The sequence below is a fragment of the Myxine glutinosa genome, chromosome 10 (assembly GCF_964187855.1).
Source record: "Myxine glutinosa chromosome 10, kmMyxGlut1.1, whole genome shotgun sequence".
In the NCBI taxonomy this organism is placed as follows: Eukaryota; Metazoa; Chordata; class Myxini; order Myxiniformes; family Myxinidae; genus Myxine; species Myxine glutinosa.
The window spans coordinates 42,714,643-43,003,000 of NC_136270.1; the positions used below are offsets into that span (position 1 = coordinate 42,714,643).

General features: G+C 47.0%; 6 protein-coding genes across 14 annotated transcripts in view; 4 read left to right on the forward strand and 2 right to left on the reverse strand.

Annotated features, from left to right (window-relative positions):
• The first annotated feature begins 63,925 nt into the window (after positions 1 to 63,925).
• SMIM13 (small integral membrane protein 13) lies at positions 63,926 to 81,070 on the forward strand. The gene is made up of 3 exons (XM_068127543.2): positions 63,926 to 64,281; positions 75,942 to 76,064; positions 80,135 to 81,070. Exons 2-3 carry the CDS (start codon positions 75,983 to 75,985, stop codon positions 80,302 to 80,304), a joined length of 252 nt encoding a protein of 83 aa, XP_067983644.1. The 5' UTR covers positions 63,926 to 64,281; positions 75,942 to 75,982; the 3' UTR covers positions 80,305 to 81,070.
• Positions 81,071 to 91,869: 10,799 nt separating this feature from the next.
• Positions 91,870 to 95,694, reverse strand: LOC137434490 (uncharacterized). 2 transcript variants are annotated; one of them, XM_068127546.2, is made up of 3 exons: positions 95,413 to 95,694; positions 94,165 to 94,321; positions 91,870 to 94,077 (listed from the first exon to the last, which is right to left on the reverse strand). In XM_068127546.2, the coding sequence occupies exons 1-3, from the start codon at positions 95,540 to 95,542 to the stop codon at positions 93,396 to 93,398; spliced, it is 969 nt and encodes a 322-aa protein (XP_067983647.1). In that variant the 5' UTR covers positions 95,543 to 95,694; the 3' UTR covers positions 91,870 to 93,395. The 2 variants fall into 2 exon arrangements, with proteins under 2 accessions (XP_067983647.1, XP_067983648.1); XM_068127547.2 differs by having other exon boundaries at positions 91,870 to 94,074; positions 95,413 to 95,669.
• A 680-nt stretch (positions 95,695 to 96,374) lies between these two features.
• On the forward strand, positions 96,375 to 163,656 carry BSCL2 (BSCL2 lipid droplet biogenesis associated, seipin). Of its 4 annotated transcripts, none has more exons than XM_078785605.1 (12): positions 96,398 to 96,602; positions 96,696 to 96,806; positions 109,014 to 109,177; positions 111,533 to 111,702; positions 111,992 to 112,070; positions 112,221 to 112,364; positions 115,065 to 115,199; positions 115,413 to 115,510; positions 158,812 to 158,950; positions 159,094 to 159,163; positions 161,188 to 161,398; positions 162,132 to 163,656. In XM_078785605.1, the coding sequence occupies exons 4-12, from the start codon at positions 111,536 to 111,538 to the stop codon at positions 162,145 to 162,147; spliced, it is 1,059 nt and encodes a 352-aa protein (XP_078641731.1). In that variant the 5' UTR covers positions 96,398 to 96,602; positions 96,696 to 96,806; positions 109,014 to 109,177; positions 111,533 to 111,535; the 3' UTR covers positions 162,148 to 163,656. The 4 variants fall into 4 exon arrangements, with proteins under 4 accessions (XP_067983649.1, XP_078641731.1, XP_067983650.1 ...); XM_068127551.2 differs by having other exon boundaries at positions 96,414 to 96,574; XM_068127548.2 differs by lacking the exon at positions 109,014 to 109,177 and having other exon boundaries at positions 96,375 to 96,574.
• Positions 163,657 to 165,691: 2,035 nt separating this feature from the next.
• LOC137434492 (complement C1q tumor necrosis factor-related protein 6) lies at positions 165,692 to 201,044 on the forward strand. The gene is made up of 4 exons (XM_068127552.2): positions 165,692 to 166,038; positions 199,031 to 199,250; positions 200,179 to 200,618; positions 200,800 to 201,044. The coding sequence occupies exons 2-4, from the start codon at positions 199,073 to 199,075 to the stop codon at positions 200,908 to 200,910; spliced, it is 729 nt and encodes a 242-aa protein (XP_067983653.2). The 5' UTR covers positions 165,692 to 166,038; positions 199,031 to 199,072; the 3' UTR covers positions 200,911 to 201,044.
• Positions 201,045 to 221,877: 20,833 nt separating this feature from the next.
• Positions 221,878 to 229,249, reverse strand: LOC144894031 (uncharacterized). Its single transcript, XM_078785593.1, has 3 exons — positions 229,101 to 229,249; positions 228,179 to 228,319; positions 221,878 to 222,917 (listed from the first exon to the last, which is right to left on the reverse strand). Exons 1-3 carry the CDS (start codon positions 229,216 to 229,218, stop codon positions 222,871 to 222,873), a joined length of 306 nt encoding a protein of 101 aa, XP_078641719.1. The 5' UTR covers positions 229,219 to 229,249; the 3' UTR covers positions 221,878 to 222,870.
• A 37,863-nt stretch (positions 229,250 to 267,112) lies between these two features.
• LOC137434493 (transcriptional repressor p66-beta) overlaps positions 267,113 to 288,358 on the forward strand; it is a 77,618-nt gene continuing 56,372 nt past the window's right edge. For all 5 annotated transcript variants that reach the window (XM_068127554.2, XM_068127555.2, XM_068127556.2 and 2 more), the window contains exon 1: positions 267,113 to 267,282. The gene's annotated coding sequence lies outside the window, so the exon portion shown is untranslated. The remainder of the gene's footprint in view (positions 267,283 to 288,358) is intronic.

The window sequence follows — 288,358 nt, forward strand, 5'->3', positions numbered from 1 at the left end:
TCACGACACGACATCCCCAGAGTAGGCAACCATTTTCCATGCTAAGTTCGTTTTTAAGGGCTTTAAAAGCCGCAAAAGCTGGGTCACCCTCAGGTAGCAAATGCCATCCAAGCTGTACAGCCTGGACAGTTCTGGACAGAACGGGGTCTCGTCGAGTATGGGTGCGGATCTGGCCGGCGTCGACAGCACAATCTTCCAGATGATACATCAGTGCGATAATGGATCCTGGTGTAGGCGAATCATCGACGGATTCTGGAAGGGGTAACCGACTCATGGCATCTGCATTTGCGATAGACAAACCAGGCTTATAACATATGGTGTAGTCATAAGCAGCGAGAAACAGGGACCATCGGATGATCCTGGGCGGTAGTGTGTCAGACGTCGCCTTAGTTGGACCAAACGGACTGATCAGCGGCTTGTGATCAGTGCGAATCGTGAAATGATGTCCAAGAAGGTACTGGCGAAATTTGCTGATGCCAAAAACGATTCCCAATCTTTCCTTGTCAAGTTGAGAATAGTTCTTCTATGCCGGGGACAACGTTCTGGATGCAAATGCAACAGGTCTTTCTGTACCATCAGGCATCACGTGTGATAATACACTCACCACTCCATACCGACAGGCATCGCATGTCAGCACAAGATCCTTCTCTGGATCAAAATGAACGAGAACATTGGACGATTTGAGGAGATCCTTGGAGGTCTGGAATGCTGATTGTTCAGTGGACCCCCAGCTCCAGGAGACTCCTTTCCTCAAAAGCCGATAAAGGGGGGCCCAAAACGTCGGTCACATTCGGGATGTAACGACCATAGAACTGAAGCAAACCGAGGTACGACTTCAATTCGGTCACGTCTCGTGGAGCAGGAGCATCCTTGATAGCTCGGACTTTCTCATCTGTCGGGTGTCGACCCTCGGCATCAATCATATGACCCAGGTACGTGACCGATGGCACTATAAACTTGCACTTGTCTTGACACAAACGTAGGCCGGAGTCCGAAATCTTCTTCATTACTCTATCCAGGTTTTGTAGATGTTCCGCGTCCGTACGACCAGTAACCAGAATATCATCTTCGTAACAAACGACGTTGCGTTCGGCGGCAAACAAACTGTCCATGACACGCTGATAAATTCCAGGTGCAGATTTCACTCCAAAACTGAGTCGGTGGTACCTGTACAACCCACGATGCGTGTTGATGGTAAGATACTGTTTCGAATTCTCGTCCAAGTAGAGCTGTAGATAGGCGGATTTGAGATCGAGTTTAGTAAAAGTCTTGCTTCCCGTGAGACGAGCATAGAGGTCTTCGATCCTCGGGATTCGATATTTATCCAATGAAGAACACCTGTTCACGGTCATTTTATAATCTCCACATATGCGGATGGACTGGTTTGATTTTATGACCGGAACGATGGGCGCCGCCCATTCGGCATACTGGATTTGCTCGATGCTCCCCAGATTTTCAAGATGATCCAGTTCCTTGTCAATCCGCTCCCGCAGGGCGAAAGGGACTGGGCGAGCCCTGCAAAATATAGGATTGGCATCCCGGTCAACCCTGAGTTTAGCCGTATGTCCTTTCAAGGTTCCAAGCTCATCCTTGAAGACATCCGGGTACGTATCCAGCACATTTTTGAGTGTGTATGCTGCGGTAGAAGAAACGTTGGCTGCCCGGAGTTGATGAATGCTTTCCCACTTCAGTCGAATTATGCTCAACCAGGTCCTGCCGAGTAAGGAAGGGTCCTTTCCAGGAATGACGATCAGGGGTAGGTGAAACTCACGGTTATCGTAGCCCACCGTGACGTCACATGTACCGCAGGGAACAATCTTCTCACCTGTATAGGTGGAGAGTCCATAGGTAGTAGGTTTCAGATGGGGTCGGTCAGCATCACTCCACAGGTTTGTGAAAACAGCATGGCTGATGAGCGAGACGGCCGCACCAGTGTCGACCTCCATTTGCAATGGTCGATTGTTGACGACAACAGTGGCAAGAAGAGGGTCCCGCCTATGGTGAGAATCAATATGAAACAGGTCATACGATTGGGAGCTGTCAGAAACAGAGCTCACCTGGTCAAGCTCAGGTTCCTCCGAACCGATAAACTGATGAATCTTGTCAGCAGCTTTTCCTTTTCCCGATTTGCGAGTGATGCAAGCTGGAGCAATATGGCCAGTTTTCGAACAGAAATGGCAGGTGGCATCTTTGAACCGACACGTCTCCGGAGGGTGCTTTCCGTTGCACCGAAAACAGTTGTTGTGGGTTTGAGACTGCACTGGCTTCTGACGAGGAGCCTTGTTCCAACGTTGTGGCTGAACATGATCCAACCGATTCACAGCAGGGCTGGTACCAGATGAGCGAGTGGCACCGATGCTTGTAGCGTTGCGTTCAGCACTTTCCATGGAAATGGCGGTGTCTCTGGCATTTTGGAACGTCAGTCTTCTCTCAGCAAGCAGGCGTCTACGAGTGCGGTCATCGGACATGCCAACCACCAGCAAATCACGAAGCATGTCATCGATCGTGTCCCCAAACTCACACAGATGTGACAGTTTTTTGAGGTGTGCAATGAAGTCTGCGATCGACTGACCTTGCTGCTGTCTGCACATGTAAAAATTAAACCGACACAGGATGACTGAAGGAGATGGATTACAATGTTCCTTCAAAGCGGCCTTGAGCTCTGCATACGTGAGCTCCTCGATTGTCCGAGGCCGAATCAGGTTTTTAACAAGTGAGAACGTCTCACCTCCGCAAACGGACAGGAAGACGGCCTTCATCCGGCCTTCGGACAGGAAGACGGCCTTCATCAGGGCTTCGGTCGCGATGCCGTTCGCCTCGAAGTAAAAGGACAACCGCTCAGAATACGTGTCAAAATCTCCCTCATGAGGGTCGAATTCATCGATATGGCCGAAAGAGGTCATGGTCTAGACTCTAGATGTTTATCCTCGTCGCCATGTAAGGTATCTCGACAGACTACAATCGATTGTTGTACACGTTTATTGACTCTGCAGATACAGGCCCGATTCACCCCAGCGCCGTCTGAGCTGAGCCGTAAATCCCGGAAACGGAAATAAACCCGCGGTCACGGTGTCCGGATAAAACGGGGAATATTTGCACCTTCATACATGACATATACTGAGACAGACAACAAGGAATATAGGTAAGGATGAGGGTTAGGCAAGAATGCAGGGGTGGATAAGATGGATACAGAAGCAAACTCTCAGGAAAACTGGAAATTTGGGTGGTGGGGGGAAGGAGGCGCCCTTCTGTCAGCCGAGGTAGTGACGCACCACCATTGTATGATCATGAGTCGGTGCTAATAAAACAGCAATACTGTACTAAAGTCTGAATGACCAAATCCTGATCAGATGAAGCACTTGATTTATCTGACCATCCATTCTTATTGTCATCAGCTACACTACCTGTGTCCGAGTTATGATTCCGGATCGTAGATTGTCGTGGTCACGGAAGACGTCTGCAGTGCAAATGTGGTTCTTGTAGGCCGCTATACGCAGCCGTAATAAGAGATTTTCTAGGCCGAGATGTCCTGCAGGAGACCTTGCTTGATTGAGGTTGAAAGAGTCCATGGCCTACAGAAAGGGCCGAAACAATATTGAACAATGTTGACACAGGAGGAAGCCATTTCTCCCATCGTGGCTGTGATCTGTTACACAACATTAATTCAGTCTATGCATTTCATTTAACCATGGGGAAGAGTGGAGAAATGAGGAAGAACAGTGAGCAGGCACAAGCACATCACCAAAGTGTTATATATATAGTATATATTGTTGCGGATATGAGGATTGTATTTTTTTATTGTGTTGAATTGTGGTAAATTGCTGTGTAACATTGTTTGATTCTGGCCCCTCCTGCCTCCAGTGTTGTGTAAAGGTTAAAAGGGCGTCCCGGTAGTTAATTCCATAAAGCACACATTGAAGGACACGATAAAACCCTTGTTCAGTAGTTTATATCTTTATTATGTGTTTTAGGGTAAGGCCTTGTCTTCCATTAACATGACACTCCATTGCACCAAGTGAAAAAGATAGATTCCCTTCATTCCCATTCCCAAAAACCTCCATTTCCCCTTTCAACAATTGCCATTCGCATTGCCAACCAACAATTGCCGCCATTGACCACGAGGCAGGGTTGGGGAAGAAAGGCGGGTCCCCACCTCGTCATAGAGGGGAGGAGTGAGTCAGCCCCACTCAACCAACCACGAACAAGGGGTTGGACTTGGAGAGGGTGTGGAGAGAAACATCAAGGAGGTTCGCGAAGGCTGAGAGGCGGGGCCTATATAACCCGCCGCGGGACGTTCCCCAAGCAGATGAGCTATGACAAGAGCTGAGTTGTGAGGTCCAAAAGCTGAGCTGAGCTGCGTGGTGAGGTGCAAAGAAAAGAGCTGGGTCGTCAGAGGAGAGCTGAGTTGAAAGGGTCCAAGGCAGAGCTGGGTTGTGAGGTCCAAGAGAAGAGATCATCCAGGGAAGCACAAAGCCTGCTATTCGTCACCTTGCTCGCCAGCAGCAGCGTCCACAGCAGCAGCAGCAGCAGCGTCCACAGCAGCAGCAGCAGCAGCGTCCACAGCAGCAACAACACTCAACAGCCGCTTGGGGCCTGGACGGCGGTTTTGAGCAGGGCCGCGAAGGAACGGCGGCTGCCCAACGCGCCGATCGTGCTGCCGGACCCATTGGACTTTCCTCTCCTTCCAGCCATTCCTGCCTGCAAGTTCCCCATTCGTGTACGTGAGTTTGTTCTGTTTGTTCTGTCCTGGGTATTCAATTAAGTCTGTATAAGCTAGTATTTTCCCTGTGTCTCTAAAAGCTTCTGTATATTTTTTTATTATCTTTCCTTCTCCTTGGTTACTTTGAGCCTGTAAATAGTAAATAAATTTAGTAGTATTGCCAACCTTTTTCTGCCTTCGTCTTCCTCTTCTTCACATCCATGTCGTCTTTGTCTTTTCCCTATTGAGTATCTGTGGCGCGATACGGCCAACGTTTGGGTGAATCGGGGAAACTGTTAGGTCGCGGGGCCTCCGCTCGGCAAACCAACATCCTTAACCGCGGACCGTAACAATATATATATATATATATATATATATATATATATATATATATATATATATATATATACATAGAGTTATATATACTAGGGCGTGCCCGTACTATATATATATCTAAAATTATATCCCCCCCCCCTCTATTTACATGAAATGGTTTGGTCCATTCGCAAATGGTTTGGTCCATTCGCAAAGCCAAAGTGAACGGCTTGCGAGTACGGTGACAATCCCCCCCCCCCTCTATTTACATGAAATGGTTTGGTCCATTCGCAAAGCCAAACCGAACGGCTTGCGAGTACGGTGACAATCCCCCCCCTCTATTTACATGAAATGGTTTGGTCCAAAGCGAACGGCTTGCGGAGTTTGGTAAAGAAATCGCCATAGCTCGGTAACTACTTGTCCGATTAATATGAAACCTTGAAGAGGCACATCCTCGGGTCCCCAGCAATATACCTGGCAAGTTTAAAGTATATCGGACCCGTGGTTGTCGAGAAACAGCGGTCACAGACAAACGACAAACACACAGACATACACACAGACATACACACAGACATACAGAGATTACTGGAATTATAGATACTAGGGCATGCCCGTACGTGGGTGCAATGCCCGTACGTGGGTACGTGGGTACGTGGGTGCGAGTACGGTGACAATCCCCCCCCCCCTCTATTTACATGAAATGGTTTGGTCCATGAAATGGTTTGGTCCATTCGCAACGCCAAAGCGAACGGCGAACGGCTTGCGAGTACGGTGACAATCCCCCCCTCTATTTACATGAAATGGTTTGGTCCATTCGCAACGACCACAGAACCCCCCCCCCCCCCTCTATTTACATGAAATGGTTTGGTCCATTCGCAACGCCAAAGCGAACGGCGAACGGCTAAATCGCCATAGCTCGGTAACTACTTGTCCGATTAATTTCAAACCTTGAAAAGGCACATCCTCGGGTCCCCAGCAATATACCTGGCAAGTTTCAAGTATATCGGACCCGTGGTTGTCGAGAAACAGCGGTCACAGACAAACACACAGACATACACACATACACACACACACACACACAGAGATTACTGGCATTATAGATACTAGGGCATGCCCGTACTATATATATATCTAAAATTATATCCCCCCCCTCTATTTACATGAAATGGTTTGGTCCAAAGCGAACGGCTTGCGAGTACGGTGACAATCCCCCCCCTCTATTTACATGAAATGGTTTGGTCCAAAGCGAACGGCTTGCGGAGTTTGGTAAAGAAATCGCCATAGCGTGCACAAACGCGCAGGAAAGCGAAAGAATCGCAAATTAGTTTTAATTAGTTTTAAAACATAGTTTAACGCCAACATAGCGGCAACATAGTTTGCCAACGTGAAATAAATGAATACGCTCTCAAATGTGCCGTCCGAGGCAGAGTCTGTTCGCCACGTTCGGCACACGTGATAACTCGCTGCTCTCTGATTGGTTGAATCGTTTTTTGGACATAGCTCGGTAACTACTTGTCCGATTAATATGAAACCTTGAAAAGGCACATCCTCGGGTCCCCAGCAATATACCTGGCAAGTTTCAAGTATATCGGACCCGTGGTTGTCGAGAAACAGCGGTCACAGACAAACACACAGACATACACACATACACACACACACACACACACACACACACACACACACACACACACACACACACACACACACACACACAGAGATTACTGGAATTATAGATACTAGGGCATGCCCGTACGTGGGTGCCCGTTCCTTGCCAAAAAAAAAAAAAAAACGCTACCCGTACGCTCTACCCCGCCCGTACGCCCGTACGCCCGTAAACAAAAAAAACAACGCTCTTCGCTTCCGCCCTTCGCTCTGGGAGAAATAATGCGCATAAGAAATCGAGAAATTATTATTTTCTCCGGAAGAAATCGAATTACGAACCGTAATGGCGCACGTGCTCGGCTCGGCTCGCAACAACGCGTTCTGTGATTGGCTGCCGGAAGTGAAGTCTTCACTGTCCGGAAGGTCGCAAATCGCAGTTACGATGAATCGCAAATTAGTTTTATTTAGTTTTAAAACATAGTTTAACGCCAACATAGTTTGCCAACGTGAAATAAATGAATACGCTCTCAAATGTGCCGTCCGAGGCAGAGTCTGTTCGCCACGTTCGGCACACGTGATAGCTCGCTGCTCTCTGATTGGTTGAATCGTTTTTTGGACATAGCTCGCTAACTACTTGTCCGATTAATATGAAACCTTGAAAAGGCACATCCTCGGGTCCCCAGCAATATACCTGGCAAGTTGCAAGTATATCGGACCCGTGGTTGTCGAGAAACAGCGGTCACAGACAAACAAACACACACACAGACACACACACACACACACACACACAGAGATTGCTGGAATTATAGATATATATATATATATATATATATATATATATATATATATATATATATATATATATATATATATATATATATATATATATACTAGAAACAGAATTTTTTATATATATACTATAAAAGGAGCCGTGCGTGTGAGTTCCAGACTCCTCTATACTTTTAGATCCATTCACACTCTGAAGAGCCCTTAAGAGCCCTTAATACCTTAACATTTAAAGCCCCAAGACCCTTAAGACCCTCATGACACCCAATACCCTTTAATACCCCCAAGACCCTCAAGATCCTTTGGACACTTAATAACCCATCAGACCCTTTATAACCCATCAGACCCTTTATAACCCAAAGACCCTTTATACCCTTATAACCCCTAAAACCCATAATACCAATTGTTACGTGGTCCCCTCGGTGACTACCTGGTCTCGGTGACCCCCGGACCGTGAGAGGACCTTCGCCAGAAAGTAGTATTATATATGCGCTTTCGCAACGCAATCCCTATGAATTCCACCCAAGAGAAACTGATGTTCAATGATATATTTCCAGGGTAAGGATATCATACAATTTCAATGATACAATCACGGATATATTCCCCGAGCAATCAACAACAAACAACCATCAACAATTCCCAATCCACAATCAATTCCCTATATGATTAAGATGGCCATCTTATATATGGGTGTCCCCGTTGGTACTCACGACCCCCTTTTGGTCTCGGTCCCGCACAATGTCTCTGGGCCCCTCCTGACCAAGATGATGGTCGGCGTCGCCGCACTCGGGCGGTTGAACGAACCCCGGGTGGACGTGTTTCCACCGGGCAGGTATCGTACCAGGCACCACGGCTGCAGCCCCTCGTGGCCACGCGAAGCGGGTACGGGAAAGCAAGCCAAAAGCCCCACGCCGCTTGCAACGCGTGTTAGGCCCCAACGTGCGACCCGTACGCGTCTTTTTAGACGGTGTCGCGAACGGTGCCAGACGCTGGGTCGGTGCACGGCCACACGACAGTTTGACGTCCACCGGGCAGGTATCCGTCCCGGTAACTCCTCTCGCCAGACGGGCTCGGGAACGCCGCTTTTCCACACGGCTCAATATCAATCCCACCTTTCGTCGGAGCGGGGCGAGGAAGAAGAATCCTCGTCGCTTTTCTTCCTCGTGTCTTTTCCTCTTCCGTTTCCGGCCTCTTTTCAGAAGGGCTCCTGACCCTCCAACCACAACAACCCTTAATCTACGACACATGGATAAGCAAAGACCTGGATGGTAATTCACATACATTCACATAAATATGTAACACCAATTAAGACCCTTTAGAGTTTAGACCAAAGAACCTCTTGGACCATAGGACCCAAAGACCCTGTAGATCTTAAAGACCCCTTTAGAACCATTAGACCCCTCAGACCTCCTGTCTGAGGACCTTCTGCAGTAACACTTGAGGGTCACCAGCTATAATCAAGAGGCCACCCATTGGCAAACCACCTCAGTACCATGATGAGGGGGTGAAAAACAGAATGAATTAATTCTTTTTCTCTGTCTTTTTTCAGGTTCTCTTCATCTTGGTTGGTAGCACAGCGAAAAGTCCCACGAGGCAGAGAAAAAGTCCAACGTGACAAAGGGAAAGGTCCCACGTGGCAAAGAGAAAGTCCCACATGGCAAAGAGAAAAGCACCATGTGGCAAGGAGAAAAGTCCCAGTGCAAAGAGAAAAGTCCCACGTGGCAAAGAGAAAAGTCCCACGTGGCAAAGAGAAAAGTCCCACGTGGCAAATAGAAAAGTCCCAGGTGGCAAAGAGAAAAGTCCCACGTGGCAAAGATATATGTGCTATGTGTACATGCGATGCATGATCTACTGTATTTAAAAAAAAAAAAAAAAAAAAAAAAATCTATATATCTATATATATATATATATATATATATATATATATATATATATATATATATATATATATATATATATATATATATATATATATATATATATATATACTGTATATATATATATATCTATACACTGGTCGCACTGACTACTGCTCGTACAGATGTGTATATATATATATATATATATATATATATATATATATATATATATATATATATATATATATATATATATACATATATATATATATATATATATATACATACATATATATATATATATATATATACATACATATATATATATATATATATATATGACTCCATGGTAAGATCTCCAACCTTTAATTGAACAAACAATGACTCAACGCTTCGATTAACAACATGTGAAGCTACACGCCTCCGTTAATCTTCCTCAAGAGTGATAAAATCATCTCAACATCCCCTTATATGCAAAGTGGGCGGGGTATATGCAAAGTGGGTTGGGCAAAACTGGACAGCCAATGAAACCGTATCACACCGCTCTCGTGAACGGAGACATTACCATGGAGTCATTTGGATTTACTCCCAACCGCAAATCTTTGCATATATATATATATATATATATATATATATATATATATATATATATATATATATATATATATATATATATATATATATGTATTGTTACGGTTACGGTTGGGCCTTAAAACAATCATTCATTCATTCATTGTTACGGTTCTCTACGCCGGCCTTCTTCCCCTTACCAAGGGGGGATTGATCCCCTTGTCTTTGCTGGGCATGGCAGAACCGAGACTTGAGACGTCCCTCTCGGACACATGTGGAGTAGGGTTTCGGGACCACTCCTCGCTCGTACCTAATTCCATGCGCTGCCCTGGGAGCGAGGAAACAAGCCTCGAACGAACCACGTGTGGTTTGAGTACACCGAGCGGATTGCGTACACGTGGTCCGCGCAGTTACTTAGATGTTGGAACCCGATTAGAGCGGTTGTGCTCGTGCCACGCTTAGTCAATTGAGGAAACCACAGAAACGATCGAATCAGGAAGAAAGGAAGAACAAACGGTTTAATTATTTCCCACATGTATATACAAGGTTCAAGGACGAAGAGACACAGAGCAACCTTATGCAGTCTTAACTTATCCCTTGGACAACAGGCCCGTCTCACACTCACACAGGGAATTGCAGAAGGGTAGATGTTCCCCAACGCGTCGAGGCGGTCGTCCAGCGATGGTCCCTGTCCGGCTCTCCATGGCCCCGGCACGTCCCGCGAAGATGGTGGCAGACGAAGGCAGGGACTCGTGGCGCGTCTCCCGAACAAGCAGATGATGGGGCGGTACGGCAGAGGGCGGACTTTAGCGCGGATGGCGGTTACTCAGCCTTTCTCACTCGCGCGTCTCAAATGAGTGGTATTCGGTTCAAGCACGTCTGGCTGCGCCCGTGTATCTGTACCGCTCTCGTGCAAGTGCGTGAAGTTCATCAAGTTCATCAACTGCGGCGAGTTCTCCTTTGCTCTCGGCTTTCCCGCGCTAGTCCGTTATCTTTCTCTCTCGCAGCAAATCCTGCATTCCTCTGCGAGTCCTGTCGAGGGCTTTTGCACAGCGGGTCTTATAGCTACGCCCCCCGAACCTTCTGGAACTCACTCGAACCTTCTCACCACGCCTTGTGACGTAACGCCGCCGTCACCACCTCTGAGCTCTTATTGGCGGCTTGTGCTTACCGTCATCGCTTCTGCCGCTCCACCCTCGACTCCGCCCCGACCTTCCTAGGCCTGCCTCGTGTTAACTTGCCCAATGATCAACCAACGTTTAGCAAAATGGATCGAGCCTACGGATGTAGAATGATCGGTAGAAGTAGGGCTTATTCTCCTGGCTCTACTCAACGCAGAACTAACAAAGGAAAAGGACTAAGCTTACAAATACTAAGACATAACTATACTATCGCGAGGCTACATGTTGCTTGTGTGACTAACTATGGGGGGCAAACTTTAGCCTTTATTAGGCTCACTTTACAGACTTAAAACCGCAACAATATATATACACACACGATATACTGCTTCGCCCTATGGCATGAGCTTTGCACCTTACTGGAATATACCTACTCAGTACACTTCATTTTCTCCTTGAAGGTTGTCCATTTCTCTGTCACCGATTCGATTGCTCTCTTGTCAGATTCTCCCAATCTCCTCTCGTAATCACATCAAAGCTTGCCTTCCTGAAATCTAACCCACTTTTTATACTTAAACGAGGCTCGAATAAGAGCTTACACATAGAACATACAGGGCCTTCAGAAAGTATTCACACCCCTTTACTTTTTCACATTTTGTTGTGTTACAGCCTGAATTAAAAATGTATTACATTCAGCTTTTTTTGTCACCGATCTACACATAAAACCACCGTTTAGAGGCCATTTTTCCCCGCTACACATACTACAGTCCACCGATCTACACATAATACCCCATAATGTTAAAGTAGAATTTGTTTTACTCAGATGCATCCAATTTCCTTTGACCATCCTTGAGATGTCTCTACAACTTGATTGGAGTCCACCTGTGGCCAATTCAATTGATTGGACATCATTTAGAAAGAAATACACCTTTCTATATAAGGTCCCACAGTTGATAGTGAATGTCGGAGCAGAAACTCTACCATGAAGTCCAAGGAATTGTCCGTAGAACTCCGAGATGGAATTGTGAGGGGGAATACTGTAGATCTGGGGAAGGGGATAAATATTTTCTAGAGTGTTGAAAGTTCCCAAGAGCAAAGTGAGCTCCATCATTAGGTAATGGAAAGAACATGGAACTACCCCGACTCTTCCTAGAGCTGGCCGTCTGACCTAACTGAACAACCCGGCAAGAAGGACCTTGGTCAGGGAGGTGACCAATAACCCAATGACCAATCTGACAGATCTACAGAGTTCCTTGGCTGAAATAGGAGAACCTGCCGGAAGCCAGTTTGAGCATTAATTTTGTACTCCAATCGCTCTTCCATCCCCCTCATGTGTTCACTCTGGTCATCCATTTTATTATTTATTTGCTCACTCATTTCCCTCAATAATTGAGCCAGGGCCTGGTCGGGTATCGCGGACTTTCCCATTGTTCCCCGCTCCCCCATGGGGGAAGGGGGTGGACTAACGCTTGGGACGGGGGAGGTTTCACCCCTAACCTCATACCCCTCTATCCCCGGCTCACCTCCAGAGCCTTCAGCATCCCCTACCCGTTCTTCCATATCACTCACCCCCTCCATCAGCTGTGAGGAAGCAGTTCTCCCGCGTGAGTATTTATTTTACCTCAGAAATGAAAATTTTTAAATTTTCCGAAAACGCGATGTTGCGCTTCGTACGCCAATGCACTATACAAATTTGAACACCTCGGTACTATTAAAAATTTTAATTGGAATGCTGGGCACAATTTACACCCAGCCAGTGTCGATCTCACAACCTCCAGACACAAAAATGTCCGCTAGGTTCGAATCCCACACTCCTTACACCAAATGTCGTGTGATTCCCCAGGTGAATGGGATTTCCCAGGATTCCCCAGGTGTCGTGTGATTCCCTAACAACTCAGCTCTCCACCAATCAGAGCGCCGCTTCTTGCTCGCCATTCTCTCACAAATCGATGAGCGCCTTCTTGCTCTGCCCTGGCCAATCAGTGAGTCCCTTCTTACCCCGGCCTTCCTGGTGGTCAACTCCCACCCAATCACTGTCCTTCTGGGCATGGCTCTCGGACTGCCCAAGCTATGTGTGCCTGCCAGGCGGGATTGTTAGACCTTGGTGTTGATGTCTGGCTTCCGGTTGGTTTTTATTGTTATGTGTGATTTAATGGGCAATTCTAACTCGTGTCTATGGTGGTGCCATAAGGGACAAAGGATAAAACACCAAGGGTAAGACGAACAAGGGAAAATTTATCCTTATGCCCTAAGCTAGTTAACATGCCCCTCCCACTCGTGACGGGGACAGATATACTACTTATCCGACATCCGGGCTAAACAGGTCCTCCACTTATTACATGGTGGTGGTTCTTCTTCTTCTTCACGACAGTCGGAGCATGATACCAACACAAATCTACCTGACTCTACATATCACTACCCCACAAACATAACAATAGTTAAACGACGCACTCACAACCACTCTCTGTATAAATAGTTAAACGACAAACTCACAAACACTCTGTGTAGAAATAGTTAAATGATGCACTCACAAACACTCTCTGTGTATAAATAGTAAACGATGCACTCACAAACACTCTGTGTATAAATAGTTAAACGACACACTCACAAACACTCTGTGTATAAATAGTTAAATGATGCACTCATAAACTGTTTATAAATAGTTAAACGACGCACTCACAAACACTCTGTGTATAAATAGTTCAATGACGCACTCATAAACACTCTGTGTATAAATAGTTCAATGACGCACTCATAAACACTCTGTGTATAAATAGTTAAACGATACACTCACAAACACTCTGTGTATAAATAATTAAATGACGCACTCACAAACACTGTGTATAAATAGTAAACGACGCACTCACAAACACTGTGTGTATAAATAGTTAAATATCACACTCACAAACACTCTCTGTATAAATAGTTAAACGACACACTCACAAACACTCTGTGTATAAATAATTAAATGACGCACTCACAAACACTCTGTGTATAAATAGTTAAATGTCACACTCACAAACACTGTGTGTATAAATAGTTAAATGTCACACTCACAAACACTCTGTGTATAAATAGTTAAACGACGCACTCACAAACACTGTGTATAAATAATTAAACGTCGCACTCACAAACACTCTCTGTATAAATAGTTAAATGTCACACTCACAAACACTCTCTGTATAAATAGTTAAATCTCACACTCACAAACACTCTCTGTATAAATAGTTAAACGTTGCACTCACAAACACTCTCTGTATAAATAGTTAAATGTCACACTCACAAACACTCTGTGTATAAATAGTTAAATGACGCACTCACAAACACTGTGTGTAAATAGTTAAACGTTGCACTCACAAACACTCTGTGTATAAATAGTTAAATGACGCACTCACAAACACTCTGTGTATAAATAGTTAAATGACGCACTCACAAACACTCTCTGTATAAATAGTAAACGACGCACTCACAAACACTGTGTGTAAATAGTTAAACGTTGCACTCACAAACACTCTCTGTATAAATAGTTAAATGTCACACTCACAAACACTCTCTGTATAAATAGTAAACGACGCACTCACAAACACTCTGTGTATAAATAGTTAAATGACGCACTCACAAACACTCTGTGTATAAATAGTTAAATGACGCACTCACAAACACTCTGTGTATAAATAGTTAAATGACGCACTCACAAACACTCTGTGTATAAATAGTTAAATGATGCACTCACAAACACTCTGTGTGTAAATAGTTAAATGACGCACTCACAAACACTCTCTGTATAAATAGTAAACGACGCACTCACAAACACTCTGTGTATAAATAGTAAACGACGCACTCACAAACACTCTGTGTATAAATAGTTAAATGACGCACTCACAAACACTCTGTGTGTAAATAGTTAAACGACACACTCACAAACACTCTGTGTATAAATAGTTAAATGATGCACTCATAAACTGTTTATAAATAGTTAAATATCACACTCACAAACACTCTCTGTATAAATAGTTAAACGACACACTCACAAACACTCTGTGTATAAATAATTAAATGACGCACTCACAAACACTCTGTGTATAAATAGTTAAATGTCACACTCACAAACACTGTGTGTATAAATAGTTAAATGTCACACTCACAAACACTCTCTGTATAAATAGTAAACGACGCACTCACAAACACTCTGTGTATAAATAGTAAACGACGCACTCACAAACACTCTGTGTATAAATAGTTAAATGACGCACTCACAAACACTCTCTGTATAAATAGTAAACGACGCACTCACAAACACTCTGTGTATAAATAGTAAACGACGCACTCACAAACACTCTGTGTATAAATAGTTAAATGACGCACTCACAAACACTCTGTGTGTAAATAGTTAAATGACGCACTCACAAACACTCTGTGTATAAATAGTAAACGACGCACTCACAAACACTGTGTATAAATAGTTAAACGGCGCACTCACAAACACTCTCTGTATAAATAGTTAAATCTCACACTCACAAACACTCTCTGTATAAATAGTAAACGACGCACTCACAAACACTCGAGCTCCACGCGAAACTGGAGTCTTGTAAACAACGGTTGACGAACGGTTGCCTAGTAACCGAAATGTAAACATCCTACGGAAGTTCTAACGGCGCGTAGTTAACTCGTCATTCGGATTTTGTTCTGGTTTTCAGGTCTTTATAATTGACTATGTTAGTTATCGCTGCCTGGAGGAATAATCTCACAAAATGGTGTCTTGGGTTATGTTAATAGGTCCCAAAGTCCAAATAACCTGCTGCAGCCCGGATGGACGCCCGCGGAACTACGTAACTTCCGGTTAGTGCACCCTTCGCGACAACAGTCACGTGATTGGATACGTTGAAAACAAACCACAAAAGGGCACGTGTTACAGCCGGAAATTATGGAAACGGTGTAGGTTATTTGATCATAACTCGCTTAATTGTTGTCTGATCTTTAAAATTTTAACTTTCCGACAAGCTAGAAGTAATTCTCTTTCTAACAATATAAAGTTTTATGAAAAATAATACGAAAGAACCCCCCTTTGTCACCAACTTAAATGCAAACAGAACATAATATTGTATCCATTAATTACCTTAAATAAACCTTAAGTGAATGGAAATGTGTTATGCTATGCACTAATTACCAGAAACAACGTGATCTGAGCAGACCACCCTTGATTCTGGTGGGCTCCAGTGAGAGCCGCCTTCATTCTCCCTGTGGATAGCTGGCAGCCATTTGTCTCTTCTTTCAGGGCTTTTTCCCCGTTTAGGAAGTTCAAAATAAGATATTTTCTCTCCCGGTTTCCAGTTGTGGTTGGTACAACCAAAGACTACACAGCTTTTGGGCATTTTGAAGCGAGAAAATAGCGTTAAAATGGTGTTGAACAGTGCAGTGCAGCATAGCATTAACCTGTCAGACGAGTTTCGTTTTCAACGGCAGCCAGGTTGCTATGGTCCACAGTGCCCGGATGTAGCCCCACTTCCGGTAGTCTCGCCCTCACCGAGAGTCCGAAATACCTGCTCAATATCATCCAATCATGTGACACAACTAAATTAGCCGAGCGATATATACCTCCTGCAATTGACCATTCATGTGTCCTACTCTACCACGTGTGGTGTACCTGGTGATGTTCTACTCCTGTTGGAATTTTGAATAAATCAAATTTGGGGTTTTCCTATTTTTCGTGGCCGGGACCTGAACACTTCCGGACACCCACTGGTAAGGAATGGGGTTCGGATCATTTGATATTACCTTTCATATTGTTAGGATCTCAGACGTCGGCCTTCCCCTTATCAAGGAGGGGTTAGCCCTTTGTCTGTAACTGACCGACGTGAGTCCTGGAAATCCCAATGCTCCTTCCGGTCGGGAGCAGCCAGGATAATTGGTCAATGAAAAGTCCCAAGGACCTGAGTGCCACTCCTGACCAAGAAGCAGGGGAGGGACTCCCGCTCGAACCACGGTTTTAGATGGACTAGTTGCCGAGCGGTTTTAGCAACCCGAAGTTCGAGCCGTTAGCAAAGACTAACCCGATTCATAAAGCGTTGGCCGAAATCGCGCCACAGGAACTCAATTGACAGAAATCACGAAAGCGATCGGATGAGTAAGAAGAAACCAAAGGTAAGAAGGAACAGATATTTATTATTAATTCTGTACAGAAACCCGAAGAGGAAACGAAAGAAGGGGCATATACAAGGGAAGAAGAAGAAGCAGACACAGGGCAAGCTTATACAGGCTTAACTTATCAAACGCCCAGCACAGAACAAACACACTTACACGAAAGGATGGAATGGCAATGGTAAAGATGGCAGGGGGAGAAGAATCCAGGCGGATGGTTTGGCAGGAAGGTCCGGGGCAGATGGGTCAGGCGTTGAGGTCCACGCTCGCGGTTCCCGCTCCGGGCTCGAGGCGAAAACCCGGCAAAACAGCTTCGCGTCTCACCGACCGGCAATAGGGCCTAGAGGGTCTCGGCCTATTGCCTCAATACGAGCACCCCCTCCCGTCTCTCTCTCTCGGTTTGGCTGGATCACTCCTCTCTTTGTCCTCGTTTTGCTCTGCCATATCTGTTGCCGCCGAATCCCTTCTCTCTCATCTGGCCCCCTCGCTCATCTGGCGGTGGGGGCTTCCCGTGACGGGTTATATAGCCACGCCCTACCAAGCCATGCCCACGATTCCTGGTTGGTCGTAAGGGCTTCTTGGCTCCACCTCTTGATGACGATGGGTGGGTCACGCCCTTCTTCTCCGAGTTGGAGCACATGGGCAATGGCGGCGAATGCTGTTGGAGATGTAGGCGAATGCAGTTGGTAATGGAGGCAAACGCTATGGAAAAGGGGCTCTATCTTATGTGATTTGGTGCAACGTAATATCGACTATTGGACCACTCCCCGACACCGGCCTTAACTGAAACCACCGGCCTTAACTGAAACACAGAATAACGATATAACTATTGAGAGATCCTATGATTTGCTACGTGGTGCGGTGGACTAACTAGGGGACGACCCTTGACCTTTACACAAATGGAGGTATTTACAAAGAATCATTACATTACACAAAGGGGGTATATTTACAATAAATTACACAAAGTGCACGGTTTCCCAAATCCGTTACAATATTTTTATTATTCATTATTTTATTGTTTGATATTTAGAGTTTCCCTTGACATCATTAACCGAGGAGTTTAAGGTGGTGAGGGTGCGGGAGTTCATGATGTTGCGGGATTCCAATGATTCAGTGGTAAAGAATGCTCTCCCAGAGAAGAAGGGATGTCGGAAATGGAATACAAGAGCAGAGATGGAGGAGCGGTTGCAACAGGAGGAGGTCATGGGGATGGTACACCACGGGAAGCATGGCATGGGGTGGATAAAGCATGAACTATTGGGAAAGGCATGTGTGAAAGAGAGGAGGAAGATGGTTGAGTGGTAGACCTAAATCCACAATTGGTATTCACAGAGGAGATCTGTGTGACAACGTTGCGGCCTGACATTGTCATCTGGCCAGGTGCAACAAGACAGGTCATCTTCGGGGAATTGTCTGTACCTTGGGAAGAGAACATGTAGGAGGTGCACGAGAGGAAGAGAGGAAAGTCCAGTGAGCTGGAGGCAGAGTGTCGGGAGAAGGGTTGGCGAGTTTCTTGTCAGCCATTTGAGGTGGGGTGTAGAGGGTATATTGGCAATTACTTTTCTGCATTTCTTGATCGGCTTGGAGTGTGTGGGACAGAAAGAAGGAGGATGTGTAACAAAGTTACCAAGGTTGCCTTGAAAGGCTCACTTTGGATATGGAGGAAGTTTGTGGAGGCACGTCGAACGGTTAAGGTTGAGGTGGCGGGAGGTAGTTCATTTCATTCTGAAGGAGTAGTGACTGAGTGTGGAAGAGAAATGGAGGTGTGTGTGTGTGTGTGTGTGTGTGTGTGTGTGTATGTTGCAGGAGTGGGGGTATGTGTGTTACAGGAGTGGGTGTGGTTTTTCATGAATGTGTTTTTGTTTGAGTGGTGCATGTTGTAAAGGTACATCGTTGGTTGGTTCGGTGTGTTTTTTTTTTGGTGTGTGAGTGAGTGGGTGAGGGGCTGTGGATTCTGGAAGTGGAGGCGGTTTTGTTGTTGTAGTCTGTGTTCTCACTGGCTGGGGGTGGGAGTATGTACGCATCCAGGTGTGGCTGCTGCATGTGGAGGCGTATGTGCCCCTGCTGGCCCAACTTAGCAGACCGTATGGAGGTTGAAGGGCCGAAACAGGATGATGCTGAGGACCTCGACTGACGACCCGTTCAGTGAGGCACACTTGTGACCAGGTGTGTTTTGAAATTATATGTATATATCTATGTATATATATATACGTATATATATATATATATATATATATATATATATATATATATATATATATATATATATATTGTTACGGACCTCGGTTTCGGCACTCCCCTTATCGAGGGAGGGGGAGGGGGGGGTTTATCCTGTCATCTTTTAAGCTGGCCGTCCAAGTCCTGGAACTATCCCGCTTCTTCGTGGGGTGAGATTGGCCGAGGTGATTGTTCAAGGGAGTCCCGTACACCTCCGCCAATCTCTCCACGAAGCCGGTGGATAGCTCCGCCCGAACCCCGGATAAGATGGTATTTGCCGAGCGGTGTAGAAATCCGGAATCCGCGCCGTTTAGCAAAGACTAACCCGATCCTGAGCGTTGGCCAAATCGTGCCACAGGTGTTCAATGATGGAAAAGACAAGGACGATCGGACGAGGAAGAAGATGCCAAAGTAAGGAAGAACAAATATTTATTATTACTATACAACCAAAGAAAACAGAAAAGAAATGGAATAAAAGTAATTTACAAGGAAAGATGGACACAGAGCAACTTATACTTATACAAACTTACTTAAAACCCCAGACAAGACAAACAAGACAAACTCACGTATACGAATGGATTGAATGGTAGGGATGGTATGGGAAGGGAGAGAAGAGTCCAGGCAGAAGGTATCATCTAGGTGCGGCTTCAGCTCGCGGTCCACGCTCTGGGGTCGAGGCGAAAAACCCGGCAAACATCCGGCAGCTTCAGCCGGCAGCTCCACATATTCGGCTTCACCGGCAGCGTTCTCCGCCTCCTGCATCTGTGAAACTCCGTCAACACCCACGGGACTCTTGTACGGTTTCTCTCCCTGCGGACTCTCACTCGTCTCAAGCACCTCCCTCCACAGAACTGAGGTGGGGGTTTCCCGCACTGGGTTTTATAGGCCCCACCTTAGAATCTTCCTGAACCTCCTCGGTCTTTCTTTCTCCACCCTCTCAAGCCAAACCCACTCCTTCTCGGTTGGTTGCTCGGGGCTGGCTCACTCCTCCTCCTGATGATGAGGTGCGGCCACGCCCTTCTTCCCTGAGTTAGAGCACATGGCATGGCGGCGAATGCAGTTGGTAACGGGGCAATGCAGTTGGAAATGGAGGCATGCAATTGGAAATGGAGCAATTCAGTTGGAAATGGAGGCATGCAATTGGAAAGGGAGCAATTCAGTTGGAAAGGGAGCAATGCGGTTGGCAATGGAGGTTTTGGGCAATTGAAAGGGGATGTATCTTATTTGATTTGGTGCAACGCAATGAACTAGTGGAAAAACAGAGCCTTATACTGACATATAATAATGAGATAACTATTGAGGGAAGCCTACTATTTGCTACGTGATGCGATGGACTAACTAAGGTGCAAACAATTAACAGCCAATTAAGGGGAAATGTACACGGGGAGTTATTAGGGATTTTAATACTAAATTTGATAAAGTGAAGGTTCTAAAAACCGTAACACAGCACCCTCATTCCTCACGGCACGACTTGGGCCGACAAAACTTTAGTGTGACACTCAGGTGTGGTAACCCTCTACTATTAATCTGACCCTGAGTGTGACAGTTTTAAAACACAAATAAGTATTTCCCCCTGTTGCGTTGCACCCTACCTAACAGATTCACACCCACAGGATAACCGAATTGTGGAATGGTTTCCAAACTATACATGTACGGTGGGGAGCATTATTTACAAGACATTATTTGGTATTTACAAAACTGCAACCCAGGACCTGTGATTTCTCTTTTGAGGGAAACAAAAAGAGAAAATCCTGTGGGAGGGAGGATAGAGACAGCATGCACTGCATCGACGCACCAGCACCAATAAAGACCACCAAAACACCAATGCACAGTCACGCACCATTCAGTGCGACATTACACAATAATAATAAAACACAACTGTTGGTGGTCTTCTTCTCGTTCTGCTCTGCTGGTCCGTCGTTCTTCCTGATGTTGTCTTTCTTCATGTTGTTCTTTGCTTGCGGCCTATTTGGTGGTATAAATAAAAAAACACAACACCACAACAAGGGCACCAAAGTGTCCACTTTTTAATTATGGCCAGCAGGGGCCGACTATGGGTGGTTCACCTGTGGGCTTGGTGCCACCTCACCGAGGTCCGCAAGCAAGATCTCCCTTGGGCCATCGTGGCCGGTCCCAGCAGAGGGGCTAGGCCCCAACACGTGGGGTCCATCAGTGGTGCTCGGCCACAACAACGTGGTCCATAAAGTGGTGCGTGGATACAGGCAGCTGGTTGCGGGAATTCGGGCACACAGACGCGGCCTCCCGCATGCTCCCCCTCAGTGCCCAGAGAGCATGATCCATGGGTCGGGGAAGGAAGGCAGAGATGGCAGCGTTAGAGAGGGCAAGGGCGCAAGGGTACACATCAAACAAGGCAATGCAGAACGAGGTGCGCACGGAGAGCGAAGTGAGAAAGGTCGTCCCTACCGTACGTCACCCCCCCCCCGGCACCTACTCCACCCTTGCCCTTACCCATATTTACAACAATTTACAATTCGTCTCTACCGTCGCGTCTTCCCCATATCTCTTAATACCAAATTCGTCACAATCCCTCTAACCAAATTTGCCATCATCCAAATTCCTCATCAATTCCTCATAAGGAGGAAGAGATGGAACATCAAGCACAATGTCACACCCACGTCACGATGCGTCTCACAATCCAAAACATTTGCACAGAAAAATCATCAAAACATGGCATGGTGTGGAGTTTCGTCACCTCAGGTGAGTGGATGCAGATGGTGCGAGGAGATTTCAATTATATCTACCTTCTAAATGACTTTAACACACTTTACACTACCCGGGGTCTTTCCCTGCCAATCCATTGGCTATCTTACTCTATGCGGTTCTAAAAACCAATTCCCATTGACCAAACTGTGGTGCTCATCAATATGGGGTCTCACTCCCCCAAGTTTTCACTACTGTGCCTTCGCACAATTTCGGAGCTGGGTCGTGTGGCTCTACCAGCAGGTCTACCTACCTGCGCACCTCCACCACTGAAGTCGCCACCCAAGCTTACCATGCTCCTTCCCACTACCCTAAATCGGGGAAGGCCCCTCCTGGCTCTCTCACCCCTCTGATGCCCTCTCTGGCATTGGGCTACCCGGGTCCTTCTCCTGGATCCTCGGGCCCCGCTGAACACTACTCTGACTGGCTCCCAGAGCCTACCTGCGGCCTCACCTGGCCGACAAACTACCAGTGGCGGAGTGCCCGAATAACCATACGTACCAATTAAGCCCACACGCCCAGCCATTTCCACAGACTCGTGCACCCATCTAAGCACTTCCTTGCCACTACCTGCACCACAGATGCCAATATCCAACCACAATTTACCTATACCCTCTACCTAACTCTTAAACTACCCTCCCCGGGTATTCGTGATAGGGGTCCATCCTCCCATACACTCCCTTCGCACCAACCACTCCACTGGACATTTTCCACCATACTCACTCCACACCATCCATCCCATACTCCATTTATTCCAGACCATTTATTCAACCATTCTCCATACACCTGTTCTGGCACACCGGTGCTCACCCACCTGGTGCTTCCTGCACCCTCCTTCCTCCCAGGCTTCTTCATTCCATACAATACAATGCACAATCACCTCACACTCACAATACTCTGTTCACTACTCAATCATCACGCTCACCACAAACAACTCCTGCACCCACACTGCATCATCTAAGCTGACTACTCCCTTCTAAAACTCGCGCTCCCCAGTCGCCCCTTATATTATCATGCTCCCTCGTCGTTATAATCCATCTAATCTATTCTACGTCCCCGACTACCTGTACAATGTTGCTGCTTACCTCTACCGTTACCTATGGTCATTTTTCTAGATCCCTATACATTATCCAATCCCTCCCTCGGCGAGCTTACACTGCCATAACCTCATAACTAGTGCTCATGTGCCCGGGTGTGTGTGAGGGATGGTGGATTTGCCATCCCTCTACCTCGGGCGTCTCCCATTATCAATTTTTGCCCATCAAATTCCGATTCTGCCCATTACTTTGCCAATCTGCCAATCAAATTTTCTATCCTCAATTTCGGATCCAAAACACTATCATCATCACAGTCCACTATATCTGAGCCTCTCGGTACGTCATTACCTCATTAAAACTCGGCTTCGCAAAGCCGAGCAATGAATTCGGATAGTTTGGTCACCTGCAAGTTGAGTCCGTCCGGCATTCGGTTCAGGGGAGGCGGCATGCTCGGCCAGAGATTCCATGCACCATCTCGGCGCGGATCCTTGCGGTCTCCAGCCCGATGGCTCTATCTCGCCTGGCCGGAACGCCGCAACCACAAGGGGGCACCGCTCCGGTCCCTCCTACCTGCCCTTGAACTGGACCGGTCGCCTTGCCCGGCAAGGCCCGGACTCGACCGTGCGGGGCGGGGCCAGGCCCGGATCGTGCACGACACTTCGAAGAGAAGCGACGCTGCACCGATCCCCGCCGGCTCCCGCAATACCCAATGCCCGGCACGGTACAGAGAACTCGCGTTGGCTAACCGTTGGTCTAACCGCTGCTCCGGTCCACGTCGATGCCTTACTCGCATGCTCACACGCATACACGACCCTTTTTACACTCACCAAGCCTGGCGTTTCAGCGCCTCTCATGCATTCCACACACTCCGTCCATTCCACCACCGCACTCCTTGTAACACACCACACCTCTCGCGCACACTCGTCGTTCGCACACTTCCTTAACACACCTCCTCGCACACCGTCTTGCGCACTCTCCCTCGGTACGTACTCCGTACCACTCATGGGGGTGCACTCTTGCATCCACCCACTCACGCGCTCCGATGGGCCCTCTCGCACCCGCGCCACAACCAACTCAGGTGTGCGTTCTCGCACACTCTCAACCATTCCAGCCATGCATTCTCACACCCGCTCCTCATCCATTTCACTCTCCGTATCACTCTCATCACCGCACGTACACTCCGTATCGCTCTCACTCTCTGTGTCGCATTCACTCTCTGACGCACACTTTTTTCTTACACGCGCGGTATTCTTTCTCGCACCACGCACCCCGGACCTCCCACAAATGCCCGGGTGCCATGTCGACCCCAATCGCGCGACAATTCTTTTCGCGCCAAACACTGTGCCGAAAAACATCTTAGCACCATACACAGCCCGTCTCACCTTCGGGGTTCTTCTTCCTCCCTGCTCCAACACCTGCAAATCTTTATTGGGGTTAAGCACGGCATCAAGGTGTGAGCACGGACGTTGCACATTATCCATTCCTTCCTCCAACTGTTGCTTTTCTACGTCTGTCGTCTCTCCAATTTCAATTCCCACTACTGCTTTTTCTTTATTCACCTCGACGACCGCTGGCTTTATTAAAATTCCCTCTTCTACCTCAGCGGTCGCTGGCTTACCCAAACCCCGGGTCGTGATCTCTATACCCGTCTTTTTACCCGCGCTTTGCTCCGCCTCGCTTAACCCGCGCTTCTCAATCCGCGTTACCTCGTCGTGCACCCCCGCAACCTCTTCGCTCAACCTGCGATTAACCTCCCTCTCGGCCTCCCTTACCTCACACGTGGCCTTGTCCCTCGCCAACCCCTCATTTACTTCCCCGATTTGGTTACCCAAATCATTTCTTAATCCACCAATTTGGCCGCCCATTTGCTCCCCAAATTTACTTATTTGCTCACTCATTGCATCCAGTTTTTGATCCCTCCATACCATCCATGCCAAAATTTCAGCCATACATAATTGCAAGTCCCTTGGTATCGTGGGCTCGGGCATCGCGACCATGTGCGAGGCGCCATTTGGTGCTGCTGCAACCTCGTGCGCGAGGCCGCCATCTTGTGCGCCTGAAACCTCCGCTACCACATCCTCATTGCTCTCCTCCTCCAATTCTCTCAATTCCTCCCCGTGATCCTGGATTGCCCCCAAACCCTCGTCTAACTCCCCTACCGGCATCCGGTCGCCTTGATTATCCATGGCACGATTTAAATTTGGATGTTATAATAAAATTTTGGCCACTCGTAATTTTGAGTGCGTTAAGCACACTTCGGGTCCGAATCTCACTCCCCGACACCAATTGTTACGGCCAATAGCACAATTGGTGTCCAAAATTTGGGCTAAATAAATTTAGTCCCAGGTTCCAGATCCCAACTCCTGACTACCAATTGTTACAGACCTCTGTTTCGGCACTCCCCTTACTGAGGGGGGGGGGGAGGGGGTTTAATCCCCTCATCTTTTAAGCTGGCCGTCCGAGTCCTGGAACTATCCCGCTTCTTCGTGGGGTGAGATTGGCCGAGGTGATTGGTCAAGGGAGTCCCGTACACCTCCGCCAATCTCTCCACGAAGCCGGTGGATAGCTCCGCCCGAACCCCGGATAAGATGGTATTTGCCGAGCGGTGTAGAAATCCGGAATCCGCGCCGTTTAGCAAAGACTAACCCGATCCTGAGCGTTGGCCAAATCATGCCACAGGTGTTCAATGATGGAAAAGACAAGGACGATCTGACGAGGAAGAAGAAGCCAAAGTAAGGAAGAACAAATATTTATTATTACTATACAACCAAAGAAGAAAGAAAACAAATGGAATAAAAGTAATTTACAAGGAAAGATGGACACAGAGCAACTTATACTTATACAAACTTACTTAAAACCCCAGACAAGACAAACAAGACAAACTCACGTACACGAATGGATGGAATGGCAGGGATGGTATGGGAAGGGAGAGAAGAGTCCAGGCAGATGGGAGCGTTTAGGTCCGGCTTCAGCTCGCGGTCCACGCTCTGGGGTCGAGGCAAAAAACCCGGCAAACAGCCGGCAGCTCCACGTATTCGGCTTCACCGGCAGCGTTCTCCGCCTCCTGCGTCTGTGAAACTCCGTCGACACCCACGGGACTCTTGTACGGTTTCTCTCCCTGCAGACTCTCACTCATGTCAAGCACCTCCCTCCACAGAACTGAGGTGGGGGTTTCCCGCACTGGGTTTTACAGGCCCCACCTTAGAATCTTCTTGAACCTCCTCGATGTTTCTTTCTCCGCCCTCTCAAGCCAAACCCACTCCTTCTCGGTTGGTTGATCGGGGCTGGCTCACTCCCCCTCCTGATGACGAGGTGGGGCCACGCCCTTCTTCCCCGAGTTAGAGCACATGGCATGGCGGTGAATGCAGTTGGTAACGAGGCAATGCACTTGGAAATGGAGGCATGCAATTGGAAATGGAGCAATTCAGTTGGAAATGGAGGCATGCAATTGGAAAGGGAGCAATTCAGTTGGAAAGGGAGCAATGCGGTTGGCAATGGAGGTTTTGGGCAATTGAAAGGGGATCTATCTTATTTGATTTGGTGCAACGCAATGAACTAGTGGAAAAACAGAGCCTTATACTGACATATAATAATGAGATAACGATTGAGGGAAGCCTACTATTTGCTACGTGATGCGATGGACTAACTAAGGTGCAAACAATTAACAGCCAATTAAGGGGAAATGTACACGGGGAGTTATTAGGGATTTTAATACTAAATTTGATAAAGTGAAGGTTCTAAAAACCGTAAAAACCGTAACCGTAACTCTGGAACTTTGCAGGCAAGGCGGACGTGCATGGCGATGACGTCATGTTGTCCGCTCATTAGGTTGGAGAACCAGATTACAGATACCAATATATTGTTACAGACACGACTTTGATGTTAAGGTGGGCCGAGCGGAATGGCCGTCGTGTCCGCACAAATTACCCGATTGTACTCGAACGTTGACGGAGCCGCGCTACGCTGGATCAATAAGGAAAAAGAAGACACACGGCTGGATTATAATGACAGACACCAATGTTTCGATTCTCAATTATATTCGTACGGAAAAGGTTAGATTACAGGGGCTAGAGGTAAAGCACAGAAAAGATGGGCACTTAGACACAGGCTTATCTTAACCCCGGACAGACGACAGGTAAACGGGACAAGGCTGACTCACACGGGGGTTGATGGCAGGAAAGCGGGTATCGATGGCTCAAGGTGCACTCTTGGCTCAAAGCAGGGTACAGTCCGGTCCAAAGATGCGGGGAGGTCACAGCGCTCGGAGGGGACGTTCTTTCTCAGGCGGGTCTTTCTCTCTCAGCGATCGCAGGCAACGTTCTTTCTCAGGCGGGGCGCATCTGACGTCACATCCGGCGCGGGGCCGCGTATATCCGGCGGGGAGTGACACGCCCTCGGCTCGTTAGCGCCGCCCCAGATGGAATCGGTCCGCCCTTCTGATTGGGTGCGGGGGGTTACCAGGCTCCGCCCTTGAGGAGGAGCTGACAGCCAGCCCCTCCGTGGTAACCCCGTGGAGCGCGTGGTCAATGGGGCTAATCGAGCCGGTGTGAGGACGCATCCTCCCCCGCGCCGCCGCCATCTCCTCTGTTGTTGTTGTAATTGTTGGGGAAGAAGATGGAAGGAGGTATGGGAAAGGTCCTAAACTCACTACTGATGCCATATAATCACATTCTGGTGCAACGAAGAGTCATAATTAATGGAAACGAGGCCTTAACTGACATAGACTAAGAATAACTAGCAAGATGTCCGAAAGTTGTCTACGTGTGGTGCGGTGGACCTGGGCACGACATTTAATGGGGGAATAAGGGGAAGGTCGGCTCTACTGATGGTTGTTTACAGACAATGGGACTAGGGAATGGGGGATTGGGGATAGTTGGGGAGTATTGGGGAAATAGGGGAATATTTACAAGCGGATATGGAGGCCAAATTCCATATTCGCAACAATATATATATTGTCAAGTCTGTAGCCGATGAAGACCAGCCATGACCAGGTAGCCGAACAGTTATCTCCGAGGCGTATTTCGAAAATTGGTGGGATTATCTTTTTGTACACGCAGGAAAGGTCCGAAGCCTATCTAATCCGACAGCCGCCACGGGGTTTAATGACTCAAACCCACAAACAAGTAAACGGACACGACAAGTAAGCAAAATGCAACAAATAAGGGATTTAATGAAAATAATGCAAGGATAACAAAACGAAAGGTAAAGTAAACTAATTCCTAAAGGCGCCTCCACTCAGACTCGTACACAAACAAACAAGGGGAAAACGAAAGTAAAAATAAATAATGTTTCTGCCGACTGGCACTTCAGGTGGGGTCGCCTCGAACCACTGTGCGGGAAACGCACAAGATGGCACGGAGTCGCTCCCCACGACGCCACCAATATGAGGTAACTAGTGCAGGCGGTCCTCTTTTGTTCCCCTCTCTGTCGAAAGCACTACGATCTCCCCGAACCGTCACCTTATTGCTCCTCCTTACAATTGGAGTTGTACCCAAAAACTCCCCCACAGCTCCGATGTTTCTCTCGGACACACACGGCACGAAGCGCAGCCGTCACGGAGCCAGTTCGAAAGAGAGCCACAAAAATGTGCCCGCTCGCCACGAAGCCCAGGACCAAGAGAGAGAGGGGGAAAAGGTGCATCCTCCTTTGACACCCGCTGACAACACTCACCGACCAATCCTGACGTCCCATTACATCATCCCATGGCTCCTTAACCAGTCACGAAGTGCGATGGCTGTTGTTGTCATTGTTGTTGTAATGGCAGTCCTTTTTGATGAAATAAAACATAAGGGACAAATCACATGGGCAACAAGAAAGAGAAATCAGATATGGCAGACCATTGCCAGGACGTGTTTTCAGTGGTTTTTAAGGCTTTCGTGTTAAAACAAATATGGCGGGCGAACCACGTGACCAATGACATCGTCGTTTTTTTTTCTCCACCAATTTATCCCTAGATGATGCGCAAGAAATTTCATCTTGATTGGATGAAGTTTTGTACATGTCAAATTATGACGTCATAATGGAGGCACCTATGATATATCTATATATATATATATTGTTGCGGATATGAGATTGGCCTCCATCCATATCCGCTTGTAAATATTCCCCTATTTCCCCAATACTTCCCAACTATCCCCAATCCCCCATTCCCTAGTCCCATTTTCTGTAAACAACACTCTGTAGACCCGACCTTCCCCTATTTCCCCCATTAAATGTCGCATCCAGGTCCACCGCATCTCACGTAGACAACTATAGGACATCTTGCTAGTTATTCTTAGTCTATGTCAGTTAAGGACTCGTTTCCATTAATTCTGACTCTTCGTTGCACCAGAATGTGATTGTATGGCACCGTTAGGAAGTTTAGGACCTCCCAATACCTCCCCGCAGCTCTTCCTCACGGTTCAGCAACAACAACAACAACAACAGCAACAACAACGGCGGCGGCGCGGGGAGTGCGCATCCTCACTCCGGCTTGGTTAGCCGCCATCGAACATGTGCTCCGACGGGGTTACCACGTAGGGGCTCGCTGTCAGCTCCTCGTCAAGGGCGGAGCCCGGTAACCCCCCGCACCCAATAGAAGCGGCGGACCGATTCCATCTGGGGCGGAGCCAACGAGCCGAGGGCGTGTCACTCCCCGCTGAGCATGCGCAAGAAGAGGGAGGTGACGTCAGATGCGCGCTGGACTTGAAGGAAGAGAGACGCCACCTCCGAGCGCTGCAATACCTCCCCGCATCTCTGGACTGGACCGAGCTGTATCCTGTCCCTGAGCCAAGGTGCACCTTGTGCTATCGACTGCCTGTCCTTCCCTGCCATCAATCCCTGTGTAAGTCAGTCTTGTTCCGTTTGTCTGTGGTCTGTCGGGGATAAGATAAGACTGTGTCTAAGTGCCTATCTCTTCTGTGCTTTACCTCTTACCTTGTAATCTACCCCTTTTCTGCATCACCAATTATATCCTCCTCCGGAGGTCTTGAGAACTGTACCCCTTGTGTCATTTCATTTATCCCAGCCGTTGTGTCCTTTCCTTCATTGATTTAGCATAGCGCGACTTGGTCAACGTCGGGTGGAATCGGGTAAACTGTGCGAACACGGCGGCCATTTCGCTCGGCCCATCATAACATCTTAATCCGCGTGTCCGTAACAATTGGTGTCGGGAAGTGGGATTGGACCCGAAGCGCGCTTCACGCGCTCGAAATTATTAACGGCGAAATTTGATTTTGTTTTACAAAAATAAAAACCCGAATTTTGGAAGTCGCGCTATGGCAGATCAAGACGGCTGGGTTCCGGTAGAGGAGAGTGAGGCAGGGTCGATCCAGGACCAAATTGAGGGACATGAGGAGAGCGAAGCAGTGAGGGTGGCAGGGTCGCAAAATGGCGTCCTCGCGCATGAGGTTACGGGCGCGCAAAATGGCGCCTCGCACATGGCCACGGCGACCGCGCCCGCGACCGTAGTAGCGCCGCTGGTAGATTTGAACCTTTTTTTAATACAAATGAAGGCCCTTATGGCCCAGAATAGCGAGAAATTGAGGGAGGACATGGGGTCCAATAGCGAGAAATTGAGGGAGGACATGGGGGCCAATAGCCAATGGTTAGAACAAAGGATGGGGTCCAATAGCGAGAAATTGAGGGAGGACATGGGGTCCAATAGCGAGAAATTGAGGGAGGACATGGGGGCCAATAGCCAACGGTTAGAACAAAGGATGGGGTCCAATAGCGAGAAATTGAGGGAGGACATGGGGGCCCAGATCGGAGGGTTAGGGAGTAGAATAGAGGGATTGGACAATAGATTAGGGGAAATACAGGAGGGGTTAATGGGGGTAGAAAACAGAATGGCCGTTCAGGAGAATCAAATGGAAGGGATGAAAAAGGGGTTAGAGGGGTTAGAAAACAGTATGGAAGGCAAATTGAGGGACATGAGGAACCAAGCGGAAAGGGAAGTTAAACAAATGGGGCAGCAGATAGAGGGGGTCAGAATGGGGGTAGAAACTAAATTGGATGCTCACAGGGAGGAAATGGAGCAGATGAGGGTGGCATCTGGGCAGGAGATGCAAGTGATGGGAGAAGAGATCAGAAGAGGTGTGAGTGAGGAGGTCGGAGGAGTGCGCGAGGAGGTGAGGCACTGTAAGGAGCGCATGGAGAAGGAGGTGAGAAAGGGGACTGTAAAATTGCAAGGTGGTATAGAGGAGTTGACGCTGGAAGTGGAACAGCTGACGGAGGGACAAAAAGGACTAACGGAGCAGGTTCAAAGGAACACTGCGGTATTAGGAGGGTTAAAAGCGACACAAAACGACATAAAAAATGACTTGATAGCGACACAGAGGCAATATCAGATGGTACGTGAGGGACTGACAACGAGGTTGGACGAGGTGGTAGAGGTAATGGAGACGAAGGACCGGCAGGTGAGGACGCACATAGAAACGGTCAAGGTGGCCTTGGAGGACGAACTTGAGGAGACGCACCGGGAAATAAAGGAGGTGAAGCAGAAATTAGAAGAAGTGGAAGAAGGGGTGAGCGAAATTAAGAAGCGACGGAGAGGGGATAAGAAAGAGATAAAAGAGGGGGTAAAAGAATTGGTCCAAAGTCTGTGTTCGGATAGTGATGATGTGCTCATTAACCGGATGAGGGATTCGCAGGTGATGGAGGAGAAGCGAAGAGAAAGAGGACCCGGTGTAAGTGGTGACCAATATGGTCGTGCGTATGATGCGCCAGGTGATTTAAGAAGCTTGGGGGTCGAGATGGACCCGGGTGTTCGTGAGAGGCCGTTGGTGAAGTGTGCGACAGGTCTGGTGTGTGAAAAAGGAGGTGTGCGAGAAAGTCCGACTCTGGGGTGTGTGAGGAAAAAGTGCGTGCCAAGGAGTGAGGGTGCTGTCGAGAGTGAGTCGGTCGTAGCGCGTGTGCGAGGGAGCACAGGGAAGCGCGTAGTGAGGAGTGTTACGGAGGGTGTAAAGGGAGAATGCACGCCTGTGGTGAGTGTTACAGAGGATGTAACGGGAGAGGGTGTGCGAGAAGGATGTGTGACGGACAGGTGCATGAGGAAAGAGTGCGCTGTCAAAAGTAAGGAAGAGTGTACACCTGTGGTGAGTGTTACAGAGGGTGTAACGGGAGAGTGTGTGCGAGAAAGGTGTGTAACGGACGGGTGCATGAGGAAAGAGTGCGCTGTCGAGAGTAAGGGTGAGTGCGCTGTCAAGAGTGGAGGTGAGAGTAGTAAGAGTGACACAGAGCGTGAGTTGGTTGTGACAGGTGAGAAAGGAAGCACACCTGGAATGGTAGAGCGTGTGTGGGAATGCACACTTGAGTTGGTCGTGAGGCACGTGGTTGGGTGTGCGAGTGAAAGCACACCTGTGATTGTCACAGAGGAGGTGACCGAGGAAGGGGCGCGAAGAGGTGTGTTGGTGAGGTGTGCGAGCGACGAATGTGTGCCAAAGTGTTCAGTGGTCAGGTGTGTGACCAAGTCTGTGAGTGGAATGAGTGTACCGAGGTGTGTAAGAGAAGGTACGACGAGGAGCATGGGAACGGCTGGATGTGTGAGCAAGGAACGGGCTGCGGGGTGTAAGCATGCAGGTGAGGCATCGACGGTAACCGGGTTAGAGGTTAGAACGACTTATAGCCGAATCGGGCCCTCGGTGCGCGTCGGGCAGCTTCGCGTGCCGCGAGGACCAGCGGGGATCCGAACCACGGCGGTTTCGAAAGAACCGCCGTACGCGATCCACGCTGTGCCTCGCTTGGAACGGCCGCGTCCGGGCTCCACTAGGCGGAGCGGGCAGCCCGATAGGAAGGGTCGTCATGGCGACCACTTTCTATTGAGACGTGCCGGCAGGTCGAGATCGGGACATTGGATGGCTCCACGCCGAGGTGGTGCGTGGGATCTCGGCCCGGGTACGCCCCCGTCCCTGCACCGAGTGCCAGACGCATCCAGCCGCCGGCACCAAAGAACCCGCATTCATTGCTCGGCTGTACGAAGCCGGGCTGTAGACGTGAATTGGCGCACCGAGAGGATCTAATAAGTAGACGGGTGATGAGGTTAGTGTTTTGCACCCAAAATTAGAAAAAAACAAAATTTGATGATTGGCAAAGGATTGGCAGTAATGATTGGCAGATGATGAGTAGTGATTGGCAAATTTTTGATTTGTTGAAATTTGTTGTGCAAAATTGGTAGTGGGAGATGCCCGATGTGGTGGGATGGCAACTCTGTCATCCCTCACAAACGTGGGGCAAATGCGCTATAGATTATGGGGTGTATGGCAGTGGAAACTAGCCCGGGTGGGTTAGGATATGGTGTGTAGGGATCTAGCGAAGATGACATTAGGTAACGTTAAGGTTAGTTAGTGACAAGGATACCTGTAGAGGGGACGCAGGTAGATTAGAGTGGATGATAATGACGAGGGAGCGCAATAGTTTAAAGGGAGGACTGGGAAGCGCAAGTTTCAGAGGGGAGTAGTTAGATGAGATGATGCTGTGTGAGAACTGGACAGGTGTGTGGAGCAGTGTGTGAGTAGTGAGTGTTGTGGATCAGCGCGAATGCGCTTGGGGGAGAGAAGGGTGCAGGCGGCACCAAGTATGAGAGCACAGGTGTGCAAGTACAGGTGTGTGGAATACATGGAGTATTGGAATGAGTGGTGTGGAGAGAGATGGAGTAAGTGGTACGGAGTGGTGTGCATGGTGCGAAGGTGTGGATGGGGGAAGAGTGGACCCCTTTCACGAGTACCCGGGGCGGGTAGTGTATGTGTTAGGTAGAGGTTATAGGTAAATTGTGGTTGGATATTGGCATTTGTGGTGCGGATGCAGAATGGTATTGTGGATGGGTGCATTAGTGTTGTGGAAATGGCTGGGCGTGTAGCCTGTTAGTGTGTGTAGTTGGTTTGGGCACTCCACCACTGTGAGGATGTTGGCCAGGTGAGGCCGCAGGTGGGCTCTGGGAGCCGGTAGTAGTTGTGTGGATGGGGCCCGAGGATCCGGAGGACGGACCCGGGCAGCCCGTGCCAGAGAGGGCACTGAGGGGGTGAGAGTGCGAGAGGGCCTTCCCCAGTTAGTTAGGTTAGGGTGAGGAGCAGGTAAGCTCGGGTGGCAACTACAGTGGTGGAGGTGTGCAGGTGGGTAGACCTGCTGGGAGAGCTACACGTCACAGCCCAGAAATTGTGCGAGGGCACCGGGAGATGAATCAGGGGGGTGAGACCTCAAATTGAGAAGCACCACAGTTTGGTCAATGGGAATTGGTTCTTAGAACCCATAGTGTAAGTTGGCCAATGGATTGGCAGGGAAAGACCCCGGGTAATGTAAAGTTGTTAAAGTCATTTAGGAAATAGTTAGGATTGATGAACCTGTCGCACCATACGCAGCCACTTACCTGAGGTGATGATGATGACTCCACACCTGTGTTTCTTTGTTTTGTGTTGCAGGAAATGAGAATTGCTGTGTGGATTTGTGAGACGCATCACGACGTGGATGAGACATTGGGGTGATTCCATCTCTCCCTCCTTAGGAGGGACTGATGATGAATTGGTGATGGCAAATTTTGATGTTGAGTTGGAGATGGCAAATTTTGATGAGAGTTGGAAATGGCAAATTTGATTGGTTAGGAGGGAGAGAAGACGAATTTGGTTTATGGGAGGAACGGGGAAGACAGTAGGGACGTTTGTTGATGTGTAAAGTAGATGTTTATGGGTAGTGTTGTGTTTTGTGGATACAGTAAGGGGTAAGGGAGGGGCAATGTAGGTTACCTGGTGGGGGGGGGGGGGGGGGCGTACGGTAGGAACGTACCTGTCTCACCTGGTTCCCATGTGCCCCCAGTGTGCATTACCTTGTATTGCGTGCACTTTTGCGCCCTTACCACCTTACTCACTTGTTTCTTTTGTCTCCCACCTCCGAGGATCTGGCTTTGGGGCAGAGAGAGAGGAGAGAGAGGTGCTGGCTCCGCAGTTGTGGGCCTGTACTTTCGCTGCTTGCTGCCTGGATCGATACACCATATGGACCGCAATTTTTGTGGCCGCCCACAATGGACCGCAGTTCTTCTGCGGGCAAGCACCACCCGTGGAGGGACCTATGGGTCAACGTGGCACCTATGCCATACAGGTGAACCACTTTTAGTTGGCCCCCCTGACGGCCACAATTTAGAAATGGACGCGGTTGGTGCCTTTCTTTATTTTTAAAGAAGCCAGAAGGCCAAGTGCACTCCATGAAGGCAAGACCAGCGGCAGAACATCGGCCGGCTGCGACACCACCGGTGACCATGGATACTTAATTGTGCATTATTGTTGAACACTTTATTGGTGCACTGGATGGTGCTGACTGTGTGTATGGGGTGGTGCTTTTGGTGCTTGGACGGGGTGCTCTGCACATTATTAAAGGCCGTAGGGCCACAGGGCACTCGTGGGTTGGTGTATCGATGCTGGCATGCGTGCTCTCTCTATGCATAACATCTGCATGTGTTCCTCAAAGAACAGGTCCTGGATCGTAGTGTAAATATCAGTCTTGTGTAAATAATGCTCCCTACCGGCTGTATGTTTAGTTTGAGGATGCTTTCCGCGATTCGGTTATCCTGTGGGTGTGTTTCTGTGAGGAGAAGGGTGCAACGTCGCAAGGGGACATATTTACTCATTTGTGAACATCTGTAAAACTGTCGCACTCAGGGTTGAGTTAATAGTAGAGGGAACTACATCTGAGTGCCACACTAAAGTAAGTAAAAATTTATCGGGTCGTGACGCCCCGAGGTAGAGAAGGGTGCAATGTTGCGGATATGAGATTGGCCTCCATCCATATCCGCTTGTAAATATTCCCCTATTTCCCCAATACTTCCCAACTATCCCCAATCCCCCATTCCCTAGTCCCATTTTCTGTAAACAACACTCTGTAGACCCGACCTTCCCCTATTTCCCCCATTAAATGTCGCATCCAGGTCCACCGCATCTCACGTAGACAACTATAGGACATCTTGCTAGTTATTCTTAGTCTATGTCAGTTAAGGACTCGTTTCCATTAATTCTGACTCTTCGTTGCACCAGAATGTGATTGTATGGCACCGTTAGGAAGTTTAGGACCTCCCAATACCTCCCCGCAGCTCTTCCTCACGGTTCAGCAACAACAACAACAACAACAGCAACAACAACGGCGGCGGCGCGGGGAGTGCGCGTCCTCACTCCGGCTTGGTTAGCCGCCATCGAACATGTGCTCCGACGGGGTTACCACGTAGGGGCTCGCTATCAGCTCCTCGTCAAGGGCGGAGCCCGGTAACCCCTCGCACCCAATAGAAGCGGCGGACCGATTCCATCTGGGGCGGAGCCAACGAGCCGAGGGCGTGTCACTCCCCGCTGAGCATGCGCAGGAAGAGGGAGGTGACATCAGATGCGCGCTGGACTTGAAGGAAGAGAGACGCCACCTCCGAGCGCTGCAATACCTCCCCGCATCTCTGGACTGGACCGAGCTGTATCCTGTCCCTGAGCCAAGGTGCACCTTGTGCTATCGACTGCCTGTCCTTCCCTGCCATCAATCCCTGTGTAAGTCAGTCTTGTTCCGTTTGTCTGTGGTCTGTCGGGGATAAGATAAGACTGTGTCTAAGTGCCTATCTCTTCTGTGCTTTACCTCTTACCTTGTAATCTACCCCTTTGCTGCATCACCAATTATATCCTCCTCCGGAGGTCTTGAGAACTGTACCCCTTGTGTCGTTTCATTTATCCCAGCCGTTGTGTCCTTTCCTTCATTGATTTAGCATAGCGCGACTTGGTCAACGTCGGGTGGAATCGGGTAAACTGTGCGAACACGGCGGCCATTTCGCTCGGCCCATCATAACATCTTAATCCGCGTGTCCGTAACAATATATATTGGATACAAGATCGAGGCTCGTGTAAGAGCTAACATTAATGACAAAAAGACGAAATGACACATAAAAGATAAAGTAAAGGGAGTGGGAGACAAGATGGGGAGAGAGAGGGAAGCACACAAGCACAACAGTAGCGAACAGGGAAATCGGGAGATCTGTGGGAGGGAGAGGGCTTGGAGGGAGGAGGCATGGGAAAGGGTGGTGGGGGGGGGGGGGTGGGAGAGGTATAAAACACATGGACATTGCAAGGACTTCCAGGAAAGAAGTCGGAATTTCAAAAAAGTGGATCTGGGGTGAATTAACAGGGGTAGAAAAGGTCAAGGTTTTGGATGGGAGAAGATAAGAGAAGGTGGTGAACAGCTGTTTTAAAGACTTGGAGGGAGGAGTGGGATTGAATAGAGTGAGGGAGTTTGTTCCAGAGGAGGGAGAAAAGAGGAGTGAAAGAGTGAAGGTGAATAGAGAGTCTTGATTTTGGCAATTTCACCAGAAGAGGGTTACTGACAGATCTTGTGCGACCTGTAGGAATATTTGGGCACAGACAGAGCTGGCGACGCAAGGCTGGAGAAGAGTCGGTAGAAGACAGAAAGACCACCAACCTGCCTGCTGTGAGTGAGTGAAATGCCTTCGGAGTTTGCTTCAACGCGGGAGATTCCAATGATTCTGAAAATGAGTTTTGGAGGAGACAGACAGACGGACGGATGGACGGGACGGACACTGCATTTAACTATTATTATTGTTATTATATATACATATATATGTTGTTGCGGATCTCCCGAAGACCGTTCCTGTTACAAAGGGGGGACTAAGCCCCCTTTTTCCCCCTCGGTCTCCGGGTCCACGAGACCGAATCGCCACTTCTGGGCAAACGTGAAAAAGGGTATCGGGACAAATTCGCACGTACCTTTAACCCACGCTGCCACGAAAGCGGGGATCGAGCCTCGCACAAGCCACGTTTAATCGAGTACGCCCGAGCTGTATGCATACCACGTGACTCGTGCTGTTACTTTTATTGGAACCCGATTCGAGCGGTTTTATTCATACAATGCGAAGCCAATGGATGGAAGGGACAGGACGGTCAAATCAGAGGAAGAACACAATTTATTTACACGATTATGTACAATGATTCAGGAATAAGGAAACGGGGACGCAGAGCAGAACCTTAACAAGTTCAACTTTTTTCCCAGACACGGGCCCAATCTCGCGAGATCTCGGAGACGGTGGGAGGGATTTTCGAAGCTCCACACGGTCTCCACGTTTTTCGAAGTTAAGTCTGTTCACAATTGTATTTTGTCGAAACTGTATTTATCTTTCGGTGTGTGAAGTTATTGTGTGCAACTTTGGTTGTTTCTCGGTGTTTATCTTTCATAAATTGATCGTCTGTTTGCCGTGTCGCGAGCAAGGCCTTTGCCGCGTCGCGAACGATTTGAAATCGAAGTTAAGTGATTGTTCCCATTTGTATTTTCGTTAAAACTGTATTTATTTATGGTGTTGTACGTATATTGTGTCCCGACGAAGATTTTTCGGTGCAAATCTTTCATACCTGTTTTGAAAATCGTGTTAATTCGTGTCGTGTCTTGAGGCCTTGTACAGTGTACACTGTACAACCTTGAGGCTTTGTTTTTCTCTCAGCGGTCCGTCGTTTGTGATCCAATAACTTTCGTTCTCTGTATTCCCAGTCTTTTCACCCATAGCCTACTTCCTTGTGTAAATCTCAACTCAAAAAAAAAAAAAAATTTCCTTCTCTGTTCTCATTCGTTTATTCATTCTTATTCGTTCGTTCGTTCTTCGACCACGTGTTTCTCCCCCATTTCCCCAGATAGTTTTCACTGCTATTAACCTTCAATGTTTACACTTTCCCCTCAAGTTATGTATTCCGTCATATTTTATAACACCTTTTTCTTCTTCTTCTGCTTTAAAAGGCTGCTTTCGACTTGCTCACCAAATCAATTCATCCCAAAACAAATATCCATCTCCTACAGTGCCTTTTTTCTACATTCCCTAAACTCTCCTGCACTCCATCCTCCATCCAGCGTCCTTAAACGTATTTTTAACTCGAAGGTCACAAGAAACTCATTTTGCAATAAATGTTCGTTTCCCATAAATCGTACACTTTCTAAAATCCAATCTCACCCCTCCCCTCCAAATCTTCCCCACAACCCCTCCCCTCCAAATCTTCCCCATCACCCCTCCCCTCCAAATCTTCCCCATCACCCATCCCTTTCAAATCTCCCCCCTTGCCCCCTCCCTCCTAAACTACCCCCTCACCCCTACCCGCCAAGACGCCCCCTCGCCCCTCCCCTCCTAGACTCCTCCCTCACCCCTCCCCTCCAAATCTCCCCCATATCCCATCCCTTTCAAATTCCTCCCCTTGTCCCTTCCCTCCCAAACTCCCCCCTCACCCCTCCCCTTCAAATCTCCCCACCCTCATTGCTTCTCAAATTCCCCCCTCTCACTCCCCCTCCTCAAAGCGTCCTCCCCGCTTCTTCCCCCTTCCAACTCTCACCTCCATCTCCCCCAACCTTCTGCCTCGCTCTTCCCCCTCCTCAAATAACACCTCATTGTGCCTCACCCAATCACCATCAAACCTTTTGTCCGCCCCATCCTTCCCTTTCTCCGAGCTATTCTGAAATCTCTGACACACCTTCAACAGCTCTCCCTACCTCTTCCACCTCTTCCACATCTTACCCTACCCCTCCTCCCCCCTGTTCTGTATCTGATGCTCCCCCTTCCTCTTCATTAACGGTATGGACCTCAAACATCCGGGGCCTTCGTTCAAACTTAACTGATCTCTCCATACAGGTTGCTTCTGTCAAACCAGACGTGATCTGCTTAACAGAAACTTTCCTCCTTTATGATGTCTCTGATTCCTTAGTATCTCTCCCGGGCTACTCCCTCCTCCGGTATGATAGACCTGAGCCTCGTCCTGGAGGCGGGGTTGCTATGTTTATCAAAAACTCTCTTCCTCACTCGCCCTGCACTGCACTCTCTCCACCTCACCCCCAGGAATACCTCTGGCTACGGCTTCCCCTTCGCTCCCACCTCTTGTTCATATGTGTGTTGTACAGTCCCTCAAACAGTGATGACTCCATCTACATCTCGCTGTCTGATAATATGGATCAACTTCTATCTACTCATCCCAACTCTCTCTTCCTCATATGTGGTGATTTCAACTGTCATCATGCCAGTTGGCTGGGTGTGGGTACCTCTCTCACCAGCCATGGCTCCTCAGCAAAGGACTTCTGCGACTCACTGGGACTGACACAATCTGTCAATTTCCCGACCCGGATCTCAGTCAACGGAACATCTTCTCTTCTGGACTTGTTTATGACTAACTTCCCTGAAAATGTCTGCTGCTCTTCTTCTGCTCCAATCGGATCATCTGATCATGTCCTTGTTAAAGTGGACATCTCTCTGACCATCCTCAGGGAGCCTGCTCAGCGTCGACGAGTCTGGCATTTCACTCAGGCCAACTGGCACGGTCTTCAAGCAGCCATCAATCATCTGCACTGGTCTCCCATCTCTACCACCTCTGACATCAACTCATCCTGGGAATTCTTCCAAAGTAAATTGCTCTCTCTCATGCACAGATTTATCCCATCTCGTCTTCAGTTGTCATACCCTTCCTCCCGTCCATGGTACACGGAATCTTGTGGTGAGGCTGTTGCCCAGAAACAACTTGCCTTCGTCTCCTGGAAAGCAAATCCAACGGAAGGAAATCTCATTTCCTTTCACAAAGCCCGAAACAAGTGTGTGTCCACCCTCAGGAGAGCCAGGAAACAATATCTCTCCGTTCCCAAGACCGAACTCTCTTATCTGTCTCCCTCTTCCAAATCCTGGTGGCATCTGGTCAAATCCGTTTCTGGTGTTTGTTCCCCCTCCAATCCCTCCCTTACCTCAAATGGCTACACAGCTGACTCCGCACGTGAAAAAGCTGAATGCCTCAACTCTGTGTTTGCCTCTAAATCTTGTGTCCCAAACCCATCCCTCTCTGTACCCACCATACCCAGTCGTAATCAACCAAACCCATCCCTCTCTGTACCCACCCTGTTGCTCCTGGACTCCGTGTCCTTTCCTCCTGACAAGGTGGAAAAGTTTCTGTCAACCCTCGACTCTGATTCTGCAACTGGACCCGACGGCATCAGCCCACGGGTCCTAAAATCCTGCTCTGCCGCTCTATCTCACCCTCTCTCTGTTCTCTTCACCCTCTCTTTTGCTCAAGGTCAACTGCCATCTGCTTGGAAATCAGCCAACATCACCGCTTTGCACAAAAAAGGTGCAAAAAAAGATCCTAGCAACTACAGACCAATCAGCCTTCTCCCAATTATCAGCAAAGTCATGGATTCCATCATTGCTTCGGATATGAAATCTTTCCTCTTCTCCAATGGCTTGATCTCTGATCATCAATTTGGTTTCAGACCCGGTCACTCTACTCTGGACATGCTGCTTCTGCTGTCTCAACAATGGATGGAGGTCCTCAATGCCAAACAGGAAATTAGAGTTGTCTCCCTCGACATATCACGTGCCTTCGACACGGTCTGGCACCCCGCTCTGCTCACCAAACCCTCCTCCTTTGGTATCCATGGAAATCTCCACGCATGGCTGGCGGACTTCCTCTCTAGTCGTCGTCAACGTGTGGCCCTGAATGGGTTTCTCTCATCTCCTCTTCCTGTTCAGGCTGGAGTTCCCCAAGGCAGTGTTCTGGGCCCCATGCTTTTTCTGGTCTTCATCAATGATCTCTCTGACTCTCTTGAAAATCCTCTCTATCTCTTTGCTGATGACTCCACTCTCTGCTGCTCCATTCCTCTTCCCTCAGATCGGCAGTCTGCAGCCTCCTCACTATCTGAAGACTTGGATCAAAATAACAGACTGGTCAAACAAGTGGAACATGTCTTTCAATCCTGACAAATCTCACACTCTTACTATGTCTCTCCGAAAAGATCGACTGGACAACCCTCCCATCTACTTTCTCAACAATCCTCTCCAAGAAGTTCTTTCGCTCAAGCTTTTGGGTCTCACTATCTGCCATGATCTTTCTTGGGAAAACCACATTTCCAAGCTGGCCCCCAAAGCCAGTCGCCGACTGGGCATCCTCCGTCGTGCGAAGTCCTTCCTCGGCACACCTGAGCTCCTCACCACATACAAGGCTTTCATCTGCAGCTCAATGGAATACTGTTCTCCCCTATGGGCCGGTGCTCCTGCCTCACACCTAGCTCGGCATCACGCTGTTGAAACCAAAGCTTTCAGGATTATTGGAATCTCCCGCGATGAAGCTATCTCTGAGGGCCTTTCACTCACTCACCGCAGGCAGGTAGGTGGTCTTTCTGTCTTCTACCGACTCCTCTCCAGCCTTGCACCCCCAGCTCTCTCTGTGCTCTGTCCCCCAAATATTCCTACAGGTCGCACAAGATCTGCCAGGAACCCTCTGATGGTTAAACTGCCGAAATCTCGGCTCTCTGCTCACCTTCACTCTTTCATTCCTCTTTTCTCCCGCCTCTGGAACAAACTCCCTCACTCCCTTCAATCCCACTCCTCCCTCCAGGTCTTTAAAACAGCTGTTCACCACCATCTCTTATCTTCCCCCATCCAAAACCTTGATCTTTTCTACCCCCACTAATTCACCCCAGATCCACCTTGTTTGAAATTCCAACTTCTTTCCTGGAAGTCCTGGCAGTGTCCATATATTTTATACCTCTCCCACCGCCCCCTTCCCATGCCCCCCCCCCCCAAAGCCCTCGCCCTCTCTCAGATCTCTCGATGTCTCCATGTCTCTCGGTCCCTGCTCTCAAATGATGTTGTGTTTGTGTCCTTCCCCCTCTCTCCCCATCTTGACTACCGCTCCCGATGTTATATGTTTTATGTGTCGGTTTGTCTTTCTGTGTGATTAATGTTCGCTCTTTCACGAGCCTCGATCTTGTATACAAAACCCCCCCCCCTCCCCCCCCACAAGGGGAAATGGAAGAAGAGCAGGTTCACGCGGCAAACGTGCCTTGCTGCCGGTCGCTCCCGGACAGCTCGCTCTTGGTGTAGCCCTCTGGCGGTCATGGCACGTATGTAGGATAAATGCCGGCAGGAGGAGATCTCGCGTCTGTGGCCCAGCATGGGTCGTCCTCTCGAGCGCGCGATTAATACAGCGGCAGAGCGCAGGGTACAGGGCACGGGGCAAGTTCGTGTACAACGAGGCTATTACAACAGTCAATTCAAGCACTTCGACTTGTTCAGGGCTGGGCGACTTTCACTCCTCATCTCTCGTTCTTGCTCTCACCCGTTCTGCCGCCCAAGAACTCTCACAGCTCTCTCCTCTGGTGCGTTCTGCGTTCCGCGTTGTGACTCTCACACGTTTTGCTGCTGTTCTGCTTAATGGGCTCGGGGCAGGACCATATATGGCACCTCCCGATCTTACCCGAATGTTCCAAGGCCCGCCTCTTGCCGCAGTGGTAAGCCACTCCCCTCGAGCCCTGATTGGCGGCTTGTTGCTTACCGGCCACTCCCCCTGCAGTTCGTCCCTTCGGCCTTGCCAGACTTGTTGAAGGCCTACCTCGTGGCATTTCAGCACCAAACCAAAAGCACCAAAGCAAAGCGCTAAAAGAACACCTCAGCTCACTGGCCTACTCAACGCAAAACTAAACACAGGAAAGGACTACGCTTACATTTGCTAAGAAATAACTGAACTATCGCGAGGCTTCATGTTGTGGTGCAACTAACTAAGAGGGGGAATTAACCTTTATTCCAAAACCGCAATAACATATATATATATATATATATATATATATATATATATATATATATATATATATATATATATATATATATATCTATCTATCTATATATTGTTACTGATCGCGGATTAAGATGTTATTTACCGAGCGGTGGTATTGCCGCGACCGTTACAGGATCCCCGACTCACCCGATTCCACCCAAACGTTGGCCGTATCGCACCACAGCTGCCCAATCTGGGAAAAGACTGAAACGACGAAATGCAAGAGGAAAAGGAATTAAAACGAATAGACGGACAGAAGAGTAATTTGATTTATTATTCACACAAGCAAAAAGGAGCAATCAAGTTTATTTACAACACATAAGACGCAGGTGACACAGTGCAAATTTTAGCTTACCTACAGACTTAATTAAATACCCAGGGACAGAACAAACAAAACAAACTCACGTATACAAGAAGGGTGGAAAGGCAGGAGGTGGATGGCTGGAGGGAGAGGGAGGTCCAAGGGGGTCCTGCAGCTCAACCGGCGCGTTTAGCAGCCGCCGTTCCTTTTCGGCCCTGCTCCAAACCGCCGTTCAGGCCCCCTTTGGCTGTTGGGTGTTCTTGCTGCTGCGGCCTCCGTCCGCTGCGTTCCCAGGCCTTGTCTGACTCGTTGGTCCAAACCCTCAACTCTTTCTTGGTCCCTCACTCTTTACCACCGACTCCTCACCGCAACCACTTGACCACCACCTCTACTGACTGACTCTTCACCACTCTCCACTTGACGACCGACTCTCAACCAACTCGGACCAACTCAAAGTGCATCTCCTCTGGGAACGCCCCCGCCGTGGGTTATATAGGCCCCGCCCCTCAACCTCTGCGAACCTCCCCCAAACGTTCTCTCCCCGCCCTCTCAAGCCAAACCCCTTGTTCATGGTTGGTCGAGTGGGGCTGGATCACTCCTCCCCTCTCTGACGAGGTGGGGACCCGCCTTTCTTCTCCGACTCAAGCACATGGTCAATAGCGGTTATTGGAGGGGAGGTGATTGGGAATCGAGGGCTCAGCAATGACGAGAGGGGATGTAATTGGCAATCGAGGGTTGGCAATCACGAGAGGGGATGTAAAAGGGAATGGAGATTTTGGGGATGGGAAGGAAAGGGAGATTTTGGGGATGGGAAGGAAAGGGGATCTATTCTCTTTCACTGGTGCAATGGAGTACTTCAATTAATGGGAGACACAGCCTTACCCTAAAACACAGAATAAGAGATAACTACCAACAGGGGTATTCTATTACTTGGCTGATGTGTATGCTCGTGGACTAATTATGGGATGCCCTTTCACCTTTACACAGCTCCGGAGGTAGAGGGGCGCAGAATAACCAATAATAATAATAGTACAGTACACAATCAAAAAATATACAGTCCTCATCTCCACAACACTGCACCCTCCTCCTCTTAGGCACGGCCCGGGCCTACAACTTTTACTTTTAGTGTGACACGTAGGTGTAGTTCCCTCTACTTTTAACCTGACCCTGAGTGCGACAGTTTTAAAACATAAATAAATGTGTCCCGCTGCTCCATTGCACCCTGCCTAACAGACTTACGCCCACAGTTAACCGAATTGCGGAATGGTCTTCAAACTATACACTGACGGTGGGAAGCATTATTTACAATGACGCTATTTTTATTTACAAAACTAACCCAGGACCTGTCATTGTTCTTTCTGGGGGGGAGACAGTCTGCTCTGCATCGACGCACCATTAAAGCACCCAAAAACGCACCAATACACACCCAGGCACCAATCGGTGCAGTCACCATAGTTCATCAGTGTTCCATAAAAATAAAATCAACAACCCCTAACCCTGCAGGTGATCTCTTGCTCTTCGGCTCCCTCTGCTGGTTATTATTATTTTCCTGGTGTTGTCATCTTCCCTTGCTGGCGGCCTATTTGCAATAAAAGAATGCACCTAACGTGTCCGTTTTTATTTTATTTATGGCCCACAGGGGCCGACTACGTGTGGTTCACCTGTGGGGCATCGGTGCCCTGTGGCCAAGGTCCGCCAGCAAGATTTCGGGCCCTCATGGCCGGTTCCAGCAGAGGGGCCATGCCCCAACCCATGGGGTCCATAAGTGGTGCTCGGCCACAGACATGTGGTCCATAATGTGGTGCATCGATGCAGACAGCTGGTTCTGGGAATTTCGGGCGCACAATGGCCGACCCACGCACGCTCCCCTCGGCGCCCAGTGGCGCACAGGTCATGTGGGAGACAAAAGGGGAAAGACAATTGAGCGAGGGGTAAGGTCACAAGGGTACACATCAATAAGGCAATGCAAGGCGAAATGCGTACGGAGGGCGAAGTGAGAAAGCTCGTCCCTACCGTACGTCACCCCCCTGTCACCTACCCTACCCTTGCCCTTACCCCATATGTACAAAAATCTACACATTTACAAATTCGTCACTACTGTCACGTCTTCCCCATATTTCCCCTATACCAAATTCGTCACCACAATCCCTCTATCCAAAATTTGCCATCACCAAATTCATCATCAATCCTCATAAGGAGGCAGAGATGGAACATCAAAGCACAATGTCACACCCACGTCATGATGCGTCTCACAATCCAAACATTTGCACAGTAAAAAATAATTAAACATGGCATGGTGCGGAGTACCTGTCACCTCAGGTGAGTGGATGCAGATGGTGCGAGGAGACTTCATCCTAACTACTTTCTAAATGACATTAACACACTTTACACTACCCGGGGTCTCTCCCTGCCAATCCATTGGCCACTTACACTATGGGTTCTAAAAACCAATTCCCATTGACCAAACTGTGGTGCTTCTCAATTTGGGGTCTCACTCCCCCGATTCATCTCCCGGTGCCTCGCACAATTTCTGGGCTGCGACGTGTAGCTCTCCCAGCAGGTCTACCCACCTCCACCACTGCAGTTGCCACCCGAGCTTACCTAGCTCCTCACCCTAACCTAACTAACTGGGGCAGGCCCTCTCCTGGCTCTGTCACCCCCTGGTGCCCTCTGGCACTGGGCTACCCGGGTCCGTCCTCCGGATCCTCGGGCCCCATCCACAACTACCGGCTCCCAGAGCCCACCTGCGGCCTCACCTGGCCGACATCCTCACAGTGGTGGAGTGCCCAAACCAACTACACACACTAACAGGCTACACGCCCAGCCATTTCCACAACACTAATGCACCCATCCAAATACCATTCTTTCACCTCGCACCACAGATGCCAATATCCAACCACAATTTACCTGTACCCTCTACCTAACACTTACACTACCCGCCCCGGGTATCCGTGATGGGGGTCCACTCTTCCCCCAATCACACCTTCGCACCATCCACTCCACTCCACAATTTCCACCATACTCACTCCACGACCATCCATTCCAATACTCCATACCATTTATTCCATACACCTGTCCTCCATTCACCTGTCGTTGCACACCTGTGCAATCATACCTGGTGCCACCTGCACCCTCCTCCTCTTCCTGGACCAGTTGGTCAACACAACACACATCACCATCACTCACTCATACACTGCTCCACACACCTGTTCAGTTGCACACCTGTGCAATCACACCTGTTCAATCCTCAAACACACGGTATCATCTCATCTAACTACTCCCCTCTGAAACTTGCGCTTCCCAGTCGTCCCTTTAAACTATTGCGCTCCCACGTCATTATAATCCACACTAATCTACCTGCGTCCCCACTACAGGTATCAGTCACTAACTAAACCATAACGTTACCTAATGTCAATCTTCTAGGTCCCTACACACAATATAACCTAACCCACCCGGGCTAGTTTTCACTGCCATACACCCCATAAACTATAGCTCCTTTGCCCCACCTGTGAGGGATGGTGGATTTGCCATCCCACCACATCGGGGGTCTCTCTATCAATTTTGCTCGTCCAAATTCCAACCAATTCAAAAATTTTCCATTTACTGCCAATTCTACTCACTTTTCTAAATTTCGTATTAAATCACTATCACTATCACCATCACCCGTCTACTTATTACATCCTCTCGGTGCGCCAATTCACGTCTACAGCTCGGCTTCGTACAGCCGAGCCATGAACGCGGGTTCTTTTGTGCCAGCGGCTGGATACGTCCCGCATTCGTGGCAGGGACGGGGGCTTACCCGTGCCGAGATCCCACGCACCACCTCGGCGTGGAGCCATCCAATGTCCCGATCTCGACCTGCCGGCACGTCTCAATAGAAAGTGGTCGCCATGGCGACCCTTCCTATTGGGCTGCCCGCTCCGCTTAGTGGAGCCCGGACGCGGCCGTTCCAAGCGAGGCACAGCGTGGATCGCGTACGGCGGTTCTTTCGAAACCGCCGTGGTTCGGGTCCCCGCTGGTCCTCGCGGCACGCGAAGCTGCCCGACGCGCACCGAGGGCCCGATTCGGCTATAAGTCGTTCTAACCTTTAACCTGGTTACCGTCGATGCTTCACCTGCACGCTTACATGCATACGCTACCCCTTTCTTGCTCATACATGCAGCCGTTTCCATGCTCCTCGTCGTACCTCTTCTTACACACCTCGGTACACTCATTCTGCTCACCGACTTGGTCACACACCTGACCACCGAACACCTTGGCACACATTCGTCGCTCGCACACCTCACCAACACACCTCTTCGCGCCCCTTTCTCGGTCACCTCCTTTGTGACAATCACAGGTGTGCTCTCACCCGCACACCCAACCACGTGCCTCACTACCAATTCCAGCGTGCATTCCCACTCATGCTCTACCATTCCAGGTGTGCATCCTTCCATTCCAGGTGTACGTCCTCGCTCACCTGCCACAACCAACTCACGCTCCGTGTCACTCTCACTACTCTCACCTCCACTCTCGGTCGCGCACTCACCCTTACTCTCGACAGCGCACTCTTTCCTCATGCACCTGTCCGTTACACACCTTTCTCGCGCACACTCTTCCGCACATTGTCCCGTGACACCCTCTGTAACACTCACCACAGGCATGCATTCTCCCTTACTCTTGACAGCATGCGCTTTCCCCATGCACCCGTCCGTTACACACCTTTCTCGCGCATCCTCTTGCGCACACTTTTTCGTTACTTCCTCCGTAACACTCACCACACCGCGCTTCCCTGTGCTCCCTCGCACACGCGCTACGACCGACTCACTCCTGACGGCACACTCACTCCTCGGCGTGCACTTTTTCCTCACACACCCCATGGTCGGACATTCTCGCACACCTCTTTTTTCGCACACCAGACCTGTCGCACACTTCACCAACGGCCTCTCACGAACACCCGGATCCAAACCAATCCCCAAGCCGACTGAAGCTTTCCTCACATCATATACATTGCCACTCACCTCCGTACCTCGTCTCCGCACCTCCTTTGCCACCTGCAAACTTTTTATTTGGTTAGTGAGCATCACATTATGAGTTGAGCACCGACCTTGTACCAATTCCATCACCTCCTCCTGGATTTCTCTTTTAGTTTCTGTCCGTCCCTTCTTAATTTCACTCACCTCTTCTTCCACTTCCTCTAATTTTTGTTTAACCTCTTTTATTTCTCGGTGCGTCTCCTCAAGTTCGTCCTCTAAGGCTACCGTGACCGTCTCTATGTGCATCCTCACCTGCCGGTCCTTTGTCTCCATTATCTCTGTCACCTCGTCCACTCTCATTGTCAGTTCCTCCCGTACCATCTGACATTGCCTCTGCGTCGCTATTAATTCATTTTTAATTTCTTTTTGTGTCGCCTTTAACCCTCCTAGTACCGCAGTGTTCTTTTGAACCTGCTCCACTAGTTCTTTTTGTCCCTCCGTCAGCTGTTCCACCTCCTCCGTCAGATCTTCTATTCCCCCTTGTAACTTTGCCGTATTATTTCTCACTTCTTTCTCCATACGCTTCTCACCTCGCTTTACCTCCTCGCGTAGCCCCGAAACCTCCTCACTCACACCTCGTCGTATCTCCTCCTTCATCTCCTCCCTTTCTTTTGTAGATGCCGCCCTCATCTGTTCCAATTCATCCCTCTGAGCATCCAGTTTGGTTTCTACCCCGATTTTTACCTCCTCTATCTGCTCTCCCATTTGTTTAATTTCTCTGGCGGATTGCTCCCCTATCTCCCGCAATTTGTCCTCCATCCTATTTTCTAACCCCATTAACCCATTTTTCATCCCCTCTATCTGATTCTCCTGGGCAGCCATTCTATTTTCCACCCCCGTTAACCCATGTTTCACCTCTTTTATCCCGTTGTCTAACGCCTCACCGGTACCCCTCACTTCGTCCCTCATTACCCACAATTGCTCACCCTGAGCATCCATCCGGTTCCCCATTACCCCCATTTGGTTTCCCATCCTATCCATTTTTGCATTCAGTTGGGTCAAGAATAATCTGAGGTCAAACCCGGTTTGCCCAGCGTCCCCAGCCGCCACCGCGGGCTCGCCCTCCACTGCGCCGCTATTTTGGAGACCCTTCAACCACGTACGCGAGCACGCCATTTTGTGCACCTGATACTCCCTCAACCACCTCCTCGTTGCTCCCCTCCATTTGATCCTGGGTTACTCCTAACCCCTCTATCTCTCCCACCGGCATCCCGTCGCCTTGACCAGCCATGGCGCGATCTCAAAATTCGGGTTTTTCTTAAAAAAAAAACAAATTTCGGCAGCTCGTAATTTTGACCAAAAATTTTTTTTCCTATATTCGTTTTAAAAATTTGGTTCGGGCCTCGAATCCCACTCCCAGACACCAATTGTTACTGTACTAACACAATTGGTGTCCAAAATTTGGGCCTAACAAATTTAGTCCCAGGTCCGAATCCAACTCCTGACAACCAATTGTTACTGATCGCGGATTAAGATGTTATTTACCGAGCGGTGGTATTGCCGCGACCGTTACAGGATCCCCGACTCACCCGATTCCACCCAAACGTTGGCCGTATCGCACCACAGCTGCCCAATCTGGGAAAAGACTGAAACGACGAAATGCAAGAGGAAAAGGAATAAAACGAATAGACGGACAGAAGAGTAATTTGATTTATTATTCACACAAGCAAAAAGGAGCAATCAAGTTTATTTACAACACATAAGACGCAGGTGACACAGTGCAAATTTTAGCTTACCTACAGACTTAATTAAATACCCAGGGACAGAACAAACAAAACAAACTCACGTATACAAGAAGGGTGGAAAGGCAGGAGGTGGATGGCTGGAGGGAGAGGGAGGTCCAAGGGGGTCCTGCAGCTCAACCGGCGCGTTTAGCAGCCGCCGTTCCTTTTCGGCCCTGCTCCAAACCGCCGTTCAGGCCCCCTTTGGCTGTTGGGTGTTCTTGCTGCTGCGGCCTCCGTCCGCTGCGTTCCCAGGCCTTGTCTGACTCGATGGTCCAAACCCTCAACTCTTTCTTGGTCCCTCACTCTTTACCACCGACTCCTCACCGCAACCACTTGACCACCACCTCTACTGACTGACTCTTCACCACTCTCCACTTGACGACCGACTCTCAACCAACTCGGACCAACTCAAAGTGCATCTCCTCTGGGAACGCCCCCGCCGTGGGTTATATAGGCCCCGCCCCTCAACCTTTGCGAACCTCCCCCAAACGTTCTCTCCCCGCCCTCTCAAGCCAAACCCCTTGTTCATGGTTGGTCGAGTGGGGCTGGATCACTCCTCCCCTCTCTGACGAGGTGGGGACCCGCCTTTCTTCTCCGACTCAAGCACATGGTCAATGGCGGTTATTGGAGGGGAGGTGATTGGGAATCGAGGGCTCAGCAATGACGAGAGGGGATGTAAAAGGGAATGGAGATTTTGGGGATGGGAAGGAAAGGGAGATTTTGGGGATGGGAAGGAAAGGGGATCTATTCTCTTTGACTGGTGCAATGGAGTACTTCAATTAATGGGAGACACAGCCTTACCCTAAAACACAGAATAAGAGATAACTACCAACAGGGGTATTCTATTACTTGGCTGATGTGTATGCTCGTGGACTAATTATGGGATGCCCTTTCACCTTTACACAGCTCCGGAGGTAGGGGGGCGCAGAATAACCAATAATAATAATAGTACAGCACACAATCAAAAAATATACAGTCCTCATCTCCGCAACAATATATATATATATATATATATATATATATATATATATATATATATATATATATATATATATATATATATATATATTGTAACGGTTTTGAGAAGTGTGTAACGAATTTGAGAAGTGTAACGGTTTTTGAGAAGTGTAACAATTTTGGAGGAAGTGTAACGAATGTAAAAAGTATGGTTTTGTTATGTGTAACACCTTGTTAATGTAAATAATGGTCGCAGCCGTCCTCCTAGTTAATTCCATGAAACTTACACGCAGGTCACGATATATCTTTTTAAATAGTGTATTTCCTTATTCTATGTAGGCTAAATATGTGTTTCCCACTAGATTGACTTTGCATTGTATCAAACAAAATAAGCATAGGCCCTTGCAATTTCCCCAAACAACTCCGCTCTCCAAAGTTCCTTTAAAAAGGGTGCGAGTTGTGTTCAATCCCGCAAGCCGCCATTGCCCATGTGCTAATCTCGGAGAAGAAAGGCGTGTCTCCACCTCGGCATAGAGGGGAGGAGTGAGCCAACCCCACATGGCCAATCAGCACCGCGGTGAGCGACCCGGTAGGCGTGCCCTCGCAGCCGGCGGCTTGATTCCGCCCCGAGTTATAAAAGCGACTGTAAGGGACTGCTTCACGAGATGACCTGGGAGAGGAGCGAAGAGGCGGCACCAAGAGGAGCGGTGAGATGCGAAACGCTCCAAGCCAAAGAGGAGAGGTACTCGGAAAGGAAACCAGCTTTGGAGAGACGCGCTGAAAGGAGGGAGACGGCTCCACCAGAAGAAGAGGAGCAGGTGTGCCGAGCCAGCGCGTGACGTCTACAGCAGCGGATACGCGACGGAGGGTTTTCCCGCCAAAAACCGCGAGGAATTGAGAGCTGCTGCCTCCGACCCTCCTCCCTCTCCAGCAATCCACCTCAAGCCCTACCTGCCTGCAATATCCCCCGAGTAAGTGTGAACGTCGTCTGTCCTACTCGTTGTCTTGGGGTTAAGTAAAATGAATAGTGTAAGTTAACGATTCGCTGTGTGACTGCTTCTTCCATCCATTGCTTGTGTGTGTATAATAAATCTGTTCTTCCTCAGTACTCTGTCTTCTTCTCTTTTCATTCTCTTTCGGTCGCTTTAGAGGTTTCCCGATTGAATATCTGCGGTGCGATCTGGTCAACGTCGGGTGGAATCGGGTTCTAATCGGGGAGTAACTGTTCGGACGCGGTAATGCACCACCGCTCGGTCAATATAACATCTAAAACCGCGTCTGTAACAATATATATATATATATATATATATATATATATATATATATATATATATGTATGTATATATATATATATGAAGTGTGGTGCTGCGCACACAACTTGCTTGCCAAAGAGGTAGACCACAACGCGTTTGTTAAAACCAAAAGAGTCTTTATTTCGAAAGCTCGAACTGCAGCACTGAGCGGCTCGAGCTGAGAGCCCGCATATATGTGCCGAGGCCACGCCTAGTCCCCGGGCGTGGCCGATCGGTCGAAGGGTGGGGCATGTACCATCGGTCCCCGCCTGGGCGCTCGCCGCTCGCAGCCACCCACTGGTGTGCGGAATTATTACCCCCTGTGCCCGCCAAACGCGACCCCCCAGAATATCCGCGCACCTGAAGGGTGAGTTTGCGGGGAAGCCGGATGACCCGGCTGAAACGCCCCCTGGCGATGGGTGCAGGGCTGGGGGGTAGCAGGCTGGCGGGGCTGGGGGGTGCCGGGGGTCCGACCGCAGGGGGGCGGCCTCGACGCGGAGGCAGAGCTGCTGGCGGGGTGTGGTCCGGATCGAGGTGGGCCGGCTTGAGGCGGTCCACGGAAATGCGATCCGGGGCACCGCCGATGTCGACCGTGAAAAATTTAACCCCGGTCTCCAGCACGCGAAGGGCCCGTCGTACGGGGGCTGTAGCGGTGCCCGGTGGGCATCGTGCCGGATGAACACGTACTTTGCCGTGCGAAGCCCCAGGGCGACGTGGGAAGGCGGGCAACCGTGCTGTGCCGTTGGCACTGGGGCGAACCTCCGGGCGGTCTCCTGAAGGGCGGAGCGCTGTTGCGCCGCGGACCAAGGAGCCGTAGAGTCGGGGATAAATTCACCCGGTACCCGCAGCGGTTGCCCGAAAACCAGCTCCGCCGAGGACGCGCGCAGGTCGTCCTTGGGCGCCGCCCTGAGGCCCAGCAGGACCCAGGGGAGCCTGTCGACCCAGCCGCCGTCGCGGAGGCTGGCCCGGAGCGCGGCCTTCATGGAGCGATGAAAGCGCTCACACAGGCCATTGGCCTGGGGGTGGTAGGCCGTGGTGTGGTGTAGCTTCACCCCGAGCCCTTGCGCCACCACGGCCCAGAGCTCCGAGGTGAACTGGGGGCCGCGGTCGGACGAGATGTCCGAGGGGGCACCGAACCGGGCAACCCAAGTGGCGATAAAGGCTTGCGCCACCTCAGCCGCAGACATCGCCGCCAATGGGACGGCCTCCGGCCACCGCGTGGTGCGGTCGACCTTGGTGAAGAGGTGGCTGAACCCTCGCGAGGGGGGCAGAGGTCCCACCAAGTCGACGTGCATGTGGTCGAACCGCCGCTCGGGCACCGTAAACGGGGATAACGGTGCCTGGGTGTGGCGGTGGACCTTTGCACGCTGGCACGCGAGGCACGTCCTGGCCCAGTCGCGGACGTCCTTCCTGAGGCCATGCCAGACGAATTTCGCCGCGACGAGTTTCTGGGATGCCTTTGCGCCAGGGTGGGACAGGCCGTGGATGGCGTCGAACACTGGGCGCTGCCAGCCAGCGGGCACGATGGGGCATGGCCGGCCGAGGGAGACGTCGCATAGGAGGGCCGTGCCCGCGGCGTCGAACGGCACCTCGGTGACGCGGAGGCCCGTGATGGCGGTCCGCAAGGCCTGGATGCCAGGGTCGGCGGTCTGGGCCTCCGCCATCCGGGCATAGTCGACCCCGAGGTGGACCGCGTGCACGACGGACCGGGAAAGGCAATTCGCCACCGGCTTATCCTTACCCGCCATGTGATGGATGTCCGTCGTGTACTCGGACACGGCAGAGAGGTGGCGCTGCTGCCGTGCCGACAATGGCTCGGCGACCTTGGCCATCTCGAACACAAGGGGCTTGTGGTCAACGAAGGCCGTGAACGGGCGGCCCTCCAGCAGATGGCGGAAGTGTCAGACCGCCAGGTGGAGCCCGAGCAACTCGCGGTCGAAGGTGCTGTACCGGCGTTCGTGCGGGCGAAGCTGCCGGCTGAAAAACTCGCAGTTGCCAAGCACCACGCACCCATTGATCGTGCACCGCGCCCACCGCGTAGTCCGACGCGTCGGTGGTGAGGGCGATCGGTGCATCGGGTGCCGGGTGCGCCAGCATGGTGGCGTCGGCCAGAGCCAGCTTTGCGCCCGCGAATGCCACGGCCATCGGCTCCGACCATGCGATGTCACCTTTGCCCGGCTTGCCCCGAATGGCCTCGTGCAAGGGGCGGAGGAGCTGGGCGACGTGGGGCACGAAGCGGTGGTAAAAGTTTACCATGCCCAGGAACTCCTGGAGCCCCTTGATCGTGCGGGGCCACGGGAAATCCCTGACCGCCTCCACCTTGGCCGGTAAAGGGACGGCTCCGTGCTCGGTGATGCGGTGCCCCAAGAAGTCGATGGTGGCGACGCCGAAACGGCACTTGACGGGGTTGATGATTAGGCCATGCTGGCCCAGGCGTTCGGAAAGCGTGCGGAGGTGGAGCAGGTGCTCCTCCCGGGACGCGCTCGTGACTAGGATGTCGTCCAGGTAGACAAACAGGAAAGGTAAGTCGCGCAAGACGCTATCCATAAGCCGCTGGAACGCCTGAGCCGCATTCTTCAACCCGAAGGGCATCCGTAGGAATTCAAAGAGGCCGAAAGGGGTGATGACGGCCGTCTTCGGGACGTCGTCCGGTTGGACGGGGACCTGATGGTAGCCCCGGATGAGGTCCACCTTAGAAAACACGGTCGTGTTGGCCAACCGGGCAGAAAAGTCCTGAATGTGTGGGACCGGGTAGCGGTCGGGGGTGGTGGCATCGTTGAGCCGGCGGTAGTCCCCGCATGGCCGCCATCCCCCGCCGGGCTTCGGCACGATGTGCAGCGGAGAAGCCCAAGCGCTGTTGGAGCGCCGCACGATCCCCAGCTGCTCCAGCGTGGCGAACTCCGCTTTCGCCACCGCGAGCTTCATGGGCTCGAGTCGGCGTGCCCGGGCATAGACTGGCTGCCCGACCGTGGGGATGTGGTGCTCCACCCCGTGTTTAACGGCCACCGCTGAGAAGGTGGGCCACGTGAGGGCCGGGAAACTGGCGAGGAGGCAGGTAAAGTCGGCCGCTACCGGAAGCGTGCAAACTGAACTCGCCGGGATGGAACCTTCCAGCAAGCCGCTTGGCAAGCCGCTCAGTGAGCCGCTTAGTGAGCCGCTCAACGAGCCGCTCAGCGAACAAGCGAGCGAGCTAAAGGTTTCGGCCTGGATGAGCCGTCTGCGCTTCACGTCGACCAACAACCCATTCGCACATAGGAAGTCCGCACCAAGCAATGCCATTGGCACGCTGGCGGTCACGAACGACCATTGAAAGCGCTGCCTTCCGAACCGCAGGGAGAGGCAGCACTTCCCGAATGTGCGGATGGGTGTACCGTTGGCGGCAAGCAATGCGGGGCCCCGGCCCGCGGTTCGCTTGTCGGACGTGGAGGCGGGGATGACGCTTACCTGTACCCCTGTATCGCAGAGGAAACGGCGCCTGTACAAGGTGTCCGTAATGAACAGGAGGCTGCCGGAATGGCCGACGCTCAGGGCCGCTAATGAGCGCCGGCCTGGTCATTTCCCGACTTGTGAAAAGAGCATGGCGGGCGACACGTCCTAGCCTTGTGGCCGAACCTGGCGTGGAAATAGCACCAGGCTTGCGGCGGCGGGGGCGGCGGCAGCCGCGGCGGCCGCGGTTTTCTCGGCGGCAGTGGTGGTGGGCGGGGAGCGGCAGCGGCCATGAGGGACGCTGTGGCCTCTGCCCCGGGATCCACGACGGCAGCACCGTAACTCGACCGCGTGTCCCAAGCCGCCAAAAACTTGTCGGCCTCGACGGCCAGGGCACGGGGTTCCTTTATTTCGGAACCGGCCAGCGCGAGGCGTACCTGTAGAGGTAGCTGGCGTAGCAAACGCGCCCAGAATAAGAAATCCGGGGCTTGGTCACCCAGCAGCGACAGCATAAAATCCATCCGCAGGGATGGTCGTGTGTCGCCGAGTTTGGGAAGGTCCAGGAGGCGGTCGGCCCGTTCGATCTCCGTGAGGCCGAACGTGTGGCGATGAGGAGACGTTTGAGCGCCCCGTACTTGTGGTCGACCGGCGGTGCCGCAGGATGGACACGACTCAGGCGGCAGTGCCGGGCCCCTTGGGCGGCGACCACGTGGTAGTAATGGGTCTCGTCCGCCGTTATGCCTCGAAGCTGAAATTGCGCTTTGGCCTACACGAACCACACATCGGCCTGTGCTTCCCAAAACTCTGGGAGTTTTACTGCGACGGCGTTGTTGGCCATGGTGCGTTCGGTGGTCAGCAACGGCTGAACCAATCGGGGTCACCAGTGAAGTGTGGTGCTGCGCACACAACTTGCTTGCCAACGAGGTAGGCCACAACGCATTTGTTAAAACCAAAAGAGTCTTTATTTCGAAAGCTCGAACTGCAGCACTGAGCGGGCTCGAGCTTAGAGCCCGCATATATGTGCCGAGGCCACGCCTAGTCCCCGGGCGTGGCCGATCGGTCGAAGGGCGGGGCATGTACCATCGGTCCCCGCCTGGGCGCTCGCGCCACCCACTGGTGCGCGGAATTATTACCCCTTGTGCCCGCCACATATATATATATATATATATATATATATATATATATATATATATATATATATATATATATATATATATATATATATATATATACCATATATATATAATAAAAGGCAGTGTAAGTGTGTTTCCATCTTTCCATAACTCCAAAACCATGAAACCTAGCGCCCCCAAACATTTGCATGCATACACCTGGACCTCCAATGGATTGCATGAATTCAAACTGGGTGCTTGGGAGTGTTTTTGAAGATGATTTGTGCTAACAGGCTTACCTTTGGTCAGCCTGCAGTCAGGTCGCTCAGCTTGGGGTCTTAATTCCCCTCCTCCCCCCCCTCGCCTCGCCTCTTTCCTCCTCTCCCCCACCCTCTTCACTTTTCCGGCACAAAGCGACTATGTGTTGCCTGGCAACGCTGGGTACTCTTCCTAGTGTGTGTATATGTACATATATATATATATATATATAGCTTTGGAGTCGGGATCAATGCCTGTCTGAACCGCGGTGGGACACACATTGAGAACGTAAATTTCAAGGATTTTGCGTAAATGCCAATTTCAGACCTCGGGCTCTCACCAAGTCGAGCAGAGACGTTACTGCAATAGCAATCAGTGATAGAAAATACCATATCATAAGCTTTCAAGAAATGTTTGGTTTACGTTCCTCAGGGTCCCGTTTCTTTTTAAATAAACGTTTAAAGTTGTATCACTCTTTTTGAAACATCCTGTATGTATTGTGTACAGTACATACTAAATAAGAACATGAAAGACATATGTCGGGACCTTGGGATCAGCTACTTTCGTTATTAACCCTTTGTTGTCTAGCATCAGGGACCGTCGAAATCAGAGCCTCGCAGGCTGAGCTTGCATAAGGGAGGAATTACATACTCCGGCTCATGTTTCTTGCGAGTCGTGTAATTCAATGGCGATTTCGTTGCTTGTGGACGGTGTAAAGTATCTCGACAAACTGCGATCAATTGTCGTACGCGTTTATTCACTCTGCCAATCAAGGCCCGATTCACAGCAGCGCCATCCGAGCTCTGGCGTAGGGATACAACCCGGTCCCGGTGTAGGGATACAACGATGAACATTTGCACTGCATACATGACATCCTCCCCTTTAAGTCCAAAATTACCAAGAGCAATATACGTGCTAGATTTCCAGAATTGACATTTCAAAAGCAACATTTCCAAAACATGTGAAAATATGTGTGCAAACGGTTATGAGAATAATGAAAATACGTGAAAATAGAACATGTGTCAACGTGAAAAAAAACATCTTCAAAGATTCAACCGGTCGGGTGCTTTTCTCTCACGCATTGAGCGTCGCGGTGTACCAGTGGATACAGAGTCCGAGGTGATTCCTTTGGGTCGCGGTGTACCAGTGGATACAGAGTCCGAGGTGATTCCTTTGGTCTCCACGAAGGGTGTAGCGTTTGCAGAGGTTTTCGGGGCATCCGAGCTGGCTGGAGCGGCCACGACGATCTCCGGCAGTGGCGGGTCGAACTGTTGTCCTGACTGTGACGATGCTACAGGCTCCATCGACTCACAGTGACGGTAGGTTATGTGGTCCTGATGTCGACGAATTTTGCGGCCGTCCTGCAGGCAAATCACACTGGACAGTGGACCTGGCTTCTCGATGATGTCTCCCGGTAGCCACGTCGCACCTGCACCAAAATTTCGGGCAAACACTGGATCTCCAATGTTGATACATCGACTGTTGGACGTCTTATCGTGCACCAACTTTTGATTAAGCTGGCTCTGATAAACATTTGATGATATGTCTGGTTTGAGATTGTCAAGTGTCGATCTCAAGTGTCGTTTCATCAATAACTCAGACGGAGCTGCACCGGTTGTTGATTGTGGCGTGATGCGGTATTTGAACAGGAGACGAGACAGCTTTGTTTCCAGGGTTCCCTCCTGAAGTTTCTGCAATCCGGATTTGATGATTCCCACGGATCGTTCGGCCAAGCCATTTGAAGCCTGGTGATGTGGGCTGACAAACTTATGTTTGATGCCGTTCCGACGTGTGAACTTGGCAAACTCGGTACTGGAAAAACACGAACCGTTATCACTCACGATCATCCTGGGCAGACCATGAGTGGCGAAACAGCGTCTGAGTCTTTCGATGACAATGGCTGACGTAGTACCACGCGTCACATAGGCATCAATCCATTTTGTGTGCGCGTCCGTAATTATTAGAATCATGCTGCCGTTAATAGGCCCGGCATAATCGAGATGTAGGCGATGCCACGGTTCGCTGGGCCATTCCCAGGGATGCAGTGGCGCTTTCGCAGGTGTATTCCGGGTGCTCTGGCAGGGGTAACAATGTCGAACATGATGTTCGATATCAGCATCAAGATTCGGCCACCACACATAGTTTCTGGCGAGTGACTTCATCTTCACAATCCCGGGGTGACAGTCATGGATTTCATCCATGACCCTGGAACGCAGATTTTTCGGGATCACGACACGACATCCCCAGAGTAGGCAACCATTTTCCACGCTGAGTTCGTTTTTACGTGCTTTAAAAGCCGCAAAATCTGGGTCACCCTCAGGTAGCAAATGCCATCCAAGCTGTACAGCCTGGACAGTTCTGGACAGAACGGGGTCTCGTCGAGTATGAGTGCGGATCTGGCCAGAATCGACAGCACAATCTTCCAGATGATCCATCAGTGCGATAATGGATCCTGGTGTAGGCGAATCATCAACGGATTCTGGAAGGGGTAACCGACTCATGGCATCTGCATTTGTGATAGACGAACCGGGCTTATAACATATGGTGTAGTCATAAGCAGCGAGAAACAGGGACCAGCGGATGATCCTGGGCGGTAGTGTGTCAGATGTCGCCTTAGTTGGACCAAACAGACTGATCAGCGGCTTGTGATCAGTGCGAATCGTGAAATGATGTCCAAGAAGGTACTGGCGAAATTTGCCAACGCCGAAAACGATTCCCAATCCTTCCTTGTCAAGTTGGGAATAGTTTTTCTCTGCCGGGGTCAACGTTCTGGATGCAAATGCAACCGGTCTTTCTGTACCATCAGGCATCACGTGCGATAATACACTCCCCACTCCATACCGACAGGCATCGCATGTCAGCACAAGATCCTTCTCTGGATCAAAATGAACGAGAACATTGGACGATTTGAGCAGATCCTTAGAGGTCTGGAATGCTGATTGTTCACTAGACCCCCAGCTCCAGGAGACTCCTTTCCTCAAAAGCCGATAAAGGGGGCCCAAAACGTCGGTCACATTCGGGATGTAACGACCATAGAACTGAAGCAAACCGAGGTATGACTTCAATTCGGTCACATCTCGTGGAGAAGGAGCATCCTTGATAGCTCGGACTTTCTCATCTGTCGGGTGTAGACCCTCGGCATCAATCGTATGACCCAGGTACGTGACTGATGGCACCATAAACTTGCACTTGTCTCGACGCAAACGTAGGCCGGAGTCCGAAATCTTCTTCAGAACTCTCTCCAGGTTCTGTAGATGTTCCGCGTCCGTACGACCAGTAACCAGAATATCATCCTGGTAACAAACGACGTTGCGTTCGGCGGCAAACAAACTGTCCATGACACGCTGATAAATTCCAGGTGCAGATTTCACTCCAAAACTAAGTCGGTGGTACCTATACAACCCACGATGCGTGTTGATGGTAAGATACTGTTTCGAATTCTCGTCCAAGCAGAGCTGTAGATAGGCGGATTTGAGATCGAGTTTCGTAAAAGTCTTGCCTCCCGTGAGACGAGCATAGAGGTCTTCGATCCTCGGGATTGGATATTTATCCAATGAAGAACACCTGTTCACGGTCATTTTATAATCTCCACATATGCGGATGGACTGGTCCGATTTTATGACTGGAACGATGGGCGCCGCCCATTCGGCATACTGGATTTGCTCGATGATCCCCAGATTTTCAAGATGATCCAGTTCCTTGTCAATCCGCTCACGCAGGGCGAAAGGGACTGGGCGAGCCCTGCAAAATATAGGATTGGCATCCCGGTCAACCCTGAGTTTAGCCGTATGTCCTTTCAAGGTTCCAAGCTCATCCTTGAAGACATCCGGGTACGTATCCAGCACATTTTTGAGTGTGTATGCTGCGGTAGGAGAAACATTGGCTGCCCGGAGTTGATGAATGCTTTCCCACTTCAGTCGAATTATGCTCAACCAGTTCCTGCCGAGTAAGGAAGGGCCCTTTCCAGGAATGACGATCAGGGGTAGGTGAAACTCACGGTTATCGTAGCCCACCGTGACATCACATGTACCGCAGGGAACAATCTTCTCACCTGTATAGGTGGAGAGTCCATAGGTAGTAGGTTTCAGATGGGGTCGGTCAGCATCACTCCACAGGTTTGTGAAAACAGCATGGCTGATGAGCGAGACGGCCGCACCAGTGTCGACCTCCATTTGCAATGGTCGATTGTTGACGACAACATTGGCAAGAAGAGGGTCCCGCCTATGGTGAGAATCAATATGAAGCAGGTCATACGATTCTGAGTTGTCGGAAACAGAGCTCACCTGGTCAAGCTCGGGTTCCTCCGAACCGATAAACTGATGAATCTTGTCAGCAGCTTTTCCTTTTCCCGATTTGCGAGTGATGCAAGCTGGAGCAATATGGCCAGTTTTCGAACAGAAATGGCAGGTGGCATCTTTGAACCGACACGTCTCCGGAGGGTGCTTTCCGTTGCACCGAAAACAGTTGTTGTGGGTTTGAGACTGCACTGGCTTCTGACGAGGAGCCTTGTTCCAACGTTGTGGCTGAACATGATCCAACCGATTCACAGCAGGGCTGGTACCAGATGAGCGAGTGGCACCGATGCTTGTAGCGTTGCGTTCAGCACTTTCCATGGAAATTGCGGTGTCTCTGGCATTTTGGAACGTCAGTCTTCTCTCAGCAAGCAGGCGTCTACGAGTGCGGTCATCGGACATGCCAACCACCAGCAAATCACGAAGCATGTCATCAATCGTGTCCCCAAACTCACACAGATGTGACAGTTTTTTGAGGTGTGCAATGAAGTCTGCGATCGACTGACCTTGCTGCTGTCTGCACATGTAAAAATTAAACCGACACAGGATGACTGAAGGAGATGGGTTGCAATGTTCCTTCAAAGCGGCCTTGAGCTCTGCATACGTGAGCTCCTGGATTGTCCGAGGCCGAATCAGGTTTTTAACGAGTGTGAACGTCTCACCTCCGCAAACGGACAGGAAGACGGCCTTCATCAGGCCTTCGGTCGCAATGCCGTTCGCCTCGAAGTAGAAAGACAAACGCTCAGAATACGTGTCAAAATCCCCCTCATGAGGGTCGAATTCATCGATATGGCCGAAAGATGTCATGGTCTAGATGTTTACCTTCGTCGCCATGTAAAGTATCTCGACAAACTGCGATCAATTGTCGTACGCGTTTATTCACTCTGCCAATCAAGGCCCGATTCACAGCAACGCCATCCGAGCTCTGGCGTAGGGATACAACCCGGTCCCGGTGTAGGGATACAACGATGAACATTTGCACTGCATACATGACAGACGGGGTCCTGTGCGAAATACAAAATGAACTTTAATTGAAGCATCATGATGAAATGAATAACAAACATTATACGTTCTGCTGAACTTCGTTTTCACCGAGAAGTATCAGAATAGGCGGTATTAATCGTTAGTACGAGCGAGTCGTGAATCTTGTTTGCGTCGTGGTGATTCATTGGGCGTTTAGCGTTTTGGGCATGGCAAGATGGCGGCCGGCGTTTTGGGCGTGGCAAGATGGCGGCCGAGACCACCGCACAACTGAAGCCTGAAAAAAATTAGTCACGTTATTGGCTTCTATTTATTTTATGATATATTGTTTCAGTTTTATATATTAATGCATATTTTAAAAAAAAGAAAAAGTAAATATTAACCCTTACAGAGCCAACGTCGGAATTTACAACTCTGAACAATAAAAGCCAATTTGAACATCGTTTCACAAATTAAAACATTACCGTAAGGCTTATGTTGAGATGAAACGATACGATGTATAGAATAATATTACAACAAAGCCGATTATTCTCGCAAATCACGACTACCTTTCGGTTTATTTATTTATTTATTTGAACCTCCTTCAGGCTGCTCCTGGATTCGAACAAACATCGGTCCTGATCAAATTGTATTTTCATCAATCGGTCTGTACAACTCTTTACATTGTTCAAGCGCGATTACTTCATCAATTCGATGTTAGTAAAAGCATGATAATCATTTATCATGTTACATTTACTGAGGGTGTATTACGTTGTTTCTGCTTCCTTTCGAACCCGGCTGTGTTCCCGTTAGTTAAAGAAACCAAAAAATGTTCAAAATATAGATTACTGAGGTAAACGCGTGAAATATTCTTTTAAACTACTAAAACAAAGGGAAAAATGAAGCTGATTTTGGTTTTCCCGCTATTGGCTGAATATATCCCTTCTTTTGCTGAGGAGAATCGGGACCGGACACCGGATCCTGCTGAGGAGAATCGGGACCGGATCAGCGACAGAAGCGAGTCCTGCTGAGGAGAATCAGGATCGGATCAGCGGCAGAAGCGAGTCCTGCTGAGGAGAATCAGGATCGGATCAGCGGCAGAAGCGAGTCCTGCTGAGGAGAATCAGGATCGGATCAGCGGCGCAAGCGAGTCTTGCTGAGGAGAATCAGGATCGGATCAGCGGCAGAAGCGAGTCCTGCTGAGGAGAATCGGGACCGGATCAGCGGCAGAAGCGAGTCCTGCTGAGGAATGCTGTGTAACTCGGCACAACCCGATCCGAGTCCTTACAGAGTGTGTGCAAACGTTATCCGTGAGGTATTGAGCGGACAGTGCGAGTGTGTTTTGTGGTATTTTGTTTTTATTTAACTGCACATAATACTGTGTGGAACCTCACGTAGCAGGTACTGACTGTAAACTGGTAAAGGTAAAGGTACTTGGTTTTACCCCTTTGTTATTGTATTCCTTTAAATTTTACCGGCGCTTTGATTTTGGTGAAAGTTTTAATCAATACCGAGGATCGATCAAGTTCGTCATTAAGACTTTCAGCGCGGTTTATTTATTACGTACTCACGTGCTTGGGATGTGGTACCATATACGGGGCAGTCAACAAGTTTTTCGAACCGGGTGTATATAATGGAAAAGCAGAACCACAAGTCACATTTTATTTTTCAATATAGTCCAGGCCTCCTTCACTTCAATCCACGAGACTTACTCCACTTGTCCTTCAAACTCACGAATTCGGTCGTATAAAAGTCTTCGGACTGCTCCTCAGTCCCTGCCTCGCTCGCCTCCTTCAGGACCTCATATTGAAAACGGTGCTTTCGGAGCTGGGACTTCAGGTTTTGAAACAGAAATGAGTCACTTTGGGTCAGATTAGGACTATATGGAGGGTGGTTGGGTTGCTCGAAGCCACCAGTGTGAATAGACACGTGTGCAACATGGGATTTGGGGACCGGTGCATTGTCCTGGAGCGGGAGCACACCTCCAGTCAACATTCCTGGTATTAGTTACTGGTGATCGTTGTTTTATGTGGCAGGTAGCCAATCGGCAGAATCCCTTTAGCGTCCTAGAAAACGGAGGCCGGCAGATGGTTGAGTTCTAAACTTGTTGTGGGTTGGAGAATTTGTGTGCTTCCATTGAATGGATTCCATCTTTAACTTGTAGTCAGGGCCCTTAGGGATATTTTGGTTCAAATTCTTCCAAAAGCATCAAATTTGGCGCAGATGTTGCCCATGCCATACTCTTTCAATTTTTGACGGGCGCCAAGGGCGGTATGATCCGGGGACCATACCGGTCCATCCCGCCATGTCACCTGACCTATGACGTCATAATTAGGATATGCATCCAATCACATGGCGTACTATAAGTGGTCAAAGTTCAAAATGAATCGATCGAAAAATGAAGGCAGGGATCCATTTTTAAGGTTTTCATAAAATCCAATATGGCCGCCAGGTCACATGACCTATGACGTCATATTTATGACATGTACACAATCATGTATACATGAACCCGGATCATGATCGCACAAAAATTAAACACAAGGATATGGCATACAGTTCATAAAACATCAAAATCCGTACCTTTGTAATTAGACTGATGAACTGCATATGCCTGAAAATTAGGAAATAGACATGTAAATATTTCCTCTAATTGTCAAAAATAAGGTCAGAGTTCGATTACCCAACCCAGAAACATAAAATGGTGAACCTCGCGTAAATCTTGACAAAAAACTCAAAAACCCCCAAATATTCCCCCAAATATTCCTACAGGTCGCACAAGATCTGCCTGCAACCCTCTTATGGTTAAACTGCCAAAATCAAGACTCTGCTCACTTGTCAAGTCACAAAACTGTCAAGTCGCTCACAAATCAAGACTCAAAACTCCTTCATTCCTCTTTTCTCCCGCCTCTGGAACAAACTCCCTCACTCTCTTCAATCCCACTCTACCCTCCAGGTCTTTAAAACAGCTGTTCACCACCATCTCTTATCCTCCCCCATCCAAAACCTTGATCTTTTCTACCCCCGCTAATTTCGGTCCCCATGTGTTTTATACCTCTTCCCCCCCCCCCCCCCTCCCCTTCCCACGCCTCCTGCCCCCAAGCCCTCTCCCTCCCACACTTCTCCCTGCTCTCAAATGTTGTGGTTGTGTGCTTCCCCTTCTCTCCCCATCTTGGCTTCCGCTCCCTCTTTTGTATATTTTGTTTGTCTGGTTGATTTGTTTGTGAAATAAATGTTAGCTCTTTCACGAGCCTCGATTCAGTATACAAAAAAAACACAAAAAAACCAAAAAAAAAAACCGACATGTTTGACTCAAAAATGACCTTTAAGATGACCTTGAGGGTTGACCTTGACCTCGAATCATCAAAATAACATCATAATTGGATTCCTCGACCTCGAAAACCCCTGAAAAGTGGTATCATACATGATTCCAACCCTTTTGGTTATTTAACTGATTTTCCTCTAATCCGGGTGGCGGCCATTTAGTATTTCGCCAATATGGGGCCCCCGGGGGAGGGAGGGGGGGGGGGCGCCCGTCTTGGCGCCTGTCAAAAATCGAAAGAGTATGGCATGGGCAACATCTGGGTCAAATTTGGTGCTTTTGGAATAATTTGAACCAAATGGCCCCAAAATATCCCTAATAGTGTGTGGTATGAGGTGTCATGAAAAACAGCTCCCGTGCGATTTGCGTGCTAAAATTGATTTTTTTGCTTTGTTGGATTGATTTTAGGTCAATTTATTCGAAAATAATGGGGTTCAAATTTTCCGACCCCTGGACCCCCTTCCGCTCCCTCAAGCGGTAAGGGGTGTTTTGTTTCCAGTGACCCCCGGGACTGACCATGCGACTTTCTCCCCTAACAACTGAGAGATTTTATTGATCTCGGGGTCGTTAGAGAGGTTTTCGATGACACTAAATCCATTTATGATACTTTCGAAGCGACCGGAAGTGGCGATCCCAGATTTCCGTTCACCAAAGATGCTAAGGTCAAGGTCATTTCAATTGTAGCAATAAACTTAGGCATGTAATACCTCTTTTTTATGGTTTTCAGGCACAGGAAGACGTTTGGTGCAGTTATTTTTGCGATCTAGATGCCCTGTCGCGAGATAAGGACAAAAAAAAATTGGTAAAATGCTCAAGGCTCTTCAAAGCAGGCTTTACTGTAAACGGATTGCCCGCGCAATGCAATTCGATGGAGTGACGGATCTTCAGAGCGTTTTCTCTCGATCTCGCTGCAACTTGTCCCGAAAGCTGGTAATGTTCACTTCGCTCAGTAGATTTAGAGGCTTGAGGGAAACTGTTGAGATACTGCTTCACTATACGAGCGAGGTGAGGTGTGGTAGTAAGAAGTCGGTCTAGGGCAGCTTCGTCTTGGCTCAATCCAACCATCCCGCCGTGACGCTTCAACCCTTTGATCTCTTGCTCCAGGGCCTGGTCGGTGAAAAGATGAGTGAAGGGAACGTCTGATTTTGCCACAACGAAGTCTCCTGATTTCAGGGCCTCCCACGTAACTGGATCATCCTCTTCCAGAGCATTCATTTGTGCAAGATGGACTGGCATTAGGCGAGCATAATTCAGGAGATCGCGCGCGAAGAAATACTTGATGAGGTTCTCTAAGGCAGCCAAGTAACCTCCCCAGTCAGCTGAACGGCAGGCACCTATGAGATGCAAAAGACTTTCCACTTGCTCGAGGTACTGGTTGAGAAATTGAGCGAGCTCGCCGATGTTGTCATCTTCTTTCTCATGGGGATTTTCTGGGTATGAGGACCGGATGTCGTTGTAGATATCAACCATGTCTTGGCTACGGCCGTGGAGAGCTTTCTTGAGAGCAACGCATTGGTCACGAAGTGGTTCAGGTGGATGATCAGAGAAAATGGCGTCAAACTTCATCATCATGACCGCCAGGCTAGTCGTGATGTGGTACTCAACTCCTCGCTTGTATGCCTTGCCACCATAGACCCCACGAAGACCTGCAGAAGTGTATGTGCCGCTTTCAATCGCACACGTGTCAATGCCACTTCCGTCGATTGTTTTGCCAAGAGCGTGCAGGGCAGCAAACGCAATATGCAAAACGCCCGCTCGGAGAATCCAGTTGGTGTTATTCACTGACTGCTGAATCTTGAGGGCGCGGCTGTAAAGATCAAGATCGAGCGTTATGAGGGTTCTTCTCTCAGGACCAACCACAAAAGCAGAAATGCCCTGAGTCAACATCAGAACAGTATAGAGGGTCGAGTAATCCGTTGGAGAAGTCTTGAATAGCGGAGCGATCACTTCTGTGTTAGTCGGGCTCAGACTCTGACATGAGCGTGATGACAGAAGAGATTTAGTGGCACCCCATGTTGGCATAACTTCTTCCTTTGCTAACTCCTTACCTTTAAGGATTCGTTTTGTCACTGAAAGAATAGGATCGTCGGAATATCTGGGGTTTTGACCTGCGGTCTGACCTTGCAGTTCTTCAGTCTCTTGCTGCTCTATATTCTCCACACGTTGGTCATTTAGCTTTTCACCACCTCTGTCATCAGTACCGTAGTAGTTGGCAAGCACCCAGGTGTGAGTGAAGTCTTTGGAAATCTTACTCCTCCGCTTTTCTAGATGGTAGACCTCAAATCGAATTGGTTTAGGTTTAATGATTGGCTCTTGCAGGTACTTGACTTCGAACGCGAGTGGTGCCGGTGCGAGAAGTTTCTCTGGGATTGGTTGATGGGCTCGCCATCTTCTGCTCGCTGGTTGATCACGATCACTGTGCCATGGAATGTGTTCTGTCCAGTTGGTGTGTCTTCTAAGAGGTCGATGTTATCAACAGCGAACCAGATGTTCAATCCCTTCTTGATGAAATCAGGCAGATAAAATCCACCAGCCTCCTTCATTCGCTGAAGAACGCCTTGCTCTATGCGCTTTTCGAGATCAAGGAGCCTCTGGTAGTCTGGTAGTCGCTCCCAATGTAAACTTCTGATAGGTTATTGACGAGGTTTTTGTCACGAACTCTGGAATGAATGGTGAGCGGCAAGCCTATTGAGAGGGGCGTCTGGGCAGTTTGCTGAAAGATTTCGTTTTGTTTTGGCTGATGCTTTACCTGGCGATCGGTTCGAGTATTCTGGACGAGAAACTGGCAAGCAACATCAACAGTTTTGTCCACTTGTGCATTGCGCATTTCAGAAACTTTGAGAACATGACGGCCAAATCGGAGATGAGTGAGGAAGAACTGGAGAAGTGGAGGATTCTCAAAGTCTTCAAACATTCCCCTGAACGACCAGCTTCGATGCTGCATTATCTCTTCCCTTAGAATGTTTGCCATGTTCTTCAAGTTGCCAACTGTGTCGTCGTTATCCAGCTGTGCAGACCTCAGTTGCATGGCCTTCCTAACCGCCAGTGAAAGAACGAGGTTGTCGGGCTCATTTTTGCGTACTGATTGGACGAACTGGATATTCGGAAGCCGTTCAGTAATGAGCTTTTTCAAATGCTTGCGGTAGTTGGTTGTCTGATTGATCTCTACATTATACCTCTTCAAAATGGACAAATATGCACCATTCACTTCAGCCATGTTCAGAGTAAGATCGTCCGCAGTTAGAGTATTTTGGACGGAGAGAAGCAACTGTTCATCACATAGAGAGCCAATAAGCTGGGTAATACTATGATCTTTTCGCGTTAAAGTGCGCTGCGCGTATCGTAAACATTTCCTATGATAGTATTTTTCAAGAGCAGAGGCATCCCCAGCGTCTTCTAACTCGGACACGCAAGTTCTGATGCGGTCATCCTGAGTCTTGAGCTTTATCTCGAGGAAGTTTTCACCCATCTTGTCAGAGTAAACGCGATGGAGAGGTTCTGATATGTTATTAGAACAAAAGCTACATGACGAGAACAGACACACCTTTTCCTTCGGGATGGTTTTTGTTATTTTAGGTCGGGTAGAGTCAGCCACACTGGAAGGTCGTCCAGGCCCACGCGCAGGGCATGTAGGAGAATCAAACCGGACTCGTTTAACCCTTAGCCGTTCAATCATGCTTGTGTTGACGATGGGTTTTCGACATTCGCTATGATACCATACTGATTTCCGTTCAGATTCACCTAAGCTAGCTAACCGATCTGTAAGTCGCTTAATATCACCCTGACCCAAAGACAGTCGCTCGTTAGCACAATAAATAAGTTCGCCAATCATATCAGGATTGTTTATCAGTCTCTTCTTTGATGTAGCTCCCTCATTGCAGATGATGCACACGCTGTTCTTCTCAGACATGACCTCTAGATGGTTTTGTACTAGTCTCTGTCAGCCTTCTTTCTGAAAAACAAACACAAAAAAGCCTTGAGCATTTTCCTAATTTTTTTTTTGTCCTTATCTCGCGACAGGGCATCTAGATCGCAAAAATAACTGCACCAAACGTCTTCCTGTGCCTGAAAACCATAAAAAAGAGGTATTACATGCCTATGTTTATTGCTACAATTGAAATGACCTTGACCTTAGCATCTTTGGTGAACGGAAATCTGGGATCGCCACTTCCGGTCGCTTCGAAAGTATCATAAATGGATTTAGCGTCATCGAAAACCTCTCTAACGACCCCGAGATCGATAAAATCTCTCAGTTGTTAGGGGAGAAAGTCGCATGGTCAGTCCCGGGGGTCACTGGAAACAAAACACCCCATAAAAGGGGGTCCGGGGGTCGGAAAATTTGAACCCCATTATTTTTCAATATTTTGACCTCGAATTAATCCAACAATGCAAAAAAATCAATTTTAGCACGCAAATCGCACGGGATTACACTTCATACCACACTATAAGGGCCCTGACTATTGGGGTTCCAGTGATGAATCCAGTCACCAGACGGAAAATAAAGTTGGCAGAATTGGCTTCACACAGGTCAAGGAGCTCATGACTAGAGGCCGTCCTCCGGTGTCGATGTTAACTGCTGAGGTTTTGAGGAACCCATATTGCAGAAACCTTGGACTTTCCCAAATGCTCATGGATGATGGTCACAACACTTCCATGTGAAATTTCAACCTCACCTCAGGCTTATTTATTCGACCTTGATACGTTGATCCTCCATCATCTAGTTCTCAAGCCTGGCTACGTACAGTCAGTGGCATCTGAAGGCTGTCCTGACTGAGTAATCCTCAAGGCTCTCACACCCAGGCTTGAACTCCTTGGCCCACCTTGTTATGGTGGCATATTAAGCGGCATCTATGCCACACACTCCCACCATGTGACGACGAATTTCTGTTGCATTGGAACCTTCTTTGGTTGAGAATTTTATCCCTCAATTTATCAATTTATCATCTCCGATGCTCAATTTTTTAAAAATATGTAATTTTCTCAGAGGCTATATTTGAAACGCTCAATCTGAAACGGAAAATAGTTTTATAATATATTTAATAAATAAATCACATCAGTCGAATTTACTGAAACAAATAACCAAGCATTCTACTTTGTCACCAAAAAATTAGAACCCTGCTATATTGCTTTACCCCTAAATTGCAAAGCTTCTTCGCCGCCCTCGTTTTGCGTAAATTGTGAAAATGATGGAGAGGAGGGAGGTAGGGGATGTAGGAGCAGAAAATATACATTGGGGGGGGGGGGGGGGAAGGGGGGTCATAGTTATGCCATATTTGCGTAAGGTAATAACTATGCGATATGGTGCATAAGATAAGTCACTTTCATAAGGTACCCGGTGGTCCTCGGTCTAGTTTTTTTGTGGGAAACTAAAACTACACTACACCCACTAAGTAATTGGGTCGAGGATCAATTCATATTACCTTCCATGTAATGTGATGCAATATGATAAGAACCACCTTTAGAGGCCATTTTTCCCCACAGAGCAGGGGTTGGCCTTTTTCAGGCACTGTGGTCCCCTTTTTGAAGCAATATTTTATGGTTTGGTCAAGTGTTGAGGAAGGATGAAAGTGACTGGTTGAGAAGAGTGATGGAAATGAATGTAGAAGGAAGTAGAGGACGGGGAAGACCGAGAAAGACTTGGCTAAAGATGGTCGAAGAAGAAATGCGGGCAACGGGGTTAACAAGGGGAGATGCAGAAAATCTGGTAAAATGGAGAAGATTGTCATGGGGACCGCAAGGCTAACCCCAGCTCCAGCAGGGAAAATGGCCTTAAAATGCCTGTTTTATTTTATGGCCGGATGCCCTTCCTGCCGCCAACCCTGTTGGTCCCCTCTTGTGACGCACAGGGAATTACCAGTGAACTGGTACTCAATTTGCGGACCTTGGAAGGATGACAGGCTGAGTCAACCCCCTGTTGTTAATTCAGCGATCGACCGGGATTCGAACCCAGGATCCTCAGATCCCAAGCCAGCACCCTAATCGCTAAGCCAACACCAGGCTCATACCATATGATAGTGATTTTTAAATCAAATATATTTTTCAAAAATTTCAAAGTTTTTATTTTTGCTTAATACACTTCCCAGCACTCATTGATGAACCCCCAGCACTTCAAATTGTGTCCTTACTGGTAATATAACGTTGCATATTGTTACGGTCACTTATGCATCTTCAACGACGGCTTGCGCCACCTGGACGTTTATGGGACAAAAAGATCTCCACGTCCGCTAGGTTCATTTGGTGTTAACTGGCATTTTGGAACACACGAACCATGGCGAATCTGCCGCCAAGACTGACTGAGTGAACCCATCGGCGATCCGCTTTTAAAGCGCTTTAGTGCGAATCCAAATTGCCCATCTAACGGATTTTTATGCCAATTTATTAAGTGCTATGGAACCCACTCCCTTATGACCACACACAGGTTATCATTAAACGGGATTTTATTTTAAGGAAGGAAAGAGGAGGAAGAGTAACACAGCCGTGACAGTGGCCATCATACTGTGACAAATTAATTATAAATAACCCCAGCGATCTCGAGAACCACGTCTGCTTAAATATGGCCTTAATCATTTTGCCGGGGGTGGAACACGAGACGGAGAAAAAACCTGAACTGTGCTTCACTCCTTGACACAGCTTGCGCTCGCTCTCCCATGATCACCCTCAGCTGCCCGTTGGGGTCTTGTTCAGGCGTACTCTTGCGGGCCTCCCCTCTGGGACTTGTGGAACACAAACCTGAGCTGCCAGGAAGTCTACAGTGTGAGCAGCACACAAACTAGAGGGAAAAACCAACCCTGAATAAGGATGACCGCAGCTACAAAGGAAGGAGTGAAAGCCAAGGGACGGCACCAACCAAAGAGAGCCCGAAGTGCATTTTAAAATTGTAGGAAGGGTGGGGGCGGGGGATGGGAGGAGGGCTTACACAAACACTGGGGCGGGAGATGGGAGGAGGGCTTACACAAACACTGGGGCGGGGGATGGGAGGAGGGCTTACACAAACACTGGGGTGGGGGATGGGAGGAGGGCTTACACAAACACTGGGGCGGGGGATGGGAGGAGGGCTTACACAAACACTGGGGCGGGGGATGGGAGGAGGGCTTACACAAACACTGGGGCGGGGGATGGGAGGAGGGCTTACACACACTGGGGCGGGGGATGGGAGGAGGGCTTACACAAACACTGGGGTGGGGGGTGGGAGGAGGGCTTACACAAACACTGGGGTGGGGGATGGGAGGAGGGCTTACACAAACACTGGGGCGGGTGAAACGAAGATTCTCTTAAACATAGAGCAATTACATCGTGCTTATTCTAACATGTACTATGAAATAACTATTCTACTCTATTCCCCATTTTACCCCCTAAACCAGATCTGTAACAATATGATGGTTTTCTCGTAGCTGAAGAAAAGGTCTGATTGGAGCACTTGTGGTGTTGTTCAAATTGGCAACGTAGTCTTTGTATGTTCTTCACGTGGTGCATTACAAATGGGTTTTGAGATTTGCGTTGTACCATGCCAAACATCGTGGTGATTGTTTCAGGGTCAGTTTCCTCTTCTGATACTAATTATTACTTCTGCCACCAAAGGTGGATGGAGGTTATGTTTTCACGTCTGTCTGTTTGTCTGTTTGTTACTTGGTTACTTGCAAAATCGAAGATTTTTCAAGTATATTGGTCGGTTGCGTTTGTGGTTCTGTCTGTCTGTCTGGCTGATACTAATTTGTTTGTCACCGGCCTACAGGTCACAATTTTCAACCGATCTTCACGAAACTTTACCAAATGGTAGAGTTGGTCAAAAGCAAGAAGCCTATTGTTTTTGGGGTAAAAAGGTCAAAAGGTCAACATAGGCCGAAGGTCACAAAATTTGCTAAATTTCTAAAATCCTCAATTTTCATCCAATTGACTTGAAATTTGAAGAGGACTTGCATATCTGGTCACTGAATTCAACCACCAAGTATTTTTGATGTCAACATTGGCCAAAAGGTCAACATAAGCCAAATTTCTAAAATCCTCAATTTTCATCTAATTGACTTGAAATTTGAAGAGGACTTGCATATCTGGTCACTGAATTCAACCACCAAGTATTTTTGAGGTCAACATCGGCCAAAAGGTCAACATAGGCCAAATTTCTAACATCCTCAATTTTCATCCAATTGACTTGAAATTTGAAGAGGACTTGCATATCTGGTCACTGAATTCAACCACCAAGTATTTTTGAGGTCAACATAGGCCAAAAGGTCAACATAGGCCAAGTTTCAAAAATCCTCAATTTTCATCCGATTGACTTGAAAATTGAACAGCATTTGCACATTGAGTCACTAAATAGGGAAACTAACTATTTTTGAGGTCAAAAGGTCAAAGGTCAACCTTCCAAAAGCATCATTTTTCATCTAAAAATCGTCACTTTTCTTCCTATTGACCTGAGCTTTGATCAAGATTGTCAATTTTAATCTTGATGAAATGGACAATTTGCTGTATCAATGGAATTTTTTCCCTTGGGGGTGTGGGGCGGATTTTGTGACACAGACGAATCGATTCGATTTTGGTGAAGATCTGATTATGGATTTGGATATGATAATTATTTATTTTTAAGTGATTCTTCACCATTGCATTGGGAGATCGGAGCAAAAACTATTGATGGCATGATACTTAAAAGAGTTGTGGACGAGTTATGACTAAACTTGGTGGATGAGTTGGTTTGGTGACGAACAAGCCGATTAAATTTTGGATCAGGTCCGAATCCAGATCCGGCCTATCAGTGGGATACAAAAGGTAAACTGTTCACCAGCGGAGGTATGCGCTCTACCGGGTGACGTTATAGTTGTTATAGTGTGTCAGTTCTACTGAAACAGTTTCAATCCTGGATGGCTCGTCACTCTGACGCAGGCTACTTCACTAAGTGAGCTTGAATTTGTAATTTGTTAATGGCGCTGGCAATAGTTTGCTTACTCTTCACCAGACACCGTGAGACGTTTATCCCCCACCAACTAATGCTGGCAAATGGGACGCCCAGTTTAACGTCTATCCGAGGGGGAGCACACCCATTGATGAATCGCCCTGTCTGAGAAGCACCAGGATGACAGTTTATATCTGGGCCAAGACGCGAACCCATGCTAGATAAATCAGAGGCGAGTGTGCGTACCTCTAGTCCAGGCCATCCTTCCAGCCCCATAATCAAAATGGTAATTGATCACCTTGTCCTTAAAAAAAAAAAAAAAAAAATATTATACTAGCAACGGCACCTGCCCTATGGGCGGGGCTTCAATTGTGAGGCCCAAATGAAAAGGCAAAATATGGGAAATTGAAGGCTTTTTTATTTTAAACGATTTATATAAACATCCGTTAAATCATATCACACGCAAATCATCAAATTCTAAACAGTATTTGTAGAATTTCAATAAGAGCCACATCACCGTTCATATCGGTAAATATTATTCCATCATGTTTGGAAAAATTAGAAAATTGGGAAAACAATATAGCCTAATTTACTCCAGGGGGTCCCAGAATTACCCACCCAAAATTTCGTTGCGATCGATTCAGCCGTTTTTACGGTACCTGGGAACACGGACAGACAGACATTTGGTGAATTATAGTAAGAAGATTTATTTTAAACTAACATTGACCATTTTGCACGAGTGACTGATTTGTTTGTCATTATTTTTCAGGAAGTGTGGGAAGAAGATTGGAGGAAGGGGCTGGAGGCCAGATGAGCATGTGGGAAGGAGCTCTGCTTACCCTCTTTGTACTCGTCAGTACCTCTGCCTGTGTGCTTGTCTTTATGGTGTTTGGTGAGTGTCCTCTTAGTATGTGACAGAACATGTGGTTTTGTTTTAACTTGCGACATTTTTGCTGCTGCTTCATGTGTGGAGAAGTGAAAGATTGTATTTTATACTTTGGGTGTTAAAGTTTTTTTGGGGGGGAGGGGTGGGAGGGGGGAGAGGGGAGGGTGATTCTTATTTTTTTTAAAGTAGGTTATAACAGACTTGGTGGCGTAATGGTTAGTGTCCACTCTGAATCTGGGAGGTCTGTGGTTCAAACCCTGTCCGAGTCATACCAATAACTTTAAAAAGGGTATGTTCCACTTCCCTGCTTGACGGTCAGCATTTATAGGATAGAGCATGGACAAAAACCATAGAGTTACATCCATGGGGAGGAGGAAATTGCTCGTTGATTGCCCTGTTGAGTGCAGACAGAAAAGCGATGTCGTAAAGATGGTGTCGCTGGTACCCAGAATGCTCTGGGAAGTGATGCAACACCAGGATGAAAGTTTATAGCCCTGTAATTGTAATTGTAAGGTGGGAGATACTTTTTACACGGTATGTTATGGATGAATAGATGGTACACTGTATTTTAAATGGAAATATTAAATTTAATTGTGAATAAATGGAATAAAATTGAATACCGGTAACCATTTGGCCTTACACATGATGTCAGTCAGGAGAGGTTTTCAGTTTGATAACTTTCTTGGAGTTCAGGCTTTTGCATAACTTGCACATAGGACATCACAGCTCGATTGTTTGTACAATACAACAACAACAACAACAACAGGCATTTTAAGGCCATTTTCCCTGCAAGAGCGGGGGTTAGCCTTGCGGTCCCCATGACAATCTTCTCCATTTTGCCCTATTTTCTGCATCTCCCCTTGTTAACCCCCTTGCCCGCATTTCTTCTTCGACCATCTTTAGCCAAGTCTTTCTTGGTCTTCCCCGTCCTCTACTTCCTTCTACATTCATTTCCATCACTTCTCAACCAGTCACTTTCATCCTGTCTCAACACATGACCAAACCATCTCAACCTGTTTCTCTTCACAGCATCCATCACAGGCTCTATTCCCATCATCTTTCACAATTCATCATTTGTCTTCCTCTCTCTCAACGATACTCCACACATCCACCGAACCATTCGCATTTCCACCCTTTCCAACCTTCGTTGCTGCTCTACGTTCATTACCCATGTCTCGCTCCCATAAATCATAACACTTCTCACACATGCAGCATACACTTTTCCCTTCAGCCTTAACGACACTCCCCTCCTAGTCAGCACGCCACTCAGTTCCCGAAACTTCTTACATGCACATTTCACTCCAGCAACCCTTGCCGAGTCTGATCCACCTTCTCCATTCAGCATGTCTCCTAGGTAACAATGTTTTCACACCTTCCAGCTTCACGCCGTCTCCAGGATCCAACTCATCCTCCATCTGCAGCTCCCTCTGTGCACACCTTAATCTTGAATGTAGCTGCCACACTGGTTAATGACCCTCTCAAACCACTACATTTTTGATGAACCCACTCAGCGCACATTGTACATTGAATGGAATTCACTCCGACACCCTTCCTGCACACAGCACACGGCCACTTCCCGAAAACCTTCGTTTTTCCGATATTCACCTTCAGACCTTTTGTCTCCATACATTCCTTCCACCTGTTCATTTTCTCCTTCAGTCCATCCATACTTTCTGCAATCAACACCAGATCATCTGCATAAAACAACTCCCACGGTAAACCCTCCTTTACGTTCCGAGCCAGCACTTCCATCACAGCTACAAATAGTAGCGGACTTAGTACCGACCCCTGATGCCCTTCCACCTTCACCTCAAACTCACCACTGTTCCCGTCCTTAGTCCTTACAGCTGTGCGCGCTCTTTTGTACATTGCCATCACTACTCCGATCAACTATTCCTCCACTCCTAACTTCCTCAATGCCCATGTCACTACTTCACGTGGAACCCTATCGAATGCTTTCTCCAGATCAACAAACCCAAGAAACAACTTCTTCCTCTTCTCCATGTACTTGTCCTGCAACTGCCTCACAATAAAAAGCGCGTCTGTCGTTCCTCTTCCTGGCACAAATCCAAACTGCATTTTGTCAATCTTCACTTTCTTCCTTGTCCTCCTCTCCAACACCCTTTCCAATACCCTCATTCCATGCTCCAATAACTTTATCGCTTGATACGAGCCACAGTCCAGAGGGTCACCTTTCCCCTTGTATAGAGGGACGAGGCTACTCAATTCCCAATCCACTGGAATGCGGCCTTCTTTCACCACCATATTACAGATCTCTGTCATTCTCTTCACACCCCAACTTCCTGCTGCCTTCAACATATCTCCCACCACTCCCGTCGGCCCTCCCGCTTTTCTACTCTTCATTGATTTCATCGCTTCCTCAACTTCCTTCTCGGTTAACTTCTCTGCCGGTCCAAAAACTGGGTTACTCTCTGTGTTGCCATCACATTCATTCTCTGCATTCAACAGTATTTCCATATATCTCTTCCATCTTCCTTTAATTCCATCTGGGTCCACAACGATTTGTCCCACTTCATCCTTCAAGCAACTCACCCCCATCACATCACACCTCTCTTTCGTTATCTGCTTTGCAATCCTGAATACCGCTCTTTGACCACCTTCCAAATCCAAGCGTTCTCCGAACATTTTCCTCCATGCCTCCTGCGCCTTTGCTACCTCTTTCTTAGCAGCCTTCTTGGCTGCCTTATAACTTTCATGCTCTGCCTTTTCTGCCCCCATACCCTTCGCCTTCTGCCACTCCTTGAACCTATTCCTCTTCTCGTTAATCTTCTTTCCAACTTCATCATCCCACCACCATGTTTCCGAGTGCCTCGGTGGTCCTTTTGTCCATCCACATACCTCACCAACGGCTCCCAAAAGACTATCTTTCATTGACATCCAACCACTTTCAAGCTCAACCACATCATCCTCTACCATACTCAGCCTCTCTTTTAATGCCTCCCTCACTGTCACCTCTTTCAACCTCCACACCTTCATTCTCGGTTGGTACTTCACCCGCCAAGCTCTCCTCGCACCTTTCACCCTTATGTCGCAGACAACCAAGTGGTGCTGTGAAACAGCCTCCTCCCCCGGGATCGCCTTTGTGTCCGGGAGGTGCCGCCTATCTCGCCTACGCACCAGCAGGTCGTCAACGGTTGTTGTTGACACACCTGACGTGCATGTAACAAGCTTATTATCCTCTTTCTGGAACTAAGTATTACAAATCAACAAATCAGCTCCATCAGCAAACTCCAAAATCCTTTCACCTTCTCCATTTCTCACACCATATCCGTAACCCCCATGAACTCCCTCAAAACCGTCCATACTCCTTCCCACATGTCCATTTAGGTCTCCTCCTACCACAACAACTTCCTCATCTTTCACGTTTTCCATCAGCTTCTCTATTGCACACCAGAACTTGTCCTTCTCTTCATCACTCCGACCAACCTGCGGAGCATATCCCGAGATGACGTTCACCAAGAGCTTTCCAATCATCATTTTCACCATCATCAACCTGTCACTCACTCTAGTCACACTCACCACACTGTCTACAAACTCCTCAGAAAACAGGACACCAACACCATTCACGCCCTCCAGGCACCCTTGCCACATAAACCTGTATTTCTGTCCCTGCCTACCCTTCACCATTCTCACACCACTTCCCTTCCATCTCGTCTCCTGCACACAACATATGTCCACTCTTCTTCTGACCAATACTTCCACCACTTCTCCTGATTTCCCTGTCATTGTCCCTACATTCCATGTCCCAAACTTCAGAAACCGATCTCCACGTCGGGCATCAGACGTTTCGTCGTCATAAATGGAATGATTTCTTCGATCGGGTTCGCCACCTTGAGTTTTGACGAGAGGGAGTGGGGTCCCCCACGGGGTACTTCGGGCTGTACCCTGCCCATATGTAGTTGTAATTGTCATGGTTCTCTTTTTGAGGCAATGTTTTTATGGCCGGATGCTCTTCCTGACGCCAACCCTTTTCGCGCGTCTGTATTAGCCTGTTTGTACAATGTTCATGTTTAATACACGTATGTCCTCTATTTTTGTCTTGGACATCTAAACAGGCTGGTACGTGGTTTGGCGGTGTTTCCTTTCAAAGTTTCGCTTTCTCCGAGAGCTTGTTGGCGACCGCGGTGCCCAAATGCCAGAGGAACCGGTCCAACCCATCGTGGAGCCAAGTAGCGAGAGGCCGGCGAGAAGGCGGACTCGGCAGTCTCCTCGCGTCTCCACCTGAGTCTTTGCGGCACAGCAGTCGGCCTTGCCGCTGACCCACGCCGCTGGTCTCATTGGCCATTTGATGCACAGTTAACAATGAAATGTTGCCGGAAGTCTATTTCTGCTTCAATCCCACACGATGCCAGAAGTTCCTCTCAGTGGCAGCCTTTTTTGTTTTGTTTTGTTTCATTATGCAATCGATCAAACTTGAACAGAAACCAACCAACCAACCAACCAACCAACCAACCCACTAATACGTGGTTGAGCCTTTTTCCCCCCTCAGGGTTACTTCACCAACTTGAGTTACCAATGGCTATTTGTACCTTACCTGAGTATATCCTTGAACCTGCCAAAAGCAGACATTTCAAAACTGATTGTGCTTGACTCTAATGTCCTTGCATATTGCAGACAGCGTTTGCTATTTAAAGCAGCTTAAACTTTTCAAAGTAGGACTGTAACTTTGTTTAAACTTTCAAAGTTTAACTGTAAATACACCATGGCTTGAAGCATGTGAGACGACTATGGCTAGTTTGTAGTAATACTAATAGATATGAGCATGTGACATGACTATGACTAGTTTGTAGTACGGTAATACATTTCAGTGCCCCAGCATGGCTGTTTGTTTTCTTTGAATCGACTATTGTGTAATCTATGTTTGGCTTTCCTCATGTTTACAGGATAGAACTTGTGCCATTCTGAACAAACGTCGAGATATTTAGGCCGAGATGTTGCACCTCGCATGTCTTTCCTGTGTCGGAAAAGCAATAAAGTTTTGTGGATTTGTATACCCATTAATTGTTTATTTTAGTCATTTCATTGATGTGAATTTTTTACATGTTGCTAATTTAATCCTGTTTTCTGCTTGGACTTTTCTTCGCAACCGCCTGGCATTTGGAATTCTCCTCATGACTTTTCTCTAGGATCTTGTAGACATTTTTTGTTATTGTACACCGCACCTTTCCTATGCCATCTCCAGGCATTGCAAATCGTCATTGCCGGGCACCGAAGGGGGCTCGGCAGTGACGCACGCTGAAAGGGAGTACTCAGTTTTCACTCTGGTTGTTTTCTTGTTTGTTTGTTTTCTTTCTTGCTTGTTTGTCCGGGCGATATCTCAGCCATCCTTTGAGTGAGGAAGCTGAAATTTCGGCACAACAGTGAGCAAGTCCTTTGTCAAAAACGGTATTTTTTGTTTTTTGATTAATCAAATTTTTTTTTGGGGGGGGGGGGGGGGGGATACAGAATCGAGGCTCGTGAAAGAGCTAACATTTATTTCACAAACAAATCAAACAGACAAACAAAATATATAAAAAGAGGGAGCGGAAGACAAGATGGGGAGAGAAGGGGAAGCACACAAACACAACATTTGAGAGCAGGGAGATGTGTCGGAGGGAGAGGGCTTGAGGGGAAGAGGAGGGGGGGGGGGGGGGGGGGGAGGAGGAGAAGTATAAAACACAAGGACACCAAGGACTTCCAGGACAGAAGTTGGTATTTCAAAAAAGTGGATTTGGGGTGAAATTAGCGGGGGTAGAAAAGATCAAGGTTTTGGATGGGGGAAGATAAGAGATGATGGTGAACAGCTGTTTTAAAGACCTGGAGGGTGGAGTGGGATTGAAGAGAGTGAGGGAGTTTGTTCCAGAGGCGGGAGAAAAGAGGAATGAAGGTGAGCAGAGAGTCTTGATTTTGGCAGTTTAACCATAAGAGGGTTGCAGGCAGATCTTGTGCGACCTGTAGGAATATTTGGGGGACAGAGCCCAGAGAGAGCTGGGGGGGGGGCAAGGCCAGAGAGGAGTCGGTAGAAGACGGAAAGACCACCAACCTGCCTGCGGTGAGTGAGTGAAAGGCCCTTGGAGTTAGCTTCAGCGCGGGAGATTCCAATGATTCTGAACGCTTTGGTTTCAACAGCGTGAAGACGAGCTAGGTGTGAGGCAGGAGCACCAGCCCAGAGGGGAGAGCAGTATTCCATTGAGCTGCGGATGAAAGCCTTGTATGTGGTGAGGAGCTCAGGTGTGCCAAGGAAGGACCGCACGACGGAGGATGCCCAGTCGGTGACTGGCTTTGGAGGCCAGATTTGAAATGTGGTTTTCCCAGGAAAGATCATGGCAGATAGTGAGACCCAAAATCTTGAGTGACAGAACTTCTTGGAGAGGATTATTCAGAAAGTGGATGGGAGGGTTGTCCAGTCGGTCTTTTCGGAGAGACATCGTAAGAGTGTGAGATTTGTCAGGATTGAAAGACATGTTCCACTTGTTTGCCCAGTCTGTGATTTTGTCCAGGTCTGCAGAGACTGAGGAGGCTGCAGACTGCCGATCTGAGGGATGAGGAATGGAGCGACAGAGAGTAGAGTCATCAGCAAAGAGATAGAGAGGATTTTCAAAAGAGTTGGAGAGATCATTGATGAAGACCAGAAAAAGCACAGGGCCCAGAACACTGCCTTGGGGAACTCCAGCCTGAACAGGAAGGGGAGATGAGAGAAACCCATTCAGGGCCACACGTTCACTACGACTAGAGAGGAAGTCTGCCAGCCATGCGTGGAGATTTCCATGGACACGAAAGGCGGATAGTTTGGAGAGCAGAGGGGGGTGCCATACCGTATCGAAGGCATGTGATATGTCAAGGGAGACAGCTCTAATTTCCTGTTTACCTCCATCCATTGTTGAGAAAGCAGAAGCAGCATGTCCAGAGTAGAGTGACCAGGTCTGAAACCAAATTGATGATCAGAGATCAAGCCATTGGAGAAGAGGAAAGATTTCATATCCGAAGCAATGATGGATTCCATGACTTTGCTGATAATTGGGAGAAGGCTGATTGGTCTGTAGTTGCTAGGATCTGTTTTTGCACCTTTTTGTGCAAAGCGGTGATGTTGGCTGATTTCCAAGCAGATGGCAGATGACCTTGAGCAAAAGAGAGGATGAAGAGAACAGAGAGAGGGAGTGAAAGAGCGGAAGAACAGGATTTTAGGACCCGTGGGCTGATGCCGTCAGGTCCAGTTGCAGAATCAGAGTCTATGGTTGACAGAAACTTTTCCACCTTGTCAGGAGGAAAGGACACAGAGTCCAGGAGCAGCTGGGTACGGTGGGTACAGAGAGGGATGGGTTTGGGACACAAGATTTAGAGGCAAACACAGAGTTGAGGCATTCAGCTTTTTCATGTGCGGAGTCAGCCGTGTAGCCGTTTCAGGTGAGGGAGGGGATGGAGGGGGAACAAACACCAGAAACAGATTTGACCAGACGCCACCAGGATTTGGAAGAGGGAGACAGATAAGAGAGTTCGGTCTTGAGAACGGAGAGATATTGTTTCCTGGCTCTCCTGAGGGTGGACACACACTTGTTTCGGGCTTTATGAAAGGAAATGAGATTTCCTTCCGTTGGATTTGCTTTCCAGGAGACGAAAGCAAGTCGTTTCTGGGCAACAGCCTCACCACAAGATTCCGTGTACCATGGACGGGAGGAAGGGTATGACAACTGTAGACAAGATGGGATAAATCTGTGCATGAGAGAGAGCAATTTACTTTGGAAGAATTCCCAGGATGAGTTGATGTCAGAGGCGGTCGAGATGGGAGACCAGGCCAGATGATTGATGGCTGCTTGAAGACCGTGCCAGTTGGCCTGAAGAGGAGAGGGAGACGAAGAGGAGAGGGAAATGCTAGACTTGTCGACGCTGAGAAGGCTCTCTGAGAATGGTCAGAGAGATGTCCACTTTAACAAGCACATGATCAGATAGGCCGATTGGAGCAGAAGAAGAGCAGCAGACATTTTCAGGGAAGTTAGTCAATCATTCATTAATTGAGGGGTTATTTAATTATTAGCGATTAATTAAGTACTTATTTAATTAATCAAATTTCCTTTCTCTTCTGACCATTAACTCAGGCACCTTTTGAGTTAGGAAGCTGATATTTGGACATGCCAATGACCAGGTGATTTGGCTGCAAAGGCTATTTTTGATTTATTAATTAATCAATCAATTAATCGATTAATTATTTAATTATTCGATTAATGACTCATTGTTTTTTCAGTTACAGATTCGGATGAAATGGTGGTGGTTTATGTGTTCTGTGACCGAATTGATTAATAATTTAATTTTTTTATGATTATTATTTATTTATTTTCATTATTAATCATTTATTTATTTTCTTTCTCATTTGGCCAATATCTCAGGCACGTTTTGAGCTCGGAAGCTAATATTTGGACATGAGTGACCAAGTGATGTGGCTATCAAGGATATTTTTGATTTATTGATTAATCAATTAAACGATTAATTATTTAATTATTCGATTAATTACTAAAAAAAAATTCAGTTACAGATTCTGATGAAATGGTGGTGGTTTATGTGTTCTGTGACTGAATTGATTAATAATTTAATTTTTTAATGATTATTATTTATTTATTTTAATTATTAATCATTTATTTACTTTCTTTCTCATTTGGCCAATATCTCAGGCATGTTTTGAGCTGGGAAGCTAATATTTGGACATGACAGTGACCAAGTGATGTGGCTACCAAGGATATTTTTGATTTATTGATTACTCATTTAATCGATTGGATTAATTATTTATTGATTAATCGATTAATTATTTATTGATTAATCAATTAATTATTTAATTTTTTATTAATGACTTATTTAATTAAATTTCTAAAAGATACATCTTCGGATGAAGCACTAGTGGTTTAGTTATGCTATTAGCCAATTGATTAAGAAAATATTTTGTGATAACGTTTTATTGATTTTAATTATACGATTAATCAATCAATTAGTGTGCACTTCTCCCTCCCAATGCAGCCTCAATGAGCTGCACTGCGGTATTGCCGGGCGCCCGAGGTGCCCCGGCAATGCCGCGCTGTAGGATATTTAATTATTTGGCATGGGGGCGGTGTACTTTGAATGTATCTGTACTTGTTGAATTCTCCTCTCATTACTTTTTCTGGAGGGTCTTGTGCACATTGTGATGTTGTTGAATTCTCATCTCATGACTTTTTTCTCAAGGATCTTGTGCACATTTTGATGTTATTGATTTCTCCTCTCATGACTTTTTTTTCTCCAGGATCTTGTGCACATTTTGCTCTTATTGAATTCTCTTCTCATGACTTTTTTCTCAAGGATATTGTGCACATTTTGATGTTATTGAATTCTCCTCTCATGACCTTTTTCTCGAGGATCTTGTGCACATTGTGATGTTGAATTCTCCTCTCATGGCTTTTTTTTCGAGGATCTTGTGCACATTTTGCTGTTATTGAATTCTCTTCTCATGACTTTTTTCTCAAGAATATTGTGCACATTGTGATGTTGTTGAATTCTCCTCATGACTTTGTTCTCGAGGATCTTGTGCACATTGTGATGTTATTGAATCCTCATCTCATGATTTTTTTCTCGAGGATCTTGTGCACATTTTGATGTTATTGATTTCTCCTCTCATGACTTTGTTCTCGAGGATCTTGTGCACATTGTGATGTTATTGAATCCTCATCTCATGATTTTTTTCTCGAGGGTCTTGTGCACATTGTGATGTTGTTGAATTCTCATCTCATGACTTTTTTCTCAAGGATCTTGTGCACATTTTGATGTTATTGATTTCTCCTCTCATGACTTTTTTTTCTCCAGGATCTTGTGCACATTTTGCTCTTATTGAATTCTCTTCTCATGACTTTTTTCTCAAGGATATTGTGCACATTTTGATGTTATTGAATTCTCCTCTCATGACCTTTTTCTCGAGGATCTTGTGCACATTATGATGTTGAATTCTCCTCTCATGGCTTTTTTTTCGAGGATCTTGTGCACATTTTGATGTTATTGAATTCTCCTCTCCTGACTTTTTTTTCTCCAGGATCTTGTGCACATTGTGATGTTATTCAATCCTCATCTCATGACTTTTTTCTCGAGGATCTTGTGCACATTTTGCTGTTATTGAATTCTCTTCTCATGACTTTTTTCTCCAGGATCTTGTGCACATTTTTCTGTTATTCAATTCTCCTCTCATGACTTTTTTCTCGAGGATCTTGTGCACATTGTGATGTTATTCAATCCTCATCTCATGACTTTTTTCTCGAGGATCTTGTGCACATTTTGCTGTTATTGAATTCTCTTCTCATGACTTTTTTCTCGAGGATCTTGTGCACATTGTGATGTTGAATTCTCCTCTCATGGCTTTTTTCTCGAGGATCTTGTGCACATTTTGCTGTTATTGAATTCTCTTCTCATGACTTTTTTCTCAAGAATATTGTGCACATTGTGATGTTGTTGAATTCTCCTCATGACTTTGTTCTCGAGGATCTTGTGCACATTGTGATGTTGTTGAATTCTCATGACTTTTTTCTCGAGGATCTTGTGCACATTTTGCTGTTATTGAATTCTCATTTCATGACTTTTTTCTCAAGGATATTGTGCACATTGTGATGCTGTTGAATTATCCTCTCATGACTTTTTTTCTCAAGGATCTTGTGCACATTGTGATGGTATTCAATCCTCATCTCATGACTTTTTTTCTCTCAAGGATCTTGTGCACATTTTTATGTTGTTGAATTCTCCTCATGACTTTTTTCTCAAGGATCTTGTGCACATTGTGATGTTGTTGAATTCTCCTCATGACTTTTTTCTCAAGGATCTTGTGCACATTTTGCTCTTATTGAATTCTCTTCTCATGACTTTTTTCTCAAGGATCTTGTGCACATTGTGATGCTGTTGAATTCTCCTCATGACTTTTTTCTCGACGATCCTGTGCACATTGTGATGTTGTTGAATTCTCCTCATGACTTTTTTCTCAAGGATATTGTGCACATTGTGATGTTGAATTCTCATCTCATGACTTTTTTTCTCGAGGATATTGTGCACATTTTGCTGTTATTGAATTCTCATCTCATGATTTTTTTTCTCGAGGATCTTGTGCACATTTTGCTGTTATTGAATTCTCATTTCATGATTTTTTTCTCAAGGATCTTGTGCACATTGTGATGTTGTTGAATTATCCTCTCATGACTTTTTTCTCAAGGATCTTGTGCACATTGTGATGGTATTCAATCCTCATCTCATGACTTTTTTCTCAAGGATCTTGTGCACATTTTGATGTTGTTGAATTCTCCTCATGACTTTTTTCTCAAGGATCTTGTGCACATTGTGATGTTATTGAATCCTCATGACTTTTTTCTCGAGGATCTTGTGCACATTTTGATGTTGTTGAATTCTCCTCATGACTTTTTTCTCAAGGATCTTGTGCACATTTTGCTGTTGTTGAATTCTCCTCATGACTTTTCTCTCTGGGATATTGTACACATTTTGATGTTATTGAATTTTCATCTCCTGTCTTGTTTCTCTCTGGGATCTTGTCCACATTTTGATGTTATTGAATTTTCATCTCCTGTCTTTTTTCTCTCCAGGATCTTGTGCACATTGTGATGTTGTTGAATTATCCTCTCATGTCTTTTTTTTCCTCTAGGATCTTGTACACATTTTGATGTTATTGAATTCTCATCTCATGACTTTTTTCTCTTGGATCTTGTGCACATTGTGATGTTGAATTCTCCTCCTATGTCTTTTTTTTTCTCTGGGATCTTGTGCACATTTTGATGTTATTGAATTCTCATCATCTTTTTTTCTCTCTAGGATCTTGTACACATTGTGATCCTGTTGAATTATCCTCATGTCTTTTTTCTCTCCAGGATCTTGTGCACATTATGATGTTGTTGAATTCTCATCTCATGACTTTTTTTTCTGCAGGATCTTGTGCACATTTTGCTGTTTTTGAATTATCATCTCATGACTTATTTTTCTCCAGGATCTTGTGCACATTGTGATGTTGTTGAATTCTCCTCATGACTTTGTTCTCAAGGATATTGTGCACATTGTGATGTTGTTGAATTCTCCTCTCATGGCTTTTTTCTCGAGGATCTTGTGCACATTTTGCTGTTATTGAATTCTCTTCTCATGACTTTTTTTTCTGCAGGATCTTGTGCACATTATGATGTTGTTGAATTCTCATCTCATGACTTTTTTTTCTGCAGGATCTTGTGCACATTTTGCTGTTTTTGAATTATCATCTCATGACTTATTTTTCTCCAGGATCTTGTGCACATTGTGATGTTGTTGAATTCTCCTCATGACTTTGTTCTCAAGGATATTGTGCACATTGTGATGTTGTTGAATTCTCCTCTCATGGCTTTTTTCTCGAGGATCTTGTGCACATTTTGCTGTTATTGAATTCTCTTCTCATGACTTTTTTCTCAAGGATATTGTGCACATTGTGATGTTGTTGAATTCTCCTCATGACTTTTTTCTCAAGGATATTGTGCACATTGTGATGTTATTGAATTCTCCTCTCATGGCTTTTTTCTCAAGGATCTTGTGCACATTTTGCTGTTATTGAATTCTCATTTCATGACTTTTTTCTCAAGGATCTTGTGCACATTGTGATGTTGTTGAAGTATCCTCTCATGACTTTTTTTCTGCAGGATCTTGTGCACATTTTGCTGTTTTTGAATTCTCATCTCATGACTTATTTTTCTCCAGGATCTTGTGCACATTTTGCTGTTTTTGAATTCTCATCTCATGACTTATTTTTCTCCAGGATCTTGTGCACATTTTGCTGTTTTTGAATTCTCCTCTCATGGCTTTTTTCTCGAGGATCTTGTACACATTTTGCTGTTATTGAATTCTCTTCTCATGACTTTTTTCTCAAGGATATTGTGCACATTTTGATGTTATTGAATTCGCCTCATGACTTTTTTCTCGAGGATCTTGTGCACATTGTGATGTTGTTGAATTCTCCTCTCATGGCTTTTTGCTCGAGGATCTTGTGCACGTTTTGCTGTTATTGAATTCTCTTCTCATGACTTTTTTCTCAAGGATATTGTGCACATTTTGATGTTATTGAATTCTCCTCTCATGGCTTTTTGCTCGAGGATCTTGTGCACGTTTTGCTGTTATTGAATTCTCCTCATGACTTTTTTCTCGAGGATCTTGTGCACATTGTGATGTTGTTGAATTCTCCTCTCATGGCTTTTTGCTCGAGGATCTTGTGCACGTTTTGCTGTTGTTGAATTCTCCTCATGACTTTTTTCTCGAGGATCTTGTGCACATTGTGATGTTGTTGAATTCTCCTCATGACTTTTTTCTCGAGGATCTTGTGCACATTTTGCTGTTATTGAATTCTCTTCTCATGACTTTTTTCTCAAGGATATTGTGCACATTGTGATGTTATTGAATCCTCATCTCATGATTTTTTCTCTCGAGGATCTTGTGCATATTTTGCTGTTAGTGTTATTGAATTTTCATCTCGTCTTTTTTTCTCTCTCGGATCTTTGCACATTTTGATGTTGTTGAATTCTCCCCATCTTTTTTCTCTCTCGGATATTGTGCACATTTTGATCTTATTAAATTCTCATCTCATGACTTTTTCTCTCTCGGATCTTGTGCACATTTTGATGTAATTGAATTCTCATCTCATGACTTCTCAAGGATCTTGTGCACATTGTGATGTTATTGAATCCTCATCTCGTCTTTTTTTTCTCTCTAGGATCTTGTGCACATTTTTATGTTATTGAATTCTCATCATGACTTTTTTCTCTCTCGGATCTTGTGCACATTTTGATGTTATTGAATTCTCATCTCATTACTTTTTTCTCTCTGATGTTGTGCACATTGTGATGTTGAATTCTCCTCATGTCTTTTTTCTCTCTGGGATCTTGTGCACATTTTGATGTTATTGAATTCTCATCTCGTCATTTTCTCTCTCTAGGATCTTGTGCACATTTTGATGTTATTGAATTCTCATCTCATTACTTTTTTCTTAAGGATCTTGTGCACATTTTGTGTTGTTGAATTCTCATCTCATGACTTTTTTCTCAAGGATCTTGTGCACATTTTGATGTTATTGAATTCTCCTCTCATGACTTTTATTTCTCCAGGATCTTGTGCACATTTTGCTGTTATTGAATCCTCATCTCATGACTTTTTTTCTTGAGGATCTTGTGCACATTTTGCTGTTATTGAATTCTCATCTCATGACTTTTTTCTCAAGGATATTGTGCACATTTTGATGTTGTTGAATCCTCATCTCATGACTTTTTTTCTTGAGGATCTTGTGCACATTTTGCTGTTCGTGAATTCTCATCTCATGACTTTTTTCTCTCTGGGATCTTGTGGACAATTTGATGTTATTGAATTCTCATCTCGTCTTTTTTTCTCTCTCAGATCTTTGCACATTTTGATGTTGTTGAATTCTCCCCATCTTTTTTCTCTCTCGGATCTTGTGCACATTTTTATCTTATTAAATTCTCATCTCATGACTTTTTCTCTCTGTCGGATCTTGTGCACATTTTGATGTAATTGAATTCTCATCTCATGACTTTTCTCAAGGATCTTGTGCACATTGTGATGTTATTGAATCCTCATCATGACTTTTTTCTCTCGAGGATCTTGTGCACATTTTGATGTTATTGAATTCTCATCTCATTACTTTTTTCTCTCGGATGTTGTGCACATTGTGATGTTGAATTCTCCTCATGTCTTTTTCTCTCTGGGATCTTGTGCACATTGTGATGTTGTTGAATTATCCTCTCATGTCTTTTTTCTCTCCAGGATCTTGTGCACATTTTGTGTTTTTGAATTCTCATCTCATGACCTTTTTCTCAAGGAACTTGTGCACATTTTGAAGTTATTGAATTCTCGTCATGATTTTTTTGTCGGGTCTTGTGCAAATTTTGATGTTATTGAATTCTCATCTTTTCTTTTCTCTCTAGGATCTTGTGCACATTGTGATGTTGTTGAATTCTCATCTCATGACTTTTTTTTCTCAAGGATCCTGTGCATATTTTGTGTTGTTGAATTCTCATCTAATGCCTTTTTTTCTCTTGGATCTTCTGCACATTTTGATGTTATTGAATTCTCATCTCACGACTTTTTTCTGTTGGGTCTTGTGCACATTTTGTGTTGTTGAATTCTCATCTCATGACTTTTTTCTCAAGGATCTTGTGCACATTGTGATGTTATTCAATCCTCATCTCATGACTTTTTTTCTGAAGGATCTTGTGCACATCTTGTGTTGTTGAATTCTCATCTAATGACTTTTTTTCTGTGGGGTCTTGTGCACATTTTGATGTTATTGAATTCTCTCATGACTTTTTTTTTCTCCAGGATCTTGTGCACATTTTGATGTTGAATTCGCTTCTCATGACTTTTTTTCTCTCTACGGTATTGTGCTCATTTTGCTGTTGTCCACAAACGCATAAAATTAGCATATTGCATCACTATTTCGGCAATAATTAGACAAATTAACTTATGAAACAACCCCAATTTTACTATCTCGTCCATTTCGTGATAATCTATGCGTGTGCAAAATTTCAAGTTCATTGGGCCATCAACAGGTGAGATCTCTTACATTGGAAATAATAACAAATCATGAATGTCACCAGATATCTAACACGACTTGATAACCAAGATTGAATGTACTGATGTTTTAGTCCTGCTTTTGATTTGTGTGCAAGCTCATCCATGAGTCTTAAATCTGGAAAAAGAAAGATTCAATGGGGAAGCCTCACCCAGAAGAAATCACCAATCCAGGTAAATCCTGCACGTGCCGTGAGTAAAGCCTGTAGCCATGTTGATGAGAATTGGAACAAGTTTATTGAATCCCACACAGTACAAATAAATTGTCCATGCAGTGTCCCCTTGTAGTACTCTCTACGAGTCCCAATACACAACGAAATCATGACACCAGATCCACGGGATTAGATGCAAGAGATGGAATTTTAACAAAACACTTGAAACAGACTTTAATATACAGTACAGAAAAATTAAATGGCACAAAAATTGGCACATCATGATTGGAATAGTGAAATAAATCGTAACAAAGTGGCTCTTTCCATTGATTGGTCAATCCAACATGACGTCACTGGTGTCATATTCATAGGGTTGTTCATTTTTGGGGTCTGCCTCACTGTCTGCCCCTCATGATGAACTGCTCAGCTGATGATCCAGACAGTTATGAAATCAGTCACTCGGTCAGTTAACCAGTTTCACAGTGATATAGTGGATATACCTATAGATAGATGCAAGTGTGCTGTGACAGTGAGAGGTACCTACTTTTTTGATATTCGTTTGTCTCAAAAATCTCATATCAAAGTGTAGTTCTATCTTGATCTCTCCTTCTCTCTTTGTATGTTTGTGTGTATGTCTGTTTGTTTGTGTGTATGTCTGTTTGTTTGTGTGTGTTTCTCATTGTGGTGAAGCATCTCCCATGTAAATTGTCCTCAATTATTGGGAAATTTACTAGGACATTCTGTAACCTCCAAAGGTATTCTACCTGCTATAAAAAGTGACTAATGTAAAATAACCTCCAAAACGGACGACAAATATCTCACGATCTTGGGTAGAACAGTTATAGCGTTGATCTATATCTGCCTAATTCAGTGACATTTGGAAACGACTACTGTTGTGGACCCACCGTTTGGAGAGGTTCCGAGCTTGAAGGGTCGAAACGTCGGTGATGAACAGAGTCCAGCTGATTATCTAAAAGGTCAGTAGATCAGTTACTAGGCCATTTCAGTGGTGTAAGTGTGTTGTGAGAGCATTGGTGGCTTGGAATTTATCGGTGTTGTTGAAGCTAATGGAATTATTCAGATCTCCTTCTCTCCCCTCATTCTCCTACCCACTCTCTGCCAATCCTCCCATCCCCCAATCCACCAACCCTCTTATTCTCCTACATTCTTTCTGGCCACCGCCTCATTCTCCCACTCGCCGCCTCTGCCCCCCCCCCCCCCCCAAATATCTCCCTCTATCATTATACCAAAAAGTTTGAAGGTCTGACTAAAACCTAATCTCTTTCCTTTTATATGCTTCAACAATCTTCTGCAGTCTCAAAAAGTACCATCCAATCAACTGTAGCCATAGGAACAATCACAACTGTTGTTTTGCTGTAGTAAAAAAAAAAAAAACACCCCCAATTCTGACACATCACCACCCTCTCTGTAAACGACTGGACACGTGTATGGGGACGGTGGCTGAGCACAGCTCACTCCCAAGTCTCATGTGAGCACAGCCCTGTTACGAGGTGGGGATGATCCTTGTGAAACATTTTGAGCTGGAAACGAGAAAATCGCTTCTCTTCTTTTCATTTGAACAAACTCGTCATCGGAATACACTCAACTTGCACTGTGGCAACTCCAGTTGGAGAAGCTGGACATGGCCTAGCTCTAGGACTTGTTCAGACCTATTGGCGGTCACACCATCAGAGTCCCTGTTCTGTGTGGGAAGAGGTCCCGTTAAAGAAGGGTTGACAACAGATGGATTTTGCGACGTGGATGCAAGCTGCTGCATCTCTGCGTTGAGCACCACCTGGTGCAGCTGCATCCGTACCTGTGCTTGCCAGTATGGCGTGAAACGCTTGGCAATGCGTGACAGCGCTAAAAAGAATTGGTCCATATCATCATCGGCGTTTTCTTTCTTCTGAGATCTCATCCGCCTCTGGTACTCATCGAATGCCCGCTCGAGCTCCTGCCGCCTGCTTTCCCCCTCGTCGTCCCTTTCCCGGCTCCGCTCCGCCAGCAATTCCAGGATGCCATCCACGTTGCTGTGATGAGGCCTGCACAACCTTCGATGCTTGCTTACGGTAGAGTCTTGCAGCAGAGCATGTGTGCATAGGGAAGTCGATAAATGTCTTGTTTCGTTTTCTGGCACAGGAGACATCTCACCTGGGGATGCGCTGCTTTCCATTGCATCTTCGTCGGCGTCCCCACCGTCGTCATGTTCCGTCGAATCCCCCTCATCTATGTCCGCTTCATTGCACTTGGAGTCCAAATCTGACCACCTGCTGAATGACAACAAAGAGGGAACATGATTAGGTAAATACATCTTAAGGGCAGCACTTTCACAGCATGCAACAAGTCCGGGAACTTACTGTCGCCGCTCAATTGTTGGCATCAAGAATGCCAATTGTTCCGCGAGACGGTATGGCTTCAGTTGCTTGGCATTCCTTTGGCCTTGACTTTGTAACAGCCTGCGAGACTTGAGGAATGCATCACGGATGTTTTTCCACCTCTTTTGGCAGATTCCAGCTGCAATCGGAAAAACACACAAAAAGAAGGATAGAACGACAGTACTTGGTTGCAATGTCACAATCCAAGGAGTTTGGTGAAAAAGATTTTCTAACATTCCTAATGATACGTTTTTCCCTTCTCGCTCATCCCTGACTATAGCTTCAGCATTCCCATTGATAGAGCAGCCGTGAAGCTCATTCTGGATGTGGGATCTGAGACCTCTTCCTGGTGGTTGTACCCCCCACCCCCAATGCAAGTAGGGGGGCAAATGTTCCCCATTCTTCCCTGCTGCCTGGATTCATCAGGGCAGCGTGGTCATGTTCAGAGTGCTGATGGGTCCACATGGACCTTTCTCTGTGTCTCTGTCTCTCTCTCTCTCCTTTGTGAAGGTGGAGGTGCACCATCCTGGATGTGGGGAATCATTGGGTCGCTCCTGCGAGATCGATCGGCTGTCTCCGTGCCACAGCCTTGTTTGAGAGAACTGTCTGGGGCAATACAACAACAACAACACGAACCACCACCTCAACCAAAAACATCAATCGTCAGTGATTTTAGAGTTTGTGGCCATTTCACAACAGGGTCCCGGTACCAACAGCACATCCTGGGAGGACCAAGGGACACTGGGTCGCCTCCGATGACGCCGTCGCGAATCACCAAAACTGGGCCAAACTTTGCTGCTAAGATCAAACCGACAATATCCACACCTGGGGAAGGTGCAACCAGAAATACGACCCAAGTGCAAGGTACAAACGATTTTTGGCATTTTTGTAGTAGCGTTGAGAGATATTATCCACCAACTACGCAGTTGCAACCACAGAACGTCGATAGCACGACGAGCAGGACCATCTGCATCCATCAACCTGACCCTGCAGCATTCTGAAGACCCAATGGTTGACCCTCACTGACATTCACACACAGCACCTTGCAGGTGTTCGAACACAATGACGCCAAAGTCAAATGCAAGTGGGTACACCTCCCTAGACCATCAATGTTCACTGTTTACCATTCCCTAACGAAGTCATTTTAGATACATTGATCGTGCAAAAGAGCCTGCTTATTGTACGGAACACGTGCTCGTTATCTCTGTGATCATTCATTAAAAACTTAACCCGGGAGATCGACGGCTTTGGAAACTGTTTTCCAAACGTTCTTTCTGCGAGTAGAGTCATTGTAGTACTTGTTTCTAGGGTCGAAGAGGGACGGATGCTTTGAGACTTCACCAATCAGCAGCTCGTCCATGGCGTTGTCGCGGCGAGCTCGAAGAGGCACCGCAGCACCTCGACCGTTCTCGCCAGGCGGGAGAGGGAAGGAGCGGTATTCCTCCGCCAGGCGGTGCGATATCACTCCGCGCCGCCCGCGTCGCGCCGCGCCGCGTCTCCGCGCCGCGTCTCCGCGCCCCGCCCCTCAACGTCGCGCCCCGCCCCTCAAGGTCGTGCCCCGCCCCTCAACGTCGCGTCCCGCCCCTCAACGTCGCGTCCCGCCCCTCAACGTCGCGCCCCGCCCCTCAACGTCGAGCGGCAACTGCATCTGAGGTCTCACAATGACCGCGTCCTTCGAGAACCTTCATTTTAATGGGATAACATCACAAGTTCAGATTTAATAATGACGAACAGAATGATCTTCATTTGTTGTATTTTTAACATGAAACCTCAGAGTGAGTGATAACACTTGTTTTGTAACAGTAACAGATTATGTTCTATTTTATACAAAAACTTCCTCATGAGATCTCATCAGATTTCCATCAGATCCCATGAGAAATGTGAGGAAGTACCGTACTTGTTAAGGTTCCCATTACACAACTAGGCCTAAAAGTAAAGGTGATGGTGAATGAAATGCGATGTCGATGTGGTCCTACGGGGCCCGTTCGGTTGCAGCGATGGAACAACCAAAACACGGAAACACCAGACGTGGATTAACGTGCTCGATTCGACTGCGGTTTAAAATAAATCATGCGATCGTAGAAACGTTGAGGAGGCGCTTTGGATGAATGGAAAATACAAAGCCAAGCCGAGAAAAAGCAGCTCTGACAGGGCGGGGCAAGTTTATGACGTAACAAAGATTTTAGCGAATCACATGCGATAATTCATTTAACCCAGATGACGTCACACGTGACGGCGCTCGGTGGCTCGGGAGGCGGAGCCGCGCATATCTTTCACGAATTTCCTGTTTTTTTTCAGATAAACTTTTGCACATGATGGAAAATACTCGATTATGAAAGAAACAGCTTTGTCTGCAAAGAAAGAGGTGGTTGTCGCGGGAGCGCGTCGTCTTGTAAGTTGTAATGAAATAAAGCTTCAAGGTGAGGAATCTCCACAGATTTTGGCTTTTATTCGAGGAACGTTACGAATATGTAACGCTCGCGCCATTGTTTCATGACGACGTGTGCATATAGACGTCACATTTAATTGGCATCTGGCGAGATCGCGCTTCAGTGCTGAGCAACATCATCATGGTCACCGACGTTATGGGGGTCGAGCTGGGACCTTTACTGCTGTGGATGCAGGTAAGGTTTACATTTAGAGGATTGTTATTATCAAACTAATCTCTGTTGTTGCTGAGACTTCATTTTCTCGATACAAAGTACGTATGAACGATGTGTGTGGAGTATATTTACTACAAAGCTATGTGTGTGTAAATGACGACATTTACAGTGTGTTCAGAGCGTTTTTAGGTGGAATGAGGATTTGTGAGACCACGGAAGTGTTTCTTCAGTAGCTCCACCCACACTCTAGCTCCTCCCCCAATGGTCCTAATACCCATCATTGTAAAGCATGGTGTTAGTTTAACGGTTAAAATGGCTGCCTTGGCATCTTAGGGTCTTGAGTTCGAGCCCCCTGTCGTTCCGTTGAATTAACACCAGGTGGGTTGACTCAGCCTGTCATCCTTCTAAGGTCGGCAAAGTGAGTACCTGCTTACTGGGAATAGGGGCACTGCATCAGAGGCACAGCTGGTGCTAACACAAATGATACAACCAGCAGTCAAAGGCTGCATATGCAGCAAGAACAACAACCCATCATTGTTTGCACGAAGCTCCCTGCACCTGTTCGTCCACACCACCACCACTCCTATCCCGCACCCACTGGGAAGACAAGTTATGAATAGTGCAAAGGTTTACTGACCCTTGCTGGACAGAGGGGGTGATTACTCTCCATTGCACAAAATATATTTGTCCCACTATCCCCTTCTCCCTATGCCCTGCCATCACTATCCCCCTCTCTCTATCCCCTGCCATCACTATCCCCCTCTCCCTATCCCGTGCCATCACTATTCCCCCTCTCCCTATCCCCTGCCATCACAATTCCCCCTCTCCCTATCCCCTGCCATCACTATCCCCCTCTCCCTATCCCCTGCCATCACTATCCCCCTCTCCCTATCCCCTGCCATCACTATTCCCCCTCTCCCTATCCCCTGCCATCACTATCCCCCTCTCCCTATCCCCTGCCATCACTATCCCCCTCTCCCTATCCCCTGCCATCACAATTCCCCCTCTCCCTATCCCCTGCCATCACTATCCCCCTCTCCGTATCCCCTGCCATCACTATCCCCCCTCTCCCTATCCCCTGCCATCACTATCCCCCTCTCCCTATCCCCTGCCATCACTATTCCCCCTCTCCCTATCCCCTGCCATCAATATCACCCTCTCCCTATCCCCTGCCATCACTATCCCCACTCTCCCTATCCCCTGCCATCACTATCCACCTCTCCCTATCCCCTGCCATCACTATCCCCCTCTCCCTATCCCCTGCCATCACTGTTCCCCCTCTCCCTATCCCCTGCCATCACTATTCCCACTCTCCCTATCTCCTGCCATCACTATTCCCTCTCTCCCTATCCCCTGCCATCACTATTCCCCCTCTCCCTATCCCATGCCATCACTATTCCCCTTCTCCCTATCCCCTGCCATCACTATCCTCCTCTCCCTATCCCCTGCCATCACTATCCTCCTCTCCCTATCCCCTGCCATCACTATCCCCCTCTCCCTATCCCCTGCCATCACGATCCCCCTCTCCCTATCCCCTGCCATCACTATCCTCCTCTCCCTATATCCCCTGCCATCACTATTCCCCCTCTCCCTATCCCCTGCCATCACTATCCTCCTCTCCCTATCCCCTGCCATCACTATTCCCGCTCCTCCCTATCCCCTGCAATCATTATTCCCCCTTTCCCTATCCCATGCCATCATTATTCCCCCTTTCCCTATCCCATGCCATCACGATCCCCCTTTCCCTATCCGCTGCCATCACTATCCACCTCTCCCTATCTCCTGCCATCACTATCCCCCTCTCCCTATTCCCTGCCATCACTATTCCTCCTCTCCCTATCCCCTGCGATCACTATTCCCCCTCTCCCTATCCCCTGCCATCACTATCCCCCTCTCCCTATCCCCTGCCATCACTATCCCCCTCTCCATATCCCCTGCCATCACTATCCACCTCTCCCTATCCCCTGCCATCACTATTCCCCCTCTCCCTATCTCCTGCCATCATTATCCCCCTCTCCCTATCTCCTGCCATCACTATCCCCCTCTCCCTATCCCCTGCCATCACTATTCCTCCTCTCCCTATCCCCTGTGATCACGATTCCCCCCTCTCCCTATCCCCTGCCATCACTATCCACCTCTCCCTATCCCCTGCCATCACTATTTCCCCTCTCCCTATCTCCTGCCATCACTATCCCCCTCTCCCTATCTCCTGCCATCACTATCCCCCTCTCCCTATCCCCTGCCATCACTATTCCCCCTTCTCCCTATCCCCTGCGATCACTATTCCACCTTTCCCTATCCCATGCCATCACTATCCCCCTCTCCCTATCCCCTGCCATCACGATCCACCTCTCCCTATCCCCTGCCATCACTATCCCCCTCTCCCTATCTCCTGCCATCACTATCCCCCTCTCCCTATCCCCTGCCGTCACTATCCTCCTCTCCCTATCCCGTGCCATCACTATCCTCCTCTCCCTATCCCGTGCCATCACCATCCTTCTCTCCCTATCCCGTGCCATCACTATTCCCCCTCTCCCTATCCCCTGCCATCACTATCCTCCTCTCCCTATCCCCTGCCATCACTACCCCCCTATCCCCTGCCATCACTATCCTCCTCTCCCTATCCCCTGCCATCACTACCCCCCTCTCCCTATCCCCTGCCATCACTATTCCCCCTTCTCCCTATCCCCTGCGATCATTATTCCCCCTTTCCCTATCCCATGCCATCACTATCCCCCTCTCCCTATCTCCTGCCATCACTATCCCCTTCTCCCTATCCCCTGCGATCACTATTCCCCCTCTCCCTATCCCGTGCCATCACTATCCTCCTCTCCCTATCCCGTGCCATCACTATCCTCCTCTCCCTATCCCGTGCCTTCACTATCCCCCTCTCCCTATCCCCTGCCATCACTATTCCCCCTCTCCCTATCCCCTGCCATCACTATCCCCCTCTCCCTATCCCCTGCCATCACTATCCCCCTCTCCCTATCTCCTGCCATCACTATCCCCCTCTCCCTATCTCCTGCCATCACTATCCCCCTCTCCCTATCCCCTGCGATCACTATTCCCCCTCTCCCTATCCCGTGCCATCACTATCCTCCTCTCCCTATCCCGTGCCATCACTATCCCCCTCTCCCTATCCCCTGCCATCACTATTCCCCCTACTCCCTATCCCCTGCGATCACTATTCCCCCTCTCCCTATCCCGTGCCATCACTATCCTCCTCTCCCTATCCCGTGCCATCACTATCCTCCTCTCCCTATCCCCTGCCATCACTATCCCCCTCTCCTTATCCCGTGCCATCACTATCCTCTCCCTATCCCGTGCCATCACTATTCCCCCTCTCCCTATCCCCTGCCATCACTATCCCCCTCTAGCCCACCCTTACCAGAGGCGGCGCTGGGGTCATGTTCAAAACTGACCAGGCAAGGCAACATCGGTCCACCACACGACCGATTGTGGTTCACAAACTTTCGAGACACCATGTGAGGGGGAGGAGCTATGTCTCACTTTGCCGACAGAGCTGGTGATAAACACAAATGCTCCATCTCAAGGAAAGAAAGCAATATTAAATAAATTATTTCTTTATGGTTAACAAGACAGGACTGTTACAAAATTATGGGATGAGGTTAGTAGAGAAAGCAGGTTGAGTGGAATAATAACAACGTTCAATGTGTACAAATGCAACAATAATCAATATAATTTGTATAATTCGTAACGACGCTCAAGCTCCTATGTATACACCTTCCATGGTGGAAAAGGGCAATAAAACATGGAAATTCCTCCAGACGTTTTGCAGTTGTGTCTCAAGCAATGTAGGCTAAGTGAGAAAATAACACCGAGTCCTCTTACTCGTGATACAATTGAGGGTTCTGAAGCGTAACTCGTAATACCCTAACCCACCATCACCAGGAGAAGCGCTACACGGTGCATATTTACGAAGAGAATTTGCATCATCCCACCTTCGGCACCCCTTGGGTGTGTTCCATTCCCAACTAGAACGGCACCCGGTAGAGCACAAACCTCCGCCAGACTGAACACTTTACGTTTTGTATCCACTGATAGGCCGGATCTGGATTCGGACTTGGACCAAAATCTAAATCGGCGTGTTCTTGTCACCAAAACCAACTCATCCACTAAGTTTTGTCGTAACTCGTCCATACCCTTTTTTAAATGTCATGATATCCAATGTATCATTTTTGGTCCCATCAAATGTCCTGTCACTAGCGATTGAGACCGCCGGATAACGAATAGCCAAACGTTTTTATTCCTGATGCGATGTCCCGAAGATGGCGGTTATGAGTGCGCGCGACATGGAGGCTGCAAGACGTTTACCTGAACGGAACCACGGGTTTATACCGAAACCACAACAAATAAATGAACTCGACAAATAAAATGCAACAATAATGAATTCAATGAAAAGAAACCAAAGAATATAATGAATGCTGAGGTAAACTAAAATTCTCTACTGTGAGGTACCTCCATGCAGTCTCGAACACGCACACAGGGAAAAGATAACAAAATAAAAATGAATCCCCTTTGGCCGGCCGGTACTTATCGTTGGCCTCAAAATGGGCCCTTTTCCAAGCCGATGGCTGTCAGAGCTTTGAGCCACCCATGCGGGAAGCGCTCAAAATGGCAGGAGCGCCGCGCTCAAAGTCGCCACCGTCGTGAGGCGAGCAGACAGGGCAGCCTCCTTAGCGTTCTCCACCGTCTATTATGGAGGGCAGCATGGCCTTCAGCTCCCTTTTTAGCCAACAGTCAACACTCCACTGTCACCATGGAGAACAGCTCTCCTCAAAGGACACCACACAATCGATCTCCCTCAAAAGAATCGCCAGCGTCCTGCTCCTCCAGCTCTGCTCTCTCTCAGCTCTCAAAGCTTCTCGCTGACGTCACCCCTGGCCCTCGTCACTCCGGGGGCGTGACCTGCCGGCTCTGCTCTTCCACGCCCATCGTACCACTCCGGGGGCATGACCTTTTGCCGTAAGTGTTCAGGTGGGTGGGCTTACTTGCTGCGAGTGTTCATAGGAGCGGCGCTGGTTGTAATTCAAGGGCCGGCACTGCTGCAAATTGTTAGGGATTGATCATAGGGGGAATCACACACTGGGGAAAACTAATCTTAATCCCTACACTAATTAGCATGCTTTCACCCCTCCCCCCACCCCTGCTTCCCATGTGAAGAACAGATTAACAACCTTAAGCTACAGTTTCCCTACTTACTGTACATTGAGATTTCTCCTACGCATCCACGGTCCATGCTGCAATTATACAGTGCTACCTTTCCTACGGTAACAATTTTTTTTTTTTTTTTTTTTTTTTGTATACAAGATCGAGGCTCGTGAAAGAGCTAACATTAATCACACAAAAAGACAAACCGACACACAAAACATAAAAAACAAGGGGAGCGGCAGACAAGATGGGGAGAGAGGGGGAAGGACACAAAAGAGAGGGGGAAGAGGGGGAAGGACACAAACACAACATTTGAGAGCAGGGACATCGGGAGGACTTGGGGGGAGGTGGGAGAGGATTAAAACATATGAACACTGCAAGGACTCTGGGGTGAATTACCGGGGGTAGAAAAGATCAAGGTTTTCGATGGGGGACGATAAGAGATGGTGGTGAACAGCTGTTTTAAAGACCTGGAGGGAGGAGTGGGATTGAAGGGAGTGGGGGAGTTTGTTCCAGAGGCGGGAGAAAAGGGGAATGAAAGAGTGAAGGTGAGCAGAGAGCCTAGACTTTGGCAGTTTAACCATAAGAGGGTTGCAGGCAGATCTTGTGCGACCTGAAGGAATATTGGGGGGACAGAGCACAGAGAGAGCTGGGGGAGCAAGGCCGGAGAGGAGTCGGTAGAAGACAGAAAGACCACCAACCTGCCTGCGGTGAGTGAGTGAAAGGCCCTCGGCGTTGACTACATCGCAGGAGATTCCAATGATTCTGAAAGCTTTGGCCTCAACAGCGTGAAGCCGAGCAAGGTGTGAGGCAGGAGCACCAGCCCAGAGGGGGGAACAGTATTCCATTGAGCTGCGGATGAAAGCCTTGTATGTGGTGAGGAGCTCAGGTGTGCCAAGGAAGGACTTCGCACGACGGAGGATGCCCAGTCGGCGACTGGCTTTGGAGGCCAGCTTGGAAATGTGGTTTTCCCAAGAAAGATCATGGCAGATAGTGAGACCCAAAAGCTTGAGCGACAGAACTTCTTGGAGAGGATTGTTGAGAAAGTAGATGGGAGGGTTGTCCAGTCGGTCCTTTCGGAGAGACATTGTAAGAGTGTGAGATTTGTCAGGATTGAAAGACATGTTCCACTTGTTTGACCAGTCTGTGATTTTGTCCAGGTCTGCAGAGAGTGAGGAGGCTGCAGACTGCCGATCTGAGGGATGAGGAATGGAGCGACAGAGAGTAGAGTCGTCAGCAAAGAGATAGAGAGGATTTTCAACAGAGTCAGAGAGATCATTGATGAAGACCAGAAAAAGCACAGGGCCCAGAACATTACCTTGGGGAACTCCAGCCTGAACAGGAAGAGGAGATGAGAGAAACCCATTCAGGGCCACACGTTGACTACGACCAGAGAGGAAGTCCGCCAGCCATATGTGGAGATTTCCATGGATACCAAAGGAGGAGAGTTTGGAGAGCAGAGCAGGGTGCCAGACCGTATCGAAGGCACGTGAAATGTCAAGGGAGACTGCTCTAATTTCCTATTTGGCGTTGAGGACCTCCATCCATTGTTGAGAAAGCAGAAGCAGCATGTCCAGAGTAGAGTGACCAGGTCTGAAACCAAATTGATGATCAGAGATCAAGCCATTGGAGAAGAGGAAAGATTTAATATCTGAAGCAATGATGGATTCCATGACTTTGCTGATAATTGGGAGAAGGCTGATTGGTCTGTAGTTGCTGGGATCTGTTTTTGCACCTTTTTTGTGCAAAGCGGTGATGTTGGCTGATTTCCAAGCAGATGGCAGATGACCTTGAGCAAAAGAGAGGGTGAAGAGAACAGAAAGAGGGAGTGAAAGAGCAGAAGAACATGATTTTAGGACCCGTGGGCTGATGCCGTCAGGACCAGTTGCAGAATCAGAGTCGAGGGTTGACAGAAACTTTTCCACCTTGTCAGGAGGAAAGGACACAGAGTCCAGGAGCAGCTGGGTACGACTGGGTACGGTGGGTACAGAGAGGGATGGGTTTGGGACACAAGATTTAGAGGCAAACACAGAGTTGAGGCATTCAGCTTTTTCACGTGCGGAGTCAGCCGTTAAGCCGTTTGAGGTGAGGGAGGGGATGGAGGGGGAACAAACACCAGAAACAGATTTGACCAGACGCCACCAGGATTTGGAAGAGGGAGACAGATAAGAGAGTTCGTTCTTGAGAATGGTGAGATATTGTTTCCTGGCTCTCCTGAGGGTGGACACACACTTGTTTCGGGCTTTGTGAAAGGAAATGAGATTTCCTTCCGTTGGATTTGCTTTCCAGGAGACGAAAGCAAGTTGTTTCAGGGCAACAGCCTCACCACAAGATTCCGTGTACCATGGACGGGAGGAAGGGTATGACAACTGAAGACGAGATGGTATAAATCTGTGCATGAGAGAGAGCAATTTACTTTGAAAGAATTCCCAGGATGAGTTGATGTCAGAGGCAGTAGAGATGGGAGACCAGTCCAGATGATTGATGGCTGCTTGAAGACCGTGCCAGTTGGCCTGAGTGAAATGCCAGACTCGTCGACGCTGAGGAGGCTCTCTGAGAATGGTCAGAGAGATGTCCACTTTGACAAGCACATGATCAGATGAGCCGATTGGAGCAGAAGAAGAGCAGCAGACATTTTCAGGGAAGTTTGTCATAACCAAATCCAGAAGAGAAGATGCTCCGTTGACTGAGTTCCGGGTCGGGAAATTGACAGATTGTGTCAGTCCCAGTGAGTCGCAGAAGTCCTTTGCTGAAGAGCCATGGCTGGTGAGAGAGGTACCCACACCCAGCCAACTGGCATGGTGACAATTGAAATCACCACATATGAGGAAGAGAGAGTTGGGATGGGTAGATAGAAGTTGGTCCATATTATCAGACAGTGAGATGTAGATGGAGTCATCGCTGATTGGTGGACGGTACAACACACATATGAACAAAAGGTGGGAGCGAAGGGGAAGCCGTAGCCAAAGGTATTCCTGGGGGTGAGGTGGAGAGAGGGCAGTGGAGGGCGAGTGAGGAAGAGAGTTTTTTATAAAGATAGCAACCCCACCTCCAGGACGAGGCTCAGGTCTATCATACCGGAGGAGGGAGTAACCTGGGAGAGATACCAAGGCATCAGAGACATGAAGGAGGAAAGTTTCTGTTAAGCAGATCACATCTGGTTTGTCAGAAGCAACCTGTATGGAGAGGTCAGTCAAGTTTGAGCGAAGGCCCCGGATGTTTGAGGTCCATACCGTTAATGAAGAGGAAGGGGGAGCATCGGGTCCAGAACAGGGGGGGGGGAGGGGTAGGGTAAGATGTGGAAGAGGAGGAAGAGGTAGGGAGAGGTGTTGAAGGTGTGTCAGAGATTTCAGAATAGCTTGGAGAAAGGGAAGAATGGGGCGGACAAAAGGTTTGATGGAGATTGGGTGAGGCACAGTGAGGTGTTATTTGAGGAGGGGGAAGAGCAAGGCAGAAGGTTTGGGGAGATGAAGGTGAAAGTTGGAAGGAGGAAGAAGCAGGGAGGATGCTTTGAGGAGGAGGGGTGAGGGGTGAGAGGGGAGTCTAGGAGGGGAGGAGCGAGGGAGAGTCTCGGAGGGGAGGGGTGTGGGAGGAGTTTAGGAGGGAGGGGAGGGAAGGGGCAAGGGGGGAGATTTGAAAGGGATGGGTGATGGGGAGGATTTGGAGGGGAGGGGTGAGATTGGATTTTGAAAAGTGTACGATTCATGGGAAACGAACATTTTTTGCAAAATGAGTTTGAGACCTTCGAGTCAAAAATACGTTTGAGGACACTGGAGGAGGGATGGAGTTCTGGATAGTTTATGGAATGTATAAAGGAGGAACTGTAAGAGATGGTATTATATATATTTTTTGGAATGAATAGATTTGGTGAGCAAGACGAAAGCATCCTTTTGTAGGAAAAGAAGAAAAGGGTGTTATAATATATGAGAGAAAATAGTTGTTCAGGGGAGAGATTATACATTTCTAACCGCGTGATCGCGAACGAAGAACGAACGAACAAAAAGAACAACAAATAAACGAATAAGACCTGGGAAGGAAATATTTTTTTTGGGTTTTTTTTTTTTTTTTTTGTGAGTACAGATATTAAACAAGGAGGTACGGGGTGAATGACTGGTACGAAACAGAGAACGAAAATAATTTCAGCGCATTCGACGAATCGCTGAGAGAAAAACAAACCACAAGGTCGGAGACGGTACGGTAGTCTAAGCCTACGAGTACTAGGCCGCAGAATACTCGATACCATTAACCGACGATTGTGTATACATGTACGAAAAATTAGCACCGAAAATTTTCCAAAAGATACGCTATAGGTACATACACCGAAAGATAGATACAGTCTCGACAAAAACACAATTGAGAAATATCACTTAGCTTCGAAAGCGTGAGCGCATGGAGCAGCTTCGAAAAGACGTGACCTCGCCGTGATCTCGCGAGATCAACAATATCATGGTATCCAATATATCGTTTTTGGTCCCATCTCTCAATGGAATCACTTGATAATTAAAACGTTTTCAGATCCAGATCTTCACCAAAATCTAATCGATTCATCCTTGTCACACATCCAACCTGCCACCAGGTTTCATCCAAATCCGTGCACAACCTTTTGAGATATCCCGTTCACAGACAAACATGGAGACTGCCGACTGGGCATCCTCCGTCGTGCGAAGTCCTCTTTTTTGAAATACCAACTTCTTTCCTGGAAGTCCTTGGTGTCCTTGTGTTTATACTTCTCCCACCCTCCCCCCCCCCCCCCTTTCCCACGCCGCCTCCCCCCAAGCCCTCTCCCTCCCACACATTCCCGATGTCCCTCACAAATGTTGTGTTTATGTGAAAACACAACTTCTGTCCACCTTCGGTGGCAGAAGTAATTAGCTTGTAGAGCATTCGTCATGTGGCTTAAGCACTCAAACAAAATGGTTGATAAGGAACAGTTGACTTGGTGAGCGATAGGAAGCTGATTGTTAATGAAACACCCCTGGTAAGGGGGACAAATGAAATCGCTATAACCTTTATCTTATGACCCGTAATCCCTTTGCAAGTTTACTTGGTTGAGATTGCATACGTTGTTACGTGTTACCTACCCAAACTCCGGTTACGGTGCCCCTCAGAGTTTCAAGAGGGAACACGGCAGAAAGATTTGTTATTTTGAGTGTTCTAATAAACCATGGTAAAACCACACCAATGCAATTGTCGAACAAAACAAGTAATTGTATTTAGAACTCTCATGTACACAATAATAACATTATTAAAGAAAGTACAATGAAAATATCACTTGTATCAAATGAACAAAAATTCCAAAAAAATGAACTCTCCCACCTCCCCCCAAGTCCTCCCGATGTCCCTGCTCTCAAATGTTGTGTTTGTGTCCTTCCCCCTCTTCCCCCTCTCTTTTGTGTCCTTCCCCCTCTCTCCCCATCTTGTCTGCCGCTCCCCTTGTTTTTTGTGTTTTGTGTCGGTTTGTCTTTTTGTGCGATTAATGTTAGCTCTTTCACGAGCCTCGATCTTGTATACAAAAAAAACAAAAAAAACAAACAAAAAAAACAACAACAACAACAAAAAAAAAAAAAAAAAAAAAAACCACAACAACAATACATATGATCGTACCATCATTCCCCAATGCTCTCAAAGCAATAAACTCACGATACGCCAAACGTGAATGGAATGTAACAATCCCAAAGTCCGTGCACGAATCCCCACGCTGGTTGAAGGTGGAAGTCGTGCAGAACGACCAGAACAATAGTTATCAGCGCGGCTGCGAATGAGGAGTTACGAGGAGAGAGGTCGATATGGGAATTCAGCCGATATGGGAACCAACGGCGCTCCACACGATGATGTCGATATGGGAATCACAATGACAAATCACAATTTTTCTCTGCAGACCTGGACAAAATCACAGACTGGTCAAACAAGTGGAACATGTCTTTCAATCCTGACAAATCTCACACTCTTACAATGTCTCTCCGAAAGGACCGACTGGACAACCCTCCCATCTACTTTCTCAACAATCCTCTCCAAGAAGTTCTGTCGCTCAAGCTTTTGGGTCTCACTATCTGCCATGATCTTTCTTGGGAAAACCACATTTCCAAGCTGGCCTCCAAAGCCAGTCGCCGACTGGGCATCCTCCGTCGTGCGAAGTCCTTCCTTGGCACACCTGAGCTCCTCACCACATACAAGGCTTCCATCCGCAGCTCAATGGAATACTGTTCCCCCCTCTGGGCTGGTGCTCCTGCCTCACACCTTGCTCGGCTTCACGCTGTTGAGGCCAAAGCTTTCAGAATCATTGGAATCTCCTGCGATGTAGTCAACGCCGAGGGCCTTTCACTCACTCACCGCAGGCAGGTTGGTGGTCTTTCTGTCTTCTACCGACTCCTCTCCGGCCTTGCTCCCACAGCTCTCTCTGTGCTCTGTCCCCCCAATATTCCTTCAGGTCGCACAAGATCTGCCTGCAACCCTCTTCTGGTTAAACTGCCAAAGTCTAGGCTCTCTGCTCACCTTCACTCTTTCATTCCCCTTTTCTCCCGCCTCTGGAACAAACTCCCCCACTCCCTTCAATCCCACTCCTCCCTCCAGGTCTTTAAAACAGCTGTTCACCACCATCTCTTATCTTCCCCCATCGAAAACCTTGATCTTTTCTACCCCCGGTAATTCACCCCAGAGTCCTTGCAGTGTTCATATGTTTTAATCCTCTCCCACCTCCCCCCAAGTCCTCCCGATGTCCCTGCTCTCAAATGTTGTGTTTGTGTCCTTCCCCCTCTCTTTTGTGTCCTTCCCCCTCTCTCCCCATCTTGTCTACCGCTCCCCTTGTTTTTTGTGTTTTGTGTGTCGGTTTGTCTTTTTGTGTGATTAATGTTAGCTCTTTCACGAGCCTCGATCTTGTATACAAAAAAATACAAAAAAAACCGAATACATCGACATCAGACAGACGAATGTCAAAACGCATATTTTAGTATGATGACACATTGACTGGACTCAGAGGCCCCAGTAGGCCACTATTGAGGTTTGCATGGGGCCCCCAAATGATTAATTCCACCTCTGCTCCCTCCTCACGATCCCCAGGCCACACCCTAAGGGAGCAGGTGTTTCTAGTGGAGCACTGTAAATGGAGATGACAGTTGTGCTTGAAACATCTGCCTCCACAATGTCTTGATGTGATTCTGCATGGCGAACACTTTGAGAAAAGTCTACTTTTGACTGGACCCAACTCAAACAGAATAAACATTGTAAGTAAACTTGGATACCGTTAGCAGAATTTTAAGACGTTGCTAATTACTCCTACAGGGTTTGGTGACTGCTTGAAAAACAGTGAGAGAGATATCAATCATGAGCGACAGTGTCAAACATTGTTCTTCTAGCCTAGGCCAGTAGGCCATCCTGCCAGCCTGGGATTATACCAAGGTCAAAGGTCAAAATGGTAACAAAATGTAGGTTTCTGGCTCCCCATGCCTTTGTATTTCACCCATTCCAGACAGTAGTTAGTAAGATGATGCCCTACCACAGATTAAAGCAGGTCGATGTTAGTCTCGTGTCTTCTTGATATGGGCCAAAGTGGTTTGGAGAGGGAGTTGGAGGTGATTCTGCAATTCTAATGATTTTTTTTTTTGTTTTTTTTTTGTTTTGTTTGTATACTGAATCGAGGCTCGTGAAAGAGCTAACATTTATTTCACAAACAAATCAACTAGACAAACAAAATATACAAAAAGAGGGAGCGGAAGACAAGATGGGGAGAGAAGGGGAAGCACACAACCACAACATTTGGGAGCAGGGAGAAGTGTGGGAGGGAGAGGGCTTGGGGGCAGGAGGCATGGGAAGGGGAGGGGGGGGGGAGGGGGAGAGGTATAAAACACAAGGGGACCGAAATTAGCGGGGGTAGAAAAGATCAAGGTTTTGGATGGGGGAGGATAAGAGATGGTGGTGAACAGCTGTTTTAAAGACCTGGAGGGTGGAGTGGGATTGAAGAGAGTGAGGGAGTTTGTTCCAGAGGCGGGAGAAAAGAGGAATGAAGGAGTGAAGGTGAGCAGAAAGTCTTGATTTTGGCAGTTTAACCATAAGAGGGTTGCAGGCAGATCTTGTGCGACCTGTAGGAATATTTGGGGGACAGAGCCCAGAGAGAGCTGGGGGGGCAAGGCCGGAGAGGAGTCGGTAGAAGACGGAAAGACCACCAACCTGCCTGCGGTGAGTGAGTGAAAGGCCCTTGGAGTTAGCTTCATCGCGGGAGATTCCAATGATTCTGAACGCTTTGGTTTCAACAGCGTGAAGACGGGCTAGGTGTGAGGCAGGAGCACCAGACCAGAGGGGAGAGCAGTATTCCATAGAGCTGCGGATGAAAGCCTTGTATGTGGTGAGGAGCTCAGGTGTGCCAAGGAAGGACTTCGCACAACGGAGGATGCCCAGTCGGCAACTGGCTTTGGAGGCCAGATTTGAAATGTGGTTTTCCCAGGAAAGATCATGGCAAATATTGAGACCCAAAAGCTTGAGTGACAGAACTTCTTGGAGAGGATTATTCAGAAAGTGGATGGGAGGGTTTTCCAGTCGGTCTTTTCGGAGAGACATCGTAAGAGTGTGAGATTTATCAGGATTGAAAGACATGTTCCATTTGTTTGCCCAGTCTGTGATTTTGTCCAGGTCTGCAGAGAGTGAGGAGGCTGCAGACTGCCGATCTGAGGGATGAGGAATGGAGCGACAGAGAGTAGAGTCGTCAGCAAAGAGATAGAGAGGATTTTCAAGAGAGTCAGAGAGATCATTGATGAAGACCAGAAAAAGCACAGGGCCCAGAACACTACCTTGGGGAACTCCAGCCTGAACAGGAAGAGGAGATGAGAGAAACCCATTCAGGGCCACACGTTGACTACGACCAGAGAGGAAGTCCGCCAGCCATGCGTGGAGATTTCCATGGATACCAAAGGAGGTATCCTCCTTTGGATCCATGGAATCCAAATATTATTGTCATCACTATAATTATCGCTCGATTCTCAGTTTAAATCTCTGATATCCTTCACTATTACTACCTACTGCCACCCCCATTACTATAATGGCCCCAATTATTTCCACCTCCTGGAGGGTTGTGCCAGGGAATGTATATAGCCCAGGCCTTCAGGTAACCAGCCGACCAAGTCCGACGACTGAAAGTGACTTGGACAGTAATTTGTAATTTGTTCAGGATATCGGCGATAAATCGTGAGAGAGATATCAAGAGAGATTAGTCTTCGCAAGAGAGACCTCGCAAACTATATCGTGGGATATTTTCCGTCCAACTGCTTGTGCTAGCAGATGGGACATCCGACTCGATGTCCGTCGTACGGACCGCGCTTCGTGATGCGATGGCCTACCTGCGAAGCACCAGTTTATAGTAGGGGTTGGGAATCGGATCCAGACTAGACGACTCAAAGGTAAGCGCGTCACATGAGAACCCGTTCTATCCCATTGGACAAATCCTTGGCCGAAGGTTAAACTGTGCAGTTTGCAATTCTTTTTTCTTGCCGCAAAAACATATCCAACACACACTGCCAGTCGTGGGAATGTAATGATCAAGATAAAAACATTAATGGTGGTCGTCGTTTACATTTCTTTTGTTGCAGGAGATGATGGTCATTTGGGGGTCGAAACTGAGGCGGGCGATCCTGCAGACATGTGTTGTGGCTTGTATTGCCGCGCTGCTTCTGTGGATCTCGGCCTTCCTGTATGGGGCCTTCTACTCGTCGTATATGCCCGCCGTCAGCTTTGCCACTCCGGTTCACTTTATATTCCGGTTGGTTTCCTGTGGGGGCTCTTGGTGTTTTGTGTAAAACGAACGTTTTGAATTTTTTTCGTTCCATGCTATGAATGACTATTTTTAGTGATATGACGTCACATTGCAGCAATGTATTAGTGGGTGGTGATATTTGGTGTTGTGGTGGAGATTGGGGGTGTGGGAAGGGGAGTATGAGATTAATAAGTTTGACTCAATAATAATATTAATAACTTGTGATTATGGATTGTGGTTTAAAGCTTCAGCTTCCGCTTAACCATCCCAATCATTTCCCGTTTGTGTGCATCAGGAGTGACTGTGAGTCGAGAGACGAATTGTGTTCCTTCCCCGTAGCAAATGTTTCCTTCCTTCGAGATGGAAGAGAGAAGGTAATGCCCTGTGCCCTTGCACCTGCACTCGTTTAATGACGCCATTGGGCTTGACACTGGTTCCAAAAGTTAATTTTGCTGCGCCTGCAGCTGTGATGTGCAGAAGGGCATACCAAGCTGACATTGCTCTCATGGATGTTGTGACTGCAGGTATTGTTTCCTGGGACTCCATACAGCATCACTTTGGACTTGGACCTGCCCGAGTCTCCAACCAATCAGCAACTCGGAATGTTCATCGTTACCATGACGACATATGCTAACGGTGGCAAGGCCCTCATGACTGCAACCAAATCGGTACATTGTAATGTTATATAAATAATGCGAATTAAAACATCCATACATCTCCAATAATCACCATCATGTTGTTGCATGTTGGTCTGTTAGTATCTTGGAGTCACCCTTGATCGCAGCCTCACGTTCCGCGAACACCTAAAACAGGTCACAGAAAAGATGAAGACCAGGGTAAACATCATCCGGAAACAAGTGGGCACCAGCTGGGGATCAAGCGCACGTACTCTTCGCAATAATAGCCTTGCCCGTGTGTACTCTGCAGCGGAATACTGTTCTCCTGTTTTGGCAGAGAGCAGCCACACAAAACAATCGGACACTGTCCTGAAAACACTTATGCGAATAATCAGCGTTACACTGAAATCAACACCCATGCAGTGGCTCCCAGTCTTGTCTAACTTCCCACCCCCTGACATGTGCCGGAAGGCAAGACCGCTGAGAGTTTCACTGCATCAAAGCCAACCCCGAGCTACCAATCCAGGAAGACCGACATAATCTACCAAATATGCGACTCAAGTCACGCAAACCTTTCTGAGTTTCTGCAAATGTTTTGAGCAGTGCGGGTTTAACACAAAGGACAAGTGACGCAATCTCTGGACGGACGACAACATTGCTAACAAAGAACTGGTGAGTGATCCGACAAAAGAGCCTTCAGGTTTCGACCTCCCCCGGAAAAGGTGGTCTGCGCTCAAAAGGATCCGCAAGGACATCACACCACGTCCACAAATGGGATTTGAAAGATAGCCCAGCATGTGACGGTGGTCACCCAGAACAGACTATTCATCACGTTGTGAATGAGTGTCACCTACAGAAATTTGATGAAGGAATTAGGGCAAGCCACCGAACAACACAGTGCTGTGACCTGACTGCCAACTTACAGTGCATTCAGAAAGTATTCAGACCCGTTCACTTTTTCACATTTTGTTATGTTGCAGCCTTGTGCTGAAATCAATGTGTCTTTCACTGAGGAGAGGCTTCTGTCTGGCCACTCTGCCATAAAGCCCAGATTTGTGGAGTGTTGCAGTGATGGTTGTCCTTCTGGAAGTTTCGCACATCTCCACACAAGATCTCTGGAGCTCAGCTAGAGTGACCATCGGGTTCTTGGTCACCTCTTACCAAGGCCCTCAGCTTGGCTTGCTCAGTCTTGCTCAACTTGCTCAGTTTGGCCGGGCGGCCAGCTCTAGGAAGAGTCCTGGTTGTTCCAAACTTCTTCCATTTAAGAATTATGGAGGCCTCTGTGCTCTTGGGAACCTTCAATGCAGCAGAGATTTTTTTGGAGGCTTCCCCAGATCTGTGTCTCGACACAATCCTGTCTCTGAGCTCTGCAGGCAGTTCCTTCGACCTCATGGCTTGGTTTTTGCTCTGATATGCATTGTCAGCTGTGAGACCTTATATAGACAGGTGTGTGCCTTTCCAAATCATGTCCAATCAATTGAATTTATCACAGGTGGACTTCAATCAAGGTGTGGAAATATCTCAAAGATGATCATGAGAAGTGGGAGGCACCTGAGCTAAATTTCAAGTGTCATAGCAAAGCGTCTGAATACTTACGTCAATGTGATATTTCAGTTTTTTATTTTTCATAAACTTGCAAAACTTTCTAAAATCCTGTTTTCTCTTTGCCATTAATGTGGTATTGAGTGTAGATTGATGAGGGAAAAAATGAATTTAAACGATTTCAGCATAAGGCTGCAACATAACAAAATGTGAAAAAAGTGAAGGGGTCTGAATACTTTCCAAATGCACTGTAGACTTAGATCTGTGAGCTGTAATTTGGCATACACAAGAAGAAGAAGAAGAAGAAGAAGAAGAAGAAGTTTCTGTGAACCCCACAGAAAGCCACCTGGGGTGGGGGGGGGGGGGGGGGAGGGGTGGAGGGACAAAGCACTGAAAGAACAGAGGGTGAAACCAGAAAGGAGGAGGTAGAAGACAGAGAGAACACGGACCTGTCTGCGATGGTGAAGTGGTAGACCCATAGACCCGGCTTAATCGCGGAAGATTCCACGAACCTTGAAGACCTTGGTTTCCACAACGTCACACTGAGCAAGATGTGAGGCAGGGGAGCCAACACAGAGGGGAGAGCAGTACTCTATCAAGTTGCGGATGAAGGCCTTGTTGGTGGATAGAAGTTCAGGTGTGCTCAGGAAAGACTTTCTATGACGGAGGATGCCCAGTCGGTGCCTGGCTTTGGAGGCCACCTTTGAAATGTGGTTGCCCAATAAAGACCACGGCTGATCGTGAGACCCAGGAGTTTGAAACTCAAGAGGATTGGTATGAAAGTAGATGAGGGGGGTTTGCGAGACGGTCCTTTTGGAGAGAGATAGTGAGAGTGAGATTTTTCAAGATTGAAAGACATATTCTGAGTGTTTGAGAAACTTTTAATTTTGATCTAGATTTGCATATTCTCACATTCACTGGAATTTGATAAAGTCTTTCTCTGATATATTAATTTCTTATGAATACCATATTATAAATACTGGGTTAAAATGTATCCCAATACCACGTCACAATATTAAATTCCTGCCTTGATTTGCTGGGGCACTGTGTCACCACCATAGATGCATCTCAAGAAATGATGCACACCTGTAGCCAGGTGCTGCACATGTGCAGATTAATGAAACACCCATAGGTGTGTACCTTGTGTGCCATGTATTTTTTCAAGTTAATTGTACACCATTGGTGACTTGCTTGATGTTTGTTTTCAAGGCAATGTTACACTACCGCTCATGGTTGCTGCAGACCATGGAAACCCTGTTCTTTGCTCCATTCTTTCTGGCGAGGTTTGTTGAGCAGAAGCAGCTCATGGAGGTGGTACTTTTCTTGGATTACCAGCAGGACGCTGTGAGTTCATCACGTGATCCACTTTTGTGATGCCGTTGTTCTGCTAAAGTGTAAACTAGACAGCTGCTATAGGTTTCTCGTATATGGCCCGTACACCACACCAGCCCGTGACTGTACTGCACGTTATAGATCGTATCATGTGGCTATCATATGCAGCGGCCGTATGATTTGAACTGAGAAACACCATAACTCTGACGATTTCTCTGTTTACAGTATACACCTACAATAGGTGCTGTGATTGAGATTCAGATCAAGAGGATCGAGATATACTCTGCTTTTCTTCGTATTCATGCTCATTTCACTGGTTTGCGGTGGGTTTATAGCGCATTCCATTGTTGGATGTACTTTTATTGATGTGCAGCTAATGACATGTACATTTGTAGTAAAAATCCTAACTTGAGCGGCGCTCCAAAGAGAGCATACCTCCGCCAGGCTGAACAGTTTGTTTTTGAATTCCACTGATAGGCCGGATCTGGATTCGGACCTGAACCAAAATCTAATCGGCTTGTTCTTGTCACCTAACCAACTCGTCCACCAAGTTTATTCATAACTCGTCCATAACGTTTTTTAAATATCATGTTATATTTCGCTTTTCACCCAATCTCTCGATGCTGAAGAATCACTTTAAAAATAAATAATTATTGAATCCGAATCCATATTCAGATCTTCACCAAAATGGAATCTATTTGTCATTGTCAGACACACAACCTTCCACCAAGTTTCGTACAAATCCGTCCATAACTTTTTGAGATATCCTGCTACATGTCGTTTTTGTCCCTATCTCCCAAAGGTGAAGAATCACTTTAAAAAAATTATAGTATCCGGATCCGAATCCGGATCTTCACCAAAATCTATTCGTCCTTGTCACATACGCTACATCTCTGCCAAATTTCGTCCGAATCCGTCCACAACTTTTTGAGATATCTTGTTCACAAACAAACAGACAGACAGGGATGAAAACATAACCTCCATCCACCTTTGGTGGTGGAGGTAACGAGCAAATTAAGATGGTCCACAATGGCAGCAGGAATAAACTGCTCCTGTACTCGTTTTGACCGAAAAATAAAATGGCCAATCTAATGAGAAGGGAACAAAAACAAGACCGATCTAACAACGGCGTAGCCGGGCTTGTTTCATACCTTAGTTGAAGAGGATAGTATGACCTGGGTGGGGATACCAGATACCATTTGGCAAGTGATGTATTATATTGTTTTGACTTCAGGCATGGACAGCAGGTTCGTGAAGGACTTGCAAAAAAACGTACCCGGTCTGAATGTTGCTCTATCCAGTCAATGGCGAAACTGCAAACGGGGAATCCGCGAATGTCACGGATGGAAACCCTTACGTCATTTCCTCATTCTGCTTTAAGCTCAATATCTCTATATTTACATTCCAAACAGCATCATTCATCATTTAAATCACAAATTAACACTATGGTATTAATATATCAAAATATAATGTTAAATCACGATTGTATTTAGATATTATCAAATCGGCGAATTGTCGTCATCTGTTCACTTCCGGATTCGGGAGCAAGGTCCGTGTCGATCGCATTTCAAAATCATAATTTTATTGAGGAATTTCTGAAACCTCCTACCTACCTTACGATACCTGTTGGGACCCCAAAACATTCCACAGTTCAAGGTTATTATATTTCCTTTTGGTAAAATATGCAACTTTAATGGTGACTAAACGCTGTCCCCCTGTCATGTGACCAAATCCTTAGCTCTGATTGGTGTACATTTGTTGGGACACATGGACAGACAAACACTGTTCTAGGCAGCATTACCCTATGGTCTATGCCATATACAGTCACGTGAAAAAGTAAGTACACCCCATGTAAAGTTTTGACTTTTTCAACATATTTCAACATACAGCTATTTGATCTTCATTTCAACAATATTGATAGATAAAGGTGATATAATACAACAAATATCATGAAACATTTACATTTTGTAGTCCATTGTATAATTTAAATAAACATAAATGCAAATTTCGAATGTGGAAAAAGTAAGTACACCCCTACATTTATCACTACTTCAAATACCTAAAATTAGAATCAGGTGCACCAGCTCAGGTGCAAATGATTAGAACATCATTCGAGAGGATTTTGGAGGAACCTGTCTTATTTAAACCTCAGACATTTAGTTTGATTTGCTCTTTGTTGTTGAAGTGTGCGGCGTCACCATTCCTAGATCAAAAGAGCTCTCTGAGGCCTTCAGAAAGAAGGTTATAGATGCCTACGAGTCTGGGAAGGGATTTAAAAAGATCTCCAAACAATTTGAAATCAATCGTTCGACTGTCCGGAAGATCATCTACAAGTGGAGAAGATTCAAAACAACTGCCAACTTGTTCAGGCCAGGCCGCCTCAGCAAGTTCAGCCCGAGAGCAGACTACAAGATGCTGAAAGAAGTCTCCAAGAACCCCAGAATGTCATCACGGGACCTACAGGTAGCTCTTGCCACTGTTAATGTCAAAGTGCACGAGTCTACCATTAGAAAGAGGCTGCACAAATTTGATCTGCATGGGAGGTGTGCCAGGAGGAAACCTTTGCTGTCCAGAAAGAACATCAGGGCAAGACTAAAGTTTTCCAATGAACACCTAGGCAAAGACCAGCACTTCTGGAACAATGTTCTCGAAGGTCTGCGCATGCGCAAGATTGGAGGTCACGTCTCTTCAAAGCTCTCCATGCGCGCACGATTTCGAAGTTAAGTAATTTTTCACAATTGTGTTTTTGTCGAAACTGTATCTTTCTTTCGGTGTGTGTACATATTGGTGTGTCTTTAATAGGATTCTGGGTGTTGGCTTTTCATACCTGTGTATGAAAATCGTCGGTTAGTTCGTGTCGCGTATTCTGAGGCCTAGTGTAGTGGGCTACCATGTCCGACCTTGGCTTGAGGCTTTGTTTTTGTCTCGGCGGTTCTTCGATTGCGCTGCAATTACTTTCGGTCTCTGTTTTTCCCGGTCTTTTCACCCCATACTTCCTTGTTTTAAAATCTCAACTCAAAAAAAGAAAAAAAAGAAAAAAAGATTTCCTTCTCTGTTCTGATCCGTTTGTTCGTTCTTATTTGTTCGTTTGTTCTTCGACCACGTTTTTCGTGATCACATTGTTAAAAAATGTTAAAACTGTCCCCTGAAGAACTGTATTCTGTCGTATACTATAACACCTTTTTCTTCTTCTATAAAAGGATGCTTTCGACTTGCTCACCAAATCTATTCATTCCATAAAAAAATTCCATCTCTTACAGTGCCTCTCGCATACATTCCCTAAACTCTCCAGCACTCCACCCATCCATCCTTCAGCGTCCTCAAACGTATTTTTGACTCGAAGGTCTCAAGAAACTCATTTTGCAATAAATGTTCGTTTCCCATTAATCGTACACTTTCTAAAATCCAATCTCACCCCTCCCCTCCAAATATTCCCCATCACCCCTTCCCTCCAAAACTTCCCCATCACTCATTCCCTCCAAAACTTCCCCATCACCCCTCCCCTTCAAAACTTCCCCATCACCCCTCCCCTCCAAATCTACCCCCTTGCCCCTCCCCTCCAAATCTTCCCCATCACCCATCTCTTTTCTCTTTCAAATATTCCCCCTTGCCCCCCCCCCTCCAAATCTTCCCCATCACCCATCCCTTTCAAATCTTGCCCCTCCCCTCCAAATATTCCCCATCACCCCTTCCCTCCAAAACTTCCCCATCACCACTCCCCTCCAAAACTTCCCCATCACCCCTCCCCTCTAAATCTACCCCCTTGCCCCTCCCCTCCAAATCATCCCCATCACCCATCTTTCAAATCTTTCCCCTTGCCCCTCCCCTCCAAATCTTCCCCATCACCCATCCCTTTCAAATCTCCCCCCTTGCCCCTTCCCTCCTAAACTCCCCCCACACCCCTCCCCTTCGAGACTCTCCCTCGCTCCTCCCCTCCGAGACTCCCCTCTCACCCCCCCTCCTCAAAGCATCCTCCCCGCTTCTTCCCCCTTCCAACTTTCACCTTCATCTCCCTCAACCTTCTGCCTCACTCTTCCCCCTCCTCAAATAACACCTCACTGTGCCTCACCCAATCACCATCAAACCTTTTGTCTGCCCCATTCTTCCCTTTCTCCAAGCTATTCTGAAATCTCTGACACACCTTCAACAGCTCTCCCTACCTCTTCCTCCTCTTCCACATCTTACCCTACCGCTCCCCCCCCCCCCCCCCCCTGCAAGCATCCTCCCTGCTTCTTCCCCCTTCCAACTTTCACCTTCATCTCCCTCAACCATCTGCCTCACTCTTCCCCCTCCTCAAATAACACCTCACTGCGCCTCACCCAATCACCATCAAACCTTTTGTCCGTCCCATTCTTCCCTTTCTCCAAGCTATTCTGAAATCTCTGACACACCTTCAACAGCTCTCCCTACGTCTTCCTCCTCTTCCACATCTTACCCTACCGCTCCCCCCCCACCCCCCCCCCCCCCGTTCTGTATCCGATGCTCCCCCTTCCTCTTCTTTAACAGTATGGACCTCAAACATCCGGGGCCTTCGCTCAAACTTGAATGATCTCTCCATACAGGTTGCTTCTGACAAACCAGACGTGATCTGCTTAACAGAAACTTTCCTCCTTCATGGTGTCTCTGATTCCTTGGTATTCTCCCAGGTTACTCCCTCCTCCGGTATGATAAACCTGAGCCTCATCCTGGAGGTGGGGTTGCTATCTTTATAAAAAAAAACTCTCTTCCTCACCCGCCCTGCACTGCCCTCTCTCCACCTCACCCCCAGGAATACCTTTGGCTACGGCTTCCCCTTCGCTCCCACCTTTTGTTCATATGTGTGTTGTACCGTCCACCAAACAGTGATGTCTCCATCTACATCTCGCTGTCTGATAATATGGACCAACTTCTATCGACCCATCCCAACTCTCTCTTCCTCATATGTGGTGATTTCAATTGTCACCATGCCAGTTGGCTGGGTGTGGGTACCTCTCTCACCAGCCATGGCTCTTCAGCAAAGGACTTCTGTGACTCACTGTACTGACACGATCTGTCAATTTCCCGACCCGGATCTCAGTCAACGGAACATCTTCTCTTCTGGACTTGGTTATGACTAACTTCCCTGAAAATGTCTGCTGCTCTTCTTCTGCTCCGATCGGCTCATCTGATCATGTGCTTGTTAAAGTGGACATCTCTCTGACCATTCTCAGAGAGCCTCCTCAGCGTCGACGAGTCTGGCATTTCACTCAGGCCAACTGGCACGGTCTTCAAGCAGCCATCAATCATCTGGACTGGTCTCCCATCTCTACCGCCTCTGACATCAACTCATCCTGGGAATTCTTCCAAAGTAAATTGCTCTCTCATGCACATATTTATCCCATCTCGTCTTCAGTTGTCATACCCTTCCTCCCGTCCATGGTACACGGAATCTTGTGGTGAGGCTATTGCCCAGAAACAACTTGCTTTCGTCTCCTGGAAAGCAAATCCAACGGAAGGAAATCTCATTTCCTTTCACAAAGCCCGAAACAAGTGTGTGTCCACCTTCAGGAGAGCCAGGAAACAATATCTCTCCGTTCTCAGGACCGAACTCTCTTATCTGTCTCCCTCTTCCAAATCCTGGTGGCGTCTGGTCAAATCTGTTTCTGGTGTTTGTTCCCCCTCCATCCCCTCCCTCACCTCAAATGGCCACACGGCTGACTCCGCACGTGAAAAAGCTGAATGCCTCAACTCTGTGTTTGCCTCTAAATCTTGTGTCCCAAACCCATCCCTCTCTGTACCCACCATACCCAGTCCTACCCAGCTGCTCCTGGACTCTGTTTCCTTTCCTCCTGACAAGGTGGAAAAGTTTCTGTCATCCCTCGACTCTGATTCTGCAACTGGACCTGACGGCATCAGCCCACAGGTCCTAAAATCCTATTCTTCCGCTCTTTCACTCCCTCTCTCTGTTCTCTTCACCCTCTCTTTTGCTCAAGGTCATCTGCCATCTGCTTGGAAATCTGCCAACATCACCGCTTTGCACAAAAAAGGTGCAAAAACAGATCCCACCAACTACAGACCAATCAGCCTTCTCCCAATTATCAGCAAAGTCATGGAATCCATCAATGCTTCAGATATGAAATCTTTCCTCTTCTCCAATGGCTTGATCTCTGATCATCAATTTGGTTTCAGACCTGGTCACTCTACTCTGGATATGCTGCTTCTGCTTTCTCAACAATGGATGGAGGTCCTCAATGCCAAACAGGAAATTAGAGCTGTCTCCCTTGACATATCACGTGCCTTCGATACGGTCTGGCACCCCGCTAAGCTCACCAAACTCTCCTCTTTTGGTATCCATGGAAATCTCCACGCATGGCTGGCGGACTTCCTCTCTAGTCGGAGTCAACGTGTGGCCCTGAATGGGTTTCTCTCATCTCCTCTTCCTGTTCAGGGTGGAGTTCCCCAAGGCAGTGTTCTGGGCTCTGTGCTTTTTCTGGTCTTCATCAATGATCTCTCTGACTCTCTTCACAATCCTCTCTATCTCTTTGCTGATGACTCTACTCTCTGTCGCTCCATTCTTCATCCCTCAGATCGGCAGTCTGCAGCCTCCTCACTCTCCGCAGACCTGGACAAAATCACAGACTGGGCAAACAAGTGGAACATGTCTTTCAATCCTGACAAATCTCACACTCTTACGATGTCTCTCCGAAAAGACCGACTGGACAACCCTCCCATCCACTTTCTGAATAATCCTCCAAGAAGTTCTGTCACTCAAGCTTTTGGGTCTCACTATCTGCCATGATCTTTCCTGGGAAAACCGCATTTCAAATCTGGCCTCCAAAGCCAGTCGCCGACTGGGCATCCTCGGTCGTGCGAAGTCCTTCCTTGGCACACCTGAGCTCCTCACCCCATACAAGGCTTTCATCCGCAGCTCAATGGAATACTGCTCTCCCCTCTGGGCTGGTGCTCCTGCCTCACACCTAGCTCGTCTTCACGCTGTTGAAACCAAAGCATTCAGAATCATTGGAATCTCCCGCGATGAAGCTAACTCCAAAGGCCTCTCACTCACTCACCGCAGGCAAGTTGGTGGTCTTTCCGTCTTCTACCGACTCCTCTCTGGCCTTGCCCCCCCAGCTCTCTCTGGGCTCTGTCCCGCAAATATTCCTACAGGTCGCACAAGATCTGCCTGCAACCCTCTTATGGTTAAACTGCCAAAATCAAGACTCTCTGCTCACCCTCACTTCTTCATTTATCTTTTCTTCCGCCTCTGAGTAGATGATAAATGTTGTTCCTGGGACAAACCCATTTAACATGGGAAAGCCCTATCTAATGTCGTTTACCCCCCTGTCTTTTCCCACTTTTGGAAAACACCCCTATTTATCCAAAAGACTCTATGAGCCTTTTGGCCTTTTGAACCATGAGCTTATTGGCCTTATGAGTCAATTAATCTACTTGGGCTAATACATAATGAAGATATTTTAATTGAGCTAGGGCTGAATGGTAAACCCACCTTGATGTACCAGGCTGAACACTAACAGCTTGGAACCAATCCTTCATTGAACCTCCAAATCTCCATTCACTTACATGTAAATTTTCCTCTCACCATCACTTTTCATCATTTCCCCTTAACACCTCTATTCCTTCCCCCCTTGGTCTTATGGGCCTTTTACTCTTACTATCAATGATCATTGTTGTTTAGTAGACCACTCAAACAATGATCCTACAAATATTTGTTTATGCGTAGGAAATAATTTAATTCTCCTACAACTCTCTTCACCATCTAATACATTAACAAAGTATATGTTTGAGTTTGGTTCTTTATCAAGATATTTTAACTGAGATAAAATAAAATGATAAACCTCCCTCAATGTCCTTGTCTGAGCGCCTCCAGTGCCACACACTTTTTGGTAGGCTCTGCCCACTTTTTGTTAAGCTCCGTCCACTTTTTGGTAAGCCCCGCCCACTTTTTGTTAAGACACGTCCACTTTTTACTAAGCCCCGCCCATGTTTTGTCAAGCCACGCCCCTTTTGTTAAGCCCCACCCACTTTATAAACTCTTCAGCATTGTATCGTTTCCAGGTAATACATTACATCATTTTCAGGGAATTTCCATCACATCATTTCCAGTTAAGACACGCCCAGGTTTGCCCAAAGAATTTCCACAGGAAATGACACACCCAGCCCTTCTTATAAAAGGCACCGACCACACAGGCTTTTTCAAACACGCTTTCTGCTTCACTTGATAATGGACTACAATGCCGAAATGGAATGGGATAACTTTGGTATCCCTTGGAGTCCTACTACCTGTGAAGCGCTCAACCTTCAGATTGATGAACTGGACTCGAACCTCTTATCAATGGAGGTAAGTTTGTTTATTTATTTATTTATTTATTTCTTTATTTATTTCTTTAATTAATTACTTAATTTTTTTTTTTTTTTTTAGATGAGACTCGTGTAAGAGTTAACAAAGTTTATTTTCATATTCATAGAGCTTGATTTATACAAATAAAAATATTGTATTAAATTAATACATTGTTATTTTCTTTCACAGGAAAGTGTATCTGAGATACGAAATGAAAATTCTGCTTTTAACACAACTTGGGATGAAGTTATTTTTTTTGTTTGAAGACATTTTGAACAACCAAGACCCCCAGAACGAGTTCTACCTTGATGACCCAGCCAAAGAGTTATACCTTGGAGATCCACAAAATCCTGAAAAAGAGTTTTACCATGATGATACTTGTTGTGAGTTATCAAAACAAAACCCACTGAACAAGTTCTACCTTGATGAGCCAGAATACAAGTCATACATTGGAGACCTACAAATTTCTGAAAATTGGGAAAGGGGAGTTCTCCCTGATGGTCCGCAGTTATACTATGTGAGACACATCATAGAAACCCTAAAAAATCGGGAAAGGGAAGTTTTCCCTGATGGTCTGCAGTTATACTATGTGAGACTTATCACGGAAACCCCCAATATTTCTGAAAATTGTGGTTCTACCTTGGAGACTTGGAAAGATGGTTATATTTTTGGAGACTCGGAATGGGGGTTTTGTTTTGATGACTCGGAATGTGATACCTATCTTGGAGACTCAACAGGAATGTGGTTATACCTTGGGAACTTGGAAAGTTGGTTTTATTTTGGAGACTCTACCTGTGGGGTCCATCTTGGAGACTCTTTGCATTCTAAAGCAATGAACAATGTTCTTTGTTTAATGACGCTTGATTTAAGCAATATCAAGAAAGTCTGAGGAAGAAAATGCTGGAAAATTCTTTCTTCCCATTTCTACTTCTTCAAACTTGAAAGCCTTGAAAGGCAGAATTGGAAGAAGAGAAAAAAAAAAAAATGAAATACGTATTTAAAAAAGAAGAAAAAAAAAGATTATGTTAGGGTTAGGGTGGGATTTTGAATGTGAGGGTTAGGGATGGGGTTGGGTTAGGGTGGGATTTTGAATGTGAGGGTTAGGGTTGGGGTTGGGTTAGGGATGGGGTTGGGTTAGGGTTGGGTTTGGGATGGGGTTGGGTTAGGGATGGGGTTGGGTTAGGGATGGGGTTGGGTTAGGGATGGGGTTGGGTTAGGGATGGGGTTGGGCTAGGGTTGGAGTTGGGTTAGGGATGGGGTTGGGTTAGGGATGGGTTTGGGTTAGGGATGGGTTTGGGTTAGGGATGGGGTTGGATTAGGGATGGGGTTGGGTTAGGGATGGGGTTGGGTTAGGGATGGGTTTGGGTTAGGGATGGGGTTGGGTTAGGGTTTGTATATTATTATGACTCACTCACTCACACATACACACACACAAAAGTTAAGCCCCAACTGAAAAGTTGAGGGATTCTGTGTTTGGGGTTCACAGATCTCAAGAACGTATCCCCATTGTACACACAAAAGTTAAGCCCCAACTGAAAAGTTGAGGGATTCTGTGTTTGGGGTTCACAGATCTCAAGAACGTATCCCCATTGTACACACACACACACAAAAGTTAAGCCCCAACTGAAAAGTTGAGGGATTCTGTGTTTGGGGTTCACAGATCTCAAGAACGTATCCCCATTACATTTTATTTATTTATTTATTATTTCAAGGGTATTATCTGCTTACTTGTGTTTTTTGTAATTCTTGCGAGTAAAATGAACCCAAGATTTCTTCTCCATTTAAATCATAAAATTTGTAGGTCCAAGGGACTGTATCCATTACATGAATGATTTTAAATAATTCACGAGTCCATTTTTGTGTATAACCTTTCTCAAAATGACTTTTCCATTTGTATATTCTTACAATATCACCAACTTTAAACTTGGGCTCTCTCAAATTAATCTCCTTTTCATATTCTAATTTTGTAAATGTTTCTGATGGTTTTGATTTTGTTGATGAATGAACTGTATTATTGTAATTATCTACAATATCCTGAATTAAATACACCCATTTTTGAGAACCGAGTTGTGTGAATTTTTTATATAGTCTCTCTTTCAAAGTACGATTAAAACGCTCAATAACTGTTTTTCCTTCATTAAAGGTGCTGTATAATTTAATAGCCTCCCCCTTTAGAAATTTCATAAATATTTTGTTATAGAACTCTGTTCCCTCATCAGTCCAAAACTTCTTTGGTTTCCTTTTATCCCTATCAAATATTAGCTTAAAGGCTAACATTAAAGTATCACCTCTCTTGTTTTTCAAAGGAACAACCCAGGCAAATCTACTCCTCAAATCAATAACGGTTAAAGCATACCTGTATCCCTTATCATTATTTAGTTCGATTAAATCAGCGGACCATATGTGGTCAGTGTATTTAGAATAAACTTTCCTTCTTTTAAACTTTGTGATTATAGGTTTATGTAATTCATTTGCCAAAAGCTCCTCGGTGTTGATAACATCATTTGAGTTTAATAGTTTTTTGGGGAATAACCAAGACCAAGTTTCAATTTAACACTTATCATTTTTTTCACAATAAACCTATCAACTTTCTCTCTCAATGTAGGATTTTGTATCAAGGACAAATTATACAACATTTCTCTGTCTGCTTCATGTTTTTCATCCAATGTCGTGGTATTCCCATAAGCAATATCATGCTTCATACACACTTCATCAACCCTATTTATAGGTTTAGACAAAGGTTTAGGATTGTCAGCCTCATCTAATCTTTTATCCAGGTTTGTTCCAGGACCACAGAAAGAATACCCTGGAAGGTGTAATTCCGCCGGAATTCCAGTTGTTGTAAATTTACTTTCTGACAGAAACTTTTGTATGTCTCCTCCACTTTTAGGAGAGATGAATTGGCACTTTTTAGAGCCACACACTTGACATATTCCTTTTTGATAAACTCTATTATTTTTAGCTTTAACATAAGATATTTTTAGATTTAGTTTTCTTTTTACATTTGAGACAATAACTCATATTTATTTATCAGAAAAAGTCCGACAGAGTATCAAAACCTCTTTGGTTTTCAACATATACATTTCTATCTTAATTTTTAAAACATAAATAATCCTTAGGAATGCCTTCACTCTCTCCTCCATTTATTTACAAATAAAAACCAACTAAAGTCAATAACACCAACATCATCAACTATATGACCTTTGTCTTCTTCATGTAAATCTCCTCGCTGAACTCATCTCAACCATTTTTAAAATCATTATCTTAGTAAGAGTCGTTAATTCTTTATTTTCCTCTTCGGTGCGTTGAGATTGATTTATTTGCTGTAATACACTCAATCTTTTACGAATCTCACTGATTTCCATCTTTTTATATTTTTCCTCCCTCTCTCTTTGCTCCCTTTCCTCCCTCTCCTCCTTCTCCTTTTTCTCCCTCTCCTCCTTCTCCTTTTTCTCCCTCTCCTCCTTCTCCTTTTTCTCCCTCTCTTCCTTTTCTCTTTTCTCCCTTTCCTCCTTCTCCTTTTTCTCTCTTTCCTCCTTCTCTTCTTCAACTCCTTCCTCATCCCTTGCTACCCTTGAGTTTGAGCCCCAAAGAATATTATACATATACTCATCTGGATTTTGAGATATTCTTGTATCTATAATTATTTTTCTCATAATAGGATACCAATAAGATTTGTTGATGATTTCTAAAAGAGTTTTATATTTCATAACTTTGAGAAGTTCATTTTTATTTAATATTTTAAACAAGTCTCTATTTGTGGGTTTAGCAATATCAGTATAAGGCCAGTTTTTTATGACAAAATTCCCATGTATATGCTCCAAATCATAAGGTATGTAATGCCGAGCACCCTTTTCTTGTAGGTATCCTTGAATACAAAAATTATAATTCTCTTGTAGTCTTCTTCCTGCCATTTATGTATCAGAAATATATGTGAGATTAATATTATGACAGGTAATACCACCCCATCTTCCCACTACCAAATCGGTTTGTATTCCTCGGCTTTCTATCCTTATCTCATGACCTTCCTTCTTTGTCATGCTAACCATCGCTCTACTATCATATATTTTTCTTTTCTTAAAATCATGTATTTGTTGTTTACTAATTGTACTTCCACATAAATCCTTATCCTCGCCAAGCGGATAATATTCTTCTTTACGAGACTGATTCAAATCATTCGGTCTTCTAAGTTTATTGAAAAATACCAATTATACCCGAAATCAGGCATATCATACCCCCATTTATTAATTCGCATATTAACTATATGTCCTTCTTTATAAAATTCAATTGTAAGCAGGTAGTTAAATTCAATGAGGAAAGGTGTATGGTCAGTATAACCAGGTGTTGTGGTTGTAAATTTTACTTGTTTAACAAAACGTGCTGTTTTCTTTAAAATATATATATTGTGATAAATCACTGAATCTAATTAAGTCATTCGCATCTGTAGGGTTTGGATAATTGATTAATTTATAAGTATTCTTCATATTAATATTTTTACTTATACTATATTTTTGTCGTTCAGCCTGTGCCTTTGTATAATAATTTGATAAATCAATATCCTGAGAGGATTCTCCAAAGATAGAACCATCTTTTCCAACATAAGTCATTTATATTAGATTAAAAATGATATCATAAAAATTTTCATTATTGTTGAGTTGAAATAATACATATAAACATAATTGACCACAACATTTAGAATTAATTTCTTGAACTTGAAATGTTTGATAAACACCATTCTGTAAGAATTGTATTACTTCAACAGGTGGTGGCATACCATAACTATCAAAATAATATTTATCCTGACTATTATGAATACAAACCCAATGAGAACCATTCTGTGTGTCTAAATTCATAATAATATTCTTTGTATTCTTATTTATATGTATTAATTCATCTCTCATACAAATAACCACATTATCAATTTTTAGTGTTTTACAATACTTAGCTAGTTCTATATTTGACGTTGTATTCTTTCCAAATTGTTTAAACCATTTATCCATTTATTTATGAGAAAGATACAATCCATTACCCCGTTTATTAGTTTAACACCCGCTTGAGCGATAGAGGAAAGCATATCTCCAACCAACAATCTAGCTTTATCAGGTAGACTTTCAAGTTTTTGAGCAAAATCTACAATTACACCACTTCCACTAATTTGTTTCTCCAACTCCTTGTTATGTCTTTCCAATTCTTTTTGAGCTTTTAGTTGTGCCTTCCTTTCGTTAGCAGTTTTTACTGCTGCTGAAATACCACCAGTCAATGCTCCCGCCGCACTTAAACCAGCAAATAAAGGAATTAGAAACAGGAGAAATCCTCCTCTTGACTCGTCTATTGAATATTTCTTTAACATAGGTTTTGTCATTTTAATTTTAAGTGAACCAGTATCATTTAGTGTTTTTACTTGTGTGTGTGTGAGTAAAACATCAATTCTTACTGCTCCTTTTCTTTGAATTGTATTAACATTAATAATACAAGGCTTTTGATTTTGAATACAAAATGTTAATTTATTAAGATTGATTTGATTAACATATACCCCTACCATTTATTTATGAGAAAAAACCTATGTGATATTAATCATAACACCATTATCTGTATTAATCTGTAATTCTGTTTCTTCCAAAAGCAAACAATATGTATTAACCTCTTCACTCTCCCCTCTTTCAATGTATAGAGAAGTGTCCACTCTATTAGACTTTATCGTTTCTTTTTGAGAACTCAGGTCAATTGTGTAGATTGTATAAAGTTTTTGAAATGCAATCATATCCAAAATAGGGTTATTATTACCATTACTTTCACACACCTTTTGGTAAGACTTGTAGGCTTCCGCATAATCATTTTTTTCCCAATCAATTTCCAATCTATCTCGCGGATAAAATGTTCCATCAAGAGAAACCCGAAGTTGTTTCACCTTAGCATTATCACACAGTGCATTATTCTTATTAGTACCATCCTCTCCATCTGGTTTTTAAAAAATGAGCCAGAGGTATCGTGGCTTTCCTTGAAGAACACCTAAATTCCAAATGTAGGTAGTGTGTTCCAGTTTAACGTGTTGACATCTTCTTTTAAGGTATGATACATTTAGCGGGATCTTTGAGTTGTCTTTTATTTAACATCTCTTCCGTTTTAAGATTTGGAGTATATTCACTGATATACCAACACAAATCATTAATAACAAATTTATTATTGTCACCAAAAGCATTTTCAGCCCCAAAAAGCAACCAATTTACATGGTCTTTCCCTCGCGGTCCCTCTGTGCTGTCTTTCCCTCGTGGTCCCCCTGTGCTGTCTTTCCCTCACGGTCCCTCTGTGCTGTCTTTCCCTCGTGGTCCCACTGTGCTGTCTTTCCCTCGTGGTCCCACTGTGCTGTCTTTCCCTCGCGGTCCCTCTGTGCTGTCTTTCCCTCGCGGTCCCTCTGTGCTGTCTTTCCCTCACGGTCCCCCTGTGCTGTCTTTCCCTCGCGGTCCCACTGTGCTGTCTTTCCCTCGCGGTTGTCAGCTCTTTCACGAGCCTCGATTCAGTATAACAACAACAAAAAAAAAAAAAAAAAAAAAAAAATTCCTTTGCAGTTGAAATCTAATTTTAAGACCATACAAAATTTTATCAAAATCACAAAATCCAAATATACCTTTCAGAGGTACCGCTACGGTAAAACTATTCTCTACTTTTGTTTCATCATTATACATTGACTTCCTTTGACTATAACCAGGGTCAGCATTTGTTCCCGTTGACATATCAGGAATAAAACCTTCAACAGCTCCCTTACCCATTCTATCACTAAACGAATATAGTGTAAATTTCATCATTTCAGATGTAGCAAAGACATAATCAACCGCTTCAACCTCTTGTGTTCCAATATACAGGCGAACACTATCAAACATTTTCCAGAAGAAATCATTTACGAGTGTAGCATTAGTGTTATTCGCAGCCTTAGTGAATTTAAATTTACACAGCAAGAAACTATCAGCGAGATTCAAGTAAGTTTGTTGATTATTTATTTCAAAACTTTTTGTTCCATTTGAATTCCAGTCTGTTCCTGTTATAGCATTAACCTTAAAATAGTCTTCCTTTTTCGTGGAGTTTGAAATGATAATTGTATCATCCAAATCATAGATACTATCAATCGCTTCCATACTTGTATTTATATAGCATTAAAATCGTTGAAACCCTGACCCAAGTATTTTCATGATTTTTTGTCGTTCTTGTGAAGATAGTTGAGTTTTACCTTTTTTAATTTCTTTGATTGCTTGAAATTTACGAGACTCCTTTTGAGCATCTTTTATACTCTTTATAGCTCCCGCAACTGTGACCACGGCAGAAGCAGTTGAACCAATTAGGTCTTTATGTTTAAGGATGGTTGAACCAATACCCATTAGAGTATCAATTATCCCATCTCCTTTATTTCTGAATTGATGTCCCACACCCCGTTGTCTCTTTGGTTTATAGTATCCTCTACCAAGAAACATACCTTCACCCTTATAGTATGGTGAAAGGAACATCCCATCCCCTGTAATTATTTTATATTTTCCCAACTCGTGTTTTCTCACAATAACCATTATTTATTTATCAAAAAAATACTTCACGAAGGTGAATTCTGATGGATATAATTTCTTCATTAAAGGAGATCATACGATTATCTTGATTGGTTATCCTAAAATTTACTCTGTATATGGTTTTTCCTGACACAGGTAAATAGACAAGATTTTTTGGTTCCATATTGAATTTATAACCAATCGGGGTTGAGTATGCACCGAATGAAAATATTGTATTTGTTCTTATTCCATCGTTATAAGCACCATCAATCAAATCACAATGAATTAATACTGAATTTATACCGGAGGATATTTGAATGACATTATCACTGTAAGACGTCCCGTTAGTTTCAATCTTTTTTGAAGAGAAACCCAATAGCTCTCTGAACGAATTTTCAATCGTGAAATCAACTTTATAATTATTTTTAAGTTTAATCGTTGATTTTGAAGTGTGTTTTTGAATATCTATTACCATATTTTTTGGTTCATCACCTTGTTCTTTCATAAGGCGAGAGACTTCTGAAGATATTTGAGAAATCTCGTAAGCTCCGGGTGAAACGGTTATAGTTTTATATCCACTTCCTGGATTATAACTAAACTTGTTGTTTTTCTCTGTGATATTAAAAAGGGTATTGTAAGTCTCCATTGACAACAAAGAAGCCTCATATTCTTTTGTGGGGTCAAGTTGTAGTGGGTAAGGGAATGAAGTTGTGTAATCACTCATTGTGAAATTAAAACTAAGAATTGTGCTTCTCATCTTATTTAATATCTAATAAAATATCTTTGTATTGACATTTATTAATTATTTTCATATTCATCAACTGATCTAAAATGGCTGAGGATTCATTAAAACAATTGTTGTTTCCAGCCTTCTTACTACCTAACAACAATAATAGCCTATTAACTAATTGTGATGGGTCATTTGGAAGAAAACTAACACCCGAACCAAGCTTACTTAAAGCATCAATAATATGTTTCTCCTTCTCATTCTTCTTCCTTTTACCAGCAACAGAAACTCCATAATCAAGTGCATTTAGCAACTCCAATATACTCTCTATCTTCCTCTCTTTCCATATCAAGTGGTTCATCAAAATATTTTGAACCGCTGAATCCAGAGTTTGTTAGAAGAAACATTAATCTTGGAGTTAATTCAACATTTGGTTGAGCAGAACTTAAGAACACCAATTTATCATTAAATATCAATAACTTTTCTTTCACAAGATAGAACTGTGCTGGTTCTTCTGTTGGAATGAGACCAGCTCTGGTTTTTGAATCCGCTGAATATTCATTGTTTTGTAGAGCTTCCACAACATAATTAGGGGGTTGATTTACCTCCTCCAGTTTCCGAAATAATCCTTCATCATCATATTCTAATTCTCCAAGTTCTTGCTCTGTCATTTGACTAAAATCTTTGAGCATTTGAAGTTTTTTCAGAGTAAATTCTACCGTGGGAACTGTAGGTGAAATCGTTTGTTTAGTTTTTAAAAGTGGTTTAAAAAATTTCTCTTGTTTTCTTTCAAAGGCTTCTTCACCAGTTAGTTTCTGTCTCCGTTTCTTCTTTATCTCTTCCTGTTGCTTTACAACTTTTGAAACCAACTCTTGATGTTCTTTAAACTTTCTTGCTCTTTCTTCGGTATTCATCTTCTGTATTTATTTTTTGAAAAATATCATTTAATGAATTGTAAAGGTTAATGGGAAAATTTTCCTTTTCTTCGTCATTATCGTAAATGTGTTGAAATAAATCCTTTTCTTTAAATATTTCATCAAATTCTTTATTGGTATTAATACGAGTTGTTATTTCTTCTTCACTAATACTTGTATCTCTGCTTTTCATATGTTTGCGTTGAGTCTCCTCATCAATATCAAAACCGAATGATAAAATCTTAACTCCATCACCACGCAAATGTTTAATAATTTGTCTCATTCCTTCAGGATTAGTTTCTAAAATCCCAAGACAATTAGATTTTACTTTATTTAACTCGCTCTTACAATGTGAATATTTTGTAGAACCAAGAGAGACCTCCTCAAATATTTGACCTTTGTTCCTCAATCGCATATGTTCCTCCATTGAAATGTAGTAATAATCTTTCCCTTCTACTTCTCCTGGTCGCATTGCTCTGGTTGTAGTACCTACAAAACGAATCATCGGGTGTTTTTTTTTTTAACTTGCAATCTTTTCATTTTTACGATTCAAGAGTTTAGATTTATGAAAGTTCTTTCCTGAAGCAGATTTACCCACAAGATTAATAATAATTGTTGTCATTTATGTGTGTAAAATATCAGTTAGTATCTCATCTTGTTTCACAACAATATATTTATATTTTTCAATCGTGTGTTTCATATAATTTTCAAATTCTTTTTTACTACATAACGTAGAGCAATTATCTCTCCAAAAATTATTTACATCTATTGAATTTAATTTAAATAAAATAAAAGTATTAGCATTGTTTCTTATTGAGCGCCGAGGGAGTTGAAAATATGACTGACTAAGATAAATACAATTACAAGAAGAATGTCTCCCTCTTGTATAGTAGCTATCCATTACTGTTTGGTTTCTCTCATTAACACAATCATCAAAGATGACGAGGTTCTTTTTTGATTTATCTAAATCTTGAGGTGAAGGTATATCATCCGTATTATCACTGAGAATACAAGTTATGGGTTTTGGTTTCGATTTTGATTTCTGTGTATCACAAAATAATTGTATTATATCTTCAAATATTATAATCATTTCGTTTGTTTTGAAGTTTAAATAAACCGATAATGTCTTCCTTTTTAAGACACGCATTAAAACCCTGTGAGAGTAGTTGATACTCGGGTTGAAAACTTGACTTTGTAAAAATTATTAAATTATCATAATCTAAAAAATTAGGACCAAGGAGCATCTTTAAAAGTAAACAGGTTTTTCCACATCCGCTTGAACCAACTATTAGACATCTCAATGAATTTGGAATGTTTTTATGATTATTAAATTTAATCTTATTTTCCCAAACGGGTAAAAAATCATTCATTTATATATTTGGAAAACAAGTCATCTAACTTTTTTTGAGCTATTTTAGAAACTCTATATTTTATCCTGAGTTCGGGTTTAATTTCCAAATAATTCATTATTTTATTTATATAGTATCTTGTATTAACATTTCCATTAAAATTATTTTGAATAATAAATATCATTAAACCCTTATACATTTCCTCAATACAAATAGTCTCTTCCCTTGAAAGAAATGGTGTATTATCATCACAATACTTAACATTCATCTCTCTTATTAATCTTGTAAAGTAATTCATTTTTGGTTCTAATTTAAAAGAGTTATATATATATATATATTTTTTTTTTATTATCATTAATTAAAATTAAATCACAGAAAATACATTGTTTATATGAACCCTCATTATTAAGCCCTATTCTATCACAAGCCGGACAATTCTCTAATTTATCATATGGAGAGTCTGGAAATTCTAAATATCCTTCAATCATTAGCATTCATCATTAGCCGAGCTCTCCTCGCATCATTAGCGTCATCATTAGCATTCAAAAATTCTAGGAGCCTAGCCGATCATTTGATGAAAATTTCCTGTCAATAGGTCACGTGGTATGGGCGCCATCTTGTAAAACACCTTCAATACATTCCTCACGTGAGAATGGTGAAGGGTAGGCAGGGACAGAAATACAAGTTTGTGTGGCAAGGCTGCCCGGAGGGCGTGAATGGTGTTGGTGTCCTGTTTTCTGAGGAGTTTGTAGACAGTGTGGTGAGTGTGACTAGAGTGAGTGATAGGTTGATGATGGTGAAAATGATGATTGGAAAGCTCTTGGTGAACGTCATCTCGGGATATGCTCCGCAGGTTGGTCGAAGCGATGAAGAAAAGGACACGTTCTGGTGTGCAATAGAGAAGCTGATGGAAAACGTGAAAGATGAGGAAGTTGTTGTGGTAGGAGGAGACCTAAATGGACATGTGGGAAGGAGTATGGATGGTTTTGACGGAGTTCATGGGGGTTACGGATATGGTGTGAGAAATGGAGAAGGTGAAAGGATTTTGGAGTTTGCTGATGGAGCTGATTTGTTGATTTGTAATACTCAGTTCCAGAAAGAGGATAATAAGCTTGTTACATACACGTCAGGTGGGTCGACGACAACCGTTGACTACCTGATGGTGCGTAGGCGAGATAGGGGGCACCTCCGGGACACAAAGGTGATCCCGGGGGAGGAGGCTGTTTCACAGCACCACTTGGTTGTCTGCGACGTAAGGGTGAAAGGTGCGAGGAGAGCTCGGCGGGTGAAGTACCAACCGAGAATGAAGGTGTGGAGGTTGAAAGAGGTGACAGTAAGGGAGGCATTAAAAGAGAGGCTGAGTAGGGTCGAGGATGATGTGGTTGAGCTTGAAAGTGGTTGGATGTCAATGAAAGCTCGTCTGTTGGGAGCCGTTGGTGAGGTATGTGGATGGACAAAAGGACCACCGAGGCACTCGGAAACATGGTGGTGGGATGATGAAGTTGGAAAGAGGATTGACGTGAAGAGGAAGAAGTTCAAGGAGTGGCAGAAGGCGAAGGGTACGGGAGCAGAAACAGCAGAGCATGAAAGTTATAAGGCAGCCAGGAAGGCTGCAAAGAAAGAGGTAGCAAAGGCGCAGGAGGCATGTAGGAAAATGTTCGGAGAACGCTTGGATTCGGAAGAGGGTCAGAAAGCAGTATTCAGGATTGCAAAGCAGATAGCGAAAGAGAGGTGTGATGTGATGGGGGTGAGTTGCTTGAAGGATGAAGTGGGACAAATCGTTGTCGACCCAGATGGAATTAAAGGAAGATGGAAAAGATATATGGAAATGCTGTTGAATACAGAGAATGAATGGGATGGCAACATAGAGAGTAACCCTGTTTTAGGACCGGCAGAGAAGATAACTGAGAAGGAAGTTGAGGAAGCGATAAAAGCAATGAAGGGTAGAAAAGCGGGAGGGCCGACGGGAGTTGTGGGAGATATGTTGAAGGCAGCAGGAAGTTGGGGTGTGAAGAGAATGACAGAGATCTGTAATCTGGTGGTGAAAGAAGGCCGCATTCCAGTGGATTGGGAACTGAGTACCCTCGTCCCTCTATACAAGGGGAAAGGTGACCCTCTGGAGTGTGGCTCGTACCGAGCGATAAAGTTATTGGAGCATGGAATGAAGGTATTGGAAAGGGTGTTGGAGAGGAGGATAAGGAAGAAAGTGAAGATCGACGAAATGCAGTTTGGATTCATGCCAGGAAGAGGAACGACAGACGCGCTTTTCATTGTGAGACAGTTGCAGGAGAAGTACATGGAGAAGAGGAAGAAGTTGTTTCTTGGGTTTGTTGATCTGGAGAAAGCATTCGATAGGGTTCCACGCAAAGTATTGACATGGGCATTGAGGAAGTTAGGAGTGGAGGAATGGTTGATCAGAGTAGTGATGGCAAAGTACAAAAGAGCGCGCACAGCTGTAAGGACGAAGGACGGGAACAGTGGTGAGTTTGAGGTGAAGGTGGGAGTGCATCAGGGGTCGGTACTAAGTCCATTACTATTTGTAGCTGTGATGGAGGTGCTGGCTCAGAACGTAAAGGAGGGTTTACCGTGGGAGTTGTTGTATGCAGATGATCTGGTGTTGATTGCGGAAAGTATGGATGGACTGAAGGAAAAGATGACCACGTGGAAGGAATGTATGGAGACAAAAGGTCTGAAGGTGAATATCGGAAAGACGAAGGTGATGGCAAGTGGTAAAGCATGTGGTGAGGTGGAAAGAACTGGGAAGTGGCCCTGTGCTGTGTGTAGGAAGGGTGTCGGAGTGAACTCCATTCAATGTACAATGTGCGCTGAGTGGGTTCATCAAAAATGTAGTGGTCTGAGAGGGTCATTAACCAGTGTGGCAGCTACATTCAAATGTAAGGTGTGCACAGAGGGAGCTGCAGATGGAGGAAATGTTGAGTTGGATCTTGGAGACGGCGTGAAGCTGGAAGGTGTGAAAACATTTTGCTACCTCGGAGACATGCTGAATGGAGAAGGTGGATCAGACTCGGCAACGGTTGCTCGAGTGAGATGTGCATGGAAGAAGTTTCGGGAACTGGGTGGCGTGCTGATGATGAGGGGAGTGTCGTTGAAGCTGAAGGGAAAGGTGTATGCTGCATGTGTGAGAAGTGTTATGATTTATGGGAGCGAGACATGGGTAATAAACGTAGAGCAGCAACGAAGGTTGGAAAGGGTGGAAATGCGAATGGTTCGGTGGATGTGTGGAGTATCGTTGAGAGAGAGGAAGACAAATGATGAATTGCGAAAGATGATGGGAATAGAGCCTGTGATTGATGCTGTGAAGAGGAACAGGTTGAGATGGTTTGGTCATGTGTTGAGGAAGGATGAAAGTGACTGGTTGAGAAGAGTGATGGAAATGAATGTAGAAGGAAGCAGAGGACGGGGAAGACCGAAAAAGACTTGGCTAAAGATGGTGGAAGAAGAAATGCGGGCAAGGGGGTTAACAAGGAGAGATGCAGAAAATAGGGCAAAATGGAGAAGATTGTCATGGGGACCGCAAGGCTAACCCCCGCTCTAGCAGGGAAAATGGCCTTTAAAATGCATGTTGTCTTCAGAACTTATCATATTTACATGGTAAATTTTTACTGAAACTAAACGCAAGTTTATTCATTAATAAATACAATGTTTCAAAGCACAAAAGACAAATTTCAATCAATCTCTACTTCGGTGAAAGATATAGAAAAATATGTCAAAGATGTTAAATTGAACAAAGATAAATATGGAAATTTTTGGGTAAAACCAGTTATGGAAAATAACATGAGCCCCTCTATTTCATTTGAAGGAAGAGCTCTAACTATACCTGGAAAGACATCAATTAAAGTAAATCTAACAAAAGTTTCTCCTCTACTCCTGGCAATTTATTCAAAGCTTGAAAAAGTGATCGATCGTGATACTTTGAAAAAGAATGATAAGACCATCAACAATACTCGTGGAGAAATTTGTATTTACTTTAATAATCCAAAGGGTGTAGATCTAAGTAAAATGAATGATGTTAATATTTCTGGTGAAATGTCATTTCGTTCTATGATAGTTAGAGATTATTTTAAGATAACTTTTGATATTAAAAATGTAGAGATTGAATCTGTTAATGAAAGAACGTATATAGATATTGATGGGAATATTTTTCCTGCTAATTAAATATGAGTCATTACAGCAGTGAAGATTTTACTATTTTATTGAACTCGGACGATAGTGATGATAGTATTTCATTGAACTCGGACGATGGTGATGATAGTATTTCATTGAACTCAGATGATAGTTATGATGCTAATAGTTTGTGCTCAAATGATAGTTATGAGAGTAGCTTTATTGATGACTCTGAGTATGATTCTGAGTATTCATGTGATAGTTATGACTCAGATGATTCTGAGTGAAAAAGTGTTTTAGTTTAAGTATAGTTTCATATATAAAAAGCCTGTAAAAAGGCACTTTCTTCGATAAGTGTTTTACTTTAAGCACAGTTTCATCTTTAAAAAAGCCTCTAAAAAGGTGTTTTACTTTAAGTATAATTTTGCTTTATAAATATGATCAAAGCAATGTATTGCGACATTTGTGAACAAGAATATAAACAATACAAAAGACACCTTAAAACTAACAAACACACATTTAATCTACTTCACCTACTAGCTCCTATTCAGAAGGAAACAAAACACTGTTCTGTCTGTCATAAAAATATCCTCAAGAAAGGCTTCGAAATACATCTTAAAACAAATCTACATTTATCAAATTTTATCACAACTAAAAACTCGGATGGCGCATTCAAAGGACATATTAAAATAAGAGTCTTTAACTTCAAACCTCCTGAACCAGAGTCTATAGTTGATGCTGTAGAAATAGTTAAACCTGCTGTTCAAACGTTGATTGAAAAAACACTAAAAGAAATGAAACCACTTAAATTTTATATGGGAGTAAAATTAGAAATGACAAAGGACGAAGGAGTTATAGATACACCATACATGAGAACTGAGCCACACTTTATATCTTCATATAAAGATTTTAAAACATCAGGAGTCTATGATGAACTTATTAAACAAGAGCAAGATGTGGATAATTCAATCGTAGGAAGTGGATTCAATATAGGAAAAATTATTTACATAGACATTCATATTCTTAATAGTGGGGCGGCTTAGCCCAAATATTCAAAAGAATTGTGCATTTTGTGATACAAGCACCAAATTTGGCACAAATGTACATTAATATGTTGCGAACATTTTCAGATATTGGGCCACTTGAAATTCCGTAATTTTTTTTTTCAAATTTTTTCAAATTTCGTAATTTCAAATTTTTCGGGTGACACCGTCACAATTTCGGTCTTCGAGGCCGGCCGATAGGCAAAGTGTGACCGGAAGGGACGAGGTTCTCCTGACCACGTGGCCCTCGATCTGGGAAGCGAGAGGCGTTCCATTAGTGGACGCGCCCCTCACGCCCGACTTTTGGGCGGCCCCGGCAGGCCGTTTGTTTTGACGTTCCGTGACAGGCCCCGCACCCCCACCTCCGGGCCGACCGGAAGCTTGTGCTGAGTACATCATACCTGAACAACTCAGTGAGGCAGAACACAGCAGTGCACACCAGGGTGACCCCTTCAGTGCATAAACCAATTAACCTGTCCACTGCAGGGCATATAGAAATGTAGTTATTTTCTGCATATAATAATAATATAAGTTCAGTTCTATATAACAATTTCTGTTATCACCACTACCACTACAACTACCACTACTACAAGCTTTGTCTGGAATTTTGTGGACTAACAGACAAACAGACATACAGACAAGCTGGGATCAAAACATTACCTCCTTCCACCATTGAGTGTAGAGGTAAACATCATGGAAATTATATCATGCCCTAGATTTAATTCATGCTTACCCGTGTATTTGCTTCACTGGTTCACAAGGTCTTTTGCATACAAGTAATTCAGACTCTCGTCTTCATTGCTGACCACACAATGTTCGCAACATATTAATGTACATTTGTGCCAAATTTGGTGCTTGTATCACAAAATGCACAATTCTTTTGAATATTTGGGCTAAGCCGCCCCACTATATCGGCCGGCCTCGAAGACCGAAATTGTGACGGTGTCACCCGAAAAATTTGAAATTACGAAATTTGAAAAAATTTGAAAAAAAAAATTACGGAATTTCAAGTGGCCCAATATCTGAAAATGTTCGCAACATATTAATGTACATTTGTGCCAAATTTGGTGCTTGTATCACAAAATGCACAACAGGTTTGCTATGCTGCTACACTATAAATCAGATCCTCTAAAAGCTTCTTCTTACATTGATTTACCCAGTGTTATCAAAAATATAAAAGCAGTTATCAAAATAAAAAATAAAGACAAAAGATGTTTTCTCTGGTCTATTCTAGCACACTTACATCCTCCACATTTTCATGATGAAAGAGTATCTCATTATAAAAAATATGAGAATACATTAAATACGAAAGATCTAAAGTTTCCTCTGGCTTTAAATGATATTCCTAAATTTGAAAAGATGAATAATTTATCAGTTAATGTTTATGGTCTAACAGAAACAAACAACATTCAGGTTTTAAAGCTTTCTGACAATTGTAAACAAACTCATATTAATCTTCGATATTTTAATTCGGAGGAAAATTCACATTATACATACATCAAAGATATTGCTAAATTAATAAAACCACAAGTATGTAAAAGAACAAATAAAATATATATGTGTTTGCGTTGTCTTAACTTCTTCCATACACAAGAAAGATAAGATAAACATTCAAATTATTGTGGTGAACATAAATCAATGGTAATCAATATGCCTAAAGAAGGCTCAAAGATCACATTCAAAGATGAAAAGAAAAAGATCAAACATCCATTTGTTATATATGCTGATTTTGAAAGTATTCTAGAAAAAATAGATACTGCTTCTCCAGATCCAAAAGAATCATACACAAATAAATATCAAAAACATACTCCTTGTGGTTTTTGTTATTATATCAAATCATCCGTTGGTGATAAATATAACAAGTTAGAGGAGTATAGAGGCTCAAATACCCCAGAGGAGTTTGTGAAACGACTAGAAAAAGACTGTGTCCGATTAACCAAGATAATGAGAGAAACCAATAAACCAATGTCCTTGACGAGTGAACAGAAAAGGGAATTTAGAAAAAACAATGTTTGTCATATTTGTGAGGAAAAAATTTCTGAAGGTCTAAAGGTTAGAGATCATTGTCATCTCACTGGTAAATATAGAGGTCCGGCTCATCAAAGTTGTAATATTAATTATAAACTCCCCTCTTTCATTCCTGTCTTTCTTCATAACAATGCTCATTATGATACGCATCTATTTATTAATGAACTTTCAAAGACATCTGGACACATTTCAGCAATTCCTAACACTGATCAGAAATACATTTCATTCACAAAAACAATTCACACATCTCCTATTACTCATATCAGATTTCTTGATACATTTAAATTCATGGCAAGTCCATTGGCTAACTTGGTTCAAAATATAAAAGAGTTTCCATGTCTTTCAGAGTATTTTTCAGATAAAGATTTTCTAACACAAAAGGGAATTTACCCCTATGACTATATGGACTCATTTGAGAGATTCAATGAAACACAACTTCCTTCAAAAGAAAATTTCTATAACAAATTAAACAACAGTCATATATCTGATAAAGATTATGTGCACGCACAAAATGTTTGGGAAAAATATAACATCAAGAATCTTGGCGAGTATCACGATTTGTATCTCAAAACTGATGTGCTTTTATTGGCCGATGTATTTGAAGCCTTTAGATCTGTTTGTCGCACTGGATATGGATTGGATCCTGCTCACTACTACACAGCACCTGGATTGGCTTGGAGCGCGATGTTGAAAATGACAAAACAAGATTTGGATTTGATAACCGATGTCGATATGCTTTTGATGATTGAAAAGGCAAAAAGAGGTGGAATTTCACAAGTCTGCTCGAGTAGATACGCAAAAACAAATAACAAATATCTTCCAAATTATGATTCAACGAAAAAGAGTTCTTACTTGATGTACTATGAACCGAACAACCTGTATGGCTGGGCAATGTCTCAGGCTCTTCCTTATGGAAAACTTAGATGGGTAAAGGAAAAAGACTACAAAAAGGTTTTACAAGATGTATGTATCTCTACACAAAAAGAATTGGATGATTCAAAGGTTGGTTATTATTTTGAGGTCGATTTAAAATATCCTGAAGAACTTCATATCAAACATAAAGATCTTCCATTTGCTTGTGAGAAAGAAAGTCCAAAGAAAGAATGGTTGAGTGATTACCAACGATCGTTTGATATCGGTGAATCAACAGAAAAATTACTTTCTACATTATATAACAAGAAAAATGATGTTCTACACCAAAGAAATTTGCGACAATATTTATCAAAAGGTCTAAGAGTAGAGAAGATCCACAGGGTTCTAAAGTTCAATCAAAGCCATTGGCTAAAGGAGTACATTGATTTTAATACACAAAGAAGAACAGAGTCAAAAACAGATTTTGAGAAAGACTTTTATAAATTGATGAATAATGCGGTCTTTGGTAAGACCATGGAGAACGTGAGGAAAAGACAAAATATCAGACTAACAACATCTTGGGAACAAGCATCAAAATTAATTAATAGACCGAGTTTTACAAGAGCAGAGGTCTTTACTGAGAACTTTTGTGCGATCCATTTGATTAAAGAGAGTATTGAAATGGACAAACCTATTTATATTGGAACATCAATTCTTGATTTATCAAAATCATTAATGTATGATTATTTTTACAATAACTTGAGGAAGAAATATCAAAATGATGTTAATCTACTTTATATGGATACAGATAGTTTTATTTTGAAGATCAATACTGATGATGTTTATTCAGACATGAAGGAGGACATCAATATCTATGACACTAGTAATTATAGTCCAGAGAGTGGATTGTTCTCTTCTAAAAATAAAAAGGTGATTGGAAAGTTTAAGGATGAATTGGGAGGAAATGTTATGAGTGAATTTGTGGGATTGAGGTCCAAGGCTTATGCTTATAAATACATTGTGAATAACGTTGAAAAGACTGATAAGAAGTTAAAAGGTGTAAAGAAAAATGTTATTAAAGAAACAATAAACTTTCAGGATTATTATAACTGTTAAACAACAAAGAAAGAAGAGTTTAGAAAGATTAATGGAATAAGAAGTTATAAACATCAATTTATATTCAGAAGAGATAAATAAGAAAGCATTGGGAGCTTTTGATGATAAGAGGTTTATTTTAGAAAATGGAATTGATAGTCTCCCTTATGGTTATATAAGTATATAAGTGATAAGATATATATAAGTGATAAGATATATATAAGTGATAAGATATATACAAGTGATATGATAAGATATACATAAGTGATAAGATATATATGTGATAAGATATATATAAGTGATAAGATATATATAAGTGATAAGATATATATAAGTGATAAGATATATATAAGTGATAAGATATATATAAGTGATGAGATATATATAAGTGATAAGATATATATAAGTGATAAAATATATATAAGTGATAAGATATATATAAGTGATAAGATATATATAAGTGATAAGATATATATAAGTGATGAGATATATATAAGTGATAAGATAATGGGGTTAGGGATTTTAAGGGCCTACCGCCACCTTTTTTATGAATTTATAAATGATAGAACCAAGTATCAACCAGACTAAAGAGTGGAGGTGTAATCAACCTTGGTATATAAATGGAAAACATAATGAATGTGAAAAATATCAAATAAGACTTATTGAAAAGGCAACTGGTAAAAAAGTTCACAAAACAAATAAGAGAATTAATTTAAATACCGGTGAGTTGGGTAAAAAAGATGGAAATATTTTTGAGTGGACGGAAAACTTTGATGGTTATCAGGAAAATATATACTTTAATTTAAAAATGGTGTGTGGGAGAGGAGGCGGTCAAACAAGAACATTGAGGGAGGTTTACCATTTTATCTTAGCTCAGTTAAAATATCTTGAAAAAGAACCAAACTCAAACCTCTTCTTTAATAATATATTAGATGGTGAAGAGAGTTGTAGGTGAATTAAATTATTTCCTACACATAAACAAATATTTGTAGGATCATTGTTTCAGTGGTCTACTCGGGATCATTGATAGTAAGAGTACCATAAGACCAAGGAGGTCAGGAATAGAGGTGTTAATGGGAAATGAAGAAAAGTGATGGTGAGAGGAAAATTTACATGTAAGTGAATGGAGATTTGGAGGTTCAATGAAGGATTGGTTCCAAGCTGTTAGTGTTCAGCCTGGTACATCAAGATGGGTTTTCCATTTGACCCTAGCTCAATTAAAATATCTTCATTATGTATTAGCCCAAGTAGATTAATTGACTCATAAGGCCAATAAGCTCATGGTTCAAAAGGCCAAAAGGCTCATAGTCTTTTGGATTAATAGGGGTGTTTTCCAAAAGTGGGAAAAGACAGGGGGGTAAACGACATTAGATAGGGATTTCCTGTGTTAAATGGGTTTGTCCCAGGAACAACATTTATCATCTACTCCTCTGGAACAAACTCCCTCACTCTCTTCAATCCCACTCCACCCTCCAGGTCTTTAAAACAGCTGTCCACCACCATCTCTTATCTTCCCCCATCCAAAACCTTGATCTTTTCTACCCCCGCTAATTTCACCCCAATTCCACATTTTTTGAAATACCAACTGCTGTCCTGGAAGTCCTTGGTGTCCTTGTGTTTTATACTTCTCCCACACCCCCCCCCCTTCCCATGCCTCCTCCCCCCAAGCCATCTCCCTGCTCTCAAATGTTGTGTTTGTGTGCTTCCCCTTCTCTCCCCATCTTGTCTTCCGCTCCCTCTTTTTATATTGTTGCGGATATGGGATTTGGCCTCCATATCCGCTTGTAAATATTCCCCTATTTCCCCAATACTCCCCAACTATCCCCAATCCCCCATTCCCTAGTCCCATTGTCTGTAAACAACACTCTATAGAACCGACCTTCCCCTTTTTCCCCCATTAAATGTCGTGCCCAGGTCCACCGCATCTCACGTAGACAACTTTTGGACCTCTTGCTAGTTATTCTTAGTCTATGTCAGTTAAGGACTCGTTTCCATTAATTCTGACTCTTCGTTGCACCAGAATGTGATTGTATGGCACCAGTAGTGAGTTTAGGACCTCCCAATACCTCCCCCCCAACCTCATCTCCGCATCCTCCCATCATCTCATGGAACAACAACAACTACAACCAAAGCGGGGGCGGCGCGGCTGCGGTGCGGGGAGTGGGCGTCCTCACTCCGGCTCGGTTAGCCGCCATGGCCCATGTGCTCCAGGTTACGGGGTTACCACGAAGGGGCTGGCTGTCAGCTCCTCGTCAAGGGCGGAGCCCGGTAACCCCCCCGCACCCAATGAGAAGCAACGGGCCGATTCCATCTGGGGCGGAGCTAACGAGCCGAGGGCGTGTCACTCCCCGCCGGATATACGCAGCCACTTACCGGACGTGAGGTAAGATGCGCCTCAGCCACGAAGAAGAACCAGTCGCGACCTCCGAGCGCTGTGACACCTCCCTGCATCTACTGGACCGTACTGTATCCTGTCCCTGAGCCAAGAGTGCACCTTGAGCCATCGACTACCTGCCTTCCTTGCCATCAATCCCCGTGTGAATCAGTTTTGTCCCGTTTATCTGTCGTCTGTCGGGGTTACTATTAAGACCGTAATTAAGTGCCTATCTTTCTATGCTGTCTCTCTCATCCCTGTAATCTAAACGTTCCGAACTAATATAACCTCCTCCGGAGGCCTTGAGAACTGTACCCCTGGTGTCGTGTCATTTAACCTAGCCGTTGTGTCCTTTCCTTCATTGATCTAGCGTAGCGCGACTCGGCCAACGTTCGAGTATAATCGGGTAACTTGTGCGAACACGGCGGCCATTCCGCTCGGCCCATCATAACATCTAAGTCGTGTCCGTAACAATTGGTGTCAGGAGTGTCGGATTCGGACCTGGGACTAAATTCATTTAGCCCAAATTTTGGAACACCAATTGTACCATTAGGGTAACAATTGGTGTCGAGGAGTGAGATTCGATCCGGAGCGCGTTTTACGCGCTCGAAATTATAACGGCGAAATTTGATTGTGTTTTACAAAATATAAAAACCCGAATTTTGAAAGTCGCGCTATGGCAGACCAAGTCGGCTGGGGTCCGGTAGAGGAGAGTGAGGCAGGGTCGATCCAGGACCAAATTGAGGGACATGAGGAGAGCGAAGCAGTGAGGGTAGCAGACGCACAAAATAGCGTCGTTGCGCCCGACGTTGCGGGCGCGCAAAATGGCGCCTCGCAAGAGCGCGCGGTAGCCGAGCCCGCTGTATCAACGGGCTTTAACATGCAGCCGATTGACATGCAGGCCCTCATTGCGCAGCTACAGGCAGCTGTACAGATGAGTATGGGGAGCCAAATTGAGCGATTGGGTGAGCGGTTGGGAAACCAAATTGTGGGAATGAGGGCTGATAGTGAGCGATTAGAGGGCCAAATGGGGGCAATGAGGGACGAAGCGAGGGGTACCGGTGAGGGGTTAGACAAGAAATTTGGGAAGTTAGACAATAATTTTGAGGAGTTAGACAAGAAATTTGGGAAGTTAGACAATAATTTTGAGGAGTTAGACAAGAAATTTGGGAAGTTAGACAATAATTTTGAGGGGTTAGACAACGGGATAAAAGAGGTGAGAAATGGGTTAATGGGGGTAGAAAACAGAATGGCCGCTCAAGAGAATCAAATGGAAGGGATGCAAAAGGGGTTAGAGGGGTTAGAAAATAGTATGGAAGGCAAATTGAGGGACATGAGGGACCAAGCGGAAAGGGAAGTTAACCAAATGGGGCAGCAGATAGAGGGGGTCAGAATGGGGGTAGAAACCAAACTGGATGCTCACAGGGAGGAAATGGAGCAGATGAGGGTGGCATCTGGGCAGGAGAGGCAAGTGATGGGAGAGGAGATCAGAAGAGGTGTGAGTGAGGAGGTCGGAGGAGTGCGCGAGGAGGTGAGGCACTGTAAGGAGCACATGGAGAAGGAGGTGAGAAAGGGGACTGTAAAATTGCAAGGGGGCATAGAGGACCTGACGCAGGAGGTGGAGCAGCTGACGGTGGGACAGACGGAGTTAGTGGAGTAGGTACAAAGGAACACTGCGGTAATAGGAGGGTTAAAAGCGACACAAAATGACCTAAAACATTACTTGGTAGCGACGAAGAGGGAATGTCAGATGGTACGTGAGGGATTGACAACAAGGTTGGACGAGGTGATAGAGGTAATGGAGACGAAGGACCGGCAGATGAAGACGCACATGGAAACGGTCAAGGTAGCCTTGGAGGACGAGCTTGAGGAGACGTACCGGGGAATAAAAGAGGTGAAGCAGAAATTAGAAGAAGTGGAAGAAGGGGTGAGCGAAATTAAGAAGCGACGGAGAGAGGATAAGAAAGAGATAAAGGAGGAAGTAAAAGAATTGGTCCAAAGTCTGTGTTCGGATCGTGATGATGTGCTCATTAACCGGATGAGGGATTCGCAGGTGATGGAGGAGAAGCGAAGAGAAAGAGGACCCGGTGTAAGTGGTGACCAATATGGTCGTGCGTATGATGCGCCAGGTGATTAAATAAGCTTGGGGGTCGAGATAGACCCGGATGTTCGTGAGAGGCCACGAGTGAGGTGTATGGCTGGTCCGGAGGGTATGGAACGAGAGGTGCGAGGTGTGGGTGAGCAAGGTTGTGGTGGTATGGAATGGGTAGCGGGTTACGGAGGTGTGACCCATGCATCGACACCAACAGGGGTAGTTGTTGGAGGGACCGGGGAGGCACGAGAGCCCCTTGGGGGTAATGTACTGTGGGGGCCCGGCCGGTTCGGCCCCGCGCTGACCCCGCAAGGGGCGACGCACGGGGTCCGGCAGGCGGGCAACGACTCGCATACGAGGTGGTCCCACAAGGTCCCACTCGCGCCGTATGACGGCAAGAGTGATCTACGCGCGTACCTGGCGCAGTTCGACTGTGTGTGTAAGGGCAACGGTTGGGGTGAGGACGAAGGTGGAGTACACCTGGTGGCCGCATTGCGCGGCGCGGCGGCGGAGGTGCTGACGGCATTACCAGCGGGTGCTCTCACCCTGCCAGCCCTCCGCGACGCCCTAATTAATCGATTCGGCATTGAACAGCAGAGCGAGCTTGTTAAAGCTCAGCTCGCGCTGCGAAAACGCAAGCCCCAGGAAGCCATCGGGGAACTTGCCCACGACATTCGCCGCGCAGTGGGGATCGCACATGCTAGCATGGCAGCGGATTCCCGGGAAAGCCTGGCGCTGGACCATTTTATCCAGGCCCTCCCGGACATTGAGCTCCGGCAACAGCTCGCCATGTGGCGCCCGCAGACTCTGAGCCAGGCGGCTGACGCTGCGGCCCGTTGGGAAGCAGCGAGGCCCCTGGCCCGGGGGGGCGAGCGTCTCGCAATGGCGGTCCGCCAGGTGGGACCCCCGATGGAGGGCGGACCCCTTAGGGGGCCCGCCCCCGACGTGGGTCCTGACCTGGCGGGCATGGTCCGGAGGCTGGTGGACCAGCGCTTGGCGGAACCTGGACCATGGCAGGCGGCCCCGGAGGTGGCCCGCGGTGGACCACGAGCGGGTAATCCAATTCGGACCTACAGGGGGGGAAATTTGGAATTCCGGAGACAAGCACCTTACCAGGTGAGGTGCTATACTTGCAACCGTCTGGGTCACCTGGTGCGGCACTGTCGAGCCACGCGCCGGGATGATCCCCGGCGGTTGAGGTCCTCAACTCCGCCCAGGGGGGAGCGGGTTAGCCGACCCCAGACACCCCCCCGCCAGACCCCGGGAAACTAGAAGGTGTCGGGCACGTAGGGCGGTGTTCGGCAGCAGAGGATGGAGGAGAGCCCTCATTGACGCGACAGGTCATTTATTGTGGCCAAATTGGAACCGGTAGCCTGACAATTAGATGCAAAATTGCCGGCGTGGGGGTAGACGCCGTAGTGGACACAGGAGCTAGCGCCACGATCATCAGCCCTGTGGTCCTTGATTCGAGCGCAGGTGGCTGGGATAAGATCCAGCGCCTGCAAAATTATAGTTTGCAGCTTGCTACCGGGGTAACGGCCCCGATCATAGGGCGTGGTTCTGTGACCCTCAAGTTAGGGTCGGTAAGGAGGGAGATAGATGTTTGGGTGGCGGAGGTGTGCGACCCATGTTTAATAGGGTTGGACCTGTTGACTGCCAGCGGCTGTAAAATCGACTTGTGCCGGGGGATCCTGCAGGTGGGAGTAGAAGAGCTGCCGTTAGGGGGAGTGAGCACGGCCGAGAGAGCGGAGCTGGAGGCTTCCGAGGCCGTGACCATCCCCCCAAGGGCCGAGGCGATAGTGCCGGCCCGGTGGGCAGCTCGCCCAACGTGGCAGGAGTCCTGCGGCCTGGTCGAACCGGTGGCAGCGCAGTCCATACCGGGTTTAATCGTGGGCCGCACCCTTGTAAAAACGGACGGACCGGTAGTGGCCGTCCGAGTAATAAATATGAGTACAGAACCACGCACTATAGTAAGGGGCACGAGGGTAGCTGGCTGCACCCCAGTTGAGGAAGTCGCGACAGTGAGGGGCGAGAACGTCCAGCCGAGCCGACCCCGGGGGGAGCCTTCAATAAGAAGTAGGAGTTGGCCCGATCCCATTTGCGAGATGGTAAATCGTAGTAGCGTAGAGTTGGGAGGTACCCAGAGGGAGGCCTTACACAAACTGGTTGGGTCCCATTTGGACCTCTTCTCCCTGTCCACCGAGGATATTGGACGTACGGGCCTGGTGAAACATCAGATCCACACCGGTGAGGCCCGGCCTATTCGTCAGGCCGCCCGACGGCTCCCTTGGAGCAAGAGGGCGGAAGCTGACGAGCAGGTTGAAAAAATGCTCGACGCAGGTGTGATCGAGCCCTCGGGAAGTCCTTGGATGTCACCTGTTGTGCTGGTCAAAAAGAAGGATGGGACCACGCGGTTCTGCGTGGACTATCGCCAGCTAAACAACGTGACACTCAAGGACTCATATCCCCTGCCAAGGATTGATGACACCCTCGATGCCGTTGCGGGCTCAAATTGGTTCACAACTTTGGACCTCAAGAGTGGGTATTGGCAGGTGGAGATGGATAGGGCAGGGAAGGAGAAAACGGCATTTTCCACAGGTAAGGGACTGTATCAGTTTACTGTGATGCCGTTTGGTTTGTGTAACGCCCCCGCCACCTTTGAAAGATTGATGGAGCATGTACTAGGCGGCATGCCATGGCAATCATGCCTGGTGTACCTGGATGACGTCCTGGTACATGCCCAAACGTTCCCCCAGGCAGTAGCTAATTTGGACCAGGTGTTCGGGTGCCTCAGACAGGCAGGGTTGAAGCTGAACCCGAGTAAGTGCACTTTGTTTGCAAGAGAGGTGGCCTATCTAGGTCACGTGATCGGCCGCGAGGGGGTAAAAACGGACCCAGACAAAATTAAAGCGGTAGAGGAGTGGCCCGCACCACGTACCATCAAAGAGGTGCGGGGATTTTTGGGACTCTGCTCCTACTACCGGCGCTTTGTGGCGAAATTTGCGGAGTTGGCCCGTCCCCTCCACCGGCTTACGGAGAAGGGGACGCGATTTAATTGGACACGGGAGTGCCACGAGGCCTTCCAAAAATTGAAGGGGTGTCTAACATCCGCACCCCTTCTAGCTTACCCCACTAGTGACGGGGCATTTACCCTGGACACGGATGCGAGCCAGGAAGGATTGGGCGCAGTTTTGTCTCAGACACAGGAGGGCGTGGAGAGAGTGATTGGTTATTATAGTCGGGCCTTAAGTAGGCCCGAGCGAAATTATTGCGTCACTCGCAAAGAGTTATTGGCTATGCTGGCTGCCATGAACCATTTCCACCCGTACTTGTACGGGCGGAAATTTTTGGTTAGAACTGACCATTCCTCCTTGCAATGGCTCCTTCGGTTCAAGGAACCAGAGGGCCAAATTGCAAGGTGGTTGGAAAAGTTGCAGCAGTACGATTTTGATGTGGCCCATAGGGCCGGGAAGGCCCATGGTAATGCGGACGCACTCTCTCGGCGTCCTTGTCTGGGGGAAAACTGCAAATTTTGTGCGAGACACGAGGAGAGGGAACAATTGGGCGATTCGGACCCGACCCTCGTTGTCCGGGCAACCCGGGTGAGAGGGCCAATTTTGCCACTAACCGCAGATGAGGAATTCGGAACTTTGGCATGGAGCACGGCCCAGCAGGAGGATCCTGTCCTGGGGCCAGTGTTCAATTGGGTCAAATTGGGGCAAAGACCAAAGGGGGAAGAGGTCACCCCCCTCGGGGCGCAAACAAAGGCATATTGGGCTCAGTGGAAAACCCTGGAATTGAAGGATAACATCTTGTATCGCAAGTGGGTGGAGGTTCCCTCTGATAAAACTTCCTGGCTGGTGGTAGTCCCAAACAAATTTAAGACCGATATATTGCAACAGGTGCATGGTACCCGCCCCGGCGGCCATTTGGGCAGGACAAAGACGACATTGCGGGTACGCCGGAGGTTTTATTGGGTGAATATGGGGCGCGACATACAGGACTGGTGTCGGAGATGCGACGCCTGTACTGCCAAAAAGGGACCAGCACGGAGGATGAGGGCCCCCCTTCAATTACACCAGGTGGGGGCCCCCCTAGAGCGGGTGGCCATGGATATCCTAGGCCCACTACCCCGCACCCGCCTAGGTAATAAGTACATCCTCGTTGTGATGGACTACTTCACCAAGTGGCCGGAGGCCTATGCCCTCCCCAACCAAGAAGCAGGGGTGGTAGCGCAGGCCTTCGTGGAAGGATTTGTGTGCCGGCATGGGATTCCACAGGAGTTGCACACCGACCAGGGACGAAATTTTGAGAGCAAATTGCTAAAAGATGTGTGCAGTCTCCTGTCAATTCGGAAAACCAGAACAACGCCTTTAAGACCTCAATCTGACGGGATGGTGGAAAGATTTAACCGAACTCTAATCCAACAACTGGCACTGTTCACCGCCACCCGTCAGGATGACTGGGACGAACATCTCCCTTATTTGCTTATGGCCTACCGAACCAGCCAGCACGGGGCCACCGCATGCAGTCCAGCGTTGCTTATGTATGGGCGGGAGTTACGGGCTCCCGCCGACTTGCTATGCGGTCCCGTGCCAGACACAGTGGTTAACCCGCCGAGGGAGGGGTACGCACGTCACCTAGAGGAAGGCATGGAGCTAGTCCATGCCTTCGCCCGCCGCCAACTCCATCTGGCGGGGGAAAAGATGAAGCGCAGGTACGACGACCGGAGCCAGGGGAGTCAATACGCTCCGGGGATGAAGATTTGGTTCTTTAATCCCTGGAGGCGGAAGGGAAGGTGCCCAAAGCTCACCTCCCCCTGGCAAGGCCCAGGAGTCGTCCTGTCGCAAATCTGTGACGTGGTCATTAAGATCAAAATGGGGCCACGCGCCCTCCCTCGGATCGTCCACGCCGACCGGATAAGGCCTTACACCGGCGAGCAGGCGCCCCCGTGGATTGCCTCGGCTTTAGATGCCGAGGCGGGACCCAGTACCTCTGAATAAGGGGGGCTTATTAGTGCCAGAGGACTGGGGGATTAAGGAGCGATGGGCCCGGTGGGTAAGGGTGGCACCCTTGCCACCCTTCCCATATAGATGGGGCAAAGGAGCAATAGCTTATGGGGTGTATGGCAGTGAAAACTAGCCCGGGTGGGTTAGGATATTGATAGGGATCTAGCGAAGATGACATTAGGTGACGTTAAGTTTAGTTAGTGACTGATACCTGTAGTGGGGACGCAGGTAGATTAGTATGGATGATAATGACGTGGGAGCGCAATAGTTTAAAGGGACGACTGGAAAGCGCAAGTTTCAGAGGGGAGTAGTTAGCTGAGATGATGCCGTGTGTGTGAGGATTGAACAGGTGAGAATTGAACAGGTGTGATTGCACAGGTGTGCAACTGGACAGGTGTGTGGAACAGTGTGTGAGTAATGAGTGTTGTGGATCAGCGCGAATGCGCTTGGGGAGAGAAGGGTGCAGGTGGCACCAGGTGTGAGAGCACAGGTGTGCAGGTACAGGTGTGTGGAGAGAGTTGGAGTAAGTGGTACGGAGTGGTGTGCATGGTGCGAAGGTGTGGATGGGGGAAGAGTGGACCCCTTTCACGAGTACCCGGGGCGGGTAGTGTAAGTGTTAGGTAGAGGGTACAGGTAAATTGTGGTTGGATATTGGCATCTGTGGTGCGGGTGACAGAATGGTATTGTGGATGGGTGCATTAGTGTTGTGGAAATGGCTGGGCGTGTAGCCTGTTAGTGTGTGTAGTTGGTTGGGCACTCCACCACTGTGAGGATGTCGGCCAGGTGAGGCCGCAGGTGGGCTCTGGGAGCCGGTAGTTGTGAGAGGGTGCCTGAGGATCCCGGGTGTGGATCGGGCAGCCCAGTGCCAGAGAGGGCACCGAGTGGGGAGAGCGCCAGAGGGCCTTCCCCAGGTAGTTAGGTTAGGGTAAGGAGCAGGTAAGCTCGGAGGCAACTGCAGTGGTGGGGGTGTGCAGGTGGGTAGACCCGCTGGGAGAGGTACACGCCACAGCCCAGAAATTGTGCGAAGGCACCGGGAGACGAATCGGGGGAGTGAGACCCCAAATTGAAAAGCACCACAGTTTGGTCAATGGGAATTGGTTTTTAGAACCCATAGTGTAAGAGGGCCAATGGGTTGGCAGGAGAAAGACCCCGGGTAATGTAAAGTTGTTAAAGTCATTTAGGAAATAGTTAGGATTGATGAACCTGTCGCACCATACGCAGCCACTTACCTGTGGTGATGATGATGACTCCACACCTGTGTTTTCTTTGTTTTGTGTTGCAGGAAGTAAGGACTGCTGTTGGATTTGTGAGATGCATCACGACGTGGATGAGACCTTGGGGTGATTCCATCTCTCCCTCCCTAGGAGGGACTGATGATGAATTGGTGATAGCAAATTTTGATGTTCAGTTGGAGATGGCAAATTTTGATGAGAGTTGAAAATGGCAAATTTGATTGGTTAGGAGGGAGAGAAGACGAATTTGGTTTATGGGAGGAACGGGGAAGACAGTAGGGACGTTTGTTGATTAGTAAAGTAGATGTTTATGGGTAGTGTTGTGTTTTGTAGATACAGTAAGGGGTAAGGGAGGGGCAATGTAGGTTACCTGGTGGGGGGGAGCATACGGTAGGAACGTACCTGTCTCACCTGGTTCCCATGTGCCCCCATTGTGCATCATCTTGTATTGCGTGCACTTTTGCGCCCTTACCACCTTACTCACTTGTCTTCTTCTTTTGTCTCCCACCTCCGAGGATCTGGCTTTGGGGCAGAGAGAGAGGAGAGAGAGGTGCTGGCTCCGCAGTTGTGGGCCTGCACTTTCGCTGCTTGCTGCCTGGATCGATACACCATATGGACCGCAATTTTGGTGGCCACCCACAATGGACCGCAGTTCTTTTGCGGCCAAGCACCACCCATTGGTGGACCTCTGGGTCAACGTGGCACCTATGCCAAACAGGTGAACCATTAATAGTTGGCCCCCTTGACGGCCACAATAAAGAAATGGACGCGGTTGGCGCCTTTCTTTATTTCTAGGGAAGCAAGAAGGCCAAGTGCACCACACGAAGAGCAAGAGACACCTGCAGGGTTAGGGGTTGTTGTTTTTATTTTAATGAACAATGGTGACTGCACCGATTGGTGCTGGGGTGGTGCTTTTGGTGCTTGGAAGGGGTGCTCTGCACATTATTAAAGGCCGTAAGGCCACAGAGCACTCGTGGGTTGGTGTATCGATGCTGGCATGCGTGCTCTCTCTATGCATAACATCTGCATGTGTTCCTCCAAAAACAGGTCCTGGATCGTAGTGTAAATATCAGCGTAGTCTTGTAAATAATGCTCCCTACCGGCTGTATGTTTAGTTTGAGAATTCTTTCCGCGATTCGGTTATCCTGTGGGTGTGTTTCTGTGAGGAGAAGGGTGCAACGTCGCAGGGGGACATATTTACTCATTTGTGAATATCTGTAAAACTGTCGCACTCAGGGTAGAGTTAATAGTAGAGGGAACTACATCTGAGTGCCACACTAAAATAGGTAAAAATTTATCGGGTCGGGACGCCCCGAGGGTAGAGAAGGGTGCAATGTTGCGGATATGGGATTTGGCCTCCATATCCGCTTGTAAATATTCCCCTATTTCCCCAATACTCCCCAACTATCCCCAATCCCCCATTCCCTAGTCCCATTGTCTGTAAACAACACTCTATAGAAACGACCTTCCCCTTTTTCCCCTATTAAATGTCGTGCCCAGGTCCACCGCATCTCACGTAGACAACTTTCGGACCTCTTGCTAGTTATTCTTAGTCTATGTCAGTTAAGGACTCGTTTCCATTAATTCTGACTCTTCGTTGCACCAGAATGTGATTGTATGGCACCAGTAGTGAGTTTAGGACCTCCCAATACCTCCCCCCCAACCTCATCTCCGCATCCTCCCATCATCTCATGGAACAACAACAACTACAACCAAAGCGGGGGCGGCACGGCCGCGGTGCGGGGAGTGGGCGTCCTCACTCCGGCTCGGTTAGCCGCCATGGCCCATGTGCTCCAGGTTACGGGGTTACCACGAAGGGGCTGGCTGTCAGCTCCTCGTCAAGGGCGGAGCCCGGTAACCCCCCCGCACCCAATGAGAAGCAACGGGCCGATTCCATCTGGGGCGGAGCTAACGAGCCGAGGGCGTGTCACTCCCCGCCGGATATACGCAGCCACTTACCGGACGTGAGGTAAGATGCGCCTCAGCCACGAAGAAGAACCAGTCGCGACCTCCGAGCGCTGTGACACCTCCCTGCATCTACTGGACCGTACTGTATCCTGTCCCTGAGCCAAGAGTGCACCTTGAGCCATCGACTACCTGCCTTCCTTGCCATCAATCCCCGTGTGAGTCAGTTTTGTCCCGTTTATCTGTCGTCTGTTGGGGTTACTATTAAGACCGTAATTAAGTGCCTATCTTTCTATGCTGTCTCTCTCATCCCTGTAATCTAAACGTTCCGAACTAATATAACCTCCTCCGGAGGCCTTGAGAACTGTACCCCTGGTGTCGTGTCATTGAACCTAGCCGTTGTGTCCTTTCCTTCATTGATCTAGCGTAGCGCGACTCGGCCAACGTTCGAGTATAATCGGGTAACTTGTGCGAACACGGCGGCCATTCCGCTCGGCCCATCATAACATCTAAGTCGTGTCCGTAACAATATATTTTGTTTGTCTGGTTAATTTGTTTGTGAAGTAAATGTTAGCTCTTTCACGAGCCTCGATTCAGTATACAAAAGAAAAAAAAGTGCTCTGGACAGATGACTCAAAGGTAGAGCTATTTGGCCACAGTACCAGAAGACATGTTTGGCGAAAACCAAAGACAGTATTTGTCCACAACAACCTGATACCAAATGTAAAGCATGGTGGTAGAAATATTATGGTTTGGGGCAGCTTTGTTGCATCAGGGCCTGGGCAGCTCACCATCATAGAATTCACTATGAATTCTTCATTGTACCAGAGGGTGCTTGAGGATAATGTGAGGCCATCTGTCGGAAAGTTGAAGCTCAACCGAATGTGGACCTTGCAACATGACAATGACCCTAAACATACCAGTAAATCCACCAAGGAATGGCTGAAAAGAAAGAAATGGAGGGTTCTGGAATGGCCAAGTCAAAGCCTGGATCTAAATCCCATCGAGATGTTTTGGGGGGGATTTGAAACGAGCCGTGCATGCAAGAAACCCCTCAAACATCGCACAGTTGAAAGAATTCTGCATGGAGGAGTGGGCAAAAATTTCTCCCAGTCGATGTCAGAGACTGGTAGACAGTTATAAGAAACGCCTACTTGAGGTTGTTTCTGCCAAAGGGGGCAATACCACCTATTAGAGCCAAGGGTGTACTTACTTTTTCCACATGCGATATTTGCATTTATGTTTATTTAAATTATACAATGGACTACAAAATGTAAATGTTTCATGATATTTGTTATATTATATCACCTTTATCTATCAATATTGTTGAAATGAAGATCAAATAGCTGTAGGTTGAAATATGTTGAAAAAGTCAAGACTTTACATGGGGTGTACTTACTTTTTCACGTGACTGTAAATGTACCTGAGGAGACATAGGGTACATGTATTTAGATGCCACATAGTCTTTCTGACCCTGTCCCGGTGCTGCAGCAGCGAACATTATTGATCTGAGTAGCAGCTTCGTGCTGGCATTCTCCAGAACAAGAGCAGAGGGTTGTGCACTTGAGTGAGGCCTTGAAACATTTACACCATTCTCTGTATTCCCTTTTGCAGCCACATTTAATGAGTTCATAGCATGACTGTGGTGCTTCTGGAAGAGTGGTCCAGAATGGTGTCCACCCCGCAGTGTCCTTCCACTAACTGATGGACCTGAAAGCTGAGGGTCAGGAGTCACTGTATGCATCTTCAGTGCAGTGCACAGTGGAAGTGGCACGTCATGGTCACAGTTGTGGTGAACTGTACCAGAGGAATTGGCAGCTCGTGCATGATTCACACTGTTGAACATCAGGATCTGAGATATGGAGAGAGCTGCTGTCGTACTGTTCTCGGCGACAACTTGTGTTAGATGCTTGATGTTTGGACCCTCCGGTGTCATGTTGACAAGAGCCAAAACGGACGGTGGTACAGCATCTTCCTGAGATCCTTGTTCGAATGAGTATTTCTCAAACATCTCTCTGCGCAGGACTTGTGCTGCTCATGCCAAATGCATTGCATTATTGTCATGGTCGCGGGCCTTCCTAACAGCACCACCAATGCGATCATCAAATGTAAGAAGCACACCTCTCCCCTGTGAATGTGCCCGTATATCAGGAAACACAGATAGTAACTTCGTTGTCCATCTTGTGATATGAATTCGGTCCTCAGCAACATTAGCACCCATCTGTTCCAGACGGGTCGTGTACATCCCTGCTAGATCAGCTAGCTGGAAGACTGGAACAACACCTTTGTCCATGCGGAAGTCTTCCATGTAGGCCACTAACTCTGCAAAAACAATGCCGAGTGGGTGAACATCTAGGTCCTGATCAGCTCATTTTCTGTCAGCAGCTCTTGCTCTATCGTAGAGTTTCACAACACATTTGTGATCGTACTTTGCCTCAGTGGCAACTATGTCCCCAGATGTGAGGTTGGCAATCAGCGCAGTCTTCTTGAACCCTCAAATCTTTGTCATAGGTGTAAGCTTCAAGGAGGCCTTCGGAGCCAGCTGACTCGTCACAGAGGAAACGGATGGGCTCTGTAGGATCTACACTGCTAAGGCTCGAACGAGCGTGCACAGCTGATGACGTCCCAGCATTCTGTTCCTCTGTAGTCGTTCAAGCTTTGTTTGATTAAACTTTAACAGAACGTTTTATACCAGCCAGCAGAGTGTGTAATCATTGTAGTATCGATTTCCATCCCCATAATGAGTCTTTCAATATCTATATCCATTGGTATCTTCCCAAATTCTTGCAACTGAAAAAGGTGAATTTTGATGCGACGGTGAATTGTAGCCGCTGCTGATGAATGCCTTGGTTGGTTTAGCTGGAAACTGCAAAGCTTCCCTGGTGTGCTCTTGACAAAGTACACAGAACTCCCAATTAGTAGTGCGAGCTAGTTTGGGGTACTTGGGTGTAGGTGTAGTGGGATCCACCAGGAAAATTTAGTGGATTCCCATTGTCATTTCTCTCAAATGGTTTTCATTCTTATTTGTTGCAGATATCTCCTGTACAACTACCCATTTCTGTCAGCAGTCTTGGGAATTTCGAGCAACTTTGCTTTTCTGACAGTTCTGGTTCTGTTCAGTTACCTCCAGTGGGCCTGGTCTACTGGAGAGATCCAACCCATCAGGGTGCAGGTGAGTTCTTTGAAAGATAACATTTTGTTCTTTAGGTTTACATCTGATGTAGGACATTTAGATTGTAGTTTAATTCAGGTGTATAGTTTCAAAATGTGCAATGGGACAATAGAGTTCAATTTGTGTTGAAATGACTATCGTAGCAGGTGGATATCGAAGAAGATTCTGAATTGCAGTATCAAGATAGCCAAGGTTCAAGAACGCCCATTCAAGGTAATTGGCTGAGTATACACTTGCCAGGATGGAAATGCTGCGCAAAAGTCTCATTTTGCTTTTATTTGCATTAACTACTTGAAGTGAGCCCTTAGAATACCTTACTCAACGCACCGAGAGGGTGTCCCAGTGGTGCTTGGTTTACCTTGAGTAGTTAAGGGCCTCTTCTTGTTGTACAAATTGTATTTATTGCTTTGCCGCATCAACCCACAACTCTTGGTTTCAGAGCCTGTTTGTGGAGTAGACAAGTTCTCCTTGTTATAATAGAGGAGGCACTTGTAAAACAAGTCAACTGGATCACCTCGTTCTCTCAAAATGATATCGTTGAGTCGAATCCCTTGTATTTACTTGCATCCTCACTTCTGTATACGACGCTATGTGTGAAACGTTTCAAAACTCATCATTCTTTCCACAATGCGCAGAGTATTTTATCCACGTGGAGGTGGGTGAAGACATGAATTGGTGATTAAAAACACCATGTTGTAATAATTCTGATTCTGATGTACCATACTATGGTACAGAGTGTTGGTGCTGCTGAAGCAGTTTCTTGGCAAGGGCTGTTTTCCATCCCTCTCCCAGCACTATTTGGGGCAGGAATTTGTAATTTGTCCATGGTGCTGGTGATAGCTCACCTATTCTTTACGAAGGACACCTGTTTGTTTCTCTTTAACGACCACTATTATCCCACCTTGTGGGGTCGGCCGGGGGATGCTTGGCCCAAATATTTCATGAACCGGCCTGGCCAGGCCTGACATTCGCCTAGTTTGGGCAGGAATTTGTAATTTGTTCATGGTGCTGGCGATAGCTCGCCTATTCTTTACGAAGGACACCTGTTTGTTGCTCTTCAATGGCCACTTTTATCCCACCTTGTGGGGTCGGCCGGGGGATGCTTGGCCCAAATATTTCATGAACCGGCCTGGCCAGGCCTGACATTCGCCTAGTTTGGGCAGGAATTTGTAATTTCTTCATGGTGCTGGCGATAGCTCTCCTATTCTTTACGAAGGACACCTGTTTGTTGCTCTTCAATGGCCACTATTATCCCACCTTGTGGGGTCGGCCGGGGGATGCTTGGCCCAAATCTTTCACGAACTGCCCATGTCAGGCCTGACATTCGCCTCGTTTGGGCAGGAATTTGTTGTTTGTTCATGGTGCTGGCGATAGCTCGCCTATTCTTTACAAAGGACACCTGTTTGTTGCTCTTCAATGGCCACTTTTATCCCACCTTGTGGGGTCGGCCGGGGGATGCTTGGCCCAAATATTTAATGAACCGGCCTGGCCAGGCCTGACATTTGCCTAGTTTGGGCAGGAATTTGTAATTTGTTCATGGTGTTGGTGATAGCTCGCCTATTCTTTACGAAGGACACCTGTTTGTTGCTCTTTAACGGCCACTATTATCCCACCTTGTGGGGTCGGCCGGGGGATGCTTGGCCCAAATATTTCATGAACCGGCCTGGCCAGGCCTGACATTCGCCTAGTTTGGGCAGGAATTTGTAATTTCTTCATGGTGCTGGCGATAGCTCTCCTATTCTTTACGAAGGACACCTGTTTGTTGCTCTTCAATGGCCACTATTATCCCACCTTGTGGGGTCGGCCGGGGGATGCTTGGCCCAAATCTTTCACAAACCGCCCTGGTCAGGCCTGACATTCGCCTCGTTTGGGCAGGAATTTGTTGTTTATTCATGGTGCTGGCGATAACTCACCCTCTCTTTGTGAAGAATACTGTGGGAATCTTTAGCACCCACCACCTTTAAAACCCACCACCAGATGGGACGCACAGTTTAACGTCCATCCGAGGGACGGCACACACATTGATGCATCATCCGGCCTGTGAGACATCAAGGTAACAGCTTATAGTTGGGTCGGGTTTCAAACTCAGGCTACACAGCTTAGAGGTGAGTGTGTGTACCTGGCCACCATGCCAGCCAAATACTAATAATCATATCATAATTATCATACATCTCTTTGTAACTGATGAACCCAAAGGTGCTGATCTTCTTTTGATGTTATTGTACTGTACTTCGCAGGAGATGATGGGTGGCATGTTGACGATTCCAAAACAGTTTCTGAACGCCACGATTATGAACCCACTCGGACAAGGGAAGAGGTTCAAATTGAAACGCTCGCTCAGCGAGAAGAACCTTCAGAAGAAAATGTAGATGTTGCGAAGAGTTTGGATACCATTGATCGGGATGAAAAATGTGAAGGTGATGTCATCAAACGTGCTCCAGAGCAAGGGTAGGTTGTCGGGGCACAGCACCAGTAACATCACTGCATCTTCTACTTTGCACTACTTTGGTTGTTGTTATTGTTTGGAATTCTTTAGAACTCTGTTTTTCATACGAGTTGCCAAATAAGTTTTTTGAATCGAGTCGCTTAACGATAAGGGTGGCATCTCTCATACCGAATGACCTTCGGAACTTTTCTCAAATGCTAACGTGGGGATAGTTTGCAATGTCAAGTGTTTTATTTTTTGGAAGAAAGCAATTGCTTGAAACCCTGTAAACGCATCGGATTGCAAGTACTGCTGGAGTATTAGAAGTGACTGGTGCATGCAACTAGTTGGTGAATAAGATACTCATCTCGAAACACCTTTAGAGGCCATTTTTCCCCACAGACCAGAGGTTGGCCTTTTTTGGGCACCCTGGTCCCCTTTTTGAAGCAATGTTTTATGGCCGGATGCCCTTCCTGCCGCCAACTCTGCTAGTCGCCTCTTGCGACACACAGGGAATTACCAGTGAACTGGTACTCAATTTGCCGACCTCGGAGGGATGACAGGCGGAGTCAACCCCCCCTGGCGTTAATTGAGCGATCGACCGGGATTCAAACCCAGGATCCTAGGATCCCAAGCCGGCGCACTAACCGCTAAGCCAACACCAGGCTTGAATAAGATACTTGTTTGTTGAGAGATAATTATTATTTGTGCTAATCAGGCCTTTGTTTCTCCTTTTTCTCTTCCTTTCTTTTCCAGGAGAGTTGTTACATGAACTGTCACTTCTTCAAGCTTGCGCTAGTCCAGTTTAAGGGAACCCGTCTCACCGTTGGGCGCATAACCGCCAGGACCGGAGACGACTATGGAGGGCCCACGCGGACGGGGAATTTCCATTGCCCAGAGTTGATAGCATTTGCCAGTTCCACCCTTTTGTTTATTTTCGTCTGCGTTGATTCCTTCTCATCTTCGTGATTTGTTCAGACAAATTCAGTTGTTGCTAGACCTTTTGTATGCGATTAGTGAGTGAAATGGCCATGTGAACACCACATCCATTAACTTTTAGAAAGCTTGAGCGTAGCCGAATGTTTAGCACAATGAAACGCTTTGAGCAAATCTCTTAGCATTCCTGTGTGTTAGTTTATTTTACGCTATCACTTCGTTATCACACTTTGCACAATAATCTTGTTGTCATAACAATTTTTTTCAACCGTGTTGGTAACTCTGCTTGGAGTCGGAGTTCCATAAGCTCTGTATGGAGCACGGGACACTCACGCGGAGTTGTGGACATTTCCAAGGGGAACGGTTAATCCTGGATGTGGCGCCACTCCATCACGGGAGTGCAGCAATTTTCCACTGAGCAGCCATGACAATGGAACCCACACGAGCGAGACAAATGCAACGAGACTTTACCCCCATTCCACCAGCAAGGCTGGTTCACCTCGTTTCTAGGGAAGTGAACTGTAATCTCCACATTGTTTCCTTCCCAATGTCCTCAACTATGATGCCATCACCATAATGGTTCGCTGAATGTTGTGACTTTTTCTGCTTTGAAACTTTTACGACATGATTTTTCCCTCTTAAAAAAAAAAAAAGCGAATATTTTAGAAATATTTTCCCAATTCTGCCCCGTATTGGAATGTGTACTACAGGAGATTTGACCGAGTTGCAATGTGAAACGGTCCAGCGGGGTAAGGTGAACTTGGCTCGTAGCTGAAGAGTTGGTTGTTGTCACATTGTTTCTTGTGAGCAAGATGTTACTAATTAATTGTTTAAAAGGAATAAGGATTCCTCTGTGAATTTTTTTTTTTTTTCTTTTTTTAGTAGTCTGAGACTCCGCATCATTGTACAAGTACATTGGGACAGCACATATTGATTTGTAAGACAAACTTGCAGCACTTGTTTAACTCGTACATAAGGAATGAGAAGGTGTATTCGAACATCTTACTCGTACCTCGTCAAACGACCTCGACAGACCAAGGTGTGATATGTATTTTGTGATGGAAAAGCCGGGTCGGTGCAGGTCCAACTTGCTCGAGAGGGAAAGGAGGAACCTATTCCTGTAGGCCTGATATTGGGGTGGTTTTGTCGTGGTATGAAAGGGGGAAGTGTTTCTTGTAGGCCTCATGGAGGATGGTTCTGTTGTAGTAAAAAATGGGGATACGTTTCCAATGGGGATGATTGGGATTGTTTAACATGAGAAAGAGGGATATTGTGCTTTTTTATTTTTATTTCCTTTGCAAAAAAGGAATGTATTGATTTGCTCAATATAACACTTTGAAATGTTGCACTTCTTGAATTTTGTTTTTAAATTCAGTGTTGTTGGGGGATGTTGCCAATGTGCCCCCGCAGCGTGTTGATGATGGTTTTACATCTGTCACCTTGATACACCTTAAGTGTACCATACTCTGTTGGAGAGTCTGTGCTGCTGAGGCAGTTTCTTGGCAAGGGTTATACTGGGTGGTTTGCCATTGCTTTCCCAGCAGTAGTTAGGGTAGGAATTTGTAATTTTTTCAGGGTGCAGGTGATAACTCACCTACACTTCATGAAGGACATCTTGGGATATTTAACGGTGATCAACTAATGCCGGTAGAAGGGATGTCACACACATCGAGGGCCTGTGGAACACCAGGATGACGGATTGTGGCTGCTCCAAGGTTCAAACCCAGGTTAGACGGCTCAAAGGTGAGTGTGCACACCTCTAGTCCATGCAGCCGGCCCGCATCCAGGATAGCGGACCCCATTTCCGGGACAGTCTGTGTGTTGGGGTCTTGGTTTTAATCTTTGCACCAATAACGTGCAGGTGAATATTTGTATCACTTTCTTTGAAAATGCGATTTTAAGGAAGGAGGTTTATCAAGACAAGCATACTGCTGGTGGAATTCTATGGAATGCTGTAGTCCAGATCTGTCGCAAATATTCACACAACTCTTCAAGCATACAAAATAGTTTTCATGGAAATGTGATTTGAAAGAAGGGCGATGGAATTCTACGCTCCCATGTTAGAATTTTTATGTTTTGTGCAGATTTTACACCTGGTTAGTTTGATAGATTGGTTGGCAGGACAGCTTGGAGGTACACCCACTCACATTTGAGCTGTCTAACCTGGGTTTGAATCTTGATCCAGCTGTAAAGTGTCACCCTGGTGTTTCGCATGCAGGGAGATTCATCACTTTGAAAGTGATGATTGGAAGGACTTTGAAACCAGAGGACCCGTCTTCCAGCACTGTGGGCACCGATGGACGTTACGGATGCCACGGTGCGTCTTTCACGAAGAGTAGGCGAGTTATCACTGGCACCTTCATCAAATCCACAAATACCTGCACTGAGTGACTGCTGGGAAGGTAACGGCCAACCGCTCGGTGCAATCCGTGTTGAGTGTCCACGTTGGCAGCGCCATTGCTTCGTAAGGGAGTAATGGTACATTGATGGCGGTAACTGAATGAGCCGCTGTACGCTCTCTCTGGCAATTTGTTTCAAGTTGGCAAGCTCATTTATGAAACATTATGAATACTTGATTATTTTTATGTTTTGTTTTCACAATGGGTGATTGAACTTCAACATCTCAATTGCATTTCTCTCAATCGGGTGAAGATGGCTTTCCATTGCCAGTTTAGTCCCAATGGAAAACCTTGGTGGTTTGACTTGAGGGTTCTCACACCACCAGATGGTTTAATCTTGGAACGCACCATGAGGTCTTCACCGGAATTGGAAGCCTCGTGTAATCAAAGTATTGGTACAGAGTGACGGTCACGGCACTGTTGATCTCATTATTACGGTTACAGGCATAACTCCACTACTATGGGCTGGTGCTCCAGCATCACATCTGTCTCTCCTGGATTCCGTGGAATTGAAAGCTCTAAAAATGATTGGAATCTCCTGTGATGTGACCAAAGCACAAGGTCTGTTGCTACCACATTGCAGGGAGGCTGATGGTCTCTGTTTTCTACCTTCTATTCTCCAACATTGCTCCTACTCTCTCGGTCCTCCAACCCTCCCCAACAATTCCAGGATGCACACGTTATTCCAGGTGGTTAAACTTCCAAAATCCAGGCTGACTGCACACCTAAACTACCTGGTTTCTCCCATCTTTGGAACTATCTTCACGTTTCCATTCTTTCCCACTCTTCCTTCCAGGATTTCGAGCAGGCACCGCACCGCCATCTCGAGTCATCCCCCACCCTAACCCATGATATTTCTTATCCCCATGAATCCTTCCTAAACCAACCATCTAACATGCTGTTTTCAGTGTTTTTTGCCCAATATTTCAGTGTTTTTTGCCCAATTTTTCAGTGTTCATTCCCTTGCCAGTTGTGCCCAATTGTTGCCCCACTACCCCACTGTCAACTTAACCTGCTCTTCCAAGAGCCTCACTCTTGTAGAATGTAGAGGGAAGAAAACCAAGCTCGACAGCAACAGCTGTTATAACCAGCAGCTGCTATGCGGATTCCAAATTATTTGTCAAATTTGGTGCAATAACTCTGAGTTTCCTTTTTGTGTGTTGTTTATTTCTGGTCCAAACGGCATCTGGAGACGAGCCATGTCTCCCCGCACTCGATTTGAACGCCTCCTCACCCCCTGCACTCCTTGCACGGACCGGGTCCTCCCAGCGTGAGCTTCTTCTACTCGAACTTCCTTCTTTCACAGCGACAGCTCAAGTCTTCGTCCGGTACGTCCAACACATCCTCAAATCTCCATTACTCTCGCGACTTGTCATGTGATCAATGTTTCCTGTAACATGTGTAGCTATTAACTTATTGTCTGAGTCTCGCTATTTATAACGATAGATGGATCCCAATTCCTGGGAAGTTGCAGCTCGAGAGTTCTTCGTTTAAAAGTTATTCAAATGACGACCAAGATGATTCATTGGATCAATTATTTGTGCGATGGGATGGATTTAGTTACTGTAGTAATAAATGTACCGTACTGCTGTAATGGCCAGAAGAATGTTCGCTTCGCAACCGAATAATTGTTGTGATAATCAAAATGAGCGAAACGTGTCCTGGGAAGAGAGTGGGAATGCCTCCTCGAGTTGTGACGTGGCGTTTGCTGGGGGTGAGGGTGCGGTGGGGGTCGTGTTGTGAAATCCGTGCTCGGTGGCGTTTTCCATTCACTTTATTGGGATTTCATGGCAAGCTTTGTTTTTAGTGCTTCCCCTTACGCTGTCTAGTTTGGATTTCATCCCCGACGGGGTTACACTTGGCCAAAAACTGCTGTTCTGGTTCATTGCCAAGAGAGAGAAAGCGAGCGCTGCATCTCTGAGCACACTGCACGTCATCCAGCCGCACACGTCACGCCGGCACAAAAACTCCTACAAAGCAGCAGAGATTTGGCAACAATGATTTTGTAACACACATCCACTTCCTCAATGACAGCAGATGATTGTTAGCTTATGAAATCAGTGATATAACACACAAGAGAGAAAATGTCCAATAAACAAGGGCCCAGGCCACCCTATTGGACCAGGAGCCCAGAAGGTTTATTCAAGTGAAAAGTGCCGAAGCAACTGACCACGTGGGTTGAAAGGGTTCTACCCCCACATCACAAAAATGCATTGCTGCCGGGTCAGGGCCGGTGCCTTCCCGCCCAAATCGCCCAAAATAGGGACGCCATTACCGAAAATCCTATTTTCATCAATATCTGGAAAACTATACATGGCAGTATCACAAATCTGGTGTCTACACCCATGTTTTCATGGTCAATCATTACAAAAATGCATTTCTCCTTAGCCAGGGTTGTGTCTTTCCCGCCCAAAAGCACCCAAAGTAAGGAAACCATTGCTGAAAATCCTATTTCTCTCAATATCTGGACAACTATACATGTGAGTATCACAAATCTGGTGTCTACACCCATGTTTTCATGGTCAATCATTACAAAAATGCATTTCTCCTTAGCCAGGGTTGTGTCTTTCCCGTCCAAAAGCACCCAAATTGCCCAAAGTAAGGAAACCATTGCTGAAAATCCTATTTCCCTCAAAATCTGGACAACTATACATGGGAGTATCACAAATCTGCTGTCTACACCCATGTTTTCATGGTGAAACATTACAAAAATGCAGTTTTCTCCTTAGTAAGGGTCATATTTTTCCCGCCCAAAAGCGCCCATAGTAAGGAAACAATTGCTGAAATCCTACTTTCCTCAATATCTGGAAAACTATACATGAGAATATCACAAATGATGTCTACACCCATGTTTTCATGGTCAATTATTACATCGCTAACAATTGCAGTGCTTTAAAAATGACTACATTCACCATGTATTATCTAAACAATGGTGTATTATATTGTACCGTACATGGTGTTATGTAACATGTCTTGATTTTATTGCAAAATTTGCTATACTAGTTGCACCAATGTTTTTGATTTCCTTAAACCCCAAGGAACACAGCTGGTTTGGTGTCATTTTTTTTCAATTATTCCAATGGTGGCCATTTTGAATTTCACAATGTCCGCCATTTTTACATAAAAATAACTATATCTCAGATTCTAGTACAGCATCTAGTACAGTTATTTTGGTGCCAATGGGTAGGTTTATGGGATCAAATAATTCAAATTTACCATTATTTCCAATGTTGCTGAGTATCCATCTGCCAAAATTCAAGATGGTGGCCAAAATGGCTTCCAAAATGGACGCCACAGCAGAAAGAAAAATTCTGCCAGCTTAATGACTGTGGAAAAAAAAAACGTGACCATGATCATGGAAGATGGTGATAATACGAAATTATTAAATTAAATTGGACACATCTGGGTATCCTTAGTAAAAAAACAACAACTTTAGAGGGCAGCACAGTGACTACAGGCTTTGTTTACTACAACCATCAGCTCATCTAATTGGTTGGAAGTTCTGCATGCCATTGTTTGTATCAAAAGGTGACTAGTGTCATTGAACAGTACTATTTTCCTTCTGAAGGACAATGACGACTGGATGGATGTACAGGGTCTGCTTCTACCTTTCTGACCTGACATCTCACACCTGTCCTGCCTTTTCACACCCGCACGTGCCGCGTGTTCTCCGGCTGGATAACGGAATCTGCTTTTGATGGTACGGAATACGGAATTCGAAAGGCCCGTTCCCGTTGATTGTGGCCGTGGCCTTGTTTGCCGGTGGCCTTGTGGCCTTGTTTGCCGCTGTGGTCTTGATTAGCGGCTGCAGTCGTTTGCCGCTGCGTTTGCCGCTTTGCCTCCTCGACCTTGGCCTCGTACTCGTCCCTTCGCTCCTGCCTGGCATGGCTCTGAAGTACTCCGCCACAAGGCTTCTTCTGCTCAATACCCGCTCCACCCCATCATGCATCTCTGCCATCAAATCAAATGGACTCCTCCGACGACCCAGGTACATTCACCGTGGCTCCGGTCGCAAGTTTGTTTATTTGCAATCAGGTCACTCCATCCCCGTCCTCTGGTCGGCTCAGCGCACTCTCACTCTTCGTCCCAGCGCACCTGGTCACAGCAACCCACACGATCGCACCTCTTGCCTACGAACCCTGGCTAAATCACCTGAATTCATCCCTGCTGTTCAAAACAACATCAAGCTCACCCTGTTCAACACCCGGTCCCTCAACAATAAATGCCTCATCCTGAACGAATACATCCTGGATAACAAACTGGACTTTCTCTGTCTCACCGAAACCTGGCAACAACCTCTGGACTACTACACACTCAACCTCACCACACCCAATGGATATTCCTACGTCAATAAACCACGCTCGGAGGGCCGAGGTGGTGGAATTGCCGTTATCCACCGTCAAGACATCAAGACCAACCTCATCTCCATCTCATCTGCTCCATCATTTGAACACCTGGCTTTAAAACTCTCTGGTCACACGCAGTCAGTCATGGCTGTCATCTACCGCCCTCCCAAACCACACCCATCATTCCTGTCTGACTTCTCCTACTTTCTGACCCAGCTATGTTCCCTCTCCCCCTCAATCCTCCTCCTTGGTGATTTCAATATCCACATGGACTCCACTGACTCCACAATAACCACTGACTTCACTGATTTACTCACCTGCTTTAACCTCACTCAACATGTCGACTTTCCTACCCATATCCGTGGTCACATTTTGGACCTTGTCTGCTCCACTGGATTAAATTTGCACCATCTCTATGGCTCCGACCTCACCCTCTCTGACCACTTAGCCATCACTCTGACCATCAACATCCCCGCCCCAACACCAAGGCATTATCGCACAATCAACTTCCGTAAGCTAAACGCTCTTTCACCTACCTCATTCTCATCCACCCTCTCTGAAAAAATGTCCACTTCTCCCTTCATTGACCTCCACACCCCTTCCGACCTCACTGACTACTACAACCACACTCTCTCCTCCTGCCTTGACCAGCTTGCGCCTGTAAAAACCAAAACAGTTTCTTTCACCCATTCTGCTCCCTGGTTTACCCCTGAACTCCACCTGATGAAAACTCGTGCTCGCCAACTTGAAAGACTCCGCAATAAAACGGGTCTCACAGTTCACTCCCAAGCCTACAAGGACCACATACAACACTACAAAGATGCCCTCTCCCGCGCCCGCTCTGCCTACTACTCTCAAATTATCCACTCTGGCTCCGGAAACCCAAAAGCACTCTTCTCGACAATAAACAAACTCCTCCGCCCCCTGAACACCACCACCCAGTCATTCACAGTAGACAACTGCATCTCCTTCCTCTCTTTCTTCCAACGCAAAATTGACAACATCTACAACAGCTTGACCACCGCCGCACCCGCTCCCCCTCCAACCACCTGCCCCCCCTTGTCCTGCCATCCCCTGTCTCGGTTCTCCCCAATCTCTCCTACTGACCTCTCTGAACTCCTCATAGGAATGAAAACTGCCACCTGCACTCTTGACCCCATCCCCTCCAGCTTTGTCAAAGCCTCCCTCCCTGCTCTCTCTCCACTTATCATTGCAACAATAAACTCCTCCCTGTCTACAGGCATCGTCCCACCTTCCCTCAAAATTGCTGCTGTTACCCCCATTCTAAAAAAACCTGGTCTAAACCCTGACACCCTAAACAACTTCAGACCCATCTCCAACCTACCCTTTCTGTCAAAAGTTTTGGAACGCGCTGTAGCCACTCAACTCAAACATCATCTCTCTGCCAATAACTTGTATGAAACATTCCAATCCGGATTCCGCTCCAACCACAGTACTGAAACTGCTCTCCTCAAAATCACCAACGACCTTCTCCTCTCCTCTGACGCTGGCAACCTCAACATTCTCGTCCTCCTCGACCTCAGCGCTGCCTTTGACACCATCGATCACACTATCCTCCTCACCCGACTTGAATCCACCTTTAACGTCACCGGCACTGCCCTCTCTTGGATTAAATCATACCTCTCTGACAGATGCCAGTTCATCTCCATCAATAACTGCAAATCCCCCACTGCTCCCCTCCCCCAAGGTGTCCCCCAAGGTTCAGTTCTTGGCCCCCTCCTCTTCATCCTTTACCTGTCCCCGCTCGGTCACTTAATCCGCCGTCATGGTCTCCAATTCCACTGCTTCGCCAATGACATCCAGCTTTTCATCTCCACCAAGTCCGTCTCCACCGACACCCACTCTATCCTGACAAACTGCATCACTGAAATAAAATCCTGGCTTCAAATCAACTTCCTCAAGCTTAACTGTGATAAATCTGAAATAATCATCATTGGCCCAAAAACGCTCACAAAATCCACCCATAACTTTGCCCTCAACATCGACGGTATCCCAGTATCCACCTCCCCTCACATCCGGAATCTTGGCGTCATCTTTGACCAAACCCTTTCCTTCGACAAATACACTAAACAGATCACAAAGTCAGCCTTCTTTCACCTGAAAAACATTGCCCGTCTCCGCTCATCCCTCTCCTCCACGGCTGCAGAAACCCTCATCCACGCCTTCATCACCTCCCGTCTGGACTACTGCAATAGCCTCCTCTATGGTTCACCCTCAAAAATCACCAATAAACTCCAATACATTCAGAACTCCGCTGCCCGTCTACTCACTCATTCCCGGACCCGTGACCACATCACCCCCGTCCTTTACAAGCTTCACTGGCTCCCCATCCCCCAGAGAATCCAGTACAAAATCCTCCTCTTGACATACAAAGCCCTCCATAACCTGGCCCCATCCTACCTGGCTGACCTCCTCTCCAGACACACTCCCACCCGCAACCTCCGCTCTGCTGGTACCAACCTCCTGACCCCCTCCATCCGGACCAAATTCAGATCCTGGGGGGACAGGGCCTTCTCCATCGCTGCTCCCACCCTCTGGAACTCACTACCTCACACCATCAGAGACTCCTCCTCACTCACCACATTCAAAACATCACTAAAGACCCACCTGTTCAACGCTGCATTCAACATTCAACCCACAGCATTTAACCCCTGACTATCTCTTCTCCTTCTCCCTCCTTTTGCTTTAAATATTTCCCTATTGATTCTTGTCTTGTCTTTTTGATTCTTGTCTTATATATATGCCGTATATCGCTGCTGTTTGTTTTCTTGATTCTTGTCTTTTTGCAATTGTTGTTTTCATGTATTGTTATGCATTATGTTTTCCACTCTGTCAAAGCGCCTTTGGGCTTCTGGAAAAGCGCTATACAAAATAAATGAATTATTATTATTATAATGACTCTGCCAGTTGTGAGTTAAGGACACAAGTTGGATGGAAATACCATAATACACCATTGTTAAGGTAATGCATGGTGAACTAGATATTTTAAACACTGTAAATGCTGTCAATGTAATGACTGACCATGAAAACATGGGTGTAGACACGTCATTTGTGACTTTAGACACTTTTCTTGCACAACGTTTCTAAAAATGTTTAAAACATAAACACAAATGTCAAATTCATAAACACCGTCTGTTTAATAAACGCAAGCCATCAACTTCCTAAACATGTTTAGCATAAATTTAAACATGTTTAGAAACGTGGTGCAAGATAGTGTTTAGAAAAGTGTTTAAAGTCGAAACACTGTTTTTGCATATGGTATTATCATGTATAGTTTTCCAGATAATTAGGAAAGTTTTTTTTTTTTAACAATGGTATCCTTACTTTGGGAGCTTTTGGGCTTGACCAAGGAGAAATGCATTTTTGTAATGATTGACCATGAAAACATGGGTGTAGACAGCAGATTTGTGATACTCCCATGTATAGTTGTCCAGATATTGAGGGAAATAGGATTTTCAGCAATGGTTTCCTTACTTTGGGCACTTTGGGTGCTTTTGGGCAGGAAAGACACAACCCTGGCTAAGGAGAAATGCATTTTTGTAATGATTGACCATGAAAACATGGGTGTAGACACCAGATTTGTGATACTGCCATGTATAGTTTTCCAGATATTGATGAAAATAGGATTTTCGGTAATGGCGTCCCTATTTTGGGCGATTTGGGTGGGAAGGCACCGGCCCTGACCCGGCAGCAATGCATTTTTGTGATGTGGGGGTAGAACCCTTTCAACCCACGTGGTCAGTTGCTTCGGCGCTTTTCACTTGAATAAACCTTCTGGGCTCCTGGTCCATATAGCTGATAGACAAATTGATGAATGCAGGGATCTAATTCGAAAAAGCATTCAGATTGCAGACCCTCGCCAGGACTTGTTTTGTGTGGCAAATAAATATAAGGAGCCCGAAATGAAAGGTCTAAAGGGCAAAGGTCTGAAAAGGTGTGAGTGGCTAAGCTAAGGGGTACAAAGGGTGTAATTTAATGTTGAAAGTATCTGAATTGTACAAGAGGTATAAAGTGTCGAAAGCATATTAAAATATGTAAAGGTCTGAAAATAGTCTGGAGGGTATAAAAGGGTTTAAAGGTCTAAAAGGTATGCTCATCTAATTAATAGACATACTCACAGAGCACATAATTAATAGACACTCACATTTCAATGTTGTTGTTGTGTTTTGTATGCAGCATCTGGCTGCTGGAGGATGACAATTTAATACACAATTAAATTAATTCAATTTGCTGACCTAATTAAGTATTTCATTGAGTAATCGAGTATTTCCTAATAGTCATACCCCGTTTTACGCCATTTAGACCTACGTCAAATCCGACTTTACGCCACTCTTCTAGAGTAAATTTCAGTTCAGCGAACGTCATTATGTGCGACTTTACGTCACTCCTACGGACGTGAAACAAAATTTTTTCCTTAAAAATATATTTTAAATAAATAAAATAGTACATAAATTAACAATAAAAGAAGCTAAAAAACAATTAAAAATACAATAAAAAGCACATTAAAAATATATATAAATGTATGTACAGTATACTGTACATACGCGCAGCTGCTGGTTCTCATTCAAAACAGAGGTGACGTACAGTATTCCTTTACTGTGTCTGTGTTAGCCATGGGTCCTAAGAAGGATAATGCTAGTGTTTCCAAGCGTAATGTGGTTACGATGGAAGATAAGTTAAATCTGATTAAAAGGTATGAAAAAGGTGAAAAGTGTCGGTGATAGCACATAGACCTTATCGCGAATCGGAACCGCAATGCGTCATGGGATCGGAAAGGGGCAATAGTGCCGCCGGCGGTCACTGTCACTTTGACAGACTGCTTGTTTACATTGACACACTACGTGATCCTTACCACTTTAAACTACTTTTAGGACCTTTTTTTACTGTGACAAATTAACTGTGAACTGTGATCAGCTCATGAGCCAGTATTTGCAAGCCAAGGACACCGTCGCAAAACTGAAAGCCGCCATTGCAGTATGTAACAAGAAGCTTACTGTTTCGGACATAGCAAACTGTGATGAACTTGTGAAACTTTATACAGGTTTACCTAGTTATGACCTGTTTAAGTGGTTATTAGCAGAAGTATCCCCTCATGCACAGAATTTGTAGTATTGTTTAGTGTAAACAGACCTGGCAAATAAACAATACTACAAAACCCAGAGTTAAGCGATCTCAATCTTTAGAGGATCAACTACTCATGACACTCATGAAGCTTCGGCTTAATCTTCGCGACGAGGACCTCGCATTTCGTTTTGGATTAGGACAAAGCACCGTCTACCAAGTTTTGTTCGCAAGTGTACAGCCAATATAGGTCAAGACCTACTCTCAAGTGCCTTGTTGGTATTACACCTAGCGGAACAATTTCATACATTTCCAAACCTACAGGAGGAAACACGTCGGACAAAAAAATTGTAAAGATGACGAACATTGTGGACAAGTTCCAGCCCGGCGATATTTGTATGGCCGATCGAGGTTTCAACATTCAGGAACTGTTCTTGCATAAGCAGGTTGTTTCTCTTCTCCAATGGGAACCCCCCTTTCCCTCAAATATTTCTTTAAATCGCTGGATTTTAATGCCAAAAAACGCTGAATTTCTTTCACATTAGCCATCTTCCTTTCCGTAAACACAGCGTCGATCGTAGACAGACGCTTCCTCTTCTGGGTTCGTGTTTACGTTTGCCCCCTTTTCGATCCCATCATGCTTTGCGGTGGAGCGCCCTCTGTTGATATTTACCGATTCGCGATAAGGTCTATGCCTTGGGGCTGCCACGGTCGACGGTATCGACCATCATTCATGATAGGGAACGTATTCTCGCATTCGTCACTGAAAAAGCGCCGCCGGCTAAGACTGCTAAAATGTGTGTTTGTGTTCAGAAGAGACGCCATGTTTAAGGTGAATAACATAATCTTATTAATTTTATTTATTATTCTTTACAAATTGGTCACAAAAATATGACTATGACTCACAAAAATATGACTAAAATGTGTTTGTAGTGTTCTTTAAGGTTTAGCGATAGTTATATACTTTCGCGAGTTATTTACTCTAGTTTTACGGAGTTTGTCTTCATTTTAAGGCTTTTTTTTTTTTTTTTTTTTTTGTATACAAGATCGAGGCTCGTGAAAGAGCTAAAAGGTATTATGCCCGGTTTACGTCAAAAACCGAGTTATGTCACGGCTTATGGAACCAATTAATGACGTAGGCCGGGGTGTTACTGTACTCGATTTGCCAACCTCGGAAGGAGGACAGGCTGGGTCAACGCACCTGGCGTTAATTCAACAATGACTGGGATTCAAACTCAGGATCATAGGATACCAAGCGAGCACCCTAACCGCAAAGCCAACACCAGGCTTTTCACATTTCAAAAGTAGATAATTAACAGACGTACTGTACTCATGTTCCAATAGTATAATTAATAGACGTACTGTACTCGCGTTCCAATAGTATAAATAATATATGTACTGTACACATGTTCCAATAGTATAAATAATAGATGTACTGTACTCACATTCCAATAGTATAAATAATAGAGGTACTGTACTCACATTCCAATAGTATAAATAATAGATGTACTGTACTCACATTCCAATAGTATAATTAGTAGATGTACTGTATTCACATTCCAATAGTATAAATAATAGATGTACTGTACTCACATTCCAATAGTATAATTAATAGATGTACTGTACTCACATTCCAATAGTATAGCTAATAGATGTACTGTATTCACATTCCAATAGTATAATTAATAAATGCACTGCACTCACATTCCAATAGTATAAATAATAGATGTACTGTACTCACATTCCAATAGTATAATTAATAGATGTACTGTACTTACATTCAAATAGTATAAATAATAGATGTACTGTACTCACATTCCAATCATATAATTAATAGATGTACTGTACTCACATTCCAATAGTATAATTAATATATGTACTGTACTCACATTCCAAGAGTATAATTAATAGTTGTACTGTACTCACATTCCAATAGTATAATTAATAGATGCACTGTATTCACATTCCAATAGTATAAATAATAGATGTACTGTACTCACATTCCAATCGTATAATTAATAGATGTACTGTACTCACATTCCAATAGTATAAATAATAGATGGACTGTACTCACATTCCAATAGTGTAATTAATAGATGTACTGTATTCACATTCCAATAGTATAAATAATATAGATGTACTTTACTCACATTCCAATCGTATAATTAATAGATGTACTGTATTCGCATTCCAATAGTATAAATAATAGATGTACTGTACTCACATTCCAATAGTATAAATAATAGATGTACTGTACTCACATTCCAATAGTATAATTAATAGATGTACTGTACTCACATTCCAATAGTATAATTAATATATGTACTGTACTCACATTCCAATAGTATAATTAATAGATGTACTGCACTCACATTCCAATATTATAATCAAGAGATGTACTGTACTCACATTCCAATCGTATAATTAATAGATGTACTGCACTCACATTCCAATAGTATAAATAATAGATGCACTGTATTCACAATCCAATAGTATAAATATAATAGATGTACTGTACTCACATTCCAATCGTATAATTAATAGATGTACTGCACACACATTCCAATAGTATAAATAATATATGTACTGTACTCACATTCTAATAGTATAATTAATAGATGTACTTTATTCACATTCCAATGGTATAAATAATAGATGTACTGTACTTGCATTCCAATAGTATAAATAATAGAAGTACTGTACTCACATTCCATAGTATAAATAATAGATGTACTGTACTTGTATTCCAATGGTATTGTTGCGGATCTCAAACGTCGGCCGCCCCCTTATCAAGGGGGGATTAATCCCCTTGTCTTGTTACTAGCCGACGCGATCCCGGGGCTATCATGTTCCTTCCGGTCGGTGTTAAATAGGGTTGTAAGCCGAATTAGTCTTATTACCTAAGTACTAACACCGGCCATGAAGCAAGGAAATAACCCCACCCAAACCACGGCGTTGGTGGACACGCCGAGCGAAAGCGAGCCGCGATTCGGGCCGTTATCAGGAACTAACCCGATTGGAGCGGTTGTTAATCGTGCCACGCTTACCCAATGGAGGAAATGACTAAAACGGTCGGACCAAGAGGAAAAGGAATAACACAAGAATTTATTAACAATTTGCACACTAAGAAGAAGAGGAAGAAAAGTAATGTACAGTGAAGAGGAAGAAGCAGATACACAGGGCTGCCTTATACAGTCTTATACTTATTCCCTGGACACGGGCCCGTTCGCACCCAGACTCACTCACACGGGGATGTAGATGGGCGGGTTGAGGGTCCAAAGATGGCGTCCACAGCTCGTCCGGTCCCCGACTCGTGCAGGTGCAGGCGATGGAAGACGGCAGGCAGCTCTCCGCGTGGCGTAGGTGCGAGCCAGACAATTATATCGGGGAAAGGTCGGTTGGCTGACGATTATATTGCGTACGTAATAGTTGTACCGGCGCCTTTATACGCGCTCCCGGTATCGCTATGTACAATGCGCCACTCCCCCAATGATGTTACCAAAGCGCCTTCCCACAAAAGTCCTTCTGCACGAATGCCAATGCTTGGCTTCCTTCGAGAGTCCTTTACCATGCTGCAGTCCTTCTCAATCCTCGAGCACCTGCCTCTTAACTCAAGCCCACAGCGTGTTTCTCCTCATGACCCAGCTCACGAACTCAACAAGCGCCTCTCCCATAACTTAACTCGTTCAACAGAGGACCCCGGCTCATAACTCAGCAAGCGTCTCCTTGGGGATCTGACTCGGCGCACGTCCTCCTCATAACTTAACTCAGCAACTGACGAGCGCCTCTCCCTTCTCATAACTGAGGTGGGGGCCTCGCGCGAAGGGTTTTATTGCCACGCCCAGCGAACCCTCTGGAATGTCCAGCCACACCCTGTCAGGCGATGTCGCCTCAGCCCTGATTGGCTGTTGAGGTCTTACCGGCTCCGCCCTTGACGGCTGCTTGATGTGGCCAAACCCCCACCCTTGCGCTTCGCCCCTTTTTCGGGCCTTACCTTGTGGCATTTGGGCTGGTTTGAGCGAGCAACTGGCAGCTAACGCTGCCGGCCCAACGCGAGGGGCAATGTGGTGCAGACAGGATAGTGAGCAATGGAGTCGGTTGGAGGGAGGGCTGCAAACTGAATGGGGCATACTCTTATTTGTTTTACACAACGCAGATGCAACTATTGGAAATGGCCTTATCCTAAACACATACTATGAAATAACTAACGTTCTCAGGTGACCTACGTGTTGCTTGTGGCCTAACTATGGGGTGCAACCTTTAACCTTTAATGATGTTACCTGTGTGGGTTCTCAAAACCGCAACAGTATAATTTATAGATGTACTGTACATGCATTCCAATAGTATAATTAATAGATGTACTGTACATGCATTCCGATAGTATAATTAATAGATGTACTGTACTCGCATTCCAATAGTATAATTAATAGATATACTGTACTCGCATTCCAATAGTATAATTAATAGATATACTGTACTCACATTCCAATAGTATAATTAATAGATGTACTGTACTCACATTCCAATAGTATAATTAATGGATGTGCTGTACTCGCATTCCAATAGTAGAATTCATAGATGGACTGTACTTGCAATCCAACAGTATAATTAATAGAAGTACTGTACTCACATTCCCATAGTATAATTAATAGATGTACTGTACTCACATTCCAATAGTATCAATAACAGATGTACTGTACTCGCATTCCAATAGTATAAATAATAGATGTACTGTACTTGTATTCCAATAGTATAAATAATAGATGTACTGTACTCACATTCCAATAGTATAAATAATAGATGTACTGTACTTGCATTCCAATAGTATAACTAATAGATGTACTGTGTTCACATTCCAATAGTATAATTAATAGATGTACTGTACTCACATTCCAATAGTATAATTAATAGATGTACTGTACCTACATTCCATTAGTATAACTAATAGATGTACTGTGTTCACATTCCAATAGTATAATTAATAGATGTACTGTACTCACATTCCAATAGTATAATTAATAGATGTACTGTACTCACATTCCAATCGTATAATTAATAGATGTACTGCACTCACATTCCAATAGTATAATTAATAGATGTACTGTACTCACATTCCAATAGTATAAATAATAGATGTACTGCACTCACATTCCAATAGTATAATTAATAGATGTACTGTACTCACATTCCAATCGTATAATTAATAGATGTACTGTACTCACATTCCAATAGTATAATTAATAGATGTACTGTACTCACATTCCAATAGTATAATTAATAGCTGTACTGTACTCACATTCCAATAGTATAAATAATAGATGTACTGCACTCACATTCCAATAGTATAACTAATAGATGTACTGTACTCACATTCCAATAGTATAACTAATAGATGTACTGTACTCACATTCCAATAGTATAACTAATAGATGTACTGCACTCACATTCCAATAGTATAACTAATAGATGTACTGCACTCAGATTCCAATAGTATAACTAATAGATGTACTGCACTCACATTCCAATCGTATAACTAATAGATGTACTGTACTCACATTCCAATAGTATAATTAATAGATGTACTGTACTCACATTCCAATAGTATAAATAATAGATGTACTGTACTTGCATTCCAAGCGTATAAATAATAGATGTACTGTACTCACATTCCAATAGTATAATTAATAGATGTACTGTACTCACATTCCAATAGTATAAATATTAGATGTACTGTACTCACATTTCCAAGAGTATAATTAATAGATGTACTGTACTCGCATTCCAATAGTATAATTAATAGATGTACTGTACTCACATTCCAATAGTATAAATAATAGATGTACTGTACTCACATTCCAATAGTATAACTAATAGATGTACTGTATTCACATTCCAATAGTATAAATAATTAATCGATGTACTGTACTCACATTCCAACAGTATAAATAATTAATAGATGTACTGTACTCACATTCCAATAGTATAATTAATAGATGTAATGTACTCACATTCCAAAAGCATAAAGAATAGATGTACTGTACTTGCATTCCAATCGTATAAATAATAGATGTACTGTACTCACATTCCAATAGTATAAATAATAGATGTACTGTACTCGCATTCCAATCGTATAATTAATAGATGGACTGTACTCACATTCCAATCATATAATTAATAGATGTACTGTACTCACATTCCAATAGTATAATTAATAGATGTACTGCACTCACATTCCAATAGTATAAATAATAAATGTACTGTACTTGCAGTCCAATCGTATAAATAATATATGTACTGTACTCGCATTCCAATAGTATAAATAAATAGATGTAGGCCTACTGTACTCACATTCCAATAGTATAATTAATAGATGTACTGTACTCACATTCCAATAGTATAAATTAATAGATGTACTGTACTTGCATGCCAATCGTATAAATAATTAATGTACTGTACTCACATTCCAATAGTATAAATAATAGATGTACTGTACTCACATTCCAATCGTATAATTAATAGATGTACTGTACTCACATTCCAATAGCATAATTAATAGATGTACTGTACTCACATTCCAATAGTATAAATAATAGATGTACTGTACATGCATTCCAATCGTATAAATAATAGATGTACTGTACTCACATTCCAATATTATAAATAATAGATGTACTGTACTCACATTCCAATAGTATAAATAATAGATGTACTGTACTTGCATTCCAATAGTATAAATAATAGATGGTAAAGCGCGGCGTTACGCGCGCTGCTTGTGAGCAAGGAGGAAGCGGTAACAAGCGGCAACAAGCGGTAACATACAAACGTCTTTATTGTAAGACTACACTGTAACACTGAACTCCTCCGGGCTGGTCGCCCGGTGTATATATGATGAGGCCACGCCTACCCCTCGGGCGTGGCCACCGCCCACTTGGTGCGTGGAATGATGTCACCACGCCAGTGGGCTTTTGTGTCCGCCACACGCGCCCCCCCAGAATTCCCGCGCACCTGGAGGGCCAGTTTGCGGGGCAGACGAATGACCCGGCCGAAGCGCCCCCTGGCGATCGGCGGCGTCCGGGGTGCAGGGATACCAGGTGGGATGCCCCTGGCTGCCCCTGGGATGGGTGCAGGACCGGGGGGCGCCGTGGCGGCGGGGCTGGGCGGTGCCGGGGTCCGCCCGCAGGAGGGCGGCCCCGACGTGGGGGTCGGGCCACTGGCGGTGGATGGTCCACATCGAGGTGGGCCGGCTTGAGGCGGTCTACCGAAACGCGGTCAGGAGTACCGCCGATGTCCAGGGTGAAGTGCTTCGCCCCGGTCTCCAGCACGCGGAAAGGCCCGTCGTACGGGGGCCGCAGTGGTGTCCGATGGGCATCGTGGCGGACGAAGACGTACTCCGCCGTGCGAAGCTCCGGGGCGACGTGCGTCGGTGGGTGCCCGTGGCATGCCGTTGGCACCGGGGCGAACCTCTGGGCGGTCTCTTGCAGAGCGGAGCGCTGCTGTGCCGCGGACCATGGTGCCGTGGAGTCGGGGAGGAACTCGCCCGGCACCCGCAGCGGTTGCCCGAAGACCAACTCCGCCGCGGATGCGCGCAGGTCCTCCTTGGGCGCCGTCCGGAGGCCCAGCAGGACCCAGGGGAGCCTGTCGACCCAGCCGCCGTCGCGGAGGGTGGCGCGGAGCGCGGCCTTCAATGAGCGGTGAAATCGCTCGCACAGGCCGTTAGCCTGGGGGTGGTAGGCCGTGGTTCGGTGCAGCCGGACCCCGAGCCCCTGCGCAACCGCCCCCCAGAGCTCCGAGGTGAACTGGGGGCCGCGGTCGGATGAGATGTCTGAGGGGGCGCCGAACCGGGCGACCCAGGTGGCGATGAAAGCCTGCGCGACATCGGCCGCCATTGTCGACGCCAAGGGCACGGCCTCCGGCCACCGGGTGGGTGCGGTCCACCATGGTGAGGACGTAGGTGAAACCCCGCGAGGGGGGCAGAGGTCCCACCAGGTCCACGTGGACGTGGTCAAACCGGCGTTCCGGCACCGTGAACGGGGCCAACGGGGCCTGGGTGTGCCGGTGCACCTTGGCGCGCTGGCACGCGAGGCACGTCCTGGCCCAGCCACGGACGGCCTTCCGGAGGCCATGCCAGACGAACTTGTCGGCGATCAGCCTTTGGGAGGCCCTCGCGCCCGGGTGGGACAGGCCGTGGATGGCGTCAAACACCTGGCGCTGCCAGCCCACGGGCACAATGGGGCGAGGACGCCCGAGGGAGACGTCGCACAAGAGGGCCGCGCCCGCGCCGTCGAACGGCACCTCGGTGACGCGGAGGCCCGTGACGGCGGTCCGCAAGGCCTGGACGTCGGGGTCAGCGGCCTGGTCCGCTGCCATCCGGGCATAGTCGATGCCGAGGTGGACTGCGTGGGCGACGGCCCGGGAAAGGCAATCCGCCACCGGGTTGTCCTTCCCCGCGACGTGCTGGATGGCCGTCGTGTACTCGGACACGGCCGAGAGGTGACGCTGCTGCCGGGCCGACCACGGCTCGGTGACCTTGCCCATCGCGAAGATCAGCGGCTTGTGGTCGACGAAGGCAGTGAACGCCCGGCCCTCGAGCAGATGGCGGAAGTGCCTGACCGCCAAGTGAAGTCCGAGCAACTCGCGGTCGAAGGTACTGTAACGGCGTTCGGGCGGGCGAAGCTGCCGGCTAAAGAACGCCAGCGGTTGCCAAGCTCCACGCACCCATTGCTCGTGCACCGCGCCCACCGCGTAGTCCGAGGCATCGGTGGTGAGGGCGATCGGTGCATCGGGCGCCGGGTGCGCGAGCATGGTGGCGTTAGCCAAGGCGAGCTTCGCGCCCGTGAACGCCGTGTCCATCTGCTCGGTCCAGGTAACGTCGCCTTTGCCCGGCTTACCTCGGAGAGCTTCGTGCAGGGGGCGCAGGAGCTGGGCGATACGGGGCAGGAACCGATGGTAAAAGTTCACCATGCCCAGGAACTCCTGCAGCCCTCTGATCGTGCGGGGGCGCGGAAACCCCTTCACCGCCTCCACCTTGGCCGGCAGGGGGACGGCGCCGTGCCTGGTGACACGGTGCCCCAGAAAATCGATTGTGGCGGCGCCGAACCGGCACTTTGCGGGGTTCACAATCAGGCCATGCTGGCCCAGGCGTTCGAAGAGCGTGCGGAGGTGGCGTAGGTGCTCTTCGCGGGACACGCTGGCGACGAGGATATCGTCCAGGTAGACGTAGACAAAATCCAAGTCGCGCAGGACGCTGTCCATCAGTCGCTGGAACGCCTGAGCCGCATTCTTCAGACCGAAGGGCATGCGCAGGAACTCGAAGAGTCCGAATGGCGTGATGACCGCCGTCTTCGGGACGTCCTCCGGCCTGACGGGGACCTGATGGTAGCCGCGTCTGAGGTCCACCTTCGAGAAGAAGGACCTGCCCGCCAAACGGGCGGAAAAGTCCTGAATGTGGGGGACGGGGTAGCGGTCGGGAGTCGTGGCGTCATTGAGACGGCGATAGTCCCCGCACGGTCGCCATCCCCCGCCGGGCTTCGGCACGATGTGCAGCGGCGACGCCCAAGCGCTCTCTGAGCGCCGAACGATGCCGAGTCGCTCCAGGGTAGCGAACCCCGCTTTTGCCACCGCCAGCTTCGTCGGCTCGAGGCGGCGTGCCCGGGCGTAGACCGGTGGCCCGACGGTGGGGATGTGATGGGCCACCCCGTGCTTGACGGCCCCCGCCGAGAAGGTGGGCCGCGTGAGGGCCGGGAAGCCGGCGAGGAGGCGGGTGAATGCGTCCGCTGCCGGAAGCGTACAGACCAACGTGGCCGGAACCGAATCGTTCGGCAAGCCGCTTGGCAAGCCGCTCGTTGAGCTGGGCAACGCACAAGCGAGCGAGCTGAACGTCTCGGCCTGGACAAGCCGTCTGCGCTTGACGTCGACCAGGAGCCCATTAGCGCACAGGAAGTCCGCGCCAAGCAGTGCCATGGGCACGTCGGCGGTGACGAACGTCCATCGGAAAACCTGCCCTCCAAACCGCAGAGAGAGGCAGCGTTTTCCGTACGTACGGATGGGCGTCCCGTTCGCGGCAAGCAGCGCGGGGCCCCCACCCGCGGCGTGCTTGTCTGACGTGCCGGCGGGAATGACACTCACCTGCGCTCCCGTGTCGCACAGGTAACGGCGCCCGGAGAAGGTGTCCGTTATGAACAGCAGGCTGCTCGAACGGCCGGCGCTCATCGCCACAATTGAGCGCCGGCCCGGGCATTTCCCGACCCGTTGAAGGAGCACGGCGGATGACACCGCCGAGCTTCGTGGCCGAACTTGGCGTGGAACCAGCACCAGGTGGTGGAGCTGGAGGAGCGCGGCTGGCTCCGCCAGGCCGGTGGAGTCGACGGGTTTCCCCGCGGTGGCGGTTTTCGCCGCGGCGGTGGGCGGGGCGTGGCGGCGTTCACGAGGTGCGTATCAGCATGCTGCTGAACTTCAGCGTGCTGTAGAAGATGATGCTGTGGAACAGCAGCGTCGAAGGCCGTGACGGCCACGCCAACGCTCGCCCGCGTGTCCGAAGCGGCGAAGTACTTGTCCGCCTCGGCCGCCAATGCTCGGGGTTCCGTTAGCCCGGTCCCGGCCAACGCGAGGCGAACCTGCGCTGGAAGTTGGCGACGGAAAAGCGCCCGGAATAGCGAACCGGGGGCTTCGTCGCCCAACAGTGACAGCATATGGTCCATTCGGACCGACGGGCGCGTCTCACCGAGCTCGGGGAGATCCAGGAGGCGGTCGGCCCGTGCGTCGTCCGTGAGGCTGAACGTGGCTAGGAGTAGCCGCTTGAGTGCCTCGGACTTGTGGCCGTCCGGTGGGTGGCGAAGGACGGACACAACTCGAGCGGCCGTGCCGGGCCCGAGGGAGGCGACGACGTGGCAGTAGCGCGTGTCATCGCCGGTGAGGTGCCGAAGCTGAAATTGGGCTTCGGCCTGGACGAACCAGACTTCGGCCTGAGCCTCCCAAAATTCCGGAAGTTTGACGAAGGCGGCCATGGCGATGGCGTCGCGTGTGGAAGGATCGCTCCGGCAGATCCAACGTCGAGGGTCACCAGTAAAGCGCGGCGTTACGCGCGCTGCTTGTGAGCAAGGAGGAAGCGGACAAGCGGTAACATACAAACGTCTTTATTGTAAGACTACACTGTAACACTGAACTCCTCCGGGCTGGTCGCCCGGTGTATATATGATGAGGCCACGCCTACCCCTCGGGCGTGGCCACCGCCCACTTGGTGCGTGGAATGATGTCACCACGCCAGTGGGCTTTTGTGTCCGCCACAATGGACTGTACTCACATTCCAATCGTATAAATAATAGATGTACTGTACTCACATTCCAATAGTATAAATAATAGATGTGCTGTACGCACATTCCAATAGTATAATTAATAGATGAACTGTACTCACATTCCAATCGTATAATTAATAGATGTACTGTACTCACATTCCAACAGTATAATTAATAGATGTACTGTACTCACATTCCAATAGTATAATTAATAGATGTACTGTACTCACATTCCAATAGTATAAATAATAGATGTACTGTACTTGCATTCCAATCGTATAAATAATAGATGTACTGTACTCATATTCCAATAGTATAAATAAATAGATGTACTGTACTCACATTCCAATCGTATAATTAATAGATCTACTGTACTCACATTCCAATAGTATAAATAATAGATGTACTGTACTTGTATTCCAATAGTTTAAATAATAGATGTACTGTACTCACATTCCAATAGTATAAATAATAGATGTACTGTACTCACATTCCAATAGTATAAATAACAGATGTACTGTACTCGCATTCCAATAGTATAAATAATAGATGTACTGTACTTGTATTCCAATAGTATAAATAATAGATGTACTGTACTCACATTCCAATTGTATAAATAATAGATGTACTGTACTTGCATTCCAATAGTATAACTAATAGATGTACTGTGTTCACATTCCAATAGTATAATTAATAGATGTACTGTACTCACATTCCAATAGTATAATTAATAGATGTACTGTACCTACATTCCAATAGTATAACTAATAGATGTACTGTGTTCACATTCCAATAGTATAATTAATAGATGTACTGTACTCACATTCCAGTAGTATAATTAATAGATGTACTGTACCTACATTCCAATAGTATAATTAATAGATGTACTGTACTCACATTCCAATCCTATAATTAATAGATGTACTGTACTCACATTCCAATAGTATAATTAATAGATGTACTGTACTCACATTCCAATAGTATAATTAATAGATGTACTGTACTCACATTCCAATAGTATAAATAAATAATAGATGTACTGCACTCACATTCCAATAGTATAACTAATAGATGTACTGTACTCACATTCCAATAGTATAACTAATAGATGTACTGTACTCACATTCCAATAGTATAACTAATAGATGTACTGCACTCACATTCCAATAGTATAACTAATAGATGTACTGCACTCACATTCCAATAGTATAACTAATAGATGTACTGCACTCACATTCCAATCGTATAACTAATAGATGTACTGTACTCACATTCCAATAGTATAATTAATAGATGTACTGTACTCACATTCCAATAGTATAAATAATAGATGTACTGTACTTGCATTCCAAGCGTATAAATAATAGATGTACTGTACTCACATTCCAATAGTATAATTAATAGATGTACTGTACTCACATTCCAGTAGTATAAATATTAGATGTACTGTACTCACATTTCCAAGAGTATAATTAATAGATGTACTGTACTCGCATTCCAATAGTATAATTAATAGATGTACTGTACTCACATTCCAATAGTATAAATAATAGATGTACTGTACTCACATTCCAATAGTATAACTAATATATGTACTGTATTCACATTCCAATAGTATAAATAATTAATCGATGTACTGTACTCACATTCCAATAGTATAAATAATTAATAGATGTACTGTACTCACATTCCAATAGTATAATTAATAGATGTACTGTACTCACATTCCAAAAGCATAAAGAATAGATGTACTGTACTTGCATTCCAATCGTATAAATAATAGATGTACTGTACTCACATTCCAATAGTATAAATATAGATGTACTGTACTCGCATTCCAATCGTATAATTAATAGATGTACTGTACTCACATTCCAATAGTATAATTAATAGATGTACTGCACTCACATTCCAATAGTATAAATAATAGATGTACTGTACTTGCAGTCCAATCGTATAAATAATATATGTACTGTACTCGCATTCCAATAGTATAAATAATAGATGTAGGCCTACTGTACTCACATTCCAATAGTATAATTAATAGATGTACTGTACTCACATTCCAATAGTATAAATAATAGATGTACTGTACTTGCATGCCAATCGTATAAATAATTGATGTACTGTACTCACATTCCAATAGTATAAACAATAGATGTACTGTACTCACATTCCAATCGTATAATTAATAGACGTACTGTACTCACATTCCAATAGCATAATTAATAGATGTACTGTACTCACATTCCAATAGTATAAATAATAGATGTACTGTACATGCATTCCAAGCGTATAAATAATAGATGTACTGTACTCACATTCCAATAGTATAAATAATAGATGTACTGTACTCACATTCCAATAGTATAATTAATAGATGTACTGTACTCACACTCCAAGCGTATAAATAATAGATGTACTGTACTCACATTCCAATAGTATAAATAATAGATGTAGGCCTACTGTACTCACATTCCAATTGTATAATTAATAGATGTACTGTACTTGCATTCCAATAGTGTAAATAATAGATGTACTGTACTCACATTCCAATAGTATTGTTGTGGTTTTTAGAACCCTCCACTTTGTAAATATCTGTAATATTCCCTTATAAATAATCCCCTGTAAATATTCCCATTTTTGGTGTAAAGGTCAAAGGTCGCACCCAAGTTAGGCCACGAGCAACACGTAGCCCACCATAGGCTTCTTCTTTAGTTATTTCATGAGTATGTGTTTCAGGTAAGGATTTGTTCCCAATAGATTGACTCTGCGTTGTATTAATCAAATAACCTAGCCCCCTTCTCAAATTCCCATCCTATTCATTTTGCGGCTTTACCCTCTCCAAATTGTATGGCGCGCCTTTGCCAGCAGCGTTTGCTGCCTTTGAGCTGAAGCTCGCCCCAAGCCGCCATAAGCCACGTGGCAGAGTGGGAGAAGAAGGGAGGAGTGGCCAGGAACATAGGCGTGGCCCCATCAACGCTTCACGAGGGGAGGTACCAATGAACCCTCGCGACCAATCCGGGCCGAGGCGTGTTCACGAGTAGGCGGAGCGAAGCGGACGCGGCTTGATACGCGAGGCTTGTAATAAAAGCGCCGCCGCGGACTACTTCGGCAGATGCGGAGAGGAGGCAGATGCGGGGGAGATGATCGGCAGAGAGGAGAGAAGATCGGCAGATGATCGGCAAACTTGAGAGAACAGCGCAGAGGCGGCGAATGATAAGAACATTGCGTGGAGGATCGCTTGGGACGATCGTGTGATACGAACTGCCGTGTGGCTTTGAGAGCGTCCGGCACGCTAGACGTAAGCAGCATTCGAGCCCCTCGCATATGTAAGGTCCGGTCGCGCGCCAACGAGACGCGAAGCTGCCTGCCGTTCTTCGCCCACGGACCCAGAGCCTGGACGGATCCCATCACCTGGAACCATCTGCCTGGACCTTCCTCCACTACCAGCTACCAATCCGTGTGAGTCTGTTTGTATTGTCATGGGCGTGTTATATAAGAGTGTATAAGGTTGCCCTATGTCCTTTTATTTCCTCTCTTTGTATATTCCCTTCTTTCGTTTCCTCTTTTAGATAGTAATAAATCATATTTGTTCTTCCTTTACCCTTCTTATTCTTTGGTTCCTCTCATCCGGTCGCTTTAGTCTTTTCCCCATTGAGTCCCTGTGGCACAATTTGGCTAATCGCTATACTCGGGTTTAGTCCTTTTGTTAACGGCCTGAGTCGTGGCTCGCTTCGCTCGGCGTGTCCATTACAGCCGCGGCTCGGGCGGGGCTCATTTCCTAGCTTACCGAAAGGCGCTGGTAATTAGGTAATAGGAACAATTGGCCGACCACCCTATTCAGCGCTGACCGGAAGTGCCGTCATAGCTCCAGGACCGGAGACGGCCAGCTTAATAGACGAGGGGATTAACCCCCCCCCCCCCTCGGTAAGGGGAGTGCCGTACTCCGAGATCCGCAACAATTGGTGTCGGGGAATGGGATTTGGACCCGAAGTGCGCCATGTTACATATTTTATAGATGTACTCACATTCTAATTGTACTGTACATACCTTATTGAGGTACTCGATTGAAAAAAAAAGATAACGTGCATTTATACCACGAGGTGGCGTTTGTGGCCTACGTCAGCACATTCTGTGCAAACAGGCAGACAGATGGACGCAAATGCAATACCCTCTCCTCTTGCGAGGGTAATAAATACCATAATCAAACAAAACAATCGCTGCATACCAATTTATTTATTTTATTTTTTTGGTTTAAATTGTGTCGTTGAAAGTTACACACACAAATCACACATACAAACGTAGACAAATACACGAGATGACACAGGACTCGACTTCAGACAAACACAGCCACTGAGCCTGGGTGAAGTAGCTCCATTTCCCCGAGCACTTGGGGTACCAGACACCATCTTTATTACCGCTTCTCCCTCATAATATTTCCTCCTCCCCATGGATGCCAACCGATGGTTGTTTGTCCGTGTTCTCCCTTTTAAATGCTGCGTGTCAAGCAAGGAAGTAGCACAGACAATTTTAAAAGTTTTTGATACAATCTATCCGGGGTTTGAACCCCTGACTACTTCCCACACTCGGGGTTAAGGAACTACGATTGATTCAGTGATTCCAAAGTCCTTGAGATTTTTTGAAAAAGTACATTGATGTCTTCTCATGTACTTATCATATTGTCATATGTCTCACACACACACACACACACACACACACACACACACACACACACACACACACACTGAACCATGGACGCTTGAGAGGACACAAATCTGATAGATCCTGGCACACGTTTTAAAACTGAACAGCAATGCAAGGCCTGGAGAGGATTTGTCAGGATTCCATGATCTCCATGTCGTCAAACCATGAGGACATCACCTGGGCCACTGAAGACTTGTGGTTTAAACGAGAGTTACAAGTGTTGATCCTGAAATTTAATGAAAAAAAAACATTCTTGGCTTTTCTTCATTTCTACACCATGTGATCATTTACCATTCTTGGCTTTTCTTTCATTTCGACATCATGTGATCATTTACCATTCTTGGCTTTTCTTTCGTTTCTGCACCATATGATCATTTACCATTCTTGGCTTTTCTTTCCTTTCGACATCTTGTGATCATTTACCATTCTTGTCTTTTCTTTCATTTCTACACCATGTGATCATTTACCATTCTTCGCTTTTCTTTCATTTCTACACCATGTGATAATTTACCATTCTTGGCTTTTCTTCATTTCTGCACCATGTGATCATTTACCATTCTTGGCTTTTCTTTAATTTATACACCATGTGATATTTTACCATTCTTGGCTTTTCTTTAATTTCTACACCATGTGATCATTTACCATTCTTGGCTTTTCTTTAATTTCTACACCATGTGATCATTTACCATTCTTGTCTTTTCTTTCATTTCTGCACCACATGATCATTTACCATTCTTGTCTTTCCTTCATTTATACACCATGTGATCATTTACCATTCTTGGCTTTTCTTTCATTTCTGCACTATGTGATCATTTACCATTCTTGTCTTTTCTTTCATTTCTACACCATGTGATCATTTACCATTCTTGTCTTTTCTTTCATTTCTACACCATGTGATCATTTACCATTCTTGTCTTTTCTTTCATTTCTGCACTATGTGATCATTTACCATTCTTGTCTTTTCTTCATTTCGACACCATGTGATCATTTACCATTCTTGTCTTTTCTTCATTTTTACACCATGTGATAATTTACCATTCTTGGCTTTTCTTTCATTTCCACACCATGTGATCATTTACCATTCTTGGCTTTTCTTCATTTCGACACCATGTGATCATTTACCATTCTTGTCTTTTCTTCATTTTTACACCATGTGATAATTTACCATTCTTGGCTTTTCTTTCATTTCCACACCATGTGATCATTTACCATTCCTGTCTTTTCTTCATTTCGACACCATGTGATCATTTACCATTCTTGTCTTTTCTTTCATTTCTACACCATGTGATCATTTACCATTCTTGTCTTTTCTTTCATTTCTGCACCATGTGATAATTTACCATTCTTGGCTTTTCTTTCATTTCCACACCATGTGATCATTTACCATTCCTGTCTTTTCTTCATTTCGACACCATGTGATCATTTACCATTCTTGTCTTTTCTTCATTTCCACACCATGTGATAATTTACCATTCTTGGCTTTTCTTTCATTTCCACACCATGTGATCATTTACAATTCCTGTCTTTTCTTCATTTCGACACCATGTGATCATTTACCATTCTTGTCTTTTCTTTCATTTCTACACCATGTGATCATTTACCATTCTTGTCTTTTCTTTCATTTCTGCACCATGTGATCATTTAGCATTCTTGTCTTTTCTTTCATTTCTACACCATGTGATCATTTACCATTCTTGTCTTTTCTTCATTTCGACACCATGTGATCATTTACCATTCTTGTCTTTTCTTCATTTCGACACCATGTGATCATTTACCATTCTTGTCTTTTCTTCATTTTTACACCATGTGATAATTTACCATTCCTGTCTTTTCTTCATTTGGACACCATGTGATCATTTACCATTCTTGGCTTTTCTTTCATTTCGAAATCTTGTGATCATTTACCATTGTTGTCTTTTCTTCATTTCTACACCATGTGATCATTTACCATTCTTGGCTTTTCTTTCATTTCGAAATCTTGTGATCATTTACCATTCTTGTCTTTTCTTCATTTCTACACCATGTGATCATTTACCATTCTTGGCTTTTCTTTCATTTCTGCACCATGTGATCATTTACCATTCCTGGCTTTTCTTTCATTTCTGCACCATGTGATCATTTACCATTCTTGGCTTTTCTTCATTTATGCGCCATGTGATCATTTACCATTCTTGGCTTTTCTTTAATTTCGACACCATGTGATCATTTACCATTCTTGGCTTTTCTTTCATTTCTACACCATGTGATCATTTACCATTCTTGTCTTTTCTTTCATTTCAACACCATGTGAACATTTACCATTCTTGTCTTTTCTTTCATTTTAACACCATGTGATCATTTACCATTCTTGGCTTTTCTTTAATTTCTACATCATGTGATCATTTGCCATTCTTGTCTTTTCTTTCATTTTAACACCATGTGATCATTTACCATTCTTGGCTTTTCTTTAATTTCTACATCATGTGATCATTTACCATTCTTGTCTTTTCTTTCATTTTAACACCATGTGATCATTTACCATTCTTGTCTTTTCTTTAATTTTAACACCATGTGATCATTTACCATTCTTGTCTTTTCTTTATTTCTACATCATGTGATCATTTGCCATTCTTGTCTTTTCTTCATTTCTACACCATGTGATCATTTACCATTCTTGGCTTTTCTTTCATTTCCACACCATGTGATCATTTACCATTCTTGTCTTTTCTTTCATTTCTGCACCATATGATCATTTACCATTCTTGTCTTTTCTTTCATTTCGAAATCTTGTGATCATTTACCATTCTTGGCTTTTCTTCATTTCCACACCATGTGATCATTTACCATTCTTGGCTTTTCTTCATTTCCACACCATGTGATCATTTACTATTCTTGTCTTTTCTTTCATTTCTGCATCATATGATCATTTGCCATTCTTGTCTTTTCTTTCATTTCTGCACCATGTGATCATTTACCATTCTTGGCTCTTCTTCATTTATGCACCATGTGATCATTTACCATTCTTGGCTTTTCTTCATTCATGCACCATGTGATCATTTACTATTCTTGTCTTTTCTTTCATTTCTGCACCATATGATCATTTACCATTCTTGCCTTTTCTTTCATTTCTGCACCATGTGATCATTTACCATTCTTGGCTCTTCTTCATTTATGCACCATGTGATCATTTACCATTCTTGGCTTTTCTTCATTCATGCACCATGTGATCATTTACCATTCTTGGCTTTTCTTCATTTATGCACCATGTGATCATTTACCATTCTTGGCTTTTCTTCATTCATGCACCATGTGATCATTTACCATTCTTGGCTTTTCTTTCATTTCGAAATCTTGTGATCATTTACCATTCTTGGCTTTTCTTTCATTTCAACACTATGTGATCATTTACCATTCTTGTCTTTTCTTTCATTTTAACACCATGTGATAATTTACCATTCTTGTCTTTTCTTTCATTTTAACACTATGTGATCATTTACCATTCTTGTCTTTTCTTTCATTTTAACACCATGTGATAATTTACCATTCTTGGCTCTTCTTCATTTATGCACCATGTGATCATTTACCATTCTTGGCTTTTCTTCATTCATGCACCATGTGATAATTTACCATTCTTGGCTTTTCTTCATTTATGCACCATGTGATCAATTACCATTCTTGGCTTTTCTTTCATTTCGAAATCTTGTGATCATTTACCATTCTTGGCTTTTCTTTCATTTCTACACTATGTGATCATTTACCATTCTTGTCTTTTCTTTCATTTTAACACCATGTGATAATTTACCATTCTTGGCTTTTCTTTCATTTCTACACCATGTGATCATTTACCATTCTTGGCTTTTCTTTCATTCCTCCACCATGTGATCATTTACCATTCTTGTCTTTTCTTTCATTTTAACACCATGTGATCATTTACCATTCTTGTCTTTTCTTTCATTTTAACACCATGTGATCATTTACCATTCTTGGCTTTTCTTTCATTTCTACACCATGTGATCATTTGCCATTCTTGGCTTTTCTTTCATTCCTCCACCATGTGATCATTTACCATTCTTGGCTTTTCTTTCATTTCTGCACCATGTGATCATTTACCATTCTTGTCTTTTCTTTCATTTCAACACCAGGTGATCATTTACCATTCTTGTCTTTTCTTTCATTTTAACACCATGTGATCATTTACCATTCTTGTCTTTTCTTTCATTTCAACACCAGGTGATCATTTACCATTCTTGTCTTTTCTTTCATTTCAACACCAGGTGATCATTTACCATTCTTGTCTTTTCTTTCATTTTAACACCATGTGATCATTTACCATTCTTGTCTCTTCTTCATTTCTACACCATGTGATCATTTACCATTCTTGGCTTTTCTTTCATTTCTGCACCATGTGATCATTTACCATTCTTGTCTTTTCTTTCATTTCAACACCAGGTGATCATTTACCATTCTTGTCTTTTCTTTCATTTTAACACCATGTGATCATTTACCATTCTTGTCTTTTCTTTCATTTCTGCACCATGTGATCATTTACCATTCTTGTCTTTTCTTTCATTTCAACACCAGGTGATCATTTACCATTCTTGTCTTTTCTTTCATTTTAACACCATGTGATCATTTACCATTCTTGTCTCTTCTTCATTTCTACACCATGTGATCATTTACCATTCTTGTCTTTTCTTTCATTTCAACACCAGGTGATCATTTACCATTCTTGTCTTTTCTTTCATTTTAACACCTTGTGATCATTTACCATTCTTGTCTCTTCTTCATTTCTACACCATGTGATCATTTACCATTCTTGGCTTTTCTTTCATTTCGACACCATGTGATCATTTACCATTCTTGGCTTTTCTTTCATTTCTACACCATGTGATCATTTACCATTCTTGGCTTTTCTTTCATTTCGACATGATCACATGTGATACACCATGTGATAATTTACCATTCTTGGCTTTTCTTTCATTTCTGCACCATATGATCATTTACCATTGTTGTCTTTTCTTCATTTCTGCCCCATGTGATCATTTACCATTCTTGGCTATTCCTCATTTCTACACCATGTGATAATTTACCATTCTTGGCTTTTCCTCATTTATGCACCATGTGATAATTTACCATTCTTGGCTTTTCTTCATTTATGCGCCATGTGATCATTTACCATTCTTGTATTTTCTTCATTTATGCGCCATGTGATAATTTACCATTCTTGGCTTTTCTTCATTTATGCGCCATGTGATCATTTACCATTCTTGTATTTTCTTCATTTATGCGCCATGTGATAATTTACCATTCTTGGTTTTTCTTCATTTATGCGCCATGTGATAATTTACCATTCTTGGCTTTTCTTCATTTATGCGCCATGTGATAATTTACCATTCTTGGCTTTTCTTCATTTATGCACCATGTGATAATTTACCATTCTTGGCTTTTCTTCATTTATGCGCCATGTGATAATTTACCATTCTTGGCTTTTCTTGATTTATGCACCATGTGATAATTTACCATTCTTGGCTTTTCTTGATTTATGCACCATGTGATAATTTACCATTCTTGGCTTTTCTTCATTTATGCGCCGTGTGATAATTTACCATTCTTGGCTTTTCTTCATTTCTGCACCATGAGATCATTTAACATTCTTCGCTTTTCTTTAATTTCTACACCATGTGATCATTTACCATTCTTGGCTTTTCTTTCATTTCTGCACCATGTGATCATTTACCATTCTTGGCTTTTCTTTAATTTCTACACCATGTGATCTTTTACCATTCTTGGCTTTTCCTCATTTATGCACCATGTGATCATTTACCATTCTTGGCTTTTCTTCATTCATGCACCATGTGATCATTTACTATTCTTGTCTTTTCTTTCATTTCTGCACCATATGATCATTTACCATTCTTGCCTTTTCTTTCATTTCTGCACCATGTGATCATTTACCATTCTTGGCTCTTCTTCATTTATGCACCATGTGATCATTTACCATTCTTGGCTTTTCTTCATTCATGCACCATGTGATCATTTACCATTCTTGGCTTTTCTTCATTTATGCACCATATGATCATTTACCATTCTTGGCTTTTCTTCATTCATGCACCATGTGATCATTTACCATTCTTGGCTTTTCTTTCATTTCGAAATCTTGTGATCATTTACCATTCTTGGCTTTTCTTTCATTTCAACACTATGTGATCATTTACCATTCTTGTCTTTTCTTTCATTTTAACACCATGTGATAATTTACCATTCTTGTCTTTTCTTTCATTTTAACACTATGTGATCATTTACCATTCTTGTCTTTTCTTTCATTTTAACACCATGTGATAATTTACCATTCTTGGCTCTTCTTCATTTATGCACCATGTGATCATTTACCATTCTTGGCTTTTCTTCATTCATGCACCATGTGATAATTTACCATTCTTGGCTTTTCTTCATTTATGCACCATGTGATCAATTACCATTCTTGGCTTTTCTTTCATTTCGAAATCTTGTGATCATTTACCATTCTTGGCTTTTCTTTCATTTCTACACTATGTGATCATTTACCATTCTTGTCTTTTCTTTCATTTTAACACCATGTGATAATTTACCATTCTTGGCTTTTCTTTCATTTCTACACCATGTGATCATTTACCATTCTTGGCTTTTCTTTCATTCCTCCACCATGTGATCATTTACCATTCTTGTCTTTTCTTTCATTTTAACACCATGTGATCATTTACCATTCTTGTCTTTTCTTTCATTTTAACACCATGTGATCATTTACCATTCTTGGCTTTTCTTTCATTTCTACACCATGTGATCATTTGCCATTCTTGGCTTTTCTTTCATTCCTCCACCATGTGATCATTTACCATTCTTGGCTTTTCTTTCATTTCTGCACCATGTGATCATTTACCATTCTTGTCTTTTCTTTCATTTCAACACCAGGTGATCATTTACCATTCTTGTCTTTTCTTTCATTTTAACACCATGTGATCATTTACCATTCTTGTCTTTTCTTTCATTTCAACACCAGGTGATCATTTACCATTCTTGTCTTTTCTTTCATTTCAACACCAGGTGATCATTTACCATTCTTGTCTTTTCTTTCATTTTAACACCATGTGATCATTTACCATTCTTGTCTCTTCTTCATTTCTACACCATGTGATCATTTACCATTCTTGGCTTTTCTTTCATTTCTGCACCATGTGATCATTTACCATTCTTGTCTTTTCTTTCATTTCAACACCAGGTGATCATTTACCATTCTTGTCTTTTCTTTCATTTTAACACCATGTGATCATTTACCATTCTTGTCTTTTCTTTCATTTCTGCACCATGTGATCATTTACCATTCTTGTCTTTTCTTTCATTTCAACACCAGGTGATCATTTACCATTCTTGTCTTTTCTTTCATTTTAACACCATGTGATCATTTACCATTCTTGTCTCTTCTTCATTTCTACACCATGTGATCATTTACCATTCTTGTCTTTTCTTTCATTTCAACACCAGGTGATCATTTACCATTCTTGTCTTTTCTTTCATTTTAACACCTTGTGATCATTTACCATTCTTGTCTCTTCTTCATTTCTACACCATGTGATCATTTACCATTCTTGGCTTTTCTTTCATTTCGACACCATGTGATCATTTACCATTCTTGTCTTTTCTTTCATTTCTACACCATGTGATCATTTACCATTCTTGGCTTTTCTTTCATTTCGACATGATCACATGTGATACACCATGTGATAATTTACCATTCTTGGCTTTTCTTTCATTTCTGCACCATATGATCATTTACCATTGTTGTCTTTTCTTCATTTCTGCCCCATGTGATCATTTACCATTCTTGGCTATTCCTCATTTCTACACCATGTGATAATTTACCATTCTTGGCTTTTCCTCATTTATGCACCATGTGATAATTTACCATTCTTGGCTTTTCTTCATTTATGCGCCATGTGATCATTTACCATTCTTGTATTTTCTTCATTTATGCGCCATGTGATAATTTACCATTCTTGGCTTTTCTTCATTTATGCGCCATGTGATCATTTACCATTCTTGTATTTTCTTCATTTATGCGCCATGTGATAATTTACCATTCTTGGTTTTTCTTCATTTATGCGCCATGTGATAATTTACCATTCTTGGCTTTTCTTCATTTATGCGCCATGTGATAATTTACCATTCTTGGCTTTTCTTCATTTATGCACCATGTGATAATTTACCATTCTTGGCTTTTCTTCATTTATGCGCCATGTGATAATTTACCATTCTTGGCTTTTCTTGATTTATGCACCATGTGATAATTTACCATTCTTGGCTTTTCTTGATTTATGCGCCATGAGATCATTTAACATTCTTGGCTTTTCTTTAATTTCTACACCATGTGATCATTTACCATTCTTGGCTTTTCTTTCATATCTGCACCATGTGATCATTTACCATTCTTGGCTTTTCTTTAATTTCTACACCATGTGATCTTTTACCATTCTTGGCTTTTCCTCATTTATGCACCATGTGATCATTTACCATTCTTGGCTTTTCCTCATTTATGCGCCATGTGATCTTTTACCATTCTTGGCTTTTCCTCATTTCTACACCATGTGATCATTTACCATTCTTGGCTTTTCCTCATTTATGCACCATGTGATCATTTACCATTCTTGGCTTTTCCTCATTTATGCGCCATGTGATCTTTTACCATTCTTGGCTTTTCCTCATTTCTACACCATGTGATCATTTACCATTCTTGGCTTTTCCTCATTTATGCACCATGTGATCATTTACCATTCTTGGCTTTTCCTCATTTATGCGCCATGTGATCTTTTACCATTCTTGGCTTTTCCTCATTTCTACACCATGTGATCATTTACCATTCCTGGCTTTTCCTGGCCTCGCAGACCGAGGTTTCTTGAGTTTGCTGTCGTCTACGGGTCTCTGCAATGCCCACCATCCTGCATGAGGGTGCTCCATGGCTTCTGTTCCTGTCCTTGATCTGTGGGACGCTGGGTGAGGATCCACCGAAGGCGAGACCTCCCCAATGCGTTCATTGTTGCCCTGTGCAGTCCGTTGCTGCACCTTTCCACCTGCGTCTGCCTGCCAATATGAGTGTGCTCCAAGGTTAGCCAAACGAGCACATTACTCGATGCACTCACTGTGTTTTATTGCAATTACCAAACCATGTACAACTGAATATGCAAAGGTGATAGATTTATACAGACGGCAACTTTTATTACCTCCGCCACCAATGGTGGATGGAGGTTATGTTTTCACCTCTGTCTGTCTGTCTGTCTGTCTGTCTGTTTGTCCATTTGTTTGTGAACAAGATATCTGAAAAAGTTGTGGATGGATTTGGATAAAATTTGGCAGCGATGTAGCGTATGTGACAAGGACGAAATGATTAGATTTTGGTGAAGATATAGATTCGGATCCGGCTACTATAATTTTTTGAAGTCATTCTTCACCATTGGGAGATAAGGCCAAAAACGATACGTAGCAGGATATCTCAAAAAGGTGTGGATGGATTTGGACGAAACTTGGTGGAGGGGTTGGGTGTCTGACAAGGACAAATATATTCGATTTTGGTGAAGATCTGAATATGGATTAGGATATGAGAATTATTTAATTTTTAAGTGATTTTTCAACATTGGGAGATGGGGCCAAAAATGATACATAGCAGGATATCTCAAAGTTAAAGATGGATTTGGACGAAACTTGGTGGAGAGGGTGTGTGTGTGACAAGGAAGAATCGATTCAATTTTGGTGAAGATCCGGATCCAGCTAGTAGAATTTTGAAGTCATTCTTCACCATTGGGAGATTGGGCCAAAAACGATATATAGCGGGATATCTCAAAAAGTTGTGGACGGATGATTTTGATTAAATGTGATTCTGTATTGTGATTTTCTGGTCTACTCTGGGATACAAAATGTAAACCGTCCACCTGGCGGAGGTACGCTCTCTACTGAGTGCCGTTCTAGTTTGATAAATGTTTTTGATACCGAGTCATTTTGGGTGACCTGCACAAATATAACACCTACCTCTAAACAGGAGACAAGGGAGAGCGTGGTGACTATGATCCATTTGGGCCCATTGGAATTGCCGGTGCTCCAGGATTAATGGGGCCTAAAGGCAAAGCGGGACTACCTGGTCAGACCGGAATCCCCGGCATCAAGCCGGAACCTGGGGCTGAGGCCTTCTCTGTGGCTCGACTCTCTTCCCAGGAAGGAACCACGGAGCCACGGTCTCTTGCTTTTGACTCGGTCTTCGCAAATGTGGCGGGACGACTGGACATACCCAGTGGTGGATACGCGGCACCGGTGCCGGGAGTCTACCATTTCAACGTCAACGTGCACTCCTGGAACGGCCGTGAGACGTACCTTCACGTGATGCGTAACGAGGACGCATGCGCAGCACTGCACGCACAGCCTGGGCAGCGCTCCATGTCCCTGAGCCAGAGCCTGCTCCTACCGCTGCGCACGGACGACAAGGTGCTTACCTGGTAGCCACATTGCAGAGCGGATCCCTGGAAAAGCGAAGGAATAATTATTTCTATTCCGCTGAGGAAGGACAGTGCACGTCAAAGATGAATTGTAATAATTAACTTATTGGTGTTACATCCTCGATGTTAGTAGTGCTGGTGTACTTAAACAATGCCGTGATCTGCTGCAGGTTTGGCTGAGGATGAGTCATGGAGACAATGAAAATGGTATCTATGGAGACCACTCGGATGTTTATGTCACTTTCAATGGACATCTTGTGCATCCACTTCCCTTTTTCTGAGAACACAATGAAAAGGATCAGAAGTTGAATGGGAAAACTCCATGTGGGATACTGTCTTCAAGGTGTGTGTGTGTGTGTGTGTGTGTGTGTATGTGTGTCTCTCTGTGTGTGTGTGTGTGTGTCTCTGTGTGTGTGTCTCTGTGTGTGTCTCTGTGTGTGTCTCTGTGTGTGTCTCTGTGTGTTTCTCTGTGTGTGTCTCTGTGTGTGTGTGTCTGTCTGTGTGTGTGTGTGTCTGTGTGTGTGTGTCTGTCTGTCTGTGTATGTGTGTGTCTCTGTGTGTGTCTGTCTGTCTGTGTGTGTGTCTGTATGTGTGTGTCTGTGTGTATGTGTGTGTGTGTCTATGTGTGTGTGTGTCTATGTGTGTGTGTGTCTATATGTGTCTCTCTCTGTGTGTGTGTGTCTCTGTGTGTGTGTGTGTGTGTGTCTCTGTGTGTGTGTGTGTGTGTCTCTGTGTGTGTCTCTGTGTGTGTGTCTGTGTGTGTCTCTATGTGTCTGTGTGTGTCTCTATGTGTCTGTGTGTGTCTCTATGTGTCTGTGTGTTTCTCTATGTGTCTGTGTGTGTCTCTATGTGTCTGTGTGTGTCTATGTGTCTGTCTCTATGTGTCTGTCTCTATGTGTCTGTCTCTATGTGTGTGTCTCTATGTGTGCGTCTATGTGTGTGTGTGTGTGTGTGTCTCTCTGTGTGTGTGTCTCTCTGTGTGTGTGTCTCTCTGTGTGTGTGTCTCTCTGTGTGTGTGTCTCTCTGTGTGTGTGTCTCTCTGTGTGTGTGTCTCTCTGTGTGTGTGTCTCTCTGTGTGTGTGTCTCTCTGTGTGTGTGTCTCTCTGTGTGTGTGTGTGTCTCTGTGTGTCTCTATGTGTCTGTCTCTATGTGTGTGTCTCTATGTGTGCGTCTATGTGTGTGCGTCTATATGTGTGTGTGTGTGTGTGTGTGTGTGTGTGTGTGTGTGTGTGTGTGTGTGTGTGTGTGTGTGTGTGTGTCTGTCTGTGTGTGTCTGTGTGCGTGTGTGTGTGTGTGTGTGTGTGTGTGTGTGTGTGTGTGTGTGTGTGTGTGTGTGGTTTTTTGGGGGAGGGGGAGGGGGGGTTAAAGGTGTTGCAAGGATTGACATGGCCTTTCTCACATTAATCAGGGCAACTATTTGGCAGGATGCCAAGGCAATACATCGACCTCCACTTTCCATAAATGTACTTTGAGAGTTGGTATCACTATCACACATGTGCTAGCAGACTAGACAACCAACTTAATATCATCTTCAGAAGTATGGAATAGTCTTGATTCAACACCTTTCTTGTGAGGCACCTGGACAGGCAATGGATCAAGGGAAGTCCACTTCCTCCAAGTTGTGCTGTCGGTAATGGAGGAATGCAGTGGGAGGATAAATATGGTGGTAAGTCAAGGTCACGAAATGCTGACCTGACATTCCAGTCCTTTTCTTTTCCCGCTTGATTACCTTACTTTGACTTGTCATCCTTGGCCTTTGACTCGTCCAATTCGGGTCGTTTTATTGACATGATCTCCCTTTTTCTGGTTATCTACCTTGCCTTCCTACTGTGTGACCTGTTGTTGTTGTTGTTGTTGTTTGTGTTAATTATAAGCAGGTAACCTTTGTGTATCGTGTTTGTTTGATTCCTTTCCTTTCCCAGTGAATCGATCTCAAAGGGAGTTTTGAGTTTTTCCCATGAAATGTCATCATACAGCGAGCGGCCTGGATGGCCGACTGTTGTGTAACCAATAAATTGGTGATGACAGGTCAGCAAATCCAGCTCTTTCCAAAGTAATACTTTTCATCAACGTTGACCATGATGTTTACCTTCATTTACTAACTTCTTCACTCCATAACGGGGTCAGTCAAGTTTCTTCTTCAGCTAGTCTCGACAGGAAATCTTCTTCTTGGTGCCTTAATCCCAACAGTTAGGGGTCGGTCACCCGGATCCGCCTTCTCCATTCTATCCTCCACATCTTCCCCTTTCAATCCCATGCTCTTCAAATCCCCTTTCCACGAACTCCCTCCAACTCGATCTCTGTCATCCTCTTGATATTTTTATTGATTCATCGCATGTCTTTTCTTGATTGGTTCTTCAACCTTTGTTTCCTCATCATGTGCCCAAACAACCTCCACCGAGCCCCCCTATAATCCTTTTCATGATATTTATAACTTCCATGATATTTGCGTGTCTCCTCGTTTCAAAACCGCCCTCTTGGTGATACTCTGATAATCCACCGATGCATTCTCACCTCATCTTTACAGAACATATGCTGTTTAAATCAAAACGCTTGGGATAAGACATCTGGTACAGTCTTCCAAAAAGGCAATCACAGCTCTATGGCCAATCCCAGCCATGTTTAGTGCTCCCGCACCAGTTACTCGGCTACAATCCTGGTCACTCCGACTCAAGGTCAGAGCAGGATTTTGGAATTTGCTCATTGTGCTAGCAAGTAGCAATAGCTCGCCGACTCTTCACGAAGGACACTGGGCGTGGTTTACAGCACGTGGTTTCAAACTGACCTCGGTGGGCGTGGTTTATTGCATGTTGCTTCAAGCTGACCTGTGGGCGTGGTTTATAGCATGTTGCTTCAAGTTGACCTCTGTGGGCGTGGTTTATAGCATGTTGCTTCAACCTGACCTCTGTGGCCGTGGTTTATTGCATGTTGCTTCAAGCTAACCTCTGTGGGCGTGGTTTATAGCATGTGGTTTCATCACATCTGTGGGTGTGGTTTATAGCATGTGGTTTCAAGCTGACCTCTGTGGGCGTGGTTTATGGCACGTGGTTTCAAACTGACCTCTGTCGGCGTGGTTTATAGCATGTTGTTTCAACATCACCTCTGTGGGCGTGGTTTATAGCATGTTGTTTCAACATCACCTCTCTGTGCGTGGTTTATACCATGTTGCTTCAAACTGACCTCTGTGGGCGTGGTTTATAGCATGTGGCTTCAAGCTGACCTCTGTGGGCGTGGTTTATAGCATGTTGCTTAAAGCTGACCTCTGTGGGCATGGTTTATAGCATGTGGTTTCATCACCTCGGTGGGCGTGGTTTATTGCATGTTGCTTCAAGCTGACCTCTGTGGGCGTTGTTTATAGCATGTTGTTTCAACATCACCTCTCTGTGCGTGGTTTATAGCATGTTGCTTCAAACTGACCTCTGTGGGCATGGTTTATAGCATGTGGCTTCAAGCTGACCTCTGTGGGCGTGGTTTATAGCATGTTGCTTCAAGCTGACCTCTGTGGGTGTGGTTTATAGCATGTGGTTTCAAGCTGGCCTCTGTGGGCGTGGTTTATAGCATGTGATTTCATCACCTCTGTGGGCGTGGTTTATAGCATGTGGTTTCATCACCTCGGTGGGCGTGGTTTATAGCATGTTGCTTCAACCTGACCTCTGTGGCCGTGGTTTATTGCATGTTGCTTCAAGCTAACCTCTGTGGTTGTGGTTTATAGCATGTGGTTTCATCACCTCTGTGGGTGTGGTTTATAGCATGTGGTTTCAAGCTGACCTCTGTGGGCGTGGTTTATGGCACGTGGTTTCAAACTGACCTCTGTCGGCGTGGTTTATAGCATGTTGTTTCAACATCACCTCTGTGGGCGTGGTTTATAGCATGTTGCTTCAAACTGACCTCTGTGGGTGTGGTTTATAGCATGTGGCTTCAAGCTGACCTCTGTGGGCGTGGTTTATAGCATGTTGCTTCAAGCTGACCTCTGTGGGCGTGGTTTATAGCATGTGGTTTCATCACCTCGGTGGGCGTGGTTTATTGCATGTTGCTTCAAGCTGACCTCTCTGGGCGTTGTTTATAGCATGTTGTTTCAACATCACCTCTCTGTGCGTGGTTTATAGCATGTTGCTTCAAACTGACCTCTGTGGGCATGGTTTATAGCATGTGGCTTCAAGCTGACCTCTGTGGGCGTGGTTTATAGCATGTTGCTTCAAGCTGACCTCTGTGGGTGTGGTTTATAGCATGTGGTTTCAAGCTGGCCTCTGTGGGCATGGTTTATAGCATGTGATTTCATCACCTCTGTGGGCGTGGTTTATAGCATGTGGTTTCATCACCTCGGTGGGCGTGGTTTATTGCATGTTGCTTCAAGCTGACCTCTGTGGGCGTGGTTTATAGCATGTTGCTTCAAGTTGACCTCTGTGGGCGTGGTTTATAGCATGTTGCTTCAAGCTGACCTCTGTGGCCGTGGTTTATTGCATGTTGCTTCAAGCTGACCTCTGTGGGCGTGGTTTATAGCATGTGGCTTCAAGCTGACCTCTGTGGGTGTGGTTTATAGCATGTTGCTTCAAGCTGACCTCTGTGGGCGTGGTTTATAGCATGTGGTTTCATCACCGCTGTGGGCGTGGTTTATAGCATGTGGTTTCAAGCTGGCCTCTGTGGGCGTGGTTTATAGCATGTTGCTTCAATCTGACCTCTGTGGGCGTGGTTTATAGCATGTGGTTTCATCACCTCTGTGGGCGTTTTTTTTTTTTGCATTTGCTTTCATCACCTCTGTGGGCGTGGTTTATAGCATGTGGTTTCAACATCACCTCTGTGGGCATGGTTTATAGCATGTGGTTTCAACATCACCTCTGTGGGCGTGGTTTATCGCATGTGGTTTCATCACCTCTTTGGGCGTGGTTTATAGCATGTGGTTTCAACATGACCTCTGTGGGTGTGGTTTATAGCACGTGGTCTCAAACTGACCTCTGTGGGCGTGGTTTATAGCACGTGGTTTCAAACTGACCTCTGTGGGCGTGGTTTATAGCATGTTGCTTCAATCTGATCTCTGTGGGCGTTGTTTATAGCATGTGGTTTCAACATCACCTCTGTGGGCGTGGTTTATCGCATGTGGTTTCATCACCTCTTTGGGCGTGTTTTATAGCATGTGGTTTCAACATGACCTCTGTGGGTGTGGTTTATAGCACGTGGTCTCAAACTGACCTCTGTGGGCGTGGTTTATAGCACGTGGTTTCAAACTGACCTCTGTGGGCGTGGTTTATAGCATGTTGCTTCAATCTGATCTCTGTGGGCGTTGTTTATAGCATGTGGTTTCATCACATCTGTGGGCGTGGTTTATAGCATATGGTTTCAACATCACCTCTGGGCATGGTTTATAGCATGTGGTTTCAACATCACCTCTGTGGGCGTGGTTTATCGCATGTGGTTTTATCACCTCTGTGGGCGTGGTTTATAGCATGTGGTTACAACATCACCTCTGTGGGCGTGGTTTATGGCATGTTGCTTCAAGCTGACCTTCGTGGGCGTGGTTTATAGCATGTTGCTTCAAGCTGACCTCTGCGGGCGTGGTTTATAGCATGTTGCTTCAAGCTGACCTCTGTGGGTGTGGTTTATAGCATGTTGCTTCAAGCTGACCTCTGTGGGCGTGGTTTATCGCATGTTGCTTCAAGCTGAAGCTGACCTCTGTGGGCATGGTTTATAGCATGTTGCTTCAAGCTGACCTCTGTGGGCATGGTTCATAGCATGTTGCTTCAAGCTGACCTCTGTGTACATGGTTTTTGCATGTGGTTTCAAGCTGACTTCTGTGGGCGTGGTTTATAGCACGTGGTTTCAAACTGACCTCTGTGGGCGTGGTTTATAGCATGTTGCTTCAATCTGATATCTGTGGGCGTTGTTTATAGCATGTGGTTTCATCACATCTGTGGGCGTGGTTTATAGCATATGGTTTCAACATCACCTCTGGGCATGGTTTATAGCATGTGGTTTCAACATCACCTCTGTGGGCGTGGTTTATCGCATGTGGTTTTATCACCTCTGTGGGCGTGGTTTATAGCATGTGGTTACAACATCACCTCTGTGGGCGTGGTTTATGGCATGTTGCTTCAAGCTGACCTTCGTGGGCGTGGTTTATAGCATGTTGCTTCAAGCTGACCTCTGTGGGCGTGGTTTATAGCATGTTGCTTCAAGCTGACCTCTGTGGGTGTGGTTTATAGCATGTTGCTTCAAGCTGACCTCTGTGGGCATGGTTTATAGCATGTTGCTTCAAGCTGAAGCTGACCTCTGTGGGCATGGTTTATAGCATGTTGCTTCAAGCTGACCTCTGTGGGCGTGGTTCATAGCATGTTGCTTCAAGCTGACCTCTCTGTACATGGTTTTTGCATGTGGTTTCAAGCTGACTTCTGTGGGCGTGGTTTATAGCATGTTGCTTCAAGCTGACCTCTGTGGGCGTGGTTTATAGCATGTGGTTTCATCACCTCTGTGGGCGTGGTTTATAGCATGTGGTTACATCACCTCTGTGGGCGTGGTTTATAGCATGTTGCTTCAAGCTGACCTCTGTGGGCGTGGTTTATAGCATGTTGCTTCAAGCTGACCTCTGTGGGCGTGGTTTATAGCATGTTGCTTCAAGCTGACCTCTGTGGGCGTGGTTTACAGCATGTGGTTTCAAGCTGACCTCTGTGTGCGTGGTATATAGCATGTTGCTTCAAGCTGACCTCTGTGGGCGTGGCTTATAGCATGTTGCTTCAAGCTGACCTCTGTGGGCGTGGTTTATAGCATGTTGCTTCAAGCTGAAGCTGACCTCTGTGGGCGTGGTTTATAGCATGTTGCTTCAAGTTGACCTCTGTGGGCGTGGTTTATAGCATGTTGCTTCAAGCTGAAGCTGACCTCTGTGGGCATGGTTTATAGCATGTTGCTTCAAGCTGACCTCTGTGGGCATGGTTAATAGCATGTTGCTTCAAGCTGACTTCTGTGGGCGTGGTTTATAGCATGTTGCTTCAAGCTGACCATGGTGGGTGTGGTTTATAACATGTGGCTTCAAGCTGACCTCTGTGGATGTGGTTTATAGCATGTTGCTTCAAGCTGACCTCTGTGGGCGTGGTTTATAGCATGTTGCTTCAAGCTGACCTCTGTGGGCGTGGTTTATAGCATGTTACTTCAAACTGACCTCTGTGGGCGTGGTTTATAGCATGTTGCTTCAAGCTGACCTCTGTGGGCGTGGTTTACAGCATGTTGCTTCAAGCTGACCTCTGTGGGCGTGGTTGAAAGCATATGGTTTCAACATGACCTCTGTGGGTGTGGTTTATAGCATGTGGTTTCATCACCTCTCTGTGCGTGGTTTATCGCATGTGGTTTCAGCATCACCTCTGTGGGCATGGTTTATAGCATGTGGTTTCAACATCACCTCTGTGGGCGTGGTTTATAGCATGTGGTTTTATCACCTCGGTGGGCGTGGTTTATTGCATGTTGCTTCAAGCTGACCTCTGTGGGCGTGGTTTATAGCATGTTGCTTCAAGTTGACCTCTGTGGGCGTGGTTTATAGCATGTTGCTTCAAGCTGACCTCTGTGGCCGTGGTTTATTGCATGTTGCTTCAAGCTGACCTCTGTGGGCGTGGTTTATAGCATGTTGCTTCAAGCTGACCTCTGTGGGCGTGGTTTATAGCATGTGGTTTCATCACCTCTGTGGGCGTGGTTTATAGCATGTGGTTTCAAGCTGGCCTCTGTGGGCGTGGTTTATAGCATGTTGCTTCAATCTGACCTCTGTGGGCGTGGTTTATAGCATGTGGTTTCATCACCTCTGTGGGCGTTTTTTTTTTTAGCATTTGCTTTCATCACCTCTGTGGGCGTGGTTTACACCATGTGGTTTCAACATCACCTCTGTGGGCATGGTTTATAGCATGTGGTTTCAACATCACCTCTGTGGGCACTGGTTTATAGCATGTGGTTTCAACATCACCTCTGTGGGCGTGGTTTATCGCATGTGGTTTCATCACCTCTGTGGGCGTGGTTTATAGCATGTTGCTTCAAGCTCACCTCTGTGGGCGTGGCTTACAGCATGTGGCTTCAAGCTGACCTCTGTGGGCATGATTTATAGCATGTTGCTTCAAGCTGACCTCTGTGGGCATGGTTTATAGCATGTGGTTTCAACATCACCTCTGTGGGCGTGGTTTATCGCATGTGCTTTCATCACCTCTGTGGGCGTGGTTTATCGCATGTGGTTTCAACATAACCTCTGTGGGCGTGGTTTAGCTCATGTGGTTTCATCACCTCAGTGGGCGTGGTTTATCGCATGTTGCTTCAAGCTGACCTCTGTGGGCGTGGTTTATAGCACGTTGCTTCAAGCTGACCTCTGTGGGCGTGGTTTATAGCATGTTGCTTCAAGCTGACCTCTGTGGGCGTGGTTTATAGCATGTTGCTTCAAGCTGACCTCTGTGGGCGTGGTTTATAGCATGTTGCTTCAAGCTGACCTCTGTGGGCGTGGTTTATAGCATGTTGCTTCAAGCTGACCGCTGTCGGCATGGTTTATAGCATGTGGTTTCATCACCTCTGTGGGCGTGGTTTATAGCATGTGGTTTCAAGCTGACCTCTGTGGGCGTGGTTTACAGCATGTGGTTTCAAGCTGACCTCTGTGGGCATGGTTTATAGCATGTTGCTTCAACCCGACCTGTGGGCGTGGTTTATAGCATGTGGTTTCATTACCTCTGTGGGCGTGGTTTATAGCATGTGGTTTCATCACCTCTGGGGGTGGTTTATCGCATGTGGTTTCGTCACCTCTGTGGGCGTGGTTTATAGCATGTGGTTTCAACATCGCCTCTGTGGGCGTGGTTTATTGCGTGTTGTTTCAACATCACCTCTGTGTGCGTGGTTTATGGCATGTTGCTTCAAACTGACCTCTGTGGGCGTGGTTTATAGCATGTGGTTTCAACATCACCTCTGTGGGCGTGGTTTATAGCATGTGGTTTCAACATCACCTCTGTGGGCGTGGTTTATCGCATGTGGTTTCAACATCACCTCTGTGGGCGTGGTTTATCGCATGTGGTTTCATCACCTCTGTGGGCGTGGTTTATAGCATGTTGCTTCAAGCTCACCTCTGTGGGCGTGGTTTACAGCATGTGGCTTCAAGCTGACCTGTGTGGGCATGGTTTATAGCATGTTGCTTCAAGCTGACCTCTGTGGGCATGGTTTCTAGCATGTGGTTTCAACATCACCTCTGTGGGCATGGTTTATCGCATGTGCTTTCATCACCTCTGTGGGCGTGGTTTATCGCATGTGGTTTCAACATAGCCTCTGTGGGCGTGGTTTATCGCATGTGGTTTCATCACCTCAGTGGGCGTGGTTTATCGCATGTTGCTTCAAGCTGACCTCTGTGGGCGTGGTTTATAGCATGTTGCTTCAAGCTGACCTCAGCTCTGTGGGCGTGGTTTATAGCATGTTGCTTCAAGCTGACCTCTGTGGGCGTGGTTTATAGCATGTGGTTTCATCACCTCTGTGGGCGTGGTTTATAGCATGTGGTTTCAAGCTGACCTCTGTGGGCGTGGTTTACAGCATGTGGTTTCAAGCTGACCTCTGTGGGCGTGGTTTATAGCATGTTGCTTCAACCCGACCTCTGTGGGCGTGGTTTATAGCATGTGGTTTCATTCCCTCTGTGGGCGTGGTTTATAGCATGTGGTTTCATCACCTCTGGGCGTGGTTTATCGCATGTGGTTTCGTCACCTCTGTGGGCATGGTTTATAGCATGTGGTTTCAACATAACCTCTGTGGGCATGGTTTATGGCATGTTGCTTCAAGCTGACCTCTCTGGGCGTCGTTTATAGCATGTGGTTTCATCACCTCTGTGGGCATGGTTTATCGCATGTGGTTTCATCACCTCTGTGGACGTGGTTTATAGCATGTTGCTTCAAGCTGACCTCTGTGGGCGTGGTTTATAGCATGTTGCTTCAAGCTGACCTCTGTGGGCGTGGTTTATAGCACGTGGTTTCAAACTGACCTCTGTCGGCGTGGTTTATAGCATGTGGCTTCAACCTGACCTCTGTGGGCGTGGTTTATAGCATGTTGTTTCAACATCACCTCTGTGGGTGTGGTTTATAGCATGTTGTTTCAACATCACCTCTCTGTGCGTGGTTTATAGCATGTTGCTTCAAACTGACCTCTGTGGGCGTGGTTTATAGCATGTGGCTTCAAGCCTCTGACCTCTGTGGGCGTGGTTTATAGCATGTTGCTTCAAGCTGACCTCTGTGGGCGTGGTTTATAGCATGTGGTTTCATCATCTCGGTGGGCTTGGTTTATTGCATGTTGCTTCAAGCTGACCTCTGTGGGCGTGGTTTATAGCATGTTGTTTCAACATCACCTCTCTGTGCGTGGTTTATAGCATGTTGCTTCAAACTGACCTCTGTGGGCATGGTTTATAGCATGTGGCTTCAAGCTGACCTCTGTGGGCATGGTTTATAGCATGTTGCTTCAAGCTGACCTCTGTGGGTGTGGTTTATAGCATGTGGTTTCAAGCTGGCCTCTGTGGGCGTGGTTTATAGCATGTGATTTCATCACCTCTGTGGGCGTGGTTTATAGCATGTGGTTTCATCACCTCGGTGGGCGTGGTTTATTGCATGTTGCTTCAAGCTGACCTCTGTGGGCGTGGTTTATAGCATGTTGCTTCAAGTTGACCTCTGTGGGCGTGGTTTATAGCATGTTGCTTCAAGCTGACCTCTGTGGCCATGGTTTATTGCATGTTGCTTCAAGCTGACCTCTGTGGGCGTGGTTTATAGCATGTGGCTTCAAGCTGACCTCTGTGGGCGTGGTTTATAGCATGTTGCTTCAAGCTGACCTCTGTGGGCGTGGTTTATAGCATGTGGTTTCGTCACCTCTGTGGGCGTGGTTTATAGCATGTGGTTTCAAGCTGGCCTCTGTGGGCGTGGTTTATAGCATGTTGCTTCAATCTGACCTCTGTGGGCGTGGTTTATAGCATGTGGTTTCATCACCTCTGTGGGCGTTTTTTTTTTTAGCGTTTGCTTTCATCACCTCTTTGGGCGTGGTTTATAGCATGTGGTTTCAACATGACCTCTGTGGGTGTGGTTTATAGCACGTGGTCTCAAACTGACCTCTGTGGGCGTGGTTTATAGCACGTGGTTTCAAACTGACCTCTGTGGGCATGGTTTATAGCATGTTGCTTCAAGCTGACCTCTGTGGGCGTGGTTTACAGTACGTGGTTTCAAGCTGACCTCTGTGGGCATGGTTTCTGGCATGTTGCTTCAATCTGACCTCTGTGGGCGTGGTTTATAGCATGTGGTTTCATCACCTCTGTGGGCGTTTTTTTTTTTAGCATGTGGTTTCATCACCTCTGTGGGCGTGGTTTATAGCATGTGGTTTCAGCATCACCTCTGTGGGCATGGTTTATAGCATGTGGTTTCAACATCACCTCTGTGGGCGTGGTTTATAGCATGTGGTTTTATCACCTCGGTGGGCATGGTTTATTGCATGTTGCTTCAAGTTGACCTCTGTGGGCGTGGTTTATAGCATGTTGCTTCAAGCTGACCTCTGTGGCCGTGGTTTATTGCATGTTGCTTCAAGCTGACCTCTGTGGGCGTGGTTTATAGCATGTTGCTTCAAGCTGACCTCTGTGGCCGTGGTTTATTGCATGTTGCTTCAAGCTGACCTCTGTGGGCGTGGTTTATAGCATGTTGCTTCAAGCTGACCTCTGTGGGCGTGGTTTATAGCATGTGGTTTCATCACCTCTGTGGGGGTGGTTTATAGCATGTGGTTTCAAGCTGGCCTCTGTGGGCGTGGTTTATAGCATGTTGCTTCAATCTGACCTCTGTGGGCGTGGTTTATAGCATGTGGTTTCATCACCTTTGTGGGCGTTTTTTTTTAAGCATTTGCTTTCATCACCTCTGTGGGCGTGGTTTATAGCATGTGGTTTCAACATCACCTCTGTGGGCATGGTTTATAGCATGTGGTTTCAACATCACCTCTGTGGGCATGGTTTATAGCATGTGGTTTCAACATCACCTCTGTGGGCGTGGTAAATCGCATGTGGTTTCATCACCTCTGTGGGCGTGGTTTATAGCATGTGGTTTCATCACCTCAGTGGGCGTGGTTTATCGCATGTGCTTTCATCACCTCTGTGGGCGTGGTTTATCGCATGTGGTTTCAACAAAACCTCTGTGGGCGTGGTTTATCGCATGTGGTTTCAACATAACCTCTGTGGGCGTGGTTTATCGCATGTGGTTTCATCACCTCAGTGGGCGTGGTTTATCGCATGTTGCTTCAAGCTGACCTCTGTGGGCGTGGTTTATAGCATGTTGCTTCAAGCTGACCTCTGTGGGTGTGGTTTATAGCATGTTGCTTCAAGCTGACCTCTGTGGGCGTGGTTTATAGCATGTTGCTTCAAGCTGACCTCTGTGGGCGTGGTTTATAGCATGTGGTTTCAACATAACCTCTGTGGGCATGGTTTATGGCATGTTGCTTCAAGCTGACCTCTCTGGGCGTGGTTTATAGCATGTGGTTTCATCACCTCTGTGGGCATGGTTTATCGCATGTGGTTTCATCACCTCTGTGGACGTGGTTTATAGCATGTTGCTTCAAGCTGACCTCTGTGGGCGTGGTTTATAGCATGTGGTTTCAAGCTGACCTCTGTGGGCGTGGTTTATAGCATGTTGCTTCAAGCTGACCTCTGTGGTCGTGGTTTATAGCATGTGGTTTCAAGCTGACCTCTGTGGGCATGGTTTATAGCATGTTGCTTCAATCTGACCTCTGTGGGCGTGGGTTATAGCATGTGGTTTCATCACCTCTGTGGGCGTGGTTTATAGCAGGTGGTTTCAACATCACCTCTGTGGGCGTGGTTTATAGCGTGTTGTTTCAACATCACCTCTGTGTGCGTGGTTTATGGCATGTTGCTTCAAACTGACCTCTGTGGGCGTGGTTTATAGCATGTGGCTTCAAGCTGACCTCTGTGGGTGTGGTTTATCGCATGTGGTTTCATCACCTCTGTGGGCGTGGTTTATAGCATGTGGTTTCAAGCTGACCTCTGTGGGCGTGGCTTATAGCATGTTGCTTCAAGCTGTCCTCTGTGGGCGTGGTTTATAGCATGTGGTTTCAAGCTGACCTCTGTGGGCATGGTTTAGAGCATGTTGCTTCAATCTGACCTTTATGGGCGTGGTTTATTGCATGTGGTTTCATCACTTCTGTGGGCGTGGTTTATAGCATGTGGTTTCATCACCTCTGTCGGCGTGATTTATAGCATATGGTTTCAACATCACCTCTGTGGGCGTGGTTTATCGCATGTGGTTTTATCACCTCTCTGGGCGTGGTTTATAGCATGTGGTTTCAACATCACCTCTGTGTGCGTGGTTTATAGCATATTGTTTCAACATCACCTGTGTGGGCGTGGTTTATAGCATGTTGTTTCAACATCACCTCTGTGTGCGTGGTTTATAGCATGTTGTTTCAACATCACCTTTGTGTGCGTGGTTTATAGCATGTTGCTTCAAGCTGACCTCTGTGGGCGTGGTTTATAGCATGTTGTTTCAACATCACCTCTGTGTGCGTGGTTTATAGCATGTTGCTTCAAGCTGACTTCTGTGGACGTGGTTTATAGCATGTTGCTTCAAGCTCACCTCTGTGGGCGTGGTTTACAGCATGTGGTTTCATCACCTCTGTGGGCGTGGTTTATAGCATGTGGTTTCAAGCTGACCGCTGTGGGTGTGGTTTACAGCATGTGGTTTCAAGCTGACCTCTGTGGGCATGGTTTATAGCATGTTGCTTCAATCTGACCTCTGTGGGCGTGGTTTATAGCATGTGGTTTCATCACCTCTGTGGGCGTGGCTTATAGCATGTGGTTTCATCACCTCTGTGGGCGTGGTTTATAGCATGTGGTTTCAACATCACCTCTGTGGGCGTGGTTTATCGCATGTGGTTTCATCACCTCTGTGGGCATGGTTTATAGCATGTTGCTTCAAGCTGACCTCTGTGGGCGTGGTTTATAGCATGTTGCTTTAAGCTTACCTCTGTGGGCATGGTTTATAGCATGTGGCTTCAAGCTGACCTCTGTTGGCGTGGTTTATCGTATGTTGCTTCAAGCTGACCTCTGTGGGCGTGGTTTATAGCATGTGGTTTCAACATCACCTCTGTAGGCGTGGTTTATAGCATGTTGCTTCAAGCTGACCTCTGTGGGCGTGGTTTATAGCATGTGGTTTCAACATCACCTCTGTGGGCGTGGTTTATCGCATGTGGTTTCAACATCACCTCTGTGGGCGTGGTTTATAGCATGTGGTTTCAACATCACCTCTGTGGGCGTAGTTTATAGCATGTGGTTTCATCACCTCTGTGGGCGTGGTTTATCGCATGTGGTTTCAACATTACCTCTGTGGGTGTAGTTTATAGCATGTGGTTTCATCACCTCTGTGGGCGTGGTTTATCGCATGTGGGTTCAACATCACCTCTGTGGGCGTGGTTTATAGCATGTTGCTTCAAGTTCACCTCTGTGGGTGTGGTTTACAGCATGTGGCTTCAAGCTGACCTCTGTGGGCATGGTTTATAGCATGTTGCTTCAAGCTGACCTCTGTGGGCGTGGTTTATCGCATGTGGTTTCAACATTACCTCTGTGGGTGTAGTTTATAGCATGTGGTTTCATCACCTCTGTGGGCGTGGTTTATCGCATGTGGTTTCAACATCACCTCTGTGGGCGTGGTTTATCGCATGTGCTTTCATCACCTCTGTGGGCGTGGTTTATCGCATGTGGTTTCAACATAACCTCTGTGGGCGTGGTTTATCGCATGTGGTTTCACCACCTCAGTGGGCGTGGTTTATCGCATGTTGCTTCAAGCTGACCTCTGTGGGCATGGTTTATCGCATGTTGCTTCAAGCAGACCTCTGGGCGTGGTTTACAGCATGTGGCTTCAAGCTGACCTCTGTGGGCGTGGTTTATAGCATGTTTTCCTCAAGCTGACCTCTGTGGGCGTGGTTTATACCATGTGGTTTCCACATCACCTCTGTGGGTGTGGTTTTTATAGCATGTGGTTTCAACATCACCTCTGTGGGCGTGGTTTAACGCATGTGGTTTTATCACCTCTGTGGTTGGAAGTTGGAAAGAAGATTGACGCAAAGAGGAAGAAGTTCAAGGAGTGGCAGAAGGCGAAGGGTATGGGAGTAGAAAAGGCAGAGCATGAAAGTTATAAGGTGGCCAAGAAGGCTGCAAAGAAAGAGGTAGCAAAGGCGCAGGAGGCATGTAGGGAAATGTTCGGAGAACGCTTGGATTTGGAAGAGGGTCAGAGCGGTATTCAGGATTGCAAAGCAGATAGCGAAAGAATGTGCTGTGCGTAGGAAGGGTGTCGGAGTGAATTCCATTCAATGTACAATGTGCGCTGAGTGGGTTCATCAAAAATGTAGTGGTTTGAGAGGGTCATTAACCAGTGTGGCAGCTACATTCAAATGTAAGGTGTGCACAGAGGGAGCTGCAGATGGAGGATGAGTTGGATCCTGGAGACGGCGTGAAGCTGGAAGGTGTGAAAACATTTTGCTACCTCGGAGACATGCTGAATGGAGAAGGTGGATCAGACTCGGCAACGGTTGCTCAAGTGAGATGTGCATGGAAGAAGTTTCGGGAACTGAGTGGTGTGCTGACTCGGAGGGGAGTGTCGTTAAAGCTGAAGGGAAAAGTGTATGCTGCATGTGTGAGAAGTGTTATGATTTATGGGAGCGAGACATGGGTAATGAACGTAGAGCAGCAACGAAGGTTGGAAAGGGTGGAAATGCGAATGGTTCGGTGGATGTGCGGAGTATCGTTGAGAGAGAGGAAGACAAATGATGAATTGCGAAAGATGATGGGAATAGAGCCTGTGATTGATGCTGTGAAGAGGAACAGGTTGAGATGGTTTGGTCATGTGTTGAGGAAGGATGAAAGTGACTGGTTGAGAAGAGTGATGGAAATAGCATGTGGTTTCAACATCACCTCTGTGTGCAATCGATATCAACTTTTAATAAAGTTTCAATGAACTTTATTCACCAAAAATAAAAAGGGGCAAATGCACCATTAATTCGCTCCGCTTTACAATGAACGCAAGGTTGTATCAAGTAAAAAATGTGAAATAAAAATAACACCGACATCCATCCGTGCACCAAAATATGACCAAGCATGGAGTACATGTTCCACCATACCTGCATAATATTAATCCACGTGACATTTTCAAAACTCATTAATTAAGGTGTTTTGGTCTGCCGACAACCAAGCGTATTTTTGAAGAAAAACTACTTGAAGGAAAGTTAATTCCCCAGCCACACTTTGCACAATAAATATGGAAAAGGACCCCAAAGTTTGATATTTTTTCACATAAAAAGCAATTGCATTATTTTAAGACAACGATCGCAATTTCCACTTGGTTTATGCAGACAGATGCAGGCAAATTCCACAACACGCCTAACGAGAGAAAATGTGATTAAAATGAACAAAAATTAATCCATCAAAAACATTAATAATTATCTTCATCATCATCATGAACGTAGCATACTCTTTCCAGAGCGTCAGTACTACCAAGGCAGCACATTGGGAGGGATTACACTGGGTGGTTTGCCATTGCCTTCCCAGCAATAGTCAGGGCAGGAATTTGTAATTTGTTCCGGGTGCCGGCGATAAGTCGCCTACTCTTAGCGAACGTCGGTATGGCATCTTCAAGTGTCCACCAACAACCAGTACTGGTAGATGGGGGCTTCTGTTTAACATCCATCCGAGGGACGGCACACACATGTGCGAAATCAGGATGACAGTTTAGATGTGGGTCAGGATTCGAACCCAGGCTACATTTAGAGGCCCAGTGTGCGGAGCTCTGGGCTATCATTTCGGTTCATAATAATCCATAGAAATGCAGTTTAAAACGATTTATTACACAAATTCTTTGCTTTACAATAACATGTGCAAAAGCCTATCGGAAACCATTCCGAGAATCCAATTCAAATTGTCAATTCCATTCGGAACAACTCTTCATGAACACACATGTAAGTGGCTCGAAGTTTGTTAACGACATGACTGTAAACATACGATCATGGAGCATCATTTCTCAAACCCAACACCGGAAATCAGCACAAAAGCATTTTCCTCCTCAAAATACATTCTTGCGTATGTGACGAGAACAAGGCCATGCTTTTTAAAGTGCATTGCGAATTCATCGATATCACATTGCAATTGAGCGAAGATCCATTTGCAATATTTACTGCAAAAGCAGCTGAAGGGAAACAAGACCGAAAGTCTAACAGCGGCGTAGCCGGCCTTGTTTGATACTTTAGTTGAAGAGGATAGTATGACCTGGGTGCGGATACCAGTTAGCAGTTGTATTAGGGGACTCCAAATTTGGGAACACCAAATAATGGACAGCAAATTTGGGAACACCAAATAATGGACACCAAATTTGGGAACACCAAATAATGGACACCAAATTTTGGAACACCAAATAATGGACACCAAATTTTGGAACACCAAATAATGGACACCAAATTTGGGAACACCAAATAATGGACACCAAATTTGGGAACACCAAATAATGGACACCAAATTTGGGAACACCAAATAATGGACGCCAAATTTGGGAACACCAAATAATGGACGCCAAATTTTGGAACACCAAATAATGGACACCAAATTTGGGAACACCAAATAATGGACACCAAATTTGGGAACACCAAATAATGGACGCCAAATTTGGGAACACCAAATAATGGACACCAAATTTGGGAACACCAAATAATGGACACCAAATTTGGGAACACCAAATAATGGACGCCAAATTTGGGAACACCAAATAATGGACGCCAAATTTGGGAACACCAAATAATGGACGCCAAATAATGGACACCAAATTTGGGAACACCAAATAATGGACACCAAATTTGGGAACACCAAATAATGGACACCAAATTTGGGAACACCAAATAATGGACACCAAATTTGGGAACACCAAATAATGGACACCAAATTTGGGAACACCAAATAATGAACACCAAATAATGGACACCAAATTTGGGAACACCAAATAATGGACACCAAATTTGGGAATACCAAACAATGGACGCCAAATTTGGGAATACCAAATAATGGACACCAAATTTGGGAACACCAAATAATGGACACCAAATTTGGGAACACCAAATAATGGACACCAAATAATGGACACCAAATTTGGGAACACCAAATAATGTACACCAAATTTGGGAAGACCAAATAATGTAAGTACTGTATTTTTAAAAATTTCAATAAACCCTACATTCCTGTGCCACCTTCAGTAGAACGTCAGGCATGGACAGCCGGTTCGTGAATGACTTGGTCAAAAAAAAAAACGTACCGTCAGAATGTTGCTATATCTAGTCAATGGCGAAACAGCAAATGGGGAATCCATGAATGTTATGGATGGAAACCCTTACGTCATTTCCTCATTCTGCTTTAACTCTATAGCTCTATATTTTCATTCCAAACAGCATCATTCATCATTCCAAACACAAATTAATACTATAGAATTAATATGTCAAAATATGGGGGGCAGTCAATAAGTAACCTTAAAATATTTTTCACAACTTGTTTATTGCATGTACGTGTGTACCAACTGTTATTTTTCAACATAATCTCCATTGTGTTCAATGCATTTTTTCCAGCGCTTTACTAAGGATTGGATTCCTCTAGAAAAAATATATATTTTGGCTGCTTGTGTAGCCATTCGTGCACTGCCTCTTGGACCTCTTCGTCGGATCGGAAAGTGGTTCCACCAAGTGGCCTCTTTAAGTGGCCCAAATATGTGGTAATCCGAAAGGGCGAGGTCTGGCGAGTGGGGTGAATGAGGAAGACAATACATTACAGTGGGGTGAATGAGGAAGACAATTGTTGCAGCTGTAGTGCAGGCAGTATATGGCCGAGCATTGTCATGCTGCAGAAAAACACCGGTAATGAGTATACCACGACGTTTTGATCTGATTGCTGGTTTCAGATGATTTTAAGGAGGTCGCAGTGTGATGCACTGGTGACTGTGGGCCCTCTGGGCATGTAATGCTCTACAAGTGGGCCTCGGCTATCCCAGAGAAGAGCATCAGCATCACTTTTCCAGCGGACGGCTGTGTGCGGAATTTTTTGGGTTTCGGTGAAGTTTAATGGCACCACTCTTTGCTTGCCCTCTTTGTTTCTGGCTGAAAGTAGTGGACCCAGATTTCACCCCCAATCACTGCGCGCTGTAAGAAAGCATCGCCTTTTGTTTTGTAATCTCGCAGAAGTTATTCACATGCATCTGCTCTCCGTTCTTTCAGTTCGGGTGTGAGTTGTCTAGGCTCCCATCTTGCAGACACTTTGCGGAACCCCAGCATGTTGTGAATGATATGGTGTGCTGAACCATGAATAATGTTCAATTTGGAGACCACTTCCTCCAGCATAATGCGACTGTTTTCCCTTAGCAGGCGCTCAACTCCTGCAACCATTTCTGGTGTGTCGGCTGTGTGAGGCCGGCCCAAGCGAGCAGCAGCTGCCACACTGGACACTCCACTTTTAAACTTCCTGTCCCAGTCGTACACCTGCTGTAGCGATAAACATGCATCGCCATATTGCATCGTCTTTCTGCGATGGATTACACTGGGATTCACACCCTCACTTCCCAGGAAACGGATGACAGAACGTTGCTCCTCCCTGGTGCATGCTTCTCAGTGAGCCGTCATCTTGGAACTGCTCTACTGACGTCATACACTCAATGTTGCCAGATCTAAAACATAGTCAGATTCACTATGTCAATAAATTATATTTCGTTCAAAATCATGGTAGATTAGCAAACCTATACATTTTTGGAAAGGTTATAGCATAAGGAAACTAAAAATCAATGTTTACATTTGGAGAGATACCTGTATGGCGGCCATTTTGGATTTTCAAAATGGCCACTGTAAAATACATATTTTGTGCTATTTCTGCCTCTAATTACCCTAAAAACTTTTAAAAATATACTAAACCTATATTTTCAGGGACAAGGAATCCAATGAAGGTATCAAATTAGTGCTATGGGGAATGGTAAGACACGAATCAAAGGTTTTGAATTGCAAAATACTGTCTTTATATTCGCGATAAGTTGCATAATCAAATACATGTTATCATTTTGTACAGGCAGTTAATAACATCAAAATGTGTCACAATAATTCATATCACCAAACATACACAGGCAGTCAGCAAAATCATATATACACATGCAGTCAGTATAACTTCACATCGACACAGGCAGTCAATGACAAAATATACACAGGCAGTCAATGGCATCAAACATACACGATTACAGAATATGCCATTTAGAGTTCGTCATCACTGTCCTGTGTGTCGTATCCGACAATATAGTCCGCATCGTTTTCACAGTCCGTTCCACACAAGCAAAGGTCGGTCAAATTGATTGGCAAATCGAATTGGTCGAATGGTCGATCGAATCGAATTCGATGAATCGAATCGAATCGATCGAATTGGTCGAATGGTCGAATGGTCGATCGAAGCGATTGGTCGAATTGGTCGAATGGTCGAATGGTCGATCGAAGCGATTGGTCGAATTGGTCGAATGGAATTGGTCGATTGGTCGAATTGGTCGAATCGAATTGGTCGGAATTGGCAAATGTAAACATTGATTTTCAGATTTTCCATGTAATAACGTTTCCAAAAATGTATAGGTTTGCTAATCTACCATGATTTTGAACAAAAAAACATAGTGAACCTGACTAACAGGCAAAACATGACTCATCCATAGATACAACATATGTCGTCTACAACTACACATATTACATTCTCGAATTTATATCGGCATTTTAAGGTTACTTATTGACTGGCCCTCGTATAATGTTAAATCACGATTGTATTGAGATGTTATCAAATCAGCGAACCGCAAACATTTGATTACTTCCGGATTCGGGAGCAAGATCTGTGTCGATCGCATTTCAAAATTATAACGGTATTGAGGAATTTCTGAAACCTCCTACCTTACGACACCTGCTGGGACCACAAAACGTTCTACAAGGTTATTATATTTCCTTTTAGTAAAATATGCAACTGTAATGGTTACTAAACGCTGTCCCCCTGTCATGTGACCAGATCTTCAGCTCTGATTGGTGGACATTTGTGGGGACATACTGACAGACAAAGACTGTCCCAGCCCGCATTACCCTACGGGCTACGCTGTAAAAAAAAAAAAAAAGCAAAAGGGTGAAAAGTTTAACAAAAAAAGGATTCAATACGTCCCTCGTGTTTCTCCTTCGGAGAGTGCAGAAAATTTATAAGGACATGTATGAAAAAAAAAACATACAGGGTGGGGTACACATTCGCCAACATGTACACGCGTTTCTTGGGGCTCTGAACAACGCAGACTTCACGGAGCCCCCACTGAACCCTCCACATAAAAGCTAAATGGAACAAGGACGGTTTTGTTTTTCTACGATACGTGACAAATGGCACATCACTTCTTGTGGAACGACATCCATTTGCCAATTGTGTCCCACGCGATGCAAAAGCACAAGTTTCCTACAAATTGGGTAAAGGGTGGACAGTGCTTGCACACTTTGGGAAAACGGGCAGCATGCAAGGCCTAACAAGTGCCACAGAGGTGATCTTCAAAGCCCAAGTATCCAAGGCCTGACAAGTGGCACAGAAGTGATCCCCAAAGCCCAAGTCTCCAAGGCCTAACAAGTGCCACAGAGGTGATCCCCAAAGCCCAAGTCTCCAAGGCCTAACAAGTGCCACAGAGGTGATCCCCAAAGCCCAAGTCTCCAAGGCCTAACAAGTGCCACAGAGGTGATCCCCAAAGCCCAAGTCTCCAAGGCCTAACAAGTGCCACAGAGGTGATCCCCAAAGCCCAAGTCTCCAAGGCCTAACAAGTGCCACAGAGGTGATCCCCAAAGCCCAAGTGCCACAGAGGTGATCCCCAAAGCCCAAGTCTCCAAGGCCTAACAAGTGCCACAGAGGTGATCCCCAAAGTACAAGTCTCCACAAAGGGGGTGAGGGTGGCAGAAAAGGAAAAGCAGATTTTCAGGCCACAGTGTAACTGGTCTCGTCCGTTGATCAAAAACACACATACACCATAGTGATGTACGGAGTGTGTCAACAGCATTAGAATGTTGCAAGATACTTGCCAAGTAATTCCCAAAGCACCGTAAACTTTAGAAGGTTAAAAAACGAAGAAAGAGAAACCGTGTACATGTTTGAGGTTGGAATCCGTACACGTGACTGCATGTCCACAGATGTCACACTCAAACTGGAATGGTGTGCTCTCGGGCCTTCGACGCTCTCATCTAGAAGCTTCTCCCGTCTCTGGATCAATCTCGTATTCTGATTCTGGACACATCACGCAGAATACAACATAAAATGGAGAAAAAGGAACAGGTAATATGACTTTTTAAACTCAAAACACAATCGGCAAAAGTCTTCCTGAGTACGTTGCTTCATGATCTTCCCTACAGGTAAAGTCAGTTGTCCACCAGAGTCTGTTTGTCCCATTTCTACCTCTTCAACTGTTCTGTGCCTGCTAAGACCAGGTACCCCTTTCACCTGAAAACTTTCCCCTCGTGTTATTGCGCACCTGTACTTTGTCCACCTGTTTGCCCCTTGGTTCACTTTTGACCTTTTACCCTGTCCTGCTCTTCCATGAGCCTCAACACTGATTGAAGAAGACACGGTATTTAACAAAGAAGAGCGTCACTAGGGTATGTGCAGGAGCGGAAAACGTGTCTGAGCGTCATTTACACCTGCATTATGTGTACATCACAACAAATACATCATGTGTGGTCATATCAATATTTAGTGTTTCATAAACATGACATTCATATGAATATCGACAGTTGTGTGCAATACATGTCTCCAGAGGCTCGAACAAGGTTGCGATCCAAAAGTCCGTTAACACCTCAGTATTTGGTGTGACCACCATTTGCATTGACACGCTTGTTAATGGGGCCTCATTGAGGACACAAGATGGTTAAAGATTGCGGTCCAAAAGTCCATTAACACCTCAGTTTCTGGTGTGACCACCATTTGCATTGACACGCTTGGCAATGGGGCCTCATTGAGGACACAAGATGGTTGAAGATTGCGGTCCATAAGTCAGTTAACACCGCAGTTTCTGGTGTGACCACCATTTGCATTGACACGCTTGGCAATGGGGCCTCATTGAGGTCACAAGATGATTGAAGATTGCGGTCCAAAAGTCAGTTAACACCTCAGTTTCTGGTGTGACCACCATTTGCATTGACACGATTGGCAATGGGGCCTCATTGAGGACACGAGATGGTTGAAGAAGGTTTGAGGAATGTCATTCCAGATCTGTACCAAAGCCTGCCGTAGTTGGGCAAACGTCGGTGGCTGATTTGCAAGATGGTTGTTCCATCTCATCCCACACATGTTCTCTGGGAGAAAGATCAAGCTAAACAGCTGGCCAGGGAAGTGTGGGAATGTTGTGTTGTGCGATGAAAGAAGTTGATGACCACTCGTGTGACACGAGGGTGCGCGGTATCCTGTTGAAGTCTCACTGTACCGAATACCTGTCAAATTGCCATTAGTGACCTCCAGCTGGGTTGCGTGATGTGCGGTGATGCCACCCCATGCCATTATGCTTCCACCGACAAACGTTGCATAAGCCATACATCACTTAACGTTCCCCTTCCCTACGATAAACGTGACAAGGGCCATCACTACAGTCAAGATGGATCCTTGACTCATCTGTAAAGAGGATAGAAGTCCAAGTTCTATAGTAAGTAACTATAGAACTGCGAGCAGTGATAGGATTCCAGGCAATATGGCTGCCAAACCACGTGACAGATTTAATTTTCCTCATGGGTAGTCGATCCGATCGATAGGATGCCACCTTTCCAACAAGTCAGTTCGTCACATTTCTGCCCTGCTAGAGCTGCCCCGGTCTACTGCAAGTGCTGTTATTGTGAAGTGGAAACGTCTAGGAGCAACAACAGCTCAGCCGTGAAGTGGTAGGCCGACACAAGCTTACAGAACGGGACCGCCGAGTGCTGAAGCACGTAAAAATCCTCTATCCTCAGTTGCAACACTCACTAACGAGTTCCAAACTACCTCTGCAAGCAACGTCAGCACAACAACTGTTTGTCGAGAGCTTCATGAAATGGGTTTCCATGGCCGAGCAGCCATACACAAGCCTAAGATCACCATGCGCAATGCCAAGCGTCGGCTGGAGTGGTGTAAAGCTCGCCGCCATTGGATTCTGGAGCAGTGGAAACGCGTGCTCTGGAGTGATGAATCACGCTTCACCATCTGGCAGTCCCACGGACGAATCTGGGTTTGGTGGATGCCAGGAGAACGCTACCTGCCCGATTGCATAGTGCCAACTGTAAAGTTTGGTGGAGGAGGAATAATGGTCTGGGACTGTTTTTCATCGTTCGGCCTTTAGTTCCAGTGAAGGGAAATCTTAACACTACAGCATGCAATGACATTCTAGACCATAGGTTCTTAACCATGGGTACCTGTACCCCATGGGGGTACGAAACCTCCAAGCTGGGGTACAAGACACGCCGCCCCAAAACAAATTTCAATTAAAAAATAAGTGTATAACAGTATTTAAATAAAAAAAGGGTTAAAATGTTTTTATTTAAAAATTACAAGTGTTTGGTTTTTTTAAAAATAATAATTTGAATGGAGATTGAATCAATGCAGCTAGACATCTTCTGGTGTTTGCACAACTCAAAACGTTCCCACAGTTAGCAGAGAGACCTCTGGAGATCCTCGTGCCATTTGCGACCATCTATTTGTGCGATACAGGTTTTTCAACACTCCTACACATCAAAACAAAGGCCAGGAACCGTTTGGATGCAGGTGACATGCGTGTGGCTATTTCAAAGAAAGAACCTTGTTTCAGCATCATCATTGATGAAAAACAACAACAAAGAGCCACTAGAAATGTGTCTGTGTGTGCTGTGTGGTATGTTTTTCTACAAAAGTTATTATTGTACTGTAATCTACTTCAACAAAGTGACTTTTCAGCAAACACAATGCATTATGATTGTTTCCATAAATGTGTTTTTTTTTAATGTGTAAATAAAGAAACTTTATTAATCTATTATTGTCGTTTTAAGTCATTTTTGACAGGGGGTACAGGAAAATATTATGAAAACTCAAGGGGTACGGCACTTTAAAAGGTTAAGAACCACTGGTCTAGATGATTGTGTGCTTCCAACTTTGTGGCAACAGTTTGGGGAAGGCCCTTTCCTGTTTCAGTATGACAATTCCCCCGTGCACAAAGCAAAGTCCATACAGAAATGGTTTGTAGAGATCAGTGGGGAAGAACTTGACTGGCCTGCACGGAGCCCTGACCTCAACCCCATCGAACACCTTTGGGATGAATTGGAACGCCGACTGCGAGCCATGTCTAATCACCCAACATCAGTGCCCGACCTCACTTATGCTCTTGTGGCTGAATAGAAGCAAATCTCCACAGCAATGTTCCAACATCTAGTGGAAATCCTTCCCAAAAGAGTGGAGGCTGTTATAGCAGCAAAGGGGGGGACCACCTCCATATTAATGCCCATGATTTTGGAATGAGATGTTCCATTTGGGAGTCCACATATTTTTGGTCAGGTAGTGTATCTCAAAAAGTTGTGGACGGATTCGGACGAAATTTGGCAGAGAGGTAGCATATGTGACAAGGAATGGGAGGTGGGGATAACAAAAGGAAGAGACACTGATAGACAAGACAGATCCGCACAGATTATGGGCGACACATTTAGATCTGAAGAGATGCACACTTTTTCACTCACTCGCTTGCTCATTCCGACCTCGTTTCATGCGCTTCTTTCCAACCTTCTTTCTAGCTTTCCTCTTCGACACTTTCCGGCATTCTTTACCTTTCCGACTTTGACTCACTCTTTCGTATCCTTCGCGACTTTTTCACCCCACACACACTAACACCACACCAAGCCCGACGCACCTTTTCCACAGCCCAGCTATCGCTACACCGCCTCGTCACGAACAAACCTGCCAGCCTCATTTCGCATCTCCGGCCCATATTCCTGCTCGAGCGCACATTCCATCATGTGCAGCCAAAGAATACCAGGTGCCCATAAAATCAGGAAAAACCCAGAAGAGAGCGTGCGTGAGGCAAACCTGAACCAATGGGCGGCTACAATACCAGCCAGGTTGTGGAAGGTGTGTCAGGGAATGTAAACCACCCCTAACTACTTTCTCACATACACACCTCTCTTTCTCACATACATGCTACACTTCTCACCTGTCTTCCCAAATGCTTCAGTCACATTTGGCTCGGCGGCCGTAGGGTCTAAAAAATCTACGGCCACTAGCAATTATAGGGCGGCCGCAGTATTTCCACGGTCACACAATGTAGCAGTCACATATGTTTTTATTTTTCGGGTAGCCGCATGGGGTATTTAGAAATTGTGGAGACCGAAAACGTGGGGGTGCCGTACGGTCTTTGATTTGATGTCGCACGGTGACCTTAGGGCGTCCCTGCGGCGGCCATATAATTTTCAAGGCAGACGCAAGGTAGCCTCAAGGTGCCCGCAAGGCGACCGCAGGGGGGCCCTAAGGCGAACGTGTGGCCAGACGGACGGTAACGAGTGGGTATATATACCAGTTCTTTTTCATATGTATAACAGCACTTACAGTTGTCATGGCTACGGCTTGTCGAATTGCTACGGCCGACCTAGAAATGAAAAAAGTTATAACTCCGCGCTATAATTCCACGGCGACCCCTACGGCCTGTAAAAGATAACCATACGCCCTAGGGCCACCCTGAGGCCACCTCAGAAACTCTGCGGCCGCCGCACGTTTCTGTCAATTTAGGGGGGTACGGCCGCCGTATCCTAGCTGTAGAGCAAATGTGACTGAGGAGTAACTCTCTCACTCTATCATTTCTTTGGGTGTCACGCACCTTTGGTTATAAGTGGAAAGTGATCATTTTAAGGCATCCAATGGCGGGTTTATCATGTAGGTGATAAGTGGGAAATGTACACAGACCTGTAAATTGTGTGAATTGCTTGCATTGCATATCCTTGTGTTTTCCCACCAATTCCCTGTTTGAATCTCAACCGGCATTTCTCCCGCTAATTTATGCTTACCTGTAATAAACGCATGAAAGATTTAGCATTGTGTCTTGACTTATCCTGCTCAGGTTTTGGTTTTACATAGCGCTCCTGGGGGTAATTGGCCCAAGCGGTTAATTGGCCCTTTCAGCAACAATAGGCTGTGGCGCGTAATGGTGGTTCGCTCGGCCAATCACATTTGGTGCGCGACCGCCGGCACGGTTCCCCATATACTTCAGTCATCTTGCCGGTACGGTAAACCAACGTTGGGCGTGACGGTCCGACCAAAGATGAGTGTTGTGGACAGCACCCATGGTCTTTTTATAGAGGTCTTCGGAGTTATCCGGGCCACGTCAATCACAATATTACGGAGCCTGTAAAAAAATCTCTTTCGTTTCTATACATGTTATTCCACCATTAAGTTCGACAAATACAAGTTGAGTGTGGGGTATTTAATTTTGCTTGTTAAAATGTGTATATTAAATTCTTCCAATATGAGGAAAGAAGTTATACTTATACGAGTACATGTCTGACTCTGCTCACCATACTCAGAAACTTGAGCTCGGGTCACGTTGATGTCAACATCCAAACCAGGAAACCGCCCAGATGTGGTTGAGTTGGGAACAACAGGACCTGCGGCATCTTGCCCTCTAGCTGCACCCACAGTTGACTCACTGCGTACATCTTGTCCAAAAGAAAACGGAACAAAATAATTCATACACAAACTCCCCACGCCCAGAAAACCCACCTCACTCTGCACCTCCACCCCGTACAAAACACACCTCACTCTGCACCTCCACCCCGTACAAAACACACCTCACTCTGCACCTCCACCCCGTACAAAACACACCTTACTCTGCACCTCCATCCCCGACAAAACACCTTACTCTGCACCTCCACCCCGTACAAAACACACCTCACTCTGCACCTCCACCCCGTACAAAACACACCTTACTCTGCACCTCCATCCCCGACAAAATACACCTCACTCTGCACCTCCATCCCCTACAAAACACACCTCTCTGTACCTCCATCCCCACAAAACACACCTCTCTGCACCTCCATCCCCACAAAACACACCTCACTCTGCACCTCCATCCCCACAAAACACACCTAACTCTGCACCTCCATCCCCTACAAAACACACCTCACTCTGTACCTCCATCCCCGACAAAACACACCTCACTCTGCACCTCCATCCCCACAAAACACACCTCACTCTGCACCTCTATCCCCGACAAAACACACCTCACTCTGCACCTCCATCCCCACAAAACACACCCCGCCCCGCTTTGACCACCACGACACTGACCCGGCTCCTCACCTGCACTGTGAACATCGTCATTATCTCATCGTCATTAAATCTCACACCCTCATCATCTCCTCACACCCTCATCATCTCCTCACACCCTCATCATCCCCTCACACCCTCATCACCTCCTCACACCCTCATCTTTATCCTCACCGTATGTTCCGCTCCCTCTTAACCGTTTGCTGAGACGTCTGAGCGGACATTGTCGAAACGCCGTCCGGATGAGACATTGTCGCGGCCGCTTGTGCTCCAACTCGACTTCGTTCGCCATGTAGGCCTATAACTATCCGACTAGGCCTCGACTAGAGGAGGCAGGGAGAGGGCGTGGTGGTGCATGGGATTGGGCACAAGGCCGCAACGGGGTGGGAAAAGGTTTCATCAGCAAATAATGAGCTCAGCAAATGGTTCAATTCACCTGTAATGATCATCTCTACAGGTGTTCTCACTGCACCTGTCATGAACATCTCTACAGGTGTTCTCCACATGTCATTAATATCTCTACAGGTGTTCTTATTTCACCTGTCATGAACATCTCTACAGGTGTTCTTCCTTCACCTGTAATGAACATCTGTACAGGTGTTCTTACTTCACCTGTCATGAACATCTCTACAGGTGTTCTTACTTCACATGTCATTAACATAACTACAGGTGTTCTTCACATGTCATTAATATCTCTACAGGTGTTCTTATTTCACCTGTCATGAACATCTCTACAGGTGTTCTTCACATGTCATTAATATCTCTACAGGTGTTCTTATTTCACCTGTCATGAACATCTCTACAGGTGTTCTTCCTTCACCTGTAATGAACATCTGTACAGGTATTCTTACTTCACCTGTCATGAACATCTCTACAGGTGTTCTTACATCACATGTCATTAACATAGCTACAGGTGTTCTTATTTCACCTGTCATGAACATCTCTACAGGTGTTCTTATTTCACCTGTCATGAACATCTCTGCAGGTGTTCTTATTTCACCTGTCATGAACATCTCTACAGGTGTTCTTCCTTCACCTGTAATGAACATCTGTACAGATGTTCTTACTTCACCTGTCATGAACATCTCTACAGGTGTTCTTACTTCACATGTCATTAACATCTCTACAGGTGTTCTTACTTCACATGTCATGAACATCTCTGCAGGTGTTCTTACTTCACATGTCATGAACATCTCTACAGGTGTTCTTACTTCACATGTCATGAACATCTCTACAGGTGTTCTTACTTCACATGTCATTAACATCTCTACAGGTGTTCTTACTTCACATGTCATGAACATCTCTGCAGGTGTTCTTACTTCACATGTCATGAACATCTCTACAGGTGTTCTTACTTCACATGTCATGAACATCTCTACAGGTGTTCTTACTTCACATGTCATTAACGTCTCTACAGGTGTTCTTACTTCACATGTCATGAACATCTCTGCAGGTGTTCTTCCTTCACATGTCATGAACATCTCTACAGGTGTTCTTACTTCACATGTCATGAACATCTCTACAGGTGTTCTTACTTCACATGTCATGAACATCTCTGCAGGTGTTCTTCCTTCACATGTCATGAACATCTCTACAGGTGTTCTTACTTCACCTGTAATGAACATCTCTACAGGTGTTCTTACTTCACCTGTAATGAACATCTGTACAGGTGTTCTTACTTCACATGTCATGAACATCTCTACAGGTGTTCTTATTTCACCTGTAATGATCATCTCTGCACCTCAGAGTTGTGGATTGAAGGATTGTGAGGGGACCTTCCCCCCTAGAAGGGGCTCCGGCCCAACATTGAGGGAGAGGGGAGGGGCCACGCATGTCAGGGTAAGGGGGTGGGCTGGAGCCCAGGAGGAGGGATTGAGGCTGAGGGGTTTCCCGGACTAAACACCACTGGAGTCTGCACCTGCTTGCTAGGCCCGCGACCACCCACCCAGGTAGCCATGCATCTCCTCCCTCTTTCCACGTGCTCTCAAGTGCCAGGATGGAGTGCTGACGGGGTCTGAGAAGGCACGTGATGCCGCTCTGTACCTTTACCAGCTTTGCCGGCACACCTTGTATATTACCTGCTCCATCCGCCCCTTTGCTGCTGTGCCTGATCGGGCCCTAAGGCAAAGGATATTTAAGTATCTCCGATTTGTTTGTTGGTGTCGTGACCACATATGATTGTTCGTGGATGAGCGGTTACATTTATTTATTACGTACTGATTATTTCCCTGCGCTCGCGAAGAGAAAAGCAGGGTTAGGCATTCAGGTGCGTACATACGTACGTGTCTGCATTTTAAAAATTCATTTTCTCGGCAACCGTTTGTCCGATTGACACGAAATTTTCACCATCGGAGCGCCTCCTGTATAATATTTTAATGATAATTATGACGTCATAATTCGACAAGTATAATGCTTCATCCGATCAGTATGAATTTTCTCTGCAACTGTTAGTCTGATGGACACGAAATTTTCACCATTGGACCATCTCCTTCTGTGGGATATTTTAACGATAATTATGACATCATAGGTCACACGGTGCATGCGCCATCTTGGAAAAAACGAAAAATGTTGCACCTCTATATCTCCAAAACCACTCCATGGAAAAAATTGAAACATGGCTCATTGTAAAGAACTACATATAGGGAATAAGTGTTGTTAACGGTGACGTCATTTCTGCCTTAATTATGACGTCATAATTCGACAAGTACAACGCTTGATCTGATCAGTGTAGTGAAATCGTATTCGTACTGAACCCGGGGTGATGCTCGCTGCTCGTTGACACCGCTAGGGGCGTGACTATAAGACCCGCTGCTGCGGACGGTGCTCCGAGACTTCTCCTGTGACACGTTACATCTGGTAGACTCGCTAACGGTACGCCAGCATAGAATATTCAGCTTGCTTGCATTGAATGTTATGAATGGTCCCATGTGATGCCACATCGTATACTTATTGCATTTCCTGCATTACAGGATGATGTCATGATCTAAATGGAATTAAACCACAAGTTGGACTAAAGTTGTGTGGACCTGATTGGTTTTCCACAACACTTAATTCCATTTATATCTACCGACATGGCTGGCAACAAGCCGCTGGCGGTTGCCATATTCTGCGCCAACCCGCAAGCCCCGGATGGTGGCTTGCAACTGAAGCACTGGCTCAGAACATTGGAGAATCATTTCGAGGAGCCTGAGACCGTGCCGACGGCTGCCGCGAAGCTAGCAACGCTTCATTCAAAAATCGACTACAAGGTGTACAATTCCATCGCTCAATTCGCGACATATGACCTCTCGATCGCGGAGCTCAAACGGCTGTACATAAAGGAAAAAAGCCCGGTGTATGCACGATATTTGCTGCTAACGCGACGTCAGCAACCCAACGAGGCGATGGACCACTACGCCCAGGAGCGCCGGCAGCTCTTGCTGGACAGCATCAAGGAGCCACAGACTCCCGCGCAGTCTCAGGATGATCTTCTTTTAGATGCCTTTATTGCAGGGGTCTCCTCCCAGGAACTAAGGCTCAAGCTCCTAGAGAAGACCGACCTGACCTTCACTACGGCACTCGAGCAAGGGAAAGTATACACCAAAGCGCGGATGCAATCGAACACCTATGATCGCACGCGCCTCTTGGCGGGCACTACACTACACGCCCGGCCGGAGAGTGCTACCGCCGAGGACGCGGACCTGCTCGCGGAACTCCGAGATGCTCCGGAGGAAGACCCAGTCCTGACGGCTGCCGCTACGGCCAGACCCAAGGCCTTACGCGGGGCCGCATGCTTTTTCTGTGGGGGGCCACGTCATGCCCGGCCCGTGTGTCCGGCACGAGACGCTATATGCCATTTGTGCTCGCAAAAGGGACATTACGCGAAAGTGTGCAGGAAAACGGCACGCGGCTCGCGGCTCATTGAATCGCGCGGTCGCGGCGACCTTGAATGGGCTCATTGCGGAGCCTGCGAGCCGAGCCCGAAACCCGGCGCCTTACCCGTCTTCGAAGGGGAGGGCCCCTCTCTGCGGGCCCCTGGGCGCTCAGACATCCTTGGCGGGCGTCACCGGACAGCCACCACAGTCTCATCCTCAATCGGGCACGAAGTACGTGTCCTTGACCAAACTCCGGGCCACGCAAGGGGCTTTGAAGCCTCGCCAAGCCCCAGCGGAACGTTCTCCTCGTGTCGTCCACGAGCTAACGGTGGCCCTCACCCCGGAAAAGGCGATTTCGAATACTACGGAGGCCTTTTCCTGCCAAAAGTGTCAAAAGGCGTTTTCAAATACTACGGAGGCCTTTTCCCGTCAGAATTGTCCGATTTTGAATCGCGAAACACCGGAATGCTTGGGAAAGCCCTCTGATGGCATTAATGGATTCCCCATGGACAACGCATACTCCGGCCACGACCGCAAAACTGCTGCTGGCATAGGATCCACCCGCGAGGCTTGTCCGACCCATTCGGGGGGTTCAGTCCCACTCCCAGCAGCCTCGTCCGGCCTGGCTCAAGCCCTTATTCCCCTCATGGTCGAAGGCCATTGTGTTCGGGCCTTGGTGGATACAGGGTCTACGGATAGTTTTATCGACCAGCGACTTGTGCTCAGGCATGGATGGCAGATCTGGAGGTCTACGAGACGGATCTTCATGGCTTCCCAGGGGCTTCGACTCAGCACGAAGGGGGAATGCCGATTGAAACTCGTGCTAAAGGGACGGGTTTTTCCTGATGTACACCTTATGGTTTTACCCGCTTTATGTGCTGATATTCTGTTAGGACACGATTTTCTTAAACTGCATGGACGTCTGGTAATGGAGTTTGGTGGGCCTGACATGCTTGTTGTGGGGGCGGACGACGCGCTTGCGGTGTGCGCCCTAGCGAAAATGGACATCCAGCCGCTTTCGCTGTTCCCCAATCTAACCTCCGACTGTACCCCTGTCACGGTGAAATCACGGCACTACTCTCGCGCAGACATGCAATTCATTGCGGACGAAACGGCTCAGCTCTTGAAAGACGGCATCATAGAACCTAGCAGGTCGCCGTGGCGCGCCCAGGTCTTGGTGGTGCGCAGCGAGGCCCACCGCAGACGCATGGTAATCGACTATTCCCAAACGATTAACCGCTTTACACAGCTGGATGCCTACCCCCTTCCGGGGATGGACGCGCTGGTGCAACAGGTGTCCCAGTATTCGGTCTATAGCACTCTCGATCTCCGTAGTGCGTACCACCAGATCCCTATCTCTAGGGCGGATCGTATCTATACCGCTTTTGAGTCGGGGCAGCGGTTGTACCAATTTACTCGATTGCCTTTTGGGGTAACGAACGGGGTCTCTTGTTTCCAGAGGGCCATGGATGACCTCATTGCGTGGGAGCACTTAACCGATGTTTTCGTCTACCTCGATAATCTTACGGTTTGTGGATATGACCATGGGCACCATGATGCTAATCTGAAGCGCTTCCTTGAGGTCGCGCAGAGGTATCACTTAACTATGAACGAGGATAAGTGCCAATACTCCCTACGCATGATAGATCTTCTGGGGTACACCGTGACCCATGGCTCTGTCGCTCCGGATAAGGAGCGTCTGCGACCTTTGCTCGACATGGCCCCTCCCTGTGATCGGGCGTCCCTGAAGCGCGGCCTCGGGCTATTCGCCCATTACTCCAAATGGGTGCAAAATTTCTCCGCGAAACTTCGCCCCCTCGTGGCCTGTGACACCTTCCCACTGAGTCCGGCCGCATTGGCGGCCTTTGAAGGCCTTAAGGCCGACATCGCCCGAGCCGCCGTGGCGACAATCGACGAGAGCGGATCTTTTGTCCTCGAAAGTGACGCCTCGGATCAGGCCATCGCGGCGACCCTCTCCCAAGGGGTGCGTCCCGTGGCTTTCTTTTCACGGACTCTTACCACCGCTGAGCGGAGACACTCGTCCGTCGAAAAGGAAGCGTATGCGATCGTCGAGTCTATTCGGCGATGGCGCCCGTACTTACTCGGGCGGTGCTTCCAAATCATCACGGACCAGCAAAGCGTTGCGTTCATGTACGACACCTTACACGCCCAGCGCATTAAGAATGAGAAAATCACTCGCTGGCGTATCGAACTCACCGACTTCTGTTACACCATCACATATCGCCCGGGGAAGGATAACCGGGCCGCCGATGCCTTATCACGACCGGCTACATGCGCGGGTATCACCTCTTTGGAGGGCCTACGTGTGCTGCATGCCACTGCGGGCCATCCCGGCGTAACGCGTTTCACTCATTTTGTGCGGCGTGGCAATCTCCCATACTCGATTGACGATATCCGCCGTATCTGTCGCGACTGCGCTATCTGCGCGGAAATCAAACCGCGTTTCTATAACCCTCCCATGGGGACTCTGGTTAAGGCTACGCGGCCGTGGGAACGCTTGGCGATGGATTTCAAGGGCCCATTGCCGGTGTCGAGCAGCTCTCGCTATCTGCTCACTATCGTCGATGAGTACTCGCGATTCCCCTTTGCTTATACGTGCGCGGACATGACTGCTGCCACGGTGATGCGATGCTTACAGAACTTGTTCTCAATGTTCGGGTACCTGGCCTATGTCCATACCGACCGGGGTGCGGTCTTCTTGTCTCAGGAGGTGCATGGCTATCTGCTCCAAAATAACATTGCTTCTAGTTACACCACGCCGTACAGACCCCAGGCTAATGGGCAGATCGAACGCTTCAACGGGATTATCTGGAGGGCCATCATGCTCAACCTCCGGACCCTCGGCCGGGGCCTCGATAAATGGGCTTGGTCGCTACCTGCGGCGTTGAACTCGATCAGGGCTCTCCTGTGTACGGCAACCAACCAAACTCCCCACGAGCGACTTTTCCACCACCCCAGGAGCACGGGGTGTATACGGTCTTTGCCCATTTGGCTCGCTGGGCCCGGACCGACCTACCTTAAACGGGCGGTTCGCGCGAGCAAGTACGACCCCCTAGTGGACAAAGTGCAGATTCTCCAGGCTAATCCTGAGCATGCTCGTGTGATGACGGCTGATGGCCGTGAGACTACTGTCTCCGTCCGTCACCTTGCCCCTTGCGGGGTCGCCGACCTGAGTAGGGAATCGGACGGACCGATCGAACCCATCTATGAGACTATGGCCTCTCCCGACGCTCCCATCGCCGAAAGTCTACCGACCCTCCCCTCACCGGGTCTACCTGGGCCCGACGACTTGGAGTTACCCCCTTCGTCACCCGACCCTGATGGCGCCTCCGACGCCGGGGACACAGGGATACGTGATGCCGTACCCGGGGAATTTCGGACGCGTGCTGGCAGAGAAATTCGCCGCCCGGCCCGATACGGTTGGGTCGACTGATGTTCCGCACCCTGTTCGTGCTGACGCTCGCTCGCTTCTCGCCGCACCGCCGTATAATTCTGACGGGGGGGAGAATGTAGTGAAATCGTATTCGTACTGAACCCGGGGTGATGCTCACTGCTCGTTGACACCGCTAGGGGCGTGACTATAAGACCCGCTGCTGCGGACGGTGCTCCGAGACTTCTCCTGTGACACGTTACATCTGGTAGACTCGCTAACGGTACGCCAGCATAGAATATTCAGCTTGCTTGCATTGAATGTTATGAATGGTCCCATGTGATGCCACATCGTATACTTATTGCATTTCCTGCATTACAGGATGATGTCATGATCTAAATGGAATTAAACCACAAGTTGGACTAAAGTTGTGTGGACCTGATTGGTTTTCCACAACAATCAGTATGAAAATATTTTCTCTGCAACTGTTAGTCCGATGGACACGAAATTTTCACCATAGGAGCACCTCCTCCTGTAGAATATGTGAATGATAATTATGACGTCATGATTCGACAGGGCCAACACTTTGTCTGATCAGTTTGAAATATATTGAGCATGATCTACACAACAATTATATTAGAGAATATAAATTAATGATGTCATCGCTCACATGGTCTGGCAGCCGTGTTGGATCAAATAAAAAACCCTTCAAAAACAGAAGCGTTAGCTCGCACCAAGTTGACTGTGCAGGGTAAGTATTCTATGAATACCATATAGTTTGTTCTCGTTTTGATCCCTTCTGTCTCTTTCCCCTCACCCCTCCCCCTTCTGTGCATCAGCTTTGTTAAATATACCTTGTCTGTGGTGAATTCTGGTTGTTGTAGTTCTCCTGTGATGATCAATAAAGGCTGTTGAGGGTCAATTAACTACCTGAGTCAACACCGTACCTCCCCTGGATGACATCTCACATCATATGTCAGGCTTGCTCGGCCTCATTTGTATACAATGCGACCGGTGCGGCAACTCATCAGCATGACTACCAATTTGCACGGTATCGTGGCTTCTTGACACATGATCCGGTGAGGAAGTCCCTGAAGCTATCGACCGTTGTGGTTGCGTTGATAAGTCGCATCGGACTCATACCGGGCAAACTGGAGCGAACGATGACCATAACAATATGAAGTGTTGTAAAGTACACATCTTGCCAGACTCAAATTTGAAAAATCTCATCTACATTAACGATATACTGCACTACACTACCAAAACTATCGCTGCACTTACACTACATTGGGACAATACACACAAACGATTGCTACGGAACCAGGGTTCGGAGTTCACCACGAGGGGGACTTCTCGGACTTTCCCCGACCTTCAGACCGGCAGAGCAACTAGGGACGCTGATTAATACCTCCAAACATGGCAGGGTCATCTCTATTTTACAAATGCAGTACATTTCTGGTTGTTTGGTGGTGCCAATTGGGTATACAGTGCCTTCGGAAAGTATTCAAACCCTTGACTTTTTCACAATTTGTTGTGTTACAGCCTAAATTTTAAATGGATTAAATTAAGATTTTTGGTCACTGATCTACACGTAGTACCCCATAATGTCAGTGGAATTTGTTTTTTAGAAATTCCTACAAAATAATTAAGAAGAAAACAAATACAGATACATTCAAAGTCAAAAAGCCAAATAATTAAATGTCCTCCAGAGCGGCATTGCCGGGGCGCCTTAGGCGCCTCCGGCGCCCGGCAATACCGCAGTGCAGCTCATAGACTGTATTTGGAGGGAGAGGTGCACAATAATTGATTGGTTAATTGCATAATTAAAATCAATAAAAGATTGTCATAAAATATTTTCTTAATCAATTGGCTAATAGCATAATTAAACCACTAGTGCTTCATTCCGAAGATGTATCTTTTAGAAATTTAATTAAATAAGTCATTCATAATTAATTTATTAATCAATAAATAATAATTAATCGATTAAATAATTAATCAATAAATCAAAAAAACCCTTTACAGCCAAATCACTTGGTCATTGTCATGTCCAAATATCAGCTTTCTAACTCAAAAGGTGCCTGATATATTGCCCAGATGAGAAAGAAAATAAATTAGTTCTGAATTAATTGATAAATAATTAAGTAACTAATTAATTAATTGATTAATCAAAAAACAAAAAATACCGTTTTGCCAAAGCCCTTGCTCACTATTGTGCTGAATGTCAGCGTCCGAGATCGAAGGATGGCTGAGATATCGCCCGGGCAAACAAGAAAGAAAACAAACAACCAGAGTGAAAACTGAGTACTCCCTTTCAGCGTGCGTCACTGCCGAGCCCCCTTCGGTGCCCGGCAATGACGTTATGCAGTGCCTGGAGATGGCATAGGAAAGGAGCGGTGTACAAAACAGAAATACTCATTTACATTAAAGCATTCAACCCCCTGAATCAGATGTATGCCTCGACACAATCCTGTCTCTGAGCTCTGCAGGCAGTTCCTTGGACTTAATGGTAGAGTTTCTGCTCTGACATGCACTGTCAACTGTGGAACCTTATATAGAAAGGTGTGTTTCTTTCTAAATCATGTTCAGTCAATTGAATTGGCCACAGGTGAACTCCAATCACGTTGTAGAGACATCTCAAGAATGATCAAAGGAAATTGGAGCTCAATTTGGAGTGTCATCGGCCAATAGGAAGGGGGTTGAATACTTATTGACTTAAGACATTTCAGCTTTTCATTTTTAATTATTTTTTAAAGATTTCTAAAAAACAAATTCCACTTTGACATCATGGGATATTATGTGAAGATCAGTGACAAAAAATCCCTCAATTTAATACATTTTAAATTCAGGCTGTAACACAACAAAATGTCAAGGGGTGTGAATACTTTCTGAAGGCCCTGTATGTATCCTCTATGCATACCCGTGTATATATTTTTTACGTACAGTCGAGCGGAACCGTGAGTGCACGCTGGCTGATGGTAAAGGGATCAGTGGGGTAAAACGTCCCATCTATCTGTTTGTACACACTAGATCGAGGCAATGAAGGGAGATGAGACAAAAATGTGCAGGAGGGAAAACCATTTTCCAAAGAAAAAGCACATATTTACAAACACATCAAACAACCTATCAGGAAAGGCACAGAAGAGCATATCTTACCCGGAGCACTTGTTTTCTTATTATGCCGTCTTGCTTATTTATTTATACACAGGACATGGCGCCAACATAATCATTCTGGTGAAATAGAGAGAGGAGATAAAGAGGATAAAGAGGTGGGGCGAGGTATTTTGGTGGCCTCTGACTTGGAACGACGTGTGCCAATCTCGCAATGAGAAGAAGAAGAAGAATCTCGTCTCTATCTGTTGCAGCCCATCCCAGCTATAGCATAGCGCGGCCCGACCCACCTATAGCATGGCTCGTCCCTGCTATAGCGCGGCCCATCCCAGCTATAGCATGGCCCGTCCCAGCTATAGCGCAGCCCGTCCCAGCGATAGCGCAGCCCGTCCCAGCGATAGCGCAGCCCGTCCCAGCGATAGCGCAGCCCGTCCCAGCGATAGCGCAGCCCGTCCCAGCGATAGCGCAGCCCGTCCCAGCTATAGCGCAGCCCGTCCCAGCTATAGCACAGCCCGTCCCAGCGATAGCGCGGCCCGTCCCAGCTATAGCGCAGCCCATCCCAGCTATAGCACAGCCCGTCCCAGCTATAGCGCAGCCCATCCCAGCTATAGCGCAGCCCATCCCAGCTATAGCGCAGCCCATCCCAGCTATAGCGCAGCCCATCCCAGCTATAGCACAGCCCGTCCCAGCTATAGCGCAGCCCATCCCAGCTATAGCACAGCCCATCCCAGCTATAGCACAGCCCGTCCCAGCTATAGCGCAGCCCGTCCCAGCTATAGCGCAGCCCATCCCAGCTATAGCGCAGCCCATCCCGGCTATAGCACAGCCCATCCCAGCGATAGCGTGGCCCGTCCCACCTATAGCATGGCTCATCCCTGCTATAGCGCGGCCAGTCCTAGCTATAGCGCAGCCCATCCCAGCAAAAGCGCAGCCCGTCCCAGCTATAGCGCAGCCCGTCCCAGCGATAGCGCGGCTCATCCCACCTATAGCATGGCTCGTCCCTGCTATAGCGTGGCCCGTCCCAGCTATAGCACGGCCCGTCCTAGATGAGGACGAGACGACTGGAAGTAAGCTGTAACACGTGCCCTTTTGTGGTTTGTTTTCAACGTATCCAATCAGGTGACTGTTTTCGCGAAGGGTGCACAAACCGGAAGTTACTAGTTCCACGGGCGGCGATACAAACATTTAGTATTATTTTTCATAAAACTTTATATTGTTAGAAAGAGAATTACTTATAGCTTGTCGTAAAGTAAAATTTTAAGGATCAGACAAGAATTAAGCGAGTTATGATCAAATAACCTTCACCGTTTCCATAATTTCCAGCTGTAACACGTGCCCTTTTGTGGTTTGTTTTCAACGTATCCAATCACGTGACTGTTGTCGCGAAGGGTGCACTAACCGGAAGTTACGTAGTTCTGCGGGCGCCGAAAGTGCCGACGGTCCCAGCTATAGCGCGGCCCGTCCCAGCTATAGCGTGGCCCGCCCTAGCTATAGTGCGGCCCATCCCAGCGATAGCGCGGCCCATCCCAGTGATAGCCCAGCCCGTCCCAGTGATAGCCCAGCCCGTCCCAGGGTCTGTCCCAGTGATATCGCAGCCCATCCCAGCGATAGCGCAGCCCATCCCAGCGATAGCGCAGCCCATCCCAGCGATAGCGCAGCCCGTCCCAGCGATAGTGCAGCCCGTCCCAGGGCCCATCCTAGTGACAGCGCATCCCGTCCCAGCGATAGCGCAGCCCATCCCAGCGATAGCGCAGCCCATCCCAGCGATAGTGCAGCCCGTCCCAGTGATAGCGCTGCCCGTCCCAGCGATAGCGCATCCCGTCCCAGGGCCCGCCCCCGCAATAGCGCAACCCGTCCCAGCGATAGCGCAGCCCATCCCAGCGATAGCGCAGCCCGTCCCAGCGATAGCACAGCCGGCCCCATGGCCCGTCCCAGCGAGAGTGCAGCCCGTCCCAGTGATAGCGCGGCCCGTCCCAGTGAGAGCGCGGCCTGTCGCAGTGATAGCGCAGCCTGTCCCAGCGATAGCGCAGCCCGTCCCAACGATAGCGCAGCCCGTCCCAGTGATAGAGCAGCCCGTCCCAGTGATAGAGCAGCCCGTCCCAGTGATAGCGCAGCCCATCCCAGCAATAGAGCAGCCCGTCCCAGGGCACGTCCCAGCGATAGCGCAGCCAGTCCCAGTGATAGCCTAGCCCGTCCCAGGGCCCGTCCCAGTGATAGTGCAGCCCGTCCCAGCGATAGCGCAGCCTGTCCCAGTGATAGCGCAGCCCATCCCAGCTATAGCGCAGCCCGTCCCAGCGATAGTGCAGCCCGTCCCAGGGCCCATCCCAGTGACAGCGCATCCCGTCCCGGCGATAGCGCAGCCCATCCCAGTGATAGCGCTGGCCGCCCCAGCGATAGCGCATCCCGTCCCAGGGCCCACCCCAGCAATAGCGCAACCTGTCCCAGCAATAGCGCAGCCCGTCCCAGCGATAGCGCAGCCCGTCCCAGCGATAGCGCAGCCCGTCCCAGCGATAGCGCAGCCCATCCCAGCGATAGCGCAGCCCGTCCCAGCGATAGCGCAGCCCATCCCAGCGATAGCGCAGCCCGTCCCAGCTATAGCGCAGCCTGTCCCAGCTATAGCGCAGCCCATCCCAGCTATAGCACAGCCCGTCCCAGCGATAGCGCGGCCCGTCCCAGCTATAGCGCAGCCCATCCCAGCTAGAGCACAGCCCGTCCCAGCTATAGCGCAGCCCATCCCAGCTATAGCGCAGCCCATCCCAGCTATAGCACAGCCCATCCCAGCGATAGCGCGGCCCGTCCCACCTATAGCATGGCTCATCCCTGCTATAGCGCGGCCAGTCCTAGCTATAGCGCAGCCCATCCCAGCAAAAGCGCAGCCCGTCCCAGCTATAGCGCAGCCCGTCCCAGCGATAGCGCGGCTCATCCCACCTATAGCATGGCTCGTCCCTGCTATAGCGTGGCCCGTCCCAGCTATAGCACGGCCCGTCCTAGATGAGGACGAGACGACTGGAAGTAAGCTGTAACACGTGCCCTTTTGTGGTTTGTTTTCAACGTATCCAATCAGGTGACTGTTTTCGCGAAGGGTGCACAAACCGGAAGTTACTAGTTCCACGGGCGGCGATACAAACATTTAGTATTATTTTTCATAAAACTTTATATTGTTAGAAAGAGAATTACTTATAGCTTGTCGTAAAGTAAAATTTTAAGGATCAGACAAGAATTAAGCGAGTTATGATCAAATAACCTTCACCGTTTCCATAATTTCCAGCTGTAACACGTGCCCTTTTGTGGTTTGTTTTCAACGTATCCAATCACGTGACTGTTGTCGCGAAGGGTGCACTAACCGGAAGTTACGTAGTTCTGCGGGCGCCGAAAGTGCCGACGGTCCCAGCTATAGCGCGGCCCGTCCCAGCTATAGCGTGGCCCGCCCTAGCTATAGTGCGGCCCATCCCAGCGATAGCGCGGCCCATCCCAGTGATAGCCCAGCCCGTCCCAGTGATAGCCCAGCCCGTCCCAGGGTCTGTCCCAGTGATATCGCAGCCCATCCCAGCGATAGCGCAGCCCATCCCAGCGATAGCGCAGCCCATCCCAGCGATAGCGCAGCCCGTCCCAGCGATAGTGCAGCCCGTCCCAGGGCCCATCCTAGTGACAGCGCATCCCGTCCCAGCGATAGCGCAGCCCATCCCAGCGATAGCGCAGCCCATCCCAGCGATAGTGCAGCCCGTCCCAGTGATAGCGCTGCCCGTCCCAGCGATAGCGCATCCCGTCCCAGGGCCCGCCCCCGCAATAGCGCAACCCGTCCCAGCGATAGCGCAGCCCATCCCAGCGATAGCGCAGCCCGTCCCAGCGATAGCACAGCCGGCCCCATGGCCCGTCCCAGCGAGAGTGCAGCCCGTCCCAGTGATAGCGCGGCCCGTCCCAGTGAGAGCGCGGCCTGTCGCAGTGATAGCGCAGCCTGTGCCAGCGATAGCGCAGCCCGTCCCAACGATAGCGCAGCCCGTCCCAGTGATAGAGCAGCCCGTCCCAGTGATAGAGCAGCCCGTCCCAGTGATAGCGCAGCCCATCCCAGCAATAGAGCAGCCCGTCCCAGGGCACGTCCCAGCGATAGCGCAGCCAGTCCCAGTGATAGCCTAGCCCGTCCCAGGGCCCGTCCCAGTGATAGTGCAGCCCGTCCCAGCGATAGCGCAGCCTGTCCCAGTGATAGCGCAGCCCATCCCAGCTATAGCGCAGCCCGTCCCAGCGATAGTGCAGCCCGTCCCAGGGCCCATCCCAGTGACAGCGCATCCCGTCCCGGCGATAGCGCAGCCCATCCCAGTGATAGCGCTGGCCGCCCCAGCGATAGCGCATCCCGTCCCAGGGCCCACCCCAGCAATAGCGCAACCTGTCCCAGCAATAGCGCAGCCCGTCCCAGCGATAGCGCAGCCCGTCCCAGCGAGAGCGCAGCCCGTCCCAGCGATAGCGCAGCCCATCACAGCGATAGCGCAGCCGGTCCCAGCGATAGCGCAGCCGGTCCCAGCGATAGCGCAGCCCGTCCCAGCGATAGCGCAGCCCGTCCCAGCGATAGCGCAGCCTGTCCCATTGATAGTGCAGCCCGTCCCAGTGATGGCGCAGCCCATCCCAGTGATGGCGCAGCCCGTCCCAGTGACGGCGCAGCCCGTCCCAGGGCCCGTCCCAGCGATAGCGCAGCCCGTCCCAGCGATAGTGCAGCCCTTCCCAGCGATAGCCCAGCCCGTCCCAGCGATAGTGCAGTCCGTCCCTGCGATAGCGCAGCCCATCACAGCGATAGCGCAGCTGGTCCCAGCGATAGCGCAGCCGGTCCCAGCGATAGCGCAGCCCGTCCCAGCGATAGCGCAGCCCGTCCCAGCGATAGCGCAGCCCATCCCAGCGATAGCGCAGCCCGTCCCATTGATAGTGCAGCCCATCCCAGTGATGGCGCAGCCCATCCCAGTGATGGCGCAGCCCGTCCCAGTGACGGAGCAGCCCGTCCCAGAGCCCGTCCCAGTGATAGCGCAGCCCGTCCCAGCGATAGTGCAGCCCTTCCCAGCGATAGCCCAGCCCGTCCCAGCGATAGTGCAGTCCGTCCCTGCGATAGCACAGCCCATCCCAGCGATAGCGCAGCCCGTCCCAGCGATAGCACAGCCCGTCCCAGCGATAGCGCAGCCCGTCCCAGCGATAGCGCAGCCCGTCCCAGCGATAGCGCAGCCCGTCCCAGCGATAGCGCAGCGCATCCCAGCGATAGTGCAGACCATCTCAGCGATAGTGCAGACCGTCCCAGGGCCCGTCCCAGCGCTAGCGCAGCCCATCCCAGCTATAGCGCAGCCCATCCCAGCTATAGCGCAGCCCATCCCAGCGATAATGCAGCCCGTTCCAGCAATAGCGCAGCCCGTCCCAGCGATACGATAGCGCAGCCCGTCCCAGCTATAGCACAGCCTGTCCCAGCGATAGCGCAGCCCGTCCCAGGGCCCACCCCAGCGATAGCGCAGCCCATCCCAGCAATAGCGCAGCCCGTCCCAGCGATAGCGCAGCCCGTCCCAGCGATAGCGCAGCCCATCCCAGCGACAGCGCAGCCCGTCCCAGCGATAGCGCAGCCCATCCCAGCGATAGCGCAGCCCGTCCCATTGATAGTGCAGCCCATCCCAGTGATGGCGCAGCCCATCCCAGTGATGGCGCAGCCCGTCCCAGTGACGGAGCAGCCCGTCCCAGAGCCCGTCCCAGTGATAGCGCAGCCCGTCCCAGCGATAGTGCAGCCCTTCCCAGCGATAGCCCAGCCCGTCCCAGCGATAGTGCAGTCCGTCCCTGCGATAGCACAGCCCATCCCAGCGATAGCGCAGCCCGTCCCAGCGATAGCACAGCCCGTCCCAGCGATAGCGCAGCCCGTCCCAGCGATAGCGCAGCCCGTCCCAGCGATAGCGCAGCCCGTCCCAGCGATAGCGCAGCGCATCCCAGCGATAGTGCAGACCATCTCAGCGATAGTGCAGACCGTCCCAGGGCCCGTCCCAGCGCTAGCGCAGCCCATCCCAGCTATAGCGCAGCCCATCCCAGCTATAGCGCAGCCCATCCCAGCGATAATGCAGCCCGTTCCAGCAATAGCGCAGCCCGTCCCAGCGATACGATAGCGCAGCCCGTCCCAGCTATAGCACAGCCTGTCCCAGCGATAGCGCATCCCGTCCCAGGGCCCACCCCAGCGATAGCGCAGCCCATCCCAGCAATAGCGCAGCCCGTCCCAGCGATAGCGCAGCCCGTCCCAGCGATAGCGCAGCCCATCCCAGCGACAGCGCAGCCCGTCCCAGCGACAGCGCAGCCCGTCCCAGTGACAGCACAGCCCGTCCCAGCGATAGCACAGCCCATCCCAGCGATAGCGCAGCCCGTCCCAGCGATAGCGCAGCCCGTCCCATTGATAGCACAGCCTGTCCCATTGATAGCGCAGCCCATCCCAGTGATAGCGCAGCCCTTCCCACTGATAACGCAGCCCATCCCAGTGACAGCGCAGCCCGTCACAGGGCCCGTCCCAGCGATAGCGCAGCCCGTCCCAGCAATAGCGCAGCCCGTCCCAGCGATAGTGCAGCCCGTCCCTGCGATAGCACAGCCCTTCCCAGCGATAGCGCAGCCCGTCCCAGCGATAGTGCAGCCCGTCCCAGCGATAGCACAGCCCGCCCCAGCGATAGCGCAGCCCTTCCCAGCGATAGCGCAGCCCGTCTCAGGGCCCGTCTCAGTGATAGCGCAGCCCATCCCGCAATAGCGCAGCCCGACCCAGGGCCCGTCCCAGCGATAGCGCAGCCCGCCCCAGCGATAGTGCAGCCTGTCCCAGGGCCCGTCCCACTCATCCCAGCGATAGCGCAGCCCGTCCCAGCGATAGCGCAGCCCAGCGCAGCCCGTCCCACAGCCCGTCCCAGCGATAGCGCAGCCCGTCCCAGCGATAGCGCAGCCCATCCCAGGGACCGTCCCAGCGATAGCACAGCCCATCCCAGTCATAGCGCAGCCCGTCCCACCGATAGCGCAGCCCGTCCCACCGATAGCGCAGCCCGTCCCAGGGCCCGTCCCAGTGATAGCGCAGCCCATCCCAGGGCCCGTCCCACTCATCCCAGGGATAGCGCAGCCCGTCCCAGCGATAGCGCAGCCCAGCGCAGCCCGTCCCACAGCCCGTCCCAGCGATAGCGCAGCCCATCCCAGCGATAGCACAGCCCATCCCAGGGCCCGTCCCAGCGATAGCACAGCCCGTCCCAGCGATAGCACAGCCCATCCCAGTCATAGCGCAGCCCGTCCCAGCGATAGCACAGCCCATCCCAGCGATAGCGCAGCCCGTCCCAGCGATAGCGCAGCGCGTCCCAGCGATAGCGCAGACCATCCCAGCGATAGCGCAGACCGTCCCAGGGCCCGTCCCAGCGATAGTGCAGACCGTCCCAGGGCCCATCCTAGCGATAGCGCAGCCCATCCCAGCCATAGCGCAGCCCATCCCAGCGATAGCGCAGCCCATTCCAGCAATAGCGCAGCCCGTCCCAGCGATACGATAGCGCAGCCCATCCCAGCTATAGCACAGCCTGTCCCAGCGATGGCGCAGCCCGTCCCAGCGATGGCGCAGCCCATCCCAGCGATAGCGCAGCCCGTCCCAGCGATAGCGCAGCCCGGCCCAGCGATAGCGCAGCCCGTCCCAGCGATAGCGCAGCCCGTCCCAGCGATAGCGCAACCCGTCCCAGCTATAGCGCATCCCGGCCCAGCGATAGTGCAGCCCGTCCCAGCGATAGCGCAGCCTGTCCCAGCTATAGCGCAGCCCATCCCAGCGATAGCGCAGCCCGTCCCAGTGATAGCGCAGCCTGTCCCAGCGATAGCGCAGCCCGTCCCAGCGATAGTGCAGCCCGTCACAGCGATAGCGCAGCCCGTCCCAGCTATAGCGCAGCCCGTCCCAGCGATAGCGCAGCCCATTCCAGCGATAGCGCAGCCCATCCCAGCGATAGCGCAGCTCGTCCCAGGACCCGTCCCAGCGATAGCGCAGCCCGTCCCAGGGCCCGTCCCAGCGATAGTGCAGCCCGTCCCAGGGCCCGTCCCAGCGATAGCGCAGCCCATCCCAGGGCCCGTCCCAGCGATAGCACAGCCCATCCCAGTCATAGCGCAGCCGTCCCACCGATAGCGCAGCCCGTCCCAGGGCCCGTCCCAGTGATAGCGCAGCCCATCCCAGGGCCCGTCCCACTCATCCCAGGGATAGCGCAGCCCGTCCCAGCGATAGCGCAGCCCAGCGCAGCCCGTCCCACAGCCCGTCCCAGCGATAGCGCAGCCCATCCCAGCGATAGCGCAGCCCATCCCAGGGCCCATCCCAGTGATAGCACAGCCCGTCCCAGCGATAGCACAGCCCATCCCAGTCATAGCGCAGCCTGTCCCAGCGACAGCACAGCCCGTCCCAGCGATAGCACAGCCCATCCCAGCGATAGCGCAGCCCGTCCCAGCGATAGCGCAGCGCGTCCCAGCGATAGCGCAGACCATCCCAGCGATAGTGCAGACCGTCCCAGGGCCCGTCCCAGCGATAGTGCAGACCGTCCCAGGGCCCATCCCAGCGATAGCGCAGCCCATCCCAGCCATAGCGCAGCCCATCCCAGCGATAGCGCAGCCCATTCCAGCAATAGCGCAGCCCGTCCCAGCGATACGATAGCGCAGCCCATCCCAGCTATAGCACAGCCTGTCCCAGCGATGGCGCAGCCCGTCCCAGCGATGGCGCAGCCCGTCCCAGCGATAGCGCAGCCCGTCCCAGCGATAGTGCAGCCCGTCACAGCGATAGCGCAGCCCGTCCCAGCGGTAGCGCAGCCCATTCCAGCGATAGCGCAGCCCATCCCAGCGATAGCGCAGCTCGTCCCAGGACCCGTCCCAGCGATAGCGCAGCCCGTCCCAGGGCCCGTCCCAGCGATAGTGCAGCCCGTCCCAGGGCCCGTCCCAGCGATAGCGCAGCCCATCCCAGGGCCCATCCCAGCGATAGCGCAGCCCGTCCCAGCGATTGCGCAGCCCGTCCCAGGGCCCGTCCCAGCGATAGTGCAGCCCGTCCCAGGGCCCGTCCCAGCGATAGCGCAGCCCATCCCAGGGCCCATCCCAGCGATAGTGCAGCCCGTCCTAGGGCCCGTCCCAGCGATAGCGCAGCCCCTCCTAGGGCCCGTCCCAGTGTTAGCACAGCCCATCCCAGGGCCCGTCCCAGCGATAGTGCAGCCCGTCCCAGCGATAGCGCAGCCTGTCCCAGGGCCCGTCCCGGCGATAGCGCAGCCCATCCCAGCAATAGCGCAGCCCATCCCAGGGCCCGTCCCAGCGATAGCGCAGCCCGTCCCAGTGATAGCACAGCCCGTCCCAGCGATAGCGCAGCCCATCCCAGCGATAGCGCAGCCCGTCCCAGGGCCCGTCCCAATGATAGAGCAGCCCGTCCCAGTGATAGCGCAGCCCGTCCCAGCTATAGCGCAGCCCGTCCCAGTGATAGCGCAGCCCGTCCCAGCTATAGCGCAGCCCGTCCCAGCTATAGCGCAGCCCGTCCCAGCTATAGCGCAGCCCGTCCCAGCTATAGCGCAGCCCGTCCCAGCTATAGCGCAGCCCGTCCCAGCTATAGCGCAGCCCGTCCCAGCTATAGCGCAGCCCGTCCCAGCTATAGCGCAGCCCGTCCCAGCTATAGCGCAGCCCATCCCAGCGATAGCGCAGCCCATCCCAGCTATAGCGCAGCCCATCCCAGCGATAGCGCAGCCCATCCCAGCGATAGCGCAGCCCGTCCCAGCAATAGCGCACTGTCCCAGCGATAGCGCAGCCCGTCCCAGCTATAGCGCAGCCCGTCCCAGCGATAGTGCAGCCCGTTCCAGCGATAGCGTAGCCCATCCCAGCTATAGCGCAGCCCGTCCCAACAATAGCGCAGACTGTCCCAGCAATAGCGCAGCCCGTCCCAGCTATAGCGCAGCCCGTCCCAGCGATAGCACAGCCCGTCCCAGCTATAGCCAAAACAAAACCACGCATTTCCCAGATCGCCTTCCGAAAAGAAGAACAGAAAATGCATTAAGATGCAATTCTTCTTAATTTTTTGGTCAAATTTGATGGGTTCCGCGAGTGTTCGGTGGGTTTCATTAGGGTTCGGCGCCTTTAAAAAGGTTAAGAACCACTGGTTTAAAGCTTGCTTGCGCTCATCTGTAAACTCATTACTGATTCTGATGTATGCTGAATATTGATATGATGTTTGCTGGTTCTATTTACAGGTATTGTTAGGGATCGATTGAGATTAAACTCATGAACTGAGCCAATGTTGTAACTCTGATTATTACAACAATTAATCTCAATCGTCTCTTGACTTGATCGAGAACAATGGCTCAGAAGCTGATTCTCGTCCCGATCTTTGGAGCGGATCCTCAAGCACCGGACTCGGCTGCCCAGCTCCAGCACTGGCTTTGCCTGCTGACAAGTTACCTGGGGGCCCAAGCGGCTCTCATGGATGAGACCAAGCTCGCCGTTCTTAACTCTCACGTCTCCCATCCTGTTTATCAGTACATTTCGCAGTGCGTCACGTACACTACTGCTGAAGCAGAACTACGTCGAATCTACATCAAGACTCGAAGCATGGTCTACACCCGATACCTGCTCTCCTCACGACAACAGGACCCTTCGGAATCCATCGACCTCCGCCGATTAGCGAAGGACTGTACAGGTGAACCTAGGTCTCATGACCAGGTCTGTGACGATTTAATGAGAGATTCATTTGTTTCCGGGATACACTCGCCGATAATATGTCAAAGATTGCTAGAAACTACCGACCTAACTCTTGAGATGGCTTATAAATTGGCGCTCGTTTGCTACAAGGCACAGATACAATCGGAGGCATATGATCGCCTGTACGTCGCTGCGGGGCTAACCGGTGAGCGACCGGAGAGGGCTGTGGCAGCAGAGCGAGCGGATGCTGAACCTCCGCTGGATTCGGGGACAACGGACACTCTCGAGGCTTTGGGCCCGTGCGTGACAGCCAATGCTGCCGCGACCCCATCGGCCGGGAGTAACGGCAAGTGCTATTTTTGTGGAAATTGAAATCATTTGAGAACAGTTTGTCCCGCGCGTGAAACGACGTGTCATTCGTGCTCACGGAAAGGTCATTTTTCAAAGGTATGCCGATCGACACGGGGCCAGCGAACTCGTTCGACATTGTCCGTGCTTTTCGCACGGTCTGGGGCACAATCGGCATCTCACGCGACATTGACTAGGATCCACTCGCAGCCTGCGAGGCGCTGTCGCACGCCCTTGACTGGGATCTCCCCGTGCGGGCCTCGCGCGGCACGAATGCCCTTGATGGGAACTCTTTCATCTCCCGAGGGGCGATCCGCACCACGCTCGGCACTAGCTGGCGTCGGACCCGCGCGCGTGGCTTGATCGCCACCTCTGGATGTTTTGACAACTACAGGGCCACCCGGGTTGTCCAACGCTGTTATTCCAGTCATGATTGAGGGACAGATGGTCAACGCCTTGATCGACATGGGCTCTACTGACAGCTATGTTGACTTGCGGCTCATCCAGCAGTATGGCTGGCCAGTTCTCGGGACAACGCACAGGATTTTCATGGCTTCTCAAGCTCTTTGGCTACGTACCAAAGGCGAATGCCGGCTGAAGCTAGTGATCAATGGCCGAATGTTTCTGGATGTGCATTTGATGGTTTCACCAACGTTATGTGCTGAAGTCCTACTAGGTCACGATTTTCTCCGTCGACATGGACGGTTAGAAATGGAATTTGGTGGAGACAATACTCTCTCTGTGTGTGCTCTGGCCGGGATGGAAATTGAACCCCTGTCGCTGTTTCCGAATTTGACTCCTGGCTGCACCCCGGTTGCCGTTAAATTGCGACGATACTCGCGGGCTGACACACAATTTATAGCGGAAGAAACTAGCTGACTTCTAAAGGAGGGTATAATCGAAGCTAGTCAATCGCCTTGGAGGGCTCAAGTTCTGGTAGTCCAGACAGAAAATCATCGCAAACACTTGGTGATCGACTACTCGCAGACGATTAATCGGTTTACGCAATTGGACGCCTACCCACTCCCGGGATTGGATTCCCTGGTTCGGCAGGTGGCACAGTACTCGATCTACAGCACATTAGATCTCCGAAGCGCGTATCAGCAGATCCCAATTGCGGGGGCCAATCGCATCTACACCGGGTTTGAATCCGGACAGAGGTTGTACCAGTTCACTCTATTACCTTTTGGGGCCACAAACGGTGTGGCATGCTTTCAAAGGGCCATAGATGACATAATCGCTAGGGAACACTTAACCGAAGTCTTTGTTTATCTGGACAATCTAACGGTTTGTGGGTACGATCAGGCCCATCATGATGCTAATTTGCAGCATTTCCTCCAGGTTGCGCACACGTATCGGCTAACACTGAACGAGGCTAAATGTCACTATTCCGCTCGAACAATAGATGTCCTGGGGTACACCGTGACCCAGGGCACTATCACTCCAGACAAGGAGTGGCTGCGACCTTTGCTCGACATGGCCCCACCACATGATCGCGCTTCGTTGAAGCGTTTCCTCTGACTATTTGCACATTACTCGAAGTGGTTCCAAAATTTTTCTGAAAAGCTCAGCCCACTTGTAGATTACAAAGTGTTCCCCATGGGTCATGCCGCCAAGGCCGCTTTCCATGGCCTGAAGTCCGACATAGCTGGTGCCACTGTGTCGTCCATCGATGACAGTCAACCCTTTGTTTTGGAAAGCAATGCGTCGGACCACGCGATAGCTGCCACACTCTCTCAAGGGGGGCGACCTGTGGCCTTCTTTTCAAGGACTCTCTCCTCCATGGAGAAACGTCACTTGTCTGTCGAGAAGGAGGCGTACGCCATCGTTGAGTCTATTAGGCGTTGGAGACCCTATCTGCTTGGCAAACATTTTGAGGTCATTACTGATCGGAAAGTGCCACTTTCATGTACCACATGCACCATGCTCAGCACATTAAAAACGAAAAGATCACTCGTTGGCGGATAGACCTCGCCAATTTTTGCTCCACTATAAGGTATCGCCCAGGGCGGGATAATCTCGCTGCTGACGCATTATCACGACCTGCGATGTGTGTGAGTCTCACCTCCTTTGAGGATCTGCGTGCTCTTCATGACACATTGTGCCATCCCGGAGTGACGCGTTTAGCTCATTATGTGCGATGTCGTAATTTGCCCTAATCTGTTGAGGACATTCGGCAGCTATGTCGCACTTGTTCCGTTTGTGCCGAACTCAAACCTCATTTCTACAAACCACCGATGGGCACGCTGATTCAGGCTACTCGGCCGTGGGAGAGATTGGCAATGGACTTCAAAGGGCCTCTACCGGCTTCGAGTCTACCTGCTAGTCCTGGCCTACCGGCCTCGGGTAGCTTTCGCTATCTACTCACGATAGTTGATGAGTTCTGCAGATTCCCCTTTGCTTTCCCGTGCAGTGATATGTCCGCTGTGACAGTTATCTGGTGTCTGCAGATTTTGTTCTCCATGTTCGGGAATCCAGCTTATGTACACACGGATCGAGGCGCTGTGTTTCTGTCCCAGGATGTGAGGTCCTTTTTGCTCCAGCACGATATAGCTTCGAGCTATACTACCCCGTACAGGCCACAGGCGAACGGACAGGTGGAAAGATTTAATGGCATTATATGGAAGGCCATTTCTCTGGTCCTTAAGTCTCGCGGACTAGGACTGGACTGATGGACCTGGATGGTACACGGGGCGTTAAACTCGATCAGGACTTTATTGTGCACCGATACTAATCAAACTCCTCACGGTTGTCTGTTTCGTTACTAGGGCCGTTCAGGTGGTGCCCGACCTTTGCCGGGATGGCTAGCTGAGCCCGGACTGGCTTTCCTCAAACGCGCGGTTCGTCAAAGTAAATATGACCCGCTTGTCGACAAAGTTCACATTCTCCAAGCCAATCCCGAGCACGCTCGAGTGCTGCTGCCAAATGGACGCGAGTCCACAGTCTCGGTGCGTCATCTTGCTCCGTGCGGGGATACCATTCAGCTAGAACTCAGCCCGGGGGACCCGTTGATGGGGAATTCACCGTCAACTCCGCTCCCGCACACGCCCGATCCGGTCGGCCTGAGGTGCTGCCGCCGTCTCCCGAGGTAGGCGGTTATTCCGACGTGGGGGAATTTGGTCTCATGGTTGAAGCTTCAGACGCTTACCGAACACGCGGCGGAAGAGAAATTTGCCGCCCTGATCGCTACGGCTGGGACTGACATGAATTGCTGCTCTATGTATCCTTTTGCTACCTGATGTTTTCTATACTGCTAATCCGCTTGCTTTCCACCCCTAGGGGTAGTGTAGTTTTAACGCCGGGGAGAATGCCATGAAATTCTGTCTAAAGTCTGAACCCAGGTGTCATGCGTCTTTTGTCCACTACGGGGCCATTATAAGAACTCGGTCATTCAGCGCAATGATCATACCTGAGACATTTACTGTATGCTACGTAGGTGCATTAATAGATGGTACATACCGCCACTTTGTTTAAAGCCGTGGTTCTTAACCTGGGTTCGACCGAACCCCAGGGGTTCAGTGAGCCAGTCTCAGGGGTTCGGTGGAGGTCCTCCGTAACGCATTGCAATTGTTTTTTTTTTGTTTTGTTTTTAGTTTTGTATCATTTTTGAATCTATGTGTAATTACGCTTATTAGTCCCCTACCGGTGTACACCGGAGGAGACTATAGGTTTGCACACCGTCCCTCCGTCCGTCAGTCTGTCAGTCTGTCAGTCCGTCAGTCCGTCACGCAAAGAACAGTTTTCCGGACTTTTTTTTTCTAAACGCTGAATGCTAATGATTTCAAACTTGGTACATGGTTTCCTCATGATAAGTTACAGATCAAGTTCGAAGTTCACGACGTTTCGATCATTTTTGACAAAGTTATGGCACTTTGAACTTTGGGAATTCTGATAATTCTGATGATCCTTAACTTTTTTTTTTTCTTTTTTTTTTGTGTATACTGAATCGAGGCTCGTGAAAGAGCTAACATTTATTTCACAAACAAATCAACCAGACAAACAAAATATTGTTACGGTTTTTAGAACCTTCACATGTAAATTTAGTAGTAAATTCCCTTATAAATAACCCCTGTGTACATTTCCCCTTAATTGGCTGTTAATTAAAGATTGCACCTTAGTTAGTCCATGTACAACACGTAGGACACCATAGGACCTCTCAATAGTTATATCATTAGTATGTGTTTCAGGTAAGGCTGTCTTCCCAGTAGTTGAATCTGCGTTGCATCAATCAAAGGAGATAGATCCCTTTCAATATCCCCCAATGGCCTCCTAAAAATGCCAGTAAGTTGCATGGGGCTGTGTTTACTGGCTCCACATCGCGCCAAAACTCCATTGCCCACGAGGCCGGGATCGGAGAAGAAGGGCGTGGCCCCACCTCGTCATCAAAGGTGGAGCAAGAGAGCCCCTGGCAACCAACCAGGAATCGGTGGGCATGGCTTGGTAGGGCATGGCAGGGAAGATCTGGCAAGTTCGAGAAAGTTCCACGGGGGTGGTTATAAAACCCTTGGCGCGAGGCCCCCAGGCATGATGAGCGAGGAGAGGCGGCAGATGAGCTTCAGAGGCGGATGACCAAGGAGCACCGAAAGACGCATAAGAAGGCAGGAGAGACCAAGCTGCGTAAAGCCCAGAGACGCTGCTTCAAGCAGCCCTGCCGTGTGAAGCTCTGACGCGCTGCTGCGAGCAGCCCGGCCGTGAGAACCCGAGTGCGGGGAGTCGGCGGCCGCTCGCTTTCAGCCCTGCCGTTCTGCACGGATCCTTCTCATCCTTCGTCCAGCCATTCCTGCCTGCAATCCCCTTTTGTGTACGTGAGTTTGTTCTGTTCGTCTTGTCCCTGGCGTATAAGTTAAGCCTGCATAGTTTAAGGAATTGCGCTGTCTTCTGCTCCTTCTGTAAATGACTTTCGTTTCTCTTCTTTGGTTTTGTACATAATTAATAAATGTCTGTTATTTCTTACCCGTTTGGTTTCCTTCTCGTCCGATCGCTTTAGTGATTTCCCCATTGAGTTCCTGTGGCGCGATTTTGGCCGAACCGCTTACAATTGGGTTTAGTCAATTGCTAATGGCTCGGATTCCAGATTGCTAAACCGCTCGGCAAATACCATCTTGTCCGGGATTCGAGTGGTACTTGCCTCCCTGTTTTGCAGAGGGATTGATAAAGGTATTCGGGCTAATACCTGGACCAATAACCCTGATCAATCCCACCCCGCAAAAGAGTGTTACAAGTACCAGGACCGGTCAGACGGCCAGCTTAAAAAGACGAGGGGATTAAACCCCCCTCGGTAAGGGGAGTGCCGTCCCCGGATCCGTAACAATTGGTGTCAGGAGTGGTTCTGTGGCCGAGCACCACTTATGGACCACACGTTTGGGGCTGACCCCTCTGCTGGGACGGGCCATGAGGATTGGCCTACTACCCTATTCAGCGCTGACCGGGCGTGACGTCATACCCCCAGGACCGGTCGGACGGCCAGCTTAAATAAGGGAATATACTATTAAATTTACATGTGAAGGTTCTAAAAACCGTAACAATATATAAAAAGAGGGAGCGGAGGACAAGATGGGGAGAGAAGGGGAAGCACACAAACACAACATTTGAGAGCAGGGAGATGTTCTGGAGGGATAGGGCTTGGGGGGAAGAGGCGTGGGAAGAGAGGTGGGAGGGGGGGGGGGTGGGAGAATTAGAAAACACAAGGACACCAAGGACTTCCAGGACAGAATTTGGTATTTCAAAAAAGTGGATTTGGGGTGAAATTAGCGGGGGTAGAAAAGGTCAAGGTTTTGGATGGGGGAAGATAAGAGATGGTGGTGAACAGCTGTTTTAAAGACCTGGAGGGTAGAGTGGGATTGAAGAGAGTGAGGGAGTTTGTTCCAGAGGTGGGAGAAAAGAGGAAAGAAGGAGTGAAGGTGAGCAAAGAGTCTTGATTTTGGCAGTTTAACCATAAGAGGGTTGCAGGCAGAAATTGTGCGACCTGTAGGAATATTTGGGGGACAGAGCCCAGAGAGAGCTGGGGAGGGGGGGGGGCAAGGCCAGAGAGGAGTCGGTAGAAGACGGAAAGACCACCAACCTGCCTGCGGTGAGTGAGTGAAAGGCCCTTGGAGTTAGCTTCATCGCGGGAGATTCCAATGATTCCGAACGCTTTGGTTTCAACAGCGTGAAGATGAGCTAGGTGTGAGGCAGGAGCACCAGCCCAGAGGGGAGAGCAGTATTCCATTGAGCTGCGGATGAAAGCCTTGTATGTGGTGAGGAGCTCAGGTGTGCCAAGGAAGGACTTCGCACGACGGAGGATGCCCAGTCGGCGACTGGCTTTGGAGGCCAGATTTGAAATGTGGTTTTCCCAGGAAAGAACATGGCAGATAGTGAGACCCAAAAGCTTGAGTGACAGAACTTCTTGGAGAGGATTATTCAGAAAGTGGATGGGAGGGTTGTCCAGTCGGTCTTTTCGGAGAGACATCGTAAGAGTGAGAGATTTGTCAGGATTGAAAGACATGTTCCACTTGTTTGCCCAGTCTGTGATTTTGTCCAGGTCTGCAGAGAGTGAGGAGGCTGCAGACTGCCGATTAACTCAGTGCCATTTTAAGTTTTAATTTCCTTCAAAAAAGATTTTCTCTGCAATAATAGGACCGATTGAGATCAAATTTTCACCGTAGGGGGCCCTCGGTCTGTAGAATATTTTAATGGTAATTATGACGTCACAGGTCACGTGGTCCGGCCGCCATATTGTTTTTCGTGAAAACACGAAAACCCATTTTTCTCTGCAACGGCTGAACAGATCGAGGCCAAACTTTGCAGGCGGAATCGCATGCCGATGACGAACAAAAAAGTCGGCGAGCATGACGTCATGCGTCACATGGTTTCAGAGTTATGACGTTGTTAAGCATGAACCTTTAAAACCGAACTCCTCCCTCATTTTTGATCCAATCAAGGGGAAACTTCACAGATCTGTTCAGCATGTCCATCTACTGAAATGTCCCTTTGGAATTTGCGATCGGGTGCGTGGTTTGGGAGATATCGTTAATTAAACGAAAATATATAAAAATTTTAAATGGATATCTCTTGTTTATTCTAGAGTTCTCCTCAAGCCGCACTGCGCGCCCTCAGCCTCGTCTCGTGAACGTTAACAGCGCAACGCAGCACGCGCTTTCCGGATGGGCGGAGCCAAGCCGAGCAACATATATATACACATCGATCATTGATCGTGAACTGGAAAATATAATAAATTACTGATATTTAGCGACTCGAAAGGTTCTTTATCAACAACTTGATCGCAGGAGATTCCATCTGCCATGATCTTTCTTGGGAAAACCACATTTCCAGGCTGGCCTCCAAAGCCAGTCGCCGACTGGGCATCCTCCGTCGTGCGAAGTCCTTCCTAGGCACACCTGAGCTCCTCACCACATACAAGGCTTTCATCCGCAGCTCAATGGAATACTGTTCTCCCCTATGGGCTGGTGCTCCTGCCTCACACCTGGCTCGGCTTCACGCTGTTGAATCCAAAGCTTTCAGAATCATTGGAATCTCCCGCGATGAAGCTATCTCTGAGGGCCTTTCACTCACTCACCGCAGGCAGGTAGGTGGTCTTTCTGTCTTCTACCGACTCCTCTCCGGCCTTGCTCCCCCAGCTCTCTCTGTGCTCTGTCCCCCAAATATTCCTACAGGTCGCACAAGATCTGCCAGCCACCCTCTGATGGTTAAACTGCCGAAATCTCGGCTCTCTGCTCACCTTCACTCTTTCATTCCTCTTTTCTCCCGCCTCTGGAACAAACTCCCACACTCACTTCAATCACACTCCTCCCTCCAGGTCTTCAAAACAGCTGTTCACCACCATCTCTTATCTTCCCCCATCCAAAACCTTGATCTTTTCTACCCCCACTAATTCACCCCAGATCCACCTTGTTTGAAATTCCAACTTCTTTCCTGGAAGTCTTGGCAGTGTCCATATGTTTTATACCTCTCCCACCCCCCCCCCTTCCCATGCCTCCCCCCCAAAGCCCTCTCCCCTCCCACAGTTCTCTCGATGTCTCCATGTCTCTCGGTCCCTGCTCTCAAATGTTGTGTTTGTGTCCTTCCCCCTCTCTCCCCATCTTGTCTACCGCTCCCGATGTTATTTGTTTTGTGTGTCTGTTTGTCTTTCTGTGTGATTAATGTTCGCTCTTTCACGAGCCTCGATCTTGTATACAAAAACAAACAAAAAACAAACAAAAAAAAACCTTTTCTCGTGCTTCTGCTGACCTGTCTGCAGGGTGTATAAATCGAAGTCCCGAGTGTGAATCACAGGTGAGCCCATCCTGAGGTAATTAGCGATTGGGAACGATTCAGAACCTGTGGATAAATAACCCTTGGTAATTTCCCCAACAGTATTCCGGACGTCAGACTGCCGGTAGGGGACATGTATTGCAGCGCAATACTCAGAATGCTTGTTATTAATATTGTTATGTCGGTGGAGTAAAGGAATATCTAGAGCCAGATAGATCTGTATAGGTAGGTATTCGACTGTCGCGATAGGGAATCTACCCTGTAATAAGTTCCATGTGTAGGCCGGTTTGTCGGGATAAACTGTATTGATGTCCCCACTACGGGGGAGCAGGGCATGCTAAATATTCCAGGGATTATGGATAAGATTCCTTTGTTCGTCACTCCCCCTGTCACCAAACCTTTGTCCCTTTTGGCAACGCATTCCTATAAACACTTAGACAGGCCCTTTAGTGCACACAGTAATTAAATCCCCTTCCATTACAACGACTTTGGAAAACAGGCAGGAAGCCAGATCGGGGCACTGCCGGATGGCCGCAGCCAGCTACACCTCCGGCAGGCCTAGCAACATCGAGTGACACGAGCTATAACCACGCTACAGGGAATGTGTGATTGGTTGGCGCGGAAGGCGCGAACCTCCAGCCAATCAGGGCGGGAGGCGCGAAGACGCGACGGAGGAAAAGATAGTTCATTGGAGGGAAGGCGCTGGAAGGTTCGGTGAATGGCGGGAGGCTGGAAGGGACTGATTGGGTGGCGCGCCAAGGCTGACATCACCGCCCCAGGTTATAAAAGGGCATGCCGGACGACATTTTCCCTCTTGCGCTCTCTGGCTCTTGCGCTCTCTGGCTGTCTTAACGCTGCATGACGTCTTGTGCTCTCTGTGCTTCCCTTCTTGGTCTTGTGAGAGGTCTTGGTGGTCGTTGGTTCGCCATCTTCGTGGTGCTTGGAGCCTGCTCGGTGCTTTTGGTGCTGTGAGCGGGCAGGACCTCGTGTGCGATCGATTTGGAGCTTGGAGCGAGGCATGCCGCTGAATCGACGAGGCCGGGGCGAGCGGGTCGTTTGAGGCCTGGTGGCGCACGAGCGGGGACGAACGGAGCCGCGTTTGGACGGCAGACACGACAAAACGACGGACAGTTAAGATGCACCACATTTCATACACGCCAACACTTTATTTTCCTTTCATTCATCCCTGTGTCCTGTTGTTGAGTCTGGTGTGTGGGATCCCAATCTAGGACCATTATTTTATTACCGTCGCGTTCCTTGTTATTGGGTTCCGGGAATAAATCTCTATTTTTGTACATTCTAATTTGGTGTTCGAGTACGTTAATTCCCGACAGGACCGGAGCTGCAGTCGGCACGCTCCAGGTAAGCGCTTTTCCCGCTTCTTCCTCTTCTCTTCTTCTTCCCGTGCTTCATAGTCAAATCCGTGTTTGGTCTTCGCCTCCAGTTAAAGCCGTTCTGGTCATCCGCGGTCCCTGGTATTAACCGGAGGCATTCGCATGACAACTGGTAGTCAGGAGTGGGATTGAATCCTGTTGTAAATTTGATGTCAATTAGTGTGGAGAATTTGGAAACAAAATTTTCGTAGTCGGAGGCGATAAATTTGCATCGTCGATCGGTGCGCGGGGCGCGAACAGCGCGTCAGTTAAAATTTAAATTTTATTACGGTTGGAAAAGCCGCGTGGGAAAGCGACCTCCTCTTAACGGATGGAGGAGGTGAGCGGCATGGAGGAAAGGAGAATGGAAGATGCGGGAAGCATAGAAGGTGAGCCGGAGGTAGGGGAATTGGAGGTTAGTCTTGGAACCTCCCCCGTCTCGAGCACCAACTTATCCCCCTCCCCTACCGGGGAGCCGGGAACAATTGGAGCGGCCCCGATACCCGACCAGGACTGGATACAAATGATGAGGGAAATGAGAGATAGCATGAGGGTTCAGAGGGAGCAGAGTGAGCGATTGGGAAATCAAATGAATGCTTAGAGAAAATAAATGAAGGACGAGATGAAGGGAATGAACAAGCAAATGAATAACAACATGAAGGGAATGAATGAGCAAATGAATAACAACATGAAGGGAATGAGTGACAAAATGGATGCTCAGGGTGAGCGGTTGGAAGGAAGAATTGAGGGATTGAATAACAAAATGGAGTCCCAGGGGAATGAACTAAAAGGAGAAATGAGGAGATTTGGTGCCGTTGGGGCACAGGAGAAGCCAAGGGTGGCAGAATTTGAATCGGAACTGGGGGGAAGGCAAATTGGGAATTGCATCGGGAATGGCAATTAAATTAAAATTGGAAGGGAATGACGAGTGTCGAAATTTAGATGGGGAATGCCTGCAGGTGAACGTGGAGTGTCCACAGGTGAACGTGGAGTGTCCACAGGTGAACGTGGAGTGTCCACAGGTGAACGTGGAGTGCCCACAGGTGAACGTGGAGTGTCCACAGGTGAACGTGGAGTGCTCACAGGTGAACGTGGAGTGCTCACAGGTGAACGTGGAGTGCTCACAGGTGAATGTGGAGTGCTCACAGGTAGATGGGGAGACTGCATGTGTAAAGGTAAATGGAGGATGTTTCCCACATGCTGGCCTGGAGGTTTATCGGGCCGGGTGGATGTCACAACACCCCAACCGAGGGAGCAATTTGAATCCTTGCAGCACCAGGGCGGTGGTGCAGTGCAACAGGGGGTAAAGTTATTGGGGGTCTGTGTGATGGAGCCGGGCCGGGTATTTAGTGGGGAAAGCCTGATGGGGCCAGAACTGATTGCGAATGTGAATGACGAGGATGATGTGATATGGCGGCTGGGGACCTGGGACACTGGGACAGTCCCATGGAGGACAAGGTTGACCAGGCCCAAAGGAGCTTGGGGAAGGAGGTGAGTCGGTCCGAGGAGGAGGTTGAGGTGACCGAGGGGACCCTCACCATACACTGCAATTTGGCAACAGAGGCTCCAAAATTGAATGACCAGTTGGGGGAGTGTGTTGGCTCCGGGCTGGATTCGGACAGAGAGGGATTGGGAGATCGAGCCTCTGAAGATTTGGTCCCCATAGGGAATTTGGAACAGCTGCAGGGAGGGGCAGAACAACCTGTGGTAGGGGTTGTTACCTGTAGCTGCGGTGATTGGACACCTGGGGCCAAAATTTTAAAAAGAAAATCTAAACTAAAATTTAAATGGGAGTTGGATTTGGAGCAGCCATGGAGGGAGTTGGTCCCCGGGCTGCAGAATTTGGACCAGTGGAAGTCGTTCGGGATGGCCTCGGGGAAAAGTTGCCCCTTTTTAAATTTGGGGATGCCAGCCAGCTGGGGGGCTGTGCTGGCGAGATTTGGACGTGGGGTCCAGCCCTGGGTGTCGAGGTACGACCTGGGCCCCACGGGGGTCTGGTGGAGTGTGGCGTCGCTTGTCCGTCGGGGCGCCGCCCGAGCGTGTGGCTCGGGCCGACAGGGCCACCGGACCCTGGGGGGGGGGGGGGGGGTGGAGGGGAAGGTTAAGACCTCCAGGGGGGGGGGGGGGTCCATGGTGGTTTCTCAAGCCTGGGATGGCATTTATTGAGGACCACTAGGGGGAGGTGTTGTGGGTCGCGCTTTGGTGGTGGCACCGCGGATGGCCAACATGGGCCTGATGTCGTGACTGCCCGGGCATGCGGCCTGACACCCTCTCCCTGAGACTCTGGGACAGCCAGCATGTGGTGACCTGACATGCTGTGCTGGTCTGTGGACGTGGGTCGAACCACATGGACAGGAATGAGATAGACCACCGGACAACCATTGGGGCATCTGTGGAACGTGATGGTGTGAGAGTGACCTTCCACAGATGGTCCGTTATGATTTATGGACTCTCGGTTTGGGAAGAGAGTCATGGGTTTGTTGAATCGGGAATTTGTAACGTGCCGAGCATATGGGCCATGCTCGGCTGGCATGTGTACGGCAAAGCATCTTTCTTTGGTGAGTTTAGGAAAATGTGAATAAATGTTTGGCATGGGTAATCTCGGGGTTATATGCAAATTTAAGGGTGAATTTTGTGAAGAGAAATGGTGGTCACTGCACAGTGACACCATTATTGATCCAGGTGTGCTAGACCAAAGAGTTGGAGGCTGTGATAAAATTGATAGGTTAGCAGGACACAGCCTTCAACTGGTTGCGGGGGTGACTGTGCCGATATTTGGGACGCGGGGTTATGGGGATGTAGTTGTGTAGTCCGAGGGTCAACGTGGTGCTGTGCGTGTCCGAGGTGTGTGGACCATGTCTTCTGGTGGGTCTCCTGGTGGAGCATGGCTGTCGACTGGACCTTGGTGTGGTCAAGTGTGGGTGGGCACTGGGGGGCTGCAGTTCTGTGGACTGGGGGACGAGGGCGGCATAGGTGACGTGAGGGGAATGCCACGCACTGCGACCGTCTCCCCCAGGGCCGAGGTTGTGCGTGCGGTAGTGTTTGTTGGCAGCAGGTGCTCACCACATTGGCCAGCTTGGGCTGGTGCAGCTGTGTTCCTCGCAGGGGGGGCCGAAGGATGGATGGTGGGTCACACCCTTGTGGACACTCATGGGCCATGTTGGCGTTTCGACTGCTCACCTTGTCCCGATGACCCTTGCACGGTAGAGGTGCAGAGCTGTCGTGGCCACATGTAGTTGTTTAGAACAGTTCACGGTTGGATGCAGACCCACATACCTACCAGTGTAGTGGGGAGAAAAGAGAAATTTTGTGGAATTTGGTTGGTCCAATGAGAAATTTTGGGATTTTGAGGGTGGATGGCACTTTGGGTCTGAGTAACCTGCAACTACCTGCGTTTCAGGTGAGAGGAGCTGATGTGTACTGTCCCAGGCTTCAGGACTTGCTATGTAAATTTGGGGACATGTAATTTGGAGTTGGGAGGCGGGTGAGAGTGATGAGATGGTCGGTGAGGGGGATGGAATGTGTGCCACAAAGTCTTGTGGGTGGCATTTATGTTTTTGTGTTGTGGTTATGTGTTTTATGTGGTCGTGGAGAATGGAAACTGAGAATGAGTGGTGAATATCGTGTTGGAAATTAAAATGTAATGGTAAACTGTGAACGGGGATTTCACAATAGCAGGCCATGGCAACTCTTCTGTAACATCTTTTTGGTACAATCATCGATGGAAATGTGTGAGAATTGAATGGCAGCGGGGGAGGAAATGTGTTTTGGGATCTTGTGGGTGGGGAAGGTGTGTGTGCCCGCAGGTACAGATCAAGCTCGGAGGAGCGATGCCTGCGACCCCCCCCCCCCCCCCCCCCTCTGCGGCAATTACCCCTGGCAGCCAGTGGTATCTGGAAATTGGAGCTTGTCGGTGGAGGGTCTGGTTGGGCGCCGTGGGGTAAAGGAGACCCCCGGCGACCCGTGGAGCTGCGCGGAAGCAGGAGGCAACGGAGCCTGGTGTGTGGAGACCCTCACCGGCGAGGTAACGGCGGAAAGGGCTGTTGGGCTGTCACGGGGCCAAGAGGTAAAGGGGGGGGGGGGGCAATGAATTTGTGAGTCTGTTGACTTGTGTTTAGGACTGCGGGCATCACAGCCTGAAGTGCCCCCACCATCTTAGTTGTGTGGTACCTCCCCGCTGCCTAGTTGAAAGAAATGCACACCATGAATATGACATCAATGCCATGGTCCTGCAGGGGGGGGGGGGGGGGGGGTGAAGTACGTGCTTGAAATGATTTTTGTGCTGTTGATGAGTTATGGAATGAGAATGCGTGGATAAGGGGTTGTGTTGCGTGAATGTGGGCGAAAACCACCGAGCCATGTCACTCACCTGTAACACCTGGACAGGGCCCGCAGAAATTTAGGGGTGCATTGGGATGGCCCCGCAGGTAAGGTTGCGTCTTGTGGCATCCACCGGGGGACGTGGTCTGGAGACCGGGGTATGTACAAATGTTTATTGGAGTTTTGAATTTTTGGTTAAGGATAAGTTTGTGGTTACGTTAGATTTTGAGTGTTGTTTGTTTCCTCCCTCCGCAGGAACAACGAATGAAATCATTGTACATACTTGCATGGTTGTTAAGGGGATTAGCATGTTAAGGAGGACAGGTAAGTAGCTCCGGCTCACTTCCACAGCCCTCCTTATTTATTTCGTAGGTTAATTAAGTGTGAGACAGTAAGTGTTAAGACTGGAATGGTAGCGCCTGCAGTGAACCTAGCAGGAGCTATGATTCCGGGGAGGGGGGGGGGGGGGGGGCTGTGTTATGTCGGTGGGGGTAGCGGAATATCTAGAGCCAGATAGATCTGTATAGGCAGGTATTCGACTGTCGCGATATGGAATCTACCCTGTAATAAGTTCCATGTGTAGTCCGGTTTGTCGGGATTAGCTGTATTGATGTCCCCGCTACTGGGGAGCAGGGCGTGCTAAATAGTCCAGGGATTATGGATAAGATTCCTTTGTTCGTCACCCCCCCCCTGTCGCCAAACCTTTGTCCCTTATGGCAACGCATTCGTATAAACACTTAGACAGGCCCTTTAGTGCACACAGTAATTAAATCCCCTTCCCTTACAACGACTTTGGAAAACAGGCAAGAAGCCAGATCGGGGCACTGCCGGATGGCCGCCGCCAGCTACACCTCCGGCAGGCCTAGCAACATCGAGTGACACGAGCTATAACCACGCTACAGGGAACGTGTGATTGGTTGGCGCGAACCTCCAGCCAATCTCTAGCCAGCCTCCAGCCAATCAGGGCGGGAGGCGCGAAGACGCGACGGAGGAAAAGGTGGTTCATTGGAGGGAAGGCGCTGGAAGGTTCGGTGAATGGCGGGAGGCTGCAAGGGACAGATTGGGTGGCGCGCCAAGGCTGACGTCACCACCGCAGGTTATAAAAGGGCATGCCGAACAACATTTTCCCTCTTGCGCTCTCTCGCTCTTGCGCTCTCTGGCTCTTGCGCTCCCTGGCTGTCTTGACGCTGCACGACGTCTTGTGCTCTCTGCCCTTCCCTTCTTGGTCTTGAGAGGTCTTGGTGGTCGTTGGTTCGCCATCTTCGTGGTGCTTGGAGCCGTGCTCGGTGCTCGGTGCTTTTGGTGCTGTGGGCGGGCGGGACCTCGTGTGCGATCGATTCGGAACTTGGAGCGAGGCGTGCCGCTGAATCGACGAGGTCGGGGCGAGCGGGTCATTCGAGGCCTGGTGGCGCACGAGCGGGGCCGAACGGAGCCGCGTTTGGACGGCAGACACAATAAGACGACGGACAGTTAAGACGCACCACATTTCATACACGCCATGCGCTTTATTTTCCTTTCATTCATCCCTGTGTCCTGTTGTTGAGTCTGGTGTGTGGGATCCCAACTTAGGACCATTATTTGATTACCGTCGCGTTCGTTGTTATCGGGTTCCGGGAATAAATCTCTATTTTTGTACATTCTAATTTGGTGTTCGAGTACGTTAATTCCCGACAAGCGCTTTTCCCGCTTCTTCCTCTGCTCTTCTTCTCTTGACTCTCTGACTCTGACTCTCTCTGACTCTGACTCGGAGTCTCTGACTTCATAGTCAAATCCGTGTTTGGTCGTCGCCTCCAGTTAAAGCCGTTCTGGTCATCCGCGCGCGGTCCCTGGTATTAACCAGAGGGATTCGCACGACAATATTATTATTATTTTGCTGTGTATGTTACGAACGAATGGAAATGTTATTTGTAATTGTATTCCCATCCCATTCATGGTTTCTCTGGTCTGTGTTGAAGATAAGTTGTTTCACACTGACTGCAGGAAGTTGAATCAATGAGCAACTTGCTAATTATTCTGTTGATGGCACTTACTTGCTTACTTGCTTACTGGATTTTGGACTTTGCAGGTGTTCGGAAATTCCAGTGAATAGCCTCGATTAGCTTGCCGTGTGCCGTGCGTCATTGGTCGCGCCTTACTTTGGAGTTATTGATTAATTGAAAAGTAAGTTGGAAATGTTTGTGGATATGCAGGGTGGGTTCAGTTATATTAAAGTCAAAAGTGGATGGTGATTATAAAATGGTTGTTCCGCTGGGCGTGACTGTGCCGGTAGGCGTGACTGTGCCGGTAGGCGTGGTTGTATCGCTGACGTAATGTGCACAGTAGGTTAGGGCAGGCATATGGAATTTGTTCATGGTGCCGGCGATAGCTCGCCTGTTCTTTGGATTGGACACCGTGGGATATTTAACGTCCACCGAGTACCAACACCGACAGACGAGACGCCCCGTCTGACGTACCTGTGAAACACCAGGATGGCAGTTTATACCTGGGTCGGGATTCGAACCTAGGCTAGACAGCTTAGAGGAGTGTGCTTACCTCGAGATCACCCTGGTAGCCCCCCTTTAACCAGGTATCCCTAACCATCCTTCACGATATTAAAAGCCCAACCGAAGGATGAATGGCGGACCCCGCGACGCAGTGACGACGACCATGGTAACCGTGGCACCGCTAATGGTGCCCTCGCCCTCTCCCGCCAAAACGCCACAGACTCGCGGCTTCATGCGCTCCCGGTGACCACGGAGCAACGGACCAACGCTCCCGACGTGTGACGTTTTCCATGCGAGCCGAGTCTCCGTCACGACACGTTCCCGTCGTCCCCTCTGGGAATGCGTCCGCCCGGCCCCGCCGTGCCTCCCGACGCCGTATTTCCGTTTCCCGTTACTTCACGACCGCTCGGGTTCTGCGGCCGCTTCACGTTCCGTGCGTCGTGCTCGTGCAGACATCCTCGCCTCGGCGACCCCGGGCGTGCTTCGCGTCGCGAGCACGAAGAGCCGGATCGCGTGCGGGGCCGCGGCGGCTCTGCTGGACCCGGCGATCCGAGATCCCGCGCTCGGCCTCCCCGGGTAAGGCGCTCGCGGTGCTTTTCACCTTCGGTCTTGCCTGGTCCTGGGTATTCGGTCGACCTTCACGTCACGTGACGCGCCTTGCACCTCATTCGGGTCCTCGTGAGCATCTTGTGTCGTCCTTGTGTCTCAGTTTGAAAGACACGAGATTTTGTCCCGCTTCGTCTATCAATCATTGAAGGGTGTTAATGGGGATGCGTGTGTACGTCCGAGTGAGACTGTCCGTCTACCTTGTGAGCGCTACACAGACCACAGGTATAATAGACGCTCAGGGGTCTTACGAAGCAAAGGTGGTGGTGGTGGTTCGTATGTAGCCTGCGGTTGCTGGTTGCATCATTGCTGGAAGTGCGCCTCTGGATGACTGACCTGGAGTCGACCCACCTGGTGTTGATTAAACGGCTCGAACTCAAGACCCCGATATATCAAGCCGCAGCCACCTGAAGCCATAAGCCAGTACACCTTTTCAAAGAAATGTGGAGCAATGTCTTACGGAGCACTGAAGGTGGACGGAGGTTATGTCTGTCTGTCTGTCTCTGTCTGCGAACAGGATATCTCAAAAAGGTGTGGACGGATTCGGACAAAATTTGGTGGAGAGTTTGGGTGTGAGACAAGGACGAAGGTATTCAATTTTGGGGAAGATCCGGGTCTGGATCAGATAATGTTTTTCAAGTGATTCTTGATCATTGAGTGATCTGGGACAAAAAGATGTACCTTATATCACGGTATCTCAAAAGGTTGTGGACGAGACGACGAGTTGTGACAAAACTTGGTGAATGAGTTGGTTAGGTGACAAGTACAAGCCGATCCGATCTTGGAGGTCAGGATCCAGATCTGACCTATCGGTGGATACAAACCGTAAACTGTTCAACCTGGTACAGGTATGCCCTCTACCGAACTGAGTGCCCTTCCAGTTTGTACAACAGTTGCTTTGTTAAAACGTTGCAGGAACGTGTTGACCCATTTTGCAAACTCCAAAAGCAAAAAGGCCAATGACCTTAATTTAGGTTTCCATTCGTTGCTGAGATGAATCACCTTCCACCTGATTCATGATTTGGGCCGAAAAAGGTCGGAGTACTGAGCAAGGAAGTGATAAACCGCGACAAATTGACGTCGATCGTCCCTACGCCGCCACACATTGGTCATTGTGAAGGAAATACAGAATGGAACCATAATCTCCTCCACAAGGAACCATAATGTCCTCCACAAGGAACCATAATCTCCTCCACAAGGAACCATAATGTCCTCCACAAGGACCCATAATGTCCTCCACAAGGAACCATAATGTCCTCCACAAGGAACCATAATGTCCTCCACAAGGAACCATAATCTCCACAAGGAACCATAATCTCCTCCACAAGGAACCATAATCTCCACAAGGAACCATAATCTCCTCCACAAGGAACCATAATCTCCTCCACAAGGAACCATAATGTCCTCCACAAGGAACCATAATCTCCTCCACAAGGAACCATAATCTCCTCCACAAGGAACCATAATGTCCTCCACAAGGAACCATAATGTCCTCCACAAGGAACCATAATGTCCTCCACAAGGAACCATGATCTCCTCCACAAGGAATCATGATCTCCTCCACAAGGAACCATAATCTCCTCCACAAGGAACCATAATGTTCTCCACAAGGAACCATAAACTCCTCCACAAGGAACCATAATCTCCTCCACAAGGAACCATAATGTCCTCCACAAGGAACCATAATCTCCTCCACAAGGAACCATAATGTCCTCCACAAGGAACCATAATGTCCTCCACAAGGAACCATAATGTCCTCCACAAGGAACCATAATGTCCTCCACAAGGAACCATAATGTCCTCCACAAGGAACCATAATCTCCTCCACAAGGAACCATAATCTCCACAAGGAACCATAATCTCCTCCACAAGGAACCATAATCTCCACAAGGAACACATGTGTTCCTTCCTTCCTCCAAGGAACACTTCCTTCCTGGAAGTCTTAGCATTGTCCATGTGTTTTATACGTATATAAAACACATGGACAATGCTAGTGGGCTATGAGCCAGACCCCCCAAATTGACCGGTCGGTACCATACAGATGGAGTAAGGCTCATTGTGATTTTTAGCAAGATATATGTCCCTAGATATGAAAAAAAAGTGATAGCAGTGTATAACTCTCGGCCATCTCTGTGTTATCACCCGAAATATTATTATACGCCTGCTTCGCTTCGCCAAAAAATGTGATATTTGCTAAAATTGGAATAAATATGTTTTTAAGGACCACACAGTGCCGAGATCGAGATCGAGATCGTATTTGTTCGAGAGATCATGATAAACCTAGAGTGTGGAGCAAGTTTGCATGCATTGTGAAATACTAGGGCATGCCCGTACTATATATATGCCCGTACTATATATCTATCTAAAATTATATCCCCCCCCTCTATTTACATGAAATGTTTTGGTCCATTCGCAACGCCAAAGCGAACGGCGAACGGCTTGCGAGTACAGTGACAATCCCCCCCCTCTATTTACATGAAATGGTTTCGTCCATTCGCAACGACCACAGAACCCCCCCCCCTCTATTTACATGGAATGGTTTGGTCCATTCGTAACGCCAAAGCGAACGGCGAACGGCGAACGGCTAAATCGCCATAGCTCGGTAAGTACTTGTCCGATTAATTTCAAACCTTGAAAAGGCACATCCTCGGGTCCCCAGCAATATACCTGGCAAGTTTCAAGTATATCGGACCGGTAGTTGTCGAGAAATCGTTGTCGCATACACACATACACACACACATACACACAGAGATTAATGGAATTATAGATAGATAATGTAGCTGATGTTACAAACCTACTTTAGGATACTAGCTAATACCAAAAATTACACTGAGATACCAAAAGTAGGAGACGAATAAACCTAAAATGTTCAAAAGCTATGTTTCGTTCCAAAATATCAAAATTAGGGGGTATGGTTGAACATATTTTGAACTTTGCCAAAATATGTGCCCCAAACAACCACCATATTACAAAGTAATGATATATTCCAATGCAGTTGTTCCTTGCGAAGATTTTCAGGGGTCAAATGTTACTCTGGGAGTTTTCATTTTTGAAATATTGACAAAAATGTACAATGTGAATTCTGAACTCGAAGCGATTTCGACCACTTTTTCACTAAATTTAACATATTTTTTGACATTATATCAATATTTTGATAAATAACCCCCACAAATGTTCTATATTTCTATTACTATATTAGTTGGCATCCAGTATGCAAATTATTGGCACTCTGTGGTCCTTAAAAACATATTTATTCCAAGTTTAGCAAATATCACATTTTTTGGCGAAGCGAAGCGGGCGTATAATAATATTTCGGGTGATAACACAGAGATGGCCGAGAGTTATACACTGCTATCACTTTTTTTTCATATCTAGGGACATATATCTTGCTAAAAATCACAATGAGCCTTACTCCATCTGTATGGTACCGACCAACCCCCTTGGCTCATAGCCTATAGGACTTCCAGGAAGGAAGTTGGAATTTCAAAAAGGTGTATCTGGGGTGAATTAGCGGGGGTAGAATAGATCAAGGTTTTGGATGGGGGAAGATAAGAGATGGTGGTGAACAGCTGTTTTAAATACCTGGAGGGTGGAGTGGGATTGAAGAGAGTGAGGGAGTTTGTTCCAGAGGTGGTTGAAAAGAGGAATGAAGGAGTGAAGGTGAGCAGAGAGCCTAGATTTAGGCAGTTTAACCATCAGAGGGTTGCAGGCAGATCTTGTGCGACCTGTAGGAATATTTGGGGGACAGAGCCCAGAGAGAGCTGGGGGGGGGCAAGGCCGGAGAGGAGTCGGTAGAACACAGAAATACCACCAACCTGCCTGCGGTGAGTGAGTGAAAGGCCCTCGGAGTTGGCTTCATCGCGGGAGATTCCAATGATTCTGAAAGCTTTGGTTTCAACAGCGTGAAGCCGAGCTAGGTGTGAGGCAGGAGCACCGGCCCAGAGTGGGGAGCAGTATTCCATTGAGCTGTGGATGAAAGCCTTGTATGTGGTGAGGAGCTCAGGTGTGCCAAGGAAGGACTTCGCACGATGGAGGATGCCCAGTCGGCGACTGGCTTTGGAGACCAGCTTGGGTTCTCTTTCTTTCACTTTCTGGATTCACTTTCTTCACATTCACATTTGAAGAGTTCACTTTCTGGGGTCGTATTTCCAGAGGTCATCTCTCCTGTTGCTTTAAACAAAGGAGAAAGATAAGCTCTCACCTTGTTTTTTGTTTATTTAAGTTACAAAATATTCCCTTTTCCTGCTCCCACTGCCCTCTCCAGCCTGATGGAGGCTTAAGACCTTAGGGTCCTCAGTTCGAGCCCCTGTCGATCAACACCGGGTGGGTTGACTCACCCGGTCATCCTTCCATGGTCTGCAAAACGAGTCCCAGTTTAGTGGGAAGTACCAGAGTGACCTGAGTATCCTGCTGAAGAGTGGCGACCCGTCCAGGTGCCCCCTCAGCCAATGGAAAATCATTCCAATGGAAAACTACGCGTCTGAAGATGTAAAGTGGTTTATCTTTTTCTTCTTCCCTCTCCCAATCCAACATTCCATTTCCACATGCATTCTTCTTCCCTGATGAATCTGCACTGACGAAATGAACTCTTATTAGCACATGAGTGGTTGTCCCAAGGGTCATCGGCGGTCTTATGGTCTTTCAATGGCTCTGATTTTATCTTTTTTAATTCATCATGAGATTCCGTGTCTCCGGACACTGGGCGACAAGTGTCAAAAAATGGAGATTTGAAAAAAAAGTATTACAGGGTTACCTGGGAACCAAGAATGATCAATACAGAGACAAATAATCTGAATAATCGTTAGAAAGATGTGTTCAGACAAATAATGTGTCTTCAGACAAATAATGTGTCTTCAGCAAATGATGTGTCTTCAGCAAATAATGTGTCTTCAGACAAATAATGTGTCTTCAGCAAAAAATGTGTCTTCAGACAAATAATGTGTCCAGAAAATAATGTGTCTTCAGACAAATAATGTGTCTTCAGCAACTAATGTGTCTTCAGACAAATAATGTGTCTTCAGCAAATAATGTGCCTTCAGACAAATAATGTGTCTTCAGCAAATAATGTGTCTTCAGACAAATAATGTGTCTTCAGCAAATAATGTGTCTTCAGACAAATAATATGTCTTCAGCAAATAATGTGTCTTCAGACAAATAATGTGTCTTCAGCAAATAATGTGTCTTCAGACAAATAATGTGTCTTCAGCAAATAATGTGTCTTCAGACAAATAATGTGTCTTCAGCAAATAATGTGTCTTCAGCAAATAATGTGTCTTCAGCAAATAATGTGTCTTCAGCAAATAATGTGTCTTCAGCAAATAATGTGTCTTCAGCAAATAATGTGTCTTCAGACAAATAATGTGTCTTCAGCAAATAATGTGGCTTCAGCAAATAATGTGTCTTCAGCAAATAATGTGTCTTCAGACAAATAATGTGTCTTCAGCAAATAATGTGTCTTCAGACAAATAATGTGTCTTCAGACAAATAATGTGTCTTCAGCAAATAATGTGTCTTCAGCAAATAATGTGTCTTCAGCAAATAATGTGTCTTCAGACAAAGAATGTGTCTTCAGACAAATAGTGTCTTCAGCAAATAATGTGTCTTCAGACAAATAATGTGTCTTCAGCAAATAATGTGTTTTCAGCAAATAATGTGGCTTCAGCAAATAATGTGTCTTCAGCAAATAACGTGTCTACAGACAAATAATGTGTCTTCAGTAAATAATGTGTCTTCAGACAAATAATGTGTCTTCAGCAAATAATGTGTCTTCAGACAAATAATGTGTCTTCAGACAAATAATGTGTCTTCAGCAAATAATGTGTCTTCAGACAAATAATGTGTCTTCAGACAAATAGTGTCCAGCAAATAATGTGTCGTCAGCAAATAACGTGGCTTCAGACAAATAATGTGTCTTTAGCAAATAATGTGTCTTCAGCAAATAATGTGTCTTCAGCAAATAATGTGTCTTCAGCAAATAATGTGTCTTCAGACAAATAATGTGTCCAGCAAATAATGTGGCTTCAGCAAATAATGTGTCTTCAGCAAATAATGTGTCTTCAGACAAATAATGTGTCTTCAGCAAATAATGTGTTCAGACAAATAATGTGTCTTCAGACAAATAATGTGTCTTCAGCAAATAATGTGTCTTCAGCAAATAATGTGTCTTCAGCAAATAATGTGTCTTCAGACAAAGAATGTGTCTTCAGACAAATAGTGTCTTCAGCAAATAATGTGTCTTCAGACAAATAATGTGTCTTCAGCAAATAATGTGTTTTCAGCAAATAATGTGGCTTCAACAAATAATGTGTCTTCAGCAAATAACGTGTCTACAGACAAATAATGTATCTTCAGTAAATAATGTGTCTTCAGACAAATAATGTGTCTTCAGCAAATAATGTGTCTTCAGACAAATAATGTGTCCAGACAAATAATGTGTCTTCAGACAAATAAAGTGTCTTCAGCAAATAATGTGTCTTCAGCAAATAATGTGTCTTCAGACAAATAATGTGTCTTCAGACAAATAGTGTCCAGCAAATAATGTGTCCAGCAAATAATGTGTCGTCAGCAAATAACGTGTCTTCAGACAAATAATATGTCTTCAGCAAATAATGTGTCTTCAGACTAATAATGTGTCTTCAGCAAATAATGTGTCTTCAGACAAATAATGTGTCTTCAGACAAATAATGTGTCTTCAGACAAATAATGTGTCTTCAGCAAATAATGTGTGTTCAGCAAATAATGTGTCTTCAGACAAATAATGTGTCTTCAGACAAATAGTGTCTTCAGCAAATAATGTCTTCAGACAAATAATGTGTCCAGCAAATAATGTGTCTTCAGCAAATAATGTGTCTTCAGCAAATAATGTGGCTTCAGCAAATACATTTGTTTACGAAGTCTCGGTTGTGGTAGAGTTCCTTGTCCGGAACACCAATTAGTCTACTTGCCAGCAATGTGAACCCGGAAATGTTGAGTACCCCAAAGTTTTAAGTTAGAAATGTACAGTATGGGTCCCCAGCACTTACAAACTTCCGGATGCTAACTTGCATATGTTGGGCAATTAGCAACATTAGCATTAATAGCATTAACCCGATCAAACATAGGCCTGGGACACTGAAATTTCTGTTTCGCTCTATTGCTCCACTTTTATTCACAGGTATTAGAGGTAACAAAGGCAAGTACCATACCAAACTAGAATAATATGACTATGGGTAAATAATATCCTCAAAATTAAAACACAAGTATACCCAAAATTATCAGAGCTGAAAAATATGTGCACTAGTTACACAACATAAAACTTCCATCAAGAAAGAGCGTCTTGCACTTCTACTACTCTGCACTGTTATAAAGCATATCCTCATCATAAAACTCATCCTCGTCGTCTTCATCTTCTTCTCCTGACTCTACATTCTTGTCATATTGCTCTTCTTGCTGTGAGTGTGTGAGTGTGTTGCAACATGTACTATCAGAGCCTTTGCAGAAGCAGTAGCTGGTACGGGCCAGGCCTGCAGCTATGCAGCTGCACTTTGCTGTTAAACAGGGCTTTAACCCAGCTTTGCAGCTACAGCTGATCATTTCCAACACGGCAGGAGGAGCAACGGGGCTTGCATCCAGGATGGGCATGATGACTTCCTCTCCCTTCTCGCCTTCCTTCTTATTCCATCCAAACTCTGTTATGTCCACAGCTGGTGGGTCAGGGCAGTCTGCTGCTTTCCAAAGCAGCACCTGTAGATGGGCACGCCGTCCATGGAGGAGAGCGTTGCGCTCTGTATGAGGCAGTGTCTTCAGTGCTGGGGGGGTTTTGCGCTTTCGGTAGATGTCATATCTGGCGACGTTCAGAGATGCCGACTCCCTCTCGTTGTACAGAGCCAGGAAGAAACCACTCACTGCCTCTGTAATCTGTAAATCAGTAGCTCCCTCCTCTCCGATGAAGTGAAGCAGGTCACCAGGTACTACTCTCATGGCCTTGAGTGCGGACACCTTCCCTTTCCCCGCGGGATAGGAGGTGGTGTCACATCCGGAGAGAGCATGCATAGCCAGGATGGAGCGACACTGCTCACCGAGATATTCTACTGTCGAATTGATGTTGAGAATAGTGCCATCCCATCTCTCCATCTGCAGGTTACATGTGATAGGCTACCCACCTTCCAGCACCAATAGACCATGAGTACGAAAACATCAGTGTCGTCGCTGAGAATGCGGACAGTTTCAGCTCCGTGACTGGCTGCATCCAACATGTATGAGATGAGGGAGACGTCAGCCTCGTCATGAGTGACAATACTGTCTGCTTTGCTGACCATCTTGATGTGATCTCCTATGCTGTGTGTGCACAGGAGCTCACCCAGTCTCCGTTTGTTTGTCTTGTTCTTCATCACTTTGTCGCGGCTAGGTAGAACGGTTGTCAGTGAGAGTCGGTACTCTGTTGAGCTCTCCCCAGCTCTTCTCTGCCTCTCGTGGTCTTTGGCAGAGACTTGCTCATACCGGTCAAAGATGACAAATGTTTCGGTGATGTAGCGATTAAGCCGGCGCCCCATGCTGGCTGCGAGGTCAGCCACAGTGCCTGACGATGGCCACACCACGTGGTAGATGAGCTGCGATGCATCAACGAGTACAACATGTGGTGGGTGGGGATTGGGGGCAAGGATTCCAAGACGCTGGACGATCACAGACTTGTTACCCTTCCTGAGGCATCCATACTCATCGATGATGGATGCAGGGACCGGGCCGATCTCGTAGTCAAAGAGGGCAGAGAGCTCCATTCTTCTCTTGCTCCCCACCACCAGCAGCCGAGCAAACAACGCCTCAAGGTCACATTTGATCTTCGCATTGACCTTCACTCTTTTTTTGGTGAATGTCATTGTCACCACCTTATTTGAGATGGGCGCATGAAATCTCTCAGGAAGTGATGAAGAGACCAGTGTGCTCATGTCCTGTCCGATCTTCAATGCATCTTACACATTCACCTTTTCATCTGCCACCTGGCCATTTATGATATGGTGGAGGGTCGTGGTCTCTATGCTGAGTGGATGGGAGTTTTCCTGTAGCACTCTCAGGATTTTAGCCCGGTCCTCCGCGTCCAATTCCCGCCGTCCTTTACCCTCTTCTTTGTGTCTGTTGGGCTTCATTGTCTTATCCGGTGCTTCAGCATCGTCGTAAATCTCATCCAATGACCTGGAGAGATAGGAGCAGATGCCGAAAGATTGGATCCACACGGCGACCTGGCCAGGGTTGGTGGAGATGCCCTTCATGCCTCCTACTCCCTTCCCTTGCTTGATGCATGTCTGCTCCCCAAACATGTCTCCACTCACTGCAGCTGCACCATCAGAGTGGTGGCACACATGGCTTCCAGCGTAAAGGTCATCCTTGGCAGATGATGAGATACTCAAAAAAAACCTAAAAATTAATCTAAATACTCAATATCTCAAAAACGATAGCAGCTAGCGAGATGGGGCTTAGTGCGTTGAACGTGCCAGGTTACGATCTGTTCAAATAAACACTAACATTGAAACTGTAGCTCAACATGACAGTAGGGGCACTAACCGCGCAAAAAAATGTTGGGTGAAAAAAAATCCACGGCTTTTACATCCCTTTTTTCACATGAAATTTTGATCGCAGGAAATTTTTATAAGAACACTCACGGAAAGCATATCTGTCTCAGTGTATTATGTCCAAATTTCATACAGATCCTTCAAATAGTTTGCTCACACGAAGCACTCAAACGGAGCAATAGAGCGAAACAGAAATTTCAGTGTCCCAGGCCTATGTTTGATCGGGTTAATGCTATTAATGCTAATGTTGCTAATTGCCCAACATATGCGAGTTAGCATCCGGCAGTTTCTAAGTGCTGGGGACCCATACTGTACATTTCTAACTTAAAACGTTGGGGTACTCAACATTTCCGCGTTCACAAGAGGGCTCTATAGGCTTGGCAAGTAGACTAAATGGCGCTCTTTCATCCTTAAAAAATTCCCACTGCCGGAAGTGGATCAATAAGTTGAGTGTGAAATGTACATCTGACTCGAGTAGCAAGACTGCAAGGAGTCGGTGACAGGTGAGCTTGTACCCTACCTGGAAAACACATGGTGACAGGTAAGCTTATACCATACCTGGAAAACACATGGCTGAGGTGTGGTGCTGCACACACAACTTGCTTGCCAAAGAGGTAGGCCACAACGTGTTTGTTAAAACCAAAAGAGTCTTTATTACGAAAGCTCGAACTGCAGCACTGGGCGGGCTCGAGCTTAGAGCCCGCATATATGTGCCGAGGCCACGCCTAGTCCCCGGGCGTGGCCGCTCGGTCGAAGGGCGGGGCATGTGCCATCGGTCCCCGCCTGGGCGCTCGCGCCACCCACTGGTGCGCGGAATTATTGCCTCATGTGCCCGCCACACGTGCCCCCCCAGAATTCCCGCACCTGAAGGGTGAGTTTGTGGGGAAGCCGGATGACCCGGCCGAAACGCCCCCTAGCGGTGGGTGCAGGGCTGGGGGGCAGCGGGGTGGAGGGGTGCCGGGGGTCCGACCGCCGGGGGGCGGCCTCGACGCCGAGGCAGCGTTGCCGGCGGGGGGTGGTCCGGATCGAGGTGGGCCGGCTTGAGGCGGTCCACGGAAATGCGATCCGGGGCACTGTCGATGTCTACCGTGAAAAACTTGTCACCGGTCTCCAGCACGCGGAAGGGCCCGTCGTACGGGGGCCGTAGCGGTGCCCGGTGGGCGTCGTGCCGGATGAACATGTACTTTGCCGTGCGAAGCTCCGGGGCGACGTGGGAAGGCGAGCAACCGTGGTGTGCCGTTGGCACCGGGGCGAACCTCCGGGTGGTCTCCTGAAGGGCGGAGCGCTGTTGCGCCGCGGACCAAGGAGCCGTGGAGTCGGGGATAAATTCACCCGGTACCCGCAGTGGTTGCCCGAAGACCAGCTCCGCCAAGGACGCGTGCAGGTCGTCCTTGGGCGTCGTCCTGAGGCCCAGCAGGACCCAGGGGAGCCTGTCGACCCAGCCGCCGTCGCGGAGGCTGGCCCGAAGCACGGCCTTCATGGAGCGATGATAGCACTCGCACAGGCCATTGGCCTGGGGGTGGTAGGCCGTGGTGTGGTGTAGCTTCACCCCGAGTCCTTGCGCCATGTGCGAGGGTGGCCGTGTCCGAGGGGGCACCGAACCGGGCAACCCAAGTGGCGATAAAGGCTTGCGCCACCTCAGCCGCAGACGTCGCCGCCAATGGGACGGCCTCCGGCCACCGCGTGGTGCGGTCGACCATGGTGAGGAGGTGGGTGAACCCTCGTGAGGGGGGCAGAGGTCCCACCAAGTCGACGTGTACGTGGTCGAACCGCCGCTCGGGCACCGTAAACGGGGCCAACGGTGCCTGGGTGTGGCGGTGGACCTTTGCACGCTGGCACGCGAGGCACGTCCTGGCCCAGTCGCGGACCTCCTTCCTGAGGCCATGCCAGACGAACTTCGCCCCGACGAGCTTCTGGGATGCCTTCGCGCCAGGGTGGGACAGGCCGTGGATGGCGTTGAACACCGGGCGCTGCCAGCCAGCGGGCACGATGGGGCGAGGCTGGCTGAGGGAGACATCGCATAGGAGGGCTGTGCCCGCAGCGTCAAACGGCACCTCGGTTACGCGGAGGCCCGTGATGGCGGTCCGCAAGGCCTGGACGCAGGGGTGGCGGGCTGGGCCTCTGCCATCCGGGCATAGTCGACCCCGAGGTGGACCGCGTGCACGACGGACCGGGAAAGGCAATCCGCCACCAGGTTGTCCTTACCCGCCACGTGACGGATGTCCGTCGTGTACTCGGACACGGCAGAGAGGTGGCGCTGCTGCCGTGCCGACCATGGCTCGGCGACCTTGGCCATCGCGAACACAAGGGGCTTGTGGTCAACGAAGGCCATGAACGGGCGGCCCTCCAGCAGGTGGCGGAAGTGTCGGACCGCCAGGTGGAGCCCGAGCAGCTCGTGGTCGAAGGTGCTGTACCGGCGTTCGTGGGGGTGCAGCTGCCGGCTAAAAAACGCCAGCGGTTGCCAAGCACCACGCACCCATTGCTCCTCCACCGCGCCCACCGCGTAGTCCAACGCGTCGGTGGTGAGGGCGATCGGTGCATCGGGTGCGCCAGCATGGTGGCGTCGGCCAGAGCCAGCTTTGCGCCCGCGAACGCCGCGGCCATCGGCTCCGACCATGCGATGTCACCTGTGCCCGGCCTGCCCCGAAGGGCCTTGTGCAAGGGGCGGAGGAGCCGGGCGACGTGGGGCATGAAGCGGTGGTAAAAGTTTACCATGCCCAGGAACTCCTGGAGCCCCTTGATCGTGCGGGGCCGCGGGAAATCCCTGACCACCTCCACCTTGGCCGGTAAAGGGACGGCCCCGTGCTCGGTGATGCGGTGCCCCAAGAAGTCGATGGTGGCGACACCGAAACGGCACTTGGCAGGGTTGATGATTAGGCCATGCTGGCCCAGGCGTTCGAAAAGCGTGCGGGGGTGGAGCAGGTGGTCCTCCCGGGATGCGCTCGCGACTAGGATGTCGTCCAGGTAGACAAACAGGAAAGGTAAGTCGCGCAAGACGCTATCCATAAGCCGCTGGAACGCCTGAGCCGCATTCTTCAACCCGAAGGGTATCCTTAGGAATTCAAAGAGGCCGAAAGGGGTGATGACGGCCGTCTTCGGGATGTCGTCCGGTTGGACGGGGACCTGATGGTAGCCCCGGATGAGGTCCACCTTAGAAAACACGGTCGTGTTGGCCAACCGGGCGGAAAAGTCCTGAATGTGTGGGACCGGGTAGCGGTCGGGGGAGGTGGCATCGTTGAGCCGGCGGTAGTCCCCGCACGGGCGCCATCCCCCGCCGGGCTTCGGCATGATGTGCAGCGGAGAAGCCCAAGCACTGTTGGAGCGCCGTACGATCCCCAGCCGCTCCAGCGTGGCGAACTCCGCTTTCGCCACGGCGAGCTTTGTGGGCTCGAGTCGGCGTGCCCGGGCATAGACCGGCGGCCCGACCATGGGGATGTGATGCTCCACCCCGTGTGTAACGGCCACCGCTGAGAAGGTGGGCCGCGTGAGGGCCGGGAAACTGGTGAGGAGGCGGGTAAAGTCATCCGCCGCCGGAAGCGTGCAAACTAAACTCGCCGGGACGGAACCTTCCAGCAAGCCGCTTGGTGAGCCGCTCGGTGAGCCGCTCAGTGAGCCGCTCAACGAGCCGCTCAGCGAACAAGTGAGCGAGCTAAAGGTTTTGGCCTGGACGAGCCGTCTGCGCTTCACGTCGACCAACAACCCATTCGCACATAGGAAGTCCGCACCAAGCAATGCCATTGGCACGCTGGCGGTCACGAACGACCATTGAAAGCACTGCCCTCCGAACCGCAGGGAGAGGCAGCGCTTCCCGAATGTGCGGATGGGTGTACCATTGGCGGCAAGCAACGCGGGGCCCCGGCCCGCGGTTCGCTTGTCGGACGTGGAGGCGGGGATGACGCTTACCTGCGCTCCTGTATCACAGAGGAAACGGCGCCCGGACAAGGTGTCCGTGCTGAACAGGAGGCTGCTGGAATGGCCGCCGCTCAGGGCAGCTAATGAGCGCCGGCCTGGTCGTTTCCCGACTTGTCAAACGAGCATGGCGGGCAACACTTCTTAGCCTTGTGGCCGAACCTGGCGTGGAAATAGCACCAGGCTTGCGGCGGCGGGGGCGGCGGCGGCCGCTGCGGCCGCGGTTTTCTCGGTGGCGGTGGTGGTGGGCGGAGCGCGGCAGCGGCCACGAGGGACGCTGTAGCCTCTGCCCCAGGAACCACGATGGCAGCACCGTAACTCGACCGCGTGCCGCAAGCCGCGAAGAACTTGTCAGCCTCTACGGCCAGGGCGTGGGGTTCCCTTATGTTGGAACCGGCCAGCGCGAGGCGTACCTGTAGAGGTAGCTGGCGTATGAAAAGCACCCGGAATAAGAAATCCGGGGCTTGGTCACCCAGCAGCGACAGCATCTAATCCATCCGCACGGATGGTCGTGTGTCGCCGAGTTCGGGAAGGTCCAGGAGGCGGTCGGCCCGTTCGATCTCCGTGAGGCCGAACGTGGCGATGAGACATTTGAGCGCCCTGTACTTATGGTCGGCCGGCGGGTGCTGCAGGATTTTTTTTTTTTTTTGGATACTGAATCGAGGCTCGTGAAAGAGCTAACATTTATTTCACAAACAAACAAACAAAACAAACCAGACAAACAAAATATACAAAAAGAGGGAGCGGAAGACAAGATGGGGAGAGAAGGGGAAGCACACAACCACAACATTTGAGAGCAGGGAGAAGTGTGGGAGGGAGAGGGCTTGGGGGCAGGAGGCGTGGGAGGGGGATGGGGGGGAGAGGTATAAAACACAAGGGGACCAAAATTAGCGGGGGTAGAAAAGATCAAGGTTTTGGATGGGGGAGAATAAGAGATGGTGGTGAACAGCTGTTTTAAAGACCTGGAGGGTGGAGTGGGATTGAAGAGAGTGAGGGAGTTTGTTCCAGAGGCGGGAGAAAAGAGGAATGAAGGAGTGAACGTGAGCAGAAAGTCTTGATTTTGGGAGTTTAACCATAAGAGGGTTGCAGGCAGATCTTGTGCGACCTGTAGGAATATTTGGGGGACAGAGCCCAGAGAGGGCTGGGGGGGCAAGGCCAGAGAGGAGACGGTAGAAGACGGAAAGACCACCAACCTGCCTGCGGTGAGTGAGTGAAAGGCCCTTGGAGTTAGCTTCATCGCGGGAGATTCCAATGATTCTGAACGCTTTGGTTTCAACAGCGTGAAGATGGGCTAGGTGTGAGGCAAGAGCACCAGACCAGAGGGGAGAGCAGTATTCCATAGAGCTGCGGATGAAAGCCTTGTATGTGGTGAGGAGCTCAGGTGTGCCAAGGAAGGACTTCGCACGATGGAGGATGCCCAGTCGGCGACTGGCTTTGGAGGCCAGATTTGAAATGTGGTTTTCCCAGGAAAGATCATGGCAAATAGTGAGACCCAAAAGCTTGAGTGAAAATGGATGGACGTGGATGGACGTGGATGGACTGACGACCCGGGCGGCAGTGCCGGGCCCGAGGGCGGCGACCACGTGGTAGTAACGGGTCTCGTCCGCCGTTATGCCTCGAAGCTGAAATTGCGCTTCGGCCTGCACGAACCACACATCGGTCTGTGCTTCCCAAAAGTCTGGGAGTTTTACTGCGACGCCGTTATTGGCCATGGCGCGTTCGGTGGTCAGCAACGGCTGAACCAATCGGGGTCACCAGTGAGGTGTGGTGCTGCGCACACAACTTGCTTGCCAAAGAGGTAGGCCACAACGCGTTTGTTAAAACCAAAAGAGTCTTTATTACGAAAGCTCGAACTGCAGCACTGGGCGGGCTCGAGCTTAGAGCCCGCATATATGTGCCGAGGCCACGCCTAGTCCCCGGGCGTGGCCGCTCGGTCAAAGGGCGTGGCATGTGCCATCGGTCCCCGCCTGGGCGCTCGCGCCACCCACTGGTGCGCGGAATTATTGCCCCATGTGCCCGCCACATGGCGACAGATAAACTTGTACCATACCTGGAAAACACGAGGCGACAGATAAGCTTGTACCATACCTGGAAAACATACGGCGACAGATAAGCTTGGACCATACCTGGAAAACATACGGCGACAGATAAGCTTGTACCATACCTGGAAAACATACGGCAACAGATAAGCCTGTACCATACCTGGAAAACATACGGCGACAGATAAGCTTGTGCCATACCTGGAAAACATACCGCGACAGATAAGCTTGTACCATACCTGGAAAACACATGGCGTCAGATAAACTTGTACCATACCTGGAAAACACAAGGCGACAGATAAGCTTGTACCATACCTGGAAAACATACGGCGACAGATAAGCTTGTACCATACCTGGAAAACATACGGCGACAGATAAGCTTGTACCATACCTGGAAAACACATGGCGTCAGATAAGCTTGTACCATACCTGTTAAACATACGGCGACAGATAAGCTTGTACCATACCTGTTAAACATACGGCGACAGATAAGCCTGTACCATACCTGGAAAACATACGGCGACAGATAAGCTTGTACCATACCTGGAAAACACAAGGCGACAGATAAGCTTGTACCATACCTGGAAAACACATGGCGTCAGATAAACTTATACCATACCTGGAAAACACAAGGCGACAGATAAGCCTGTACCATACCTGGAAAACACAAGGCGACAGATAAACTTATACTATACCTGGAAAACACAAGGCGACAGATAAGCTTGTACCATACCTGGAAAACGCATGGTGACAGATAAGCTTGTACCATACCTGGAAAACACAAGGCGACAGATAAGCTTGTACCATACCTGGAAAACACATGGTAACAGGTGAGCTTGTACCATACCTGGAAAACACATGGCGACAGATAAACTTGTACCATACATGGAAAACACATGGTGGGTGACATGGGTGACCAACATTCACTGGGTAACCAATATATTTTGACTTGTTGACAATAACGTCACCCTGTCACTATGTTAAATCAATAACGTCACCCCGTCACTATTTTAAATCAATAACGTCACCCCGTCACTGTGTTAAATCAATAACGTCACCCCGTCACTATGTTAAATCAATAACGCCACCCTGTCACTATGTTAAATAAATAACGTCACCCCGTCACTATGTAAAATGAATAACATCACCCCGTCACTGTGTTAAATCAATAACGTCACCCCATCACAATGTTAAATCAATAACGTCACCCCGTCACTATGTTAAATCAATAACGTCACCCTGTCACAATGTTAAATCAATAAAGTCACCCTGTCACTATGTTAAATCAATAACGTCACCCCGTCACTATGTTAAATCAATAACGTCACCCTGTCACAATGTTAAATCAATAAAGTCACCCTGTCACTATGTTAAATCAATAACGTCACCCTGTCACTATGTTAAATCAATAACGTCACCCTGCCACTATGTTAAATCAATAACGTCACCCTGCCACTATGTTAAATCAATAACGTCACCCTGTCACTATGTTAAATCAATAACGTCACCCCGTCACTATGTTAAATCAATAACGTCACCCTGTCACTATGTTAAATCAATAACGTCACCCTGCCACTATGTTAAATCAATAACGTCACCCTGTCACTATGTTAAATCAATAACGTCACCCTGCCACTATGTTAAATCAATAACGTCACTCCGTCACTATGTTAAATCAATAACGTCACCCTGTCACTATGTTAAATCAATAACGTCACCCTGTCACTATGTTAAATCAATAACGTCACCCCGTCACAATGTTAAATCAATAACATCACCCCGTCACTGTGTTAAATCAATAACGTCACCCCGTCACAATGTTAAATCAATAACGTCACCCCGTCACTATGTTAAATCAATAACGTCACCCTGTCACAATGTTAAATCAATAACGTCACCCTGTCACTATGTTAAATCAATAACGTCACCCCGTCACTATGTTAAATCAATAACGTCACCCTGTCACTATGTTAAATCAATAACGTCACCCTGTCACTATGTTAAATCAATAACGTCACCCTGTCACTATGTTAAATCAATAACGTCACCCTGCCACTATGTTAAATCAATAACGTCACCCTGTCACTATGTTAAATCAATAACGTCACCCCGTCACTATGTTAAATCAATAACGTCACCCTGTCACGATGTTAAATCAATAACGTCACCCCGCCACTATGTTAAATCAATAACGTCACCCTGTCACTATGTTAAATCAATAACGTCACCCTGCCACTATGTTAAATCAATAACGTCACCCCGTCACTATGTTAAATCAATAACGTCACCCTGTCACTATGTTAAATCAATAACGTCACGCCGTCACTATGTTAAATCAATAACGTCACCCTGTCACTATGTTAAATCAATAACGTCACCCTGTCACTATGTTAAATCAATAACGTCACCCTGTCACTATGTTAAATCAATAACGTCACCCTGTCACTATGTTAAATCAATAACGTCACCCTGCCACTATGTTAAATCAATAACGTCACCCCGTCACTATGTTAAATCAATAACGTCACCCCGTCACTATGTTAAATCAATAACGTCACCCCGTCACTATGTTAAATCAATAACGTCACCCTGTCACTGTTAAATCAATAACGTCACCCTATTAAAGACGTCACTATGGTAAAGAATGATCTGTCCACCCAACCCGCACACCTCTGCACTATGAGACTGTTTAACTCTCCTAAAATACACCTTTTCCCTGTACACCCAGCCAAGGTGAATAGGTGAGCCTCGTGGTGAATTTAAGCTGTTATGGTGTAAAAATTAAAATCTCAGCATGTACCTGTCCTCTTACTCGTCATTTCGCTCCTGGTTCTCTTCTTCTTCTTCCTCTTCTGATCTGCTCTTGCTTTTTACCTCCTATGTTTTTATTACCTTTCATTCCGATGCTATTTCACACGTGGAAGGGTTTGCAAAGTTCGTGCACAAAGCGGCTTTTGTTTCTGATGGAATTTGTGGAAATGGCCGGGAGCACTTGAGGAAATCCAGCTGTGCATCCTATAAGAAACACCCATAGGCACAAATATGGCTGCAGAGGCTCTGGGTTAACAATGGGTGATGATGCTGCAGATAATTATTCTTTATTAGCCCTTCCCTTGCGCAGCAGGACATGCGGTATTGCAATCACTTGTGTGTGTGTGTGTGTGTGTGTGTATGTGTGTGTGTGTGTGTGTATGTGTGTGTGTGTGTGTGTGTGTGTGTATGTGTGTATGTGTGTGTATGTGTGTGTGTGTATGTGTGGGTGTGTGTGTGTGTGTGTGTGTGTGTATGTGTGTGTGTGTGTGTGTGTGTGTGTGTGTGTGTGTGTATGTGTGTATGTGTGTGTGTGTATGTGTGTGTGTGTGTGTGTGTGTATGTGTGTGTGTGTGTGTGTGTGTGTCTGCGTGTCTGTATGTGTGAGTATGTATGTGTGAGTATGTATGTGTGTGTGTCTGGGTGTCTGCGTATGTGTGTGTGTGTGTGTATATGTGTGTGTGTGTGTTTGTGTGTGTGTATATGTGTGTGTGTGTGTGTGAGTATGTGTGTGTGTGTGTGTGTGTGTGTGTGTGTGTGTGTGTGTCTGCGTGTCTGTATGTGTGTGTGTGTGTGTGTGTCTGCGTGTCTGTATGTGTGTATGTGTGAGTATGTATGTGTGTGTCTGGGTGTCTGGGTGTGTGTGTGTGTGTGTGTGTGTGTGTGTCTGGGTGTGTGTGTGTGTGTGTGTGTGTGTGTGTGTGTGTGTGTGTGTGTGTGTGTCCAGGCCGCAACGTTTTTTTTTACCATTTGAGGTATTGTCATTAAATTTTCATCAAACTTTATTATGATATGGTGAAGACAAATTAATAATTTTGTCAAAAAGTCAAAAAGTTAAAGGTCAGTGTCACCTTAAATCATCAATTTTCACCTGATTGAACTGAAATTTAAAGAATTTGCATATCGGGTCACTGAATTGATTCACTAATCAAAAGGTAGGAGTCGATTGTTTATTTTAGATCAAAAGGTCAAGGTTGCGTTAAATCATCAATTTTTATTTTGTATTCTTTTGTTAAACTGTTTTGCTATTGTGAGCATACGGAAGAATAAGACGTCTGAATACGAGCGGACGCTTTGCCGTTGTATTTTCAGATGCTTTCTAGTTGGTTCACGAGTTATCAAATGACCACTATATTTGTCATGTGTGTGTGTCTGTGTGTGTGTCTGTGTGTCTGTCTGTCCGCAGCATAACTACCCGATGATATCATCCGATCTTAATGAAACTTGGGTGGGAGGTTGATATCATGATCAAGTTGTGTCCTGCCTAGAGTGGGCGTATTGCGCCCATTGTGGGCAGAGCGACGCCCGAAAAAGATGTCTTTTTAGGGGGTAATCGATTTCAAGCTACATCTTCTCCGAGGGGTTGGTGGAATCTGACAGGGGTTTCGATATTTGGTTAGGCCAATGTCATGTGTCTAGCCCCACGGAGCTCGATTTTTCATTTTCGCCCCAAGGTCAAGGTCACAACAACAACAACAACATGCATTTTAAGGCCATTTTCCCTGCTAGAGCGGGGGTTAGCCTTGCGGTCCCCATGACAATCTTCTCCATCTTGCCATATTTTCTGCATCTCTCCTTGTTAACCCCCGCGCCCGCATTTCTTCTTCCACCATCTTTAGCCAAGTCTTTCTCGGTCTTCCCCGTCCTCTACTTCCTTCTACATTCATTTCCATCACTCTTCTCAACCAGTCACTTTCATCCTTCCTCAACACATGACCAAACCATCTCAACCTGGTCCTCTTCACAGCATCAATCACAGGCTCTATTCCCATCATCTTTCGCAATTCATCATTTGTCTTCCTCTCTCTCTCAACAATACTCCACACATCCACCGAACCATTCGCATTTCCACCCTTTCCAACCTTCGTTGCTGCTCTACGTTCATGACCCATGTCTCGCTCCCATAAATCATAACACTTCTCACACATGCAGCATACACCTTTCTCTTCAGCTTCAACGACACTCCCCTCCTCATCAGCATGCCACTCAGTTCCCGAAACTTCTTCCATGCACATCTCACTCCAGCAACCGTTGCCGAGTCTGATCCACCTTCTCCATTCAGCATGTCTCCGAGGTAGCAAAATGTTTTCACCCCTTCCAGCTTCACGCCGTCTCCAAAATCCAACTCAACATTTCCTCCATGTGCAGCTCCCTCTGTGCACACCTTGCATTTGAATGTAGCTGCCACACTGGTTAATGACCCTCTCAGACCACTACATTTTTGATGAACCCACTCAGCGCACATTGTACATTGAATGGAGTTCACTCCGACACCCTTCCTGCACACAGCACAGGGCCACTTCCCAGTTCTTTCCACCTCACCACATGCTTTACCACTTTCCATCACCTTCGTCTTTCCGATATTCACCTTCAGACCTTTTGTCTCCATACATTCCTTCCACTTGTTCATCTTTTCCTTCAGTCCATCCATACTTTCCGCAATCAACACCAGATCATCTGCATACAACAACTCTCACGGGTCACCTTTCCCCTTGTATAGAGGGACGAGGGTACTCAGTTCCC

Excerpts from the sequence above, each read along its gene's own strand:
- SMIM13 (XM_068127543.2), top strand. The coding sequence starts at position 75,983 with ATGAGCATGTGGGAAGGAGCTCTGCTTACCCTCTTTGTACTCGTCAGT. Across the intron at positions 76,065-80,134 it reads GCTTGTCTTTATGGTGTTTG|GCTGGTACGTGGTTTGGCGG; the intron begins GTGAGTGTCCTC and ends ACATCTAAACAG.
- BSCL2 (XM_068127548.2), top strand. The coding sequence starts at position 96,515 with ATGAAAGAAACAGCTTTGTCTGCAAAGAAAGAGGTGGTTGTCGCGGGA. Across the intron at positions 112,071-112,220 it reads TTCGAGATGGAAGAGAGAAG|GTATTGTTTCCTGGGACTCC; the intron begins GTAATGCCCTGT and ends TTGTGACTGCAG. Across the intron at positions 112,365-115,064 it reads TCATGACTGCAACCAAATCG|GCAATGTTACACTACCGCTC; the intron begins GTACATTGTAAT and ends TTTGTTTTCAAG.
- LOC137434492 (XM_068127552.2), top strand. The coding sequence starts at position 199,073 with ATGCCCACCATCCTGCATGAGGGTGCTCCATGGCTTCTGTTCCTGTCC. Across the intron at positions 199,251-200,178 it reads CAATATGAGTGTGCTCCAAG|GAGACAAGGGAGAGCGTGGT; the intron begins GTTAGCCAAACG and ends ACCTCTAAACAG. Across the intron at positions 200,619-200,799 it reads CGCTGCGCACGGACGACAAG|GTTTGGCTGAGGATGAGTCA; the intron begins GTGCTTACCTGG and ends GATCTGCTGCAG.
- LOC144894031 (XM_078785593.1), bottom strand. The coding sequence starts at position 229,218 with ATGGCGAACGAAGTCGAGTTGGAGCACAAGCGGCCGCGACAATGTCTC. Across the intron at positions 228,320-229,100 it reads AAGAGGGAGCGGAACATACG|ATGTACGCAGTGAGTCAACT; the intron begins GTGAGGATAAAG and ends CTTTTGGACAAG. Across the intron at positions 222,918-228,178 it reads AGCTCAAGTTTCTGAGTATG|AATCAGAATACGAGATTGAT; the intron begins GTGAGCAGAGTC and ends TGATGTGTCCAG.
- LOC137434490 (XM_068127546.2), bottom strand. The coding sequence starts at position 95,542 with ATGGACGAGCTGCTGATTGGTGAAGTCTCAAAGCATCCGTCCCTCTTC. Across the intron at positions 94,322-95,412 it reads CAAAGCCGTCGATCTCCCGG|CTGGAATCTGCCAAAAGAGG; the intron begins GTTAAGTTTTTA and ends TTCCGATTGCAG. Across the intron at positions 94,078-94,164 it reads CCAACAATTGAGCGGCGACA|CAGGTGGTCAGATTTGGACT; the intron begins GTAAGTTCCCGG and ends GTTGTCATTCAG.